This window comes from Calonectris borealis, chromosome 4 (assembly GCF_964195595.1).
Source record: "Calonectris borealis chromosome 4, bCalBor7.hap1.2, whole genome shotgun sequence".
NCBI lineage: Eukaryota > Metazoa > Chordata > Aves > Procellariiformes > Procellariidae > Calonectris > Calonectris borealis.
Window position 1 is genome coordinate 33,347,431 of NC_134315.1, and position 279,435 is coordinate 33,626,865.

General features: G+C 37.4%; 1 protein-coding gene across 1 annotated transcript; it reads left to right on the top strand.

Moving 5' to 3' along the window:
* Window positions 1–91,579: 91,579 nt before the first annotated feature.
* Window positions 91,580–237,732, top strand: TUSC3 (tumor suppressor candidate 3). Its single transcript, XM_075150562.1, has 10 exons — window positions 91,580–91,778; window positions 143,932–144,101; window positions 154,265–154,382; window positions 156,783–156,923; window positions 157,501–157,641; window positions 175,230–175,319; window positions 211,886–211,949; window positions 226,991–227,065; window positions 229,332–229,422; window positions 237,447–237,732. Exons 1-10 carry the CDS (start codon window positions 91,650–91,652, stop codon window positions 237,460–237,462), a joined length of 1,035 nt encoding a protein of 344 aa, XP_075006663.1. The 5' UTR covers window positions 91,580–91,649; the 3' UTR covers window positions 237,463–237,732.
* The last annotated feature ends 41,703 nt before the right edge of the window (window positions 237,733–279,435 follow it).

Here is a 279,435-nt window from a genome sequence, read left to right on the forward strand (position 1 = left end):
ATTACAAGATCTGTAGGCATCTACTGAATGTAACCAATGCAATATATTTCAAGATCCTTTATTAATAACAACTGATAATCTAAAGAGGATACAGAGGACAGAAAGATGCAGGAGTAAGAATTTAGGTGTAGCACAGAAGCTGAGAAGGAACGTTGATTGGCGCATGGGAGAATTAATTGAGCACCCTTTATGCTGGTGTAAATTAAATTACAGGAACAAAATTAATATGCCCAGCGATTGCAGATATTCAAAAAATGACAACTTAGGTGATGTTCAGTCACATTTTTTCAAGTCCTGTCAAAATTGATTAGAGAGTGACAAGCACAAGAATTAGTATTGTAAGGAATATATGACTACTGGGACCACTGATGGAAACTTTTTTGATGGATTGATTCTACCTGAGTCATTTAGGATTGAAGCTGGCATGAAAGAACACCTTTTACTAAAGAATATAGAGAATGGGATGAGATAAATTAATAATTTCCACTTTTGGCTGTAATGATCAAGATAAGGGAAATAAGAAAAATGAGGGTACACTGAGGAATTCAAGAAAGAAAATGGAAGTGATGTGCAAGACCTGTTATAGTAACGTGGATACAAAAGACATGATGAAAAGACATGGCAAATAAGATTTAAAAAAACAGGAGTTTTATATATACATATATTTATAAAAAGGTAAAATTGGTGGTATCCTGTTGTGTGGTAACAATATAAAAGATTCTAGAAGGGTAACATATAATCATAGAATCATAGAACAGCTCAGATTGGAAGAGACCTCAAAAGATCATCTGGTCCAACATTTCATGGGAAAGGGAAGCTAGATGAGATTATCTAGCACCCTGTCCAATCACACCTTGAAAACCTCCAGTGATGGGGACTCCACCACATCCATGGGGAGGTTGTTTCAGTGATTAATTGTTCTCACTGTAAAAAAATTCTTATATCAAGATGAAACTTCTCCCAATGCAACTTGTACCTGTTGTCCCATGTCCTCTCCATGTGGCTCCTTGAGAAGAGCGAGCCTCTGCCCTTTTTGTAGCTGCCATTTAAGTACTGGAATACTGTGATAAGGTCCTCCTGAGCCTTCTTTTAACTCAGACAGTTTAAGATCTGTTTGGGCTAATGTCACTTTGGAAATGAATAATGAAAGGGTTTATGATTATATTGGTAGGAATAGCAGGAGGTTTTGTGACCACTGTGTTTATATGTAGATGAAAGTTTCTTTATCAAATAGCCACTGGTGGCAATTGCAAATATGAATGGAAGGCAACAGTATCAGGTTTGGACAAAAAACCTCACAGCTTTATTGCTCAAATTAACAAGAATAGGCTGCTGATTACAGGAAACGGAAGTATTCAGCATTAAAAATTAAAGTTTGAAAGGAAATGCTTTTAATTATTTATGAGACTACCTGACTGAAAATTAGCAAATATAGTCCTTACATGTGGTGGAGGGTGTGGGAAAGAAGATAACATGGAAGATCATGTGGCTAACCTGACCTTGGTCAACTCTGCCTGTGATGTGGTTTCTACAGTCAGATCCTGCATGCAGTGATACTGAACAAGATTTCAACATGGAAGTAAAAATAAAGTTAAAAAAACTGTAATGTAGATTTATCAAAGATAGTTCATATTAGGGATAGTAATCTTTGGCTTTGGGAGAACAATTAGTTTTTCAAGACAATGAGAGACTTTTCTATCTCTTTTAATAACCACTTCGTAAAGGTTTTGATATGGTACCACCACACAGAAGACTACTACTTCAAAGGGGGAAAACAGGATTAATGCAGTAACTGTAGGGGAGAAAAGCAAGTAAGTAAAGGTGAGACAATGGACTGTATTGAAAAGACAATTATTGGGCTATAAAGGGCTACCTGTCACTGAGAATCTTGGCGCAGTAAGAAAGAATGAAGGTAAATTTGTGATTACATAAAGCCACATGGCCATTGTGTAGATGAATTCCAAGATGTTGGACAGAAAATAACAGATGATCCTAAGATTTGGCAAAATACAAATCAGACAAAATTTTAACAAGCTAAACACTTAGGAACTAATCTGAATTTACTTCAGTTCATCAGTTGGAGAGTTCATAGTGTATTTTTCATTTCAGTGTATATATGTGTGTATTATATATATGTATACATGTGCACACAAATATATGAATTACCATTATGCAGCTATGAAAGGCCTGAAAAACATTAAAAACAGTTGCAGATGTGCAACTGTTCATACGTAAAGAGCAGGATGTCTGTGGTCCATTGAAGGACTAATGAGGATCTATGAAAGACAGATATAATATCATGCAGGGAAGGTAAGCAGATCAGGAAATGACCCAATATAGCATGCAAAGATTTAAACATTTGGCATCTGACCTTGAAAACATGCTTAGTGTTTGGCTAATCTAAATACCTATTAAAATGCATGATAGATGCATGACAGAAAACAGTATCAAAGAGAAAAACATATGGATATGAAGGATAGTCATCACTTGCAATCCCTGGTTGCCAGCTGCTGAAACTTCCTGTGTGCTGTTTAATCACTGCTACACAACGTTATGCTTGTTATTTGCCAGACTGTGGGATAAAGGACACTGAGTGACAGCTTTGGTATTTGACCAAGCTTTGTGGCTGGACAAGGTTAAATGAGTGTCGTCTCTGGACTGGTGTTAGAAATAGCTTCTAAGCAGTCAACTGTGGTCACTGAAGAAGGAGTCTCTGCAGCGCCAGTAATGGCTAGTGAGCCAAAATGGCCAGTGGCCAGTAGAAGACAGATCCTGAAAAAAGCCACCAGCAAAAATATCTGGGTCTCCTAGTGATGGGGAAGTATTAACATAATTGTTTAATAACATTTGCCATCTAAACGTCTCTATACAGTTCCAAGATATTCATGTGCAAGAGGGAATTCCAGCTGATTTTGGTAAACAGATGGGGTAATAGGAGAACCAGAGAACCGGTGGTCTCCTGTGAGAGTAAACAGAGAGGCTTGTTTATTTAATCTAGCAAAATGAAAGTTTGAAGGTGAAGACTGAGTGTCCCAAGGCCTACACACCAGCTATGGGGAAGAGTCTTTAAAATTCAAAGGAGCAAATTCAAACCAAGAAAAAGTAGATGTAGGTGTTGCAAAAAATAAATCTGGTTGGAAATTAAGGGGAAAAAAAAGCTTCCTACTTGCAGTGCAGTGACCTTCCAAAACAGGTTTAAGTAAAAGTGGAGTGGAGACAAGCCACTTAACAAGCTTTGAGGTAGACCTTAATAAACACAAGAATAAGATTATGCATTATGGTGATAGCAAGAAAACGTAGAAAGTTCCTTTTACTGTTGTGCTCTGTGTTTCTGTGCCAGGACCATTTTACATTCTTTTTCTTATAACCTTATTCTTTACAAGTAAATAGTTTACTTCATTCATACCATACCCGAAATATTTATTGTTTGTTTAAAATATAAACCAAATCCTAGCCCTTGTGCTTTTATTTCTGTGAAATACCTGTTGTCTCTTTCCAGCTGGTACAAATCAAAATCCGCCATTCAATGAAGTCACTGGTAAAAGAAAAGAGGCAGCAAAAAAAAATGGAGCAAGCTCTAGGAAATCTTCAGCTTAGGTTATATTACTACATGGAAAACCTGGAGCTACTAACACACTCTTCTGTACTCTACCATAACACCTGAAGATAACAGAAAGCAAGAGGCCCGGTGCAAATTTTATCTTAAGACTATGTAACAAAATGTTGGAGGCTATATACAAAACTACTATGATTTCTGTGATGTTGTGAGATGAGTTTTCCCATGCTATATTTACTGCAGTCTTTCACTGCATGTGGAGACGACTAATCCACATTTATTGGCGTATCTATGTAAAAAGTTCCCTATAATATTGCTTACCTACTGGAAATGCCTAGTGACAACACATGATGATACTAAGATTAACAACCTTCTGATTAATACCAGAGAGTACATTTGCAATCAAATGGTCTATATCAATGAGGCATGTGGAGAACATTTTGTACATAAGTTCAACAGTTCATGGAGTGGTGCCATTACTGACATAAAACCACCCGTTATTCACCTCATGAGCTCTGTTGTACTGTTTCAGAAAGCTTAATCTTATATAAAACGGTATTTCTCGTGTCTTAAAATAGATGCTTGTAATATGGTTTAGAATTTGCACATTGGCAGCCAACCCTGACTACCCTGTGAAACAGAGTGCAATACAATGCAATCTCCGCTCCATGACTGCAGGCGGAGAACTACAGAGAAAGGTCAGTGGACATTTTGCCCATTATTCAGATGAAGATGCAGATGTAAAAATGAACAACTGCTGTGTTGCTTCGGAAAATGAAAATCACGATTAACACAGTACAATACAGTGGAGGTTTTGCTACTTCTGCCATTTCTGATTTTATCTTTGGAGACAAGTATTTCTTACTGTCTTTAGGCACAATTTGTGAAACAGATTGCTTTGAAAAGCAACCTAATTGACTTTTTTCATAAACAAAGAAGGTTTTATTCCATTTTTTTTGAAATATGCACTATTTCTTTTTCATTTATTCTCATAAGCAAGGTTTTGAAACAATTAATGATTGCTTTTTTGTTATTAATTGGATAATCAGTTCAGCTTTAACCTTACACTGCACTCCTGGAACACTAAGAAAAATGTTTTTGAGTCATGAAGGTACAGTTTTGTAATATTTCATAGAAGACTGGCAGATTTTAGGATAATAATTATTTAATAACAAGAAATAACTTTAAGAGTAAAGAGTGCAGATGCTGTGCAATCTGTTCTAGCTGCATTCATGATCTCGGTTGCTGCAACTGGTCCTTTTCTATATGTGTGTGAGAAATAGAGTTATTATGGGGCTCGTTAATAAAAAAATTGCCTGTCTATACATAAACAAGTAGGTACTAGATCAAAGTACAAGTAATAGCAGTGAAGAATATAGGTCATTGCTGCTGAGGTTTACAAAACCTGCAGCTTCCATGCCAGCTCTGTGCCTGCAGATATTCTCAAGGATCTCCGATGAAACTCTTTCCCTGAAATCCCTGCCACGAGCTCCCACGCTCCCAGGGGTTTAGTTGTGTGGGTACAAAGGACCCAGGGTCCAGCCCTGACACGGTTTAGCTGTGTTACCTTGACTCAGACTGCAGAGAAAGAGACATGAGACAGTCTGTAGAGACAGAAAAAGGTAAAAGTTACAGTAGTAAGATTGCTGAGAGAAGATTGCTGAGATAAATCAAGAGGAAAAACAACAGCAAGGAATAGTATAAAGCCCAAAAGGAAAATAGGAAAGCGAGTTAGTTTTGCTGGGGGTCGTTGGGTCGAGATGTCAGTACCGTCAGTTGATGGGAGACAGCAGCTCAGCAACATCCAGGACCACGTAGTTACAGAGGCTAACCCTTCTCCCCTGGGGGCCACCTTTCTGGCACCTGTGTGCTGTGCTGTATGGTCTTGGTGTGCTGTACCGGAGGAGGTGAGCATGACAATGTTTGGCCAAACAGTTCTCTAAATCTCCTTTATACTTTAAAGTTGTGCATACCCCACTTGCAGAGTCGCTTTGCACCTGGCTGACGATGCTTGGACAGAGAGTCCCAAATGAGGGGCTGTAACAGCAGGACGAATCCCTTGTGCTTTATCATGGAGGCTAGGTGGCAACACCTGGTGAGGCTCAACTCCTTAGAGGTTGTGGCTTTCTATTTGTCAGGCAGGATCTTAGTCAAAGAAAATTGATAGGCCTTTTCTCACTGTGCCTTACTGAAGTGCAGACTCAAAGGGCAACAGGTACTTTGATATTCATCACCCAGTTGGTGCCACTCTGCAGCTTTTCTGTTAACCACCGACACTTTAAAGACTTTTCTGCCTGAGCTCAGCGATAAGAGCACTGCAAACCTTATGTTTCAAATGTCATGAACGATGGCTTTCAGCACTGAGCAAGTAGAACTATTTCTCATCTAGAAATAGCGGACAACTGTAGAAAAATGTGATTTCAGTTAGCACATTGACAAAAAATGCTGGGACTGTCTGCAGAAGCTTTAAATGAAGCAAAAGGAAAGATGTGTATACAGTTTTTCGAGCTATGACAGTTGAGCACTGGATATATTTCTGGATGATAAAGAAATGGGGAGAGGTAGAGAAATGATTGTAGCAGGATAAACTGGTAACTGAATGTTGGCATTACACTGAAGCCTGGACTAAAATGTGGCTGCAACTTTGCCTTGTTTATTACAAACTTCTGTAGCCTGCTCTAAAGCAGTATAGACATGACATAGTTTAATGTATAATGCGCTTCTGTGAATTGATGTTGACCTTACCCTTGGCAGTTGGCTTTAACATTCTATTTCTTTCCCTTGTTTCATTAATGATGAAGCTTCTCTCCCTTTGTAATTATCATTGGTAATTGATTGCACACCCAGAAGAAGAATACTTTTTTTTTTTGGACACTAAGTAGGGCTGGAGGCTTTATTTTTTGCCTATTTGATTAATGTAATTATAACATATATATATCTGCCTCATTAACATAACAGACGATCTACTTCATTGTCACATTTGAAAATGTCAATTTCCAATTCAATCTTAAGATCCTTCTACTATAACGATTTATCTGTATGAACAGATATAATTAATCTAAAGTGTCATAGTAAGTAACACCCTCTTCCACTGGTGTGTCTTCTCTTTGGTGGGATGATATATTATCTGCTGCCTTGTTTACCCATGTAATATAGATTCTCTTAAAGAAAAAGAATAAAAATACATATCAGTAAACACTGTTATCTAATTTCAATACTTATTTTTGGGAAGGGACTTTTGTCTATTCTTTCTCATGCATCCAAAGACAAACATGTCCCATTCAAAAATCGTAATGACACATACATCACATTGGGCCAACTTGGATTTGAAAAGTGCAGACAATAATATAGCGTGGTTGAAAGTGTCATCATCCAGCCAAAATAATTTTTTACTTGAAAATAAAGAATGTCCCATGATTTTCAATACTTAGTTACGTGCTTGAAAAGATGTTTGTTTATTCCTTAGCTTTCATACAGAGCAAATAAACAGAGTATTGGAGCTCTTTAGCTACAGTGTATCGGTGTTAACAAATTTTTGTTCGATGATGAATAATTAGTAATTTTGTGATAGAACCTGTCACTTAGAAACCAAATATGGATTTGTCCAGATAATGTGACTCAGACAAAGTGATGACATGATGTAAAATACTTGTGGTTATAGCTGCTTACTACAGATACCACTAAAAAAATCCAGATTATGGCATACAACCAGGTTAATGATTAGGATTTGGCCATGACACAACTTTTTGTGTCCTGCTTGAGATGCCATGTCTCATCTGTAGCCACAGTTTACGCCACTGACATATTGTAGTCCATAAGGAAGAAAGGACATGGGAGAGCCATTCCCAGCCAGAACCTTGTCCTTTCCATTGGGGAAAAGCACATGGAAACATTGAGAAGGGCAATGAACCTGGTGAAGAGTCTAGAGAACAAGTCTTAGGAGGAGCAGCTGAGGTAACTGGGACTCTTTAGCCTGGAGAAGAGAAGGCTGAGGGGAGACCTCATCGCGCTCTACAACTACCTGAAAGGAGGTTGTAGTGAGGTGGGTATTGGTCTCTTCTCCCAAGTAACTAGCGATAGGACAAGAGGAAATGGCCTCAAGTTGTGCCAAGGGAGGTTTAGATTGGATATTAGGAAAAATTTCTTTACTGAAAGAGTGGTCAGGCCTTGGAACAGGCTGCCCAGGGAAGTGGTTGAGTCACCATCCCTGGAAATATTTAAAAGACGTGTAGATGAGGTGCTTAGGGACATGGTTTAGTGGGCATGGTGGTGTTGAGTTGATGGTTGGACTCGATGATCTTAGAGGTCTTTTCCAACCTTAATGATTCTATGATTCTATGAAACAGCTTGACTGCCAGCAGAGAGCCATTCCATACACCACCTGCCTCCTCCTTTCCCTTTTGAGACCCCTGAAGAGAATTTTAGTGTTTTGGTGAGGGCTTTCCTATGGAGTGTCAGAGTAGCATTCTCAAGAGTCAGAGCTGATCTGTCCTTCTCTACAGCATACTGATCTTGTCTCTTCCCCATAGCAAGGAACAAATTTAATCCATTCAGTGTAGAAATTTGAATGCAGGTGCAGCACAAGAAGTCCATGTTCCGTTCCCATTATAGAAAAGAATACACTTTTTTTCTTAATATGGTTGCCCTCAAGGACCAGAGCATCATATCTTTGGGATCACAAGTCAAACATTTTTTTTTCTATTATTTCATTCTCCTGTGGGATATTAGCTATCACAATGTTAAATATATATATATATATATAGTCTGGTATATTGTTTTGCTGAGTTAAAGATTTTTCTTCAGAATTATAGATATAATAAGAATGCATGAAAATATAAAAATGTATTAATGGGTTCCTTATTCTTTTGAATATGTTATTGATTTTAAAGTCTTTTTCCTTATTTATAAGGCCTCCTGCAATATTGGGCACTAGTTCTTAAATTTTTCTTTTCTTCCTTTTCCTATTGGTATAATTTTTAGGTCAGAATATCCTGATTCATGATTTTGTCCTAAATATAATTTAAAGACTGTGGGTGTCTGAGCTTTCAGTGTGTGTTTTCACAATGAAATGAAATTCCTATTTATATTTGGAAAGCTGTTTGTGGATTTGGCTTTTTAAAGCAGAATTTGAAAGATCTATTTTCTATGTTGCTTTTACTTGCTTGGGATGCAAAACTCCCTGGGACTCTGAGAACAGCACTTTATCAATGAAATTTACTATTATTGCTGTCTTCTCCACAGTAAAAGCTATCGTTAGTGACAACTGAGTTGCAGCCTTACAGCTCCCTGACCACTATTATAACATCCCAAACTTCTCCTTTTCAGCTTAAACATCTTATGCTTAAGTTAAGCTGAAAAATTTTGGTTGACTGGTTAAGTTGGTTCAGCTTTTTTTTAGTTAGCAAAACAAGTTTTACAACAAGAATCTGTATACAAACAAAACAGCATCTCTTTAAAAAACAGGATGTATTTTTAAAAGCTCATTTTTCTTAGAACACAAATAACTTGAAGAAGTTGAAATATGAAGGTCAAATGTTTAGCTGCTGTAAATATTGTAGTTTCATTCATTTAAATGAAGCTTTGCCTGTTCATAAGTGTTAGTCCTTAAATGTCTGTCTCGTACCCAGTATGTCTCAATGAGGAATTATCATTCATAATGGGCTGATCTTAAGTGGTGAGTGGGAGTCAATGTGTATGTGTGATTGCGAGTGCTAGGAGTTACTTGGAAATGTAATAGAGAATATTAAACTTTTGAGAAGTTTGCTAAAAGTCTAATTACAGTTAAAGCATAACTTCAAATTAGAAGTTTTAAAATGGTGTTTTGTTCTCATTTCATTATTACTTAACATTAGACAGCAAGAAATTCAAAGGTTTTCTTGTAATATAAATTCTATACAAAACCATTTAGTGCATTAATACATAACTTTTAGGTTTATGGATTACTTTTTAATGAAGTAGCATTATTTGTTATGGCTGAGATTATCTGGGAGACTGTCTGTGTTAACTTTGTGAATCTTATATGGTTTACCGTTTTCCAACTGTATATTGCTGTAGGCTGCCTGAATAGTTAAAAGGAGTTTATGAAGATTGTATTAACAAAACTGAAAGACAGGGTAAGCAGCTGACATGTCAGCCTTAGGTGCCTTATTTCATACAACTTAAGAACAGATGGAACAACTTTTCAGGGAGAAATTGGATAACCGCTTATATTCAGCGTAGGAGCCTTGGTGTCATATAGGAAATGTTTTCCTTCTTGATAAAATAATTATTTAAAAATAGTCTAGTTGACCTAAAATTACTCAATAGTTTCTTCTGCAAAAAAAGTAGGAAAGAGTAGATTAATAAAACTTGAAGAAAGTCATACAGATTCTCTTCCCACCTAGTGGTTACGCATTCATCTTGGTTGATGGAGGCACAAAATCAATTTTCTCCCCAGCTTGAAAGGGATTAATACCATATTGTAACAAGGACTCCTTCCCACAATACTATGATGTATTTTGAGGTGGGTTACACTCAGTATCTCCCCTTGGCTGTGACCCTGTAAGTATTGGGTATGTATCAAGAAGATTGGCTCCAGAAGCTGATGGCTTTAAGGGTGTTTCAGTCATTCCCCCAGGTTCAACAGACTTTGTCTTCTGAGCCTCGTGGCCTGCACTAACCGCAGATACTGAGCTGACTTTTGAATATCTTCCAGCCTGGTTATTTGATCTGAGACATGAAAATCTTATTCAGAACAAGAATTTCAATTAAATATGACCCACAATTAAGATATTTTGCTGCTGTCTTTCTCAACCATTGAATATTTAAGTAGAAAAGCATCACCGGGTGAAATTGAAACTAGTTTACCCCGGAGTATTTCATTATATGGTACTTAGTACACTCTGCAGGTAGATGAAATCTGACGAGCTAGAGAACAACTCCGAATTTGGGTCAGGTACCATGGGGGCTAGGTATGGGGAGGATATACAAACGACAGGGCCTGGAGTATGCGAGAGAAGGGTTGTCATCGGCATCACCATATATATCCTTCAGTTCTGTGAATGGTACTTAATGAGGGTCTCTTTTAAATTTTTTTTTTCAGTAAATATTTTCAAAATAGAAGTAAAATTATTGTGTTTCATAAAATCACAAAAATATTTCATCGCATCTACAGTTATTATCTTTTGCTTCTCATTTCTGAATTTGTATGTATATAAATATATCTAGTTTTGTGTGTGTGTGATATATGTATATATCCATATATATGTACATAAACATCTATATGTATAAGCTCGAATCAATTTTTTCTTTTTTAGGACCATGATATGTGGCATTTGCTTTTCCTGTTTGCTGTGTTTTGCTGTGCCAGATTCCTTTAAGTAAGGAATGCTTGGATTAGGTGTAAGTCTCTGAAATGAAAGGGATTTTGCATGTTGTTATTCGTTTGTCCCGTTCCCTGCCCTGGCACGCAGCGGGTGCTAGCTGACTGTGCTGGGAAGGAAAGCTTCCCTGGGGCAGGATGGGTCTCACAGGGGAGACTGAGCATCACAAAAACTGGGAAAGCCATGAGAGGTGTAAAGAGCAACACAAAGGCAACTCCAAGACATGGTGGGAGCAAAGAAGTGATGTTCTAGGAAGCAGACAATATGGTGTGGAGCCATGTGTGGATTGTCCATGCATAGGAAGTCCCTGAAGGGCTGCCAGGCTGAGGGAAAGCCTGGAAGAAAGGGGCTGCCCTTCAGGGAGCGTGCTTGTGATGACTTTCATTCTGTCTCACTTAACTCCTCACAAGATTTTCTGTTCTAAAAGATGTTTTTGACACCATTTCAGTTATTGCTCAAGTAAAACCAGGATTCTGAGCTTAAAAATCCCAGCAGCTTTTTGGAGGTGGCAGGCTGCCTGAGTAGATCCAGTGAAAGCAGTGGCAAGTTACTGTGTCATCATAAGGGCAAGACAAGAAAGTACTTATTATCTGCTGCATCCCAATTTTATTAGTCTCAAGGCTATATTGAAGGACACACAAGCAACCAGGCACAATCCAAACCCCTTTACTTTTTCTAAAGAGGAAGAAGATGGTGGGCTGGAAGACCCCAAGAAAAGTGAAGTCTATAAGCACTTTGGGATGGGTCTGTCAGAGCGGGAGCTGGCTAGGCTGATAGCAGCATAGAAAGGTCTAAATAATACAGGTGCATCAGCAATCATCCCTCTTTATTCTAAATGTTTTGCACCTTTGAGGAATGAACAGAACATGCTGTATTTGGAAAAAGCTTTATTAGTTGCTTCAATTGACTTTTGCCACAGGGTCCCAGAAGGAAGCCCTTGAAGGGAAACCTTAAACCTCCTATTCAAATTGGTACCCAAAGGTAACTCAGGCCTTGGTCTGAGTGATATTACTGTAGCGTACTCACACCTGACTGGGTGCACTCAGTGAGACCCTGCAAAGAAGGGGTCCTGAAAGGTGTTTCTTAGCTTGGTAATCATGACAATAGCTTTCCCAAATACTTTCTGCTAATGAAGAGTCCAAAATGTCATGTCTGCTTGGTATTTTTTTCCAGCGTATTCTGTGGATATCACCAGTACTTTCAGAAATGGAGAAACTGAGGAAGAGCCTAGTCCTGATCAGAAATCCAGGTGCTTGTACACTGGGCAGGTGACATGGGGCTAAGGGGGAGGGAAAGAGAGGGCTCTGTAGTGGGAAAGAGGGAAGGGGTAGTCTAACTCCTCACCTAAACAAAATCACAAAAGACATATCACAGGCAGCCAGATTGAACATAATCAGATCTCACGGACCTACAAAGACAAGTAAGCTTGCAGGAAGGGTGTCTTGAATTATTACTTTAAATAGCAATCAGCAATGTATTCAGAACCTGTGATCAAGGTCAGTCCCCAAGGGTTGGTTAGCGTCTGTCTAACACAGCATCCAAAGTGTTTTAATTACAAACCAGAAAGCTTGTTCCTCCTGAGGGATAATGAGGGAGAGTAGATGCAGGTTGCATGTGGAAATAAATCTGAAAAGTCAACAGTGACCCTGCATGGCTAATTGCATCCTGGTCCTTGGCCTGAGGAGGAAAGACTAGTGAAAGCTCAGGGGTCTCCCAACACCCTTCAGGTTGTGCTTAGACCACAGGGAACCCCTGACATCCCCCTTCCTTCCCTCCCAGGAAATGCTGCCTCAGCAGGGCTGAAGCTCATAACCTTATAGCTGCACAGGATGAGCAAGAAGCCAGAACCATGCTGCACTGTACGGCGTGCGATGGAAAGCATTCTCCAGTGTGCCAAAGGAGGCATCCTTATCATAACATCTAGGCATCACACTGGGGTTTCCTTCTCCCAGCCTGCATTGCCAAAATGCTGCCTGCAGCTGTGGATGTAGTAGTGGCTGACCTGCAGGGAAAGATGTATCACCTTTTAATCACTGATATTTGAATTAAAATCCAATAAAATGTCAGTCCTCACAAACATTTCTCCTTGATACATGCTGCCACTTGTTTTAACAGCTGCAGAAAAAAACAGTCCTTTTCCATGCCTATCTGCAAATATCTAGTGTATCCACCTTCTGTAGCTCTCTTAAGCTAATTCTGTGGTAGTGTTCATGTATAAATATATATATATCTTCATACAAGAGTATATAATTCAGAATGCTAACCTTCCTTTAAAAATATTATTCGACACAGAAGGGAAATACCGCATCAGTTATCATAATTATATTACATATCTTTATATTCAAATAAAGATTCTAAGATTTTTGGTGGATGAAAAAATACACAGTAAAAGGAAAATCTCTAATGGTACAATGGACTGGATGATGGGTGTCAAAGAGGGTTCTTGATGGGGGCGAGGGGCAGTAAGAAATTAGCAACATTTCCACTATGTTTGAGAGAGGAGTGGATGTGTTCCTTTCACTTGGTATATTTTTTTCCGTTTGAACAGATGCTGTTGTCATTTGGCAAAGTACCTCTTCATAAGGTCAGTTCTAAAACACTAGGATTACTCCTCTTGATTTATGCTCTTATTGTTTTCTGCATAAATAAAGCTATGGCCTCTTCCTTCCAGTTAATGTGCCACTAGCTTAATTAATTTTGAAAGCGGAAGAGGGTGCGGGAGAGAGATGATATTAATGAGCTGAACTAACGACATCAGGGACTTACTGAAACTAGTTATTAAAAATAAGAGTAGGGCTTGTTATACGCTTTGGAATAACTGCAATAAGTAAATCCAGTAAATCCAGACTAAACCCAGAATTTTATGCTATATGCCTGTCCTGGTTCCAGCTGGGACAGGGTTAACTTTCTTTCCAGCAGCTTGGGGGGGTGTGCTGTGTTTTGGGTTCGGTGTGAAAGGAGCGTTGATGGCCCATTGATGCTTTGGCTGTTGCTGGGTGATGCTTGCACCGGGAGGGGGGAGCACAGCCGGGGTGGTGGACCCAGCTGGCCAATGGGGTATTCTATACCATGTGACATCATGCTCAGTATAAAAACCAGGTGTGTGGGGGGGCTCGCCCCCGTTCGTGACACGCGGTCGGCGGTCAGTGAGCGGTTGTGTTGTGCATTGCCTGCTTTGTGTATTCTGTTATTGTTGTTGTTCTCATTGTTATTATTACTGTTCTACTTAGTTTTATTTCAATTATTAAACTGTTTTTATCTAAACCCGGGAGCTTTCCTACTTGTGCCCTCCAAATTCTCTCCCCCATCCCACCGAGGGGGGGTGATCGAGCGGCTGCGTGGCGTTTATTTTTGCTGGCTGGGGTTAAACCACAACAGTCTTTTTTGGCGCCCAACGTGGGGCACGAAGGGTTGAGATAACGACAGATTATTTAGAACATATTAAGGAATTTATATCTGGTAACATATTAATTTGTTCTGCACCATGCTCTTGTTTTTACTGTACCTGTTAAAAATTGGAGTTGGGTTTTGTAGTCTGTTGTGCTCTGCAGTGATTAATGATGTTTTGCCTGGGAGATTTGTTACTAAAACGCTGGCATTGGGGGTTATTTGGTATTTGGGATTCATAATGAAGCCGTTTCTGCATTTCGGGTACCACCTCATGGAGACCATTAGCAATTATACCTTTTCCTCCGAGAGATTTTTTATGGAGGAAATAGAGAATGGCACCCTCACTACCTTCATCTCCTTTGTTAAAATAACTTGCCAGTACCTTGAACATCCCTGGGTAGTTAAGATACATCTCTCGGTACTCCTTGGGAATATTGTTGCGGTTTTATCCAAGGTTAGTAAGCAATTTAAGAATGTCATCCAGAGATCTGCCCCAAGGTTGGATAGTTATGAGTGGCAGGGCGAGTGGGATAGCATGGGCAAATGCCTAGGGCGATGGGCACCCCCAGTGTTCTGGAACTTTACCCCTGAACAAGTGAAGAACCCTGAAAAATTAGTAGAATATTTGGTAGAAGTATGCTGTCACCCTGGCCATTCCAGGGAGACGCAAATCACTACAATGTGCTGGGGCCTGGCCCACGCCTACCGAGCCCTGTTTAACACCACTCAGAACCCCCAAGGGGAAGGAAACGTCTCTGGAGCTGATGACAAAGCAACAGGCCCTGCGGCTACCCCACCCCCCATGGCAAGCACAGCAGCTCCCTCACCCCCCAGGGCAGGCACGGCAGCTACTCCGCCCCCTGCGACAGAGAACCAACCCATGCCGGTATCAGTCGCCCCTATACAAAAAAGAAAATGCACAAGAAAATCAGCTCGTCTAGTAAGGGATGAAGATGAACCAGGGCCATCACGAGAACAGGAGGAGGAGGAGGCAGAACCCGTAAATGAGATGGTGACCACCCGATCCCTATCTCTGGGTGAGCTGCGAGATATGCGAAAAGACTTCAGCCGTCGCCCAGGGGAGCACATTGTCACCTGGCTGCTCCGATGCTGGGATAACGGGGCCAGTAGTCTGGAATTAGAGGGTAGGGAAGCCAAGCAGCTGGGATCCCTTTCTAGGGAAGGGGGCATTGACAAAGCAATTGGACAAGGGGCACAAGTCCTCAGCCTCTGGAGGCGACTCCTGTCAGGTGTGAAGGAAAGGTATCCCTTCAAGGAAGATGTTATATGCCACCCAGGCAAGTGGACCACCATGGAGAGAGGTATCCAGTACCTGAGGGAATTAGCCGTGCTGGAAGTGATTTATGATGACCTGAACAACGAGCAGTTATCCAAAGACCCAGATGAGGTCAAATGCACCCGACCCATGTGGCGGAAGTTTGTATGGAGCGCACCAGCGTCACATGCAAACTCATTGGCAATAATGACCTGGAGAGATGGAGAGGAACAAACAGTGGATGAACTGGCTGGCCAACTCCGGCAATATGAAGAAAGTCTCTCTTCCTCCCTACGGGCCTGTGTCTCTGCTGTGGAGAAACTGTCTCAGGAGGTCCAGCAACTCGAAGAGGATATGTCCTGCTCCCCCCCTGCACGGGCCAGCGTCTCAGCCATTAGGAGCAAACGTCCCTCTGCTCAAGAGAGGAGACATCGTGGGTACACACCCCGGGGCACCCTGTGGTTTTACCTGCGTGACCACGGAGAGGACATGAGGAAGTGGGATGGAAAACCTACCTCAGTCCTACAGGCACGGGTACGTGAGTTGCAAGGGAAAACAACCACAAAGGGGGGTTCTTCCAGGAAAACTGCTGCTCCAGTCTCCAGTGAGTTCCCCAGAAAGAGTAGAAGGGCTGATTCCACTTCCGACCTTAACAAAGGGACTTCTGACTCATACTTACAAGAAGTAGATAGCGAATATGATGACCAGGACTAGAGGGGCCCTGCCTCCAGCCAGGTGGAGGAAAGGGACAACCGGGTTTACTGGACTGTGTGGATTCGATGGCCTGGCACATCAGATCCACAAGAATATAAGGCTCTCGTAGACACCGGTGCACAGTGCACCCTGATGCCATCAGGCTATAAAGGGGCAGAACCCATTTGTATTTCTGGAGTGACAGGGGGATCCCAAGAGTTAACTGTGTTGGAGGCGGAAGTAAGTCTAACCGGGAATGAGTGGCAGAAGCACCCCATTGTGACTGGCCCAGAAGCTCCGTGCATCCTTGGCATAGACTACCTCAGGAGAGGGTATTTCAAGGACCCAAAAGGGTACTGGTGGGCTTTTGGTATAGCTGCCCTGGAGACGGAGGAAATTAAACAGCTGTCCACCTTGCCCGGTCTCTCAGAGGATCCTTCTGTTGTGGGGTTGTTGAAGGTCCAAGAACAACAGGTGCCGATCGTTACCACAACAGTGCACCGGCGGCAATACCACACCAACCGAGACTCCCTGATCCCCATCCATGAGCTGATTCGTCGACTGGAGAGCCAAGGAGTGATCAGTAAGACTCGCTCACCCTTCAACAGTCCCATATGGCCAGTGCGAAAGTCCAATGGAGAGTGGAGGCTAACAGCAGACTACCGTGGCCTGAACGAAGTCACGCCACCACTGAGTGCTGCCGTGCCGGACATGCTAGAACTTCAATACGAACTGGAGTCAAAGGCAGCCAAGTGGTACGCCACCATTGATATCGCTAATGCATTCTTCTCCATCCCTTTGGCGGCAGAGTGCAGGCCACAGTTTGCTTTCACTTGGAGGGGTGTCCAGTACACCTGGAACCGACTGCCCCAGGGGTGGAAACACAGCCCTACCATTTGCCATGGACTGATCCACACCGCACTGGAACAGGGTGAGGCTCCAGAACACCTGCAATACATTGATGACATCATCGTGTGGGGCAACACAGCAGAGGAAGTTTTAAAGAAAGGGGAGAGAATAGTCCAAATCCTTCTGAAGGCCGGCTTTGCAATAAAACGAAGTAAGGTCAAGGGACCTGCACAGGAGATCCAGTTTTTAGCAATAAAATGGCAAGATGGACGTCGTCAGATCCCAACAGATGTGATCAATAAAATAACAGCCATGTCCCCACCAGCTAGCAAAAAGGAAACGCAAGCTTTCTTAGGCGTTGTGGGCTTTTGGAGAATGCATATTCCAAATTACAGTCAGATCGTAAGCCCTCTCTATCACGTGACCAGGAAGAAGAACGACTTCAGATGGGGCCCTGAGCAACGACAAGCATTTGAACAAATTAAACAGGAGATAGTTCAGGCAGTAGCCCTTGGGCCAGTCCGGGCAGGACAAGATGTAAAGAATGTGCTCTACACCGCAGCCGGGGAGAATGGCCCTACCTGGAGCCTCTGGCAGAAAGCACCAGGGGAGACTCGAGGTCGACCCTTAGGGTTCTGGAGTCGGGGATACAGAGGATCCGAGGCCCGCTACACTCCAACTGAGAAGGAGATATTGGCAGCATATGAAGGGGTTCAAGCTGCTTCGGAAGTGGTTGGCACTGAAGCACAGCTCCTCCTGGCACCCCGACTGCCGGTGCTGGGCTGGATGTTCAAAGGGAGGGTCCCCTCTACACATCATGCAACTGATGCTACGTGGAGTAAGTGGGTCACGCTGATCACACAACGGGCCTGAATAGGAAACCCCAGTCGCCCAGGAATCTTGGAGGTGATCACGAACTGGCCAGAAGGCAAAGATTTTGGAATATCCCCAGAGGAGGAGGTGACGCGTGCTGAAGAGGCCCCACCATATAACAAACTACCAGAAAACGAGAAGCAATATGCCCTGTTCACTGATGGGTCCTGTCGCCTTGTGGGAAAGCATCGGAGGTGGAAAGCTGCTGTATGGAGTCCTATACGCCAAGTTGCAGAAACTGCTGAAGGAGAAGGTGAATCGAGCCAGTTTGCAGAGGTGAAAGCCATCCAGCTGGCCTTGGGCATTGCCGAACGAGAAAAATGGCCAGTACTTTATCTCTATACTGACTCATGGATGGTGGCAAATGCCCTGTGGGGATGGTTGCAGCAGTGGAAGCAGAACAACTGGCAGCGCAGAGGTAAACCCATCTGGGCTGCCGCATTGTGGCAAGATATTGCTGCCCGGGTAGAGAACCTGACTGTAAAAGTACGTCACGTAGATGCTCACGTACCCAAGAGTTGGGCCAGTGAAGAGCACCAAAACAACCAGCAGGTGGATCAGGCTGCCAAGATCGAAGTAGCTCAGGTAGATCTGGACTGGCAACATAAAGGTGAATTATTTATAGCTCGGTGGGCCCATGACACTTCAGGCCACCAAGGGAGAGATGCAACATATAGATGGGCTCGTGATCGAGGGGTGGACTTAACCATGGACACTATTGCACAGGTTATCCACGAATGTGAAACATGCGCTGCAATCAAGCAAGCCAAGCGAGTAAAGCCTCTTTGGTATGGAGGACGATGGTTGAAGTATAAATATGGGGAGGCTTGGCAGATTGATTATATCACGCTCCCACAAACCCGACAGGGCAAGCGCTATGTGCTCACCATGGTGGAAGTAACCACAGGATGGCTGGAAACATATCCTGTGCCCCATGCCACCGCCCGGAACACCATCCTGGGCCTTGAAAAGCAAGTCCTATGGCGACATGGCACCCCAGGAAGAATTGAATCAGACAACGGGACTCACTTCTGAAACGCCCTCATAGACACCTGGGCCAAAGAGCATGGCATTGAGTGGGTCTATCACATCCCCTACCACGCACCAGCCTCCAGAAAAATTGAACGATACAACGGGCTGTTAAAGACAACACTGATGGCAATGGGTGGTGGGACATTCAAGCATTGGGACACACATTTAGCAAAGGCCACCTGGTTAGTCAACACTAGGGGATCTGTCACTCGAGCTGGCCCTGCCCAATCCAAACCCTTACGTACTGTAGAGGGGGATAAAGTCCCTGTCATGTATATGAGAAATATGCTGGGGAAGACGGTCTGGGTTGCTCCTGCCTCTGGCAAGGGAAAACCCATCCGTGGGATTGCTTTTGCTCAGGGACCTGGGTGCACTTGGTGGCTGATGAGAAAGGATGGGGAAGTCCAGTGTGTGCCTCAGGGGGATTTAATTTTGGGTGAAAATAGCCAATGAACTGAATTGTACGATGTTAGTTATTACATAGTACTGTATGTCATCACTTTTATAGTTACCATATGCCATAGTAACAGTATTACAGTAAGAATCACCCAGATTAATGTAGGATGAACGCCGATGAAACTGAGCAAGGTGCAACGATGATAGAACCGGACGAGCGCCCAGAACTGGTCTCCGCATGTAAGAGCCCAACACCACACACCATCTCTCCTGCCCTGCAAGACTGTTATGACAGGTGGAACCCGAAGTCATGGACTAAATGAACTCAACGGACGTTTTAGAGGGATGGCCCATGGACTAAGGGAATGATATCTCTGTGTGTATATATATGAAAAGGCAGGGAAAAGTAGCGGTGACTAATTGGAATGTATGGGAAAATGTGAGACCTGGGCATGATGTAGATGGTATAGAATAAGGGGTGGATATTGTCCTGGTTCCAGCTGGGACAGAGTTCACTTTCTTTCCAGCAGCTTGGGGGGGTGTGCTGTGTTTTGGGTTCGGTGTGAAAGGAGCGTTGATGGCCCATTGATGCTTTGGCTGTTGCTAGGTGATGCTTGCACCGGGAGGGGGGAGCACAGCCGGGGTGGTGGACCCAGCTGGCCAATGGGGTATTCTATACCATGTGACATCATGCTCAGTATAAAAACCAGGTGTGTGGGGGGGCTCGCCCCCGTTCGTGACACGCAGTCGGCGGTCAGTGAGCGGTTGTGTTGTGCATTGCCTGCTTTGTGTATTCTGTTATTGTTGTTCTTCTCATTGTTATTATTACTGTTCTACTTCGTTTTATTTCAATTATTAAACTGTTTTTATCTCAACCCGGGAGCTTTCCTACTTGTGCCCTCCCGATTCTCTCCCCCATCCCACCTGGGGGGGTGATCGAGCGGCTGCGTGGCGTTTATTTTTGCTGGCTGGGGTTAAACCACGACAATGCCTATCTGCATATAGCTACTGTACCCCTGGAAAAATTCTGATCTGAACCTGAGCTTTGCGTTTAAGAAGTTCATAAAGTTATGAACTTTAAAAAGTTAATAAAACTCCTGCCTATAATTGACTTCTCCATTTTGAAAGCTAACATTTCACTTACAACTAAGAGAGGCCTTGCAGTTAAAATTTTGCTGGTTGATGGATCTACACTTCAGGGATTACTTCGTCTGTGGGTAATTCTATTTCCTCGTCTATTTTTATACTACTAGTACCCAAGTGTCCTAGTCAAGTGGTGATTGTGCTAGGTACCATACATTCATATATATTCAAAGCACGTACATTTTTCTATCATCAACAGCAAAATGTTGTGGAGAAGATGAGAAGAAAATAATGTACCAACAGCAAAGATATGCATGAAACTCAAGGACAGTTAATGGCAGGGGAAAAAAACCCCAACAAACAGCTGATAATTCACAATATTCCATCTCACCTTGAGGGGAAGCTGCTCTGACATCTTCAAAAATACGGAAACCGGGGAGACTACTACTACTACATGTCTAAATAGGTGTCCAAATCTATTGTGGTCATGTCTTGTATTTATTTCAGTTTTAATATCCTGTGAGTTGGAAAGATAGCCTATTACCTCATTAACTTCCATTTTGAGCTGCTGCTGTTCTGCATGAATTTATTATTTCTTGCATTTCCTTGTGACTTTCTTCATTATTCTGCCCCATTTGGGATCAAAAGGTATTTTTTTAAACTTTGGTTATAAAGATTTCCCTCAAGCTTTGTCGCTTTGACCCAGAGTGGTATTCCTTTTCTTCCTGTTCATTACCCTCAGATAGATACTTGGTTATTTTGGTCATATTTCTTCCAAAAAGTATTAACCCTGTTTATCAAGCTCCAGGAAATATTTGTTCAAGCTGAGGATGAAGAGGCTTTCAAGAGTTTGCAGAGAATCTAGGAAAGGGAGTAACTTCGTTATTACCCTGAACACAGTTGATCTGTTGACAGATCAACATAATTAGACTTTTTTCACTGCTGTGACTACAGAGTATTTGCAGTGTAAGCAAGAGCAGTGTTTGACCAAGTCTTTCTACCTACTGTGTCCCTTTTACTCTTTGACAGGAAATAATATTCACAGACTTCAGGGAAGAAGGCTGTGTAGTGAGAAAGGAAGATGAAGATGCTAAAGAATGCTTTTCACATACGTGAAATTGTTTATCATTTCAATTTGTTATACAGCAAAAGGAAAGAGAACCAAGTTCCAGGGAGGACGTGAGGAAGAGATACCCTATTGCCTAGCCCTGGCACTGGAGATGAAACTCTACTCTTGCTTGGAAGGATGAATAAGCCTCAGTGGATCTGAATGAATCAAAGCTGATTTAGACAGAGTTAATGGAGAAATCCCCTTTCTCTAATACTACATGCATAGTGTTTGGGTAGTTACAGCGTATATTAGGTATTATAAAGTTAGATTGTATGTAGAAAAAGCATACCCTTCTCTGTAATTCTCTCAGAAATAAGAATAATCTTTCCATTGGCAATTACTTCCATTAAAGTGTACGCTTAAACAGGATTGATTATAGACTAAAAATCATATTTTTCACACTGTCCTCAGTGATTACAATATTTAGCATGTAATCAAATATTCAGATGTTTATTCATGTGAAGTGTTATTCCAGACTTTAGGATATTTTGATATTTATTCAAGCTGAATATCTCTTCATTTTGCAGAGATGGTAAAATGCCTTGCTCTTTATAATTAAAACCTAAGTATGACTGACATATATGCAGATCCCAAGGATAAGGTAAGTGAAATTTTACTTCTTATGGGGATGGTAAGTATTGTCAAGAACAGTGGCTAGTATGAGACAAAAGTATGCTTGCCATGACTTAGAAGAAGGTATCAGGGAAAGATCTTCAGTTGACAGAGTGAAAATCAATTTACAAGTAGATTTTAAAGTCTGGAAGTAGGTTACAAGCAGAATTAAGCTCTTGCAGCACAGCTTCAGAAAGCTCATGAGTGAAGTGCTTATCCACAGAGAGAAAAGATAATATACATATGCCATAACAAAAATGAGATAATAAAAATAAGTGATCAACACATGGTTTTCTGTCTGCAGAAAGAAGGATGTAAATACAGACTTGCACAGCAAAGCCAAAGAAAATCTGGATTGACTCAGGCATAATATATGCAAAAGAGAAGAGCAACTTTTATTTAGCAAATGAAATAACTCCCACGACAACCAAAATTCCATATGTGCAGTGGTCAAAATAAAGTTGGATGCCAGCAGTTATTCAGTGTGTTATGTAAGACATTCAGATATTTCCTCTTCTAAGCAGTATAAATGGTTACATTCATTTGATGGCTGATGGCCTTGATGTAGCTTCCAGTAGAGAAAGGAAAAGGAAATTAATTACAGATTGTATAATCCCTGGCCACACTAGGAATCCTCACCATGACCTTTCTTGTCTGGTCTTTGTCACCCAACTAGGCAATAACAGCTAAGCAATACTTCTAGCAGTAGTTAATCTCCTTTCAGTACTGGACCAACTCCTTTGCCTTGGGCCTGAAAAAGGAATTGAAGAAAAAAAAAGACAAATTGGTATTGTTTGTTACTTGTGGAACATACCTGCTATTTCTACTCTGACATTCACAGCTAAAAATTATTACGTAGTTACAATTTTAACATCTGCAGAAAGATACCATTACAAAGATATATTTTCTAAATCTCAGAAGATGGGAAACTCACAACTTTTCAAGTGATAAATTAAGCTTGCAGACTATCGCGAGGGATTTTTACTTACCCTTGCATATGATGTGACATATGATAACTGGACTAAAGCAATCAGATCAATTAAAACAAGTGGTCTCACTGTGGAAAATAAAAATTGTTAAGTATGAAATGTATTTTAAAACTCTGGCCACCAATATCTCTGAAATGGAAATAACGCTAGTAAAATAGAAGAAGTAAACAGTCAAAAATATATGAGAAATAATGTTTATACATTACTTAATCATTGGTATACTAACATAACCATCTAAAAATGGAAAGGTTTCTGCACCAAATTGTCTTTTCTGATACAAATCCAGGGTAACTAAGCCAGTTACAATAGAACTATTCCAAGATTTACGTTCAAACAATGTAAATCCACACACAAGTTGGGCCTCTCTACTACAGCTCCAATTTCTGTTAATAAATTAATGCAGTGTATTCTGGAAGGGAAAAAAAAAAAAGAAGTAAATTAAATATATAATCTCATGGAACGTAAGGGAACATCAATATGACCTTTATTTTACAGTTCCAGTCATCCTGCCTGACGATCTTTGGAATTCTAATGTTTGGCAGAGATTATTTTTGTAATGATTTCTATTGATGGTGAAATTGTAAATAACTGTATGTAAGAAAGAATGTGTCCAATTCAATTTTGCTATATACAGTATTGTGTATAGTTATTAGTAGTATCACCTGCAGCTAACATTTTATATTTGAAATTTCTTTTGGTTTCAAACAGCCCTAGTACTTACAATACATTCTGGAGTTACGCTATTGAATTTTACTCTGTCATTAAATGAGTAATTTCTATCAATTCTAATATAATTTTGTATGACAGGACCTGGAGAAAGTTTATCTGAGCACCTAGTGTGGTGACAGTAAAACTGATATATCATTCACAGCACCAGCAATGCAATCCCCTATGAATGTGGAATAAAAATCAGTTTTCATCAAAATAGTTGTTTTTCTGAAACTCAAGGCATTCACCAAGGCTTGCAAAACCAGAAATTATATGAATGTTGTCTGGCTTCATTTTAAAGGTCATAAAATACATTTATCGCCCTTAACATCTTTTATGTCTCTGTAATTAAATTATATTGTTCATGTGTTTTTCAGGCACTCCTTGTATGAAAACCAGGGAGGTATAATGAATACTATTTATAAGGGCAGAATTACAAGTTTATTGGTATGAACGCTGTATGAACTGTACAGCTTAAGGGTGAGTGAATAAAATTTTCCATTAATGATATCCATAGTTATTACAGCTTCACTACTTTAGGAAAGAGTGAACTACTGAAATATGTCTCAGTTTTGACTCAGCACTTAGTCAAATATATAGACTTCAGTAAGTAAGGCACAATACTTATTTCTCCTCAGCAGAATACACTGGGCACAGCCAATGAATGCAGCTGTCAGAGACTCTGTCATAGTGCTTTCACTCTCTGCTGTGCAATAGTCTGGATAGCATGCCTGAATGGCAGCTATTATGGTTCTGAATTTATGAATGGGAAGTGGCCTCTTGCATAGCTGCTTCTGGGATTTTGTCAATCTCATGGTTAGAAGTCTTTTTCAAAGTTACTCTTCTCTTGTTAAAATATATTTGTTCTTTCAAAAAATATTTTATGATTTTATATATGAATTTTCCTTACCAGTATTTATATTTCCTATGTATTTAATGAGAACAATGCAATGCCCTTACAACCTCTATGTTTTGCTAGGCTAAACAAGCTTAGTTCTCCCTTCAGCATTTCAATAGTCCTTCTCAGCAGCTGTTCTGGCACAAATTCATCTTTCTTGAATATAGGTGATCAGATTTATATATGGTATTCCAGATGGAGCTTCAGCAGGTCCTCGTACAACAGTAATATTTTGTAATATCTAATAGAACTATCTTACTGTATATAGTCTCTACACCTTCTTCATGGTGTGTTACTTTGATACATATTAGTCATCCCATAAACAAGACCTGTAAAACTTGGAAGATCTTTAAACTGATTTCACACTGGCAGGACAATATTTTTTTTCTCCTGCCCTGTTGTTTCCAGGTGACAGGCACTCATTGGTGGAGGCCCATAACAAAACTATTATCTGCTATGTTGCAATAACTTTGACTTTGTAATAATGCATGCCATCCTATTTCTACTGCTAAGCTCTAGTTTTTCCTATAGAATGCTCCAATTCTCCAGCATATTGATGATGTCTGCCAACTTAGTTATCAGCAAATTTCATAACTACAGTTCTTTGATGCCAAAGCAACTGTTATTAACTAAGATCTGTCCCAGAATCAATCCTTGTATAACTCCACAAAACACTTCCCTATAGCCTGATATTTCCCCTTTTCATACATCCCATATTCATGTCTAAAGCTCTCCTTCCGTATCCTGTCCACAGTTGCAGTTTACAGTTCTGCACTATATGATGTCATGCTTAGCATATAAAGCTGGGGGAAGAAGAAGGAAGGGGGGACGTTCGGAGTGATGGCGTTTGTCTTCCCAAGTAACCGTTACGCGTGATGGAGCCCTGCTTTCCTGGAGATGGCTGAACACCTGCCTGCCGATGGGAAGTAGTGAATGAATTCCTTGTTTTGCTTTGCTTGTGTGTGCGGCTTTTGCTTTCCCTATTAAACTGTCTTTATCTCAGCCCACAAGTTTTCTCACTTTTACCCTTCTGATTCTCTCCCCCATCCCACTGCGGGGGAGTGAGCAAGTGACTGTGTGAGGCTTAGTTGCCAGCTGGGGTTAAACCACAACATGCTTTTTATTACTTTTTCCATTAGCTTACATACTTTTAAATTATGACAATGTTCATTGGTTCTGTCAGAATTTGAAGATGGACTTTTTTTTTTTCTCTCTCACACTCAGCATGGAGTGCACTAAATTCTGAGGTTTCATTCCACCTGACTCTAAACAATTCAGTTACTTTCAGCCATCAGGGTTTCTCTGTCCTTCTTAATAGAGTATTTCTTATCAAAAGCTGAGATAAAATATTTATTTAGCTTTTCAGCAAAACTTAGTTTGCCTTTAAAATTTAACCTTCCTAAGTTCATAGGAAACACATTTCTTCTTTTCTTATTCTCTTTTTGTTTAAACCGTTGCATTTTTTATTATTGTTGTATTTTCAAGATCAAATTACTTTTTGGAGTTTCTTCTTAAGCTCTGCATTTCCTTTCTTTGACAATTCACCTTTTTTATTTTGTACCATTGCTGCTATTCCTAATGCACTTTTCAATAAATTAGGTCTGGAGTATTTTTTAATAAGCTTTTTTTCTCCTTTATTTAAAACATAGTTTCCAGAAAATCTCTGTGCCTTTAAAGCTTTCATGCTGAGGTTTCTAAGCTCTTCAGCTTAGATAATGTCGTTCCTAATTCCTTTAATTTCCCAAAATTTTCCCATTTGAAGCCAATATTAAGTTGCAGACTAACCTTTATTTTTATGAGACTAAGATAAAATCTGAAGAGGCATAGTTTCTAGTTCGTTCAATGAAAAACTGCAGCAGGCACCACACCCCAGAATACCCAGACTGTATTAATGGTCTTTGTTCTCCGGTGTCTGTTTGAACAAGTTTGCAATAGTGAGAAATGTCCTGGTAGGATATATTTCTCTAGAAACAGAATATTAAAAGAATGTATAAAACAGAAAATAGACTTTTTTTTTCCTCTCTACTGACAACACCCTGTCATGAGGCAAAATTTGTGGAGAGAGAAAGAGAGTCTAAGAACATTCTTTTAATCAATATTATCAACATCACAAAATAAATAGGTAAGAGTAATTGCAAGCATAACAATGAGAACATTTTTTGGAAAAAAGGAATATTAAATCCTTAACTGAAGTCCCTGTTAAATTCCTAAAAAGAATAATGATACTCTTTTTTTGATGGAAGCTACACATTAGAACTAGAGAAAAATATTGACCAGTTTGCTGTCAAAAGTTGTAGTTTTGCCAAGACCAAGATGTTTCCATGGAAGTATTCCAATTTCCGACCAACTCTATTATAAATACTTACTTAGGGAGCTGAAAAGTCTGGTCTTTCCGCATACTAAGCAGCATTGGTCTCCAAAGATTTTAATGCGAGTGGAATATCTTGCAGGGTTTGATCCTAAAGGAACTATGTATCTCTCTATAGTATCTACAGAATAAAATTCCAATGCTGAATAAGTCTCTGAAGACTGACAAAAAGGAGAGAAGAGGCTCTGTTAAAGTAAGAATACAAGCTAGATACTGTCTTATGAATCCATGGTCTGGAAGAATAGTCAGTCGCACACTATTACATTTATGGCCTGGCGGGTCAACATCCCTTAGTCTGATAAACTAGATAGGTACAAGAATCCACAATTTTACAGTCAAGACAGATTGTGCAAGGTACGAACTAGAACTAAAATTATAGTCTGACTGGAAGCTTCCCTTAAAAGCTATTCAAGAATAAAAGGGCTATCCTAGAGGAGAGATTAAAATTGCATACAGAATATTTTCTACTAAGAAATACTAGTCACACTTTTTTTGTTTTCATTAAATAAAGAAAAATGTAAAATCCAGTTATAAGCATCTGAAAAATTAAATTGGAACAATACTTTAAAAAAGGAAATGAATAAAAATCACTAGTGGTAAGGAGACGGTGCATTGCTTAAAAATACTTCAATATAATTCTTTCCTTTGATTCATCTGATGCTTTCAACACATTCTATAAATTGAAAAAGTAGTTGTTTTCTGGAGCAGTGGATAACAATGATATCATCTCTAACATTGTATGGCACGTGCTGGTTTTTAAAATAGTGGCTTCCGTAAAACAGGATTTGGATCATTACACTGTGATTTAGTAGAATCTGATTCCATGAGTATTCCTGTTTGGCCAGATTATGAACCATTTACTAGAATTCACATCCAGTAACTCACAGGTTTCATCCCACCTACAGGTTTCAGAATTGTGGCACTGTGTCAGTTTTGCTGCAAGTGCAATATGGAATTAGTCCATAAAAGTACTGATATAAAAATCTGATTTAGAGTGGTGTGGCTGAACGTTCTGAACAATTTAGAGTCTGGGATAAAGTATTCTAAGTCTAGGAAGATATTTCTGGCAGCTGAATTGGGTACTTTTTGTCGGATGTGTGAACAGTCCAGACCTCTTGACTCACTACTGCACGCTAGCCAACCAGATCATATTTATGGTCAGTGGGCATATTCTATGCACAAAGGCAACTCAATTTATTCCACAACTTTGTAGTACGGAGCAATATAAACATTGCTATACCTCCACCACATTCTTATCACTTGTGTGTGACAGAAACATTGTCTCCCGAAATCTACTGTCCCACAAAAAGCAGAGTTCTATCAATAGGAGGGATCAAGCTCAAAAGTGATAAATTTTCAAGTGCCTTACATTTGTTAACTGTTTAATCAGCACTTGTTTAATATTAAATGAAGGAAAATAATTTGAGCGATGAAATTTTTCCATTTCCTTTTTTCCACCTCCCACCAAATCTATTTTGTTACCTAGTAAAATGGATTATCATTATTGCTATGCAGTGCATAACAACTGATGAAAAAGATCAGACTATAGAGCTTAACAACTCATAGTGAAGGATGTTTCATTTTATTTTAATGCCTTTTATGACAGCATACTCTGGCAGAACATATTGATTAAACAACTGAAAATGCCACATTGTAAAACACTGAGATTCTTGGTACTTTATAAAGACTTAGCACTAAAATCTGAACTGGACTTCTCTTATCTGAATGCAGTCTTATTGAAAAAACTTCAGTCAGATCCCCATTATTACTTATTCTCTGAGTATGCTTACCTTAATTTGCAAACAGACAAAAAGATGAAAGTGAAGTCTAGTCAAATGTCTCTAGCTTTCCAGTAATAATGATTTTTTTTTAAATTTTGATGTCATGTATGAGTTCACTATATCGAAAGAATGCTTTTATGTTGCTTCAGTTCATTACCCTGTGCTGATCTTATCACCAGAATGTTATTCACTCCTTTCTTTGATAATTAATATTGATTACATGTTAGTCTGTGAGCAAGTAAAATGGCCTTCAGTCCCAGCCAGTAGAAAATCTACTTAGAAATTTAATGGATATTTCTTCTCACATCTTTTAGCGTGCTTAATGGTGCACCTCTCTTGCCCAAAGCAGTTCTTATTGTAGTTAGAAGGTGATGAGTAGAGGAGGTAACAAGTTTTATCGTTGCCCATCCACAATTTCATTTGCTTGTTAATGCTTCCACCTGAATCTTTCCAAGCTGCTTTCCCTGAAAGAAGATACAACATGAGAAAATGAAAAAGAATGTGAATGGATTTTTTTGAAGCCCCAAAAGACCATTGTAGATTCATTGTTTGAGTATTTGCATTTGTTCCTTTCAACGTTCTTCTGTTAAATCTACTATATTCTGATAATTGGAGCCCAACCAATATTATTCTTGCTTTTCAGAAATGTCACAATAAGGCCATCTTTAAAAAAAAAAAAAAAAAAAAAAAAGTTCTGATCAGAGTACAGGAGGGCCTGAACTAAAAACCCATCTCTGAAGATTCCTGAATTTTATTAGCATTAACCTCTGACTCCTAACTTTTCATCTCAGTTCCATCATGACATTGTTGGAAAATGTATAACTCATCATACAAAACAATTATCTGATAGACCAGACTATTTTACATTACAGAGAGAAAAGGGAAGGAGAAAATGTGGAAAAATAAGTAAAAAAATTTACAAATCAAATATTATGAAGTAAGGCATAAAGTGGAGAAATGCTTATTTTATCATTTAAAAGTTTTATATTTTTTAACCAGAAAATCATCTAGCTACATACATTTAGAAATGCATCTAATGGGTTCATAATAAGAGCTTAGGAGTTTGAGAAAGATAAAAAAACATGCCTTTGAAAATGGAGAACAAGGAGGTCCTAAAATGATGTCTGTTTTGCTAAGCATAGATTTGAAACAGAGTCCTAGAAGACTGTGTCACCTTATTTAAATGTCAGAGAATGGTAGTCACCTGCTAAGCTGAGCCAACATTGTCCCTAAGAAAAAACTACATTAAAGTATATTTAAGCAGACAACAGACATCCAATGAAAAAGAACATTAATTAATAGAAAATACGCTTTAGTAATTTGTTTTCCATCAATGGCTATTTCCTTACAAGAACACCATCATTTTACAAATGTATTTTATATTAACCTATATACTGAAGAAATCTAATGGGTACCCTGCAGATTTGGGGTGACATTTACATCCCTAACACTGGAGCATGTCTGCTGGTTACTGTGTATGAACATGGTTCAGATGATACTTTTTGCCTTTGACAGCATGCTTGTTTCTGCCTTTCCCACACATATAGATTAGCTGAGGGATTGAGCCAAAGGCTACATTAGCATCTAGCTAGGCAGAAAACTATCCTGACAAAATGTAGGATAGATGACAAAGGTAGAGGTAAAATGACATATAGCACAGATACTTTTTTCTTTTTTTGGAGTGGGTGGCAGTGATAGATAGGCACTGGAACACCTGGCTGGCCACAATTCCCAGAGGGCACTCTGCAAATAGCTGACCTAATTGCAGGTGCTGGGATTGCTGTTAAAGTCAGCAATTGCCAGCAGTTTCCAGAAAGTAGTATCTAAGGAATTTTGTTAATTCCAAATTGTGGTGAGTCAATTCAAACATTGTCATCAGCAGAAATTATTTACTCTTCACTTTACTGGTCTTATATGCATGCTCTTCTCTTTTACTCTGCCAGCAAATTGACTAATCTGCCAACAGAAATCCTCACATGTGGGAGGAAAGAAAGAATAGGAGCTGCCTGTCAGTTGGTGTCATGTGAGAGCAAAAAGCCTCCAAGGATACAGTCACAACAGAAGATAGATGGCCTTCCAGCTATTTCTACCTTGGTCATGGTCCTCCAAAGCACATAAAAACCACTGAACTGAAAGTCTTAGGTGAGGACCATCATGTTTTTATGAAGATCAGTTCCACATGAAATAGAAGAAATCAATGTATTTTATAGAGAAATGTAATTTTCCAGATTCACCCATAGATTTTATAGCTAAAAGGGGTCATTAAGACCATCCATTCTGAGTTAGCAAAGACCACAGAATTTCAAAGAGTTATTTGTTATCTCAAAAACATCATCTGGATGAGCTAACACTTAACAGTTTAGAAAAATAGCTAATTGTCTTGACTTAAATTCTCCATGGAGTGGAGGATACACATCCTCTATAGATAAAATATTTCAGAGATCAATTATTTTTATTGTTGAAATATGCGTTTTATTTCTAGTCTTGATTTGTATGACTTTAGGTTGATTCTTGATATATCTACCTGTAATGGAGCAAACAGCCAGATTTTCTTCCAAGCTCTCCAGACCCAAATATCCCTCTGCCTTGGAAAGGATAAATTTGAAATTGTAACTTAGTACACTTCTATTAAATAGATTCAGGACTAATAAATAACTCTGATTTGCAAATTCTATCCGGTGGAACAACATGTCTAATCCCATATACAAAAACAAGAGAAAAATAAGAGAAGTGACGCATGGAGGTTCAGAGATTAGAATATTCCTACAGGAATCCCAGGTTGTGGAAGAGATGTTTTTCTTTAAATAAACGCCAAATATTCCTCCTGATTTTAGTAATCCTAAACAGTGTAAGCACATGATGCATGTATTTATAGACACATTTTTTTCCTAGACAATTCAAGACAATTGTGGGACTGAGATATAATGAATAGTGTTTTGCTAAGAGGACGGTGAATCTATCTATTAGGAAGCTGACACTATCCTAAGGAAAGAAGTATTGACAGGCTATTATTGGGACATCAGAGATTAAATGTTTTTCTATTTCTTAATTTCTGGTTTTCAGATTACGTTGTAGCTGTTTGTGTAGCTGCTCCTCGTGCCACCTACATATTTGCCCTCTGAATCCAGATACAGAAAAGTGCATCAGATTACCTCTGTGTATTGATGTGGTTGCATGTACACTCATTGGTACTGCAAGCTGTGAGACTGAAATGGAGACTTTTTGCTGTAAACCACTAGGTTACCTAGGGAAAATATTTTCAAATATACTGAATGAAATGTGATGAAGTTGGAATTCCTAAAAGCTGGGCTTCGAAGTGGAGCCATTTTTGTGCAGAAATGTTGAAGTATTAATGCTGAACTATATGAGTCCAAGTGGATCCAGTGTGAGAGGAAATCCTTAGCTCCTTGAAGTAAATAGGGTTTCAAGATACCAGCAGGACTCGAAATTTTTAAAGCAAATTTAAAAGAGCTTTTAGATGCTGAGAGAACTGAGACAAAGAAGTCCTAAAGGAATACCCATATTTGCAGAGAAAAAATGCACCAAATTTTATCTTTCGTTATTTGGATTTGAATTAATAACGCCAGTCTCAGGATGAGTGTTTGTAGTGGTGAAAGAGTGTGGGAGCTTCAACTGCTTGAGTTTAGTACAATATAGCACTTAAGAAAGCTTAGCAATACAAAAATTCGTCATCTGACAACAGTATTTTTATCCTGCTATCTGAATATTCAGGCACTCTTCTGTGAACGAGAAGTTTATCCTGAGAAGTAGAAGATAAGACTATGAATCAGCTAGTAATTTTTTTAGCCAATGAAAATATTGACTGAGCCATCACTCTTGGATTTTATACTCCAAATATACTTGCATTCCAAATCAACTGTTATTAAGTAAAGAGCTTATTGAACTCATAGCTAAACAAAGGAATCTGCTCAGCATACATATCTCCAGAATTTATAGGCTTGCAGCAGGATTAGTGAAATACCATTATTTGTTTCATCATCATCTTGTGCCATGGAGAAAGCTATTCTTTTTTAATTCATAGTTATCTACTTCCTTCAGTCTCAAATAGAATATTTTTCTGTCAGTTGTATAAGCTGATATGAAGTTAGTCACAGCATTTTACTAAGTAAAACTACAAATATCAGTGCCTGTAACAAGTAAACCCAATTCTTACTAACAGAAATAGCTTTTGCTGTCTGAATTAGGGTGCCATATCTACCCCAGTTTAGGATTTTCTAGTTTTTAAATACCAGTGTGATAGAAAAGTGAGCACTGAATTCTAGCACTGCCTCATTGATATGTTGAATGCTGAAAATTGGCACTAGTCTTCCCATCAGGAACTGTAAATCTACTATCACATGTGGTATTTGGAAAGTTGGTTGCTGGCTGAAGTGTCTTATCATAAAACAGTTTTCAATTCAGTATACTAACACTTTAATTTGTCTGTTGTTTACTGCTCAGAATTAAGGAAGGGGCATCATTCCAAGCTATTTCTCCAACATCATTTAGAAGCAACATGCTTTTTGACCTCTGAATTAAACTGCAAAGCTCTTTGCATACACAGTATTTTGTAGTGCTGAGTTACTCCTTACATTAAATCTCCAGCTGGTTTACTTTGCTACTGAGAAAATGCAACCACTTGTTCAGCAAAAAGGAGATTACTGTGAAATAAATTACTGTTTTTTCAAGGAAATTAAAGGTTTATGGAGCACCTTGATTCAATGTAGAGCTGCATTGTTATTCTAGAACCTGCTAGTCAGCTCAGCACAAAGTATCTTCATTTATTTTTATTTATATACATAACAAGGAATATCAAGGTCAAAGTTTCATTCAGGAATGAAATGATGTGAAACTGCTTAAAGTTTATTTACTTCTCACAGTCACATTGAATGTAATCTATTATGCCCACCATATGTGCAACCGTTAAACATCTGACCAAAGACCTTTCAAAACGTCTTAATTTCTATTATCTTTGGAAAACAGCCTCAGTCCTATGAAAAGACCCTTGTAATCAAGCATTAGCACCTATGTAGAAGATTCTTCATTACGGTGGGATTCTCCCTGGGCTTAAAACAAATATGCATTTTTAACCAGAAAAAGGACTGAGATAGTATGCTCAGGGACACACAGATCATGACCAAATGTAGGTATTTAATTATCACGATGGAGTGAAAAGAATTCATGGAAAAGGAGGAGTGGAAAAAGTTGGGGCAGGGAAAACAAAAGGGGCATCTCACCAGAACTCCCAACTCAAAAGAATGTTATTTATCTTTACAGAAAAATCCCATGAAACTTTAATGGTAATATTGCAATAATGGCTTGGTCTTGGTCATACTAGAGTCAATAGCAAAGCTGCAGTTATTTTCCAAGGAGGTAGGAATAAATGCATATATTATTTCTCTAAGTAACTTGTGGATAGAGTCATAGCAGTGAATGACAGTGTTTTCTTTCTAGAAGTTTGAGAGAGACCCAGAGTTGGGTCAACCATTGGTTCTCTGTTGTCTCTCTGGTAGGGAGAGCTCCATTCACTCTCTTATCTGTCTTTTTGTCATTCAAGAACTAAATGGCGTCAAACTGCTTGGAACTCATTTAACCTCTCATGGTTATGTGTAAGACAACCAGTCTTACCTACTTTAATGTCTAAACGTTGGTCCTATAACAAAAGTGGTGACAGGGAACATGATCTGCCCCAGAGTTTATACACATAAATGAAGAAAAAAGGTATTTGTTAGGTCACATATATACCTGGGACTATAGTCCCATAAACGAGGAAGTGGATTTCAAGTGCAGTGCCTGTTCTGTGGTCACCGCTCGTGTATGTTGCTAATCTCTATTAAATAGGAATGCCTTCAGTGAAAGCAGAGAATGTAATGGAGGACCTGAGGCCAACTTAAAAACTGCCTCCCTCCATCCTGTTTTCTAGTCTGCTGTGTACAAAATCTTTCCTTTGTATACTCCAACTCAGTGCAATTTATGTGGTCCCAAGAGATTGCCCATAGCAGAACTCAATACGCATATTTTTGTCGCCTGTTTAGTTCTGAGCTATTCTTTAAAAAATTCATGCATTTATGCATGTGAAAACAGTGGCAGTCACTGTTCATGAAACTGCAGGTAGATAGAAAAAGAAAGGGATTTCTTAAGTGCAGTGTAGAGCTGAGTCAACCCTGAACAAATTGACTATGTTCAAAAGTTTGATGGAGACTCAACATCCATTGCAAAGTCTGGCAGAGATACGTGCAAGAATCTATGTGATCTCAGAGACATTAGAATCAAGCGCAACCTTATTTTGGGCTTATGAAAGCAATGCTAGCTATGGCTTGGCCCTGCACTAATGCAATTATACAACTGTTGTTTTGTTTAAAAGAATGCATGAACTGATTTTCCATTGTACTGTGGACTCACGCATCTAAACTGTGTCTGGTCCTGACCTGGTAAAATCCACATGCTGCTATGCTATGTCACATATTGTTACTGGATCTGATTTGCATTGGATTGTTTCTACCTTTTCTGACGTGACTACTGTATAGAAGTAATATTCACATCTAGGAACTTATCTGCAGCCACAGGATGTTTTGGGTGGTTTTTTTTTTTTCTTGACTGAAACATTCAGTTATTCCAAAAGCTTCATCTTAAAAATACTCAAACAGGCAGTCATAGGCTGGGGCAGACATGGGCTGCTGGCTTGGGACTGCAGGAGACATGATAGGATGATTGAGAACCATGAGGCAGAAGGAAAGGTTGCATTTCTTCTCCCGTATATAATCTCTAAAACAGGATGTCCTGCATAGGTTCTTTTACTGGATATTGTACATTGAGAAAAAGTCTAAATTATATATGTGGTCCCAATTAATGTCATAATGTAACATTGAATCAGTGTCTTTATATTAGGGTCTTACCTGTAGGTATGACACAGTCAGTATAGGATTTCTCTCGTGTATAAACTGCAAATATTTTAATGGTTAAACATCAGTCACTTAAAAGAACAGACTTGAAACAGGTGGTATTTAAGATTAATTGTCCTCTGGGTAAACAGACAGTCATTTTGTATCACCATCTAATTGTTCTTTCATGGAAGAGAGAGAAATAAGATCAAGGAATGGATCTGAACACTTTTAACTCTGAGTCTCCAATGAAAGTCTTCACATACAAAATGAGGTATTGCAAAAGAGACACGTTGTCTCATCTACTGCACTCACACAAGTTGCTTATGACTATGTCTTATAGAATGCATTGTTCTGTAACAAACCTACTAAGGTAAAAAGCCATCTGTAACTTGTCAATATTCAGATAAAGCTAACAGAAGAAGTGTCTTTTGCTTACCGCTAAGAATGGGGCACCCCGCAGAAGCCCTTTCTTCATCAGTCTGTGACAGGTTGACCCTGGCCAGTGGCTATGCACAACACAGCCGCTTGCTCACTCTGCGCTCCTGCAACAGGACAAGGGAGAGAATAGCAAGAGCAAAAATGAGAAAATCCATGAGTCGAGCTAAAGACAGTTTAATAAGTGAAGGGAAGAGAAAGAAAAAAAATAAACAAAACAAGTGATACAAAGGCATTCACTCATCATCTCCCACAAGCAGACTGATGCCCAGCCAGCCTCCCAGCAATGGCTACCTCCCCCAAAATTCCCTCTCCCCAGTTTTTATTGTTGAACATGGTGTTATATATTCCTTCGGTCAATCTGGGTGTGTCCTGGTTGTGTTCCTTTCAGAATCCTTGCGCACCCCCAACCTACTCACTATGGGGGGCAGAGTGGGAAACAGAGAAAGCTGTGACGCTGTGCAAACATTGTTTAGCAACAGCCCAAACACTGGTGTGTTGTCAACACTGTTTTAGCCACAAATCCAAAACACAGTGTCATAGGGGCTGCTATAAGGAAAATTTACTCCTTCCTATCCAAACCCAGTATGCAATCTTACTCTTTCCTTTTTTTAAATTAATCCTTGTATTTCATCTCAGCGCACACATTTAGCCAGGTTAGCAGGGAAACGTGAGCATCCTGAAAGGTTCCAGGGCCATCTTCACCTTCTGTAGGTGTCCCACTTATATCTAGATAAGCGAGTGATATAGATCACTGCATCAAGGTGTGCATCTCTGGTTAAGATAAATTATTTTCTCCATCAGTCTTGGAAATGCTGCTGGAGCTTAATATGAATTAAATGGACTGCTAAAACTAGCATGCCTCATAGAGCATAGAAAAGACAGTTGGCTTCTGGAATCTGGGAAGCCAAAAAGCATCTGCAAATATGACTTGGTAAATCAAGGTTAGTTACATATTGGCCATCACCCAAGCCCAGTAGCGTTTCATTAATCTGAGGTATTGGATGTACATCTGAACCAGATATTACATTTAGCTTCCAGAAATCGATACAGAAATCAGATATGCTGGTAAGGTTCCGGAACTAATGTAATTAGGCTGCAGCATTCTCTGTGTAATGCTGTAATGACTAACTGTAGCATCTTCCATAATTTGCCTTTTACTATATTCCATAACTGTTCAAAATCTGAGTCATTTGTAAAACTCTTCCAGGTTCAGGTGTTTCTGCTATAGAAGTAATCACATCCAAAAGCTTTTAATTACATATCTAACTTCTCCATGCTGCCCAAGAGCTGAGTAATCCCAAATGGTATTTCTGGTCCTTTCATCAGACTTCTGAGGTTCCAGCTGCTTCTGAAACCAGCCGCTTGCCGTGGGTCTTCTATATCTACCACTATTTCTGGATAGTAACATGATAAATCTGAGCCCTTTGTCATTTTCTCACTAGCAAATTTTTTTGCTAAATTTCCCTACATGCCCATAACTTCAAAAGTCGTTAGACCAATAATTAATTTTCTCCAATGGAAAACAACAATGCCAGATTGCCTATTGCTGTATCAATAACAGGGTAATCTTATTAACGAATTGCTCTGAGTACTGCTGCTGACTGTAGGTTTTTTGCCAGTGAAGGGACTGAAAATGTTTTGTATTTTCTTCCGTCTTAGTATGTGCTGTATAACATTCTGACTTGTGGTCCCTTGTTTCTCTCAGGATTCCTGAAGGTGTGTCAGCAGTCCCTGCAGGTTGTCTTCCAGAGAGCAACATAAAGGGTGAAAACCTGTAAAATTTTCCAAATTTTGAAGATCTTACTGATTCTGGCATTCAATGATCATCTGCTTTTGAAATGTTTTGTTTAGTGTACATTTGCACCATGCAGACACAGTGTCACGGGCAAAAAAAATAGCTTGAATTGTGAACGCTAAGCAGATAATTGAGTTTATGGGGAGGGTGAATGTCCAAAACTGAAGCACACACAGACACTAGAGGAATCTGACGTAGGGGCAGCATTTTAAAAACTAAAGGGGTGTCAGAACAGCCTTTGCAATGGTGTTGCAAGTACTTGTGGCCTCAGGTACCCCAGGGCTGGCACTCATAGCTAACATAGTGCACACATCCCTGGGACTGTCTGCTCACACCAAGGGGTTGTGCTGTTTCAGCCTGGGGCACCACTGATGGACAGGTAGCGATTCCAGCAGGCTCCAGGGGAGTATAGCCAAGAGTCTAAACCTTTCTACTAAATCCATTTATGGATGCAGGTACTGGAAATAGGACGTGCCAGAACTGACTTTTGTAAATCTGTCTGTGATCCAGCCTCTAGGCACCTGATTTTCCTGATGTACATGTTTCTTGTACGTTTCCTGTTTCTTGTCTGATGAGACACCATAATAATTAGTCCTCTGTTACCGTAACCTTGGCAGGCAACATATCAGAAAAGAAATTAAGCAAATTCAAAATTAGTTACTCTTTTTCTGTAGCTGGAATATATTCACAGGGGTGAAGAGGGGAAATAGATGTTTAGCTATAAATTCATAATCGTTCATAATCTGAATTCCACCTACATCCATGGGGACAAGCTTTAAACAGCAAAATGCTAGTTTGCTTGCCATGTACTACATACTATTATACACTCCAAAGTTATTGTATTATTGTTGTCTGCTGCTAGTGCTGCGTAAAGCTGGACATTGTAGTTCATGGAATTTGGACACTTTGAATAGTCTCAGTTGCATGGTTTTCCATCCATTTAACTGGTAAAGCACTTGTGTAACAATGACGTCTTCTTCCAAGACTTGCTCTTCAAGAGTTCTCAGATTTCCATCGGATTGCTTCAAGGGAAAAAATGAACCGTTATTACTCTCTAGATTTGGTAACACTGGAGAGCCAAAACAGCCACAGGGCTGAGAAAAATATCTGAATAATGTGCTAGGGAGGGTTTTCCATCTCATACATCTTCAACAGAAGTGTTAACTAAATTCCATTAATGGTGTCAAATTCTGCCTTCAATTACACCTGTGAAACCTAATGGAGAGAATAGCATGTGCAAAGAGAAACTTTGGCCTTGTAGACACTTTTTTTGCCAGTAAATATATAACAGCCTGAAAGGATATATCATGTCTGAGATCTCAGGCTGAGTGTGCAGGGCTGCAGCTGGGAGGATTTTCATTTTCTACCTAGAACCTGAGCAAATATGATACAGAGTCACTGTTCATAAAAAAGTCCTATCACGCTGCTGTTACATTGACAGAAGTCAAGACTATTCTGCGAGTCAGAAAATAAAGATAGCTCTATTGTCTCACGGTCATTGTATTCCAGCTTAAGTTAAATAACATATGTGTCATGAACCCAGCTCACATCTCAAAATCTGTATTTTCTGATCTATTACATCATCACTTCAAAACTGGCTTGTTAGATGAGAGTGGAATAAAACTTGCTGTTTCTAAGAAATGGCAAATAGTAGCCTGAATATATTTTGTAGCCCCTCTGAAATATGTCTGAAGAGTATATTTCAGAAATTCACATAAAAAAGAATGAAAAGACTGTTGTGCTGCCATTAAATAAGAAACAATATTGTAAATCTAAGATACTGTTTTCATGATCAAGGTGAGATTTCTCGAAGATGCTGGAAGACTGGAAATGAAGGGACACTTATCTGCTGAATCCGGCCTAAAAAGGACAAATGGCTCCTGCAGTATTTGGCTAATCCTTTGCTATCTCACATTGCTGGAATATTTCACTTCAAAGTTACTTAGAGAAAATATTTGTGAAGTTATTAACATTTTTTGTATGAAACTCCCATGACAGCACTGCAGGGAAGTTTTGAGGCAGTTGCTGTATCTTTTCATAGAGCCCTGCACTGTGGATTTCAATGATTTTATAACACTTTTAGCATGCGCTTAAAAAAAAGAAAACACATTCCATCAACTTCTATTGACGGTTGCAAAGATCTTACTGCAGAGACCTTGTAAATCTAAACCCCAAGTGTTTAAAATGCAATAAAAAAGGATTTCCATATGTTATTATTTTCAGGAGAACATGATTTTTGAAGGTGTAAGTTTGGGAGCGTTGAGTAAACAGAACTCTTCCATTTCCTGGAAATCAATTTTATTTTACAGAAACATTTGTACTTATTGATACAAATGCCATGCAGAAACAGCCAATTACAGACAATAACAGAATCAAAGAACAGAAGACAAACTTGTGGAACATAAAAAAAGAATTATAATATTGAGAATTGGAAGTTGAACTGCAAGCTCAAAGACACTGCATATAGGAGTAACTCAGAGAGAAGCATATTCAGACAAGTATTCACAAATGAATGATCCTACAGAGTCAATCACACTCACCACAACCAGGAAAAAGTGCATGGAAAGAGAAGTGCATTCAGCTTGCAGCCCTCCCTGAGAAGCCTTCTGAGTGCAGGCAGACGCTACCACCTCCGCTCTTCCTCGCAGGGGACTGAGGCATTTGTACTGAAGGTCATCTCTGAGGTGCTGCAGCCCCACAGCCCTGCACCAGGCACCTGTGGCAACAGCTAAGGTGTGTAAGAGAGCTGTGGGAGCCTCCACCCACGCACCCTCTTCTCATTGGCTTGGGAGCTGCATTTAAATTCCTGCCCTGGTTTTTCTTTTTTACCTGCTGCCTTCTAGGTGTGCATGTGCCTAGTCTTCTGTGTTGCTAATCCTTGCTTCACCTCACCTTGGCTTGCTGATTTAACTCCCTGGCTTGACCTCAGACTTGTCTTGTTGCTATAGGCTCTTCCAGCAGTCCCTGAGCTGTGGTTAACCCCACTTACTGCTGTGGGACTTGCTCTGCTTTTCTTAAGTGCTTAAGAACAGTATTGCTTGCTAGTGAGCCTACCTGGCCACCAACCTCAGCTCCTGGCCTGTCCTCTGTTGAGGAGCAACTCAACTCTGCACGCTTCCTACTACCTTCCTGATAAGTAAGTGTTTCAGATGTGTATAAACAGCAGTCTTTGCAGAACCTACTGAATCAGTGGAGAGTTCACCAAGTTGCAAAATGACTAGGAAAGCGCTAAAACTTTAATTCTCTAGTACAACTTAATGTGGAAGTAGAAGCTTTTTTGAATGCCAAGACTTATGTAATATAAGTGCCTACAAGTGAGGTATTTAGTGTACATAAGATATGCTGCAAGATGGAAAATGATAAACACTAGCATCTAAGAAGTAGGATTTCAGTTACCTCTTTGTTCTCTTCACTTAATAATTATACATCGCCATAGCATGGCAAAATATTCTTACTATAGTCAAAGGAGATACCATAAAAGTCCATTCACAATGTTTAAATTTTATTGTCATATATATGGGACTACCTAACTACACAGGCCTCTAAGGACTATTATATAGACATAAGAGATAAAGGATTTATCTGTTAGCTTTTATCATCGTCACATACCTAAATGTTTAAAGGCACTTCAGAATATACCTTTTGTGGCTGTAGTGCTAATATCTGAATTTGTATATAAAACTTTGAAAAATGGATGTTAGCACTATAATGTATATGCCAAAGGAGACTGACTTTCTGTCAGTATTAGAAGATTCTGAATGCTTGACATAACTATTTTCTTCTGTAGATTTTTCCTGCAATGCCTAGAAATACTTTAAGCATTGGAGGTAAAGAGTGTGGTCAACCATCAATAGGCTTTTAATTGTAACATTTGACTTGTGGTTTATGATAATGACTGCATGGCAAGGCTTTGGTAGTGGGGGGGCTACAGGAGTGGCTTCAGTGAGAAGCTGCTAGAAGCTTCCCCTATGTCTGACAGAGCCAATGCCAGCCGGCTCCAAGATGGACCCGCTGCTGGCCAAGGCTGAGCCCATCAGCAATGGTGGTAGCGCTTCTGTGATAACATATTTAAGAAGGCGGGGGGGGGGAACCTGCGCAATTGCAGCCGGAGAGAGGAGTGAGAATATGGGAGAGAGACAACCCTGAGGTCAGTGAAGAAGGAGAGGGAGGAGGTGCTCCAGGCACCGGAGCAGAGATTCCCCTGCAGCCCCTGGTGAAGACCATGGTGAGGCAGGCTGTCCCCCTGCAGCCCATGGAGGTCCACAGTGGAGCAGATATCCGCCTGCAGCCCATGGAGGACCCCACGCCAGAGCAGGTGGATGCACCCCAAAGGAGGCTGTGACCCCGTGGGAAGCCCATGCTGGAGAGCAGGCTCCTGGCAGGACCTGTGGAGAAAGGAGCCCACGCTGGAGCAGGTTTGCTGGCAGGACTTGTGACCCTGTGGGGGACCCACGCTGGAGCAGCCTGTTCCTGAAGGACTGCACCCAGTGGAAAGGACCCACACTGGAGCAGTTTGTGAAGAACTGTAGCCTGTGGGAAGGACTCAGGTTAGAGAAGTTCATGGAGGACAATCTCCCATGGGAGGGACCCCAGGCTGGAGCAGGGGAAGACTGTGAAGAGTCCTCCCCCTGAGGAGGAAGGAGTAGCAGAAACAACGTGTGATGAACTGACAGGAACCCCCACTCCCTGTCCCCCTGCACTGGGGGGAGGGGGGAAGGTAGACAAAATTGGCAATCAAGTTAAGAAGGGAGAGGTGGGGAGAAGGTGTTTTTAAGATTTGGTTTTATTTCTCATTACCCTACTCTGATTTGATTGGTAATAAATTAAATTAATTTCCCCAAGCTGAGTCTGTTTTGCCTGTGACAGTAATTGCTGAGTGATCTCTCCCTGTCCTTATTTCGATGCATGAGCCTTTCATTATATTTTTCTCTCCCTTGTCCAGTTGAGGAGGGGGAGTGACAGAGTGGCTTTGGTGGGCACCTGGTATCCAGCCAGGGTCAACCTACCACCATAGTACTCAGTAAAGTTTAGAAGCTATTTTCTTCCCTGTTAGGCTGGGTGGAGGCTCTGTTTAGCTAATTATCAACATAAATGTTTCTATTCCTGCAAGTCCTCTTTTTCGAAGTGGAAAAGATGCTCGGATCCATGAAGCATCTTGTGTCTGATAGAGTTGTCATCTAATGGTAAGTTTATTAAAGTCAAAATAAGCTCACATAATCAGCTGCTTATACTACCAGTCAGTAAGCAGGCATGAAAATCAAAGGGAAGTAGAAATCTGAACAAGCTGTGTGTAGTCTCTGCAAACATTCTTGTTTTATACTTCAGCTGAATTTTGCTTGTGGTTAAGAACTGTAGGGATCAGTCATCATTAAAACTGCAGAAAGCAAGCTGAGCAAGCCATTGTGGTATTAGCCTATACTCACCGAGCTCAAACCACAGCACTACAGCTGCTGACATTTCTTTTCATTCATCTGTGCCTCTGTTACTCTTCAGTAGGCCACCCACTGTGCGCTTGCATATTGCTGTATATGCACATTGGAGATTATGCACTATCATGCTCTATTTCTCTAAATTTTCCTTTAAATAAAAAAGCCCTAAGGCTTTCAACCAATATAAAGCTTGGATTAATGATGCCTATAAACTCATCTCTTCTCTGATAGGTGTTTCTCCGTTTAAGACATATATTGGCTAAAATGACAAGTTCACCACCTGTTGGTTTTATTAAGTAGTACTCGTGTCAGTGTAAGTACTGTTTGCTTATCAGAAAGATTCAGATTATCAGAATATTAGGAATGTGGTAAAACTCAAAACTATTGAGTGGGTCAGAGAATATTCTTAAAAATTAAGGTTTTTCCATCAAGAAGCTATTAGCCTGGAGCAAGTATAGAAAATGAGCTACACTGCATCCACTAGTCTGACAAAATCTTCAACTTTTCATGAGACAAGTAGTTAGGTGACTGGTATTATGCTATTATTACTACTAATAATTAGCCTTTATAAAAAAAACCAAACAATTCTGTCAAAAGGGTTAACTGAAAAATGAATGCAGGCTGAAAGAATAAATATATTCAGCTGCCTGACTTACAAAATTCCATCACAGTATTTTTGCCTTTCTGACAAGGGCAATGAATGTGTTTGTCAAATCTGGACAGCAAAGTGGCCACCAGCAGCCTATATTTGCACTGAGGAAGGAGGATTCTGGGTTTCTATTTATTGGGTTTTCTCATAGTCCCCTTCAAATGTGTTTATGGGGCTTGTACTTATTTCATCTTGCAGAACCCGCATGCTTCAGTGCACTGAATCCATCCTTCCCATACAAGGAGAACCTTGTATATTAGGGTTTAGGCTGAGGGAAGCTTCAGCTGCAGATGATCACTTTGGTCCAACTGACTAAGATTTGGACTATAAAAGCCATTAGTACCATTGCCTGTTTGATGTTTTGACTTCTCTGTCTTTTGGCTAGGACATTTCTCCCATTTGTGAATTAGGAACCAAAGTCTTGCTTATCTCTCTCTTCTGGGCACTGTTGCAGCCTGGAGGGTCAGAATGATGCTGAGCTTGGCTTTCTAGTCATGTTTCCCACACCAGCAATCAAAGCAGGCAAGAAGCTTGCATTGAAAGTATAGCGTGGATATTAAGGAGCCAAAATAGGCACACAAACAAGATCTGTCTGTGTGATACAGACAAGTAAGCTGAGGTGTCTGTGTCAGACTAATAGTGGTGGAGTATAAATTTGTAAAGGCACACTGAAGTTTGTTCTTGCAAAGATGCTGTGGGTCTAAACTAACATTCACCTTGGCACCCAGCTAGAATGGCAAACTTGAGCCCAAACTTGTGCGCACCTACCTTGAGAGGCAGTTGATGTGTAACCTTTCAGATTCTCTGCCTCCACTAATGTAAATACTAATAAATTTAGCTTCTAACTTTACACTATTCACAAGAAAACACAGATGCTGTTTATTCTTTATGTCTCCGCTCAGAAAATGAATCAGCAATTGCTTTTTTCTAAATATGTATATATATATTTCAGAGAAGTCAGTACTAGATTTACAAATGCAGGGACTGGAGTAATTTTCTCATCAACAGGCTGGGTGGATGGCTTTTACAGCCACTGTGCATGCTTCTACACAGCATTCACCTTATGTGTAGCACTGGCATATGAAGGTATCAATATCCATTTGCATCCTTCTGAGCCATGCATCGTCTCAAGAATTTAGTATGGTGGTTTTCCCCAAAACCTGGTAACAGTGTGTTTCATGATAAAGCAACCTTAACTCAGCATATTTCAGAAAATTAACAGCCAAAAGGCTTTATTCTGTGCAAGATTGCTTCAAAGACAACCCTGAACTTTTTTTTTAAAGTTGAAATATTTGTGGCAGACACTTATCTTTAGCACTGCCATATTTAGTATGAAAAGCACTAGCTAGCACGTTGTCCCCTGAACTAGCAGAAGTGGGAGGAAAAAATATTAATCACTTACAATACAACATGTAACCTAGTTCTGTGATGAACACAAAATCATACTACATAACTGTAAAAGCATTGGATGGGAAACTCTAAAAGATGGGGACAGGGGAAGTTCTGACTACTGTTGTAAAAGCCTTTTTGTTATTGTTTTATATTACACATTACTAATCCTTAACATCAATTTAAAAAAGCAATTTTCCAGGCCTATCTCCAAATTCTACAGAAGTCATCCCATAAAGCGACTCCAGCTCTTCTGGAGATTTTTCTCATGACTAAAACATGATTAGCATATAAAGAGTAACAGAATATTGAAAACAGTCTGAAAATGTATAGATTAGAGATCCCCCCCCAATCTGTCTGACCCATTCTATATACAGTAGGAAAGAAATTCATTACTGACTTCTGTGGGATGCTTTATACAACTTTTAGTATGTTTTCTATTATTCTAGCAAATTCCCTCTTCCTAATAGCAAAGTGAATAAGATTTGACAGGTGGAACTAGTAATAGTTAATGTTCCTTCTTTCATTTTCAAAAATCACTGAATATTTATCTATGCTTTGAATTCTAAGTGCCTAATTAATAGGATACCTAACCTTCTAATATTACTTAGACACAAGAACTAATCATTTCTGGGTTAAGAAGAACATATTAACTAAATCACCAAAATTTCAAGCTTACAAATGATTCTTTTGCATCATACCAATGCACATGTCTTAACACCCTTGGAGCTTTATGTTTTCTATAGAACTTTCTCTTTTTTCCTCCCTTTACTGAGACTTTCTAATCTCTCAAACAGGCATTTTTTTGTTATCTTATTATAGGGTGGCACTGTAAGAATTTGACTCCGTGTTCTTTTGTTGATTTTTCAGTTACTGTTCTAGACAGAAAGACTTATTGATAAACCTAGGAAATAACTCTGAGAAATAATAGCCACCCCAAAAGAAAAGTACAAAAGTGAAAGAGGCATAGGTGAAGGTTTTGTTAGGAACTGAGGCTTGGAAAGGAAAATAATAATCTCATAAGGCTAAAGTTATGTAGGAAAATCTTTAGGACTGGGGGGAGATGGACACACAAAATAAAGAAACAGAAGAGTTGAGGTTCAGGAATAATGTTACAGCATTGGGGATTTTGGAAATGTAAAAACTAACATGAGTTTTGGGGTATTCCCTAATACTTCAAGAGCAAAATGAGAGAGTAGAGCCCAAGAGCAGATGAAGGAAGGATGAAAGAAGTCCAGCCTTCAGAAGACTAGAGGCTTTCAGAAAATTCAGAAAATTCTCAGAAAAAAAGACTTGTTTACACCTAGCTCTGTGAGCCTGCAGTCCTTCCAGACTCTAAATTGGGTTTAAGGAACTGCTGAGATACATCTGTAGCTAAAGGTGCTGCAACCTGATGAGCGACAGACACAAAGGGAAACCTGAAACAAAGGCCTGATCCTACCCTGGGTTTGAAGAATCTTGCTGTTTGGTGATACTCTGAAGAAATAACTCGTTGAGCTGATCGATATGATCAGTGATGATATGCTTGATCTGTTTTGTCTGGTAAAATGAAGTATAGATAACTTGTACAAATACAAACTTTCTTTCTTGACTCTGAAAGGATCAAAGATTATTTTCATGTCAACTATATTTAAGTGAAATGTTGGAGGGAGCATAGCTTTCAGCAGGAAGACTTGAACTCAAATGTCTGTTATTAAAGGCCTTAGCTTATTGAACCAATTTTCTTTGATTATTCACTGGAATGAAGGTATATATATAAAACTATTTGTTAATGATTTTTTACACTACTACCCATGTTTCTGAGCATAAGATTTTTTGGTAAAATTTGACCTGTAACTGAATATATTGTGCTGAGACTGTCCTGCACCTTTTGCAGGAGTTTCTAATAGTTTTAATAGTCTAGTAAAGCAGCATTTATCAAACTGGTGTTACGATGTGAGGGCAGGAAGAGCAGACAAGGTGTAAAGCACTGCAATGTGCTCTTATCCAGCTATCATTGTTAGGCAGCACAAAGTTGTTCAATTTGACTGAAATAAGATGTGGATCAAGAGATGCATCTTAATACACATCTATTTGCTTCCGTTAGTTACACGGATCATCCCTGTCCCACCTCCTATAGTTTTCCTCCTAATAATCCTTACGAATCAAGCTAAAATGTAAGACACAACGTTTAAAACTCTTTTCCACACTGATTTTAAGGCTTGGACAACTTTCTCTTTGCAGCGTGTGCTTCATAAGAGAGGAAACTAAGACATTGCAAAAGTCTGAAGTGAGTTGCTGGGTACTGAAGAATAGTAAGCATTTTTTTTCTATAAATATGGATACTAAATGCTTTTCCTAATTCAAAAGGAAATTCTCATGTTCTGAGAGACAGGCTTTATGGAATTTGTCAAATAATGGACTTTTAAAAGTCTTTTTATTGTTTCTTCTGTAACTTAATCTAACAAACTGGATGAACTTTTGATGATTAATTTCTCAGTTTTGGAGACCTCAAGGAAAATTACTATATTTGTGTTAGTTGAGCCAGCCCTGAATTGCTTTTTGTATTTATAGCTGTATTTGCAATCATATTTGATTTCCAGCTCCAAATCTGAAGTCACATGAACTTCAAACAAATTCAAATTTTGGTTTCAGTTAAATAACTGACTACAGTTTCTTTCCTGTAGATGTTTAGGACTTCTAATACTTACTAGCAGCAAAAAAGATCAAGTGTTTGTGATGGAAACCACAAAAGAATTTGTGTATGGGTCTAGAGAACAGATATTTTGTTGTAGTACAGAATTCAGTCTTAACAGCCCTGGTGGCAATGCTTAGTCTACAGTTATGCTTAAAAGAATATGATGAAGAACAAGAACTCCAAAGATGTGGAGAAATTATGTGCTGAAAGTCTATCCCAAGAATATTATTTGAACATCCAAATTTCCATGAAGTGTTCTGAAAGTTTAGTATTTGATCTCCGTTGTATCCTGCTAGTCTCTAACTCAGGGTGATGACATAGGTGTGTTGGACAGACATAAGAAAACTGCGGGCATAATTCTATTTTGCAACATGTATGCAAATCCCACTGATGTGAATGACTTTACAGAGGATAGGATTTGGGTCCATGTTCATAATTCTGTTCTTGCTAGAAACAGTTAGCTTTGGATTTTAAAAAGATGTTTATGTTTCCAAACACAGTCCTTGAAGGGCAAGTCTGCATTCTTGCTCTTCCTGAATACCAAGGGGGGATATAGAAATATATTACTTGTGCTATGCTAAGAACTGGGTGAAAGGCAATAGTGTTTAGATAGTGAAAAGGAGTTAAAATTTTGAGGGTTTTTTTGTAATGTAAATCAGCAAAAGAGGGAGAAAAATTGTTCTATAATTCTTTCCTTCAAGGACTTCCATCTCTTTATAGGAAGAACCACATAGGACTATTGTGCTATAAAATCCATGAACATCAATTCACTCCCTTAAAGCCTCTTCGCTGTGCAGGAACAATTATCAGACTGTCTTCTAGTGCCAAGCACCAATTCCCTCACCAGGCTCCTTCGTAGAGGCTCAGTTCTCACTGTTCCCAGAGTCTGGCTCCCTTTTCCCTCTTCCCCCCCTCTCAGCTGGAGCCACTCAATAGACTGAAGGAGCTATTGTTGCTGCCTGTTTTGGGAAACGGCAGATAACAGATGGAATTAGAGCTCACCACCATTCTGAAGGACTCCAGTACCATAGTTGGTGTTTAAAGTGATGTGAAGTGGGGTATCCCAGCCTTTGGCTTTCTGCCCTTTTATTTTCAGAGTATTTATCCTTTTTGTTGAGAAAGAACTGTGCCAGGATATCACTGCTTTCAGACGCTCCAAGTGGACCTATATGGCTAGGACTTTCTCCAGTTGAGTTAGAAGACACCGTTGTCATTGTGTGTGATAAAGTGATGGTTGCCTTCCCTGCAAAAGGTGAGGATGTCTGTACTATACTGCCACTGAACTCATAGCTGCAGGACTCTTCTACCAGAGTCAAACTCTCTCTGATCACAGAACTTGGCCAAGCTATGACACAAACCAGCTGTTGACAATCATATGCTCCAACTTTACCAAACACCCTAATGTACCCAAGTTTACCCTAGTACCAAATAAAATCTGGAGACACTCACTATCTGTATTTCTACTGGATAGATAGAATAAATTAAGACTTTGCTCAGTGAGGAAGAAAGTCTGACCTGAACTTACCTGAATACAGATGAAGACAGACAGATTATCTCACATCATATCGCACTGAATATTAGATGAGTTATATTTGATAAGTTTTATTGTTTTTAATTTGGGGGGACTGAGAGAGAATTAAGTAAATACTAAATCTTATGCCAAAATGAGTCCCAAGATAGAGATTTGTATAAAAGGGCTATTAACAACCTCATAACACCAAAGGCATTAAGAGCGGTATAGGGAAGGACTGGAGGAGGGAATGTTTGGAGAAGAATAGTAAGACGGTGGATAAATAAGGAAGAGGACAGGTAGGCATTAGCCAAGAAACTCCAATGTCTCACTTGCCATTTCAGAGTGATTTTTTTCTCCCAGCATACCTTTACTAGGTATCAAATGGATTTCTATATATAGATCTTCCTTCACTGATTTGTATGGTACTTAGCCAGGAACCTTAGGTAACTGTTTTATATCTCATTGCATAATTTTAGTGCTAGACACATGTTTAGCGGTGATATAGCTCATTGATTGCAGAGAACATTACATTTCTGCTATTCTATTTCTGTCTCATAGAACTAGAACTTCAGTAACTTTTTGAGAAAGAATATCCTTAATATAGGAGAACAGTGAATCTTAGGTGGAGAAATTTTACTTTAATGAAATGTGTTGTTTAGGATGCTTTCTGTTTCATAATATTTCGTTTCTTTCATATCCCATACTTTCAGCAAATGTTGACAGGCTTTTTTGGGGCTCCAGCGATAGTCTTGAAACATTCCCAAGAGCCTGGCAGCTATCCTACAGATCTCTGCTGCTCTCTGAATGTGCCATTTTCACCTGTCTACTTGGGAAGCTTCATTTACATATGCTCCAGATTCTAGTAATTCCAAATATACTTTCCCTGCTGAAATGGAAAATCATTTCCTCTCAAAAGTTTCCAACATAAACATGATTATTCTAGGGAAAAGAAAAAAAAAATCCTAACATGACTGAAAAGAAACTTCCTCCCTGTTTTTTTTTTATTATTTTAAACCATTGTCCTCCATTTAGTTGTGAGTGCCCCCTGTAATACATTGATCCCAAACCAAAATGGCATCAGTTAATTGCCTATGCCTCTTCTAAAGTAAAAACTCTTTCCCCTTGAAGTACTGGGAAATGGCAGTGGAGTTGCAAGAATCCACGTTACTGACAACTACCACAGTGTTTGTCAGCGCATGGACATAATTTGATGAGTTTCGTTCCTCTATCTACTAGTGCAGAGAAGTTCCATTTAAATTTCAGCTTACTGGGCAAGAAGCACAGGGGAAAGGAGGAGTTTCACTCTTGAGATCAAAGAGATAAAACCCATATAGATGCTAATCCTATAATTTACAGAGGCTGAATATAGGTCCTTAGTGAGTGCATTAATTAACTGTTTTTGGCAAGGCTGCAAATGACTTTCTAAGACTATATTTTCAAGCTGTCATTTCTCTACAGCATAATGTACACGGAGTCATTTTCTTTCGCTAACTTTGGCTTGGTACTGATGGTGGGGCACTGCAAATGGGGCAGCTGACTACCACCAGAGAGTTTACTGTTGTGTTTTGTAGATTTATGTCTGCATGTTTGAACGACTAGTGTTGTTTAACCTAGCAGTGTTAGCCTGCTACCCCATTGACAGAACTGCCACACATCTGGGCTCTCCCAAGCAGTTTCTCCTATGCAGGATTGCTTTGGATGACCTTGAAGACTGTGTTTGAGATTTCCAGATATATTTCAGCTCTGTGTCCTCAGGTAGATTTTGTGCATCCAGGAAATCCTGCACGTGTTCACCATGTGTGGCTCAGTCCGAGGGCGTATACGCCATACAGGAGATGCTCTTGAGAGCTCTCACACTGACTACGGCATTTCAGGAGAGTAGCTGGCCTGGGTTATAGTAGACCCAACGATGTTCAGAAGAGTGGAATGAAACACTGATGTGCTGCACATGTGCAGTGAGACTGACAGTCTGAAACCCTGCAGCTGACTGCACTACTGATAAGCTGTGGTGATACGTACCTGCAAAACTGAGAAGGGGTTAAACCACTTTCTGGCATTTAAAGGCTACCATAGAGGGGAGAGAATGAACTGTTCTCCGTGCCTGTGGTACACAGGATGAAAAGGAATGGCCTTAAATGGCAGCAGAAGGTTTCCAGTCAGACACTGGCTATGTTTTCTTATGTATAATGCAAAGCACTGAAATATGTGGCTTAGGGAGACTGGAATCTTCATCACTGGAAATACTTAATGACAAGTTAAACAAGCCCCTGCCAGGAGATAGATCCTGCTTTAGAGAGAACGCTAAGCTAGATGATCTCCCCAGGTTCCTTCTAGGTTTATTTTCTTATGATTGTATGCACAATAAGTCTGACATATCCCAAAAGTTTCCAATTACTGTGCATGAACAGACCATCTGTGCAAAGTAATCTCAATATGCCTGATGCTTCCTGGAAGCATTTTACTTACTGAAACAGAAATATAACAGTTCTACCCATTTATACAAATGTCTGTCCAGAGTCATTGGGAAAAAATCTGGTAGAGACACCAATCCAAAAATGTTTTCTTTATTTACTTAGCATCTCCTGTTGAATTTGAGTAATGCCTGATCCTCCCAAGAACAGTGTATGTTGAAGATACCTAACATCCTGCAAGTGTTAAGTTGTAGTCATGCCTTTCCTTGAAAATTACCATAGGATCCCATCTCATGAGCTCTTGAGAAGATTCACCTTAGACAGACATGTAAAGCAGTATTTGTATGAGTGTTTTCAGGATCAGGTCCATAACAACAATCCTTTACATTGTACTGAAACAGTTACTCTTGTTTAAGAAATGTATCAAATGACTCCTTTAAACATTTCCTTATGGAAGGAAAAAACACATCTAAAACTGAATTACCATACTAGTGGATGGTATTTGCCAAGCTGTCTGTAATTGCAGTCTTAACATGATAGGCAGTCATTCGTAAACAGCTGAACTGAATGGTTGAACATGGAATTAAAGCCTTTAAGTGAATTGAAATTCGCTTCAAAAAAGGTGAGGTTCAAAATAAAAATTGCTCTTAGATAAACCACTTATCATGGAAGGCTATGTGGGCAAAGACGATGACATTATGGACGTTTGAGAGCCAGTGAATCAAATCTTAAATCACCCAAGATCACTTATGAAACATTCTTAAAGTGATAAGCATGCCTCCAGTTTATATTATTTCTGCAGAGTTGCATTATTCTTATAAACATGAATATTATAATAACTTTTGAGGTTTATATAGCACATGCAAAGAAAGCTATCAATATATACAGAATAATAATGTTTAAAGCCTATTTGGTAAAAATGCAATATATAGTTAACATAGGAACCTGTCTATTCAAAGAGTGGAATTTGGCAAAGCTGCTCGATCTTCTTAACATTAAGAACAAAAAAAAAAGGTAGGTGAAGAGATCTCTCACTGTCTTTTTCCTTTGTTTGTTGCTATTGCTGCTGTTCTTTTGTGATAGTAGTTGGTGGTACTGATTAGAACTGGGGTGAGTTCAGAGACACAAAAAAATGTATCCTGTCTGGTGCTCATGCAATGAGTTTTGCAGTTTTGGAACATCTCTCTTATTTCTAAATGAGTAACACTGTGATAAGGTAAGTCAGGAGTTAAGAGGAATTTAGTATAGATTTTGAGCCTAAAAGAATGAGGCAGAAAAAAGGTGGAGGATACACACAGAAAGAATAAGCAGAGGAAAGTTTGCCCAAATCATCTAATATTAGTTTTGTGTTTTATATTTACAGCTGATCTTGTTAAAGTTCCACACTGTAAATTGGACTCTGCTGAATCAACAGACACAGAAAGAAAGCTAGCAAAAACCTAAAATAATATCTGAGTTTCACTAAAAACCTGGAGGATATCAGATCCATCTTTCAGCCCTTGGGGGGTGAAAAGGAGTTCTATTCACAGGAATATGCTGAGAATCAAGTTTTCTAAACTAAATGTTTAGTATAAACCTTCGATGTGTTGGTACATTCCAAAATTTTATTAAATAAGCTAAAACTTTTTTTTATTCAACCAAGTTGTGCTGCTTTTAAATAATTAACTTTTTGAATACCATAATAAAAAATCTCAAATGCCTGTTCTCTCTACACAAGAAAAAAAGCAGAGAAAGGTCAAAAGTCTGACATCTGAATGGGAAAGTCTGGGCGTGGAAGCAGTGAAGGAAGGGTAGAAGAATAAAATTGGCATGGGTTAATAACATCTTTGTCAGAAGGTCATGAATATTAACATCTATCTACATGCAGCTTCCAAGACACTTAAATCAGAAAAAACAAGCCAACCTAACAAAAAAAACAAACAGCGAAGGAGACACCCAGAAGAAAGTGAGGGACAGATTGAACCAAACAATAGGTTGAAACCAGTAAGAGATGATGGCAAGAAAATAAAGAACAAGTTGGAGCCATTAGACACTGAGATAAGGAGACAGAAGCCAGTGAGTATGAGCATCGTGCTCATCGGCATACCCTCAGCAGAGATGCCTAGTGACTCACTGACTTGAGGCTGGAGACAAAAGATGAGAGCCACTGACAGCTCCTAATGGGTGCAAAAAACCAGCACGTTGTCCCCAGTTGAAAAAGAACTCAGAAAAGGTGGTGAAGACTTGAAAGCCAACATGTTTTTTTCCCTTCTGCACCCTGAAAGAGCCTTTCATCTGGCATCTAGAGCACTCCTGGGAAAGTGGCTTTTGGTCCCTGCAGCAGATGAAAGCTGAGTCTTTTGCTTCCCAGGGACTGTTAGGAGGGGGAGCAGAAGCCTCTCCAGTGACACAGGCATTGGGGAAATGGAGGTGAAAAGGAAAAACAACACTCTGGTCAAATCTGTGGTGAGGAGGGGGACTAAGGGTAAGGGAATCTTTTTTAGGGGATTATTTTGGATGATGGATAGAGGGTCACCTTAGTGCTCTGAAATAAGATGCCTGAGGGAATTTGAAGAACAGTTCTTGTACCCAGTATTTCTTATTAACTCAGCGGCTTCTTGCTCAGCTTGCTGGGTAGCTGTATCCCATCCCAGGGCACTGACTTGCCTCAGGCTCTGTTTTGAAATTTAAGCTCCCTAAAACAGGTGCTGGGCTTAACAGGCATCACTTGCAACTGTTTCATTGAGAAAACACCTTTTATATTCCAAGAATCTTTAAAATCTTGTTCCTCTGCTAAAATTTAGAAACATTGCCTGAAGTAGTTTGGGTTTTTTTAAAAAAAAACTGTCTTTGGCTTTGCTTTAATTGGTGAAGTGACATGTCAGCTACTTAATGATGGGAATAGCTGAACACTTTGGCTTAAATCAAGTTTCTATACCTTCCAGTTTGGAGTAAGGATGGCAAGAAAATATGTGGACTCTGTCCCTTTAGACAAAAAATACCTGGTCAAAAGACATGATGCAAAGGGTGGTGGTCAGAATAGAAGCAGAGTTTAGGTGGGATAAGTGTGCAATTTCAGGGACAAATTCTTAGATTATATGAATCTGGGTAGTTTCACTAAACAAGTCTCTTATACCCCATCAAAGATTGTATCTGGCATCGTCTTCAGTAATGGTTCTGTGACTTCTTAGAATATTTTATTTGCATCTTTCATGCTAGGATAGCTCCTCGTTATAATCCCTTTAAGATAACTCAATTTGGGAAAAAGTTGGGAGAGAAATTTATGTCTGTTTAATGCTACTTAGCTCTGTACCCTATGTTGACTGCAGTTACAGAGCTCCCTCTGATACTTCTACTGTAATGTAAAGACTGAGGCTCTTTGCTTGATATACTGTGTATTGATGAATTAGTGTTTAACCATTGGCCTCTGTGTTTTATATATATTTTTTCTTGATATCTTGCAAGTCATAGAGTGTGAAAGAGAAAATTCTTTTTTGTTGTTGTTGGTTTTTTTTTTCTTTTTTTTTTTTGTTGTGTTTGTAGCAGCAAGCCGAAAGACAAAATTAGGTAGTTGCAGTCTATAAACTTGTAATGGCCAGATGAGAAATCTTTGTCACTTCTATGTATGATTGAAGTATTTGATCTGTTCAGGAACTGCCTACTTTAGGATGACATTAGTTACCACAAATTAGTAATCAAGACAGATAAATCTGGAAGAAAAAAAAGAAAGATTAAGGATGTAGTGAACAATTCGTATGTCTCTCATAACAGCTGTTAGAAATGTCTGTTTCATCAGCTTTGCTTTCATCCTGTGACTAACATGATAGCTGAAAAGAAATGTATGGGCTTTTAAATATTCTCTTAAAATTTATTTCATAGGATGAGTTACTTTAGACAAGAGGTGAATAAGAGGATATGTAAGAAGTATACTGAATAAAGAAGAAAATGGACACATAAATTATATAGTCATATCCTCTTTCACAACAACAGAACATTAAAAGAAACTGGAAGACAATACACTGTAAAGCTAAGTATATTTGCAGGAAAACATACAGATGGTATAGACTTGATCCCTTATGGAAAATATGACAAAGTTTCTCATTGGCTTTAATGAGCTTTAGCCTCTTCTTGTGAGAAGAGTTTGAAAGCTGAAAGAGGGAATATGAAAGGGACTTATGCCTAGTGAGAGAAGAGCACACCTCATTCCGCTGGGGGTTAGTTTTGCTCTGTTTCTGCCAGTGGAAGGCTTTGCATTGTAAGGCATCAGCTCAGAGCTGGAGAGAAACTCCCTCTCTTTGATCAGAGCGGAGAAGGGAGAGAGATTTCTAGACTCCTACCAAAAGACAGGTCTGTTTGTCACCAGCTTGAATGCCAAGAACAGATATAAAATATAGCACCAGAATTTTTGTTACAAGATATGCACCTGAGGCTAAAAAGGATCCATTTCAATATGCAGAAGATCATTTGACAAATTTCCAAAAATAATGGTTATCAGGGCTTACCTGAACAGATGCAAAAAGTCCATTGGGGCAGGCAGGGAAGATAGTTAAAGCAGTGGAAACTTTTTATTTTCAGTGATTTTTTTTGACTTGTGGGAGGAAAAGGAAACACAACAAGGAAGATGAACAAATGGCTCAAACATTAATAAATCTTCAAGGGAGGTTGAAGAAAGCTTGAGCACTTGGAAGTGTGAATAGGGAAGGGATTACTTACCTCGCAGCCTAGGGAAATAACATTATTTGGGCTGAGGTTGGTCTGAACTGGCAAGAAAAGCTTTAAAAAATGAAGAATTTTGAGAGGTATGTATGTAACTTTACACAAGACTATAAAACACACAAAGAAGCACTGATAAATGAGGGTATAGCAGTAAGTAAAACAGTATGAGATATCAGAAAGATGTATAGTTACAGATGAGAACTGCAGGTAAGTAATATAAATAGTGAAAGGCTTGGATGGGACAACAAAACAGCAAGCAGTAGCTGAAAGGCTTGTGCTCAGTTCGGGACCCCAGACATCAAATAGTGCCACAGAATTACTAGTGTAGAACCTGAAAGCAGTTATTAACATGGCAATCATGGCAGAGCACAGCTACTGACAGGCACAAATCATTCAGGAAAGACAGATATAAAAGTAAGGATGATGAATACCACTGCATGTGGTTCTGTATCAGATGCAAAGAAAAAAGAAGAGATAGCCAGGAATAAACTAAAATCTGCGTCAAGATAAAATTCATTTTGGGGAAGGTTAGTAAACCAGATTGTGTTGGGATAGTACTGTAATAGAGTCCCTGGGTCAGATTTGGATAGAAAAAAAAGATGCAGAAATAAAGCAGAAGAATAAGTACAGAAGATTATGTCAGTATTGAAGACCTTAATTTCTTAATGATAGTCCTGACAACGTAGTTACAGGTCTGTATATTCTGGAATCTCATAGCTGACAAAGTTTTTCATCAGCTAATCATTAACAAAAAGTGATGCCAGAAGTGATTTCAGTAAGACAGGAAAATGCGACCAAAATGGTGGTCATGGGAGTGAGAGAGAGGTGGGGAAAAGTGTTATCAACAATCATAACTTTATTTCTCTTAAATAGAAGACTGATAGGGTACTGTGATAAATTTTTGAATGTCAGAAGCTCAAATTTGATCAGTGAAGAGAACTGGTTAGTAAAAGTATCTGAACTAAGATCTTAAGGGCTTGAATTTAGAAGAGGTTCAGAATTTCTCAAAATCAAAGAAATCTGATTTCTAAGCAAGGTAAAAATGTTATCAGAAATTTAAATAGATTCAAAATCCCTTCACAGGGCATATTAGGATTAAAGGGTAAATTTAGAAAAAAGCTTGATTTAAAAAAAGCTGAATGTTAGGGATCAAGAACTGCAGGGATAAAATAAATATAGCCTAAAATGGGGCTGAGTTTGATCTTAAAATATTAAAACCAATAATAAACATTAAACACTCTACGGACAAAAACAAGCTACACAAATAAAAGCAGAATAAGGAAAGAGTGTCATTAGCAGTTCGGATGATACTGGTACAGTCCAAAAGACAAAACGAAGCCTTACACCTTAATAATTCCTGCTTTGATCTCTAGCTTGTTAGAGAGAAATAACTGCGGCGTAGAAATGGTTGAGTGGCGCATCAGTGAGCTTGATGTACTAGAGGGGCACAGGTTGCCCCAACTACTGCTGGCATACGGCTGTGCTGAAAGAGGGAGGGAGGAGGAAGACGTGGCTACCTGATGCATTGGAACCGGCACTTCCAGTAGCAATGGGGGGGAGAACTAGAAGTCTACTCAGTTCAATGAAACAACGTCTGAGGGGCTAAGATTTCTCTCCATAAATAAATCGGGGGCAGGGATATATATTGCGAGGGAGAACTGCGAACTAAATGACGATGCTAGTGGAGAGCAGGGGGTTTAAACAGGTCGCAACAAAATTAATCTAGAAATTTGAAGGTTTAAAATGGTCTGAACAAATGAGTCTACCAGCTGGAGTATAAGGAGCCAAGAAAACTTCTGTTACAGGTAGTGCAGTCAATCTAAGAAAAGAATTGCATGCTACACTGAGCTGTGATATCTCAGGACCAGACTGCGGAGACCCCTTCTAATTCCTAATTACTAAAGTAACTAATTCTAATTTTTCCAATCCTTTTTCCTACGCAATTCTTCCCTCCTCCATGACTTTTCAGAGTTTTAAATGTCCAAATGAATTATGCAAGGGAGTTCTCCTTTGTCACCTTCATTTTGACAGACTTCAGTCTTATAACTTAGGCATAATTTTTCTTGCAAAATTATACTGACTATTCAAACACTCAAAGCAAAAATCAACAGAAATTGGAAAAGGAAAAATTAATCTGAATTGAATGTACAGCTTATATGTATTAAAACTCAAGTTACAGACTTTGTTCATTTGTCCTTTACAATAATTTTCAGGATATATTGCTTGATACTATTGCAGAAACATTGAAAGGCATTCAAGCCATCAGTACGGTAAAAACAAAGCCAAAATCCTAACAAAAAGAACAACAGAACCTACATAACAAGACAACTAAGTTCTTTGCTCTAGCAATCAGTTTTATTTCAAAACTAGCTCATCCTTAGTTCCTGCTGTGCCTCTTTAGCAGAAATGTTAGTGCCTGGGACTCTGTCTGGCCTTTGGTGTAATTAGTGCTAAAGTTCTGTTCAAAGCACCTCTGAACAAGTTGTCATCCTTCATTGCAGCTTCAGTCTTCAGCAAAGCTAAGCTTCTCTTCAAAGTATGAAACATCAAATGAGTCTTAGCATTTTCAGAAACAAACCTTAGTTTGATGCTCCCTGTGTCTTTCTCCCCACTACCTAAGCACGCTTGTGTTTCAGTGAAAACTAATTCCTTCCTCTGGGAACTCCTGCCAAGGACTGGGAATACCGCATGGTTTTGATTTCTTATGCTGCAGAAGTACAAGCTGTAAAATTTCAAAGACCTTCCAGCTAATTTTATTAAGGAAAATGACATCACTCAGCAGTCCTGAAATTCTAGTTCAGTGCACATAGGGGAAAAAAAGTTAAAGAAATCCAATAAAATCTCTCTCAAAGTATTTTAGTTATTTAAGCTTCATATCTCAGATACCATAAAAAGTAAAGCTTTTCTGCCTGTAAGCTGTATGCATAGAAAATGTTTGGGTTTTTTTTTTACCTATCTTTGACTTGTAGGACATTTCAGTAGCAGAGATGAAAAATGCAATGCATTTGCTGACATAACATAACTGCATATCTTTGCACACATATGAGTTTTTATGTCCACATGCTGGCATGTAACTACACATCACTGCAAACTACCAGCTGAAACATTTGTTAGACAATCCCTAAGCCAGTAAGATTTCTTCTGAGTTGCATGAGGCCCTTCGTCTGGCAAATGAGCTCAGTGCCTACACTGCAATTCATTAAAGATCACACACAGTGTGCTTGAGTCTTTGACCAAGTGATATTGTCTGACAGTACATTCCATATATCTCGCACTGAAATTCAGACTTCATTACTTTTGATTGTTTAGAATGTTTTAGTTTGTATGTCCCCTTTATTGCTTAGCATGTTTTCCTCCAAATTCTGATTTTTGTTCACACACTTGATTTGTTTTATTTTATGTCACTAATTTAGTTTTAGTACTTTCCAAAAAGTTACTCCTTACCAATGACGGCTATTTATTGCCTGGCCCTTTTTGGCTTATGTCAGATTTGAAACACACTTTTGTAAAGTAATAACTCAGGGTTGATAGGTTTCCTTCAAGACAAGTAGCTCGTAACATTGGTAGTGGAAATCGTAGCAGTGTTCTCAGGAAAACCTGTAGGAAAATGCCATTATGCAGACTTTTGCTCCAACCATTACAGTATCTGTTTTCCTCTACTTAATTATGATCCTAAATGGGCAACAGGCCGATTTGCACACATTTTCATGCACTTTTAAATAGTCCCTTTAGATGCACTTTAGAAGTAAGTAGATGCATACGTGTTACAACCAAAATAAGTCGTACAGGAAGCCGTATACAAAATCATTGTATGAAATCTATGAGTTGGTTTAGAGCAGGGTTAAGCTCATGCTTAATTCATTAAGAAGACTCACACCAACTTCAGCTGGAGCTGAACTCAGCCCCACCTTCAGCCCCTGAAGACAACCAAAGCATTCTTAAATTGCATACCATAGCACGTCAAGTGTTGTGTGACATTGGAGGTATGTTTCTATGCTTACTGCTATGATGCTTAGTCTTTTATCACTTAGACTAGGAGAATTACCATTAGTTATTAGCAATGTTGTACCCAGAACAGAAAATCAGGCAAATCTGTTTCTGTTCAGTAGAAATCACAGATATACTGTAGATGAGAACACTGATCACTCTAATCCAATATATTCTGCCTGACAATGATCAGTGTAAGTCAGAGAAAAAAGCAAGAACAATACAGTAACCTACTTCTAGAAGTTTCTTTTCAATTCCCCCCAGGTAGTGGTTGCACATGTCCTGAAGCATGAAAATGTCAATGGATTCTTTTCATTTTCTCTAATGTAACTGTGGAAGATCTTATGGTGAATTCTGAACTTGCCTACAGAATCCATACATTTATAAAAAGATGTAGATTCTACAATGGATTAATTACACACTGAGGTAAATAAAGCATTTCCTTTATTAACTTTTAATTGTCTGTCTTGTAACTGGAGCATCGCTGATTTTGAATGGAAAGATGAAGTTATTTTTATTTTAGTTAACTTTAAAATCAAATGCTGTTAATGCAATTTTATTTATCCTTCCCTCGTTTCCTCATTCTCTTATCTTTAAGTGGTAGGAAGATTTTCTGTTGAGCCATAACACTTGATTTTCATTTTGTCATTCATGCCTTGTGATATGAAAGTAATGCTTTCATTTTTGGATGAAGGGCTTTGGTGGCAATGTCGATTTCAGGAGCTCCTGTCCCCCTCCGACCCTTCACCGTGCCTGCTCTTGTTATCGCTCCTCCAATTTGCCAGGTTGTCAGCTGTGTCAAACCAAATGACATGTTCAACCTGGACCGAAATACTCTCTTTAAATACTGGTCCCTCTTCCTCCCTCCCTTTTTCCCCATGTATGCTTATGTTTTAAGCTGCCCTCAGTCCGCAGGGGAATCCAGCAAACAGCTGAAGGAAGGGGACAGCTTGCCAAGGCAGGAACCCCTCAAGCCTACTGTTTCCACAAACCCTGCATCTTCAGATTGAGGCCTCTGTTTGTTAGAGAAGCTATTTACAAGATTGGATTTTTCCAGAGAGTAAGGAAGAAAGTTTCGTTGCTTATATATAATCATCTGACAGGTATGGTGACGTGTCTGCGTTAAGCCCTGTTCAGAGAAAGCCTCAGCAGCTCTTATTTCTAAACTTCTGCTGATACAGGTGCAGTCCTTGCAGGTTGCACTTTAGTTAGCTGTAAATGTTGCTTTAACTTGTTTGAGCAGATTTAAACTGATAGCTTTCCCTCGTATAACTCCACTGCTTCCCAGTTCACATCAAGTGCAGATCAGACTCCTATTTCTCTCACAGCCTTTCAAGTATAGTGTGCAATTTTCATTTTAAATTAGTCGGGGGAAGGCGGTTGTGTGTAGTCATTTCCTAGTTTTATATAGAGCAGCCAAGAACCCAGATTGTAGTAAGTGATGCGGTAGATATTTGTCTGATAACAAGGTCTAATTTGCATATATTGATCTGCTCAAATGTCCATGAGCTTTCTATTTTACTCCACATTCTTACAGCTGTTGCTTAAGCCTTTGCAGAGGAAGCAGCACAGACCTGCTATCTAGAAAAGCTTTCCATCTTATGAAGGTTGGACAGCAGTTGAAACCTTCTGTGACTGTTCTAAGGAGGACAAATAAAATGATTTTATGAGCAGCTTAGTTCCTCTAGATCTGCTCCTTGTTCAGCCTTTTTGCTAAGATCTCAGGCAGTTTTTCAGTTTACATCCAGGTTATGCTATTTCTGCCTCAATTCCAGTGCTGCTTATCCTGATCTACTGCTGAATTCTGTTTTTTTCCTGAAAGTTGTAAGCACTTAAATATAATCTACAGAAGCTGTAGATCATGCCCAGAAACCATCTTGGGTTTATAACTGCACAGAGAAAGAGTGGTTCCAAAGATGTTAAAGTTTACAGCAGCCCTGCCCACGCAAAGTAGGTGACATTAAGGTAGTCTTTTTTGTGCTAAGGACACTTCATATTTTTCTAGCAATCTAATTTTGTTTTATGTCTTTTTTAGGCTGAAGCTGCATTGCTAGAGATGAGAATCAGTCATTAGAGAAATGAACTAGATCTGGAATCTGGAGATCAGATTTCTTCGGATTTTATCATTCAAACTTGACACCTGAACTTTCAATTTCAGTTTGAGACAAGGAGGGAATGTGAAGCACTGACACATGGGTTTTTCTACTACATTCTTGGATCACTGAGATTTGCAGACACCTGGTCCACCATGTCCGTAGAGTATAACCAGTTCAACCATACAGTGCATCTACAGTAGGGCCAATGTCACACCAGCTGTGCAGGTATTACACAAATGATTCGACTTGCTCAGGGTGCGTGGGATATATATTCTTCATAAATTTGCAGTTCATGCCTGGCTGGTCTGACTCTTCCAGCCTCGTGCAGAGGCTCACTGCACGCATGCTAAACAGCACCTGTGTACATACCCCTGCTCAGAAGAGTCCCAGCCAGAAATAAGGCAGTCTTTCCTTGCAAATTAGCTGGCAGATATTCCAAAAAAGATTAACGTGGACAATAAAACCAATTTATAAACAGTGTAATTTTCCCCTGTAAATTATAATGTCAGAGTTAGCTGTACATAAAATGACTATTATTCCGGCAAGTATTTTTGTGAGGGGGGAAAAAAGAAAAAAAAGCAACTTATTAAAAAAAGTGAAGCATATTTAAGACTTATGGTTTCGGGCTCAAAGTTTAGCACTATGAGTCAGCTTGTTCAGAAGTGGCAAAGGTAAAGATATTCTTAAGCAGAAATCAGTCATTATTTAATTTATTAATTAATCCATTATAGAATACATGGCCAGTTAAGAAATCATTATACTGTGAACAAAATTTCTGATTTAATATCATGGATTATTTGGTGAATCAGATGTTTTGCTGCTGATCATATTAAGGTGCATATTTAAGATCTGAAAATAATATTATGCATATCATAAAAATAGAGCTTAATTGTCCTTTAAAAAGGTGTTGCGAAAGATTTATAAGCATTTTACTTTAAAAATGTAGATGTGGTCACAGTGACAGTGACCACCATTCACTTTCTGCAAGGAAAATTAATTTTTTTCTTTTTGGGGGGAATAATGGAGGAGAAGGGAAGAGGGAGAGGGATGCCTGATCAGAGCTTTTCTGTAATTAAATACTTAACAAGGACAACTAGCAGTCCCAAATCCATTCTCTCTCATCAAACTTTGAGTGATTGGGATATAATTTAGCAACCTGGCATTTCAAATAGCGTTACCAAATAAAGATTTTAAAAGTCCCTGTTTTCAAGAAAACACAGTAATTTGATGGCTTTTATTTTTTTTCTTCTTTCTTAATTCCTATAATGCCTGGTACAGAGGAACCACGTGGACTGCTTAAGCATTGTTAGAAATGCTCACTACTAGTGATGAGGACATTCTATAGTTTTCCATTTATGTTTCTTCACAAAAAAAAAGGATATTTATTTCAGTCATTTCACTTGCAATCACAGCACATGCTCACTTCTTATCTGGGTTGTGGGGAGCATTTGAAACTAGACCAAAGGTTTTCCTGTAAACAATTATCTGCTTGTAATGCTCTTTACAGGGCTACTGTTTCCAGTTTTGTGGAAATGGAAGAAACTAGATTTGGCATTTTACCCATGGGACCCAGATATTTGCCCAGTCTTTAAAACATGCTTAGAAACTTGAGCCAGATCACTGACACAGATTTCATAGAAAAGTTCAAGATACGTCTGTGCATAGCTTCCAGCAGACTAACGGGTGCTAGGTACTATAGTAGGAACCAACTGAATCAATGGAGGACGAGCCTTACAAGAAGCAGCGCAAGTGCAGCAGTGACCTGACCAGAGCTGGCTTTGGTGCCCAATAACTCCATGCAACACACCACCTCTCCTGGCCTGAGTGACCACCATAACAGAGAGACCCCATTCATGGACTAAATGAACTGAGTGGACATTTTACAGGAGTGACCCATAGACTAAGGGAATGGTATATAAATTGAAGGAGGGGAAGGGGGATTGGTGGTTAATGAAAACATATTAGATAGTATCGGACCTGAGCATGACTTATATGGTGTGGAATAAGGGGTGGAGATTGTACTGGTTTTGGCTGGGATAGAGTTAATTTTCTTCATTGTTGCTGGTATGGTGCTGTGTTTTGGATTTGCGACCAAAACAGTTTTGATAACACAGGGATGTTTTATCTATTGCTGAACAGTGCTTACACAGTGTCAAGGCCTTTTTTGCTTCTCATGTTGCCCTGCCAGTGAGTAGGCTGGGGGTGCACAAGAAGTTGAACCCAGCTGACCAAAGGGATATCCCATACAATATGACACTGTGCTCAGAAATAAAAGCTGGGAGAAGGAGGAGGAAGGAGACATTTGGAGTTATGGCATTTGTCTTCCCAAGTCACTGTTATGTGTGATAAGCACTGCTTTGCTTGAAATGGATAAACATCTGCCTGCTGATGGAAAGTACTTAATTAATTCCTTATTTTGCTTTTCTCATGCACACAGCTTTTGCTTTCCCTATTAAACTGCCTCTATATCAACCCACGAGTTTTCTCACTTTTACCCTTCCAGTTCTCTCTCCCATCCCACTGGGGGGGGGGTGAGCAAGCAGCTGTGTTGTGCCTACCGGGGTTAACCCATAATACCACAGTTAGTGAAACCATGACAACAGCTGCATTGAATAGGAACAGAACAGTGGATGCTTTTAAAAAAAAAAGTATTTGATTTTTAAGAATATAGTCATCCATTTAACATAGAAAATAGGTTGTATTATACTCCCAGTTCAAAATTATATATTTGATATGATTAGATACCTGGGGAATGGTGTTACTAAGGTTGTTGACATGAAACTGTCATAGTTTGTATTTCTGCGCGTGACAGAAGCAAGATCCCATATACAGAAACCTTCTCATTGTAGCACCACTCTGTCATAGGACTGAGTGAGAAAAGCAAAACCTAGAGTGCAGAGGAACCTCCGATTGTCTTACTGTTCATCTAGAAATGCAAAAACTAAGAGACAGGGCTCAGTTCTAGGAGGAATTGCTTGTCACTGGAAAAGAGTTGAAACTTGCCATAAAAGTTAGGCGAAGCAGATAAATATCTACTGGGGACTGAAACTTTCTCATCTACAGGGAAGCTCTTATGTTTCAAAAATATAAAGGGTTTATGGGGCAACGGTATGTAACAGAAGACAGTGCTTAGCAGACTGACGCTTGTAAAGAAAGAGCTTTTCACCTTTCCACGTTCAGGGCTTCATTTGAGTTATCAAAGATGTTACTCAATGGGCATCTATGTTCTGACCTCAAATGTGGAGATATTCGTGTTCTTTTGTGTCTTGCCATTAACTGTAGTCTGTGCAAAGTCTTGAGGAAAGACATTTTAAACAACGTGGAGGTTCAACACATTTTCACCCTAGCAATAATATTAAAAGATTTATGGGAACTTGCCTGCAAGCGGGTATTAGTACACAGCATTCAAGGCTGTGATTTACAGCACTTGCTACTTCTTCCACATGTTGGCACTCATAATTAGTTGCTCACAAGCTTACCTAGCTTTTAAAGTTTCCCTGCCCTGGGTGTATGAGCCAGCAGGTGAAGGCAGACATCTCTGTCTACACTATTTCCAAAACAGAAGTGCAAGGGAATAGAGACACTCAAGCTGAAAGGCTCATCTCTGGATGTAACGGTCGGGTTTGTTTTGTTTTGGTTGATGAGTTCTTCAATTCATGTTATGACATGTGTCTGCCTTCAGTATACATTCAGAGTATACAGGCTAGGAACTACTAATGGTTTAGCTAGAGGAACTATAAACTCACAACCTAAACCTGTTGAAATTAACTTCAGATAAATCTTAAAAGGGTTGCCATTGTCATATTTGGAGATGTAAGCTAAACAACCCTTTTTCTTTTCTCTTTAGTAGGGATTGTTTTAGAAAATTAGTAAAGTAGTTGTATGAACAGTAAACCATTAAAAACACTACTTTCTCAATCACTGATCTTGGTAAGAAAGATGGATATTTTTCTTTTTATCATAAGCCAATTACAGTATCTTCCATAGTAACCATAAAAGAAAGGACCTATACAAAGACTTAATTACATACAGACTATTACATTTTTATTAGGCTAGAATTACCTCAAAATGTAAACTATTATTTCTATTACATCTCCATAAAGGGAAAATTCAATATAGTACTAAAGGTTGGGCAGTAAGAGGACAGCATTAAACTGCTCTAAAGCAAAAGCTGCATCTTTTAGATGCCTTTGGAGATCCTTCATGGAAGTGAGATTTTCAGCTGCATTTCACATGTGCCTTTTGGAATGTGCATTCAAATAGGTCAGTCCATTGGTTTTAGAGGAGGAAATAAGGCACAAGTGATTCCCCTTTTTGACTCTTATAACAGGCCAGTGATTGAACCATGACAGTCCGTCTGCTTGGTTTCACAGGCAAAGAAGTTGTACAGTCCTGAGTCAGCAGTATCTTTGTTAATGTAGAAATAGGGGTTATACAACTTTACAGTGAAGGCTTGACAATTCAGAAAAGACCAGATCAAGCTTGCTAGGGCCCCAGCACGCTCACTGGTAATTGAAGAGATCATTGTAATCATTCTTTAAGAGCTACAACTCCTTTTGCCACTGGCAAGTACCTTCAAAGATGCTGCTAAGCCAGGAAGGATGGTTTTCTTGCAAAGCAGATGTATATTACCTCACAAGGGGCCATACTGTGCCCAGAAATTATGCAGATGTGTGCAAAGAGAGAGGGGAATTGACTTTTTCTCTTCATCCAGAGCCTGTGAAGCTTACATAAGGACATTGCATAATTGTAGCCTTTGGACTTGGTGGAGCACAGGGATTTCTCCTTCGCTACATTTCTAGGAGTGTGAGACTGCCCCAAAAGGGAAGTGGGAGAAGAAGAATGCTTCTTCTAAGCCATCTATGTCAACTTGAAATATGTAGAGGAGAGAACATAGGTGACGCACTTTGGAGATCAATTACCCAAGCAGCATTCAAGTGCCTCGGCTTTATGGCTAAATACAATTAAGAAGGTACCTTATATGCAAATTATCAAAACACACTTGATTTACTCATTTGCCCTTGAGGCATTACTGAGAAAAACCCTAAGTTAATAGTAATTACCTCTAAAAACAAACTAAGCAATGTCTCAACTTATTCCCAAGGGCGAATTCCCTGCATCAGTTTCTGAACTGTGAAGTCTTTAGCCTTAGTTATTAACATGCAATTTAGATATTGATTATGAACCCTTTAATTCTGCTCATAGAGTTGCTCATTAAAATCTACCTATGAAGTCTTGCACTTGCTTCTGAAATTGAGATGTTCTGGACCTCACTATACAGACATAGGAATAATCTTTTATTTTGTGTACTTTTAATTAATTTCTCTAAAAACTGTCCACTTATACTTTAAACTCAGACACAACAAGTATTTCAATGAAATGTTTCAAAAGTCATTAAAAGAAACTTAATTCCTACCCAGCCATTATGTAAAATACAATCCTAATGAGGAATACTAAGGTCTTGCGTTCATGTTTTGTTTTGGAGATATTACTGCTGCAAATTTTTTAATTTTATTTTTCTATACAGGACTTGTTCTTAACTAGACTGTTACCAGTTCTATTCTTCATTCAGGATTACTCTGATGTAGCAATAAATAGCTGTCAAAAAAAATCCGGTTGATTTCACAGGGTTTAAACTCCATTATAACCACTAGCAAGCTATTATTACGGGCCTGGAAGTTTCAACTTTAAATCAGACAAATCTATAAATGAAACAGCCTTTTCTATAAATGAAACAGACCTATTACTACCTATGTTTTCAGATTCGGCCCCAGAGAAAAATATCACCATGTGAATTTTGACTTTTGTTAATTTGTTGCATTCATTCTTTTCTCTGCAAAATACAGTGTGTTTGTCCATTCATAGAATTAACTTTCAATTTTTAATAAAATACGTAAATGAGGTGAAGATCGTTTTGCACAAATCACAATTGAAATTAAATCCTCCTCAATTTTCTTATGGTTGGCAAACTTTTCCAGATATTCTTTTCTAGTACTACCTGTACTAGTATTATAGAATATTATAAGGCAAGATACTCAGTTAAGGTTTTATTGTCTACCAAAAAAAGGTTTTTGTTAAGAATGTTGATTTTCTTCTGTTTTATATGGCTAAATCACCCAAGTAATTGGATCAATTCTTACGTTTTAATACATAAATGACAACCAGAGGCAAAAGAACAGCACAGAGTTAGCTTATCTAAGGAAGAAGAACGACTGAAATTAATTTATAGCCTTTGATCCAAAGAAGTATTGGATAGTTTTGACCGATTACCATTGATCAGTTTGGCATGCTGTTATGTGGTGGGAGAGTACATAACATGGTGGGTTAGGTGGGAGCCAGGCATTGCTGATGCCAGCCTCCTGATGCAGAAGGCATGTGTGCATTGCAGTACAGTCACTCATGATCTCTTAAGTATTCCTGGGCTCTCGAGTGAAGTTCCTTTTGAAAGGACTTGGCCTGTTACTTGCACTAGATTCTTCTGCTGAAAAAAATATTTTGTGCTTTAGCAGGTGGGATCTGCATAAGGAGTAGGAGCAATCATATTGCTAGACAACATAATATGTGTGGTGAAAACTCATCTACTAGAAGGATATACAAGTGACCTGCTTGTGTTGATACAGAAGCAGAACTATATTTTCCTGCACTGGGCTACTGCTGCTCAGATTTTGTCCTCACCACATCAAGACTCTAACTCAATTTATATACCATTGTTGGAGTTGATTATATTACATGAATTAAGTAGCTTGGTTTGCCGTAATATTCTACTCAGACTTCTGATTGTGGAGTTCAACACTCAACGAAGTAGATGCATATTATTAGCATCTACTAATGAAACTAATTATTAGCTGAAACACACTAGTGAATGCAGATGTCATTTAGCTTTGTAGTTCTGATACTTAATATTCATAGGGTTTTGGGGGAAGGTATTTTTTACTGGTGTTTAAGGTCAGAAGGGAGCATTAGATCATCTACTCTGACCTTATGTATGATATCTGCCATTGAATTTCAGCCAGTTGATGCCAATAGCTTATTTTATAAAAAGACTTTTGGTCTTGTACCAAAGATCAACAGTTAGACTCTGTCTCTTTCCCTCAATCTGAATTAGTGCACAAACATCCTTCTTTTTAAAAATGCATGTCCTCTTTCCACCTTGACCGTGTCTGGCTTCTAGTTATTATGGTTTATTAAAGTCTTTCTTTGCTGAAGTTGAAAGACCTTTAATACCAGGTATTTGCTCCTCAAGGAAATATTTATGTATTGTGTCAAGTCACCTTTCGATCTTCTTTTTGACAGGCTAAACAGATTAAGTTTCTAAGTCTCTTCCTCTAAGGCATTTTCTCAGCACTCAGTGATTTTTCGTTCTTTTCTCTGCCTTCTCCAATTTGTTAAATGTGAACAGCGGTAGAATATGTAGTATTCCAACACTGCAGTCAGCAACATCACCCTGAGAGATTAACTCCCCACTTCTTTGTTTACAGCCAAGGATCAGATTACACTGAGGTTACTGTGAACTGGTTTTCTCTTGTAAATCCTTTTCAGGATTCCCCTGTCCATGCCCAAGGACTGCATTCTTCTTTATAGAGGTATAAAACATTATTTTCTTGAATTTCTTCAGCCTGCTATGTGATCTAAGTGATTCAACGAGGCTGTTGTGTTATTATCACCAGTCTCCAGGTTTTGTCAGCAGTGTGTCTACGACTTTTTTTTTCTAGAACAGTAATAAAAATGTTTAATAGTAGCATTCAGCTGCTCTCTGCAGAGCTCCGCTAGAAGCATCCTGATTTGATGATTCTTATTGGCAGATATTCTGATATCTGCCAATATCTGATATATTCTGTTCTCAATCTACTTTATTGAAGCTACTTAATGTTAATTTGTTAAAAAACATGTTGTATGTAAAAAACCTGTCAAAAGACCAAGTTTATTAGCTTTACAGTTACCTTTATTCACCAAAACTGTAATCTCATCAAAAACTTAATATAATCCATGTGGATATATTATAACCCCAATAATTCAAAAACCCTGAAGATTTCTTTTGCATGTTGATAACGGACATGGAGTTAATCTGAGTGTTGTATAGTTGTTGATAGTAAAGTTACACTAGGTGGCATAGCATGTCACTCTATTTGCACTTTGAAGTGTCACAGAAAGCCAGAATAGCAATTCATCCTTGCTGTAAGTTTTACCAACCAACCTCCTTTAAGAAAGGAGTGGGTAAAGTGTCCCCACAGTTGCCTGACCTTACTGGGGAGTGACAGTAGTCATCAGCTGATATACAACACCTATCACAGAAAAAAGAAAAAGTAACTGGGAAAAATCAAAATAGATGATCATCGTTCCGCTGGAATGAAAAAACCTGTTCAAGAAGTTGTGGCCACCACATGACCCATTATTAGCAATCTAACTAAAAGGTCAGGAACATATTTGCAGAGGCCATAAAAGTTTGCCATTTTTCTGATCCCTTGTAGTTTTAAGGTCAGTATTTTGCCTTGTTGCACAAACCAGCAAGCATGAGATCAACACTCCTAAAGGCTGTTTCCGAATGTAGCCATCTAACTGTGTGTATTGCAGTAAGTCACTGAGTCTTAGAAAGCAAGATGCCAAAGTAACTTGTCAAAAGCAGTAAGATCTTAGATGCCCTCCTTCTTGCCTGAGAATCAAAGTACCCAGCTGAACCCCAAGGTTCAAGCAGAAACTATATATAGAATCTTTCCAAAGCAACCCACCTCAAGCAAGGGCTTATTGTCTTTTTAACAACGAAGGAAGAAATGCGAGTACAGTACAAATACTGGGTAGGTAGAAGGATTTTCCAGAACATACAATGGGTGGCATTATTAACTCTACCTTTCAGGAGGGGCGTGGGGGGAAAGGAAAAAAGGTGGGAGGAAGATGAATTTGAACACTCAGCAGAGCATAGCATGCAAAGTACCCACAGCTTTATTTAAGCCAAAACCATCCAGCAGCATATAGGAGACTTCAAATTCTGAAAATAGACTCTGAATTCTTCACTTACCATATGTTAAGGGAATTAAAAAGCCAAGTCTTCAGATTTCTCTTAAGTAACTCTGCTGTTTTCTATTATTGCCTGATACCGTATTCTGTGATTGTTGTGGTAGAGGGCTATAACTGCAGCAGTTACATCGCAGTTAAACAGAAACAGGTGATCTCAGTATTGGAGGCTTAACTGCCATCAGCCTGAAATTGTTTTCCCAGACTCTTAGGAGACTGTCAGTAAAGCCTACAAGATTAAGATGCTTACATACCACAGAACTGCCGTAAGGACAGGACATCTACTTCTATGGGTTCCACAGGAAATTCCACGTCATTTCTTTCAACTTAAAGATTAGATTTTTAAATTTTAAAGGTAGTGCTGCAGTTCAAAAGTTGCAGATATTATTCTGTGTTTCAGTAGTAATAACCACAGAAATCTGCGTAAAATATGCAGGCACACTTGTCTTGAAGGTTAGTTACAGCTATAGCAACGTCGGGAAGACAGATTGGCAAACAGTACCATGTCCTCCTTAACCTGCACCATTCAGGTGTGACACCATCACAAATACGCTCTTCAGTTTAGTGCAGGCATAATAACGATGGGGCTTCGAGAATGAATGGTTTGAGACTGACTGACCCAAAAGTGGAATAATGTGCAATATGCCTGTCACAGATATTATGTCAGCATGATTAAATTGGAAAATGTAATTAATCTAGCATCCCAAGTAAATTTGTGTGGATAATTTTAATTTACACCTGTCCAAAGGCAATGTAACAGCCTACTAAATAGGGATGGTAAAGGATTTGCCCTCTGCAAAAGGTCTTTACAAGGTGCTGTCAGTGGAGAATTAGGTACACAGATTTACTTAAGTATCCTTTTGGGATGCTGCTAATTCATCTGTGACAGGTATGATTCATTGAAATATTTGTGAAGAGCAAATGTTTCTGAGGGAGTTTAGTCCAGATCATCAGAAATGTGAACCTGAAGTTTAGTGAACGTGATACAGTATGGTACTCAACTTGCATTGTCTGCAATCTAAAGACAAGACTGGGATGAAGACCTTGAAATTTAAAAATTTAAAATGTTTAAAAATGTAAGTGCCTTTCATTAGGAGTAAAATGAACATCAAGTAAGTGTGTTAACTCCTTACACAGTTAGGGATAAAACAGTTGTTTTAGATGGATGGAAATGAATACATATGATGTTTCACATGTATCCACTACGGTAGTGGCAGGCTGTAACAAATTGTGACTTTCATAATTTTTTTATTATGCTTTACCTATACTCCCAGCTTTACCAAGGGAAGGTTTCCTACTTCATTTGCCAGTGTATGGAGGTTATTTCTTCCAATGTTTAACTTTCTAAGGGACTGCAGTTTTGTTGCCTGTTGGGAAAGGACCTGAAGTTCACTGCAATTATCTTTCAGATCCCTCATGTGTTGTAACTTTCCTATTACTTCTGGAATGGAAACCAGTATGTAATTACTGACAGCTAAAACTTTAAAAAGCAGGTCAAACCAATATTTTGAAAGAAAACCAGTGCAGATAAGAGTATGAGAGTTAGGTTGGGTATGTCTGATAATCACAAGAACAATCTGTTCCAAGCTTCTTATCAGGAAGGTATCTGCTACCCACTCTACAGAGCAGAGGTAAAGAAAAGCAAATGTTCCTTCCCATTGAAGCAGAACTTGGAGCTGGAGCATTCAGCTTACAAGGAAAACCTTGTTAATGATTCAGGGCAAGGCCCTCTCTGAACTGAATTCAACCTTCTCAGTCTTTTCAAACTTCCCATGCAGATAGATAGTACAGTTCAGCATATTGAGCTTGGTTTTTTTTAAGTGAGATATAATTATACTATGAACATATAAAAATAAAACTCAAAAGGTATATGTGAAATAACAACCAAAGCAGTTTTACTACTCTGTAGACAAAATAAACTTTGGGTGCCAGTTTCGACGTTTCAGGACAAATTTTAATTGCACTCGTATAATTTCCAGTGTTCCCTAGGACATCACTGTATTAACATTTTATTTATGTGATCTCTTATTTGTACAAACCTTCTAACTTCTTGTCCCTCATGGTAAAAAGATTACACCCTTCTTTTGACTGATGGGTCATTCAGGTTTGTACTCTCATATATGTATGCGTGTGTGGGTTGGGAACATAAGTAGTATCAGCCAAGTAGCCAAGGTCTGTGCCCAACTGTCGTTATGATTTCTAAGGCAAACCCGTTTTACCTATTTATGGTGGGACTTCATCTAACTCTGGACGGAAGCATGCTTGAAGCTGAACTGCTGAATAAAGTGAGTGAGGGTTTGAAATTAATTTAAAGCACCTTGCTTTACCTTGGGCTTGCACCCGTTTGGATGTAAGCCAGGTTTGGTGTGAAGTGTGTGTTCAGGCCTGTGCTTAGAAATACAGTGCAATATATTCACTGCATCTATAGTTTAGTAGTTTTACCCTGTATATTTTCCTTCATGGTTATTTTTGTTCTCATCTCCTGTTTTATGTTATATTTTTTGTTCATAATGATAAACTGGTAAGCTCTTCTGAAAGTTAATCCCGTTAGCTTTGTCGCTTCTATGCTAATCTCTTGTTAGCTTTGCTTCTTGTATTCCTGGAGTTGATTTGCTATTCCCTAATCCAGAGCTGAATCTCTTTCCTCTGAGTACTTACGTTTGTATGGATACATATTTTTTAAACACTTAGCTGAAGGATCCTCCCCATAGAACTTAACACAGATTGAAGACATTTTATATAAACTGATGTTTAAACAGCTTTCAAGCCAACTATGAATTTTTTCTTATTTATCTTTTCATCTGGGAACAGACAAACCATATGTTTATGATTTTTAAAATTAACTCTCAGCTCTAATTCTAGCATAATATTTTTGAGAAGCTTGCTTTAGTGCTGTGAAAAGATTGCAGCAAAATTATGGGCCTTCCTCCATCTGACTTTTGCAATTCTAGACACAAAACTGTAAGGTAAGTAGGGCTGCACTTGTGAGAATCTCCCTTTCCCTGTGTGCTGGTTTTGGTTGGGATAGAGTTAATTTTCTTCATAGTAGCCAGCATGGGGCTATGTTTTGGGTTTGTGCTGAACACAGTGTGGATAACACAGGGATGTTTTCATTACTGCTGAGCAGTGCTTACACAGAGTCAAGGCCTTTTCTGCTCCTCCCACCACCCCACCAGCGAGCAGGCTGGGGGTGCACAAGGAGTTGGGAGGGGACACAGCTGGGACAGCTGACCCCAACTGGCCAAAGGGATCTGCCATACCATGTGACGTCATGCTCAGCATATAAAGCTGGGGGAAGAAGAAGAAAGGGGGGGATGTTCGGAGTGATGGCGTTTGTCTTCCCAAGTAACCGTTATGTGTGATGGAGCCCTGCTTTCCTGGAGATGGCTGAACACCTGCCTGCCGGTGGGAAGTAGTGAGTGAATTCCTTGTTTTGCTTTGCTTGTGTGTGCGGCTTTTGCTTTCCCTATTAAACTGTCTTTATCTCAGCCCATGAGTTTTCTCACTTTTACTCTTCTGATTCTCTCCCCCATTCCACTGGGGGGGAGTGAGCAAGCGGCTGCGTGGGGCTTAATTGTCAGCTGGGGTTAAACCAGGACACCCTGGGATCCTCGGGAGGCACAGATCTGCTGCCTTCATTGTACTGTAGCCATTCGTGCACCCAGAAAAAGGGATATGACCACTGCAGTTGCCCACTCAGACTATTTGGTTTGCAAACAGACACTTACAAACAAAAGCAGCTCTACCTTGTGTAGCTAAACCAGGAGTGCCCAAAGGTGCCCAGGATTTCCATCTCCTATCCTTCCCTCCCCAGTGACTCTGACAACAGGAGCTCCGCTGTATTAGGAACACCGCAAAGACTGTATCTATCTTAAAAGCCAGATAAAATCCATTTTTCCAAATATTTATTTTGTTTCTGAGAATTCTGGCAACATAAGTCCCAGTCATCTACTCCACAACATGTATTACACACATTTTTTTCATGATATATTTAGCATGGGTCCATAGAACATAAGAAGGGCCGTACGCAGGATATGTAGCCTAATATCTGATCTTGAACAATGAGCAGCAGTAGATAACCAGGGAAGAATATAAAAGTGGACTACAAATGGCATTTCTGGTTTCTTTGAGATTGCCATACTCTGATTTCAGTTAAGTATTAGGAGAGATGGTCATTGTCTGCTTGCCTTTTCCACGACTGTCTCCTGCAGGTGAAGAAGCCCAGCTCCCTGTACTGAAGTTGTTTCATATATTTGATCATTCCGGTTGCTGTTCTGTTGAAACTTTTTAAGCTCCATTCTGTCCTTTTTGAGCACCCCTTCAGTACTGTACTTTTCATTTCTAGTTTAGCACAGACTCCAAAATGGCCAGAGAACCAAACTGTTGTAAAGCTGTTGTAACCAAATATAAGAAATCTCCCTTATTCCATAGGTCTCAGTTTTACCTATATTGTAGATTTACCAATTTTTAACACAGCATTGTGCTTAGTCACATTTCTAACAAGAGCTACTAAACAGTCACTATTCTCATTTGTATACTCATGTAATGAATGATTCTAAGCTACATGTTATAAAAATATACATTTAAATAAATGCAGTCAGAGAATGTATTACTTTCACCAACTGGCTGCCAAAAAAAGGTATATTTACATTTGTTTGACACATCTGACTATAAACAAATGTATTAAGACTAAGTGAACTCCACTTAGCTGGAACTTACATTCAAAGGTATCTTCATGCGATAAATATGAATCCCTGTTAGCCAGAACACAGGACATAAGGTTGAAGAGGTTGGATTGGTCACCAGGACTAGAAGTTACCATAAACCCTTAAATGATTTTGCATGCAATAGACATCTTACTGAGTACAGTAACAACCCAATCATCAAACCCTTTGAGAAGGCAAACTTGGGTGCATGCCCTTTGGGATTGTAACCCAGCTCTGACAGGCTGGAGGAATTTTTTGGGAGTTAGCCTGGCATCAGAGTCTGCTAACTGAAGAAAGGAAACCAGAAATCAAACCAATCATGTATGTCCTGTTTTACTTTCCTGTATCCATTTCCAAATACAGTATTTGATGCCTTTTAATGTAATAAACTTACTTAACTGTTACCTCAGAGCATTTCAGATAATGTAAGTGATCTCAGGGGAGCTGCCAAGTCACAGGAATTTCATTCCTTAGAAAGAGACAGGTCTAAATGGTGAGATTGGTCTATCCTCACGTGCCCAGCACAAGGTCAGATAGGCCCTAACAGCTTCTCAAGGCTCCAAAGGCCAACTGGAAGCCAGTATCACAGAGAAATATTTAGGGAGAAGTACCATTCAAGAGAAACTATTCGCTAAAGCTTCCTTGCACTTTAGCGGAACAGTGAGGGTGTTGGTGGAATACTTGGCAGGCTACTTGAAGAAAATAACAACTTAGGTCATGACCTAACATGAAGTTTATTATGCTGAAGTGCTAGGTGGACTACTACACCGAAAAGCTAGCCAGCATTCCCTTTGGTGCCCATTCCATAATGAAATGATAACAGAATGGGTAGTGTTGTGAAATTACCACAACTTATTTTCTTTTTATTATGTTTCCTTCTTTTGTTTCAGTTTGCTTGGTTATTATCTCATTAATATATATTTTTATGGCTAATCATAATTCCTGAATGTTCATTTTTATCTGTGGTTCACAGTTGTATGCGCTGGCCTGTCAGATATAAACTGGAAGCTGCAATTAATTAGGCTAGGGCAGTAACAATGGTGGAGGCAGAGGTCATGCCTTATGACACCCCCAAATCATGACTCTTCATAAATTGAATGGAAAGTGGTACTAGCAGAAACAACGTTGTTCTCTAAGGAATGTAACAGCCTGAACAAACCTTTCTTCCATTACACTTACCTAGAGGGAAGAAATGTACAACTACAACAAAGACATTCATACAAACATTCACTTTTGCCCTCACTGTCACAAGTCCTGAATGTAATTTATCAATTCAGTACGCTCATGTTATGTTTGGTGTTTGTTTTTTTTTTTTACTTTGTTTTATTGACTGCAGAGTGGACATATACCCAGATGTTTTTTCAAAGTCCTCTGATATGACAGATTGTTGTGGAGGCTTCTCCAGGCCAGCACTGCACTGAGACCCTGTGGCACACGCAGCTCACAGCTGTAAAGCCAAATTAGCTCAGGTGTCCTCACACCACTTGCTGCACTGCTCTTAGATCCAATGCACACAAAAGTAGCATTCAGATGTTTTATACTTGCAGTGTAGATATGTTCTTATTACACAGTGCTGCCTTGGCTCTGACAAGTGTTTTTTTCAAAGAAAAATTACCAAAAAGGTCAATAAATATTAACACGCCTCATGATACTGGAGGTAGTAACAGTATAGTAACACAGAGAGCAGATTAGCTTATTAGACTATCTATAAATTACACTTTTTGTATTTCTATGTGTACTAGAAAATATATTACTGCGGGAGAATATAATTTGTGGTGATTAGATTAATTAGACTACTGGGATTCATTTTTCAAGAGGGCCTATCCTTTTCGTGCTTATATAACCCTAAATTGTGACGAAGCCATCATATTAATACAGAGCTGAACAGCACTCGCATTTCATATTTTTTGAATAACCCCTAATTGGGAGAGATGATTCAATCTAAGATTCCCATTAAAGTGCTTAGTAAAGAGTGTAATTTTTTTTCATTTGCCATGATAATGATAACGATAACACAAGCATGACATGACAGTTACCTTAAGTTCAGTCAAGAAATGAACAGTTAGTTGTTTGTTTAAAAATTAAATCTAAGTCCTTGCTTATATAGCAAAAGGTTATTGCAACACTATTCTGCAGTGCTGTATTCTTGCTGATTAATTTGTTTCACAGTGTATGGTGATACACTCATCTGCTGACATAAGATTCATTGCCCATCTTTTAATTAAATTTTTAAAGAATGATGGAGGACACTAGATTGTGAGAATATTGATTACATTGTCCTAATTTCAGTCCAATTCTAAAACTTTAGATGTAAAAGCTGATTTGAAGCCTACGAACATTTAAGGTATAATGTCTTTTTTGGGTTTTAATCCCAACACACCTTTTCTGCACAGTTAGCATTTTCTTTTTATACTCTGTTTAGATGTTAAATATCTATGCAAATCATATGCTAATTTATATACAGGCAGAAATAAAGAATATAGTTATTTTGGTACCAGGCATATGTTCCCAGGCATAATTGTTTCATTCAAGTAATTTTATCTATTGATATCAATTAAACAGTCATCATAGTGTAAATGGTAAGTCTGGAACACATTACTTTTGTCTGCGCTAATTTTTATTACGAACAGAGATCTCAAGGACTTAAGCATATTGATTCTGTAATATTGGTGATCACACCCAAATCACAGCAAGTCTTTCTATTGACTGAGTTTTGGAAAATGAAGGAACAGCAGTTGTTCCTTCCTGCAGTTCTCTTTGTTCTAGATCATCTGAATAAAACTTGTTTCGTCACAGATTCTGTCCTCCGGATTCCACCTATGCCACAGTACATATAAACTTCAATTTCTTGGCAACAAACTTGTCAGCAGTACTTAGTGAACAAACATATCCAAGAAGTTTTGTAGACTGAGGCAAATTTTTAGGAAATTATGACTACAGTTTGAGTGAAACAAAACAAGTCCGACATCTCTTGCTTAATCAACCATTTTTACATATTTCTGATTACGTTTGCGTCAAGAATAATTTGTTTTGACATAATATTTCAGACAGTTTTTACAAATAAAATCAAGCAAGTAATTTTACTTTCCATAAATGTCCTTGAGCTGAAAGACATTCTTTCAGCTTCTGTACTGTTGGCTTTTTCTTGAAAAGCTGCAGGTTTTTTCAGTGTTTGAAGGTTAAGAGCTTTGAAAATAAAGCTTAAAATATCCATTAACAAAACAAAACTCAAGGTAACCCATTGTATTAAAATATTACACAGATTATAAATGCAAAGAGTACTTTTATAAACATGCTTTCAATTATCTGAAAGAGGCCACTGAATTTCATTTGGTCACTCCTGAAACAAGCTCTAACTTTGGACTACAATATAACTGTAAGAATGGCATTCAGTCTTGATTTCAAGTGATAGAGAATATCTAGAGAAGTCTCTCAAACAGCACACTGCTAATGTTGTTGACATTTTGCACCTTACTTTGTTTGAATGAATCTAACTTCACTCTCTAATCACTGATTCCTATTAATGTCTTTTTCATATATGTTGAAGACCTATTGTCAGATGTCTTTTCTCTACACATATACCTGTGGACAGTAATCATGTTATGCTGTACTCTTCTATGCAATTAAATAGTTTGAACTTCTTCAGCCTTTACTGTAAGATAAGCTAGAGCTCACATTAATCTCATGAATAATTAGCCTTTATACATTATTCTGGTTTTAACTGCATTTCATGAAGTGTAGGTACTATATGTTGATATAATGTTCCAATTTTGGTCTCACTAGTTGCTATAGAAAAGCGGTAATACTATCCTAATCCAATTTTATATCTCTTTGCTTAGGCATGTGTCCTGGTTTTGGCTGGGATAGAATTGTGTTAGAGAACCACCACATGGCTACTGCATGGCAATGAGAGGTCATATTATATGAGTTACTAACATAACCCCTAGGTCACATGTAATTGCTGTTTTTCTATCCTGTAACTGCTCTCTAAATTTGTTCTTATGTTTCAGCTTTCATTTACTGTTATTAGAACATGGTACCCAAGTTTAATAAATTAATGTAAATGATTTTTTTTAAAAAATGCAAGAGGATGCAGAATGAAGCTTCAAAAGGACAAGGATTTCCTCCCATGTTGTGAAGCCAATTTGATTAGTGGCAGCAGCTCTAACGAAGCTCACAAAACTAAGAACCTATTAAATATCACATCTGGCAGACTTTGCTTAATCATGCAAGCATTTGAACTCTGCTTTGGCAATAGTCTTACCATAACAGCATCAGGCATCCGGTCACAGTACCCCAGGTAACAGCTGAATCATTATGTAGGTGTCCTGGTTTCGGCTGGGATGGAGTTGATTTTCTTCCTATTAACTGGGATAGTGCTGTGTTTTGGATGTAGTGTGAGAATAATGTTGATAACACACTGATGTTTTAGTTGTTGCTAAGTAGTGTTTACGCTAGTCAAGGACTTTTCATCTTCCCGTGCCCTGCCAGGTACGCGGGGTGCTGGGAGGGAGCATGGCCAGGACAGCTGGCCCAGCTGGCCAATGGGCTATTCCATACCACATGATGTCATGCTCAGCATATAAGGCTGGGAGAAGAAGAAGAGGGCGAGGATGTTTTGTTTGTTTGTTTGTTTGTTTGTTTGTTTGTTTGGAGTGATGGTGTTTGTCTTCCCGAGTAACCATTATGTGTGATGGAGCCCTGCTTTCCTGGAGATGGCTGAACACCTGCCTGCCGAAGGGAAGTAGTGAATGAATTCCTTGTTTTGCTTTGCTTGCGTGCGCAGCTTTTGCTTTCCCTATTAAACTGTCTTTATCTCAACCCACCAGTTTTCTCACTTTTACCCTTCTGATTCTTTCCCCCATCCCACTGCGGGGGAGTGAGCGAGCGGCTGCGTGGGGCTTAGTGCCGGCTGGGGTTAAACCACGACAGTAGGGTATGTGTGTGATGTTTATAATAAGCTGTTTGAGATGGATGGTTTACAATTTTCTATAAGAGGTCAGAAAGTATATTAAAGCTGGATGGGGAGAGGGTGAAGGTGAGAGGTTGTCTTTACCAGCTAACTGTGAGAGAGATGATCTATGACTGGCAATAGTGCTTCTTGAAGCTCTCAATATACACAGCTTATGGAGGCATGTTCGTCCTCATGTTAGGGAGGGCAGTACTGATTAATCTTATGAAGTTCACAAGATGTAGGTTAGCAGTTCTTACAGGTACTATCACTTTTATTCTTTAAGATATCGTCCCAACCTATATTAGAGAAACAGAAGGATGTAGTGAAAAAGTTGTCCATCAGTCTCATGTCTTCACAGACTAGCAGGGGAAGCAGAATGAAAGCTTCTGATACCATATTCCCTTTCTTCCTTCTAATACAGCCAGATAGGTAAGCTTTAAAATACATGTAAATGAAATGTTAAAAATTTCTCTATATGTAGGGGAGAAGACTGCCTTGTGGTAGCTTGAAAGACTTGTTCAGTGGAGAAAAACTTTTTCTTAGTATGAGTATTAAATAGCTTGCAGCATTCAGAGAATGCTGAAATTATTTCAGAATGATAAAAATGAAGTGCTACTGGGAGACGTTCATAGCCTGTAAACTGAGCTGCTATCCCAACAGTATCATCTACTAGTCTTCCTATCGGGAGAATCTCTCCTGAAGACTTTCAAGAGGGTGACTAAGGCCTGTCTCCAGTGGAATTGATGAGTTTTTTAGGAAATAAATAGGTATCAGCAAAAATCTCTCCCATATTAAATACAAAGTAGGAGACATACCAGTAGTTTGAAATACGTGATCTTTCAGGAACAATAGTATTAAAAGTAATAATAGTTAGAAGCCCAGGAAATTCAGTGTCATCTTCTATCCACAGTAAGTTAGAATTGCTTTCTGTAAGGAATAAATATCCATAGGGATGCAAAAGAAGTCATTAAGAAAATTATAATATTTTACTCTTATTATTATAGGTTGTTAAAATGTTTCCATTTCCTTCACTTAATATCAGATGCTTAAAATTATCCTCATACGCTTGATGAATATTATAATTTACATATTTATGTTGTTGCTTACTTTATTAAGTAAAATATTTAAGATAGTTAAACTTACAAAATCCTTTTTCTCTGAAAATGTCTTATGCAAAAAGCCTCAATATGCGTGTCTATTTTTGTTATGCCGGAGAGATACACTTTACTCTAAGTTACCATGTTTTGGTTTTGCCTTGCTAGAACCATTCGATTTTTCTAGATCATAGGGAGAGCTATTGAAAGCTAGAACTTACTGTTTTAACTAAACTTATTGTTTTAGTTAAAACAATAAACAGCACAGAGGATTTTCTTATAGAGCAGAATCCTGCTTCCTCTTTGAAGAACTTTGGGTTTTTTTTCTACGATCTTAAAGAGGTTCATACATTGCCTATCCATCCATGGTCTAGCCATCTCTCACAAACTGAGTCTAGGGCCCTTTATCATATTTTCATTCATCACACACTCTCTAGAGAAAATTGGACCTTTTACACTCACACACAAAAGTCTGAAAGTGATGAGTACTAAAAAGGGGCAATTAAAATTGTGTGCTATCAGCGATCACCTAAGAGTATGCTTAGATGAATGCACATTAATTCTCTCTTAATATCATTCCTTAAGAGATTATTTATAACTGAAATGTTGCTATTGCAGCTGACTAACTCTGTAATGGCTTATTTAAAGACTCTAAACACTTATTTTCAGTTTCATCTGATATTCTTGTCACCTTTACCAACTAAAAATAAACTAAACTATTCAATAGTCCTTGGATAATATTCTTTTGACTAATCAAACATTAATTTGTTCTTCCATGAAAAGTACACAATCTGAACTGGTGTTTAACAGAAATATTTAGTATCTACATGTAAAACAGCATTTCAATACTCTATTACAGCTTAAACCTTATTCTGTGCAACAAAAAGACTCATTATTGATGCAGAAATGATGTACGTTTATCTTAACTTTCCTAGAGAAGAAATAACTAGCATTCTCAAAGGGGTCATTTTTATTTAAACCTTTCCACAGGGGGACATGTAAAAGAGATTGTTACTGAAATAACCACCTGTGCTGCTTGACTTCAGATTTTTTCAAACTCCTCTCTTTTCATTTGTAATGAAATATTCATACCTAAGACTAGTAAGTATTTTACATGTCTTGAATTTTGATGATCCTCAAGACAGAGTCAAAAATGACCTGTGATCTTGGCGTGCTGCACCATGTTAAATTAGCATCCACCATGACAGTTATCAAGACAATGATTGAAACTGGGACCACAATTTTTCAATACTATGAATTTTTAGAATTTTTGTACTCTGTCCCTCAATATATTCCTGTCTTCCTCATAGTTCATATACCAACTATATATTTACTGTTGTATCTCCAAAAATCAAAAGCCAGACTTCATGTGGCAAGAGAAAGCTCCTATTCTGGGCAACCATTTACTTCCATCTTGATTCTGGAGTGAGGTATTAAAAAGCATGAGCAATTTCACATTCTTTTTCATAACCAAATGCCAAATTTTGCGTTTTCATACAAAATAGCATAGTTGTTGAGAGGAGAATGGGTTATGGTGGCACTCTTTTAAGAATTGCAGGTGACCATTGGCAGAGTTTTTAAGTTTATTTTGCTACTATTTGCCAACAATGGAAAATTTCAAAAAGCTTTTTAGCCCAGATGTTCATGAGCAAGAACTGGACAGCTGATCCACAAATCAAGTGGACAATACAGCCTCACCATCATTCTAACCTATTTAAGCTATTGAATATACAATCTTCTTAAAGACAAAATAAAATGTAAATTTTAAATTAATTGGAAAATTGTATGAATTTGCAGTTATTATAGAGTGGGTAAAAACCATATTCATTATTTGCAAATGATTTTGCTGTTGATTGGGGAACTGAAACATGTTTTCTAAATGTTTTGGTTTTCACTTTCCTAACTCAAGTTTTTCACAATCCAGTATTGTTGATGTACGTCTGTAACTTTTCTTCAAGGTTAAAAATATTTCTATGATATTATAAATGATACACCACTGCTTACAGATAAAGTAAGTTTTAGAATAACATTAGCCAAAACCATGTTAAACAACCAAACCAAAACAAGGTTTGTAACAAGGATAAGAAAGAAACAAATCCAAATCTGAATCCACTCAAAATACAATTATGAAGACAAAGATCTGATTATACATTTATTCATAATAATAAATTCTTTTCCTAATTTAATCTTTAAGTGCACATATGCACAGAGAAAGAGAGAAGCACACTGCATTGATACTTTCTCGATAGATAAAAGCTGTCTTCTTACAAATTTTTATTACATGTACTAACTTACCAGCACTATGTGTTATTTACCTGCCTGTCACTTTTTTTCCAGTCTCCTCCATTTCTTTATAAAATGTTTCTTTCAGAGTCCCAAGAAATACTTGCACAGTGTTTCTTAGTGCCTGACAGTTTGAACAATCCCAGGAAGTCTAAATGTCATCCCTGTTGCTTATACTCCTTATACTCCCTATCCTACAGCTGTACTATAACAGCCTGAGAGTTGTTAACAAGGGTCAGGATCCCTAACCATAACTACTTGTGTTTTATCAATACGGGTGCAAAAATAGACAAATCGGTAATGCAATCTGAGCTTTGGTCCTGCTCTCAAATATAAGCACCCCCATTGCTGATATACACTTATATACATCTACGTATATATTTATATCTTTAAATATAATATGTACCAAGATAATTCTTGGTTATGCTTAGATTGCTGTTTTAGTTTTCCTGAATATATGGATTATTCTATTCTGTATGTGAGCCTGTTTATCCAAGATAACATGCAATGCATTCACCATAATAATATGAAATTAATTTATGAACAAAGCAAAAGGAAAGTTTGCAAACCAAAAGAAATTTAAATGTATGGTGTGTTGGTGTAGATGTAAATTATTTTGTTGTTCAATTCCACCTAGCAATTTTTTGTATAATATTTCTTGGAATCTTAGTTGAAGTCAGTGAAATAGGACAATGATAGAAAAAATTTACATCACTTGAATTGTATACATAAATAAGAAGTTTACTAAAATTAAATGTAATGAAAAATACCAAAGTGAAGACAGTATGAGGTTTTGTAGTCAATCTCGTTTCATAGCACTTATCTTTGATATTGCAAAAGGGGTATAAAGCATGCTAATAAAAGTTATGTGCAACAGCGAACACAGCATGTTTTGTTGCATATACTATAGCTGTATTCCCAAGGAAAGGATCAGTGCCTTGTTCAGGAAGAAAAGATTATGAAAAAATTGTTAGTGTGGTTTCAATTTAAGAAAGCATTTTCTTTTGTTTAGGAAAAAAAAAAACCAAACAAAAAAGAAGGAATGCAATAGTTCACTTCATAAACTGGTAAGCTTGGATGGCTGACAGGTAGCTACGTAATTTTATCTTCTTTATTCAGAGTAAACAAAGGCCAGAACAGGAATCAGCAACTGCTACACTACTGCCAACCATCCGCCATGAGCAGATTTTTCCTAATGGCATGCATTAGGATCTGTGCGATGCCAAAACCCAAGAGCCTCAATATCTTGAAAAGCACATCTGTGAGAGGTGATAGTCCTATTAATGACAGCAATTGATTAATGGCAACTTGCCTCTCTGGGACGCAGCATCTCCCAGCAACTCTTTCAGTTTTGTTTTGCACGCTTCATCTTTAATAGGAGAAAGAAAAAATATAACTCAGTACACCACCCTTCAGACCTGACTTGGATGTGATGTGGCTCATTGGTTAGAGAGAGTTCAATGGGGCATGAATGAAAAAGAGCTCTCTGAAGGCTGACGGCTGAAAGCCAGAAAAGAAGATATCATTCCATTTGATTGTAGGAGTAAATCCATCTTTCAACATTAAAGTTTGCAACTTCTGACCTGTGACTGTTAAACGACCATATAAAATAGTAAAAGATTGTCCTTAAGAAACTGTGTTTGTCCAGAAGTTTGTAATCTTTTCTCTTGGAAGCAGCCCTTGCTACTGCCTTTGACACTTTGTCTGTATCATAACCTACACACCACATCCATCTCCTAAAGAACAGGATTATACTAACATGGATCACTTTCCAAGCCTACTACCTCCACAAATTTCAGATATAGGAATTAGAACAGAACTCTGAATTTCTTGCAGAAAGTTCTGACACATTATTAATTTTGATCCCAAATCACAATGAGATTTACCTTTTTTCATATCCTTGAAATTTTAATTAAGAAACGTCAAAATATTTTAGCATCATTAGTTTTACTGAAACACATAGGCATTCCCAGAGCTAGGATGTTTCATCATAGCTTAATAAAATGACCAAACTGCTTCATTTCAGGTCAGTTCAATATTAAATTGTACTTAACAAATGCAATTCCTTTTTCCATGAAGCTGTAGCACATAAGCCTCATGTGACGTTTCTCTCATTGGGCTAGGCTGCTATCGTAACTAAACGTTCCCGTAATGGGCTTCATAAAAACCAAAACCACACTGCTGAATGTGTGTGTAGTTTTAGAGGATGTAATGCTGTACTCCTGCAGAAAATGTTGGGGGGTTGTGGAAATTTTTTTTCAATTAAAAAGAAAGTCCAACAAAAACACCCTAAATAAAACTAATGGTGACTCAAAGAAGTAGCAGACGATACCTGACAACCACAGCAGTAACATTTTTTTTTTTAATACGACTGGATATGGCTGCCTAACTCATATAACTCTTCTGTCAGGACTTGATTGGCTGTAACAAAGGTCAGGTTTAAATTTAAGGGGATTACTTAAAAAGAAAAAAATGCTGGCTTGAGTTCCACCTATAAACCTTTGGATAATTATATTAAACTTTCTGGTTCTGAGAGAGCTGATTTTCCTCTCTCATGAATACAAATTAAATGGCACACAAAGAATATTCTTATTACAAGGAAAAAAAAAAGCTAACAAAATAGGTACACAAGATAAGACTAACTAATTCCTAAAGTGTTACTAAAACGCTTCCAAAAAGTTCACTTTTTTTTTTCCTCTTCTAGGGAACTGTTAGGCTACTGTTTTCCCCTCATGCAATAATCTTCACTCACTCTTTAAAGTTTTTTAAGTGTTTCTGGTTTGGAAGGTCTGATTTGAGCTAATCTGATCTGTTGGTTTGTCATGTTCATTTCATGCTCCTCATTTCACTCTCCGTAGCCAAGCTTCGCTGCACTCCCTGTCTCCAGAGCCACATTGGGCAGCTGCTTGCTCCCCTACCTGTTTTCATTTGCTATTGTTTTAGGCACTCTCACTCCATTGCCTGCTCCTGCAGTCATCCCGTCTCTGCTATCCGAGCCTCACGGTGCTTTTTTTGCTCTGATAACCATTCTAGCCAACTCCCACAGCTCTGCTCACTGGTTATTGTATCACCTCTTAGGAGGGCTCATGTAATAATGAGAAAGAGCATAGTCTCCAGCTCACAGAAGGCTTTTAAAGACTCTTGTTTAACCCACCTTGCAGGAAAGTTTAAGTTCATAAGAAATGCATAGGTTACTTTTTTTCTCTCTTAAACCTTAAGAAGACTTCTATGCAAAAGGTACCACCCTTGTTGCCCCAGTGTCTCGCATTTGCATCCCAGTACCAAAAAATGTTCGAAGGTCGGGACACTCATCCCAAATACACAGTTATTTGGGCCAGATATATACACACTATTACAAATACAAACTCTCATTATAATTTTATAACAGAACTAACTCAACAGAGTTAAGTCTCAAGAACAGTAACAAAACAAATGTAAAACAATCAGATTTCATGTAATCCTTTCCCTTAAGCTCCCCTTCTCCAGCACTGCACTTCTTTTCCAGGCTTATACTCCTTCCTCTGTCATTCCTTGAGGAAAGAAGGAAGGCATGTTTCCTTTTCACTTTAGGCCTTCCTTACCAGGTTCATATTCATACATGTCATGATACAGCAGCTATGCCTGTATAGTATCCATGAGGCTAGTTCTATCAGCATAGACTCCAGACAGCCTCAGAGTACAAAACACACAGGAAAACACTTCACAGTTGCAGATTCACTGGGTCACTTGTTGTATAGTACATTCCAGTTATTGCATCAGCTGTGTGAAGTCGTCTTTATCCAGTGAGCTAGGAAGAAAAGTCAAGTATATGAAAGTGCTGATTTATATGGAACTCTGGTTTGAAATCTGGGTAGAAAAGAAGTAAAGCTGTCTATATTGCTGTTTCCTGCTTGGGGTCAGGACTTCAGGTGCCTGAAAATGGAGATTTTTGATTCAAAATAAATGTAAGGATTTTGACAGAGTTGCATTGTGTCAAAGAAATTTCTTAGTCTTTTCAGGGAACAAAGAGCTGCCAGTGGTTTTCACATTCTCAGTAGTTTTAATGTCTTTTCATACAGTGAAAATGTGAAAGGTCCATACTTTATTAGGCTCAGGAGGAGACCAACAAGTTTCCAAACAAGGTTCCAATGAAATCACCTTCTGGATTCAGCACGAGTGGCCCGAGATTTTTTAATGAAATGGTATTTTTTTAGCACACTAATTAAGATATGCCTCTCTTGATCCAGTGCAAAGTTTCTATTGAATTCCTAGCTCCTAAATGAAGAGAAAGAAAAAAGGTCTTTTTTAAAACAGTTTTGATCGATAAGTATATCCTGTCTCTACAGAGCAGAGGTCTGTGTTAGAAACCTCTGTAATCCACTATAACAATGGTTATTTTATTTTATTCTTTTTCTAATCAGTTACTATCCTTGTCCTCATTTTTGGGTGGGAGTGAGGAGACAAATACCATGGGTGGTTTGCAATACTATGTTCACACTATGTTCATTAGGTCACTTAGCTTATTACATGGTTAATACAGAAATTACTTAGAAGTGGCTAGCATAGTGTAGAGGTACTGATAGTGGGAATACTGAGACAGTTTTTGTCACAGTCATGTTGAAGCATTTGTACTGACACAAATAATATAAGAGAGATTATCTTGGAAGTGTAGGCTCCTCAAGCACATGGCTCTGTCTTGCTTCCCAGTAAGTTGTTCCTGTTGTTCCTTTTTAGCCACACCCTAGAAAGCGGGTGTTAGAATATTTGTAAGTGGATGTTTTAAAACAGATACGGGTTTTCAAGGTGATAAAAAGGCCAGTTCAATTAAAAGCCATATTCTTATCTGAAAAAACAGCCCACCCCAATCTGAGGTTAATGGAGCCTCAGAGATTAATGGTAGCACAAGGGGTTCCATAACTGAAATAGGATCTCTCTCTGCTTAGTTCACAAAAAAAGACAGAAAAGATACTCAGCTCACATTGGGGAGGATAGGTCTACATCCTCCAGAAGACACTGGACCTCCAAAACACTGGAACACATATGGAAAAAACAAAGCTTCTCACCTCTAACCTTCCTACTGCACTCATCCATGTGACCCTCTTCCTGTGTCCTGTCTTTTCTTCCATTTCTTTCTGTTTTCAGTCCTTCTTTTGAACTCACTCCTTCCCCATTTGCAAACGGGGAGCAGCTATTTACCGAACAGCGTAAGTTTTGGGTAACTGAGATCTGGAGTGACAGTGATTTCTCTTAAAAAAAAAAAAAAGTTGGCATATGGACATCACCCTTTTTGAAGACTTATGGCAGTCCTGGTGTCAGAACTCAAAGTCTATAGTCAAGGGCTGTTGGGCCAACCTTCCTAAATACTTGAGAAGCAGCGCCCAGATTGCATACCACTTTCGATTATTATTGTCCAATGACAGTCAGAATCTGATGGATGTGGGTAACAGATGGTCTGAACTCTCTTGACCTTAGACACTTATACCAATCTTAAGTGTCTGGTAGATTATTTGAATACGATCTACAATTCCTATGGGTATAAGTAACTTTTGAAAGGCACATTGCAAATATAACTGAAGGGAACACAACAGCCTCTTTAATGTTTTAAATGCTCAGTGCTAAGACGTCAGCAGCATCATCATATTAGCATCTGATATTATCATCAAAACACCATCTAAAAATTCTGTACCCAAAATAAACAGACTTTTGAATACTCCCTCAGTGCCTCCGCTTTCTATTTGGTGTTCTATTATGGTGTTTAATTACAAAATTAGTGATATAGCAAGATCTCTGAAGAAATGAATAGTTCTATATTGGAGCCTTCAGCACAGATGTGTGTAAATAACTAATGTAGCATAAGGTGAGTACTTGGAATTCTAGGAAAAAAAAGAAGAAACAATTAAGTATACGCTCATTAATTTAACATTACCTAGCCCGTGCACTGCAGCACTTTCATGGGAAAAAATATGCAATCACTGGTTTGAAGACTGTACCGTGAACAAGAGTATCAAATTAAAGCTGCACAGTTAATGCTCTGGGAATTAAATTCAAATTAATTGTATTAGTGTACTACATTAACATTATTTTCTGCCAAGAAGGCTTTCTGTGTGAATAGTGAAATCTGGAAAGTGTATGTATGCAAACGTGTAGAAAAGAAGGATCTTTAGTTTTCTTTTTTTTACACAGTCTTGATTCACGATTGCACTTTGTGCTTCAGGTACCTGTGGCAGGGAATCTGGAGCAGCAGGTAAAGCTGCTCACCCCAACACCAGGTGGGCTGAAACACCCACCACCCCGCTGGGGACCACCACCGCTTCTGGGGCCACAGCCTTGGTACACCATACTGCCCCTGATAAAGCTGACAGAACGTCTCCACCATACATCACCTGCCTGTATGGCTGAGCGTGCGGACGTCTGCCAGGTGCCCAGCACCGAGGCCGACCTCAGCGACGGCCCCCGGACGAGCCCCGCCGCCGCCGCGCTCCCGCCACGGCCGCCGGCATAGCGTAGAAATGCCTCAGCAGGCACGCGGCGAAGAGAGCGGGAGAAGAACTACATTTCCCAAGAGCTACCGCGCCCCGGGGCGATGCGATTGGCCAGAGCCCGAGCCCAATCAGCGGGGAGAAGGTGGGCAGCGGTGCCGCAGGTGCTCGCCGGCGGAGGCTAGCGGCCGGGCGGCGGGGGGAACATGGCGCTGGGCACCAGGGTACCGCGGCGGCTGCTGCTGCACCTGCCGGCCGGGAGCTGCCTCCTCCTCCTGCTGCTGCTCCTCCTCCTCCTCTGCGGCCAGCTCGGGGGAGGACAGAAAAAGAAGGAGGTAGAAACGTTCGCTTCTTTCGCCATCGCGCCCGGCTGAGGGGCTGGGGCTGCCCTGCTGTGCTGCGTCCCCCGTCTCAGCGCCCGCGGGCACCGGCGGCGTCCCCCTCCGCCCGGGGCTCTCCGCCCTGCCTCCCCCGCGCTCCTCCCGCCGCGGCCGCGGGCCGCCCTCCTCCTGCCCCGCCAGCTCCTCTCCCTCCCCGGCCCTGAGGGGGGCGCCTGTGGGGCGGAGGGCGCCGGGCAGCCGCTCGCCCGGCTCCGCGGAAAATGGCCGGCTGCCGGCGGCGTCTCCAGGGCAGCCAGGAGCCAGCGCCGCGCCGCCCGCCGCGGCAGGGCGCGGGGCCGGCTGCGCCTTCCCCAGCTTGATGTCCCAGCCCAGGCGGGTGCCATCCGTTGTCGTGGGCCTTTAACTCCCTGGTTTTGAGCAAATAAAGGCAAGGGCCGCTGTCCTGTGCTCGGCTGGCCTCCGCGGCGGGCCTCGGGTGCCCCTGCAGCCAGCCGAGGGTGAGGAGCGCTGGCCTGCGGGGAGCCAGCAGGAGAATGGAGTTAAACCCCGTGTTTGTGGTGCCAACTAAAAGAAATGCCCAGAGTCGATAAATAACACTGAAGCGATGGCAGCAGGTGTGTGCGTGTGCTGGTGCAGGTCCTGATGCTCTCTTCAAGGTGTCTTCTGGGTGAGGGAGGCGTGGAGGAAGGAGCAGTTTTAATTCGGTTTCAGTAGCAACTGTCTATCTTCAGCAACTTTTGTATTTAAGTAGGGAAATGTGCAAAAATATGTAGTGTAAAGATTTGCCTTTTTCAGGTTTCAATGCTACTAGACCTTACTACGCTATACCCAGTGCTAGGCCAACCAGTGGAGTCTCTTTACAGTTTATAACTTCATTTAGGGGAGGAGAGAACTTTTTGCCAAACTGTAGAATTTTATTTTTGGGGTTTTTTTTGTTTTTTTTTTTACATCTGTTTTCTGTTGTTAGTGATGACATAAGACTCATGCTTTGTGGTGGTGGAAGGGAGAGAAAGAACAATTTTGCTAACAGATCCTCTCTTTGAACTGTCTGCTTAAAGAGAAGGATGGTCAAACATTTTTTTTGCTAGTTTGTTTGTTTGTTTTGATTTTCTTTAAAGAACTGTGTAGGTTGCTAAGGCTTATAGGCCAAAGAAGTGAAATGAGGGAGAGCAGAAAGGGAGGTGCTGATGTCTTCCCTCTGGTGTCCGGTGACAGGATTCAAGGGAGAATGGCTTAAAGCTGCGTCACGGGAAGTTCAGACTGGGTATTAGGAAAAAGTTCTTCACTGAGAGGGTAGTCAAGCACTCGAATAAGCTCCCCAGGGAAGCGGTCATGGCCCCAAGCCTGTCGGAGTTCGAGAAGTGTTTGGGCAACGCTTTTAGATACATGGTTAACTTTTAGGTTGCCCTGTGTGGACTCAGGAGTTGGACCCGATGATTCTCATGGGTCCCTTCCAACTCAGGAAGTTCTATGATTCTAAAAGGCCAAAGTTAGTATGTAAAATCTTTATTTAAGTATCTAAATAGTGGTCTGACTTTGTGGTCTTACTAAGTTAAAGAATAATCTGATCATTGAAATAAATCCCTTGGGTATCAATGTAACACCTTCACTCTAGGCATTCTCTTTTTCCCTCTTTCTGGAAAGAGTATGCAGTAATGTGTTGCTCATCTGCTGCTATAATTAACTTCTTTTCAAAACTTTAACATACTAGTTTTTTTTAAATAAAATGTGTTTAATGTTTGACACTCTTGATTCTGTCTTGCTGTGATGTGCTGGCATTGCAACTTTTGTTGACACTTACATGTGGAGTGTCAGCTGTGCTACCAAGATAGCTGAAATAATCTTTATTTCTTTTTAAATGGAATCCTTTCCTAACAAGAAAATAATGGCAAATTAAAGTGGGCGTATACAATTACTTTCTATAAAGTTTCCCAATTCTATTGCAGAGGTGGTACATTGGATTGAGATGGATATATTTTGCCTAGCCATTTGGTACTACAGTTCAAGCTGGTATTTCTCCTCCATAAAACTTGTTATTAATTTTTTTTCCTTTTTAATTGATTTAATTGATTAACTAACACTTCTCAATCTTCTGCATCTTTTTACCTCCATTTTTCATTCCTGTTTAATGTTTTTCTGTTAATGCAATGGTCTAAATACTGCTCATGCAGACAAAACACTTACTGGTTTTATGTAGACATACTGTATGACTGCACTTTACAGAAAGTAGTGCAACATTGTAAGTGCTTGCTTCACTTTAAATGCAAGCTTAAAGGAAAGTGTAACTTTCAAGGTTACAGGGGTTTTCAGGGTTTTATACTTTATATGTATATTATAAATACTGCTTTGTATGTGTCTGTGTTGTATACGTTACAGCTAAAGTCTGGCTCCTTTTCTTGCCCTACTAAGCTCATGTTGAAAACTATAGTAGTTTGCCCAATATATATGGGGGAAAAACATCTGTATGCGAAAGATGAAACTTGAACTTTCTTACAGTAAACAGTGTGGAAATAACATTTTAAAACTGTTCTGAGGAAAATTATATGAATTGAAAGAGCACGGGATCTATGGGAGTTTCCTGTTCACAATACTGTCCAGAAGCACAGTGGTAAAAGGCAAAGATGATGGAGGTTAAATGTGTAAAGTGAACTTGTTTTGCTGTAGAGAGACTGATAAGATTGCCATAGCTTTTATGGAAGTTGGGAAAGTGGTTGAACATACAGTGAATTGTTTCAAAGTGAACACTGCAAGAGAGTGAGATGGGATGAAAAGAAGTCACATCTAAGTTTCCTCTTTCCTACTTGCTATGCAGGGTGATTGTATGAAAAGAGAGGTTAAGGACTAGAGAAAGGAAACTTCTTTACCAAGCAACTTTTTTGAAAACCTTGAGTGCTTGAAAAGTACTTGAAAATGAAATACTTGAAAATGAGAAGAACTTGAGATGTTGGAGTTGGAGCTTAAGTGAGGAAAGTATCCTTGGTGAAGACAATGATTTTTTCCTTTAATTTTTTTTCTTTTCAAGCATTGAGTATGCATAAACTCTGAATCATTAGAGGTGTCTGGATCAGTTGTATGAGCCTGGAAGACAGAAATAGTGACTTTGCAGAAAGGAGAGGACCAAGTTAAGGTTTTAGATATTTTTGAAGGCTTATTGCTAGCAGAGAAAGATCATAGAATCATTAAGGTTGGAAAAGACCTCTAAGATCATCGTGTCCAACCGTCAACTCAACACCACCATGTCCACTAAACCATGTCCCTAAGGGCCTCATCTACACGTCTTTTAAATACTTCCAGGGATGGTGACTCCACCACTTCCCTGGGCAGCCTGTTCCAAGGCCTGACCACTCTTTCAGTAAAGAAATTTCTCCTAATGTCCAATCTAAACCTCCCTTGGTGCAACTTGAGGCCATTTCCTCTTGTCCTATCGCAAGTTACTTGGCAGAAGAGACCAACACCCACCTCACTACAACCTCCTTTCAGGTGGTTGTAGAGCGCGATGAGGTCTCCCCTCAGCCTGCTCTTCTCTAGAGGAGATGAATGGGGAAACTAGAGAACATTGGTGTAAATTTCTGTGTTGGCTGTGAAATACTATGTTATAGCTGTATTTGGAGTGGAAAAATATGTAAGTTCTTAAATTACTAAAATACATTGTCCTATACTATAGAATAGTCTTAATGATAACTAAAGAAACTTTCTCCTGTGGCAAATTACTGAAAAGTGCTGAGGTCCATCTTAAATTTGATTAAATTTGTAAAAATTTAAAGAACTATTAGTGAATGGTTTTGAATTAGTTGATAATTAGTCATCTGGTGTCATGGAAGCTATTTCTAGAATGGCAGCATGAATATGTAAACATACAAACATTCCTATTGCTTCTCCTTAATCCTGCTGTTCACTTTTCTGTGTTGTGGTCACCCATATCAGCCTTTGCCGCTGAGGAGATAAATAGAAAACATTGGACTGTCTTAAAATGACCACAGATAAAATGCAATAATTTGGAAATTAGTTGAAGAGCAACACCATAACTTTCACCATGGCTCACGCTTAAGAGTTGACTAAATTTGAAAAGACTGCTTTTATGATTTTAATTCTGGTGCTTAGCAGTGCCTTTATTTAATGTGAAGTAAAAAAAAGTTCCTGGTTATGGAAATAGCCCCAAGTAATTGAAGAAGAACTGTTCTGTTGGAAACTATGTTCATAATGGGAAAAATAATAATTGACTGTTTCCACAGCATCTGAAATAATATATTTGTATTAAGATACATGCATTTTCTGTAAGGCATGTTCCAAATCCTTTTGATGCTTTTTGTGTATCTTATACAAATTTTAAGTAGGTAAAACTATTAAAAATTGAAAGGAATCAGAATAAGAATATTACGCTTTGAAATATACCACTTGACTTTTTATTATAAATTGCTTCGCATGGCAATTTATATTATATTTATGTAGATAAATAAGATTTTTTTGACTGAAACATGTAGAAAGAGAACATTGGTTTTGCAATATTAAAAGCATTTCTCATAGAGGGTAAAGTTAATTTTTGAGCTTTCAGGTGGGTGATTCAGAAGCTTAGTTAAACCACTGATATGCAATTGGAGTAGCTATTTTTCTGTAGGTAAGTTTGTCATTACTGCTAAATCTGACACACACATTGTCTGTCTAAACCAACATATCAGCTTTGTTCAAGTGGAAGTATCTTGTTGATCTTGAATCTATTCAAAAAGATGCTGATGACGTATAACAACATTGTAGTAATGTTACTCTTCTGTAATGTAGGCTTCTGTAATGTCTTAGTTTGCCTGAGTATTTTTGAAGTATTTCAAGACTGGTATCCCTATCACTATTCCTTATCTTTTCCTCCCTGTGTCTCTCACCATTTCCCCAACTGGATGTAGAAGTTATGGCAATTGTGAGAAATTGTAGAAGATAGGGTTGGAAGGACAATCTAATGGATCCTTTATCCCAAAGCTCAGCTATGGTTTTATTGTTCCTGACAAATGTCTATCTGTTGTGCCCTTAGAAACCTTTAGTGGTGGTGAGTCTACAACTTCCTTAGGTAACCTATTACTGTGTCTTATTGTTAAAAGGATTTTTTCCCCCAAAGATCTAACCTAAATTTCTGTGTGTTCAATCCCCACATTTTTGAGCCTGTTATTTCTTGTCCTCATCATGACCGTAAAGAACAGATTATTCTTTGATGCATAGTCTTCTCCATTTAGACAGGGACTGAAGGTAGCATTTGACAGTTTTTCCAGGTTATCTTTTTTCTTATACATAGAAGCATCCGTGTATTTTTTTTTTAAGGCTTTGAGTATTAAATGTGATAATTTTCCTGAGAGAATCTTCAGTCCTGAACATACTTTCCTCTGTTTTATGTGAAATTAACTAGGATAGATTGGCAGGATCCTCTAGTTTTTGCACCATGTGTTCTTGTTTTCCTTTGGGTTTACATATTGACCCCATCTTGTTTATTCGAGGTTATAGATGATTATTACCATGTTCCTTCCCTTGCAGCCAGAATGGTACCTTCTGCTTTAAAATTCCTTTCCTAGTCTAATTCGTGGTGGTGTTTCACCATAAATATAGTGATTCTCACCCTTTCAGAGCTAGAGCCCGCAAAATGTGCAGCAAAGCCTGCTGCCCTTGGTCTCTGTTACTCCAAAATGGAAAGGGCACTACTTAGTTTCTTCCTCTGTCTCCTGATGTTCTTTTTGATGATCTGTAGCATTCTTTCCTTCCAATCAATGTTCTGCCTGCATATTTAATTTAAAGAAAGAAATGATGGGAAATGTGGTAAAGTGAGCGGAGAAAAAGAAAAGAAAAAAGGTGTATGATAAATGAGCAGTGTTCAGCATGTGTAGTATAAGAGACAGATTCCTGATCTTTCAGGATCTCTGATACTATTTCAACAAAATAGTGGTAATTAAAACTTAAGTTTCTTCTCTTTATCTCATGACATTCTGTTTAACATTAAACTTGAATATAAAGCCTTTTTTGGTCTTCTAATCGTTAAAATTTTGGTTTTGGTCTCCAGACGGTAAAGCACTGCATGGTCTTGCTTTGGAAACAGCATGCAGGAAAATGTTTGGCAGTTATACCAAGCATAGACTCCTCTTTAAAACTTTCTTAAAATTGAGATGTGGCAAAGGTTGAATCTGTGAAGGGAAACTCAGTCCTGACTGTAGATTCGTCTTCAAGCCATTTTAAAGATGTCTTTTAAGTGGAGGGTTTATATCCATTTGTGTAATTTGCCATTTTATCTATTGTTGCAGTAGAGAGAGAAGAGGTTTTTTTCAATCAATGCTTAAAGCTTTAAAATAACTGTCCTGGGTTTGAAGTGAAATAACAGCAATGTCATGCCTGAAAATGTAAAATTCTTTAAACGCAATTCTAAGTGTTTTTCTCTACTCTGTCCTAAAAAGAATGAGAAAAAAGTGTTTGCAAGAATTCTTTATTTTTTGCTGATTTTTACAAGCAGCAAAAGCCTCTATATCCCTTCCTCTTCTATTCCTAATAACTAAAGTTTTGGAGAAACTTGACAAAATTAACTAGCAGTTCTTATTTTAACAAATTTGTATAGAAAACCTTGATGCCTTCAGTGATTGCTTACAATAAGTGAAATAAAGGATACTTACAGCAGCCTGATAGCATTTTGTAATTGGATTACTGAAACTTTTCTGTCCCAGATGTCTCCATTTGGCAACCTTGCTGTCATAAGACGGATCAGTGCCATAATTGATCTTTTCCCCTGTTCTGTTCTATAACCGTTTATACAGCACATCCTGTGCAACCACATGGAAAATACAGATTGTATCTGCTTGAGTTCTAAGTGCTCTGGAAAAATCAGTCAGTACAATTAGAGTGGGAAAGCATTGGGTTTTTTGTTATTGTTTTGGATCTTCAGATTTATTCTCTTCATTTTTAAAAGTGTTTTGAAGGTCACATTTTATTGGCTAAGCTAATGATCAGGACTAAAAAAGGAACTTTACCTGGTATTTGTTTTAGGCTTCTTCCTCTTGCTCTAATAAATCTGAAAGCAGGCATAATAAAAAAGTATTGTTATATTTTCATCTAATGCTATGAGATATTATAATATATATATATAAAAAATCATCTTTAATGTTTGGTGTGTCTATCAAATGTAATAACCATTCTTTTTTTGTTAGAACTTTCAGTAATGAGGGATTGCCATGAAATAAATTGAAAGATATTTTATAGTGATCCTCAAAGCTGCATTTCATATAGAGAAACTCATATTTTTATATGCTATTATCACAAGTGCTTCACATTCTAAGAAAGATAAGCAAATTGATACTTGCATTGAATGGATTGCTTCTCTTATGGTGGAATTAAAAAAACCTGGCAATATTTTGGTGACCAAAAATAATCCCAGAAATTGAGATGGAAAAGATTTGCACGCTTGCCAGTGCAGGCTTCTTCGTGACAACACTCTTCTTCGTGACTGGTGGCAGGACTTTTATCATTTCTCTGGGGAGACTGTTCTCCCACCTAATAGGATTTATTGTTACGATTTTATTTTCTTCTGATGATCGTATCTGATAATAGCATTTTGGAATGCTGCAAGTTCTTCATCTTCCTCTTAAGCAGTTGCAGTCCTTAACCTAATTACGCCATTCCATTACTTGTTCTTTTCTTCTGAATCTAAAGCAACTTATTTTTGAATTTCAGCCATACTGGTCGTTAAGCTTAGCAGAGTTTGGCTGTGTTGCGTAAAACATTTGTATATCAAGTTCATAACATAAGTGGTAATTACAGTTGTGCAGTCCCTTTGTGGAGTGACATTTTGAGCTCTCAGAGTTGCTCAAGGTTATAGGCTATAGTGTCTGCCTCTTGAAGGATAAAAACTATTTTCTGCTCTGCTTTTAGTTTGGCTTTTTAATAATTTCATATCATTATTGCTGTCTTCTCTACTATTACAAAATTAGCATCTTTAGTTACTTTCCTTATCCAGTTGCCTTACATAGGCCAACTATGACAGGGTCTAGTCCTGCATCTTGCATATTTACATTTCTGTTTAACTTTTCTAGATTTTGATGTATGTGTTTGTGTCTGAGCCATGTAACTGTCTCTTCAATGGAGATTTTTGAGCTTGTAGAGCAAAAGTGTAGGTAATATAGAAAAAAATCCTACTTAAAGTATAAGGTTCATTTCTGGGTTTATTTTATAACTTCTACTAAACATTTTTGTAAACTTGATTGTTTTCTGAAGTCCTTTGATACTTAGGCTGTTTTTCATGACTCATGAAAATAATTGACAGTTGTTCAGCTAATTAATTGGCTAATTCCCTTAATACTGCATATTATCAGGTCCTGCTGACTACACATTCAGGCTTTTTCATGTATTTTCTTTCTTAGATCTTGTCAGTGGCAGAGGTGCCTTCTGAATCTGAAGTTAAGCCTTTAACTCAAAACTGCGCTGTCCTCCAAGAGTCTGTCTGTTTAGAGTAATGAATTGTTATATTTATATTGCAGTGTTTTTTCTACACCATGCTGAAGAAAATGGTTATTTTAACAATAAAGTATGAGAAGTATTTTTTTGGTTGGTGCTGCTTAAACTTTTCTTGGTAATTGTAGATGCTTTGTCTTTGTTTACTTCAGTGGTTCAAATTATTACTTAAAACATTTTTTTCTCTTTCCTTCTCTTAGTTATCATCAACTCCATATGACTCTCCTCTACTTTTGGTAGTAAACTAGAATAAAATCTAAATTGCATTTAATCCATAATTAGTAAATTCACTGGGGTACTGGTATACTAAAAATATGAAACTTAAAATGATTTTTATTTTTAATCCTATTAAAGTATTTTAATGTACTCTTTATCTTTCTATAAAAGACATAACTAGAGACTCAGATTCTGCAAGGGAGATTAATGTGGGGGATGATAAAACTGATCAGACAGGATGCTTCAAAGTACAGCTCCTTTCTCTACTCTGTTTTTTCAAGGTTATCTAACAGTATAAAGAAGATACTTGAATACAAGCAGAAATCTATTTTGACTGACAGAGGTAATGCATGCTTTTCTAGATACCCTAGAAGTTGCAGGGCTAGGGCTACATGCAGTGAAGGAATAAATTATATATACCAGTATATGCCTAGGTGTTCGTCCAAAGAGAGGAATTCAAGCTACAATTAAGTGAGGCAATCGTAGAGCAACTTAGTAACGGAAGGAGTAGGGCACCTCATCATAGTACCAGCACTCTGTATAGCTGGTGATCTTGAACTAGGGAATAAGAAGTGCAAAAGGATGTTTCTGAAATCTTGTCCTTCTCTAGAGTTCTGCTAAAGTCAGAACTGTAAGGCTGTGCTGTCCACTCTGTGCTGTCCAGAATTTGGTATAACTTCCTAAAGTAGAAGATGTCCTGGTAAAGTATTGCGCAGACTTCAGCTGCAGGAGGAGGTAGTCGTGATGACTGTATACTAATTCTTCATTGAGGACTATGTACATGGTCTTTAAAAATGATAACAATGAAAAAGTAAAATAAGAATGTAGTCACTCGATTAGAGTATTGCTTGCTTTTTTTTCTTTCTCCACATGGTTAAGGTGGTATATACTCTGGTTTCTGTTCAGATCGTGTAAGGTGGTGCAAGCATGCCTATTAGTTGTGGTTTATAGGATGTGGTTTCAGGGATTTCTCCTGAGACATGGGACTTGAATACTTCCAGGTTGATGAAGATCAGATTGAATCCACTTCTCCTTACTTCCCCAAACACTCTATAATTTAGAAGAGTGTACAAATGCACACAGCAATAAGTGGGTTTTGTTTTCAGGCATGCTTTTGAAGTAAATCCTCTGTGATGCCTTTTACTGAGATGTTTTTGGATATTAATTAGATATTTTCAGGTTATGCTTAAGATCGGATGCCTAGGGGAATTAATGCACTTGCTACTTACTTCATCAATCTTTTTAGTGTGGCCATAGACTTGATCTCACTGCAAAGTCTGGTGTGTTCAAGTGTAGGGCATGTTCAGAGACCTAGAAAACGTTGAGAATTCTTCCTCCTCCTTTACTGCTGTGTTTGAGTACTTTTTTAAACATAGGCTATGCAGCTTGGTAGTTGGATATGAAGTAGAATTATTACAAGTTGCAGATGAACTTAATTACGTTCTATCCACGAATGTTTAGCTAACCTGTGAGAAACAGGTTAGCTAAACATGCAAACCTCATGTCCACTGTAACATTACACATCCTGGTGACTTAAATGGAAATCCCATCACATGTTTCCCTAAACAGTGGGTTTTGGAAAACAAAGGCAACTTGCTGAAGTTAACTTCTTTGATAAAGCTTGTTTTTTTATTATTATTGGGCTGGAGGCAGAAAAAGTACATAAGGGAAAATAAAAACTGTTGAGAGCTGTCTTGAAGTGACGAGGGCATGAATTGCCAAGGATTTCTGTTTGTTCTAGCTTTATTGTGTTCAACAATCTCTTTGAGATGCTACCTTGGCTTACTTTTTTGAAATAGTCCTAGAAGATTTTTTTTTTAACTACAAGAACTAGACTAGCAGAATTAATGGGATACGTAAAGAGGTTAATATAACACTAAATGCAATGCTTTACTGTAAAAGTATGAAGAAGTGAAACTTTTTATGTGCTCTTACGCTTGTACTTTTCTGACCTCATTTCCAAAAAATGCTTTAGATTTTCATCAACCATTTATGTTGCCTTTACACTGTAAGAAGGTTTTCAGGCTATCTATGAATCTAGTAGTTGAGTATAGCAAAAATCAGTTCAAAGTGGATCAATCTTTATGGTGATGGATGACTGAAGTTGATAAGATTTCTTCTTATCAGCTACCAGCCATATACCTTAAATGGAATTGCTGTTAATGGCACATAAAACTTCATTCATAGCCAGACTCCTCCTGCATGTTCTCTCAGCAAGTCCTGGATTCTTCTAACTTATCTCATCCTGAAATGTGACTTGCTCAATGAGTTGCCTGATCAGCTAGGAGTGTTGAATCTGATCAACTTTTGCTTTTCTGTGAGAGTTGATCTGAATTTGAGGCGAAATGCCTGTGAAATATTATGCCACAAAAATTGCATGTAAATATATTAAAAAGCACACAATACGATACATGCATTTCTAAACCAACAAGTTTTGATCATCCAAACAAATATTGTTTTGATCCAGCAGGAATGTTTTGGTCATGCTATTTAGATGTGTCCTTTTATTACAGTTAAGCAGTAATTTTTATCACAAAATCCAGATGGCGGTATTTGGTAATTTCATTCAGGAAATCGTTCTAATGGTATTCTTTTTCTTTAAGGAAACGTGACATGACCTTGCCTTAAAAAATAATAAATATGTTTGCCAGGTTTAACTGTTAAGATTTAAGAGATGCCAAGTTCAATGATCACATGTATTCAGAAGTAAGGGTCCTTAAATCTTTTAGAAATCTGTTAGAGGATAGAAACTGATAGTTCTAAGTTGTCTGAATTCTATATTATTTTTGCATCACACTTCTAAATATTTTAGTCATGGTTTGTACTCTTGGTAACCATATGATGGCTCAGCTTTAATGCATTTCACTGGAACCTTTTCCATCTTTCAGTTCTATGCCTGATTTCTACCAAAGCTTCCAACTGAAGTGGAAAGTGAATGGCAGGAATTTCATTGGAATTTCAAAGAGGACATCAGTCCTTGGAAGCTTAATCCAAATTCAAGATGTAGGACTGTTATGCCTCTTTTTTGTCCACAGCAGATGGATTCAGTTATTGACAATGTGACAGTGCTTTGAGTGGGTGAGGCAGAAATTGTTCAGAAATTGACAGGAAGGGTGCATATTGATGCTGAACTAAGTTACTGTGTAAATATTTTCCTTCTGTTGTGAGACACTTTCTCTTATAAGCTAGGTGTGGATAGAAGCTCTTGTCTATATTTATAAGTTTTCTTCAAATCTCTGTTTATTGATAGCAGTGCACTAACTTCTTTAGTGGGCAATTTGTTTAGAAACTTAGATAAAACATTATTAATATCCGCTGGACAGGCTCCAGATATTATCATTGTTTTTAATTTCCTTTATGCTTTTTCTTGGTTTGGGGCATTGCTAATAATTTTCCACTTAAAATGCATGGTAAGCTTTCTCTTTTCTTTTTTTTTTGTTTCCTCTAAGCTGGATAAATCAGTCAATACAGTTAGATTTTTTAATATATATATGTATACACACACACACATACTACATACACACATTGGTTTGTCCTGGTCTATATGAAATAGCATTTACCTTTGTATTGACAAGTGTGAGTTGTTGTCTTCCTCTAACTCTAAACCTAGATCCTATAAATGATCAAAGTGCTTTAACCAGACCTCATGGAGAATGTAGCTTTCAGAGTAAAATTTTCATCTAAAATGCTCTTGTGTAACTGCGTTCTGGAGGCTGCTAACATTATTCAATTTCTTATAAAGTAATAGGCACCTGAAGTTCTGCTTTTGTACATACGGAGGACAATCCTCATCTGATTCAGCATCTTGTGTTTTAGCCCATTCTATGCACAGAAACTAGGCATTCTGAAGTCATTCTGTGCTATGAACTTGTAACATTCACAATAGGATTTAATTTGTCAATGAAATGTGACATCGCAAGCTTTTATACAGTAACGTATGTTGTGGTTAGAGCATGTCTGGGAAACTGAAATAGTGGGAGCAGTTGATATTCATTTGATTTCTGGGAAATGATATTCTGCGTCACATAAAGTACCCTAAAGACTTGGCTGTCTGCTGCTCTCGGTGCTTGGATCCTCTTAAGGTGGTCCGCATTATTGTTTAAATTCAAAAAGCAGGCTCCTGCTCTGAAGTGTATCAGTTGTTTTCCCCCTGCAACGCATAGTTTGCGCTCTGAAATGGTCTCTGAGTGTGTGAACTGGATTATATTACTGAAATTAAACTGAAGTGTGCACTCCAGATATGCAGGTAATGCACTTCAATTGCTAATCCACATTCAGTCCTTGGAACCCATTTAGAATTAGTTTGAAGCAAAATCCTGCAGGGTATGGATATTAAGGTTTTGGCACCAGCTATTTTGTTCTGCAGACCCCTTCATTTGCAGTGCACTATTCGCTGATATCAAACTGTCCTCTTACACAGGCACAGAGCTTCAGAGAAGGTTACAGGATTCACTGGGCCACAGAGGAGCGACAAGAGGGAAGATAATTTTCTAGCTGAATGATGATCATTTCAAAGAGGGAAGTCCCGGGTTCCCACAACTATTTATACGTTTAATCCAATAACTGTTTAGTGTAAAACGTTGTAATACAATCTATTCAAGTAGGTTTACTTGTCCACCATCTGGACATGAGTGCTGCCTGCCAGACTTCTAAGATGGGGAACACACAGAGGGCAGTGAAAGAAATCAAGGTTACTTTTGAGTAGTGAGAGTTCTTCAGTGTACACTCACTTTCTTTACCTAATCTGCCATCCCCTTCCCAGTTGTAACTGCCTTTGTCAGTGGAGGTGGCTGAAGGAAGTAAAAGTAGAGTGCGTTATGCCTGGTGCTCAAAATGCCAGCCCCTGAACATTTAGAAGTAATGGTGCTTAAATGAACATTTTTCGTTTGCTGTTCTAGGCTGTTTGTATATTACAAGAATGTGGAGGAGGGGGAGATTACATAAAATCTGGGTTGAAGTACCTGGTGGCAGGCAGGAGAAGCTTGTTGAAATCTGGAATTGCTAGCTCTGGTCTCAGTTCCTGTTTGCCATAGATCCAAATTCCTTTATTAACTGCTTCTGTGTGGCTTAGTTAAACTAAGTACTGGTTACATCTACAGATACAGGCTGGATCAGTGGGCTGAAGCCAATTGTATGAGATTCAACAAGGCCAAGTGCAGGGTCCTGCACTTGGGTCACAACAACCCCATGCAGTGCTCCAGGCTTGGGGAAGAATGGCTGGAAAGCTGCCTGTTGGAAAAGGACCTGGTCGACAGCTGGCTGAATATGAGCTAGCAGCATGCCCAGGTGGCCCAGAAGGCCAATAGCATCCTGGCTTGTATCAGAAATAGTGTGGCCAGCAGGAGTAGGGAACTGATTGTCCCCCTGTACTTGGCACTGGTGAGGTCGCACCTCGAATACTGTGTTCAGTTTTGGGCCCCTCACTACAAGAAGGACATGGAGGTGCTGGAGCATGTCCCAAGAAGGGCAACGAAGCTGGTAAAGGGTCTAGAGCACAAGTCTTATGAGGAGCGGCTGAGGGAACTGGGACTGTTTAGTCTGGAGAAAAGGAGGCTGAGGGGAGACCTTATCGCTCAATACAGCTGCCTGAAAGGAGGTTGTAGTGTGGTGGGTGTTGGTCTCTTTTCCCAAGTAACAGTGACAGGAGAAGAGGAAACAGCCTCAAGTTGCGCCAGAGGAGGTTTAAATCGGGTATTAGGAAAAATTTCTTCACTGAAAGGGTTGTCAAGCCTTGGAACAGGCTGCCCAGGGAAGTGGTTGAGTCACCATCCTTGGAAGTATTTAAAAGACGTGTAGATGTGGCGCTTAGGGACATGGTTTAGTGGTGGACTTGGCAGTGTTGGGTTTATAGTTGGACTCGATGGTCTGAAAGGTCTTTTCCAACCTAAATAATTCTATGATTCTATACCAAGCAAGAGAGAGTATAGTACAAGATTAAAGTAGTAGTTGATGTAGTTCATAGGTGGTCAAATATCACCATATTTGACTTGGTTTTAATGGAATGCTAGATGGGGGATTAAATGTAAGTGTATTTTATTGCAAAGTATTTTATACTATAGAAAACATGCTAGTAAGTGGGCTACACCAGAAAACAATGAGGCCTGAAGTCGTCCTACTTTAGGCTCTTAGTTGACATACTGTTATTGGAGGTTTAGCAACCTTTAGTACCATCAGTGGCGGTACTGATGGGGACAGTTCCACCTATGTAAGAAATGAATGATATTTCCATCCTCAGCCTCTTCATAAATTTAGGATGAATATGCTGATGCCTTAGCCATGTTCATTTTACAAGCGAGCTATGTTAGAGAGATCATAAGTCCAAGTATATATTGCATATTCAAATGACATGTAGTTTCATAGTAAGTAGAACTTTCATCTTTAATCGCATTTTTCTTGTCCCACTGTGTTCAAGAGATATAATTACAGTTGTGTTAGTGAATCATAGAATACCAGGTTGGAAGGGACCTCAAGGATCATCTGGTCCAACCTTTCTTGGCAAAAGCATGGTCTAGGCAAGATGGCCCAGCACCCTGTCCAGCTGAATCTTAAAAGTGTCCAATGTTGGGGAATCCACTACTTCCCTGGGGAGATTATTCCAATGGCTGATTGTTCTCGTTGTGAAAAATTGTCCTCTTGTGTCCAATCGGAATCTCCCCAGGAGTAACTTGTACCCATTACCCCTCTTATTTTCCATGTGGCTCCTTGTAAAAAGGGAGTCTCCATCTTCTTTGTAGCCACCCTTTAAATACTGGAACATGGTGATAAGGTCTCCCCTAAGCCTTCTTTTCTCAAGGCTTAACAAACCCTGCTCTCTCAGCCTTTCCTCGTATGGCAGGCTTCCCAGTCTTTTGGTCATCTTTGTGGCCCTTCTCTGGACCCTCTCCAGCCTGTCCATATCTTTTTTGCATAGCGGGGACCAAAACTGAACACAGTATTGCAGGCGTGGCCTGACAAGCACTGAGTAAAGTGGGATAATGACTTCTTTATCTCTGCTGGTGATGCCCTTGTTGAGGCAACCCAGCATCCTGTCGGCTTTCTTTGCCACAGCAGCACACTGTTCACTCATATTGAGTTTGTTGTCCACTAGGACCCCCAGGTCCCTTTCCACAGAGCTGCTCCCCAGCTGGGTGGATCCCAGCCTGTGCTGCACTCCTGGATTATGTTTTCCCAGGTACAAGACCTTACACTGGTGCTTGTTGAACTTCATAAGGTTCTTGTTAGCCCACTCGTCCAGCCTATCCAGGTCTTCCTGCAGGGTGGTTCTCCCTTCCGACGTGTCCACTTCCCCACTCAGTTTGGTATCATTGGCAGACTTCATCAGGGTACACTTGATCCCATCATCCAGATCACTTATGAAGATATTAAACAGCATTGAGCCTGATATCGATCCCTGGGGGACCCCACTGACAGGTTGCCAGTTTGAAAAGGAGCTATTTACCACCACCCTCTGGGTGCGGCCTGTCAGCCAGTTGCCCACCTGCCGCACAGACCACTTGTCTAGACGGTAACGCATCAGTTTCTCTAGGAGGAGGCTGTGGGAAACCGTATCGAAAGCCTTGTAGAAATCCAGGTAGACAATGTCCACTCCTCGCCCCACATCAACGGAGCAGGTTAGTTTGTTGTAGAAGGTGATCAGGTTTGTCAAGCATGATTTGCCCTTGGTGAATCCGTGCTGGCTTTTCCCAATCGTGTACTTCATTTGACTTGTGATAACCCCCAGGAAGATTCGTTCCATAACTGAAGTAAGCCTGATGGGCCTATAATTTCCTGGATCCTTCTTTAAGCCCTTCTTGTAGATGGGGGTGACATTAGTCGTCTTCCAGTCTTCTGGGACGTCTCCTGATCTCTATGACTTCTCAAAGAAGTGTATTAGTGTATTAATCTATTGGCATGTATCTTAAGTGATTCAAAAATCTAGCTGAAGCTGTTCAGTTATAGCAACATCATTTTTTTGAGCAATGAATGCATTGTGCTCTCATGCAGAACTCATGCTTGCTTGGCTGTGAGAGAGAAAATTACAAGTCCATTAGCTGATACAGCAGCTTTGTTTTCCAAAGTAATTTGAAGTCTGTACATCTCCCAAGAAGTGAAAATGGAACTTTTCCTGAATTTAATGAACTGTTTTGATAGTAAAAATGTTCTGGAGGAAACACATTTTTACTCAAGTCTTTACAGTGAATCTTGAGTCTACAAAAAGTTAAAGGAATGTGTTTTAAAATGAGTTTAGAGAGACACTTTCAAGTGGTTTTCATCATTAGATCTGTAGTCACTTTTTCTAAGAATGAAAAATGCATAGGCCTTTAGAAATTTAATTTCAGAAGTTAATTTCATAAGGTAAAAATTTAGACTTCATGATATGTTCATGTTTTTATGAGAACGCGATGTTATTTTGGTAAACACATCAAATTTTCACTTTTCTAATGTAGATAGTAATTCCACTTCCAGTTTCCTCAATGTGAGTTATTGAGTTATCCACTATAAAGTACTTGAATTTTTAATATTCGACCCAGAAATTAATGCTGAGTATGGATGTTTAAACGGCTGTTTCTTTACATGTTTAAACCGTTAGGTTTTTCATTAAAGCTTCCTAACCACTTGTATGGTCTTGATTTAGCATTCAACAATGAACTTCTGCTTTAGTCTTATTAATTGCACCTTTTTTATTTAGATCAAAATTACGTGATGGTATCTATGAATAGTCTTTCCTTAAACTACTCGGAGATAGATCTGAAACTTCAAAGTAATTATTTTATGTTAAAAGGATTAAGGGCTTTTTCTGTCACTAGAGATTGTCTACCTCCTGTTGAACCACAGAATCCATTCATTAATTTAGCACCATGTTATGTCCTTTGTCTTCTGATGAATGACTTACCAGGGAAGGTAGTATTCCGATGAAAGGAGCTCCTGCTCAAGGAACTGCATAATATTTCTGTCCCTTAATGTACGAGTAATTGCAAGTATGCAAGAACTTCATCTGGATGGCTGGCAGAGGAAAAAGGAAAGCTTTGTAAAAGGTCTTGTTGTTTGAAAATGTTGAGGTAGTAGTTGCAGAGAAGAATTTAATGGTTCTATCATATTTTTGTGTGGTTTTTTTCCTCCTGAGAAATAGAAATAGCTAGGAAACTCTGACAATAAAGTGACCAATAAAAGCATGGCATAATAGAATAAAACTATGGAGAAGAAATGTCAGAGATGGCAAAGAATGTATGTAATAAAATGACAACAAAATAATGTTTTACCGAAAGAAAAAGAAGGAAGAGGATTGCTTTGCATATGATGAGAGGAGAGAAGGAAAAATCAATTGAACTTGCATCCAAACTTTTGCAATTAGGTAGTTGTGTCATCTGAACCCTTCTGTATTACAATTTGTCATTTCTAGCAAAGGAGAAAATTGTGAATTTTCCTTTATATAAAGTAGGATTTTTATTAGTTTGGGTTTTTTTTTTTAGTGGCAATTCATGCAGAGCAATGCTCTGTGTTGGAACCTTTCCTTTCTTGTCTTATAGGAGATTGTCCATTAAATTGACTAGATCCTGTTGCTACTGTTATCCATGTAAAGTGTTGGAGATATTTGTGATTGTGTTTGGTAGGTACTGTTAATGCCCTTAAATGCACATCTGTTCAGAGAGGCAGGTTGACTGATATTTGGGGGGAAAAAAAAAAAAAACACCAAACAAGAAAAACCAAAAGAAAGCTCACAATTAATTTCTTCATCCTGAGAACAATTTGACCTTGAAACCAAAGTGAGCTTTCACTAATTTCAAGTGAAGAAATACAACAAGGTACTACTTTCTAATATCATTGTAGAAAAAGGAAATTTGCTATCTTACCTTCCCCACTTGAGAGACAGTCATTGCTAAGACTGTCCTTAATGTTAAAGCATCATCTGGAGACTTGAGGTATTTGAATTCAATTGTTAAATGTGTACTTGGTTTCCTGTGTAACTCTGCCCAATCTTCTTTTGTTACTTGTCCATTTTATAAAATGGAAAGGTTGGTACTTCCCTTTGTTCCTGCATTTTCCTTTTCATTGCCAAGAAAAGGAAGCATTAAACAGATAAATTGCTTTTTTTGTTTTTGAGGTATGGCAGCTCAAAATCTTTTTAAGTCTGTTTAGAAAGAGAAACAAAGTAACAGTTGTCTTTTGGTATGTGCTCTGTGCTATGTAATTCTTGTGTAAATTCAGAAGATTTAGATACCTTCAGTTAAAAAAAAAAAAAAAACCAACAACAAAAAAGGGGAAAAAAAGGGTACTTGAAAACCCCACCTTTTGGCCAGTTCAGTTTTCTAATGTCAATGATTTTGATATTTTAATGCCTTTCTTACTAGCACGCAATAAGCGTCAAAGTTAAGTTAATTTTGAAAAAAAAAAGTGCTGTAAGTGCTAACGATAGGTTTTGTCAATCTGCAAAAGCACTATGAAACTTATAATCGAAAGGATTTATGAAATTTTATTCTGTATGTTACAAAATTTCATGAAAGCAGAGGAAATTGAATGTATAATAAAAATCCACCAAATATACAGGGGTGCACATGGTCAAAGAAAACCAACTTCCCCTTATGTCTTTTGAAACACTATCTGTGATTTTTTTTAACAGTAACATATTCGAAAAGAAAAGCCTGAAGGTCTGGGGTGTTTTCCCCTTACAATTTTTGACACTTTTATCAATGGCTTTCCTGTTGTGCTATGTTAAAAATTACCTTTTAAGGAAATATGGAACCAAGAATACATCTAGATGGTTGGCTGCTTTATGAATGAATGTGTAATACTACATACATACTGTAATAACAGTTGCTTTGAAATACTTAAAACAGCAGTCCAAAGAATGAGTGATTTTTGTCATCACTTCTGTGTACCATTTGAGTTGTGAAGAAAAGTGTATGTGAACTAATAAATTGAAGGAAATTCTGAACTTCTCTAAAACCAGTTTCCAGGATGCCAAAGAACTGCTGGTAGTGTAGATTCCTTTAGTAATATTCTGCAATTCTTCTAATAGAGGAGGATGGATGACAAGTGTTCTGTCCTCTTTCCTTCACTCTTTATGAAGATTGTAGGCTTCACATTACTGAAAGAAGGACCTGGGTTAAATAATATAGATAACATTAATGAAAAAAGGTAAGAGAAAATAAGAGCTCAGTAAAAGGGTTACAATCCTTTTCAGAAAGGCCTCTTTTTGGCAACAGTTTTTTAAAGTGAATTTCTCTCATTTGCCCTTGCTGCTCTTGGTTGGATATGGAATCACTGTAAGCAAATACTAGAGGAGGCCATCTGGTCCTGAGCTTTTCTCCTCCTTCCCACTTCAAACTCTTCACTGTGCATGTTCAGCAAGCCAACACAATGTTATGATTACACATTTTTCCCCACCTGCCTTCTGAGATCATCTTTTGTATGGATTTAATGTAAGTTTAATGCATTTAAAACTGAATTTACGGAATGATTAAATCAGATTTTTGAGTCAGATCTTGCTTACATCACAGTTATGACTTTGTTGGAGTTCAGTTTTAACAAATGTTAATTTTTTCCTGCTCATCTGTTGGAAGTGGAAAAAATAATGTGCAGAATGTAAACTTTGACAATATCAGAATCTTTCACACTTGAAAAAGTATTGATGCAAGGATACTTATTTTTCTGTTTCTACTCAACTCTAGCCATAGTGCTCATTTTCTTTTATAACATGGTTTACATGTAGTATAAGCCCCTTATTGGAATCTCTTTGAGCTACATAGTATATAATCTCTTGATTAGCCAATTCAATTATATGAAGTAGATTACAGGGTTTTTTTTGCAATAATGGAGCATTCATGTACCAAGATAAGTCCAGTGGATTTTGATTACATATCTGCGATGGGTCAAATATGGTTATCTTCCTGATAAGTGTATGGACGAAAGAGGAGGGAAATACTTGTATTTCTACCAGCTGTCCATCTTATCTAGGGGACTGCTGCCAGAGATGGGAACAAGAAAATTAAAATGATGCTTGGAAAGTAGGAAGCAGTATATTTTCCAAATTAAAAAAAATAAAAATGCTAATGTAGGACTGAAAACTGATTGTCTGTCTAAATCTTACTCACTATCTCATCCTGCCTTTCGAAGTGACCAAACTAATTTGCCACCTCCTTTCTAACAATCATTATTTCTCAGAGCTAGGAATAGAATCTAGGCTTCCTGACTATCAGTATTCTCTTGTTGATAGCAAAGAAAGGAAAAAAAAGAAAAAGTAACGCAAGAGAAATGTTTCATTTCCTCTGGAGCTGCGCTATGTAGAAGTGGCTAGTTACAACTTGTGTTGCTCAATAGCATCTAACATATTGAGGAGGTTTTTTGATCCAGGACATTCATACTGAGGCCAAGACATTCAAGACTTCTCGGTTATGGAGTTAGAATTATGATTTGATGGTGTGGAATTCACTCAATGCAAGATAAAAGAACATGGGGCTTTTTTTTCATCACATGAGTTTTGGGACAGTTCATTGCTTGATGCTCTTAACACAATTTATGGATATAGAATATACAACAGATTTCAAGATTAGAACTGTCTGATTAGCAAAAAGCAGTAAGGGTTGACCTTTTAATTGTGAATTTGAGTGATATCCAAAATGGCAGCTGTCCCATATGCATAAATTTCCATTGTCAACATAAGATACATTTTCTCCTTCTTTACATACCAGTATTGATGGAAAGTATACCACGCTTGTCCTAGTATAAGGCACACTTTTACATCAGCAGCTGCAGTTGCTGCAGGGTATACCTGATTTCCAGATATCAATGAGTTTTAGAAAATGAGATATAGTAACAGTCAAACTCATCTCCACTTGGTCAGTGGCATCATATTTTCTAATTACATGAGTTTATATTACTGTAATTAATTTCTCAATCAAAGGTTAATACTGGTGTTATAATTCATATTATAGAATACAAATATTATAAGTGTGTCTCAGCATTATTCAAAAGTTTGATGTAATGCAGGATTAACTTTTCTCTTTAATTCCCCTGCAGGTATAGATTTTTATTAATTTCTTCTTCAGTTAGAAATATTGCTACACTCCAGTATTGAATTTTTATTTAAATGAGTGATAGTAGTTTTATGTGTCTTTATGTTCATGAGAGGATGTTATGTTTGCACAGATTCTTATGAGTATAAATAAGATGAGCAGAAAGGTGCGTGTGCTGTCTTCCAATTTCATACTGCCTATATTTTTCCATTATGTTCAAGTTTGGAATAGATGTCAAGTCTTGTGTCAGTACAAATAACTGCTGTATATAGCGTGCCTCCAGAAGTCATAAGGTAGTCATGTAAACAGCCATAAGCAATAGCAAAAAGTCATTCTGAGCTCTAAGCTCTAATGTGTTACAGACAGCTTAGAGAAAGCTTCTGCATTTCACTGATGCATATTTTTGGGAATGCATCTATTACAGTCCTTTCCCAAAAAGGATGGAGAGATTGATTGGAGAGTAGATAGCCATGAGTTAATATTATACAAGAAAATTTTCAGATGGATGCCCTCTTAAACAAAAGTGCAACTTTGAGTTCATGTTGTTAGAAGGTATATGCTAGACTGTTTCAAATTTCCCTTTGTCAATGTTTTAGTATTCATAGCTGTATTGAGTTGGCTGAGAATTTCAGCAAACTGATTCTGAAATAAGGTGAAAAATTCTCCCAAACTCTCAATGTTCAGTTTATGCTATGATCTATTTTACTGTTGTCTCAGGTCAAGGGCTGCTGTTGGTTCCTTTTCTTCTGTATGTCTAATATCTTCCTGGTTGGATTTTTGGATACATTCCAAATGCGTATTATTTAACTTACCACTGTGTATTCCTGGTTGTTGATTTCCCTCTTTCCCTGGTAACTCCATATGCTGAGCAACTGTGTCTGTGTGTCTTGCAGCTGCCCTTGCTAAGGCGCAGGCAGCCAGCCTACACTTGACTCCGGTGGAAATAATTCCTCCTCTGAATTTCTTGTCCATAAAAATATGGCCATCGTTTTAAAAGACCCTGTAGGTAGCATGTGCACCAAGATTAGAGAGTTATTTCTTTCAGGTTCAGCTGTTTGAGTGCATGGACTATGTAGATTTAACCCTGAAAAATGGATTAAAGTCTTAAGCCTTGCACACTTACAGAATGATGGGAAGGTGTGCAAATTGTTGCTGCGGCAGTATGAGGACTATAAAATTACAATGTAAAACTTAAAATACACAATTTGTAAAAATTGTACAATTTGATAATTTAGGTGAAGGCTTCTAATTCTTTAAAATTTGTGGGACCACAAATTACATTAGCAGATAACTTCTGAATGCTTGTAGGAAACTTTTGAAGTCCAGTTCTTCATAAAGTTATAATCAAACCATTTTTACTGGAAAGTATTGTGTATTGTAAAACTAATGACAATACATTTAGCTCAAGATGTTTATTATTAACAGGACATTACGTATTATATCTGCCAAAGAGCTACTTATTTAATTCTCTAAAGTCATACATTAAAATGTAGATGTCCAGATCATTGCCTCCAACACTTTTCATTTTGGTGATGGTAAATATCTGGAAACCAGTAAAGTTGTCGAAATAGTGCGGTGTGAACAGATCTAAGGTATCATACAGTTATGTGGGCTACCTTTTTATTCTTAGGAGTTGCTCAGGGAAGAGCAGCATCACTTTTACATTAAGGTTACTGGCTGCTGAAATGGTTTCTTGGTGATACGGACAGTTAGACATCCTGTGTTTTGCAGGCTGAATCTGACCTGTTAGCACCAGTGGAACCATATGGATTTGTTCTATCTCTGTTAGCCTTTCTTGCAGTTCCTATGGCTGTACTATACTGTGGTCGGTTGTCCTTGTGCTGCTGAAATGCACGTTTTGCCACATGAAAGGTACACTGGATCACATAACAAATACTTGAAATAATTTAACCTAAACTTTACAAAAACTTACCAAATTGTGTAGCACAAAGTGGTATTAATTTTTGAGTATATGACACTACTATATATTTTAGGTATGTGTGGTAGATCTATACCTACCTGAAACAATATATTCTAATGTTCCTTCAATAATGGATGACAAAACTAGTGTGCTATTACCGGTTTATGTAAAGAATCCTCTTTTCAAGGAAAATTAATCCTGTGCTTCAATTTTGGATGTCTGAGAACAACTGTCTAAAGTAAAAGAAATATTCTTTATGGCCTCCCCAACTTGGTGTCTCCCAGAATGTCTACTGTCTCAAGTGTAGTCACCTACATTGTACTTAGCATTTTTCACAAAAAAAATCTTTTATAAGTTAGATGTGAAATGGAAATATAAACCAATTACCATCTCTCCCTCGTATTTCAGGTTGGCTTCTTTTCTGTTCAAGGTATATCCTTGTCCTTTACTCGCTTTAGCCTCTCTAGTCATCCCTTTCTCCTGTTAAAACTGTATAAATGTTTTGGTTTCTTAACCGTTTTCTCTTGGGTTAATTTTCCAAAAAGGGCAAGTAGTTTTCCAAGAGGCCTCCTACGTTTTTTAAAATTTAGACCACTGAGAATATTGCTTAGTAATATGTCCGTGTATCTTCCAGAGAGAGATGACCTAATAGTTGCCCACATAATGCTACGTGTTTCATAGGGAGAAAAGGCGTGCCTTATTTTTAATGGCACCATAGAGACAGCAAATAGCAACGCTTTCTAGTGAGGGTTTCCAAGGAAAACTGAATAAAATGGGTGTGGGGTGGGGTTTTTTTTTTGTCTGATTTTCTCTTACCTGCTACACATCCTTGCATAGTCTCAATTACTGGATGCTCGTTCTGAATAAACAAATTAAGGAATGGTCCGATCAGTAGGTCACTCCTGTGGTAACTAAAGTAACTTAAGTGGAACTGGAGGTATGTAATGAGTGCATCTTAGATATGTTTCTGTGATAGCGAATGGCATTTTCAAGTTCAGGTTATTTCATCCTCTAGATAATATTTAGATCTCTTAATAAATTTGCTATCTCAGCAGATACTCTTCTTCATGTATCTAGTAGTCATCTTGACCTATCATCTTTCCTTTAAATTCCCCTACGTACTCAGAATAAATCCTTTCCTAAATTTATGGTAGGGAATGTAGTTATTCTATAATAGCTGTTGCTTGTTGCATTGGCTTCAAAAGACTTCAGAGCAGAAAAGTATTTCTCTTTTCACTATTTGGACTGATTTTTCTTCCTTTTGTTCTTGTTATTCCTTTCTGTGTAATTCTCTTGGGGAGCAGTTTAGTATCCATGTTGTCCTTCGATATTTGTATATAAAACCTGTAAATAAAGAAAAATCATAATAGTAGGTCAGTGTCTTATAACCTCAGTTTTTCCTCTGATAGGGATTTTGCAGATTTTTGACATTTCTAGAAATAACTTTCAACTCTTCTAGTACAGTTTTCTGTTGTCTCTTTAACCTGTTTTTTCTTTTGCTTTTCAAGGTATACTTTGTCTTCCAAACCCTCTGAGTTTTTATAAAATTCAGTCACAAGCTGCAGTCTCAAGTCATCACAGAAAAAGTTACTTTTTTCTTCCTGTGACTACATTCATATTCTGCTTAACCAAAAAGTCTACTTACGTCCTTCCTTATCCCAACTGGTGTTCTTTTTGTGTCTGGATTGCTTCCTACCATTTAGTTCCTCTTTCTTTCCGTTTTTGTTATTATCTTAGCTTTTTTGTTTTCTCTAAAAATGGAATATTCACATATTTTGATGGACACTTGATGCCTGCTCGACTCAGAGTAAACTCCATCCTGGAACGTTTGTGTCTGCCCTAGGGAAAGTTACTGGTGTATTTTCTGCCAAAAATTGTTATCTAGGTCTGTTCAAAGTCAAATTTAAGACTGCCTCCATTCACTTCCTGTATTATGTTGTATTTCTCTTTCCTTTAGTGTTAGAGTGCGTTATTTTTCTTCCATTCTGTTTCTTCATGTTGTAAGTCCCAACAGTTCTATTTTTCTCTTCATATGATGTTTTGCCTTCACATGTTTTTCGTCATCATACTTCTTGCTTAGTGTCACATTTCTGTGGTTGTCTAGATATTTTTCCTTATAGCCTTTGGTTTCATCTTTCCCATGTTTTTCTGGAATATTTTCAACATTTTCTCAAGAATTTTGATCTTTTTTTTTCTTTTTTCCTTTTCTTTTCAATATTCTGCTTTTCTTGGTATGTATAGATGGATTTTAAGTCATTTGCACGATCTGTTTTATGTCTGTTCTAAGATAGATTGTCACATTTTGCTCTCCTTTAAGGACAGACTGAATGAAATTACAAGGTAGGATGAGTCAAATTTTTATGTATCTGAAGAGATCTGTATTCTTTGGAATTTTTTCTTTTTTTCTTTCCCCCAAAATCTCAGCATCATCCCTCTGGATTTGTTTGTGGTGGGGGAGGAGGGCCATACATTCCATAATATAATCATTATGGTATCTGGAGACAAATGTGGAAAGGAATCAAGGATTTGATTTCATTATTTAGTACTCATCTCTTCTTTTCTCTCACCCTCTGATTTGTATGATCTATTCTAAAATGAGAGACCATGTGCACATTAGTGCTGGTATGTATGCAAGTATATCTTGCTAGTCAGGACCCAAATATGCTCAGTTTACAGCATTCAAGAAAGAGTAGCTCACGTTATGTCGTTCTTCCTCCTGGTTTCTGTCAGCGGATGTCTGCCACTATTTGAGTTCCTCCCTATTGCTGGGTTGACACTGAATGTTGCATTGGTTCTTACTTCAGTTATTTGTTTCTGCCTCACGTCAGCTTTCCTTCAAAGTCATACCCCTTGCAAATGAAGACAGAAATTTAAGGATTTATTTATTTATTTATTTATGGGCTTTTAAGGAGTCAACTTTCTCTAAAATCAAAACATCCATTTGTTTCTAGGTTGATCAAATCATGATCTTCGAAAACTAGCTCGCGGCTTGCACTGCAGAAAGAAATACTAAAAATCTGCTTTCCAGTTGCTATCTGGTATGATTCAGGTTTTCTCTCTGAAAATTCCTAGTAATACTAATCTGATTGTTAGCATATACATAAGTGTCATGTGCTCTCCTGGTGTTTCCAAACACTGATAAATCCTTCAAGTACCACTATTACTGTTTCTAATTGTAAGATCTTAAAGGACTTTTAGCTTTACAAATACTCGACACAGATTGTTAATCTGAAAGATAGAATGTTCTATTAATTCTGTTGGACCTGGCTTTTCTAATCATGACATAAAGTGAAGAAGTTCTGAGAGATTCAGCACAATTCTGTTTCTCTGTGACCTATATCCTTTTGACTTTGAGATTTATTATGTTCCTTGTTTTTGGCTTGAAGGTCTTCATTGTGACTCATAGGTCTTGTGTTTGTATTTCTTCCCTGAAAATTCAAAATAGGCTGCATGAATTAGCTCTATAAACTTTTTTCTTTGCTACACTTGGAGAAGAAAAATAACTGGGATGACATGGTGTGAAATGCTATCAAAACGATTGTGATCTCTGTTAGATGCTTTTATTTTTCCCTCTCCAGTCCTTACTGCAATTCCCTGATATGCACAAGGCTAGTAATGGATTCTGATCTCATCATGATCACTCTGCACTAATCTATAAAAGGGCTGATTCTCATTCATTAAGCTCTAATCGTTGCCTCTCGTGTTATCCATCTATTGACAGGAACCCTCACGGAGGTGATTTTTGTCCTATTGCTGTGTTCTGTTGAGTGAAAATGGTTCAGATGATATGTCTTTCCAGAATAGCAAACTGTGTACCATATTGTGATAATCAGAAGAAATCTTTTTTTCCTTACTTCCTGAGCAGTGGTGAAAAACTACCTTGCGCTTTGAATATTTTATAACATCAAATCAGCTAGGATCTCAATGCAAGATGGATAAGAATGGCTTAACCCATTCAGGCTGAGTTCACCTATTCCCGATTTTTTTTTTTTCTCAAACAGCATCTACAAATGGATGCCTAGGGAGGGGAAGCGTTACCCCCTCACCAACCCATCTCCACCCTTCAGCTGTTTTCAGCTCCGGTTTTCTTGAGGCTGTTTTCCACTAATGGATCTCTCTATGAGGAATGCTCGGTAATGATTAGTTCAGCAATCCTAGATCTTGCACCTCTCTTTCTGTGCTTTAAAGGATGAGGCTTTTAAGGAATCTAGATCTGTAGTTACAACTGTATCTGGAGAGGATTGACCTGGCCCCAAACTGAGAGTGTCATACGAGATGTAAATTCTGGTGTTGCATGCCTTCTGTTGCAGGAGTGCGTTCCTCTTAATCCAGAGATTGGTAAAACCATGCATGAAGTAGTTTGTTTAGTTTTTATGTTCATTCAGCATCCTCTCAGATGCTAAAGAAACTGAATTTCCAATCTTACGAGCTTGGCTGAGGAGCTCAGGCAAGTCTTATGGCTCACGCCTTGTCATTTTACTACTCTTTGTCTTTGCCAGGAATTTTGGTGTCAAAGAAAGTGAGTGTTTTTCTTTTCTCCTACCGTATAGGGTAGGATTGTCCATTAGACATCCCTCTGAATTTGCTGAGCAGAGTTACTGTTCAAAACACCTTACAGCTACTTTGCTCCATAGCTAATTTGTTCTTTTACAGGAACCTGTTCTGGCAGGAAGTAGATTCCCCCCCCCCCCCGCCTTAGCCGTGAGTACTGAATGAAGTGAAACTGCCCAATCAGTCTGAAGTCAAACTTATGTTTTACCATGCAGAAATTTGATTGCAATGATGACTTTACCACCTCTTGTCGAGGGGGTTTGTTCACATCTTTAGAATACTTGCTTTCACATCTTAATCAGTGTTGCATGGAAGTACATTCTTCACAGGAAGTACATTCTTCACAGGAAGTACATTCTTCACAGGAAGTACATTCTTCACAGGAAGTACATTCTTCACAGGAAGTACATTCTTCACAGGAAGTACATTCTTCACAGAGGGTCAACATTCTTAAGAGAAAGGTTCTCCTTTTCCGCTATACACTGCACCAAGTCTCTACCAAAATATTGGTGTCTCTACTTAAGATGTGAAAGAGTCCATTCTCTTGCTGAAGGACATATTTCTTTCAGGATAATTGGGTTGATATTTGGACCTTCTATTGATGATGTCCTTAGACTGTGAACACAGTCTTTCAGCTTTCTGGGACTGAGAGTAAGATTGAGCTGGGAGTAAATTTGTGGTCATTTGGGCTTTGAATTGGGTACTACCCTTTTGCCTTGAAACAGACTGAAAATTGCAAAACTGGACTGCATTTTACTGTTATGATAAAGGTATGTTTGGTTCTTTCTATGCAATATATTCACATACGGATAGCTGGTATGGCATGTCAGACAGCCAGTTTTTCAGATGGTATAAGTTTTATACCGTACATGCTCTGAGCAGGGATCCTTCCCTCCTGTGGATAACTGTCCTGCAAGTCATGCAGTTTCTGAATTGGTGAAAGATCAGAGCTGTTCATTCTTTTTTTTTAATTTTTCTTAACTTTTTCCCAAGAAACATGAGGTATGGACATGTTATCTGTAATCTAGTAGTTTGCATAGTGAAAGGACAAATGGTGAGGGCCACAAGATGCAGCAAGAAGGAAATTTTCATTGGATATTGAAGGAAAAAAAATATTCATAATGAAGGGGATGTCCAGAGAGATTGCAGAATCTCCGTCCTTGGAGACTTTCAAAACTCTACTGGACAAGGCCCTCAGCAACCCAGTGTAACTCCTGAAGTTAGCCATGATTTGAGGAGGAGGTTGAACGGGGTGACCTCTGGAGGTCCTTTTCTACCACATTTTTTACCATGATTATATAATAAATGGGGTAATCTTGGTTCTTAAGGAAAGATTGAGCTACTTATACTCATTTTCAATAATGGGTACTTTATGCGAAGAGGAAGATTTTGTTTTAGAAGTATTAAAGATAAGATAGGTCTTATTTTTCAACATTGCAACTATATGACTAAAATTAATTCTTCTCACAACTTAAATGAAAGTCATTACTTACCACAAAAAGTTTTAATGAGAATAATGGAATAAAAATTTTATGCATTTGAAAAGCATGATATATTCTGATATATTAAATACTGATATATTGACTTTTTTGAAGACGGAGTAGTGCCCTCCCTCGGCCTGCTTGTGGTGCTGTTCCTACTGCAGGACAGGGTGCTGCTTTGCCACAAGGGCTCGTTGCCGGCTCAGTGTATAATTTGTTGTCCACCGACCCCCAGATCCTTTTCTTTCCAGCTGGTGGTGGTCCCCTAGGGTGTGCTGGTGCATGGGGCTTTTCCTCCCCAGATTTAGAAGTGTGATTTTCCCATTGCTGAACTTGAGATCTCTGTCGGCCCATTTCTCCAGCCTGGTGAAGTTGTTCTGATGGGCAGCACAATCATCTGGTGTTATCAACTACTTCTCTGCAGTTTTAGTTCTCTATGTTCAAGATTTTCTGTAAAAAGTATGAGATTTAAAAAAAATATATAGTTTGACTAGTTGGGTAATACAGATTTTTTCACTATGTATGAAACATAACACTTTAAAGACCATGATACTAAACTTATACTTATTTTTCTTGATTCTGAACTGACCATTTCTGCTTGCATGGCTCATACGCATCTTTTTAAAGATGTTTGTAATAGTCCTGGATTACTGTGGCTATGGAGGAAAAATAATCAGATAATAAGAATATAAGGAGACAGGATATAACATTTGATAATATGTAGTCCTGTGAAGTGTATGTCTTGTAGAACATTGCAGTTTGTATCCATCAGAACATTAGTACTCCAACAGTTGATTTAAACCTAATTAGCAGATGTGCTCTAATGATGAAAATCCTAATGACTGCATTCCCTGAACAGATTATCTGCAATACACTTCTTAATTTTACATGGACTTTTCATTTGCTTGTAAACTGAGAAGAGGCCATTTTCATTTCACATTTCTATAACTGTGTAAAAGTGTACTTTCTAGATGCAGTATCACAGTACAGTTATTCATTAGAAATTCCATACTGAACATACATGCGATGGATATATGAACGGTGTGTTGGATCTGTGTCTGCTCAGTGAGTGTACCTGGGATTCCTGGTTCTGAAAGGTCCCAAATGTAAACAAATGTGAAAATTCCTCAATCTACCTGGACCCAATTTCCAGGAAAAAACATTTTTGAGAAATGTCACTGTTTTGTGGTTTTTGTCCAAAAGCTGTTAAGTGCACAATTGCATACTTTGATAGGTAACCATGAATGAACTGTAACAAGAAGTGCCTGATAGGAGTGATTTAAATATATGGGGGAAAAAAATTTAAGCTTATTATGGTCAATTGGTAAAGAGATGACAGTACTTTCAATGGCAGTCCTTTGAATGTGGAATGAACTTGTGATGTAGATCAACTCAGTATAAAACCTGACTGCTTTTGAAGTACATTAGCAGTTTTTCTTGAAAGATTGAACTAAACCCATGATCATATAACAGTAGTTTACATTAACAACAACACACAATACGGTTTTATGTTTTGAATGGGAGAACCTTGTCCTGGTTCCCAAATCACAATTTAACTCTGAACCTGCCTTAGTAACAAAAATGAACTTTCATTATTTTGAAGAAGTAGCTCTCTATATTGTATTTTTATTAAAGAAGAAAGCTTGGAGTAGAAAAAAAAACATATGGAATAGGCCTTACACCTCCAGAGGAAAGATGCTCACTATCTGAGGCGTAGAACACAAAATATCATTCTGTGTGTAAAATCTCCACCATGACAACAGATCAAATGAAACACCAAGAATAGTACAAATGAGAAGGTCCAACTCAAAGTTCATGGCACTCATGGTTAAAATTGTAGAAGCAATAAGTACCAAGAACATATGATTTTTTAAAAGCATTGTAATTGAATCTACATTACATCTTGATAGAAGGGATGGTGCTGTGGTGAGTGGTAGGCTCTCCAATGCATTAGATCTTAAAGTAGCTAAGAATAAGAAATGCTAATTTCACATGACTGTTTTGAATGAGATGATTCTAGAACTCTTTTTCCAGTCTAATGTATTCGTCACCTTCCATCAGTCGTTGGAAGAGAGACAAGTAGGTTTATACATGACATGGGTAATTTCCTGTGATTAAAAACTAATGGGGCAGTAGTTCTGTATGTTGAACTCACCCGCGCGATTGCTCTGTGTGACTGGGAACAAAGTATGAAGGTGACTTTTACAAGATGGTCCTGGAATACTCTGGCGATGGGACGGAGGGAATAGTGGCAGACATTTGAAAGTGAATACGAATTCTAAGCTGTTGTGGAGAGGGTGAGTGTTATTTCTGAATAAACAATTGAGCAAATAATTAGCTGATGACGTTATTGCATATGCATGTAGTACTGGCATGGATGAGACCATTGATAAGGTATTATAGCCAGTTCTGATATCAGTGCTGAAGAATATGTTTGACAAATAATGAAGTATTTAGGAAAGAATTACAACAAATATTTGTAATCTGCCTGGAAGGGAAAAGCTTGGATTCAGTCGTTGGCTAAAACCAGACGTTAAGGATGGCCTTGACCACAATCTAAAACTACTTATATGAAGAAATATCTGTTAAGAAAGGTGTCTCTTATCTATCAGAAAATTTTATAGTTGGTTTCACAGCTGAAAGCTGAAGCTTAGGCAAAGTGAGGTAAGAGATTAGGTGCAAATTTTGTTTTGTAAGGTACTTCATTAACTTCTGGTTAATTTGCTTTGGGGATTTAATTTATTTTGTGTTTTTTGTCGTTTAGATTTAGCGATTATAATGCTTCTTTTTGGATTAATCTATGAAAACTACCTATAACTAACACAATTTCTATAACTAATTTTTGTTTTGTAGTTCACTTTGTATGCTGTGTCATCTTTTTGTATGCCACATACTTGTATCAACAAAGCATAACTGCATTGCAGAGTGACAAACTAGATATATTGCTATCTTGTTAATCATTGGGTTTTGGGTATTTGAAAGTTGGTTGGATACAGTTTGTTAGAATATTAGCTGAATGTTTTTATCAGTGTATTCGGCACTGAAATTAAGTGCTGACATTCTAAATGCCATTTGTAGATCTCAAAGTCAGACCAGATGAATAATGCAAGTCCTGCTTTCATAGCTCTTGAATTTCCCACAGCCTGAGGAAATCAACAGCGCGCTGATGTCTAATCAATCAATTCATTTATAGGGTTTTCATCACAAGCCTCAGAGTTGGTATTAAGATTTTTTTTTAAGTCAATGTAATTTCTCCAAAACCTTTCAACATTGTTTTGTCCTCTCTGCTCGTCCCTCCTCCATCCCCTGGATGACTTGAATATGCTGGTATTATGTGAAAGTAACATTTGCTGTTAGGACAAGATTACTTGCATATATGCAACCATCAGTATTCAGTTCAGTGATCTGTCATATCTATCTTACTATCTTTGCTTGTCAGAAGAGGTCTAATGAATTACCTGAAGTAAATGTATTGGATTAAGTAGTTTTAGAAGTTGCACTTAAATTATCACCAGTTTCAACACGAGATCTCATATCCATATGGTGGTAACACCACTTGAATGTCATTGCTAACTTTCTCAATGATCTTAGGCTACTTTATATGCTAGTGTTTGAGCAAGAATACGAAAACAAGGCTGTCCACTTGCTGATGGCGGGTAGATTTCACGCTTAATTTCACACAATGATTAGAACAGCATTATTTTAATCAATTACCTGAGGAAGTGATCAGCTGTGGTTTAGGCTGTAGGGATGATACCAAGTTCTGGAGACTATACCCAGACAGTATTTAGTAGTAGGGTCCCTGTCATAAAAGCTAACAGATGGAATTATTACAAGAAAAGAAATTGGCAGGTAAACTGAAATAAATTTTTTCCGTACCATTAATTTGGGGAGAAATGCTTTAGGGTTTGCAGAAATTTAATAAATATGCATAAGGTGATATTTTGTGTTCCACATCCTTTACATTTATACTGGCTTATTAAAGATTTAATTAAGTTTTCTAAAAAGGGAGAGGATGCAGTCTTGCAAAAAAATGTAGATGACAGTGTGGGTTTACAATAATTAGGGCTTCAGGGATAAAATAAAGGGTCTCTGCAGTTAATGAATATTAAAGCAACTTCTGCTTTGAAAACTTACAAAAATGGCAGTGTTTTACTTAACACATCTGTCTTCTGTTTGTATTCTAGCCCTGATCCTTCGATATTTGTGACAAATGACATACCATTTACTTCTGCAACTGTGGATAGTAAACAAAAATTACAGAAGATATTTAACTTTACTCTTTTTGTGTGTAAGCAAATTTTTTTTTACCAACTTCCTACCCTTCATTATCCTGCAGTGTCTGTCTTTGTCCGTTCATTTAAATCTTAAATATCTCTGGATGAAATTTATTAATATTTTCCTGTTGAAACAGCATCTCACAAAGCATTGCAAAGACTCCTGTTCTTTTAAATCCCTCTTTAATACTGTTTTGCTGTCAAGGTTCTAAAATCTTGACAGTGGTTAGACAATAAATGTGGCAAAGGAACTGTGGACCATGTTAACCCATGGTCTTCATTGGTCTCTTGTATTCTGTGTGCAGACATAGATAAATAAGCAAATGAGATATGCTTTGTTTTCCTTGATTCATAGCTTCCAAAGTCTTGGGAACAAGAACTGTCTCTGTTATGTGCTTCTCCAGTACCTTGCACAATTAAATTCTGTTCCTTGACTAGGATGTCTTAGCACTCTGATTATATAAATAACAACAATACTGAAATAATAATTCATTGCACAAAATTAATTAAGAGCATAAATGAAACAAACGATATTATGCTTGTACCCTGGACAACATAATTTGGTCTATAAATTCTTTATCAATGTAATATTGGAGAAGAAGAAATACATTGTTCTGCAGTTTAAAAGGTGTGTTCAATTGTGAGTTCAATACAGTTGCCACGGATTCTTTTACAGGCTTTTGTTTAAGGCCTTGAATGTAACTTCTTGCTTCTTTAAGGTTTACAGTACATATTAAAGTATACTATTCAACCACATGTTGTGGGTATGCCAGAAGCTTGCATCCTTTATGCTTATACCCTCTCGACCATTTTCCAGGTCTGCTTTCATCCCTCTATTGTTGTTGATCCTGTGTTACTTTTAGAATATCTTCTGGAGACCTTCTGGTCCTCCTTTTCCTAGAAGAAGAAATTCCATGGCTTTCTGAATCTTTCTTTTCTGTTCTCTGTGCTCCACTTACAATTCTGGTGGCCTGATCTGCTGGCAGTAAGTCAGTAGTCTTCTCATTCATTTCCATGGGAAAAGTGGGTACTTTCATATCAATGAGTGATAGAAGAGGGGAAAAGAGAAAAAGGAGCTGTTAAAGGTGGTATGGACTGTGAGGAAAGATCAGCAGGTAATGGAGCTTGCTCTAAGTGGTTTCTACAGTTGATTCACGAACTGAATTCTCTCCAGCACAACTTTCCTTTAAAACCTGCAGCCACTGTTAGAGCATTGGCTTGCCTCTGGTACATAGCTTTTTGCGTTAATGTTTTTAAAATATACCCCTTCCTGAAATTTCTTGTGTTCGTTGAAATTTGCAGTTTTAATTGTCTGAACACTGCTTTATTTGCATCTTGTTACTTCTCCCTGCCAATCTGTTTAAATGCCATTTAGAAGTAGCAGGAGAGTAAATTTTCCTCTTGTGTTAACTGTATATTTTTTTAAGTGGAAACTGTTATGTGCCTCAAACAGGGTATTTGTTTTTGTATAAATATGAGGTTTTATTTTAGTGTTACAAATTCTGGTAACTTATCCGGAAGACAGAACTGGGTATATGCAAAGTGACTTAGTCACACTACAGATTACTTCTCCCCACCCCTTTTTACAAAGAGCTGGTAAAAAGCCATCTGGCCCACAAACCGTGTCTGTTCTATTTTATGGGATCTTTAAATACTTGCATTTCTGTACTCTTATTTGTCTTTTGAACCATATGTTTGCATAGTTTTTGGCAAAGCAGTGTTTTTTTCAGAAAATATTAAGTGTCTCTTCTCTCCGTGTACCACAAAACATTAAATAATTGGATATTTGGCAAAACCCAATGAGACAAACTAACAATGTGTCAGTTAGGCAATCAGATGATTTCAGTCAAATCAGAATGCTATTTGGATTGTGTGTATAAAGCAGCCCTTTTGTATGATTGATTAATACTCATCCAGTTTCAGTCCTGCTTATATAACTCTGTGTGTATATATAGTGCAGAATCATTATTTTTAATTTTTATATTTATTGTGTCCTATATAAATTTCATAATTTTATACATTTTATAAATGTTATTAGAATTACATTGTTTTGCAGAGTAAATTCAATTCAGTTGAACTACACTCTTGGAGTGGGAGATAATACTTATGTACCAGGAAAGTAAATTGGAAAGTAATGCCTCATGAACTTATTTTTAAATGTGATTCAGACCTAAAAGTTTATAGCAAATCATGTGGTGTTCTTGTAAAAGGATAGGTTTCTGTCAAATGGAGATAAAGTGTATTCTCTGTCTTTGTGTCTGTAGGGATTAGGACAGTAATTGCATCTAATTTCTGGTGATGCTTTCTCCTCCCTGCGGTCACTGATGTATTATTTCACTGAAAATGTGTGGGGAGGAGTTGAAGCGTCTGCAGTAGATTTCTTGTATCTGAATGTAATTCCTATTGCTTTACATTCCATATCTAGGCTTGTCAGAATGAGAGTTTTTTTCCATAATTGTTTTCTTCTAAATATACAGGGGGAAAAATTAATTGTGTAAGTTGAGAATTTTATATAGGGATGTGCACATGCATAATGCTAATATTGATCTTTCCCCTCTTCCCCCCAAAAAAGACGGAAGGAAATTTTGTCACAATGGATAGTACAGTTCTGTAGGAAATGTATTTTTTTAGTGTTCAGTTTATGAAATAATGAAACCCTGACTTTCTTGAACAACATGGGGTGTAAATTGTGCCAGACTAAAAATGGAATGAGCTGATAAATGGTATCTACTTTTTCTCTGACATCTTTTTAAGACTGTAAGAAGTTTCAATGATGAAAATCTCTCTAATTGACTATATTTAAAGTAGTGCAACCAATGTGAATGTTCCTGATTGGCATTTTTCCCTGTAATGAGGTGATTTATTGTTTGTTCTTGCATGTTCAGTGAATATTCACCAATTTTGTTGCTAAATGTATAGATGAGCTTTGCATTTTTTATCAGATCTTATAATAATTTTTAGGCCTCTGTAATCTTCTTTGCAATAGCAATTGTTGTTGATCTATCAAAAGTATCACCCTCTTACTCCCCTCCTGCTCCCTAAAGTACAGTAAGCTCATCAAAGATTTTTTTCTCACTTGATCTTTGACTAGTTAGTTAACTCGCCTCTTAGGTCATCTTTGTAAATAAGTTTGCAATGTTAAATTGACAAATGAATAGATCAGAACTGTTCTGTGCTTTTTGGTCCGTTACTGCTCAGTTTTCGTAGGTTTTCCTTCCAATAGGAAGGTATGACTGTTCTAGCTTAGACCATTGTGCTTTTTTAAAAAATAATAATGGTAATGTATCCTATCTTTTAACTAAAATGATTTGTTTTCACCTTCTGTCTGGATCTATTGGGTAGCTAACTTTGCTAGTTCGTCATCATGGCAAATGATGTAGCATTTGTGGGGGAACTAAGGAAGTGGCTGTCTTAGGGTCTCATGGGAGAAAATGCAGTGCTGAAGACCTTCTCACTCATAAAGACAAACTTTTTGTAGGGAAAGTGTTTCTGCAGATTCCTCAGGCTATAAAATAAGATTTCTGAGGTGCATTTTTTTTCCCCACGCTGATTTTAAAAACTAGGTTGAATGGGAGTTGAAAGTGGGGTGCTGGAGGTGGCATGGTTAACTAGTGTGCTAATATTGACCTTAAAGAATGCAGATTTCAAAACTAGAATATTTAAATGTGAGATAATAAATTGAATTAGCTGTAGTGAATCTTTTCAGCTAGCTGCGAACCAAGACAAGACAAGAAGCTGCATAAATTTTATTCACATGCGAATGGATGTGTACTTTAAAGATAATGCAGCCTTTGACTTCAGTAATTTTTCAGTGTTTATCCTTTGTGGATATTATTTTAAATACAAAGATAGTGTTTTCTACCTCTGGATGTCCCTGAGATACAAATGGTGAGGGCTGGGAGAATATATACTAGGATATATAATATGTTTGCTCAGTTTCCACAATGTTTTCTAGGAGTCCACTATTGGATGTGGACTAGGCTGACTTTTGGCCTGAACTGGTACAGCCTCTGTTACGTCCTTATGGTGATGGACATGGAGTCTACAAAGGACTTCAGAATATATCTGAGTGCATTTAGGTAATTGGGAACAGTGATGTCTCTTCTTCAGCTGAAAAAAAAAAAATTAGGGAAAGTACTTTGCAGAATTATCCTTCTAATTGCTTTGAAAGCAAATCTCTAGGACAGGTTTGTGGAACATCAAATTTTATGGTCATGCTTCCTTTCTCCTTTTATATTTTTCATTATTCTACATCAACAAACTCCTTAAAATCAACCACAAAAAACAAACTGCCAAATAATTTTTTTTGTTCCCTTTCTTCTCTATCTTTAAACACCCTACACTTCAAAAGCACAAGCATTCTTTCTGTTTGCCTCAACTTTAGATACAGAATAATCAGCGGTCTGTACTGGCTCTTTTACAGAATTGAAGCTTAATATTTCTTGTTTAGGTTTTGAAATTGGCATTTTCCTCTTTAGCAAAAGAATAATCTAGTATTTTTTTGGAAAATCAGCAGTTATTTTTAACCCTGACAGCTCCAGACTTAGCAGATGTAAGAGCTATCATTTTTTTGTAGTGAGAATAGTAATGATCTTTTATGTAATATTTATTTCTTTTCTACCATGTTTGTACATTGGAGGCTTAATCCTATGGGTACTTGGGTTTATGGGTAAAACATGAAGAACACCTGGAATTCTAAGGACGAAATGCAACTCATATCTGTGGTAGGTAGTTAGAAAATGTTTCAGTGTCTTTGGTAATAGTAATAACTTTTTCCACTCTAAAGACTGATAACTATTTTGCCTGCAACTTTTTATTTGCAATCTTTGAAATTCTTATTTTGTACATAGACTAGTTTGTGCATAGTTAGATATCTTATTTCAGAAAGTACCTAATTGGCTTGTCACAAGATAGAAAGTGTTTATGGCTTATCACCACCACATCTTTCCTCTGCCATTAGTCTTTTAATTTGCTTACTATTCAGTTGCTGTGAAGAAACAGATGAGAAACGTAATTCTATTTTTTAGTTTCCCAGTGTGCTAATCAGCAAGGTAACCTTTCTTATTAATAGTAAACGTGCCAAGAGGGAATAGGTACTTGAGAATCCTTTCGGCAATACCAAAAAGGCAAATCCATGACATCTGCCTGTGTGTGTGTGTGGGGGGGGGGATTGGTTTTTGGTTTGGTTTTTTGTTTGGTTTTTTTTGTTGTTGTTTTTTGGGTTTTTTTTTGTTTGTTTGGTTTTTTGTTGTTTTGTTTTTTTGTTTTTTTTTTTTTTTTTTAAGTTTCGGGAGATGAAGTAGCCAGAGTGCTCATACCCAAAATGTTTTTTCAACTAGATGCTTTATGTGGCCTCTAGATCAACTTAACTGGTCTTTCTATGCTTGTCTGGAGCAACTTAGTCATAAGAACTCTGCTGATTTGTTGATTTAGTTAAAGGTCACTTAAGTTCCTCCAAAATTCTTTTATGTTATATACCCTCATTTTAACTGTTATATAATAACAAAGTAAGGTAAAGTACTGTTATATTCCTTGATGGACCAATTTAAAAAAAAAAAAAAAATTCATTATTCTTAAGGGGATTCTGTCAAAATTATTTCAGTATGTTTGATTGAGGTCTCGTTGTTTTCCTGTTCAACCAGTTATATTTCTGATTACCAAGCAGTGCTTAAGTGCCCTCATAACAATTTAATTTCTGCCCTTTTGTTCTTCTTCATTCTGGTGTGTTTTCACTCATTTATGGAACCAAAGCATCTCTGGTTTGTATTGTGTTCACTATGCATTTTAAATTTTAAATGGTTGGTTTGAATTAATTTGTTCTTAGCATTCTTTCTTTTAACAGGACATGCTCCTCCCATTCCCAGTCTTCCTTTATAATTTAATTCACTGTAAAACCTTGATGCTTTTCTCCATAGCTAGCAGTTCATAAACTTCTTTTTTAAATAAAACTTGTTTCCATTGGAGCAGTGTAGTCATCTATTCTGTACTTTCAGTGATTGAAAATACAGCATCTGTATTTTAACCTGGTGTTTGAAATAACTTAGAAAATTGAAGAAGAGGAAGAAAATTCTTTTTCAACATTACCCGTAGTTTGGTTGTGTGGCTTGATTGCTGGGTAATTCTTCAGTGGTAGCACAGTACTTCAGGGCTTTGAGGGATTAGTCTCTCTGTGGTGATTCCACAGTGAAGAAAGCTCACAGCTATCAATGGCTTTGTAAAATGTCTCTCTAGAATCCTTGTTTACAGAGAATGAAAAGATCCAGATGCCATTTAAGTTCTTTAAATTTTTGGAGAGAAAAGCCAATAATACCCTGAACTTTTGTCGCTCTCTTAGCTTTTTGCCCCCTTTCAAATTGTGATTGTTGCCAGCATTCCACCAAAGGCAAAGCAACCTCAAATTTCTAAAGTGATTTATCTCTGTGTGGTATTACCATCATCATTGCTATATCAACTTTCAACATAAAATCTTGTCGTTCCACAAATATGCAGAGGAATGTGCAGGTAAGGAGTAGCAGTACACTAATTCATCGCTAATTCAGTGCTCTGTACATATCGCTAGGAAAGGAAGGGTCTTTCCATTAACGTAGATTTCTGAATTACTTTATCATGAAACAGGGAACAAATGCACTTTGAACAAAAGGGCAATTTTGTTGGTGTCTGTGCTTGTTCATCTTTCCTCTAGATGCTACTTGCTCTATAGAGTAGAATTTGCTTTACACTCATGAAGAACAAAAAATAGGGTGGAACTACTGTGATGTAGTAAAGTGGTGTTTTGTCATGCACATCCTTTAAATATCATGCTTTCCATCTAATGTTCTGAAATTGAAAATGTCCTGAGGAATGGCTGAGAGAACTGGGACTGTTTATCATAGAGAAGAGAAGGCTCAGGAGGGGTATTACTAATGTATATAAATACCTGAAGGGTAAAGAAGACAGAGCCATTTCATTGGTGCCCCGTGACAGGACCAGAGGCAATGGGCACAAACTGAAACACAGGAGGTTCTGTCTGAACATCAGGAAACACTTTTCACTGTGAAGGTGAGCGAGCACTGGAAGGGTTGCCCAGAGAGGTTGTGGAGTCTCCCTCCTTGGAAATACTCAAAAACTGTCTGGACGTGGTCCTGGGCCACTGGCTGTAGGTGGCCCTGCTTGAGCAGGGGGGTGGGACTAGATGACCTCCAGAGCTCCCTTCCAACCTCAACCATTCTGTGATTCTGTGAAATTGCACTAGAGTTGTAAACTGAAGACTAGATAAGAAATACAGACTGTTTTCTTCATGTTCAGACTTGAAGTCAGTATTCTGATTGCCTGTATCACATCCCAAAGAAACAGGAAATTCAAGTTACCGTTGACTTTTTTTATTTTCTTCCAGTCTTTCTCTTATGGATACAGCAAGACAAATTATTCTGAAGAGTTTTTTGGGTTTTTTAAAAAGGATCATACTATGTAAGTTATTTGCATTTCTCCCTGGGCAGCATCTCCTCATTCTATATAAAGTACATGAGCTACCTGCTCTGATATGGATAAAACTGTTTAGTATATGAGCAACCTGATCCTGGATTTCTGGGTTCTTATGGCTTGCTCTGTAACGCTATTTTTTTTTGATAGATCTCTTATTTTAAAGAGATTCAGCTGAACAAAATAATTTGCAATAAAGTTGACAGGGAACAATTGGTTATGCAGCACTGTTTGGAGAACTGTTCAACTTATCTTCACAAATAGTGCTTGAGAGTAGTCAAACGGGAATATAATTCAAGAAAGAGACCTCACTTTCATGTTTTCAAAGACACTTTGGACTCTAGCCTTAGAAAACAACAGAAAATTGACATTTGGAGGAAAAAAGGAGAAATAGCTTGTGTCTTTCTGTACTATTGAGCCTTTGCTTTTAGTAGAGAAATGCCGTTTCTTTAAATGATCTAGACAGTTTAAATAAGGCTGCCCGCTAATTTCAGCAAATACTAAAGAAGTAAAGGGAAAAGAATGGGATCAAAAGTTACTTTACTTTTAAAAGTAAGTACAATGTTAATAATGTGTCCAAGAAGTCAATATTCTTTGTAGCAAGGGAGAGGTACACAAAGTATATGATAGTTCTTGAATGGCTTTCAGTAGTTAATTCAGAATTCTCCACTGTAAATTCAGCCAGGCTGCTGAATGCTGTGAGACAAGTATTGCAGCAAGCTGAACTTAATAAAAAGATCTTGGGGGACGTGTGGAAGAATTTCTGAAACTCAGAATGGCAATATAAATAGCAATTAGTTTAAAAGACTATCTTAGCTAAGTTTAGTCTTACCTAAAACTCAAAAATATTTGAAAATGGGTGGCTGAATGAGTGTATTAATGTCACACGTGCCTTGATAATCTGTAGCTGTGAGATGTGTTCCTTGATTTAGAAAGAGTTTTTGTTTGTGAAATAATAATTGTGCATGGAATTAACTTGAAGCATCTGCTTAAAATCATAAACTTAGCAGTCTAAAAGGTATGGTTATATCCAGTTCCCAGGAATGTGAAGGTTCTGAATACTGAAAAAATATACAGTCATTTAGAATTAGGAAGTTGATCATCTTATTATTAAATTGAAATATCTGTGCAGAGTGATGTTAGTTTTTAACTTTTTTTTGCATCATTTTAATATTTTGCTAAAGGTTTTTTCCCATCTTTTAATCAAGAACTTTTGCAACATTTTTGCTAGGTCACCCTGAAGTGTTTTCCACTGAGAATAAATGGAACTTTTTTAGCCTTTCTGTATAACAAGTGTGCTTGGAATCATCCTGGTTGTCCTATATTATACTCTCCCGAGACTAATATCCTTTCAGTGTAAAGGTGACCTAAACAAAATGTACTTTGAGGTTTAGCTGATGCTTTTGTTGTAGTATCTTTTCTCTAATTCATAATTCATCCTTTTGATATTTCTCATTATGTTTTTAGTTACTTCCATGCTTGTAAAAAAAATAGTAAAATAAAACAGTGGGGAAAAAACCAATAGTTGTAGAAGGCATCTTACCTAGGCTTGTTTATATAAACTTAAATGGTTTCACTGATGTTTTATTTAATGCAGTACAGTAGAGATTCTCTTTCCTGAAGTAAACTGTGTGCTTGTTTACAGTACTAGAGTCCTACTCTGTAATTCATCTTTGTCGTGGTTTAACCTGGCAGGCAGCCAAATACCACGCAGCCGCTCGCTGACTTCCCCCCTCAGCGGGGCGGGGAGAGAATCGGAAGGGTGAGAGTGAGGAAAAAACTCGTGGGTTGAGATAAAGACAGTTTAATAGAACAGAAAAGAGAAAATAATAATAATAATAAAAAATAATATATATAAAATGAGTGATGCACAATTCAGTTGCTCACCACCCGCGCTGACCGATAACCAAGTAGCGATCGGTACTTCCTGGATCACGCCTACCCTTCATATACTGAGCATGACGTCACATGGTATGGAATACCCCATTAGCCAGCTGGGCTGGCTGTCCTGGCTGTGTTCCCTCCTCCCAGTCTTGGGAGGGTAGTAGCTTGGTACCTTCCTGGAGGGTAGTTGTCCTTGACAAGATACTTAGCAACAACTGAAAACATCAGTGTGTTATCAACATTCTTCTCATACTAAATCCAAAACACAGCACTAGGAAGAAATTTTAACTCTATCCCAGCCAAAACCAAGACAATCTTGTTGACTTCACAGACTTTATTTAAATTAGGTGGACTTTATGAATACTTACATTCATTAAAAAATAAAATTTGTGACAAATTGTGAAAATTTTGAAAAGTATTAATTACAAAAAGGATGAAGTTCCTATATTTTGAAAGGAATTGTCAATTTTGGATTGTACTCCATGGAAATTAAGGATCTTTTTTTAAATCAACTGAACAAAATACATCCATGTAAACCATTACATAGGTTACTTTCTATCTTGCGTTTTTTACAGTGGAAAAAAATATTAATGTTATTACTTTCTTGTATAATGATCAGAAAATGGCAGCTCCATGTCATAGGCGATCAACCACATTTTTCTTAAATTGCTAATAGAGCAACTTATGGGCTAAAATAAAAAAACTCAGTACTTTTAATACTCTGTTCATTTATCTACTCAGCCTTAAAAGGACATTTTTAGGCTTAGTACCACAAAATGTAGGCTATTTTGCATAAAGATGAAAATCAGTGTCTGATTCCAAGAAGCAAATCCTCAGTCACAGCTAAAAGATTTCAAGTCAATGAAGCATAATATCAAGTCAGTCACACTGTGGTAGCTTGCATGTCTTCTCAATTGTGTTCAGGCAATGGCTTTTTGTAAATAAATAAATAAATAAATTATCTGAAAGGGAAAAAAAGTATCCTAACAGATTTCTGTATATATTGGTGGTTAGTAATATTTGCATTAGCTCATGTTTTTGCTTTTTTTTTTTTTTAAAGAGAATTAAAAAACGGTCTTTGAAAGATCACGGAAAGCTGCAGAGGAGAGGAGGACAGGGAAGGAAACATTTGCAGTACTGATACAGCCATTCTTAATAGAAGAATTAGTTTATGACCTTATGACTTACAGAACACATTGTACTGTGCTTCCGATGCCTCCAGAGTTTGATGAAAATGTTGCTATTTCTGCTGCAGATAAGTTTGTTGCTCACTGGAATATCTAGATACTTAATCCTGGAGTTCTCAGTTAGACCTAGAGTTTCTTGTGTTGTGAATCAAGAAATTACATTTAACAAAGTTTGTAAATTTGGCATGATCCGTGGTTTCTATTCCTGATTATAGACAAGTTCAAAATAGGGAATAAATATTTTGGATAAAGCTATTGATGCTGCATGTCTTACTTTGAAGAGGAATAAACCTTGATAAAAGTGAAATATGTTTTAATTTTTTGCCAGGTTCCAGAATAACCTAGCTAGTGTTGGAGAGAAGAGTGAAGATCTAGACAGATCAAAGAAATTATTCTTCTCTGGCACCTTCAAGTCCATGAGCCATGTGAGGTGTCGTGGTTTAACCTGGCAGGCAGCCAAATACCACGCAGCCGCTCACTCACTCCCCCCACCCCCAGCGGGACGGGGAGAGAATCGGAAGGGTAAGAGTGAGAAAAACTCGTGGGTTGAGATAAAGACAGTTTAATAGAACAGGGAAAAAAAAGGGAAAATAATAATGATAATGATAGAATATACAAAATGAGTGATGCACAATGCAATTGCTCACCACCCGCGCTGACCGATAACCAAGTAGCGATCGGTACTTCCTGGATCATGCCTACCCTTCATATACTGAGCATGACGTCACATGGTATGGAATACCCCATCAGCCAGCTGGGCTGGCTGTCCTGATTATGTTCCCTCCCATCTTGTGTACCTAGCTCAGTCAGTAGGCATGGGAGCTGTCCTTGGACTAGGAGGGCACTTAGCAACAACTGAAAACATCAGTGTGTTATCAACATTCTCCTCATACTAAATCCAAAACACAGCACTAGGAAGAAATTTAACCCTATCCCAGCCGAAACCAGGACAGAGGTCTTGTTTAAAGGCTTGTGCAGGAAAGCAGTCATCTATCTTCTCCCCTTTTAGTGTGTAGGGAATGATATAAGTACATAAAGTTACCTGAGTATATACAAGTATTTTTTGTCAAGGTTTACGAATGATAAAACTATTTTTGATGTGTTCAAGGATACTGTTATATCGGTAGTGTAAATTACATTTACATGCAGGCATCAGGTGAACAAGGGACAACAGAGGAATGAATGACTAAATTTAAATAGGCTGTAACAACACTTTGAACATTAATTCCATTGTCTTTCTACCATTAATGTAATGGAGTCAGTAATTACATATCTGTGAATGTTTATCAGACACATTTTTAGAGTTAACTATTCTTACAACATACTGCTGAAATGCATTTATTAGTGCAGTTAGTTATACTATTATTCTTAGTGAAACTAAAGACTAAAAAAGAAGACTGTTAAAACAAATTGGAATTTAAGCTACATACATCAGATTGAGAGACTTATGAGGTACTTTACATGCTTTATCAGTGCAACTTTGATTTTTTTATAATGAGTGTTGTCCTGAAATGATTACTTACTAACTAACATTTCGTGGGGATTTGATGCACCTAAGTGAACAAAGCAGAGTCTTCATTAAGGATGGTCATTCAGTCTACATTAGCTGGTTTTGGTAAGATGCACATAAAGGAAACGTGGAAGTCAAGCTACCTCAATAATTTCTATTTGCAACATCATAATTTAAGAAATACTCAACAAAATCTGTAGTTAATTTATCTCCAGTAGCAAATATAGTATCAAATCATTAATTAGAAACTCCTTTATTTCTTTCACTACAAAAACTGTGGAATTTGAGCTACTGGACTGAATTTGAATTTTTCATTGGGAAAGGGGAATGGCTTGATAATAACGAATGCCTCAGCCTTACTAGTAGTCAACAGTAGATTGAGTCCCTGCCTAATTTTTTTGAGGACTTTTCCTAGTACCAGTATCTCGTCTTAGAGGTCTTGATCTCTCCTTTCTAGAGCTGAGGTCTTCCATGTTCACATGTCTAGTAGTATTCAGGAGGGTACCCTCTTACATCAGAAAGAGCTGAAACCTCTTCTGAAATCTGAAAGAAACAAATTGGTAGAGCCAGTGTGTTTCAAATGAAAGGAGGCTAGTTTGGACACTGAAGCGTTGAGTAGTGTGGTTGGGATTTTGTTTTTTGCTTTTTTTAATACCCCTTTATGCCTTAAGTTACCTGTGTGATGTTGTTCTGACTGAAGGCAAAGTAAATGAAAGGAGGTCTAAAGAAGAAACTTAATTCAAAATACATTTTCAGCAATGTAAACCCATCGGAAATATGTTTATATGATACAGACAATCTGATAAAACTTTTGTGAGAACCAGGGAGAAACTTCCCTTTGCCATACTCCAGCTATTTTGCTATGATGCATATTTCCCAGATCAACAAATCTGAATCAACAAGTATTTAAATCTTAATTTTTTTTTTTTGTTTTAAAAATAAGAGGTTTGTCTTGAAAATGTCAGTGGCATCCGTTGGGCAGACAGAGTAAGCAGCATTTAGGAAAATCTGGGTGGGTTTTTGGTTTGTTTTGGTTTTTGTTTTTCTTTTTTTTTGCCAGAGATGTATGATTTTATTTGGGCCAAAAGAAATTTAGAAATTCTGGCCAAGGAAGATTGAGTCAAGTGAGGCAAAATGTGTGTATACAGGGTGGTTGTTACTGTTGTTTATGCTTTATCTTGTAGGCGCTGTGTCTTGGGAGAGTGAATAAATAAAGCTGTATTTTGAGTAGCTAATCTGCTAGTCACACAGTACGAAAGGGAAGGCTTGTAGATGCCAAGCTCTATTGGGTTAAGAAGCAGAGATGAGATATGGGGGATCACTGGGAAGCAATCCCTCATAGGGAATTGCTTCAGGTGCAGATGCCAGAAGCTGAGCCTGCCAGCATCTTCTGTTTCATAACTTGTCACAGTTTGCCTATGTTTTTGACAGGTGGCATAGTTGTTTCATCACATCACTGGAAACTGAGATCTATAATAGATGAACTTTAACTTTATTCTTTTGCTTTGTTCTTGATTCAATGATATGGACAACTGCAAATGGAAAAATCTTTTGCTAGCTATAGGGACAAAAGCAGAATTATTTAGAATTGTTGTCCCAAGCAGCTTATTTCTGTGAGCACTGCTCATCTGCTTAACGGGATTGAGGCCAAAGTACCAGTGACTCTGCCCCTACTCCAGCAACAAAAATAATTTTCATAGGTGATCTCTTTATGTAGAAATCCCTGTCCTAAATAAAGAACTGCTTTCCTTGTTGCATCAGAAAATTTCTGGATTTTCTCAGTTACTTTTTTAAGGGTTATTTAGTTTTGCAAAAATGCTGTTGTGCTATATATTTTCACTTATTACAAAATAGTGTAGGAACAGCAAGTAATATTATAGTTTTGTTTGTTTTACAGATATTAATCATGTTGCTTCCACACGTAGATCATACATGTTCCTTTATTCTGCTTGGGGCATCAGCTAATGAAAATAAATAAATGATACATGGCTGCCTCTTCACCCATTGATTTATATGTTCTCTATGCTTTTATCAGTAGACTGTTACCTGTTCATCCTTTTGTAGTTATTTGCACCAACAAAACTGCAATTTTCTTCGTAAAGGAAAAATTTCCTTTTCTGGATTTATGCTTGTGGGTTGGTTTGTTCCTCTCTTCCCCCCCCCCGCCCCAATGTTTCAACTAAAACAGTTCCTGTGAGTTACCAGCATAAAGCTAGTAAATGCTCAGAGGAATTCTGTAGATGGATTTAAACAAATGTAGGCTCTTTACCTGTATAGACTGTGGAAAGGAGCAGAAAATTAGCAGTCTAGAGCAAAAACGAGATCGTATCTCTCATTTTCTGGACATGAGTAACAACTGTTCATGTCTCTCAGTCATCATAAGATGTGTTTTGTCTAGTGGGTCTAATTTAGCCATCCTCTCCTATTTCCAGGTTTTCTCTGTCAGGAAAGTTTCCCCAGGGTCTGGAAAGAGGCAAGTTAATACAATTTTTGCAAATGTCTAGAATCCTAATGGGGATTCACTTTGGTGACAGTTTATGTATGGTTTGTATGGTTGGATGGTAACTGTTAAAAGAAAAATGCTGGAGGACATGTTCAGTTTCAGTTCCTTCATGGCAAAAATAATTTGGGATAGATCATTGTTTTTTCTGACAGTGCTTTCCTGGGTATTAATAGATTATTATTTTTATTATTATTCCATTAGGGTAATAGGGAAAATTCTACTTTTTGTTTCTAAATGTTTTCTGTCAATTTTTCTTCACTTTTCAACACTGTTCTTTTACACAGGAGAAAATTTTTGACTGGAGGTAGAGCTTATACTCACACCTTTATTCAACAATCTGTTTTTCTTTTTTATACACTTTTATCTTACAAATCTTTAATTTTCTTATAAAAATATCAAAGTTACATTCTGAATTATAAAATGCATTAGGCTGGTCTTCTAGCTTGAGCATTTATTTAAAATATACATTTTTTTTTTCCCCTTTTAACAGACTGGTTAATTTTCTGAGTGTGATGTCTGAAAAGTGGGTGCCTTTTTGATCCAAAGCTTGAGTAGACAGTTATGATGTTTGAAATGTGCTGTATTTTCTGAACGCAGGTACTCAACTTTAACATAAAATGCACAGCTAAAATGGAAACTCATTTAACACTAGATTTATTTCTTTGATTCCATTATTAAATGAGATGAGGAAAAGGTTGATAACTTACTCAGCAGCATATATTGTGCAAGTATTTTATAAATGACAAAACAATACCAGACCTTCATCTATCTGTAAAGTGTTACAAACCAGAAAGCCGTAAAATACAGGACATTCCACAGACTTCATTGTGAATTCTAGAGCTATCAGTCCCAAGGTCTCTTCTATCAATTACTCTGCAAAAGGAGACTTTCTGGAATAAAGTGGACTAAAAAGTGGTAGAATATCTAAGTGCAGTCTGTTACCTAAGAGAAATCTGGCCTATAGCAGAATGTTTCATGATGTACATGATAATCTGCAATTTATTAAATGATAACTTTCTATTTGAAAAAAGTGGATTTCTTCAGAACCCAGTGAAGCAAGTAATAAATTGTACCTAGTGACTTTATGCTCCTGAAGTACTAGCTTGATTACCTAGTGTAGTAAACATTAAGTTAGTTTATTTACTAGCTTTTTACCTAGTGCATTTAGAAAAAGCAAAACAAAAGCTACAAGTGGTTGAGAACATTGTGATGAACTTCACAGTATTGCACAAGAGCTGTGTGAAGGTGACGATATACATGGCTGAATCTGAAGGAAACAAGGCAATTGTTTATTGGCAATAAGCTTCCAAGTAAAACTTTGCATGGGACTTCTCTGGGTAAGACTCTTCTGATATCACTGATTATTTTGTAGAAACAAATTATACAGCAGTAATAGAGCTGGTTTTTTTCTCCCTTGTTTTTTATGTCAAGATTTTGCTTTAATACTCTTAATGATACTTCATGGGTTTCTATTTCTTTTCTCTGAATAAAGTCTGTTCTGAAAAGTCTTTGATTTTCGGTACCAAGTAGGATATTATGCATCCTTCCTGTGTTAATTTAAAAGTTGTGTCTTTTTATTAATTCTCTTCAGTTTATCTTTTTGCTTCAGTTATTAAAGCTTTTGGAAATACGAATACATGTCCTTTTTAGCCCCTTATGTTTTATTGCACATTACCAACCAGAGTGCCTCATGCAAAACTAGTGAACCTTTAGAAATGAACAGAAAGATTTAATCCAGGCACTGCTAATCCAAGGAAATCTTACAAATGAGTAGGCTTCATTTTTCTATAATCTGCTTTATGATTCTTTTTAAAGAAAAGAACTTACATAATATCTTTTTGAAGCAAAACTACCAAAAACATAATATGTCTTTCAGCAGAAGAAAAAATTTAATATTAGTTGATTCATTGGTATTCTCATGATAAACAGAGTTGTAATCTCTCCTTCATATTTGTGATTACAAATCTCAGCTAAATTCTGAGAATAGGAATGAAGACCTAAAAGATTCTTTTTTTTTAAAAAAGGCTTTATAGGGTCAAATAAATGTGGCTATCTCAAAACTGTTCATGATTTACGCTTACCAAAGCTTCTTTTGGACTCAAAACTTCTGATGACCAGCTGTGCCTTATAAGAAGCTCCAAGGGGCATCTTCTGCTAATTTAATGTAATTTTCCTTTATCCCTGTAGTTCACTCTTTTCTTCCCCTCATATATATCTCTCTACTCTTATTTATAGCCTTACTGATTTGTCAAAATATTATAGATGAGCTAATTTTTCTGTTTCATTCTGTTTTTTTAAAAAATTCCTAGAAAAACCACCTCATCTCCTTGCTCGGTTGTTCCTGCACAATATTTGAGTTTTATCCTTGTCTTGCCTGTCTTCATGTTCTCTTTTCTCAGAGCATCCCCATTTCAGTATGTTTTGTTAAGCTAGTTTATTCTTCCATTCCATAGCAGACCCTCATCAGTGTGTATACCCTTTCACTAACTCGTGCATATTTTATCAGAGGTCTCACACCTTCCAGTTTTCCAAACTTTGTTTCTCTTTTGTTTGGTGCTCCCTCTTTATTTTCTGTCGCTGTGTATGTCTGTCCCCCTCTCTGTCCTTCCCACCTTCTTTCAGCACTCAGCTTCTGTACAAGTTGTAATATTCCAGTTTTTCTCCATTCTTTTTTTAGCTCTTTTTTGACATAGGCAGCTTCCACAGTGTCCTTGAGCAGGGAACTGAAGACTTAAAACAAGATGGATTGTTGCATTGATCCTGATACGCTGTAGGTGTAGCAATCTACCTAGAGCACGGTCAGTGCAATCTCACTGAAACCAGGTAACTTGGGAGACTAAAAAGTCTCTGCTGAGCGTGTGTGACATCAGGCTTACTTGATAAAAAAAAAATCTAAATAGATTTTCATAGAAATAGTTAGATGAATGTATTTAACTTGAGGGCTGTCTTCTAATATGTCTCATAGCCTGCTTTTAAATTATTCATGTGATGCAAAGCTTTCATGCGAAAGAAAAGCCACACACAAACAAATTTTGTTTTTCTTATACACTTATAGTTCAGCCAAAGTATTTTGGGGATTTCAATCTTGAAAGCAACTAAAAATGTTGATCTCATAACAGAATGTGCCTAGGTGGGTTTATAAGACAGTGCACTCCTGTCTGTAGCAAAATATAAAACTTATATTAGTTTAAATTCAATATGATACATATTGGTAAGGAAGTTCTGAATGTAATAACTATTCCTCTCTCTTTGTAGCTACATTTTTCTTTCATCTTAATATTTGAGTGACTGGCAATATCCTGCTGTGATTTTTACTAAACAGAATAAATATAATATAATGCTGCATTTTCTAAAGCTTCCAATTTTTAATGAAAGTTAAATCATTGCTGTACTGGTATCTTTTATTTAGACAGTCAGCCTTACTCTACTCGTTTGCCTTCGGTAGCAACCTGTTTGATTTCATTTTATGTATCCTTTCTGTTTAGACCACATTGAATTATTTTTTTAAATACTTAAAATCTACTTGTCTACATAAAGACTAAATTGTGCTTTAAGCTATATAGAGCTTATAGCTATATAGCTATAAGCCCCTAACCCCCTGCTTAAGTCCATAGGAGCTCTGAGGATGCAAAGGCAGAATATAGGTATGAAGTGCTTGAAGTTTAAGCTTAAACACTCCTCATCCTTGTCCTCAATTACAGAATCTTTTGGCTGAGAAGGTGGAACAGCTGATGGAGTGGAGCTCAAGACGCTCGGTCATCCGCATGAATGGAGACAAATTCCGAAGATTTGTGAAGGCTCCACCTCGTAACTACTCTGTGATAGTGATGTTCACTGCTCTTCAGCCACAGCGGCAGTGCTCTGTTTGCAGGTAATTTATACCTTAGTGATCTTTTCATCTTCCTCACCACAGTTTTCAAGTGAACGTTTTAATCAATGTGCAATACACTGAGTAGGATTGTTCTTTGCATGGGATAGATGCTTACTATTTAAGAGAGTCATGTGTTTGTTACAGCATCTTTCTCAACTGCCTTTTAATCTATATGTCAAATTTTAGAAGTCTTCATAGTTTTGGGTTTTATTAAATTACAGTTGAATAAAATGTACACAACTGAGGAAGGCTTTCTCTTTAAGAAATCTGCTTTGCTTTATTATCAGTCGACCATGATCTTTCCAAAGATGTTTTGAGGCAGAAGTGATTCATTACCATTTAATAATATGATACTTCACTGCTTTCTTCAGTTAAGAGATGTCCAAGGCTCTGATGCAGATGTGAGTTACCCTGTGATTTCACAACTTTGGACAGTTCTTACATGCAAGCACCTTTTTTCATGAGAACATGCTTATTGTGGAATACTCTCTGGCACTGCACTTTGATATGTTCTGGTTGCTCCTTTTAGCATATGTATTAGAGTGGCTCTGGTATTCTTCTAAGTTCAAGATCTTTCCCTGCAAGTTCCTAGTTCAGTAAGTTAATCCGAAAATGACTAATGATAGACATGGAAATAGGGTCGAGGGCCTGAAAGGTAGTCATGCACTTAATTGCCTTACTAAATCAGAAACTGAGCTAGTAAAACCTTCTTCAGCCAAAATATGCATTAGAAATTATTGTTTTTAGTAATAGATGGGATTATTGTGCAGGGAGTTCTAAACAGTATTTAAATAGACAGCAAAATACTCTGTAGAACTACGAAATACATAAGCTGTATATGAAGAAATATTATTTCTTGGTTTGAAATAGGTGCACTTTAATCAATACACAAAGCTGGTAAATGTAGCAGCTTGTTAGATATCTTAGGTGTTGGAATGTGACATTTACAATAGAAACCTTAACTTGTGTACTTGTAGTTATATACACTTTTTATTAGATTTTTTTTTTATAGATAAATTTTTTGTCATTGAAGTCAGTTGGTCAATTTTGAGGAGGTGTATATAAATTGCATTCCCATGAGTTCACCTTCCATGTCTGAACTGTGAAGGTGAAGGAGTAGGTACAGAAGCTTTCCACCGTTCTTCAGTCAAAGGAATTTTTTCTTTAAAACTTTCAGCACTTGGTTGCTGTTATTTCTTCTTTGTGTTGCCAGAGTTCAACTTTAGGGGATGAAATAGGAGTTGAAAGCTTACCATATTGTTTTAAATCATTCCTTATTTTCCTACCCAGTAGATAAGCTACAGGAGATGCACCAAGTTCAGCTTTATAAGGGTCAGTGTATTCGTCATTATAATGACCATAGCAAATTCTTTCCCTGTGTTATGTACAGCTCTTTTGTAGGGCATGTGAAAACAACATAAATATTGCCGTTATTAAGGAAGTTAATTTTTTTTTCAACCGTATATTGTTTACTGTACTGAAAAAGAGCTTATAAACTTCATCCTGTAATGTGCCAGGCTAGCCATTTATGTACATAAGCAACTGAAAATCTTTAAGCATAAAATGAAGGAAAAAATCAACATACTGCTTTCAGTTGGGTTTGTTTAAATAAATGTGAAGTTGCGATCCACTTTTTCATGTGAAATAGAAGGAATTTAATGAGGTTGATCGTACTGCACATAAAACCATTATCAGGAAAATCGACGTTTTCAAATCAATGGCTAATTAATGGACAGGAGCACTGAAAGAATATACAGAACTGAAATGCATGCATTACTTTATTGTTAGCTATTCACTAGCCATTTTGCCTAAAGGAAAAATAGATTTTTAACTTAATCTGTAATGTTCTGTGAGGATGCTTTTGTCCAAGATTTAAGTTAACTGTTACTCATCAAAATATTTTCAGAACAATTGCATTCAAAAAAATCAATGTCATATTTCAAACACAAAAAAGTGTCTAGACTGGAATCTTTGACTTTGAATAACTTTGTCACAAGAATTAGTACTTTTTTTTTTCCCTAAAAATTGAGCCTGGTTAGTTTATGCACCACAGGATTATCTAAAAAAAAAAAAAAATTTTGTGTTTTCCCTTTGGTGGCTAGATTTGACATTTCAGTATTTTATCTCTTCTAAATGTCCAGTTTATAAAGAACAGGGGCACATTATTTTCAAAAGGAAAAAAAAGATGTTTGTGTGCTGGTGTTGCATAGAGCTACATCAAATGCTAAGCATGAAAAACACAGCATTATACAAAAAGATAAATAACAGGATGGGGAGCAATGATAGGAAATGTGGTCCTCTTCTGGAGAAGAGCAGTGAAAGCTGATCATCATTAGAGCAGGCCATTGCAGATTTGCACATTTGAGGCCAGAAAAGATCATGTGCATCCTATCTTGTTAAAATAAACTATATTCTTTGTGTATCTGATTTTACATTTGGTTATATTTAGAATGTTTGTTGCTAAAATGACCCCCTGCTTACAGTAAAATCAGTATGACTTTTCTGGCAGGTGTTTTGAATGATTGTGCCACCAACGATGGAGAGGTAGTTTCTTGCATTCAGAAAGTTAGTATCACTTTTGGCACTCTTCAAAGTGAATGCAAAATCAGTCTGGTGATCCAAGTTCTCTACCAGACTAACGACTATTGTGCCTGTCCATTGCTGAAAAGTACTGTAGTTTGGACGTTGTCTAGAAGATATGCAGGAAGGATTTCCCCCACACCACACCAATCCTTTTTAACACCAGAGAAGTTCCAAATTTTGGATGGAACTTGGTTGGGGTGATCTTAGCCAAGTCTTAAAGTGCTTGGAGACATGATATTTCAACATTTAAAAAAAGACTTACCTATCCATATAGCAAAGACCTTCATGTGGAAAGCTGACCAAATTTGTCTTGGAAAATCCAAGGCTTTTCTGTGCCTAGCAAGGACGACATTGTAATATCAATCATGTAAATCACTTAGCAGTTAATGATAGTGAAAGTATATGGAAATAATACCAACTTACTCTTAAAATGCCACATACAAAGAAGTCCCTGGGACTCCAGATATTTGGATTAAACTTTTATATGCAAAAAATATCCTTTCAGTCAAAGGAGCTGATCTTTTTTCTGTAAAACCAAAGCATATTGTGTGTTTTGTACATATTCTCTAGCAAAGGTTACTTAACGTAAGATCTTTTTTTTCCAATGGAATGAGAAGGGTTTCCTTATCATTGCAGGAGATGAATATATAATCTTATGTATCATCTTGAGAAGGATCAATTAGAAAAAAATTTTTTAATGCTTTGTTTGCCAATTTTTTGAAACTTACTTGTTCATCCAATGCTCTGCTTGTTTGTTCCTGATATACGTCATATTGTTGTATTTAATGCTTTCCCTTTACTTAATTTTTCTTGATTTGCTTCTAATTTGTGACGTTGTTCCTTTTCAATATATACTTTTAAAAGTTAGAAATCATATGTCTGCATTACTGATTGGAATTTATTCTGTGCCCAGAACAAAATAGACTGACTTATAGGTGTTTCTAAAAAACAGCTACCAGTTTGTTGTCTTTGAGACAGAGACTGGTTCTGTTAATTAATGAAGTATTATTAATGAAATATTTTCACAAACTGTGGACTGGAAAATATATCCATAGGCTATCTGAATCAATCCAGTCCTAACACATGAAGGCTTCTCTAAACCAGCAGCTCTGTACTACGTGTTAGTAGTGCCTCTACTCATGCCTCTAGAGTGTTTTCCAACAAAATTCTGTCTTTATCCTAAAGCAGAATTTGGAATACAACATTTTCATCTAGCTTTGTGGACAAGCAATTTCCAATTTTCTAGTCCAAAAAACTGTTGAAAGCCATCTGATGCCTTCATAGCTGTGTAAGTGGTAGCATAAATGTCCGTTTTCCTGTTGACACAATTGTTTAGGTTCAATATGACACAGCTGGTATTGAGAGATGAATTAACCATAACAGATTAGATATCCCATGTGCTCTAGAATGTGAAGTCATTGATGGGGGTGGGATGTGTTTCTAACAGTTGAAGATGTGGGTTTTTTTTCCATGCACGTTTGGAAATGCGCTTGATTAAACAGTTTTGGTCCCAGGAAATTAAACTTGCTTAGTCTTAATTGACTTTACATGTTATTACTATTCTTGGTGTACATACTCTGCAACAGCACATTGGAAGCAGATACTCTGATGCACTGTGATGATGAATCAGTTTGGATGAACAGTCAGAAATAATCTAACTCTAAACAGTGACTCCTCAGGATATAAGACCAGCTTCCCTTTTTCCTTTGTGCATAGGTATTTGCTCAACTAGATAGTTTCTCTCTGTTACCCACATCAGTCACACTACTGAAAAAAATTATGTATCTAAGAAGGAGAACAAAAGAACGGTCACTCTGACAACAGCATCTTCACAGAGATGAAGAGGCTGTTTCTCAGCCTGTACTTCGTATTGCATCCAGGCAAATGGTAACTATTAGCCTGACTTGAATGCATTTTTGGGTGAAAATTCTCTTCCAGCTTCTCTGCTGTTCATCTTCTTGTCTCTTGCAATCTGTTCCCCTATTTTATTATCACTACACTTTATTATCACTACAAAGGGATCAGCACCATTTTACCAACCAGACTTCAACGACCCCCCCCCCGCTGCACGTGATTGAGTATTAGTGCTTTGATTTTCAGCTACTGATGGGGTTTAGCTCTAGCCTGCTGAAACCATCACTGTGCTGACTGTTCCTCTGCATCTTTCATTGTTATAATTAACTCGTTCTTTTTTGTTTTTTGCTGTACCACCTAATCACTCCATAAGCAAATTATATGAGGTCTTTTATTTTACTTTCTAAGCTCTGCTTCTCACATCTCGCTGGCAGAAGCAACCATCTCTGCTTTGCACACAGGTGCGTATCAGAGAGGTCGTGTTTGTTGCCAAATGGTTCACATTTTTGTCTGGTTCATTTTTCAAATTCATTGCTGGAGTATTTTCATTTAGAAAGGGATATCTGGGTCAGAGAAATGAAACTGATCACTTGAGATTTTTTTCCCCAACAGCTGAAGCCCATCAACAAAAAGATGCATATCTTGTTTTGTTGTTGTTTTTTTTTTCTTAGAGCAGTGTTCCTTGAAAAGATCAGAGCAGTGTCAGAGGCTAAAGATACTGAGTTTCAGTGGATAGGTGCCACAGGTCAAGTGGTGCCTTGACCTGTGCCACTAGTTTTTTATGTGATAATGGTTAAAACATGTAAATTAGACATGTACATCTCTCTGTGAGTTTCAAGCTACCTGAAACAAATGGATTTTGTTTCCCATACTTTCTACCATGCTTGTTTATGCCTGTGGATTCCCAAATCTTTCTTCGAAAGATGTAACTGAGCCTGTTTGAATAGTTGCAAATCAAGATTAAAACCTAGAATTAGTATCATAAATGATCAGGAGAAAAATGGGGAAATGCAACAGAGGAAGACTATAGTAATGGAAGGTGACCACTTGTGGAGACAAACTTGTAAACTGCACAAACTGAAAATTGTGTTGTTTCAATCCTGGATGGTTTGGTAGTATTTTACTGTGGAAGTAACAAACCTGCTTCCAGATTCTTGGAAAACACAGTTTTGCAAAGACAGTATTTATGAAGAAGCAGCTAGAAATTGCTGGTAATGCAGAGAGGTTTGTGTAGCCAGTAATTCACCCCGATGTTGACCAGGCTATTGCATTTTTAAAAGCGTCAGAAGTTTCATTATATTGAAAGGAGCACTGATCACTCCCATTAGCTGAAGTTGTGTGTGTGTGTCTATGGATACATATGTGTGTGTAAATATACATATAAAGTATATACATAAAATATATATCTAGGACATGAGGGAGATGGGTCAATTTTGCAGGTGTGGCACATGTTTTTTAAAGACTACTTTGTTTCATTTGAGTGACAAGGCTGAATTCTGTCAGAAATTATTAATGGCATCTATTGGAACAAGCTTGTAGTTACTGCAGAAAGCCTGCTGCAGAATGAGCTCAAAGTCAACTGCTTAAGCTATTCCTTCTATATTTCTTACAGGATTATACAAAAGGTAAGTTATAATTCAACATGTAGTTTGTGTACTTTTAAGTTTTGAGCTTAATGTAGTATGTGTTTCATAAAGGACTCTGAATATAGCTGCCTTCTGCTGTTGGCTCACAATGTGCGGAGGGAAATGACAAAATATATGAGAGAAGAGATTCCACATAATTTTATTAACATCTACCCTATCAATGAGACCTCCAAGATGAGGTTTTTGATCTAGAAAAGAGAGGAATTCTGTTGGTTTCCTTGTTCAAGAAGGTATCTCAGAAAACTGTTTTCAAGTAGCCAATCAAAGAGTAGGTCAACAGCAAAAAGAATTCTGACAGTCAAGGACGTGTCATCAGAAAGAAGAAACGGGATCCTCTGCCTTTCAGTTTTTTGCTGGTTGATCAAGAGCAGGTAGTGAGAAAATCATTGACAGGTCCTTAACTGTACTGAGAGGGAATTATCTTTTGAACTTTTGTTCAAAGAAGGAACAGGAAGTGCAGAAGGAGCTGTTGAAAGTTCTGCAACTGCTTTTCTAGTGCACTTCAGGATCTTGATAGAAGTATTGATGAGTCCTGTTTAACAGGGCAGTAATTTTATACTTGGATCATAAGAGACTCCTTATTCGTTCTGTGTTCACAATTTTTTTTTTTTTTTTACTTTGCAACTTCTACAAAATATGATCTCATAGCTTCATTTTAGCTTGCTTTCTCCTATTATAGATATCTAGATTGCATAAATAGTGTAGTTTTCAACTAGTGTCCATACTCTCTTCATGTTGTTGTGTGTGGTGAATTTTCTGGAAACATTTGTAGATTCTTCAGTGCTTTTCGTCGTGACATTATGAGTCACCCTAAACAAAAATAAAAGCAAATAAGCATTCTGAATTTATTATCTTCTCGATACTGAGAAGTCGTCAAAATATGCATTTAGCCCCTTCTTCTCTTCATTTTGGGAAAACAATTCCAAACAAATAACAAAAGTTGCTTCGGAGGTAAATTGCAACATTGATCACTGTTTACTTTAAACAGATGGATAAGAACGGGTAGGTGACCTGGTAGTGCATTCTTTGCCAATTGCACGTTTGTAAGTGTTTGGTGCGTATGGTGTATGGTACAGTCCATAGTCTAGCAAAAAATAATGCTTTACTGCTTTCTTTAGCAAATAATTCCGCAGTCTCTTTTATTCTTTTCCTAATATTCCGTTTGTGTTTTCCTTAATATAATGTTAGACTAATAAAATTAATCTAATTTAATACAGCTCAAGCTATACAAATCTGATTATCTGCCACAGACACCCACATAATTAATTTTTTTAAATAAAACTTCTAATATTTCATGAGCACCTCTTGCGTAATGGAAGAAATTTTTGTAGAGCATTTGCTTCAGTATGTTGAATTTTCTAGGTAAATCTAATAGTAGCATTCCCTTTTGATCTGGCCTCTATTTTCTAGTAGCTGGTTAATATTACTGTTGTTGTTGCTAGCTCCTATGTTGCTGTTAGGATGAAATTCTTAAGAAGTGACTGTAGCAGCAATAACATTTAAATCTTCTCCATCTATCAAAAAATCCTGTCAAACTAACAAGAGCAGTGCTAATGTTATTATTCTGATGAGCTCATACCAAGTGTAGTTCTGCCCTATGCCTTTATAGTATTTAATATAATTATTATAGTAATTTCATATAATTAATATTACTTCATAGAAACAAACTGAAAGAATTGATATTAACTAATCATAGAGATAGGTAGATAAGAAGTGACAGAGTTGATATTGCCTGATGTTAATTAGAAGCTGAATTTTTTTCAGCCAAGTGTTATGCTTTTTACTATTATTGTGTCTGAAAATACCAATGCTACAAAAAGTTGTTAATGCGATTGTATCGGCATTGTATAGTGAACTGTAGGATGTTCTTCACTTCTGTATGTAGTAATCCTATAACTTTGTATTCCTGCCCCTCCTTGTTTCACTCTTGCTTCTCGACACCCCTCAAGAGCTGCTATGAGGATCTATTACAGAATGCTTTGCTATCTTCAGTGTGAGGATGAAATTGTGCTTTGAATCTGTTATAGAAAATCTAAGACAACCTTTTGCAAAATGATACCTTCTGAGGTAGACTTTCAACCTGTTATATTCATTCAAAATAGTTCAAAGATGCAAAATACATGGAGATCAACGGGAACAAGAGCCTTCTCTCAAATAGTGGGGGCATAACTGGAGTATCTGAATTTCCCAGAAATACTGTTTCATCACAAGTGAAAGGTAGACTAAGAAGAATGATAGCATCAAGATAAAAGTGACTGTTATCTTGTTCTTATAATAAAAATGGTCCAGTTTTAATATAGCAGGTTTAACAGAACATGCCCTACACACATTACTTAAGATTCTACAGCATTCCTTTGATGTTGTCTGATTGCCCTCTTCAGGATGACAGTGAATATGTTAGTCTGCTTAATGTGGGTATCTGTTTCTAGAAATAACCAATCTAATGCCTAAATCATATTTTTTTTTATAATTGCAAACTTTGCCTGTTTGTGTGTAAGTGTGTTAAGTAGCAAATTTTACTCGATCAGGTAATAAGGGTGAAAGTTGAGTTTTGTTGTGCTTCATAAGATTTAGTGAGATTATAAGAAATCATAAAATTTAATTTTATGTTCCTTTTTTTTATGATAGATTTTTTAATGTACAATATATTCCTTGATACAACACAACTCTGCTGGAGTTGTATGTAATATATTTCATGCCTACGGCTGGTCTCAGTTATGAGGAAATGGGGGGAGGGTCTTATGACATCTGCGGTCCTGTCATCCTCTTCCCCCTCTTTGCTCTCTTAAAATACAATATGTATTATATGTGTTTAGTGCAGAGTTTCTCTTGCAAGAAGCAGATTTTTGCATCTAGAGCTTTTAAATAAACAGCATTCTGCATCATCAAACACATGGAACTGGTTTTACAGAAACACTGTTTTGAGAAAAGCTGCAGAATACATTTATTTATACTACTTCTGCATCTTACCATATGCAAATATAAGTTGCCAAGTGGTAGAACCTTAGTTTGGACTCTACAGCAGATATGATTAATTAGTAATATGGAAATAATTAGCAAAGGAGCCTGTTTAAAGCCAAAAGTACTGCAAGGATCTTTTCAGGTTTTTTCTTTTTTTTTTTTTTTCTTCCTGAATTATTCATTGATATGGATTTATCCTGTGGAAGAACCTGTGGTTTTATGGTTCTGTGATTGTGCATTTAGAGAACGTCCCTGCTGGTAAGGATCCTAGAGTTTTTCTCCTGGAATTACTTTTTTCCTTTCCTTTCAGTGCAGACAGGGCAAAGTTGTTTGTTTTGGTTTGGGTTTTTTTTTTTCCTTGTAAAATGAACAAATGAACAAACAAAACCCAACCAACAAAAAGGACCTCACCTGACTATAGAGCCATGAGTAAACCGAAGAGGAGGCTTTCTAACAAATTTGAGTAGTAGCAATATGACTTTCTAGTGATGATAGAAAAGATTATTTAACCCTATCTGTTGTGCAAAATTATCCTTTATCACTTTTAAAACAATGTTATAGAAATAATCTTGAGTGTATTACGCTGCTTACAAGCCTACTGTTCATTTAGTTAGTATCATTTCCCCAGTGCTTAGCAGTTTCTATGGATTTTTCTATAGCTCTGCTATTTTAGGAAGATTACTACTGGCACATTTCTGTGTTATTTTTCCACTAGTTTCAGAATTCCTTATGTGCAGCTGTCTTCAGCAAGTAAATCCTGATATCGTACTCAAGGGCCACGTAAGCATCTCCTTGCACGGATCTGTTAGCGAATTTGAGTGATGCTTGCCACTCAGGCCACTGCTGTTTTCTGAGACTTTTATATATGGAAAACATCACTTTTTGTTAACATCATCTTGGGATGTCTCTGGTATAGTTTGACTTAACACATTTCTAATTTTGGAGAAGGCAAGTTTGAAGCAAAGAGTTGCATAACTAGCGGAAAGTTTTTTTAATTGATAGTATGGGTGTTGAGAATGATACTGCAAGTGTAATTCATCTAACCGCTGCAGCTGGTTATAGAATCTTTTTTGCCAGCGAATGCCACATGGATGTACATTTGTTTCTTTTCCTTAACAGGCAAGCTAATGAAGAATATCAAGTGCTGGCTAATTCATGGCGCTATTCATCTGCTTTTTCAAACAAACTGTTTTTCACCATAGTGGATTATGATGAAGGGGCAGATGTTTTTCAGCAGGTAAATGTTGGATACTATAAAACATTCTTAATTTTTAGAGCTACATGTTGATTTGCCAAATAATACAAGACAAATTATTTTCTGCGTATAGGTATGTACCTCTGTTTTGTATACAAATTCTTCTAGCAAAGACAGATTATACCAGTATTCTTCTAGCAAAGACAGATTATACTGGTAGCCACTCTAGTTTTTTCCAAGTGCAGTTTATAATGTTTTTTTATAGAACACATTATATGTATGTGAATTTTTTTTCAACCCATTGTTAATGTCATTTTTTAGAATTAAGTGCAATAAAACTAACATTTATATTTAAAGGTTTCCTTTATTTTACCTTTAGGGGAAAAAAGCTCTTAACTAAAAGAGCCTTTTAATTGCTTTTATGTAATACAATATTATTCAATGCCAGTAATATTTGTATTAGTCCGGAAGTTCTTCAGGGAACAGAGAAGAGACTGGTTTAGATTTTATCCGTTGGCTATGAAAAGTGAAAAATCAATTGTTGGAGAACAGTCTAAGGCTTCCTCTTAAATTGAGTAGTCAAGGCAAAACGCATCCCTTGAAAATTAATACTGACATGCTTTTCTCTGATATTTATCCGTTGATTGAAGCTAAAAATGCAGATGAGTGACAGGTTTTGAAGTTCTCTGTATTTTTAACCACCTTTCAATGAAATGTGTGATTTAAAATTTTCAGGGGAAAAGTTTAATACTTATTTTTAAAATACTTAATTTTAAAAGTTTAATTATTGTGTTTAGTCAATATTTTTTCTTCCAATTGACATCTTAGAATGTATTGTATAAGGAATGGTTATTAATGACTTAAGATTTTGCTTTAAAAATTTTAGTTCAAATAAGCTATAAAATCATCTTACATTATCCTGCATGATTACAATAATACAAAATGTGTTTTTTGATCTTATTTTAAACCAGTCAATACATATTAGAATAGTCCAGTCCAACTTATTCCTTGTGTAAAAGGGCACGGATTCAGTTTATTTCAGGCAGCATGCATTTAAAGTCATTTAAAACTTAGACCAAATTAGATAAAATATGTAAGTTTTTGACTGTCTTTGAGAAATACAGTATTAAGAATAAGTTATACTAATGACTATTTTAAGGTGGATTTGGGGGAAATGTAGTTCTGACCTTATGTTTATGTGTGCAAACAAGTCATGTAATACTGATGCCATGGCATCAGTAATGTGATTTTGATTTTTCAGCTTTTACTCTGTTTATAGAAAAATGACAAAGCAGTTGCAGACCAACTGCCCCCAAACTCTATACAATGTCAGAGGGTTTCTGTATCTTGGGATGTTTCTGTATCTTATAAAATATTTTATTTAACTATTTCACAACATTTGTCTTAGCCTTTCTCAGAATATTTTTTATTTCCAAATCAGTTCACTAAAGAAGAGGGCTATATTTTGCTTAGATGGAAAGTATTTTCATAGCTGATAATTTCTATTGATAAATTCAGTTCTGTACTTGATTAAATACTATATTTTGGTAATGTGATAAAACTCATTTTGCAGGAATGAAACAAACAAGTTTACTGTACATTTGTTATTTAAAGATCTCCATATTGCATCATCGTTAAGTATTTCCCCTGATTTTGTTTATGTTAATTTTCATTTTCTCAAGTGTTTTATTGCACTATTTCTGAGAGGGACTGAATATGGAGGAATTTTATATAGTAAAATTTTATTATCCTACACCACCTTGCAAAGTTGAAGTCAAAATTTAAAGTGGCAAATGTAAATCTATTTGTTTATCACCTTTGATTTTTTTGATATACTGTGAATAGTTCCAGTGACATCAACACATGGATTAAGAGTCATGTAGTTTCTAGGGCAAGTTACGTGGTCTAAGCTAGTTATCTAGGCCTTTCTGGATTCAAAAAAGACTAGTCACTAGTGGATAGTCTGTCTTGAAGCCAGCGGAAGACAGTTTAGTTAACTTTGGATTGATGAGAGCTAGGCAAGAGAAACAATGTCAAGCTATTTGAACACTTTTTTTTCTCCCCTAGAATAATAACCTAATATACTTTAATAGATTGGATGGGTGTGGGATCTCTGTTTTACTAATTACAGGATAGTTCTTACGGTGTTATGAGAACTCTAAAGCATAAGATACTCTTACTCAGAAAATCTTGTGGGTGAAATACTCTGAATAATATCTGAAAACATCTGTTACTCTGAAAACATCCCAAACAATCTATAGGAAGGAATTTTCTGAGCGCTCTTTTTGCAGGACTATACATGAAGATGTATGAAAAAGAGTAATGTATGGAGGCAAATAGTATTTTTCATGCTAATTAGACTTGTTTTGTCTTATACGTATAAAGTAAACATTTTTGAGGATAGTTACTAATTTTTTTTCTGCTATTTTCCTGGTTTTGTAGCTGAATATGAACTCTGCTCCGACTTTCATGCATTTTCCTCCAAAAGGTAAACCCAAGAGAGCTGACACATTTGACCTGCAGAGAATCGGATTTGCAGCTGAGCAGCTAGCTAAATGGATAGCTGACAGAACAGATGTTCATGTAAGTCTTTCAACAATTTTAAAAGCCAAATGTATCTTTGTAGTCTGAGACAGGCTGATGACAAATTCCATCTTTCCTTAATACTTTTTTTCCTCAAGTGTAGGTTCTATAACACATAAAGAAAAAAAACAGAAATATAGTCATGGTACTTGTGGTAACTTCTGCAGCTTGCATATTATATTCCATTCTCGCTTTGTTAAATTTTATGTAGTCTTATTCTGGATGAAAACAAGTAGTGATATTGTGATGATTAGTTGTTAATAAGTAAAACGTGCTTTGCAAAACTGTATACAAAACAGATGGATCCAAAGGTAGCTGCTCCTAATTCAGACACAACCTGCAAATCTGTTGCAGAAATAATTTTTTGGAGTTGAACAGTTCAAAATTATGCTTAAAACTTTTTTTCATATTATGTGCTCATTAAAGGAAGTACAATTTTTCTTATTTTAGTATACCTCTAGGGATTAGTCTTTCTGACTCTGAAACCAGATTTCAGGTGCTTCCTGTTTGTTTATATGGAAGGTGATCTGTATTTATGCATTTATTTGCAATCTGTGTTTGCATTTGTCTTTTCCAGATTAGAGTGTTCAGGCCTCCTAACTATTCTGGTACAATTGCATTGGCTCTTTTGGTATCTCTTGTTGGTGGCTTGTTATATCTGCGAAGAAATAACTTGGAGTTCATCTACAACAAAACTGGCTGGGCCATGGCAGCTCTGGTATGCAGATTTTCCTTACTAATATGCTTTTTATTAGTTTCTTATCTTAACATATGTGTCTTCATTACTTGCATGGTAAATTATAAACCATTGTATTAATACATTGTTCAGAATGGTACTATCAGACAAAGATTCATAATCTAGATTTTGGATCTAATTCTTATAAGCAGTGAGTATCAGTTGCTATGAGTAATTCACTGAAAATTAGCAAATTCTCTGATAGTTAGCTGCTGATTTTTGTTTGAACTTTAACAAGAAAATATTTCTAATAAAAAGTGTTACAAATGTTCACTGTTATCATTCAGCTTGCCCATTTTTTGTCAAAGCAGTAATGTTATGATTCGTTTAGTGTGGATATTAATGTCAGACTGTATTGCTTTAGAATAATGACAGGTTAAGAAAAGTAACAAAGGCTTTTATATGTTTGTAAGAAAATGATAAAAGAACTAAGAAACAAAGAAAAACGTGGAATTCTTTCCAAAACTGGTTTCAGTAGTACTGACCTTAACATTCCATTGTTAACCTAAATGAGAACAGGATAATCTTAGAGGGTTAATTCTGAGGAAATTCTAAACCCAGCCAATATTAGTCAACTAAACCCTCAAGGCCATAAATAATGAATTAAAGTTTAATGTGCTTAATAGTGTATTGCTGTGTTTATTTATATCATAGTTTTCAAATAATTGAGTAGACTAATGAAAAATGTGGACTGTTCTGCATAGTCAACTGTCTCAGTTTTAGATAGGAAAAAGCATGCAAGGATGGTAGATGACGGTTAAGGTATATCAGTAAGTACTTGTTACTCTGCCATCATTGTGACTGACAGAAGAAGAAAAATCTGAGAAGCAGCATCTAAGGCTTAATTTTCAGGGACATGGAGTCAGGAGCGTGACACTAGAATAGTGTCTAGGGTTATCAAGTCCAGTCCAACATTTTACAGCTTAATAGAGCTCCTTCCTTCTGTATTAGCAATATATTAATTGAGAACAGTACTTTTAAAAAATTTATCCATGTATTTTGTACAACGTAAGCCAGGCTTTTCTTCTTTTTCCATGTAAATGGTTATTTATTCATCATTTTAAAGACTTTTTCTCAACTTGCGTCAATATGAATTAACCTTTGTTGAAGGCACATGGCTAGGATTGTAGATGGAATTATGAGTTTACTTGTGCAGAAGCATTCCTATTTTATTTCTCATCTAGGCTCCCTTTCCCATGAAAGCTTGGACCAGATGGTCTTTTGAGGTCCCTTTCAACCTGGGCTATTCTATGATTCTGTGTATTTTAGCTCTGCTAGAAATAGGTTACCGATATATCCTATAATTGGTTTTGCCATTTCAAAGCCACATCATATTGATGGTTTGCTTTTCTGCTACGATTCAGCAATATGAGAAGATACCTTCTTTTGTGACACTTTCAGCTGATGGGCCCATTCACGGCTTTTATTGCATCAGTTCAAAGATGAAGCTACCTAGTATCTGTTGGACTGTCATTCATTTTTATATCTAAATGATTACAAGATCTTAAAGCAAGCTCTTTGTTCAGAGTTCCTTAATATTTGGCATTGCTTTTGAATAATGGCTACTGATAATGCTGTTTTCTCTCATGTGCTATCACAGCATTTCCTACTAGTGTACAGGGCATACATTCTTTGTTTAAGCAGTTTGTTAATCTACCCCGTACACTGAGGGAGGAATAAAGAAAAAGATTTCAAACAAACCACCTACAGGACTAGATTTCAAGTAGAATGATGTTTCCTTTTGATCTAGAGAGCCAGGGACACAATGTTTTCTTTGTTCCAGGATGTCATTTGGAGTATCCTGAGCTCTAGCACAGAGTTTTGACAGTTCTCTTCCAAAGTAAGTCTGTCATATTTAGTTCCATATCTTTTTCTAGATTACCAGTATTTTTCAATGATAATACTTTTAAAGATACACTACCACCAGGAAGCTCAAATTTGAGCTCAAATTTTATATGTATCAGTCTAACTTTTTTTTGGACTCCTAATTAAATATCTTTAGAGATGACCTAAGTAAAACAATAATTAGCACACCAAAATAGATGTTTGTGTCAAAAATCAAATAAAGATATGTAATCAGTGTTATTTCCTTTGTTTAGCCATGGACTGTATCTCTGGAGACAGCAATTTTATTCCAATTTCATACCTCAAAGTTTCAGATCAGAAGTTTAATGTTTGAATATTTTGGGGAATTGTGTTTTTTGTCTTGCAGAGGTTAAAAATCAGTTCTTCAAATCAAGAAACATTCTATTACAATCTGCATTCAATAAATAGTTGAAGACATAATTAACTTCCTAATTAAATTAAGAAAACTAACACATCAATTCTTTCTTAAAATATTTCATAGAATCATAGAATGGTTTGGGTTGGAAGGGACCTTAAAGATAATCTAGTTCCAACCCTCCTGCCGTGGTCAGGGATACATTCCTTTAGACCAGGTTGCTCAAAACCCCATCAAACCTGGCCTTGAACACTTCAGGGATGGGGCATCCACGAGTTCTCTGGGCAACCTGTTCCAGTGCCTCACCACCCTCATAGTGAAGAATTTCTTCCTTATATCTAACCTAAATCTACCCTCTTTCAGTTTAAAGCCATTACCTCTTGTCCTATCACTACATGCCCTTGTAAAAAGTCCCTCTCCAGCTTTCTTATAGGCCCCCTTCAGGTACTGGAAGGCTGCTATAAGGTCTCCCGGAGCCTTCTCTTCTCCAGGCTGAACAACCCCAACTCTCTCAGCCTGTCTTCATAGGAGAGGTGCTCTGATCATCTTCGTGGCCCTCCTCTGGACTCACTCTGACAGGTCCATGTCCTTCTTATGTTGGGGGCCCCAGAGCTGAACGCAGTACTCCAGGTGGGGTCTCATGAGAGCACAGTAGAGGGGGAGAATCACCTCCCTTGACCTGCTGGCCACGCTTCTTTTGATGCAGCCCAGGATACGGTTGGCCTTCTGGGCTGCGAGCGCACATTGCCGCGTCATGATGAACTTCTTTATTTGCTGTTCTTCTTAGCAGCAGCTGGACATTTTACATCTGAACATAACTGAAAATTACAATGTAGAAAATGTATAATCACATTCAACTGAACCCCTATGGACAGGATCAATGTCCAAATGTGATCAAACATTTAAAGAAATTGTATTAATGCGATTCAGTAATTGTCATCCTGTTGATTGTATTGACAAGCAATAATAGAGTTAAAAGGAATCCAAATGGCATTAATGCCATTTATTGTTGTTGCTAATACTATTTCCTGTAAAATTCTGTTTACTTTAAAAATGAATAGCACTTAGAGGATGTTTTAGAAAAAGGTCTTATATCTGAAAGTATATAGCAATTAATCATGGTGTTGAGCTGATACTTCCCTTTTTTAATTCTTACTGTTCTTTTGCTTTCACAATGTTGTCAAAGCCCCATACTGCAAAAAGATGTTGTAGCAAAGATCATGCAGTTACCAGAAGTCCTTTGGTTTTATTCAGATCTACAAGGGCGTACACGTTAATGTTGTAAGTTCTTTTTGGTAGAATCAGCAGGGACTCCAGATTGCAGGCTTTTGCACAGAAGACCTTAGTTCTGTAAAATGACTAGAATATGTCAAGATCCATAGAAGAAAAATGGACAGTCATTAATATATTCATTCTAAGGTATTGTGTAGTTGTGATTCTCTTACATGGAGCTTTTTTCTACCAGTAAAACTTAGAGCTTTTTTTTTTTTAATAAAAGCTCATTAAAAGGAAAAACGGAGAAGACAGTGTCTAGTTAAGGGGAGCGAGTCATGCCTAATAAAATGCTTTTATGAACTGCATAAATAACTAATAAATACTTAATTTTAAAGAATTATATTCTTCATATATCTTTTCCTTTTTGAACTTTAAAAAAGAAATTAAACAGGGAAAGCCTGGCAAGATGCATTAAAAACTACAGGTAGCTCATGTTTTTGACAGGAGTATGTCATGGTTTAACCCCAGCCAGCAAAAATAAACCCCACGCAGCCGCTCGATCACCCCCCCCATCTCCAGTGGCATGGGGGAGAGAATCGGGAGGGCACAAGTAGGAAAGCTCCCGGGTTGAGATAAAAACAGTTTAATAATTGAAATAAAACGAAGTAGAACAGTAATAATAACAATGAGAACGACAACAATAACAGAATACACAAAGCAGGCGATGCGCAATGCAACTGCTCATGGACCGCCGACCGCGTGTCATGAACGGGGCGAGCCCCCTCCCCCACCTGGTTTTTATACTGAGCGTGATGTCACATGGTATAGAATACCCCATTGGCCAGCTGGGTCCACCACCCCGGCTGTGCTCCTCCCTCCTGGTGCAAGCATCACCCAGCAACAGCCAAAGCATCAATGGGCCATCAACGCTCCTTTCACACCAAACCCAAAACACAGCACACCCCCAAGCTACTGGGAAGAAAGTGAACTCTGTCCCAGCCGGAACCAGGACAGAGTATTAGCAATTATTTTATTCTTTATTGGTAGTTCTTTTTACGGATGTTGCAGAACTGAGAAAGCACAGGAGCTTTTTTCTAAAAGCTGTAGTTTTGGGTTTTGATTGGTTTTGGGGAAGTGTAGTACTGCTAGGTAGCCAGCATTCATTAACCATATAGAAAATAACATTTTTAATTCAACTGAAACTCTTTCATAGATATCCTGGAATTCAGTAACTGAAAACTGTAACATTGCAAACAGACAAGTCTCTTGTTTTCTTTTCCTTGTTTTTCAGAGCTTCTTTTGAAGGAGTTTATTTTGAAGAGCTTTTATGCTCCCAAATGTTGGATACTTTTTATTTAAATGAAAAATGGGCAGTGCCTCTCTGCCTGATTTAATGATCTGTTTCTAAAAATCAGAAAAAAATTCCCAGCATAAAGTGCCTCTGCTGTTTTCACTAGCAGGAGAACAGAAGATCCCAGAAATGTTGACTGAATTTTTATTTGATATCTCCATTGATACCAAAATGTTGTATCTCATAGGTAATATTTCCAGCACTATTTTAGGAGAATATTTAGGAATGCAATTTTTAGTGATCCATCTAATAGTTTTGATAGACTTTCAGAAGCAAGACCAGAGCTTTCATCTCACACATTGATTCCAATGCCAATTCACACAAGATTGTTGAATTGGTTTTGTCCTCAACATTAGATTGCGCAACAGCAATGCTATTAGCGGTTTCATCCCCTCGTTGAAGCACTGCAGACTCTGGTAGTATCTTGTATGCCTTAGGCATTTTTACTTGCAACATTACCCAGAAAACTTTTAGAATGGCAAATCATGATGATTGAGTCACAGTACATAATATCCCAAAAGACATCTTTTGAGATCACATCCAAAATTTATCCCCTAGATTATTTTAGACTTTAATTCAAATCCTACTATTCATCTATGGATATTTTTCTCTCTGACATGCTAGCACAAAGATGAGGAAGGGCTTCAGTCCTTAGATGTTTGCAGAGTCCTGTCCTTTTATACTGATAACAAAAGGCAATTCAGATTCTTGTCAAGACTCTGCATTTCTTAAGCAGGGAGAATAAAAGGTCAGATGGTATAAACTGGGCAAATTTCTAACATTTTAGTTAAGGAATTGCTACATTTTAGACAACAGTACTGGTGCTGAGAGTTTATTTGCTCAGTTGGCTAGAATGTGGGCTACTAGGGAGCTTTTTTTAAAGCATTTTCTTTACCAGGCTGCCACTGTGGTTTTCTGCATGTAATTTTCAGTTTTATTTTATGCATATATTTCAGATCTGTCTGTATGCCTGTGGTGCTCAGATTCGAACGCAGCTGCCTAGGAGTTGACTCTATTGGGCAAAATATGTCAAGTCACTTGAATGAGGAGACAAAGCATGTGTTTACTGTTGTCATAACAGTTAATGGTTATGAGAAATGTGTTCTGTGCTGATACACTCCACAGTACCTATACCATACAGTACATTCATCATCAGTTATTGCTCCAAAAGAGCTTGAAGGGTATCATGGCTACTAGTGGCTTCTTTACCCCCTTCTGGGAATGAGGATAAAAAAATAATGTGTATTATTCAAAGATACAGCTAGAAAAAGTCAGGCTCTTCTACATGAGTAGATAGGCATCTCAAAAGAACAGCAATAAATGCAGGTTATTAATTTCCTTTTCTTCCCATAGTTAGAGGTTTTAGAGATGCACAATACCTTTTAAAGATGCAGAAACCCATTCTCTTTGCTTCTGTGTTGTACTCCCTGTCCTTGAATTGTATATCTCTTATTGGAGATTCTAATAAGTGATGGGTTGTTATTTAAAAATTGAGTAGAGATCTTGCAGGTCTGTAGCCTTCGTTGAGTACAAAAGCAAAGTTAAACTGGATAGAAAGATTACATTTCTTTAAAACAATAATTGTGAAATGGCTAAAACTTACATATACAGAACAGTATAGAAATTAAGTACAGAACTGGCTGCCTGTGTCTCCCCTTTTTTTGAAACCATGCTTGAATGTAACTATATTCATAAATGAATCTAGAATTTCATTATTTTTCTTATGTTACAAAGTATTTGCCATGTTCTGGGGTCTAAACTTGCAGGGAGAAATCTGATGATCTGCTTTGTATAATATCTGCTAGTAGGAAGCGTCACTTCAAAATGCATACCAAACGTCTTTTTAGGTCTCTAGTAATTTTTTTTTAATAAACTGGCAGATAGTGTTAAACAAAACTTATGCCTTTGAGAAAGTGATGTATTAAACCCAAATCATTTGACAAAGCTTGCAAGACCAAGAACAGTCGAGAAATTCTGCCCACGTACCTGCCAAGTTGTGGCTTGCTAGCAATTCAGTGTTCTGGTGGGACTCTTGGTGCCTGTTTACCTTGCGTCTGTTCTTAGGAGCCTTGTGGTACACACAGAAGCGCACCACGGGTGAGCTCAAAGCAGTTCCACTCTTAGCAAAACTTAAGGCTGAAGTCATACACTGTGAAGCCATCAAGAAAGCACTGCTTGCAATTTGTTAACAAGGTCCTTGAGCAGTCCTGTCTACACATACAGTGTACTCACCTAGTAACAGGGGTGAACTTCACTGACACTGAAGTCAACCTGTGGACATTTGGTCCTGGAACCGTGATGTGTTGTGGCAAATCATTGTTCCTTCCCTCTCTGTACTACACTGGTCAATAATGTAGATCTACTCTGTTTGCTTTTATCATTTGGATGCAGAATAAGCTACCTAAATCTGGAAACTCTTAAAATAGCTAAACCCTGAACTCCCCTGATGATTCAGGTGGCATGCAGCAGTTAAAGTGTTGTTCTTGGAGTCCGACAAGGAGAAAGAAGGGAGCAGGTGGATGAAAGGGGTGTCCTTGGTAATCTTCTCATGCAGAACTGCTGAAGTACAGACTCTACTCTGGATAAGTGGAGTTGAAAAATCTTTCTAAGTGCTCAGAGAAAAGTGCCTCAGCTTCTACTGTTCTCCAGTTTTCATCCTTTGTACTTTGACAAGATCCAAGACAACTGTGGAAAGGGGCCATTTCTCTACATATGAACTGTTCCATTGAAATAAATATAGTATAAACCCATAAGCTAACTATGAAATCATTAATCACATGTTACAAGTTGCTCATTCATAGGAATAAATTTGGCAAAGTTTTATCCTGGGAAACGCCAACTCACAGTCGTCGTGAGTGAAGTAGGTGTTTTGGAAATTTTGGATCCCAAAGCATGGGTTCCTATGGAAATAATGGTAAGCATTGTATGTCAGTGTGATGTATCATGTATCATAGATGCATGCATCTGTTCTACAAATAATGGTGTGTATTCAAGTGCATTTTATAAACAGTAGAAATCTATAGTTTCCAATGTTTTTTTTACGCAGATGATCATAATAGGAGAATATGGAACACCGTAAAATGAGCTTGAATGTCAAGTGCTATCTGTAGCATACCAAATGCTTGCTTAAGGGATATGAAGGAAACGCTCTCATTTTAGGATACTTAAAATAGATGAAGAGTGGACGAGGACAAGGGAGAAGCTGGAGAATGTGTTTTGGCTCCTGAAAAGATCATTTTGAAATACGCAGTAAAGAGGCGCATGATAGAAGGAAATCAAGGCAGATCCAGGATATGGTGTACTGAATTAGTTTTCTTGGTCACTAACAGTCTGAACTGGAAGAATATGAAAGATGCCTTCAGGATAAATGACCGTATTGTTAACTTTTTCTTTTTCAATACTATTGTCGTGGTTTAACCTGGCAGGCAGCCAAATACCACGCAGCCGCTCACTCACTCCCCCCACCCCAGCGGGACGGGGAGAGAATCGGAAGGGTAAGAGTGAGAAAAACTCGTGGGTTGAGATAAAGACAGTTTAATAGAACAGGGAAAAAAAAGGGAAAATAATAATGATAATGATAAAATATACAAAATGAGTGATGCACAATGCAATTGCTCACCACCCGCACTGACCGATAACCAAGTAGCGATCGGTACTTCCTGGATCACGCCTACCCTTCATATACTGAGCATGACGTCACATGGTATGGAATACCCCATTGGCCAGCTGGGCTGGCTGTCCTGATTATGTTCCCTCCCATCTTGTGTACCTAGCTCAGTCAGTAGGCACGGGAGCTGTCCTTGGACTAGGAGGGCACTTAGCAACAACTGAAAACATCAGTGTGTTATCAACATTCTCCTCATACTAAATCCAAACCACAGCACTAGGAAGAAATTTAACCCTATCCCAGCCGAAACCAGGACAGTATCTACCCCTTATTCCATACCATTTACGTCGTGCTTAGGTCTCACATCTTTTTAATACATTTCAATTAACCACCACTATCTTTCTTTATATATACACACATATATATATGCACGCACAGATATCATTCCCTCGGTCTATGGACTATCCCTCTAAAATGTCCACTGAGTTCATTTAGTCCATGGCTTTGGGCTCCATCTGTCATAACAGTCTTTCGGGGCCGAAGAGATGGTGTGCGGTGCTGGGCAGTTGCATCCTGAAGCCAGTTCTCATTTCGGTACTGCTGCGCTGGTCCAGTTCTATCATCGTTGCACTTCGCTCGGTTTCATTGGAGTTAGTTCATTCTTCACTAATCTGGGTGATTTTCACTGCTATACCACTGCTATATCATAGAAATAATGACATACAATATCATGTAACAGTTGACATCAAAATTCAGTTCATTGGCTATTTTCACCCAAAATCAAATCCCCTTGAGGTACACACCGGACCTCCCCATCCTTTCGCATCACCCACCAAGTGTACCCAGGTCCTTGAGCAAAAGCAATCCCACGGATGGATTTTCCCTTGCCAGAGGCAGGAGTAACCCACACTGTCTTCCCCAGCATATTTCTCATATGCACGACAGGGACTTTATCTCCATCTACAGTACGTAAGAGTCTTGATTGAGCAGGGCCAGATCGATTGGCAGATCCCCTGGTATTGACTAACCAGGTGGCCTTTGCTAAATGTGTGTCCCAATGTTTGAATGTCCCACCACCCATTGCTCTCAGCGTAGTTTTTAGCAGTCCATTGTATCGTTCAATTTTCTCAGAGGCTGGTGCATGGTAGGGGATGTGATAGACCCACTCAATGCCATGCTCTTTGGCCCAGGTGTCTATGAGGGCGTTTTGGAAGTGAGTCCCGTTGTCTGACTCAATTCTTTCTGGGGTGCCATGTCGCCATAGGACTTGCTTTTCAAGGCCCAGGATGGTGTTCCGGGCGGTGGCATGGGGCACAGGATATGTTTCCAGCCATCCTGTGGTTGCTTCCACCATGGTGAGCACATAGCGCTTACCGTGTTGGGTTTGTGGGAGTGTGATATAATCAATCTGCCAGGCCTCCCCATATTTATATTTCAACCATCGTTCTCCATACCAAAGAGGCTTTACTCGCTTGGCTTGTTTGATTGCAGCGCACGTTTCACATTCGTGGATAACCTGTGCAATAGCGTCCATGGTTAAGTCCACCCCTCGATCACGAGCCCATCTATATGTTGCATCTCTTCCTTGATGGCCTGATGCGTCATGGGCCCACCGAGCTATAAATAGTTCACCCTTATGTTGCCAGTCCAAATCCACCTGAGCCACTTCAATCTTAGCAGCCTGGTCCACCTGCTGGTTGTTTTGATGTTCCTCAGTAGCCCGACTCTTGGGTACGTGAGCATCTACATGACGTACTTTTACAATCAGGTTCTCTACCCGGGCAGCAATATCTTGCCACAACGTGGCAGCCCAGATGGGTTTACCTCTGCGCTGCCAGTTGTTCTGCTTCCACTGCTGCAACCACCCCCACAGGGCATTTGCCACCATCCATGAGTCAATATAGAGATAAAGTACTGGCCATTTTTCTCGTTCGGCAATGCCCAAGGCCAGCTGGATGGCTTTCACCTCTGCAAACTGGCTCGATTCACCTTCTCCTTCAGCAGTTTCTGCAACTTGGCGTATAGGACTCCATACCTCAGCCTTCCATCTCCGATGTTTTCCCACAAGGCGACAGGACCCATCAGTGAACAGGGCATATTGCTTCTCGCTTTCTGGTAGTTTATTATACAGTGGGGCTTCTTCAGCACGTATCACCTCCTCCTCTGGGGATATTCCAAAATCTTTGCCTTCTGGCCAGTTCGTGATCACCTCCAAGATTCCTGGGCGACTGGGGTTTCCTATTCGGGCCCGTTATGTGATCAGTGCGACCCACTTACTCCACGTAGCATCGGTTGCATGATGTGTAGAGGGGACCCTCCCTTTGAACATCCAGCCCAGCACCGGCAGTCGGGGTGCCAGGAGGAGCTGTGCTTCAGTACCAACCACTTCCGAAGCAGCTTGAACCCCTTCATATGCTGCCAATATCTCCTTCTCAGTTGGAGTGTAGCGGGCCTCGGATCCTCTGTATCCCCGACTCCAGAATCCTAAGGGTCGACCTCGAGTCTCCCCTGGTGCTTTCTGCCAGAGGCTCCAGGTAGGGCCATTCTCCCTGGCTGCGGTGTAGAGCACATTCTTTACATCTTGTCCTGCCCGGACTGGCCCAAGGGCTACTGCATGAACTATCTCCTGTTTAATTTGTTCAAAGGCTTGTTGTTGCTCAGGGCCCCATTTGAAGTCGTTCTTCTTCCTGGTCACTTGATAGAGAGGGCTTACGATCTGACTGTAATCTGGAATATGCATTCTCCAAAAACCCACAACGCCTAAGAAAGCTTGCATTTCCTTTTTGTTAGTTGGTGGAGACATGGCTGTTATTTTATTGATCACATCTGTTGGGATCTGACGACGTCCATCTTGCCATTTTATTCCTAAAAACTGGATCTCCTGTGCAGGTCCCTTGACCTTACTTTGTTTTATGGCAAAACCGGCTTTCAGAAGGTTTTGAATTATTTTCTTCCCTTTCTCAAAAACTTCTTCTGCTGTGTTGCCCCATACGATGATGTCGTCAATGTACTGCAGGTGTTCTGGAGCCTCAGCCTGTTCCAGTGCGGTGTGGATCAGTCCATGGCAAATGGTAGGGCTGTGTTTCCAGCCTTGGGGCAGTCGGTTCCAGGTGTACTGGACGCCCCTCCAAGTGAAAGCAAACTGTGGCCTGCACTCTGCCGCCAAAGGGATGGAGAAGAAGGCATTAGCAATGTCAATGGTGGCGTACCACTTGGCTGCCTTTGATTCCAGCTGGTATTGAAGTTCTAGCATGTCCGGCACGGCAGCACTCAGTGGCGGCGTGACTTCGTTCAGGCCACGGTAGTCTACTGTTAGTCTCCACTCTCCATTGGACTTTCGCACTGGCCATATGGGACTGTTGAAGGGTGAGCGAGTCTTGCTGATCACTCCTTGGCTCTCCAGTCGACGAATCAGCTCATGGATGGGGATCAGGGAGTCTCGGTTGGTGCGGTATTGCCGCCGGTGCACTGTTGTGGTAGCGATTGGTACCTGTTGTTCTTCAACCCTCAGCAACCCCACAACAGAAGGATCCTCTGAGAGACTGGGCAAGGTAGACAGCTGTTTAATTTCCTCCGTCTCCAGGGCAGCTATATCAAAAGCCCACCGGTACCCTTTTGGGTCCTTAAAATACCCTCTCCTGAGGTAGTCTATGCCAAGGATGCACGGAGCCTCTGGGCCAGTCACAATGGGGTGCTTCTGCCACTCATTCCCGGTTAGGCTCACTTCGGCCTCCAATACAGTTAACTCTTGGGATCCCCCTGTCACTCCAGAAATACAAATGGGTTCTGCCCCTTTATGGTTTGATGGCATCAGGGTGCACTGTGCACCGGTGTCTATGAGAGCCTTATACTCCTGTGGCTCTGATGTGCCAGGCCATCGAATCCACACAGTCCAGTAAACCTGGTTGTCCCTTTCCTCCACCTGGCTGGAGGCAGGGCCCCTCTAGTTCTGGTCATAGTATCCATCTCTCACTTCTTGCAAACATGAGTCAAGAATTTCTTCATTGCAATTACAATCCAAAGTAAGATCAGCCCTTCTACTCTGTCTGGGGAACTGTTCACTGGAAACTGGACCATCGTGAGACAGGTTTTTCCTGACAACTGGAGCAGCATTTTTCCTGGGAGAACCCCCTTGTGTGATTGTTTTTCCTTGCAACTCACGTACACGTGCCTCTAGGATGAAGGTAGGTTTTCCATCCCACTGCCTCATGTCCTCTCCGTGGTCACGCAGGTAAAACCACAGGGTGCCCCGTGGTGTGTACTTTCTATATCCTCTCTCTTGAGGGGAAAAACGCTGACTCCTAATGGCTGAGATACTGGTCCGTACAGGTGGAGAATAAGACATATCCTCTTTGAGTTGCTGGACCTCCCGGGACAGTTTCTCCACAGCCGAGACAAGGGAGGAGGAGATAGTTTCTTCAAAATCCCGAAGTCTGCTAACCACCTCATCCACCGTTGGTGCTTCTTCCTCTTTCCAGCACAGTACTGCCAACGAACTGGCATACGATGCTGGTGCGCTCCGTACCAACTTCCGCCACATGGGTTGCGTGCATTGGACGTCATCTGGATCTTTGGGTGTTCGGGGGTCATCCAGGTCACTATAAACCACCTCCAGCACGCCTAGTTCTCTCAGGTACTGGATACCTCTCTCCATAGTGGTCCATTTGCCTAGGCGATATATAACATCTTCCTTGAAGGGATACCTTTCCTTTATGCCTGACAGCAGTCGCCTCCAGAGGCTGAGGACCTGTGTCCCTTTTCCAATTGCTTTGTCAATACCCGCTTCCCTAGCAAGGGATCCCAGCTGTTTGGCCTCCTTCCCCTCTAATTCCAGGCTACTGGCCCCATTATCCCAGCATCGGAGCAGCCAGGTAACAATATGCTCGCCTGGACAACGGCCGAAATCTTTCCGCATATCTCGCAACTCATTCAGGGATAAGGATCGGGTGGTTTCCGTCTCGTTTATGAGTTCTTCCTCTTCCTCCTCCCCTCCTCGTGATGGCCCTGGTTTTCCATCATCCTTTTCTACACGACCTGACTTCCGCTTCAAAGATTTCTTCTTCTGTACAGGGGCAACGGATACCAGCGACGGTTGGTCCTCTGGTTCAGCTGTAGTACCCGTCGCGAGGGTTTGGGTAGCTGCAGTGCCTGTCGCGGGGGTTGGAGTATTTGTAGTGACTGTTGCCGGGGTTTGAGTGGCTGCAGTGCTTGTCGCACTGGTTGGAGTAACTGCAGTGACTGTTGGCGGGGTTTGAGTAGCTGCAGTGCCTGTTGCGGGGGTTGGAGTAACTGTAGTGACTGTTGCCGGGGTCTGAGTAGCCATAATGGTTGTTGTGGGGGTTGAAGTAGCCACGGTGCCTGTCACAGGGGTTTGAGTAGCCACAGTGGTTGTCGTGCGGGTTGAAGGAGCTACAGTGCCTGTCGTGGGGGTTTGAGTAGTCACCGTGTCTGTTGCTGGGGTTGATCTCTGGACAGTATTCCTGAATAGTTGTTTAACTCTAAACAAGGCCTGAACCACATTCAGAAGACATAGCAATATGATCATGCTTGTTTGAACATCCCAAGGATATTCAAAATTCTCAGGGAATATTGTAGACGTCTTCATGAAGAGGATAGAAGAAAAAGGAGTTTCTGAAGATATGGAGGGGAAGGTGAACAAGTGGGAGAAAGTGTCCCATCTTGTCTCCCCCCTAAATTCATCCTCTGAGGTGAAGACGTAAGAAGTGTAATTATTAATAGTTTCCAAAAGAGAGCTCCCGAAGAACAGGAATGATGGCAGTGCTGAGTACAGGCTCGTGACCAATAATTTTATCATAACATAAAGCCAGGTCACACAGTATAGCAAAGAATGACCTTAATCCATTTCCCAGAGATGACCAACCCCACATACAAACTGATAATCAGCAGTATAGACAGCCAGTAAGGTGCTATATACCACAACTGCAAGAACAGATCCAAAAACTCTGAGAGCAAATAAATCAACATTGTGAACATCGAGTACTAAACTGATATAATGAATGCTTATAACAAATTTGTTTTAACCCATTCGGGTCAGATGTGTCGTTATCTCAACCCTTCGAGCCCCACGTTGGGCGCCAAAAAGGACTGTCGTGGTTTAACCTGGCAGGCAGCCAAATACCACGCAGCCGCTCACTCACTCCCCCCACCCCCAGCGGGACGGGGAGAGAATCGGAAGGGTAAGAGTGAGAAAAACTCGTGGATTGAGATAAAGACAGTTTAATAGAACAGGGAAAAAAAAGGGAAAATAATAATGATAATGATAATGATAAAATATACAAAATGAGTGATGCACAATGCAATTGCTCACCACCCGCGCTGACCGATAACCAAGTAGCGATTGGTACTTCCTGGATCACGCCTACCCTTCATATACTGAGCATGACGTCACATGGTATGGAATACCCCATTGGCCAGCTGGGCTGGCTGTCCTGATTATGTTCCCTCCCATCTTGTGTACCTAGCTCAGTCAGTAGGCACGGGAGCTGTCCTTGGACTAGGAGGGCACTTAGCAACAACTGAAAACATCAGTGTGTTATCAACATTCTCCTCATACTAAATCCAAAACACAGCACTAGGAAGAAATTTAACCCTATCCCAGCCGAAACCAGGACAACTATTAATACTTGGAATTTGTTTTTTCCCACTATTGTGTCTCCTAGATATTTTTTGTTAGATGTTACCATCTTGTGAGACAATGTATTTGCATTGGCAAGCATTAAAGATCTTCAGTAATTTGAGATTTATCCGTATAAAGTGTATGAATGTATATGAACTGGGGTGGTTTTTTTAATCTTTCCATATGGAAGCAGATTTGGCCCTAGAGAATGTAAATTAAATACAGTAATTTAAGAATGAGTGAAATGACTTTTCATGGAAAACTCACTTTCAGAGAGCCACGGTTTGTGCACTCTATGCATCTGTTCTGTTTTGATGTTTTACTTCTCAGCTAACTTTTGGCCTTTCAAAATATCTCTTTCACCTCACTTTTGTTACCCACATTTTCAGTTTCTACACTTTTGTACTTTCATATAAAGTATCTCCTGTGTGATTCATCACCAAAATAGCGGTATAAATTTCTCTGCTAAAACAATCTGCAAGATATAGAAATAACTGTTACCCTTTTCCAATAGTGGAAGCATATACTCTCTTCATTTCTTTGCATAATATTAATTAAAACATAATCTATTTGCTAATAATCACTACCATTATGCTTTCATCTGCCATATTAATTACTATACTGTTACATTCCAAATCCTGTTTAAGGGCAAAATGAAACACACCTTATATTTAAAGTCAAGAATCTGTTCTTAGTGTAGTTGAAATCTTAACACTACAACAAAGACTTACTATTAAACCAGATATGAAAATGGTTTTTTTTCATTATTTTCTTTTTCTTTCTATTACAAGGGCAAAAAGTCTCAATAATAACAACACAATTAAAATTATTATGAACACACTTCCCTAGTATCTTTCCTTTTCTCTGATGTCACGGTTACTCTTCCACTGTTTCTCTCTGGATCTTGAAATCATTCATTGGCTTCAGTTTGGGGGTGCTATGGTGAGTTGTCAGCGTTTTAGGTTCTTTGCTGGGAGGAGTATGATGCTGCTTCCTCCTTGCTCTAGGGTCCACTTGGGGCTACTTTTACACTTTGTCCTTCCTTCACTGATCTGCAACTACACTTTACATCAGAATTTACTGGGTAATTGGGGATTGTCTTACATACGTTGGATGCTTGTCCTTTGTTCACTTTGTTACCCCTAAAACTGGTTTTGACCAGCTCCCATGTCTGTGTTTCTTTAATTCACCATTGGTGTAATATTTATAGGCTTGGGGTCTCCAAGCCCCCTTTCTTATCATTTCATACTGGTACACTGCATCCTGTGTTTACGCTTTTGTTGTCTTTGCTATTATCCTATGCCTACACTACACTTGGAAAAAATTGCTGTTTCAGATAAACAAAAAAAAAAAAAAAAAGAAAATCCAGGAAAGCCAAGACAGATTCGGATAAAGCCTGACAAGATTCAGTCCTAAGGCCTTCCCAAGCTTGTTCAAATCATATTGCAAAAGATGGCAATGCTGCATTTATGGGGATACAGAGCTACACTAGCTCACATTTATTTCACAAATGTGTTACTAAACTTTCTCTAAAGAAAACCCTTTAAAGGGTTTTAGTAAACCCTGGTTTAGTTAACCGTCATGGTATGAATTTTTACATTTGTGATCCATCTGCTTAAATCACTATGACTATACTATGCTGGTAGGAATATTGATGTACAGTAAAAATGAGCATATATGTTAAAACTGTACTTAAATTATCTTGGAGGTTTTGTAAGGATTACCTATACTGATAAGTTAGAAGACATAGTTAGATGATCCAAGTTTCCCATTTCTGTTTTTCCTATTTGGTAGTCAAAAGATACTACATTTTCGTCTTTAAGGTAGTCATAATGACTCTTGCTGTGACTATGATGTTTGTCGTGTAGATTCTGGAGTATGCCCTTCTGCAAGAATTAATGTCCGTTTTTAGTTTTCATACATTCCTAAACTAACTCCACACTTCTTTCCATAGGGAATTTCACTTTTCTACCAATTCAACCATTGTTATTTGTCGTAGCTAAAATGAATTACAGTCATATAGGACACACAAAGAGAATTTCATAAAATGGGACAGACATTTTTTGATAATTGGATTTTTTTTTCTTATGGTTTTATATATCATTTCGTATACCTGAAAGCAAACAGTTAAGCTAAATATTTATATTAGATTAGAGGCAGAAATAACTTCATGAAAGGTTATATAAATCTCGAACAGTAGTTTGCAGAATATTTGAAATGAATGCCTTCTACTGCTATGAGTGCTTTTTATCATATAGATATGTAAATGTGGCAATTCCAAGTGCAATAAAGACAGGATTATTTCAAGTGAGATTTTGAAAATCTCTGTCTTGAGCTAACTCATTTTCTAACAGAAGTCATTAAGAATTTTATGAGAGCAACACATCTGAAAACCCTATTCTAAAAACCAAATAGAGGTAGATACTGTATCTGGTTAGGTAAACAATTATGTATCTAAAACAAACATCACCAGCAGACTGGTTTTCTATTCAATTCTTCTGAGTAAATAATGAGTATATTGTTTTTTTGTTTTTTCTAGTGTGTTGTATTTGCTATGACATCTGGTCAGATGTGGAATCACATCCGTGGACCCCCATATGCACATAAAAATCCTCAGAATGGACAAGTGGTGAGTTGATTCTTTTAGTTTTGTTTTGACAGAAAATATTATATAGATAGTCACTCTCTACAATGAGTCTACAATAGCAAATAATTGCAGTTGCGTAGTACTGTATGACAGTGTGGCAGAGTCTTAAGTCTCCAGTTGCAAGCAGAGACTGTTTTGGATTTCAGATGATTAGAAAGTTCCACCATCTTTGATTTGAGCAATGAAATGAGTGGCCATGTTTTTCAAAATTCTTTCTATCAGGCTTCCAGCTGTAGTGAATGTGTTATAAAATGTTCCATACCACACAATTTCCGCTGTCCAAAGATAAATGGATATTGTGTCTTTTTGTAGAAATGTGCTCCTTCATAAGGTTAAAAGCAAGTTTGGTTTTTTTTCTTCTTTTCAGGCTGCATTTATACAAACCTTTGAGCTTTGTAACCTCTTATCTTCCTCTTTCTTGAGCATTTTAGTTAGAAAAGGAGATGGCAAATATTTTCATGTGCTTTATATTTTTCATGTGCTTTTTTCCATCATGCCTGTAACTCTTCCACTGAACTTTACGGAATGCTTTTTCCTATATCTATTTACTCCTTCAATTCGAATTCTTCATCAGTTTTACTAGTAAGTTACCACTAGTTGATTGTTGCCAAAATTACTGTTACTGCTGTCTTTGAAGGAATTCTCTTACTTGCTTCTTCCTGCTTACAAATTAGCAAATGTTCATCAGAGTTCAGAAGGAGAAGCTCTCTTTGCCTGCTGGGAAGGTAAAGAGGACCTTGGCTAGTTTCTACCACTCTTTGTTATTTACCACTTTTCAAGCAAGTTGTTGGGATGGAATCTATGAAACTTGCAGTGAACTTAGTGGTCAGGAAGCTTTTTCATGTGGCCTGTCGAGCTATTTTCAGCTTTGACCATCGCTGGTTAAAGGAGACTGGCTTATGTCTTAAAGAAAAAATGTATTCGAAGCTCCCTTTTTGTCATATTTTAATTGGACTAGCAAAAAAATGATGGTTTGAATTTGATTACCGATTTGCTTTGTATCGGCAATGTAGCAGCGCATGGATGTCATAAAATGACATGATTCCATCAATCAACTTTGTTATGCAGAAGTAGAATTGATAATGTAATAAATAATCTCTGTAAAACACTGTTTATAAAAGTTTAGAGTTTTTCATTATTGCCTTGCAGTATTAAATTTATGATGCTTTCCTACAGAGTGACAGAAAGGAGAAATACTGCATAGAAAAAGCACTGTTTGTGACAAATTAGTTTTTACCGTATCCAGTTTTATATACGTTGCCCTTCTTAAAGACCTGTTTCTGAAGCATAGACTACACTTTAATTGTTCCTGAATTTGTGCCATCTTGTGTCAGTTTTCAGAATGTGAACTCCTCATATCCTATCTGAGTGTCTGAAAAACTGCTAGTTTGGGAGTGTTAACATACACAACTAAATAATGAAAATAACGGTAGAGATGGTTTTAAGTTCTAGTTACTAACCTACTGTATTAGTCAACACACATACCTTCTCTTCCGGTTTTGCTCCATTATATGACTTCAGGTAAGTTATTTTGTGCCTCTGATTCACCTGTCTCTCCTTGTTCATATGTGTCAGTACTTTCACCTCCTTGGAGTTATGTCTGTGAGTAAAACTAGTCAGATTCTAAGAATTAAAAAAAGTATAGATGCAGGATCACCAAGTTCCTGATTTATTTAAGGTATCACTGACCACTATAGTAGTAATTTAAAGCTCTGGTTTTTACAGTGTTAGAAGATTAATAAGTATTCTGTAAACCTTTACCTATTTTACATTGCTTTTTTTTTTTCAAGTAACATTATTGAAATTTTCCTGTTTCATTTTTCTGGCACTTACGTCTGTTCCTGTGAATTTGAAGTCATAAAAGTGTTTAACACTGTCACTAATTCACTGTAACACTGTTCTGCATTAAGTCTTTACATCTGGATGAAATTTAACTCATCGCTTTCTTTCCATGTCTAGGATTTAGTGCCAATTCCAAATTTCCATGTTAATTTTGTACAAGGATTACTTGCATGTAATACTCTGAAACATTGTTACCAGTCTTACCATGTAAAATTCTGGTTTTAAGAGGAGGCATAGAATAGCTCACCAAGATAAATGCTTTATTGTTAGGTTCAAATTTACTAATTCTTAGCTTTCTTATTTCATAGGAGTTAGTGGTTCAGTTCTGTACTAGCTATAGAGCTTGATATGCCACCAGACTTCGAAAGCGATAATATTCTGTCTTCATAAACTGTTCTTTGCCTCAGATATCTCCTATTATTTGCTTTGCTCTTGTCATAATTTTAGACAACACTTCATTTCTCTTCCTTAAATTCCTATTTTTTTCAAAAGATGAAAAGACATTTGTTTGTTTTGCTTAAACAACACTATTTACTAGTGCCGGTATCTTGTAGAAGTAACATTATCAGTTCTTAAAATTTTTGGCTTGTGCACTGCATTTATGATTCTTTGCTTGATTACCTAAATTACTTTAATTCTATGATTGTAGTCTTTGAATGAAGCTTTTAAATCATATTTTTTGTAATTCTGTGTGGGTCTATTCTGTGAAGTTGTTGTGCTCTCGTATTGAGGTTGTTGCAGTTACTTCCTTTATTCCCCATTGCCGTCACCTAATTTCAGTTTTTTGGTCCACATGAAAGCAGTATCAATTTTTATTTACAAAGCTGAATCACACAGTACCATTGTTTGATATTTCAGTTCTGGTTTAGGTTGACGAAACCAGTGCTAGTCTTCTATCTTGACACATTCTTTATCTCCATTATATTTTTGGAGTTCTTCGTCTTTTGCCTTAAAATTTTGTTAGGTTTAGACCCTTACTGACTGTGTGACACTAAAATCTGTACCTATTTTACCAGAGTTGAGAGTGAAAACTAAACATCCTATTGGTGTCTGTATATAATCAGAGTTCTGATTTTTATTCAAAGCTTGATCTTTATAGAGCTGATGGTGAAACAAGTAGAGAGCTGGAGAAAGCAATTATGTATTTTTGAGCCTCCTGCAGAGGTAGTTCTGTTGCTGTTTAATTGACCTAATAGCAAAGAATTCTCATTAGATTTTCATCAGCTTTTAATCAAATAGCATCAATAGCTAAGAAAGCATTTATGTATGTCTATCCAGGGATTAGCAGCCATTTTTATTTTTTATTTGGATACAAATTCTACAATTTTTATTGTGCAGTATGCTCAAGACTGCATCTTTAAAATGGTTGAAAGTTTGCTATAAATGAGAACATGGCAAAGGACAAGCTTGATCTAAAATACTGAATTAAGATGATGTTCCTTCTCTGAGAAGAAATTATTAGAAGTTGGAAAAGTTTTTGTGTGAAGAGGGAAAGATGATGTTTTTATTGTGAGCATAACACAAATTATGTTCTTAGGAAGCAATTTATATCTGTTTAGCAGATCTTTTAGATACAACACCTTGCAATATCAGATCAAATATAAATATTTGTTGAATTGTGGAGTTTATTCAGCCTTTTTTTTCCTACTTACCTTTCACAGTTTTATAACCACTGATGTTTATTCAGAAACAGTCTCAAAAATATTACCTTTCAAATGGTCTAGCTGATACAGGTATCTGGTAACCTGTATGTTTCTGAATTTAAATGAAAAATATGTTTGACAGCTATTATTCACTTTTGTACTTGTCAATGCAAAATTAAGGTACTCTGAAAATTTTATGCTTAGAATATCGGGATTCTTAATTCACATTAGTCCTTATTGCTAAGCAGGACAAAATGTCATTTATTAAAGTACATTCTTCTGTGTTTTCTGACTGGCTTTTTCATATGAGTCTAATTAAAATAAATGGAACTTTCTTGGAACAATTTTAAAGAATTACTCTCCCCTTCAAGCTCAGTAAGTCACAGTAAATACATTGTGCTTTTGCCTTCAATCTATCTGGAGGCATGTTTGAAGTACAGTTAGCCAAGATTGTATTTGTAATGCCTGACTTTTCTGAAAGTGGCCGGATTGCTTGGTAGCAGTTTCAATATATAAAAAAGTCACTTTGCTGTGTGATATATTTGTCTTGCTTTTGGATAAAAAAAAGTTCATACAGGTTACTATATAAGTATCTAACGTAGGATATCCAGATTGGCGTCAGTAGTATCACAGCAATATTTTGGTGCATCTATCAACAATAATCACAAGCATAGTGCTATTGAAAATACTTCTTAATATTTTATTGGAATAGCCAATTATATATGTTAATATGCTTGGTAGAAATGAGAAGAAGGTTATTTACGTTATGAGTGTATTTAATGAAACAGCTTTCCTGTGGTCATCAAAGAGTGAGTCTACTCAGAAGCTAGTAAAGGGTTTCACAAGCCTTTAATTTAAATTTCTATCTTGATTTAGTCAAAAAACTTAATAATTGGCAGTGTAAGATGTAAAACTAGTTATAAAACAGTCTTAATTCTGTTAACAGACCAGCACGTTAACAAATGGGCGACATCATATCTAAACTAATGTTGGGAAAACTATTAACCTGTATAAGACATCTGTCCTAATTTTTGAGACTGCAAGGGTGATCGTAACTGGCATTTCAATAACTTTCTGTATAACATCTATTTCTACCTCGGTATTAGAAAAAGGAAGCCTTACATATATTGTGTACCCTTTTTTATTGTGGGAAGAAAAGGAGGTAGGAAAATGGTCATGACAGAAGGGTTGGTCAGATGAGGCATTAGAACCTCTAAATTCTTAAAATTGTCAATTCTTGAAGCATACACGCTGTAAAAGTTTGGATAGTACCATTGTATTGCAAGTACTGTAGTTTGGCTGAATAAAGATGGAACATGTTCCCATCAAGTAAAACTAGATTTTAGACAAGTAATCAGGCAGCAAGTAGTCTGTCATGATAAAATCCAATAAAATTTTAAAAAGCGCTAGATTTTAATTGCTGCTTGTAACAACAGAAATCCAATTGTAACTGACTGATATCACTTTCAAGTAACAAACACTCCTCCTCCCCTCCACCTCCCTTTTGCTAAGTGCAGATGGGCTCCTAGAAGCAATTTAGTTTCATTTGAAAGAAGAACTGTTTTGTACAGAACAGCTCTTTTTATGTTAGAAGTCAGAGAGACCTCAAATATGTGAAGTTATGAAGTATCTGAAGGTAGAATGATAATGCAATACAGAAAAATATACTTTTTTTAAGACAGAAAAACAGAATAACACAAGGGAAAATCTATTCATGTTGTTCTGTTAATACTAGAACAAAAGCCATTTTCTTAAACCAAGCTTGAGTGCCAGGTAGGAATCTAGTTTTTCTGTCTTCCTGGACTTTACTGGTTGTGTAGATATTAAAAAGTAAAAGCCTTCTCTAGTAAAATAATTTTGATTGGAAGGTACCTTTGAAGATCGTCTAGTCCAGCTGCTTGCTCAAAGTTGACCAGGTTGCTCAGGACTTTGTCTAAGCAAATTTTGAATGTCTCCATGGTTAGAGATTGCCCAGCCTGTTCCAGTGTTTCACCATCCACATCATTCTTTCAATTTTACCTTTTAATTTATTTTTATCTTTTTTTTATTTCCATCAGGAACAGTCAAGGTAAATTTTATCCTTCTCTTCAGTAAAATCTGATTTAGCTGAGTTCTTAATTAGAATTTAACACTGACTTTAATAAAATTAGACTTAGCCCAGCAGTACACCTTTTCAGAGCTCCTGTCAGCATACCTTTGCGTAAGTGGCCCTAGCCCTATTATGATATCACTACAATATCCACACTGGAATCAAGAAAACATTAAGCCTGGAGTAGTCATAGAGACTTTTCTCTGTATAGATTCTGCTCTCTGAATAGAGCTGTGCAGACATTCTTCCTGTAGCTATTAAACAACTTAAGCATGTCTGTTTTCTTCTAAAATCTTACAAGTTTTCAACAATTTTGAGAGAGTTGGGAAGGGAGAAGAGAGGAAAGAACTCTACAATATTTTCCTTATTGCACAACACAGTGTTTCACTACTTTAGGTGGATTATTTTGTGAATCTTTCCTCTTCCCTGCAGAAAGATAATCTATGGTACAAGCATGCAGATGTTCCTTTTGCTGAAGTAAAATTTCAGCAGTTGGGAACTGTTTTGTGAATTACTAAGCAAGTATCAAAATATTTTCTATCCTTCAGAGCCTTCTAGAGTTATAAACCTGGTACGTTTTTCCATTGGAGAGCTCTTGCCTTTCTATACACTTTTGCTAGTAAACTTTAATGCTGTCGTTTCAATGTAACAGATTAGATTTCTCTTATGCCTGTGAAAATCAAGAGAAGGAACATGCATTTGAGTGTGTTAATGTAAATGAAGCAGCATACTTCAGAAAGTCCTTCATGGACTAATTCACCCATAATCTCCAGTTCAGAGAGATATCTTTTTATTGTGGTTATTCTTTTTTATGGTGATTATTTTTTACTGAAGATAAGGAACTTTTGATACTTTTTTTTTTTTAATCTGCAAGGCAACAGTTACTTGCTACTTGATATTTTGATAAATACAAAATGCTTTTTGTATGTTTTCACGGAAACAAAAATTATTCTGACATTTTTTTTTGTCTAGCTCTGGTGCCAACATTAATTCTTTTCTTTGGCTAACCTTTCATGATTACTGACTGTTCCTGAAGGAAGAAACAATAGAATAAGATATATGGACTAAATTAAAAGGTAAATTAACAAGTTTTATTGTACATGCAGATTGTTCTTCTGAGCCTCTAAAAAGCAGTAGGGTAGTACTATATATCCCGCCTTTTAGATATCAAATATTTCTCAGAGTTCCTGGATATTAAGTGGTAAGATATCTATGTGTTTTGTTTTTCTGTTCTTTGAATCCATCATAATAATTTCTTTTTTTTTAATTTATATATGTTGACACTCAGATCTTGTAGATAATACACTGAGGAACAGGCACACAGACCTGTTTTTATTATTTTCCTTACATATTCTTTTGAAGCATTATGAACATTCACAAGGTTAATGATGCCACCACTACTGTTCTTTGTACCTTTCATTTTGAGACTTAGAAGTGTCCTGTTGGGTTTTTTTCCTCCACTGCCTAGCGGTGTACTTAAATAAGAATTCAACAGAGTCTGAACCCAGGTAGCTGAGGAACCAGTTTTGGCTTCAGATAATGTGCTCAGATAGGCAAAACCTATTCCTATACTACAGTTAAAATAGAGTGAAGTTGTACTTGGGAAGATTATATATATGAGCAGAATGTGAGAGTAGGCGCTCTGATAAAGGCAAGGGTTGACTACTGGGTTAAACAGGTTTTTTTGGTTTGTTTGTTTTTCGTTTTTTTTCCAAGTCAGTGGTAAAATTACCACTGATTTTTATAACAGTAGACCTATTCAAAGCACCTTTGAAAATCATATCCAAGGAACATGTATATATTCATTTTTCTTTCGGCACAGTAATGCTTCAATAGCAGAAACGAAATTTGGTCTAGCTTTAGAACAAAGAATGAGAATCTTTAAATAAATCAAGAACCTTGTTTCCTGATTTTTTGTGTTTCTCAGATTAATTTATACCATTTATTTATCTAATGTTCATTGGTTGGTATTGTACGTCTGTTTATTACAATGGTTGTAATTATAAAAGAATTGGAATGTATGTATATACTATCAACTTTTCAAGATTCCTTATTGCAACATATCTCAAAAATATAAAAGCTATTTCAAAATTATTAGAAGAGTATACTCACTGAATCTATAATGCTTATGTTGTCAGAAATGCCATACAACATGTGTTATTAATATTAAAGCTTTCTGCTGTTCTGTTATGTCCAAAGGACAAATTCAACCTAAACTATTGTGATTCTCTAGAATATACTCTGATATGCGAACTGTAGTCGTATAATTTAAGATCCTGGTGAAAAGTCCAGTTTATTTTATTATTTTCATATTAGTTCAACTAGATTTTGCTCATAGCAAAGGATAGCTTTACATGGCTGTTACATTATCAGTGCTTATATGTAGAAACAGACATTACTAAGTCAATTGTCTTGCTGTGGGTATGTAAGTGGTAAACTATATTTATTTTAAAAGTCACCAAAATTTTTTGAAAGGGAATTACTATTTTCTAACTGCTCTGTCCATCCTCCTTGGAGGATGAGGAGGAGAAAATTTAACTTCTATCCTGATTGCTGGTCAGGATTCAAACTCTCTTTATGTCCACATTGTTGAGAGACAAATTCACAAAAGGAGGGGGCTTTACACAAGCTTTGGAACAATGAAGTATTTTCATTTTGCACTACTCTTTAGACAAGCACACTCCCATCTGCCACTTAAAAAGCCATTGCAGAACTGCCACATGTATTGGTTAGAAAAGTTGGTCTAGAGCCCTTCTTAGGAGAGTTTACTTCTGCATAACACAACTGAGATTGATCTGCTCTTTATATGTTTTAAAGGCATCTTGCATCAAGATAATATGATGCCCAGAAGTGAGTTGAGGAGCAGGATTAATGTACATCACATTTTCTTAGTATTCAGTACTTACAGAATTAAACTTTCACATTTATTAGAAATAGACTGTAGTTCTTTTGTACATGTTTGTACTGAAAAGAGGAGGTATTTTCACTGTTCCCCTTAAAAGTCTATCATTAATATTTATATGAAAGCTGTTAAAGGCTGGAGCATTTTAACTTTAGGTAGAGTGCAAATTAAAGAGAGTTCTTTACTGAAGGTCTTGCGAATCTAGGTTTTCAGCAATAAACAAAAACATGAAATAACCTCCTTCTTGTTCACAGGTCCTTAGGTCACTTAGCATAGCAGAATGCTCTACATGAAGAGAAAATAGCATTATCATTTAAAAGAGGGAAGTGGTCTGCATTTACCACCCCTTCACACTTCTAAATATGGTTCAATGGAATGAAAGAAGAATTTGGTCTATGATTTTTTTTTTTATAATCACTGTTCTAAAAAACATTCCAAACAAAAAAAAGTTCATGTGCTTTTTGCACATCTGTAATTCTGTAGTTCATATTAATCAGACTGAGTAATCCCTGTCAGATAAAAGAAGGTATTGTTCCATAGTTTTCTCTGTGGCTAAATACCAGAGTCATAGAACTAAACTGAAAATTGTTTTTTTCAATTATTGTTGTTTTATTTGCCTATAAACAGAGAACACTTCAATGAATGGTATAATGAATGAATAAACACCATCTAGTCTTGTCCAATGCTGTCATTTCAGATATTATTAATGCTGGAAATGAGGAAAAAAAGACATACATGGTCTTTAGAACACAAGTCGGCATACTACCATTAAAATGCTTTGCGTGTTAAAAAAAAAAAAAAAAAAACAACCAACAAAAACCTCACTTTCAAATTGAGCTCTGGAAATGTGCAGAAATATTTGGGCACAGTAGTACTCTCACAGCCCTTTTGTCTGGCACTGTAAAGAGTTGGAGAGAGTTTTGTCAATGTTAGCTACTTCACCTTCTGAATGTGCGTTTAACTAGAAGTATGCTACAATAAGTGGAAATAATGCAAGGATTGGATCAGCTGCACAGTTTAAAAATGGATTATAAGAACTGATTTAAGGACCAAATTTAATTAAATTGATGCTGTTAGTCATTTAATATCCCAATAATTGATCACTTGCATTATTATTAATTATCTCTGGAAAACACAGAACCACAAGGACATGATGCGAATGTATATGCCACTTTAGGTAGTGCTCACAGAGGGACCATAGTGTGTTTGCTACTGTGGTCTTTCCACTGTATTCCTCTCATCCCATAAAAACACTATATTAAATTCAGGCCTACAAATATTTTGCAGACCTTGAGTAACTGGAAAAGTAAAAACAATACATAGACTTTAATTTGTATTTCTTCTGTCTTTTTTCTCCTGTTTGTTTCATTTGCTGTTTGCCTAACCCTACTAAAATATTGGAAAGCTTCATTTACTGAAGAACAAACAATTGAAACCTCTCCAAACAAGCCTTTTTAAAGCTGAGGAAAAAATTCTAGAAGAAATAGATTAGAGAGACATTCAAACCACTGTTACTCAGAGGATTATTTTCTGTATAAATTGAAGAACATACCTTCCAAAAAAGATAGCAGATATAGCACGGGGTAGAATGAATTCTGAAAATAGACAGCACAAGTGAAATAGTAAACACACAACAGCAATTTGAAAAAGAAAAGGACAACTGGAAAAAAACCCAGAAACAAATTCCAACAGAATCCTGGATTTTACTGGTATAGGTGACCAGTACACACGTCTGCTGATATATTTAAGTCTTTAAAATGAGCCTCTTTTCCGTGGAACTTATTCCCTTTGAGAGTTAAAGAATACTGTAATGTTGGGTTATTAATACAAGTATACTACCAAGTTTACAAGTTCAGTCAAAATGCATAATACTGGTTTGAGTTTCTTTCCTTCTCCTTTGCTCCTTAATTTTTTTTTTTTTTGCATTTGACCATCTACACTGTTTCGTATAGCTCTGATCCAGCAAATAACTTTAATGCTTAATTTATAGTGCATGAGTACACAGTAGTGGGAGGGCCCTTGTACGCTGTCAAGTGCATCTTATTAAAATCTTTGACTTTAATTAAGATTTTGTTCCCAGACTTGTTTTACAGTGCTGTTGTACCACCTTTTGTATTCAAATAAAACTTTTTAATTGTTGGGTGGATTACAGATGTAATACTTTGTACCTTGATTTTGACTTAATTTTTTAGTAGGTAGATCACATTAATGAATCATTTTCAGCCCCTACTTATATAGTGGATACTTTTTTCTAGCTAAGTTCTTTTCAGATAATGAGAACATAATTTGTGGAAATCCTTCTGACTTTTGAAGCATATAACCTTCATTTCTTCCCATGTAATGTAGTGGTGGTTTTTTCCTCGGTTCCTTTCTGACATCAGCTGAATTCATTAGTACCTATTTTTGCACTCAAGTCATCAACTTGAAACTTAAAAAATTAGTCCCAAGATCTAGAGTTCCTGATTTTAAACAGCCTATTCTGTCTCCCATTGAGCTAGTTATTCAACCCGCTTATAGTGTTTGTTCCAAACCCATTTTTCTCCAGCTTTCCATGTAACAGAATGAATTGCCAAAGTCCAGATAAATAGTAGCACATTTTCTTTGTCAAAAGGATTAATTACCTTAAGAAAGAGATTGTGCCTGATGAATCTGGTATCTATCTCTTTGGAATAAGTGTGCTGTATTTCATCTCATTTTTCATGTTCCTTCATATGTTTAATTGTTCTTTATTTCAAAATTTATTCAGAAGCATTTCATGTTATTGAAATCTAGCTTCTTTCCTTCTAGAATGTGTTTAGTTTCTATGTATGCTGTTCTATAGATTTACACTAACATGCTCAGCTAGACTTGGCTAGAATACATACATAAAAAGATAGAATTGCTGCTAGGCTTTAAGATTCATGTACTAGTTTTGGAATTCTGCTTTTTTGAGTTTTCCTTCAACTTTTTATGTGGTATATGCATTCCGTCAGCTGTGGACCCTTGTAACCCTTTTATTCATCATAAGCATTGCTGAAAACAGAATTCAGAAATCAGGTCATTACCACCCTTCACTGCGTATTAACTTCTTTGCTTGTTCTCTGTTTTAATGGCTGAAATATGAACTGTTTTCATTTCATTTGCAGGGCCACTTCAGCTTACCTCCTGACAACTTTCATTTTATTGCAAAACTTCTTGACCTTTTAAGAGGGAAATGTATTTGCTAGTCAGTCTCTTTCCATTCTTTCTAAACTCTGGTTGTTCATTGTATTCCATTTGAGATTATTAATCAGTTAGGTCTGGAATCCTTCCCTGAAAGGTGACTAATTTATTTATGTATTTATTTATTTTTAAAATGTGTCGGATACAGATTCAAGATAGCTTAAGAAACTTAAACTGCTAGTCTCTGACTGATTCAATTCACCAAATTTTTCTAGTGTAAATGACTTCCCTCATTAATTTTTCATTTCAGTTGAACTCTTTTGAAATGTAAAAATCTTAAATTGAAAGTTTTAAATGTGTTACTATTAATATTTCAGCTTAATTTACTGAATCAACTCAGGTCATTTTATCTGAAATTATTTTATACTTCCTGTGTCTTTACAGTGCCCTTTTTTCTATGAAAAATTCACTTAAAATGTTATTGCTTCTTCTTGAACCGGTGGGTAACTGAGGATAGAATCTGCCAGGTGTCACATACCAATCATTGAAGTCTGCTGTTAGTAGTATCTGTTTCAATTCTATTTAAAAAATAAGTCTCCAATATACCATGAGTTCTTTTTCTGAATGATTTTCAGTTCAACTTTGTAATATCCTTCTCTGTGAGTGGGGTCTGAGTTATCTCTTGACCTTGTTCTCCTCCTTCAAAGCCTGAAATGTTCTGCTGAAGCGCAGCTTATCTGGGAGTTTACCCGCACCAGTGCTTAGTTCAGATAAGGGGTGCTCTTTTGAAGCCTGTGCCACCTGCATTCCCACCTTCTATACTTTGGTTCACATTACACAGGGCACACAGACTATGATCCTTTTGGATGAAATGAAGCCAGAAGGTGGACTCCAGGAGTTCAGCCAGTACACTCCCAGCTTCTACTGGTTTGTTTGATCCATTGGACCAAAGAGGAACTAGTGTGAAGTGTAGAACCACTTGAGAGGTGTATAGTGTGGATATTGGGTTTGGAGAACTAATATGCACTACTCGCTTATATAAAAATAGCCTTTGAGTCCTCAGCAGCTCAACATAAGCATCTTTGCATCATGAATGATGGTAATCTTCCAGTTAAATTTTGAAATTTGTTCTGATATGAAGGGTGATATTAAGCAGGAGGCTCTGCTTCCATGAAGACATTTCAATCGCAGATTTGTATCTGCTATCCCTGTTCCTAGGAGAAGGTGTATCTTACATTTTACCAGATATATTCTGGTAATGGATCGTCAAATGAATGTATATCTATTTCCTGCTAATATATGTATATATGAATGAAAGCTAGATAGAGCTTTGGGTCATGTCTGCCTTTATCGTAGTAGCTCTGTGCTGGTCTTTTCTTTATTTCTTGAAAAGACCAAACCTCAGAAGACTCCTCAGAATCTTGACTTGAATGCTTTGCTGCCTGCTTTGCTGCTATACTTTTAACGCTTTGCTAGTCTGTATGTCAGATGAGAAAATACATTTTCTGAAAAGTCTACTTAAGTTGAACATCTTTCCTCTTCAATCTTGTAATTTTCTATTGACAGTGAATAATGCCTCTTTGAATGAATGTTTAGAAAATATGACTACCAAAGGGTAAACTGCTTTTTTCACTCCAAATTTGTAAAACAATTTTGATGTTGAGAAGAGATTCTAAATAATGTGTTATAGGGACAGTCTATAATAGCTAACTCAATATAGCTAATTAATTAATTAATAGCTAATTAATAGCTAACTCAAATTCAAAAAAATTTTAATGAATTCTTCAATTTTACATCTTGACTTACTTTAGGTCTTGTAGAGATAAGGTTGATATGATTCTTGTTTAATTATCAAATCAAGATTTTCTCAACTGAGAAAAGTAACTTACTACCTAAATGCTATTAATGTGTGATAATAAGAATTTTAAAATATATTGTGTCCTTTGTACGCAACAAACATTTCAATGTGGATTTTCTGTCATATTTTTAAGTATTACAGTGGGTGAATCCTGGCACCTTTTGTCATATATTTATTTTAATATGCTATGAGGATAATTTCCTTTCTTAATATGCTATGAATATAATTTTCCTGTATTTAACAGGTCATACTATAGAAATATTTTTATAACCTCTTATTTATGTCTTTCAAACACAATATTCAGTTCTTTAATATTTTTATAATTCTCTACAACTCTTTTGAAATTTTAGTAAAAATACATATTCAAGTTGATATTTAGATCCTAGACATAAATAATTTAAAAAGCTCAATCTTTTAACAGAACTAACAAATACCTTGGTGTGTATAGATATATTTCCTAATTGCAGTGCTTCCTCTTTTCATTTTAAAGGTCAGTTCTATTATTCCTGACAATTTTATTTTAATTTGGCAGGCTAAAAAAAAGGGAGCAGAACACTTTCAAACATACAGAAGTTATATTTTAATATCTACCCCAAACCAGTGCATTTCTCAACACAGAGTTTGCCAGGAAAGGGTTGCTAGATGGTATTAAAAATACCAGTTTCAAGGGAGACAAAAGAGTAACCTTCAAACTTTTTCTGACTTTGTCTCTTATCAGTCATGCAAGTGTCAGAGTCATAATGTGAATACTCAAGAAGGCTTTGAATTGTCAATAGAGGAAGCTGCTTCTTTGAGGTTATATTCGCTGGAACAGAAGAGATAACACTATTATCAGAGTTTTTATAGTGTAGCCAATTTCTTATTCCATGTACTGAAATGCAGTTTTTAATACAGTTTAGATATTAGTATAATGATAAATATGTCAGACTTTTAAACTAAATTCTGAATGTTTCTGTCAGTCCTGATACAGTATGAAATTCCACTCTGGTCTCTTTCAGAGACTTTTATGAATATTTTCTGGGCAAAAAAAGTAATTTTCAAACACATTTCTAACCTCCTTTTTAGGAAATTGACATTAAATATGCGTTTCTTTCTGGGATGCATGTTGAATTGTCAGCCAGTTGGAACTTCAAAGTTTAGCACTGAAATGTAAACGTATAGAATAAAAGCTAGCACACTCTATAATGTACAAATACCATTACAAGCTATTTATGATCACCGTAGTACGAATTTTTATGCTTTTTTTGGTAAGGCATTCAAGCCCTGTGTTTTAACTGCTGACTGTGAATTGGTTTGAACTGCTGTTCATGGGCTTGTTACTTTTATTTCTTACATATTGTAATTCTTTTCTATGGGTTAGCTAATGCACAAAATCTCAATGCATGCAAACGTATTGTGCAAATTTTTCATGATAATACAATTGCACTAAACTTTTACATGTGTCCCACTTCAAATTTGTTAATATTTACACTGAAATTAATCAAAGGCTTAATCACTGCTAGTGGACTGTAGAAAGCTATAAAGGATTTCTTTTCATCTGCATTGACTTGTAGGTAATTGTTAGCCATATGTCAATTAACTCAATTATTCAAGATCATTTCTGTAAGAATTATGTTTTATCTCCACTACCAGATTTAGATAGTCTTATGAATCATTACTGCATTTAGATATTCTGAAGTAATACTTGTGTTTTACTTGAATGGAATTCTCATCCCTGATCTTCCAATGTACAGGTTAGCAAATAAAGATTGACAAGTGTGTCAGGGCTTAAGGTTTCACCAGCAATCTCAAATATTTCACATGTATGAAAATAGCCCTTAATATCTAATATGTCATCATGACAATTAAAATCCATTAATCATCAAATATGCTAAGTGTCTGGAGAATTCTACGTGGGCAAAATTGTGGCTCTGCTGAAAGCTAGACCTTTTTTTGTTAGTATCACCAAAAATAGTCCATATTTCGTGATTGGTGGAACTAATTATTAGTGAATGTAGATCTTCATTTGGTGTTAACAGTATCCCATCTCTTATAAAGTTGGCTGTGTTTCCCTGTTAGTATCACTCAAGATGCTGATAACAAACACATTGTTTTTGACAACAAGACTCCAAATGAATTCATACGATAGCCTTTAGATCAACTTTGGATGTTGTGCTAAGAACTCTGCCAGCGGAAAACTTCTGTGTCAAGAGTATTACTGGTTTTAGCAAGCTACACAGCTGATAATATATATTTTATAATACATGAAAGTATAGTATTCATCTTACAGAACGAGGACTAAATTTTGTCTCCTTTCCACTTTGTTGTACTTATCTCTTCTCCTGCCAATCTACCTCTCTTCAGGAAAGCAAAAATGGTTGCAGCAGTGGTTAAGTTCATTCTTTCTCAATTTTCCTTTTGCTGATAGAGTAATTCATTGAACTAAAAAAATGAAAATAGAAAAGAAGTTAAAATCCAATACCTAAATCCCTATTATTTTCAAATATATACTTTCATATTTCTCTGCATACCTTAGCAGGTTGAATCCTAGTAGTTTTTGTAGTTCTACAAGATCCAAAACATAAAAAGGAAGTAAAGAAACAATTGAAACAGATGAAAATGCAGAAGCAAGACTGATGAAAAATATTTTACTTATTACCCAGCTTTTCTTCCTATTATTTAGCTTGTATAAGATAATGTACAATCGTCTTTGAGAAAGTGTTCGAAGACTGTCATGTACTGGAGAGTAATTTAGAATGGTAATGGTTTGGTTCAGTTCAGCTTTTCTGCTGTAGAAGGTAATTTTTTTTCTAAGTGTATGCTAAAGACTCTCTTCAAAGTTCCAGATACATAGGGAAGTAAAGGATTTTAATCCAAAATGCTCCAACAAAAGCACAGGTTTACTGGTAATGTTTTTACTTACAATATCACAGACTAACTTTTAAAAATAAAATTATTATGTCTTTAAGATATTTAAACCATTGGCATCCATATTTGAAGTTGTTCTTAGCTTTTTGTTAACCAGCTTAGCTTACCTGTTTTGAAGGACGTAGTAAATAAAAATCAAGGAACTTGTGTCATGAATCTTGAATAACTATTAAGATGAGACTGAAATATACTGAAATATCTGGAATACCTCCCCCCAGAAGCATAACATCATTCTTTTTCAGTGATTCTAATCAGCATTTTCTGAAAGTGGGATGTGGAGTTTGATGTCATAGATTAAAGAATGGCACTAGAAGTATTTTATAGCAAATATTGCAAAATAAGTCATATGTCGTAAAACATGGGGAAAAAATAGCTTTCTTCATTCTTGGTTGTAGATTGTCTTGTTAAATATGATTGCTTGGCTCTCTAATGTGTGACGTTTTTACGTTTAACATAAAAAGAAAAAGCTTGTATCAATACTGATATTAAGTCAAACACCGATATTAAATCAGTGATGTTGTACAAAACTGGTCACATCTATTCAACAATTATCTGAAGCTGGCACAGAGCAGGCCAAAAGAATAGGAATTTATTTCTGATCATTAATCTGTGACTATGAGAATAGAGTTAAACCTGAAGTCACCTGAAAATTTGCTATAAAGTATTTATGTCTTATGGTTACTGTCTATATATTTATATTTTTTAATTTTCACAGTTGTTTGTGGATTTCAAAGACACTTTTCTACTAGCTTGTAACACACGTTTTGATTGCGCATTCTTTATCCCTAGTTCAAGAAATATATAACTGAGTGGAGGGAGTGGATATGAGGGTGAAAAAAATTTACCTGATAGCTAAAGTGAAACATTTCTTAGAATAGTTAATGATATAAAGCTATAAAACCTTTCACACATGCATGTGCAAAGGTATGTCTGTGCATGTATATTTATGTATGCTTATATACGGATATGTTTTACAATATTTTTGTGGCTTTATGGCCATTATTGGCTCTCTATACGTTACTTTTGCATCTTAAATTGTAACATTTTGGGAGGGGGTTCAGCGTGCCTTTATTTCAATCCTTTAGTCATTATTAATCTTTATAGTGTTGCTGCTGACATATTACTTCTTCGTTACTGTAATTCTTGTCCAGAATAACTTTGTGTATTTAGTTTTTCCTTGGTTCTTTTTACACACTCCAACAACTTACTGCTTAATGCTGATTCTGAACTTCTAGATATTTTGAAAATATGGAAACAGTCAACATTCAGATATATGCAACTGTTTGCCACATATATGAAGATATTATTGAAAGAAAATAAAAAACATTACTGAAGTACATTTTTTTAATAAAGAATGAGTGTTACACCTGAGAGCTATGAGGTCTAAAGCTTTTTGGTTTACTAGTATTATTTTTTTTCTCATGTTCTGGAAAGCTGATAAGAGTCTAAAAGTTCAGGGTTCTGTCAGCTTAGTTTCAGGGCTGTGTTTTTTTGGTGGGATTGGGGTTTTTGGGTTTTTTGTTTATGTGGAAACAACACAAGGAATGTGTTAGCCATAAGCAGCACAGTATGTAGTTACTCTTGGGTAAAACAATGATGGGCCTCTTTCAGATCTTTCTTTAACAAAGACTTATAAAAAAAAGGCAACAAATTCCAGTCAGCTTGTTTTCTTAGGAAGTGGGATGTATATAACCACTTCTTGTTTTTGATGGGCCTGGGCTTCCTTGAAAACTAATAAAAGCTAAAGGGAACTTGTATAGGAGGGGAAGAAAGTTCTTGAAAGTGTCCTGTGTTCACAAAAAGCTTTTGTGCTAGCAATTACATTTCATAGGAATAAGTTTTCCTTATGATACACTTAATAAAATATAAATAAAATCTTTAATTCTTAAAGATACCACATCATCTTTGGAAGCAGTTTGAAGAACATATGCAATGCATCAGAGATATGTAGTGAGTACTTCATTTATATTGAATTGACTTTCAAGCTAAGAATGGAATATTGTTTAATTTACACTGAAAGGCAATGGAAAATGTGAGCTTTTAAAAGGGATGAGGAGATTTAAAATACCACAGCTGTATGTTGCCAAGTAGAGTACTGAGTCCAGGTAAAGCTTGTTACAAGAGTTTAAGTATTGCATTATACTTCTCTAAGTTACATTGTATGGAATGGACACGGCACACATGTAATGGATTAAGAACTTGCTCACTACTTAAAAGGTTTTTAACAGAGAGAGATCAATAAGAAAGATTTTTGGGAGACCAGTGTTTCCTGGTAATCTAGACGCTAATGTTCTATGTCATCAAAAGATTTTCAAATGAAATAAGAAAGGTAATGTTGGTACTGAAGGACTGGGAATGTGGTTAATGTGATGTTGTTTTTTAAAGAAGGTGTGGGGGTGCTTGCAAGGCCCACACTGAACAAAATGCTCTAGGTAACAGCTGTTAAGATAGGAAGGAATATGTGTGTGAATGGAGTACCAAAACTAAGTGAGAAGGTATTTGCCCTAACGCTTTGTTAAAGAAGGTAGCAACCATCAGATGGAATAAACAGTAACCAGGGAATTACAAAGAGACTTTTGAAATAAAAGAAGGGGCCGGTTTGAAAGTAAGTGTAAAGGGAGAATGAGAATTTGTACCAATGGGGAAGGACCTTGGAGGGGGAACAGAGCAGCAGTAGCAACTCGCTTTCTCACTGCTGGAAGTGGCAATATGACGCTGTCTGGGCCTGACAGAGCAGCCTCTCCCCTCAGATGCTGGGCATAGCCTGTGTCTAGCTAGCAGACTGAGAGTATAGGATGCAATAAACAGGGACTCGCACCTTGGGCGTGTGGCATGCTTTTAGTGGTGTGTGCATTAGTGGATTGTAGGGAGCTTCACGGATATACATAAAGTGAGACCACGGTGGGGGAGATGTATATGAGTAGAGGAAACTGTGCTTCTGGAATCTCTGATTTGGATAAAACTCTGTGAACTGACCAGTTTTTTTCATCAAGGCTCTTGAGATCTTGGGAACTGAAAACTAGTAAGCGTGATTTCTGTATTGGGCAAATAGATACATGATTACATATGACACATCGGGGAGAGTAGCATGGCAATAGAAGGAAGTCTTGCCTTGTGTATCTATTCAAGTTCCTTGAAGGCATCCACAGGAATGAGAGAGCTACTGCTGACAGTCCACTTGAACTGATGGAAGTTTTGTCATCAAATAGGTTTGAAGAATTTACAGACTGAGGTCTAATAAGTTCTTCTCATGAATGAATAAGGAACCGATAGGTGTAAATTATCACTTTTCAAGGTGAAAGGAAATCAGTGCTGTCTCACAGGGGTTTACGTTATGACCTTTGCTATTTACTGTTCATCCCTTTCCAAGAGCTTGACAGTTTGCTGTTGGCGTTAAGTTTTTTGGAAGGATAAAGAGAAGGGCCAGCTGTGCAGAAGTATAAGTGGAGTTCCGTGTAGAACAACTGTGGAAAAGTGTTATCTGCCATTTTATTGCTCTGTTGGAATTAACTGTAAAGTGATGTGAATGAAAAAGCAGATCATACATTTTCCCTATAAAAGTAAAATGCCTGTAAAATGATTGGCTCTCAGCAGACTATTTCTATTCAGACGTAAGGTCTTTTGTTTAGAATAGCATAATCAAAACAATGTCTAAATACTCAGTGGACAAAAGAGCAAACAATGTTTAGAATTATTAGGAGATAAAAACACTTTCAGTGCTATAAATTCTGTGTTTCATGTAAAAAAAAAGCTGGAAAAAGCTCAGGAGATCACACAGGCTGAGCTAAAGTATGGAAGTGCTTCTGTAGAAGGAATGGTAACAGGCTGATTTGAGTGAGGTGCATTAAATAATGACTGACATGGAGAGAAGCATGAAGGGAATAATTTTCAATCTATTCAAATTAAATTTGAAGGTCACATTTTCAAATAAAATGTTTCTACATGTTACATAGCTGTGGAACTCTTTGCTGCAAGTTATTGCACATATTAAAAGTTTACAGCTTTCAAAAAGCTACTGTACAACTTTATAGCTATTAAAACGCCTTCAAGATGGTAGTTTCAAGGTAGTCTGCCTAAAAGCCAGGAGATTGTCTTGGGAGGCAGTGTCTCAGGGAGGGATTTAAAGGGAGCATTCTAGATCATAACCTCAACATAAACATTAAACTGTAGTGTTATTAATAGCATCTATCTTTGAGTATGTGAAAAGAAGACTATCAAGTGCAAAGTTATTCTTCCTTTGTTCACAGCATTTAGAAAAACAATAGAATAAAATTTGACTGCAAATTATTCAAGTGTGTGTGCTCCAAGAGATGTGAAAATACTGGAAGTATTGTCTCAAGAATAAAGATTTTCCGTAGTTGGTCATTAAAAAGAAACTAGTGGATTTTTAACGTTACATTGCAAGTAAATTGAAGTCTTCTGTGCGGTCATGGTAGAGCTGTCTTTGTGTCACACTGGAATACCCTCATCATTCACATGGTGTATAAAGTAGTTCATGTCCTTTGAAGTTGGCCAGATATAAAGAGGAAGGGAAAATGAGATGTGGACTGGTAGGGAGCAAGACATAGTCCTGCTAATACATGCAGTCACAATGCATGCCCGCTGCCCAGATTAGCTTTTGAGAGAATATGGATCACTGGAGACAGATGCTTAAAAACAGAAAAGATGCTCACTAGTAGGGGACTTTTAAACTGCTTAGGCAAAAGATAAAAATGTACTTCCTATTGTTGAAAATAACTTACATTTTGAAGTACTTTATCAAGGCAGATGCTGCATTCCCTATTACTTGAAGGACTTTTAGGACATGTAAAAGATGCTTAGATTGAATTGGGAGAAACCTACTTCCTACTAGAAGTTGAGAGGTAATAGAGGTAGTACTTAGAGGACTATGATTGTCTGTTGTCATCTTCATGTATGATCAAATCTTCTTCCCTTCATAATCTTTGAGAAGAGTGAGCACATATATACATGGCGTAGAGTAGCTTCTGGCCATCACAGTTCCTTCTTGAGCTAGACATTGCAGTCAGTGCTTCACCTGTTAGTTGCCTTTTGGAGTAAGCAAGGAGTAGTTGCCTCATGCCAGGAGGAAAAAAAAAAAAAAAAAGTGGTCTGATAGGGGGCAGAGAAAAGAACTCACCCCAGAGAAACTTCAAATGCTAAATAGGGGATACTAGGCTGGATGTGGAGCATTACTGTGAGAATGTCATGAAGTGTCCCCTACATGTTTTTTCTTGTTCAAGCGCTCAGTGTTTGCCATATTTTGGTTCACTAAATAATTCACTCTCCAGGTCAGTTTAGAAGGAACTTGAGGGAGAGGCATTTCTAACCTCCAAAAACATGTGGATGACAGTTTACCTGCTGAATCTCTTGCCTGAGGTTATTCGCAGAACCTTTTATTTTATATTGAAAGCTTGTTTTTTTTCTTGTGGCAGCCAGTTTAGTCTTCTGCAACTAAATGTTATATAAAAATAAATACAATAGATTGAAATTCTTTAATATAGAGTAAATGGTTTTACTTTATAGTTTGTTCTATGCAATTATGTGGCTTATTGTATACTGTATATCTTTCTAAATATTGATGTTCTGAAATTCTATCACCAATAAACCATCAGAATGAAATATTGGTGCTGTTGAAATCAATAGCAAAATGCTTATTGACTTCTTTTGAATCAGCATTTCACCCAAATTATTTTAGGTACAGAGAAGAAACCTCGGTACTCTTCTACGAATATCATGGGACTGGAAATCTGCTTAGGTCAAAGTCACTGTGAGGTTTTGTAACTAGAGCTTCATACTGTGTATGAACTAAAGACATAGGTGCGTGGTGAAAACTTTTTTCTTTTCCCCTCCTCCCCCCAATAAAAGATACTTTGAGAAATCACCTGTTGTGTTAAAAGAATTGCCTGATTAGTCTATAAGAACTGAAAGGAATCTTGAAAGTCCAGAGAGGTGAAAGAGGGCAAAATTCATTACGAAGCTAACAGCTGCTCCTGCAACACTGGGAACAACCCTTTATATTAAAGTAGTGGGATGTGTGGAGAACGTCTTCAGATTACATGTTCATGTTGTTAAATTAAAGACAAACCTGCCTGTATGTGAATGTGTTTTGAAAACTGACAAAACCACTGAGGTTTCTTGGAATTGTTGACTGGAGTTTTGTTGTAATTCTTTTAGAGAAAACAAGAAAGACCATACTAGAACTTGCTTGTCTCAGTCAGCAGTAAATTAGTGAATTAATTAAGTTCAGGGAAATACAGCAGGTTGAGGCAGTGTTCTGTCTGTCAGACCCTGATTCAGGTTAAGCTAGTGAATAAGTTTCCCTCCAGCACACATCTAAAATGCAAACTTGGAGTTTTTGCTTAGTTTCAGTGGGCTGCAAGTACTCTGAAGGTATTAAGAAAATATATGTGTTGAAAAGTCTTAAATTTTAATCAGATTTTACATGCTGTCTTGAAATTCTGTGGTGACAAAAGTATCAATGAAAAATATTTTTAAAATGCAGTGTATTTACGTAAAATGTCTTAAGTTTATGTACAATGGGACTAAAGGAACTCAATGAGTAAGCAAACAATTCTTTGCCGTCACATATGGAAGGCTGTGTTTTGCATCCTTACTTTATGCTAACTTTGTAAGCCCAGAAATCCACGCTCTTTTCTGCCACTTTGCTAGAGAACCATGTCTTAGTTTCACCATATATGTAATAGGTGTTCCTATACTAGATGTTTTTATTTGTTATTAATTTTCAGTTAGCCGCTATGGGCACCACAATAAGGTACAAAAGTTTCTGGCTTGGAATGAAGATTTGGGAAAAAATACACTTTTAACAGAAAAATTAAACTATAGTAGTTCAACTGTAACATAGATATTTTAAGTCTAGAAGTTTGGATCTTTCCGAATGCCAAGAAAAGAGGAAAATAATATTTAATGATGTCAAAGTTGATGAAATTTTTGAATGTTCTCAAAGCATTCAGTCATCTGGTACTGTGATGCATTTAAGTTTCTGAATGCTAAATTTGTAACTGCTTAAGCCACCTGAAAAATGACATGATGGTTCATAACTAGAACATTTTTAAAAATCTACTTGAACACAGGACTGTCTAACAGTGCTTCCAGATCTTTGATCAGTTTGTCAGGCTGTTCTTGTGCGTTAATTTTAATTTGAACAATTCTTTTATGTTAATTTACTAGAGAACATACGGTCCTTAACTTGTTCAGTTTTTCCCCTTCATCTAGAATCTGCAACTATTACTCTTTTTTTGCCTTGGTGGTTATTTTTGTCTTAAGATGTAAAATTTTTCTTCCTTGTGCATGAAAACTATTGACCTATTCTTGCAGTTCCTCATATGATCAAGTAACCCATACACTATATGCATACTTACAATTGCTGAGAAAATTGCTGTCTCTTAAAGCCTCCCAGGCTTTCCTTTTCCACCTATGTTACAGCATTTCACAGGTAAGATAATAGTACTAACTTTGTTTTGCAACTTCCTAGACAGCAGATCACTCTGATGTTTTTATATCTGCAACTTTTATTGGCAACTTTGCAACAGACTATTCAATGTAATGCCATGGATCAATGTAGTATGTAGGAATCCCATGTTGACCATTGCTAAGTGTCACCAAATGAAATGCCCCTACTGAGGTACAAAGGACGCTTTAATTCTTGTATAATGTTTTTTGGTTGTTTTTTTTTTATGGTCCTGAGACTTGCTACAACATCTTTGGCCGCCTCAGGTTTTTTCATTCTTACTGTTCAATTAATATTTCTCATTTTATGTTTCATAAATTCTTTTCAGAACCACCTTCAACATAAAGCACTAAATACAAAGCACCAAAAGAACATTCTGTAATTTGTAAATTCTTTTCACTTACTGCTGGTCTTGGGAGGATGTCAGTTTTCTCCAGATATCTAGGCTGCACAGACTGCCATTCAGCCTGAGGACATCCATAGAAACATTTTTCAGACCTGGAACTTTTCTGTTCTTGCTTTAATTGGGAGAACAGTTTTGTATGTGCTTTATTTTAGATTTCATTTATGTTTATATTTCACTGTGATATTCTTTCACCTGCTTAATCAGTATCATGTAGTGTGATTCTTCTTTGTATGGTTTCTTATAGAGTTATTTCCTTTCTAATCCATCTCTCTCTCCCCCCCCCCCCCCCGTAATAGTTTGCAGTTTAACCCATAAGAGCCCTTAAAATCTTAAACATCTCACTGGATTTACTCACCTTGTTGCCATCTTCTTCATGGTATATCAGCTTTTCAGAAATTCATCTGAGCAATTTAACTTCTGCATTTTTGTTTTTTTTTTTATTCAGCCTTGTCCTGTATTTTTTGCCTATTCACAGTGCCCTTCTCAGACAAGATGTTGATCTTTCTCTTTCCCTTTTCTTCTTAGTATGTTCTCATCTACCTCTTTCAGGCATCATAGTGCTTTCACATTGAACATATGAATGCTATTACATAAAATTTGGTATTGATGTCAGTATTGTGCCTTTTTCTGGGTAAATTAATTATTCTAAAAAGTAAACCATCTAAGGTTTTTGCTTTTCAACAACTTTCCCCAAATTAATAATTCTTATTTGCAAACTGCCCTCATTTCTGCAAAGCTGTGATCTACTAAAGGAAAGTTATTTCTTCTCTGTTCCTTACCACAAAGAAAGGAAAATAATTTATCATGAGGTATTGCATCTGTTCTTTCAGATATCTACTTTGTATTTCAGTCCACTTGGTTAATGAAATTCATTATATGGCCTTTACCTTTGACCTAAAAGCTTATTTGTCCACAGTGGCCTGGTTTTGTTTGGGTTGGGTTGGGGGCGGGGTGGAGGGGGGGGGGGTGTGTTTGTTTCTTTTTTGGTTTGGGGGGTTTTTTTCAAAACACTAAATGTGTCATGAAAGTACAACTTTGTTATTTTATTAATTTAGGCACAATAATTGAGCTTTGAACAGCTGTGACTTCTGATATTTGTAGAATGTGACTTAGCTTATTCTCTCCTTTCTGAGCTGAACACATACTGCAATTTCACAATTCAGTACTTGTAATATTCTTTTAACTTCCTTGCATGCTGTAGTACAAGTGTGAAAGTCTCACATGAGCAAGCACTTACTACATCTTAAGAAAATTTTTCATCTGGCCTCAAATAATTCCCAGGTTTCTTTGTCCCAAATACATGGGCATTCAATGTTCTGTTGATTTTTCCTCTTCTAGGTATTAATTTTTATGACTTTTTTAGTAAAACTAGCATTTTAAATATTTCTGTATAAGCTTGAATGCAACAGTCATTCTGAAGGTCTATAAGACTTGTGTTGTTTTTTGCAGTCCTGGAACTTTTCAGTTCTTGACTATTTGGGTGCGTTTTTTGGAGATAACTGATGGAAGGAACTTGAAATGCAACTTGTCTTACAGCAGTATTTGATTTGTATTCATTGCAGGCTGGAATACTTGTTAAGGATAGCACAGCAAATAGGTCTGAGGTTTTGTGTCATAACATAAAATTTTTAGCTACTGGCTTTTATGTTATATTAAGTTAATGCCTGCCATCCTAAACAGAACTTTATAAAATACATCATCACAAATTTGATAGTTGCTGAAGTACAAGATGTTTAATGGCATAGCACATCCATTGAAAAAAATGTTGTCACTCATATTCTAATAATTAGAAAGTATCTGCCAGTGCATTAAACAATGAATTTAAATAAGTGACTCCCACAGCTTCCTTCATAAATCATGGATTCAAAGCATTTGTTATTGTGAAATAAATTCCTATTTTTCAAGTGTATGTACTTTCAAATTTTATATTCTAAACATGGAGCGATTCCTTTGTTCTCAATTTGTCCTCCTAAAGGCTTCATTTTGTTCAGTTTCTCTGCCATGTCAGCAGTACTTCTTCCAATGTGCTAACTAGACCTAATATACCATGCAAAAATTTGCTTTGGGCAACACAGAACAATTTTTTTTAATAACTCAGCTGTACAATTCTGAAAAATACAGGCTTATTCTAGAATATTGATATGAAGGTTAAAAGCAGTATTGGGAAGAAGATAACCTCTTTTCCTCTGAGAAAATTCAGGTGTAGGTTTGAGTTTTCCATCATAATGGAAGTTACTAAGTTAGCTTGTAGGGGAATGAAGAGAAGAAAAGAGAGATTAAATTAAAAAAAAAAAAGGTTGTGGAAAAAAAAGCATTAAAGAAGGAGTATAAACAAGTTTCCCTCAAGTAATGCGTGCCAGCCTGAATTCTATTTTCTTAAAAATTTGATGAGATGTTCTCTTTATCCTAAGAGTAATGTTAATATGTAATGCTGTGCAGTGATAGTATGTAATGAACTTAAAATGTCAGTATTTAGAACTTTAGATCATTGAAATGATATCTTATCATAACACCATTAAATGATATGTTACACCTAAATCTAAACAGTATAATAAAACTCTTGCTGTAGTGAAAATATACTTCCCTCTTTTTACTGACTTAAATGTTGATATTTTATGTACTTACATAGTTTGGTACATAAAATTGTTTTTAATAAAGAATATTCATTTTTAAGGTTTTATTCTGGTTCACTGTCACGTAATGACAAAATCCCAGAGCATATAAAATCCTGGGACATGCATGTATATATGTGACTGTATGTGCTATATGACATGTACTAAAAAATTGGTTATAAAACTGAGTTGATAAAACTTCAGAGTATTTGAAAGTTATCTTTTTCACACAAATATCATTTTCTTTTTGTTACTATTAAAAAACCAAAAACATCCTGAAATACAAATAGCTGAAAGCAAATACATTATTAAAAATATGACTTGTCCCTTAATGGCAGCTTTAGCTTCATTGCCTTGTGTTCCTGTTTTGTCAATTAGCTGTCAATCTTCCTCTCAAGAATAATCCAGTGTTTACTAAAAAGTGTAATTAGAAAGGGGATCAGAGACCCACAGTTGTACTCAAGAAATAAACTTTTTAATTCATGAATCTGTTAGTTTATACAGTGTTCACTCAGATACCTCTTTCTAAAGTAAGTGTTAAGGTTTATAAATTGATGTACAGGCTGTGCTTCAGATGGTACTAAAAATTACTTTGGCAAGAAAGACTACCATGGTTTTCCTCTCTGGCATGTATCTAACTACTCAATCATATAGACTAATTTTTCATGGTCAATTTTGCATGACTGGTCATGCCTGCCTAGTATGTCCCACCTTCCTAGTTAATTAGCATTTTAAAAGCAGCGTTTCAAAGATACAAATATTTCCCTTATACTGGACAAGTTTCTGTGCTATTGCAAATCCAAAAAATGACTTAACCTACTATGGCACTTGCAGTTAGCAGTCATCTGTGAAACCTGTAGTTGAAATAAGTAAATATATATCTCTGAACTCTGTGTGGCTGAATTAGGGGCAGCATCCAATTTGCTTGGAGTAGGTAACTACATCAAACACACTATTATTCTCACATTCTTCTATTTTTGTTAATTGGATTGTGGCTTTGGGGTAATTTGGGATTTACACCTCGCCTTGCTTCTGCTACAAAGTAAACTTTTTTGTTTGTGTTTTTCACAGCTGTTTGAATTCAGCAAAGCCTATTTTGGAGTTAGTGTCATAGTAAAGCCTCTTTTTCTTCCGGCACTAGCATTCAGGTCAAACTACCTTTTTTGCTTCACAGCTTGGATACCAATTGAAAGAACACTTTGAAATTTCAAAAGATAAAATATCATGGGTCCTGACTAAGAAATTAAAAACATCTCTGAGTTCATAAATATTACCCAAAGGTATAGGTTATTATGGTGAAGGCTATATTCAAAATGGCTGTAATTTCTTTGTCAAAAGAAAATGTTGCTACAGACCCAGAAAAAAAAATGGGAAACTTAAAGGTATAGGTATTTTCTGGATATCTACAATCATATGACACTTTACTAGCCTTAGACTCTAAACCATAATTTAAATAACAGCAACAAAACGAGCTCGGCTGGATGGCTATTTCAGCTCTTCCATCTCTATAATCTATAAGGAAATCTTTCTTTGAGTCTTCTGTATGGTAGCTGCCTTTCCTGTGTTATGCCATGACCAGTCAGTACACCAATGGTGTGAAGATTATCACACTTGCACACTATCTTGGACAAAAGGATTCAGGAGATGGGGTAGGGAAGAAGAGTTCCCACCCTACTACTTGCCGAGGGGAAAAGTAAAGTTATTTAACCATGGTCTTATCTGTTTGTCTGGACTTGTGTCATCAGTGCTGCCTAATCCCTATATCAAAAGTAGTTATAGGTATATGGCAGCTTCTAGGTGAATATTTTACCTTTGACTATTATTTTTTTAAAAAAGAAAAAAGAAAACTAAATGACCAATGAGAGATATCCCATATTGTGCTTAGCATCAGAATGAGGTCAAAAAGTGCAGGGATATTTTAGAGGTCAGAAAATAGTTCTTATTAACAATGTGTTTGTGTTTTTAGGGGAATGCTGTTCATGAAAAGCATCTCAAAATCTCTTTTGTTTCCTAATTAGAAGTATCGTAGTTTGGCTTCCATGTGTTAAGCAAGCAGTCCGTACTCCAAAACAACTATTAACAGCTGAACTTTAATTGCAGCTTTTCTTTCATTAGAATCACTGTTTTGGTTGTCTGGCTGTAATGAAATGTGTAGGAATGTCAGTTTTCTCTGAGATTTTTTTGCCCTCTTTCTTAAGTTGATTAAAAATTTGTCACGTTGTTAATCAAAGCATCACGTTGCAAAAATTTCCTTTCCTTAGGCAGTTAGGCTAAGCTGTGTCATATAAACTTTCCAAAACTATCAGAATGCTGTTTCAGAGATCCTGGAAATCTACCTTCATCTCTGCTAAAGTCTCTCACATGGATACTGTGTGTCATAATGCCCATTAAGAAGGAAGACATTCATTGCATGCAATCTATTAGGTAACTTGGGAATTAAGTGCTATAAGGGTGGCAATGTTTTATTCCTAATGAGAGGTTAAGTTCTGGGTTTTTTCTGAAACCCACAAAGTAATGATTCATCAAAGGATTGCTGTATCTTCTGCCTTCTTATTATTTAGTAATTAATAAATGTGGGAGGAGTTCCTCAGAATAAATTCTTATTCAGCCAGTTGTATCAAAGCCTCTGTATAGCTGAGCAGTGTTCACAGTTTCTGGATTTGTGAGATCACCTCTACTAACTAATTCCTTTGATAGCACTTCTAGATACCCTAAATAATGCAGCATAGCTATAAAAACTGTCTAGGGATAACCAAAGCAGCAGCATAAACCAGGATTTATATATTATACTATTTTAAATTATACCAGCTACCTTTCCAGCCAGCTAGTCTGCAAAAGTAGGCAGCATTTCTCCACTTTTGCTCTAGGGCTGGGAACCCAGATCATATTCTGTGCTCAGGGCCAGATGGACTTTATGGAAGGCAGCCAGCACAGCCTGTTTCAGCCAGCCAGTCCTGTGAAAACTGGCTGCTGTCTCTGCACTCTCTTTTGGTTTGGGGCAACAGTGAACACAGCAGTGACCTCATGGAAATGTAACTCATATTCATTGAATTAATATATGAGTGAATCAAGGGGTCTGTATGAGATTGTTGTGTGTATCTGTATTATATAAATTTTTTAAAAATTCAACATTAAATATTTCTTAAATAGGGTAAAATTTATCCGTAGCTATTAAACTCTCCCATCAAAAGTGGCTGGTATGTTTTATGGTCGTGTTTTGTAAGTGGGAGTCTGTACACCTGCACTAACTGTTACACCATGGATGCTGAGACAGGTGTGAATACAAGAAGTTTTATTTGGGGGGTCCAATGTTAATTTTCTAGATTATCCTACTACTTTTTACAGTGAAGCGCTTGAGGGTAAGCTGAACAAAATCACTCAAAGTACATAGTCACCACCTCTAGTAATTCTGTCTATTCCTCACCATTTTGTATGTGCTGGTTTGTGCACCTTAGCTGTTTTCTTAGTCCTGGTCTTGTTGGGCTGTAACTGAGCTGGACTGGATTTCATATAGAGACATTGCTTAGAGCGATTGCTTACTAGGAATACAATAAATGAAATTTTCACCAGAGTGGCATTCTGTTGGCTTATATTTGAGGTGGAGATGTTCACAGAGCTAATAACTGTCTAAAAGAAAGTGTTTGTTTCAAGTGGGTTAGCGCTAAACTAAAATGTTCCTGTTTCATTGTTAAATAAAATGAAGATCCTTGAAAAAATTGCTGGCCCAAATAGCTGGCTGCACATTTCTTACTATAGCCATATATGATTTTCATTTTACCAGAAATACAAATTCATTAATTCAGGATTTCTGCTAGCAGTAAATGAGTTTAGATTTGTGTTTAATACTACATTAAATTTTGAAGCAGTTAAGCATAATTTGCAGATATTCCCTTTTATAACTGGGTATCTACAATAAAAGAATATCTACAATAAAAGAAATTGCCCTATTAAACACTTGCACATTATCCTAACTGTTGGAAATTAATATGTGATTAGAATAGTCAGAGATTTCTGAGCTGTTTAGTATATGAACTGGTGTCGAGACACTTTCTATTTCTTTAGTTTTTGAGAATGTATAAATATAAAGTACTCAGTTTCAGTGTTGTTTTAAGTTCTTTAAAATGAACTCATACCCAGATTACATCCCCCATCTAAGAAAGGTTTAAAATTATTTTGGCAAATCGTGTCCATACGCTAACAGATGTTCTAAGTTGGTAGCCGTTCTCACACAGGCGTACCACTTAGGCCCAAACCAGCATCATCTCATGTTTTTCACATCAGTGGTCATGATAAGGGCTTTTGAGGGCTGGCTGCTACAGGGGAAACAGGCTACTGTCATGTACTATCCCCAGCAGATAATAGTATCTTCTGTGATGGAAAGAAAACAGGGAATTACATTAGGTTTCTATTTTCAGATTTTCACAGACCCGCCTAGGCTAATAACTTCATATGATTCCCCTATTGGGTTCTTAAGCAAGTTGAAACTCTGCTCTGCTTGTATGAACTGAACAGATACTACTATGTAGTAATCAAATAAGCATATTTGGAGAGCATTGCTTCAAGTGAAGCTATGTGAAACTATGCTGTTCTTTAGAAAACGTAATATTTAAACAGGTGTAAAAGAGTCAAGAGTCTGAAAGCTAGGTTTTTTTGAGCTGCATAATTTTGAACTTAATCTTGCTGGGCGGGGTGCTGCTTTTGAAGTGTTACATAGTTAACAGGGAAAAAATCTTGCCTGGAGAAATATGCATATGATCATGAAAACACACAATAAAACGTTAAATTAATATACCTTGGTGTTTGGTCTCGAAGTGTTTGCTTTGCTGAATGAACTATTTGTTCTCCATAACATGTTTAACCTTTTTCTGAATTCACACTTACAAGGTGAAGTGTATGATTTATATTGTGAGAGGATGTTTTAGAACTTTAGCTTTTTAAACACTTAAATACTGATCAAACTCATGCTACTCCTGGACATTAATTTGAAAACATGTAAAACTCTGATGTGATAAAGAATGTTGTGGGGTTCTTTTTTCCCCTCTAAATTAAGAGAAAAGAACAAATTCCTGTAGCTAATATATGTTCTTGGCAAAATTGATGGACTTTAATTGAAATAGGCCATTCTGAAGGCTTAATCATAATTAAGTAATCCATGGCCTTCCATGTTCCTCTCTCTGATGAATTTCACTCTGAATGTTAATGTAGTAAAGGAAGACAAATTAATAGTGTTTATCCTATTGGTGTGGAATTTGTAACTCTCTCTCTTTGTGGGGGCAGTTAACTAGTGGATTGCTTCATCTCTTTCCACATATATTAGCTTGAATTTGGCCTGTTGTCTCCTCCAGGGAGTAGTCTCCATCTAGAGGTTTCATCAACATGCAATTCAAATTCAGCTTATCATTAAGAAGGATAATTATTATCAAAATTGTCTGCTTTTAATTGGTTTCCAATACACTTTATTAGATGTCATGTCTTGTAAACTCAGTCAAGTTATTTCTTAGTTATCCAAAATGATAATAGTTCATGAAGTAGCTTTGTATGGTATGCCATTACTAAACCAAACTCAGTTTAAGCCGGTCCCTCCACCCCAGCATCTGTCATTCACATACTCATAAAAAATAAACATAATGATGTTTATTTTAGGAAAGAGTACTGGTGCACTTGAACTCATGTTTCAATTTTGATCTTGGGTACTACACAAGTTAATTGTATTGCCTTAAGAATTAACATATAACTCACAGAGGCCTTATTTCCAATTACTTTGTTTCTGTTTTATTTACATTGCATTAACAGAAAGGAAGGAAAGAGCACAGCTTACACTTAATTATTTTACTGAACCATGACAACTATCACTCTTGAAGGGAAATCACAAGCATATGCTGTATTTAGGGAAATTTAAAAATATATTACATTGTTGTTATCCTTGACTATCCTAGTGAGGGATTATATATATGTGCCATCTGCAGTTCAATAACACTAAATATTTAATGAGTTTACGAATAGTAGATAAATATTTAACACAGCTTTGTAGAAATTAGCATGCATTGAACAAATGTTTGTCACTGCCAAAGAAAATGGCCTGATATGGAGACATGATTATTTCAGTTAGCAATTCAAATTGCTTCTGTGGAATCAGACCTGAGATAGGAGAATGTTAAAGTTGGAAAAGGACCCGTTGTTCAAAGTGTCAGTCACTCATGCTTTGGTTCCCCTACTAGTCCTCCCAGCATGGCATTTGATGTTGCATCCATTATGTGGCTGCGGTAATTGAGTGGCTGTACAGCTCTTCCGCTCAAACCATGGTTGCATCTCTTCTGACAGACTTTAGCTTTGCATATTACATGGTACTCCCTCTTGATGCCTCTAAAATGAAAGGGAAATATTGAGTTTACTAATGAATTTATTTAAAGCATTTGCCTAGAGCATTTGCAGCCAGATAGACTTCACAGAGCTTCCAAATATTAAATGGATTCAGTGTCAAAAAGTAGAAAAGAGAGCAAAACCAGAAATCTTACTTCTCAGTCCCTGAATAGTTTGTAGCCTCAAATAAAATTTTCATGAGAATATGCACCTTGCATGTAGGTCATTCAGCAATTGTCTTATAGAGGGAAAGAAGAAGTATGAAAATAAAGAACCTCACATGTGACCAGATGCTTTATTTTGGTTCCATGGATATAATTTAAACAACTTTACCCAATTAAAAACTGCTGTGGAACCACAAAGAAAGTATGGAGAAAACTAGTTGTGAACTGTTGAAAAGCTGATTTGTCAAATTCCTTAAAAAAATATTGTGTTTAAATGTATTCTATTTTAGGTAAGTATGAGCCACAGATGGCCATGAATTTCAAAATTTGATGAGTCAATGGCCATTGCAGTGTACAAAACTGGTGTGTGGGGTACATTTGCATAAATATGTATCCATACATATATAATCTATGCTTTGAGTGGCCTCACAGTGTCATCATATGCCTGTAGGGAAAGACACAAGGACAAATGCCACACAGTTCTCACTATTCTCTCTTCAAGAAAAGCTGTTTGCCATCATTTTTGCATTAAATACTGGTCGTCTGTCTTCTGAAAACTTCTACTCTGATTATTGTCTGTTGTTTAGAACGTAGGTCTGAAAGTTCATTGCAGAAAAAACACGCCCTGTAATTCCTTCGTGAATTGGTTATGATCCATTTCTCATTAGAAATGGGGTGAAGTACTGTTGTAAACTCAGATGATTCACATTATATTGTTGAATGCAAATTATTTTGGTTATCCTTCATCACTGGAACAGTCTCTCACTTTCTTCACTTCTTCACTACCATCGCTTTGACTGGCCCACAGCTATGGAGGAGATACACCATGCTGCCATTTTGAGTATTTGGAGAACAATGTCTTGGGATAGCAATTTGAGGAGCTTATTGATCACACACAGATTTATTACTAAGTAACTTTAAAGAATAATCTACCTAAGGACATTTGTAATAAAGCAAAGAAGTTTGGGGTTTTTTTAAGACAATACCAGACAGTAAACATCTGCCTTATTTAACATTTTAACTAACTGGCTTTCTACTAGGGCACTCTCTCTCTAAGTTAACCTGAAATCTCTTGCCCTCTCAAATAAAGATGAAGCTTTTTTTTTTTCCATTTAAGGTGGTTACTCACTTTGCTTTTATCCATTTCTGTCCCCTCTCTGGGGACAGAGCAGTAGTGAGTAATTGTCTCTTACTAGCTTTTTAATATACACATAATGTTTCCAGAACTAATCAAAGAACTTCCATTTCCTTGCAAGCAAGACTATGCCTTTAGAAACTCACATTTAAAGAAATACAGTTACAACATTAATCCCTGTGAGACGTGTAGCCAGAAATTCATATTCATCATCTAGTTTTCAAATTACAGTCTCTGATTCAGGTCGTCTAGGCAGGTTTTGTTTGTTTCAGGTTTCGTATTGTTTGGTTTTGGTTGGTTCAAGTTGCAGCATTTGCAAGTAAACTGTATCTAGTCCATGGTTTTTTCTTTATACTGAGTATCAGGTGATATCTAGGACTCTACCTATCACCTAATTAATAGTGATCATGAGAATATCTGTTTTCATGATTTTGTCTTCTTAAGGATTTAACCTTTTGAGAGACTGATCCGGTGATGCGTTTTGTACCTTCAAAGCTTCTCAAACAGCTCCTGGAAAAGCCTCAAATGAAAAAATCCTGAGACAAATATACATATTTTACATGATGCAATAAAACTAACTACTTTGGGAATTTAACGAACAGGCACACAGACTTCCGACTGAGAATGTCTTTCCAATAGCCGTATCCTTGTTATATCGTTGTGATACCAACCCTGCTAGTAGATCAGGTCAAATCACCATAACACTACTGTAACAGATAAAAACTTGCCTTCTCAGATAGACAAGACTTAAGTTTTTTTTTAATCAGAATTATTTATTTGATCAGAATATGATTAAAAAAACATTAGCAATCTAATTAGTTTTTATAGCTTTTAGTCTTTTCTTTATGTTGTTTCAACTTTGCATGTTTTGACAGTGCATCAACCAGAATTTAACCAGTATGGATGAAGGCATTCTTTTGTATGCTGAAGCATCAGAGTATTTCAAATCTGAATTGTTCTGAATCTTGACAAGGACGGTATTTAGGCAGAATTATTCAGAGGAAAATGAATTAAAGCAAACCGTATGGGTTAAAAAATTAACAAACTAACAAAACCCTGAATCCATAAGAAGGGCAAAAAGTTTCCTTTTTCTTTACCTTAATAGGAGTGAGCATTTTTCTTTCTATTTAATTGGGATGAAAATTGTATCTATGCCTAAGAAGAATACATGTAATAGTTTGAGAATAATAGTTTGAGAACGTGGATATAGTTAATTTCACATAGAGTAGTATGACAAGCTATACTTGATGTTTGTAATTGATGTAGTAGAGGAAGAGAGAGAATCTCCCTCATTTTGTGCATGTTTGCAGTCCTTCAAATTTTTGCTTCCTTTTTAGCTAATTAACAATAAATAGTAAGAACTTCTGAATAACATGCTATATGTTCTCAATAATAAATGTACAAAATAAGCCCATTAATAATAATTATTTGGGGGAAAAAAAAGTAGACTATGTTCGGTTTGCATTTAGTATTAACATCTGTGATTGCATTTACTACAATTCCATATAAACAAGACATTTTATGAATTAGGATTTTTTATGGATACAATTGTACCTTCTTGGAGATGGAATAGACTTTGTATGAAGAAACTTCACTCAATCTGAGTAAAACTAAGGTAGAATGATTTTTTAAAGGCAAGGTTCAGTTTTCACTTTTGTAAAAACCGTGCTGAGGCATGTCCTTGATTTCATCGCCTCCCTTCTCAAAAATTGTATCTCCTGAGCAAATAAATGCATGTTCTTTATTCTACGCTAGCAGCAGCGTGAAAAAAAGAGTCTAGCATAATGCATTCATGTATGAAACATTACATTCACTGTATATATCCACTTTGCCTAAATATGCTATTTTTAACACTCCTTTTTACTAAACATATATACATAAACTGTGCTGTTAACTTGTAGCTGTTGCTGTCTGTATTTTTCTGCAAAACAGGTTTATTTTGATTCTCACAGATCCAATTGTGCCATTTTCAATGGATTTCTTTGTTTTAAAGAGGATTGTTTTTCGATTTTATTTTACAGAGTTACATACATGGAAGCAGTCAGGCTCAGTTTGTTGCAGAATCACATATTATTCTTCTGCTGAGTATCCTTCAAACTGGTGATGAATAGAAAAAAAGCAAGGTGAGGCGCAGTGTGCTGTTAAATAAAATTGCTCTGACAGCGAATATCGTTGAACTTTTGAGCAGGTATTGTATTTTGGCTTACTTATTATATGTTTAAATAAATATTCGATGTTGTTACTATTTACTGCCAAGCTGGCATTGCTTTTCACTAATATGTACCTTGTTATCTCCTTTGTTACTCTTATGCCTGGTTACTAATCTTAATGTTTTTCCTTTCAGTAGCAGAAACTAATTTTCTTCTCTTTTTCACTCTTTATTATAAAAGTTAAAAATTCGATGTTAAAAATTATTTTATTTCTTTTAACTGACAAGGAGAACATACTGAAATTTACTAATCATGAAGATGATTTGTCCTCCAGTAGTCTTTGCGTTTGTTTTTTTTTTCCCCCCACCTAATCTAAACAGTTTACTACTACTTCTTGAAACAAATAACCCAATCCCATTTGTTCTGATGTTGTCTCCTCACAGAAAGACTCTGAGATCTACTTTTACTCTTTCATTCTTACTGAGTCAGAGCAAGTTAAATTTTTTTTTTTTTTTTTTTGTGACTATGTCTTAATAATCCGTAAGAAAAACTCATATAGTATCTGGTTTCTTTAAACCCTGCTTCTAATCAGCTTTGTTCATTGAGTGAAAACTCTAGTCACCATTAACCACAATTAAAATACAGTTGTTCATTGAGTGAAAACTCTAGTCACCATTAACCACAATTAAAATACAGTTGTTCCATCACAAATACGTTCCTCTAAGGAGAACAAGAGGAAGAAACTAACATTTCCCAATTTGAAGTAATAGCCAGATCTCAGAGTTTGATGATTGTAGCTGCTCTCATGTTCACTCCCTGAAGTTACGTTGGCTTAGATCCTGCCCTTCCTCTGGCTTCCCTGTCTACCTTCATCTTTGGCATTTGCTATCTGAAGAGAACATCATCATTACATCTTTTTGCTTCATTACATTCATTTACCTGGCATCAATTTTGCTACCCTTGAAACCTTATTTGCTCAGTAAATAGCCATTACAAATTTAATTTCAAAGTTATGATCATATTTTGTATGATGTACAAAATGCAGTAAATGCAGAGTAAATGCAATATTTGCAATTGAACGGGAATACAATTGAATGTGTCCAGTTCTGGGTCCCCCAGTACAGGAAAGATGCAGACTTACTTGAGCAAGTCCAGCAAAGGGCCACAAAGATGATTCAAGGACTGGAGCATTTCTCCTATGAGGAAAGCCTGAGGGACCTGGGACTGTTTAACCTGGAGAAGAGAAGGCTCTCAGAGGGATCTTATCAATGTGTATAGATACCTGATGGGAGGAAATGAAGAAGGAGGAGTTAGACTTTCTTAGTAGTGCCCTCTGATAGGACAAGAGGCAGTGGGCCCAAATTGAAAAACAGGAAATTCAGTCTCAAGACAAAACGACACTTGTTACTGTGAGGGTGGTCAAACTCTGGAACAGGTTGCTCAGAGGGGCTGTAGAATCTCCACATGTGAAGATATTCAAAACCTGACTGGACATGGTTCTGGGCAACCTGCTCTAGCAGGTTGCTTGAGCTGAGGGGTTGGATTAGATAATCTCAAGAGGTCCCTTCCACTCTCAACCATTCTGTGATTCTATCAATTCTCCAGGTTTTATATCGTACCCTAATTAATGTTTTGTCAAAATCACATTGTATTTGTTAAAGTTTTGGAAGCACATTTATTTGTTTATTATTTCTAAATTTGGGGTCCTTTTCTTGGGAAGAGAGAGTTGAAGATAAATAGCTTTACCTGAAAACTGCCAAGTCAAAACTCAGTGATTATTAATTTAATTGCTACATTCTTTTAGAAGTGCACAGAGACAGCAATTATGTTTCAGATTAAAAGTTTCTTGTGTAAAAGATAATATGCATCTTATTAGTGTCATCTTTATGCTTTCTTTTGTATAGCCACAATTTATTTTTTAATGTTTTTTGCTTTTCCCAAACTGCCACAATTTAAACAAATCTGTTATCTAAAACAAATCCTGTTGGCTGCTTGAGAATGGGAAAAGTAAACCCAAAAACCAGCTAAGATTAAAAATAAACAAAACTTTTGTTTATGATATATTTTGTTTGTCTGACTTGGGCATGAAAGTGATATCTTTTTGTTGGCAGAGACTGTCTTTAAACTGGGAAGCTGGCTAACTACATTAAAGCAGCTGGCCGAAAGAATCCTTTCAGTGAGGTTCTTCATTGCCATTTGCGAAAAGAATTCTCTAAGGTTTCATTTCATGGCTCAATACTGTTGAGCTGAGTTTTTGGTCACACACAAATTTCACAAGTGACATGAAATCTTGACAAATTTTAACAGTTATGCATGAAAGAATTAATATTTCTTTATCCTTTCAATGTTGGTAGTAATTATTAGCTGCTTCATTGCTTCTTCATTATTTGTTTATTCAGGAAATGTTGATAGGAAATGTGGGAATTAGAAAAAAAGTATGCCAGATTGATAAACAGCAGTACATTCACTTTATCCTTTAAAATTTAAAAGATGCGTTGAATTTTAAAACAAGACATTACTATGCTGGTAACGTACATGCTTCATTTGGTTGCTTCTTTTCACTTTGTAGTAGTAAAAACAAGGACAAGGTTGTCACTTCTTGCTAGATGTTGAAATACACATTTTAATACCTGTGATGAGAAAATACAAATTTCCATTGCATTTCTATACTTGCTTTTAGATAATGATTCTACCCAGTCTGTTAAATGATTTCCATATAAAGATCTGCTGTTTTTTCCAGAGCTGTAGCTACTTAATTAGGACATGGGTAAGAAGGACTTGTGAAGATGTCAGATACTCTGACATCTATATAATATAATATAATTATATTATAAAGCAAAATTAAATTCAGTAAAATCTATACAATGTTACTGATTACATACTAGGTGTATGACCAAAATTTTTGTAATATTTTAAACAAGTAATTTTAGTCCTAACAGATGGTTACTACATCTTAGTAGTAACACAATGTAACTCACTGTAAAGGTACGTACAATGTTACATCAGTAACACAATTCTAAAAAAAAAAAAGCATTTTGATTGTTTTTGTACTTAATTTTGTTTCTATGATGTGTTTTCTAACAGCCAAAATACTGATACTACATTTAGCAGCAGATCAGACTAGCTGAAATGGCTTAGATTTAACACTTTGTGAAGACATTAAAAACTCACACTAAGCAAGCTCCTCAGAACAAGGAGGCATTCTTTCATTTCCAAAGTCCCAAACCAGGCTCTGATTCATTCTGAGGCTCCTTAGAGGTGGCTGCTGGGGGCCATCTTACTGATTCTGCAGTATCTAATACCGTGGGTATAGAAATTGGAAAAAAATCACCATATTTCGACATAGACCTTGGTGAATTCCAGGCTGCAGAATAGTAAATAAAAATTTGAGTAGGCTTTTAAAAACTGAGTGTGGTGAGTTGACCCTGGCTGGACACCAGGTGCCCACCAAAGCCTCTCTATCACTCCCCCTCCTCAACTGGACAGGGGAGAGAAAATAATGAAAGGCTTGTGTGTCAAGATAAGGACAGGGAGAGATCACTCAGAAATTACCGTCACAGGCAAAACAGACTCGACTTGGGGAAATTAATTTAATTTATTAACAATCAAATCAGAGTAGGATAATGAGAAATAAAAACTAAATCTTAAAACACCTTCCCCCACCCCCCCTCCCTTCTTCCCAGGCTTAACTTGACTCCCAATTTTCTCTGCCTCCTCCCCCCACAGCAGCGCAGGGGAACAGGGAATGGAGGTTCCTGTCAGTTCATCACACGTTGTCTCTGCCGCTCCTTGCTCCTCAGGGGGAGGACTTCTCGCACTCTTCCCCTGCTCCAGTGTGGGGTCCCTCCCATGGGAGATAGTCCTCCCACAAACTTCACTAACCTGAGTCCTTCCCACGGGCTACAGTTCTTCACGAACTGCTCCAGCATGGGTCTTTTCCATGGGGGGCAGTCCTTCAGGAACAGACTGCTCCAGCGTGGGTCCCCCATGGGGTCACAAGTCCTGCCAGCAAACCTGCTCCAGCGTGGGCTCCTCTCTCCACAGGTCCACAGGTACTGCCAGGAGCCTGCTCCAGCACGGGCTTCCCACAGGGTCACAGCCTCCTTTGGGCATCCACCTGCTCTGGCGTGGGGTCCTCCATGGGCTGCAGGTGGATATCTGCTCCACCGTGGACCTCCATGGGCTGCAGGGGGACAGCCTGCCTCACCATGGTCTTCACCAGGGGCTGCAGGGGAATCTCCGCTCCGGCGCCTGGAGCTCCTCCTCCCCCTCCTTCTTCACTGACCTCAGTGTCTGCACGGTTGTCTCTCTCACATATTCTCACTCCTCTCTCTTCTGGCTGCTGCTGGTGTTGCCTAGTTTTTTCCCCCTTCTTTATGAGGCACTTAAATAGAGGCACTACCACTGTTGCTGATTGGCTTGGCCTTGGCCAGCGGTGGGTCCGTCTTGGAGCCAGCTGGCATTGGCTCTATGGGACATAGGGGAAGCTTCTAGCAGCTTCTCACAGAAGCCACCGCTGTAGCCCCCTCGCTACCAAAACCTCATCAATACACTGAGAAACAGTCCTTTATGTAAGAAATAATTCTGATACTCTTTTTACCTTATGAAATGAGGATTTATAAATCTTTCAGACTCACTCACTAGCCCAAGCTAGCTCTAAACCGCATTGTTTGAGGTGAAATGGTTGTGTGGTCCAGAGCATGTGGAGACACCGAGCTGGCTGAGTACAGAGGCAACTCCACTCAAACTCCAGCACAGCATGGCATCACTGCCTTTGTACTTGTTCGAGGAGCATTTTAGTCCAGAACAATTTAGCTCCACCCTGCCAAGACAAAGATCTCATCTATCTAAACTGTAAAATATCCAAATCCACAGAGTTGGCTTGGCATCCTAATGCAATTTTCCCATTAGTAGGAATGCAGTACAAAGTACCTTGTTGCCCATGCTCAAGCTGATCCAGAGTTGATAAGCTTTGGTGCACACACACTGATGCCTGCTCAGTCACTCAGAAGGCACTCAGGAACAGGCTGTTATCTTGGGTATGGGGCAAACACATAGAGCCAACATCCAAAACTGTGCCTGAGCTAGTAAAAGCCCTTGTGGGTGATGCACCTAGCAGATAGGATGGTGCTTGTTATATTATACACTTCTGTGACTTTCAGGCTATTACTACTCTGAAACTTTGAGGGGTTTATGTTGTGCTGACAGCATGACTGTTACTCAGTTTTGTTGTTATTTGGCTCCCCTTTCTCTTGTCTTGGAGAGTTAACTTCAAGAAATAATCATGGAAATCATATAAATGTTGGTTGAAAGGGATCTCTGAAGATCACATACTCCAATCTTCCTCTTAAAGTAGGATTATCACCAGCACTAGATCTGGTCTTCCATATCTTTGTCTAGTGCAAGTGTTTAAAAACGCCAAGGATGAGGATTGCATAGTCTCTCTGGGCAGTTACAGAAGTGAAGTTATTCCTAACATCCAGTCTGAACCTCCCAAGCTGCAATGCATAGCTCATGCTGTTGTGTATAACAATCTTGTCTGTCATAAGATTTTGGCTTCCCTTTGGATTTTTTGCCAGCCTTGTCGAATTAGTGGAGTCTTCAGTGATGTTTTCATTCAAAAATGAACAGAACATTCTATGGGGTAGAATAATGAGATCCATTATGTTTTAGCTTTTTTATTGCCTAGGAAAAAAGCCAAAGGCAAGGTTTGCTTTTATTCATGCTACTTTACAACTCATTCCTAGCCATAGATTGGAGGTTTGTTGTTTGTTGGGGTTTTTTTGCACAAAGAGAATGCTTTAATATCTATTTCCAGGCAAAAAGTAATACTGAATAACAGTTAGGTATAAATTTAACTTGAGGTTGCCTTTAATCATCCATAAAAATATGCTGGTCTTTTAAATATCTGCTTTCAGTTTTCTTTGAAATTGACCAACTTTGATTCACAGGAGCAACAGAACCTTATTATCATTTGCAATTGAGAAGGAAGTTTTATGTAATGTGTAATGGTGTTTATCCCTACATCAGCCTGTTGGTCACTGCTTCAAGCAGTGTAGTTTACACACATAATAATTTGAGGGGTTATGTAGAATTATATCAATATTGGGACTTTCCTGTGAAGTAGAAAAGTTATCAAAAAGTCATCACAGAAATGGACGTATAACTGCTGTAGAATAAGTATGACAGACTGCATAAACAAAAATTATTTAAAATAAGAGCATGGAATAGATTTTATTTAAACAGAAATCTTTTTTTTGTTAAATGGATATGAAAGCAATAACTTATGTGGAGCTATCAACATGCTAGACATTGTGCAGCTTGTAATGCAAGGTTTTTGCTTCTGAAGAGTTTGAATATTTCTGAGAACCCTAGGACTGCATAATTTACACAGATGAATAACTTTGTTCCCATGAGTAATCCTGGTAAGACAATCTATTTGTTGGCTAGATATCTAATTCTACCACATAAAAAGAGCATATATCTAGACACTTTATATTTTAACAATAAAGTTTAGCATTTTCTCAAGTTATCATCACAGTTTACATCCATGTGTCTAAGTGCAGCAATGACTGTTAAGAAGATAGTTAGAGAAGGATTGTGCAAAACAAAACGTCCAACCATAATCAATGATTTTTGAGCCAGAATATTGTAGCTTCTAGCCACTGATGAATACATTCTTCTTTCTTTTTAATCCTTTTTTGAATTAATTATGGCACAATGTTCTATAGCAATGAATTTTCAGTGTTAACTTCATGTAGTATGCAGATGGTTTTTTAGCCTGAAACTTGCACAATAACTGTATTACGTGACTTTATTTAATAAGTCACAAGAAATAGTCCTTTCTCTTTTTTTTTTTTTTTCCTTTTTCCTTCTATTTCAGGCTTTATAGAATTCACCATATAGATTTCTCTTTCTTTTCTCCTTTCTAAGTTGAAAAATTCTACTCTTTCCTCATGCAGAAGATGTTCCAGAGGAAGGCAGGTATCTATTCTTGCAACCCTTTCCTGACAGAAATGGGGTCATAGATAATAAGAGTCAGTGGAAATGATCAGGTATTTATTTAAAAAAAAAAAAAGTGCAGGGTAGTTTGACATTCTTGGAGAGACAAGGAAGAGGAACTAAAGACAAGGATATTGAAGTACTGTTGCTACAGTTAGGAGGATAGAGTTATTAAGAAGACATAGAGGCAGAAGAGATATAACTGTGGTATTAAGAGCCGTCATTTTCTAAGAGGAACACTGTGAAGTAAACTGCACAATCAGTATTACTGTTGTAATTAACTATAGTTGAATACACATAGAGTATGTTGACTCTTGTAACAACAGCCATTGGAGTATGCAGTGTTAAGCTGTACATATGGCTCTGGGTGTGAAGATACAGCGAGAAAGATGAGGAATAGTAAGGTTGGATAGGCTGTGTTGAAGTTGAAAGATTTCTTCAATTCTTTCATTTTTCCCTTTGGTAGACACTAATCAGTACTTCTAATGAACGTCCATTTTCATCAAGTTTTTATGTCATTCCCTGGAGAAATAAAACTGATTTGAATGTAATGTGTCCTATTTTTTTCCTTTTGCAGTAACAGTGAATCTTTATTATACAGAGTAAGTTTAAAAGTTACAGTAAATATTTTCATTATCAAAAGAGTTTCAGTTATTAAGCAAATTATTTGTTGTACAGGAGATAAATCTAAACCATTAGTATAGGAATTAGCAGTTACTATTAACCTCATAATTTCTCTCATTATTACTATTAAACTTAGTTAACTTTGATGTTGATAAAACACACGCACCTGAGTAAAAATGGAAATGTCTTTTCAGTTTGTTAATTTGAATACCCAAGGCAGAGTGTAATGTGACAGCTGTGTAGGTGGATATGAGAAGTTGATTGAGAAGGAAAAAGAAATTTGATTGGTTACAAAGAAGAAGACAAATCTTTTCTGTAGCATTAAAATTACACCTATTATGAAAGACATTTCCTGTCCTACAGAGTGAATTTAAATGAAGTGTATTAAGTGCCTCTTTGGTGTAAGGAAACTTAACCACAGAATGAATTTAAATGGGAGATGTCTTTCTGTGCATCAGTAGGGTTCGTGCAAAGTCACTGAGCGTAAGAACCTGAAATTTTGAGTCAAAGGCAGTAGAACAATACCCATTTAGCTCTTGGTAGTAAGACTCTATCTGTCGTGCATAATGGAATCAAATTGTGTTCCCCAGAGATTATGTAAAACTGAATGATGATGACAACTAAGGCAGTGAGGTAAGGTTTTGCTTGATCTTAAGGATAAGAAAAAAGAGAAGAACACCACACTGAAAAAAGATAGAACTAAAAGCACAAAATTATAGCATATTTAAGCATGCTTCTTAATTAACAATGGAAATCAACATCCAAAGCAGCAAAACATACTGCACATTTTCTATTCCGTACTTGCGTTATCCACCAATACTGTCTGTTAACCTGGTAGGCTCTTCTGGCTCTTCTGGAGGCTGCCTGACTCCTCCTAATTGTAACAAAACATAAGGAGATGATAGCTAGAAAAATCAAGAAATTTCCTTCCATTACCTCATTCTCCTACTCCTTGACCTTAAAATAATTCATAATATGACCTTTTAAGAAAGATACTAAAGTCTCTTAGATGTCAGAGAGAAGCGCAGAGACCTTAAATTTACAGCTGGGCATTTGTCAACGCAATGTACAACATAATTCTCTTTCATCAGGTAATTGAATGATACTTGATTTGATGAATTACCTTCAAATATGGCGTGTGTCCTCTGTATGAAATTACCAACTCTCTAGTTCAGTGATTTTCAAACATTTTCAATTTCTGGCTCTAAAATTTTCCAATGGAAGTGCAGACCCCTGCAAAGAAATTTAGCTGTCAGCTGCTCTGGCAGTTACCCCATTTTTATTTGCCTTTTGCAAATACCTGACTAGTAGTCCACAGACCAAGAGGCATTCACTGACCGCAGGGTGAAGACAACAGTGTTTTTAAGGGTTTCTTTAGGCATCAATTAATAATTTGAATCGTTATTTTAATTATTAAGAAACATATTTGTTTGAGTGGCTGAAAGATGTAGAAACATAGTCCAAAGTTAATCGTTTACTTTTTGGATCCACAGATAGCTTTAACTAAATTGAATAGTTCTCAAGTGCATTCAGCTAAGAATAAACTGTGTCTATTAAGATACTGCACAGGTGTTTAACAATGAAGGAACGTATAATGCCAGCCTAGAGTCATATTGGTAATGATTTATAATAGAAAAAGAATGTGTGATATTCTTAAAAAGATTTATAGGTGCTTAGAGAAAGCGAGAGAGATGGTGTGTGTGCATGCTGAAGGATCAAGTGTGTACTAACAAACAGATGAGTCAACATACTAAGTAGTGTTTGAAATAAAGTGCTTGAAAATAAGGTAGATATTTGGAATAATGTGTTAGAATAGTGAGAGAAAATGATATAGCATCATAAATACAAATAGCTCAAATAGAGTTTGTTTTAGGCAACGTATCTGTGTTTAAAAGTTACGAAATGAAGCTATTAAGAAAAATTCATTCCATTATTTTAATCTCTGGTATGCTTAACATTAAAGAAACTAAAGTATGGTTATATATCTACCTGTTCTGGAGATGTGTATACTTCTGTGTTTTGTATGTCTCTAGGCAAGAAAATTTGTAGAGAAAAATTATAAAATGTAAATGAGGTTAAAAAAAAAATTATTTTGTACAGTGGCAAACCACACTATAAGAATTTGTGAGATGGACAGGGACTAACCCTGAAACTCTATCAGATGTAATTTACAAAACCAAAAAGGCCATAAATAATAAATGTAAAAATGATCTCCCCAGAGTTAATTTTAGGTGATCCTAAAAGACGACACCAATATGAATAATTAGGATGTAAATCAGGCTGAAAACCCCTGGATGTTTGATTAGTGATTTAGCACAAACTTAGTCAGGTATCTCTGTGCTACTTTGTTGCAGTTGAATTAAAATGGATTCCAGAGTCTTTCTCTTCTCGTGAAGCTTTTATACGGCCTTTCCATTCTCAAGTGTCTTAAGAGCATCACAAGAGGGATGGATTAGAAAGATAGTCTCATAAATTGAAGCTGAAACTAATCGAATGAATAATAAAGAAACTTTCTCACTGTAGGAGACTCTGTATTAGTATCAGATTGATTCTCTGCTCTATTAAAATGATGAAAAAGCATCAAAAAGGAAAGTGGTATGGTTTGGTTGGCATTTAAATGGCTGAAATGCAAACTTCCAGCTACTTCACTGTTGTGAGTTGCATATTTCAAGGAGTTGAGGGGAACTCCAGTGCCAAGACTCATGTAATAATTCCTAAAATTCTTGAAAAGCCATTTGGTGTAGCTGAAGCCAGAAGATTTTAAACTGTATGTTCAGGGTTATTGTGAGTATCAGTAGCTTTCAGGCCACTGAAAAATACTGACATCTTAATTGTGTACAATTCATGCTTAAATTAAATTCATATTCAAATAAATAATTTTCAGACTATGCCCCACTTTTTCTGAGTTAGGAGTCATCCTTCTTCACTGACATGAGGCATACGGTGATTGATGTCTTAAACGTGCCTCCTTCCTCAGCCCTCAAAGCCTGTGGAATCATCCACTGGGATGGTTATGGTCTAACTGAGAATTGATTGCACATTGAATAGCGTTAAGTGGAATATTAGAATCATTGCTCATTGTTTCCTGAACTGAAGCAATAATATCTTGAAAGAAACCATGAGACCTGTTTCATTGCAGAACCGTACTTTTTGTCTTCGTTAGTTTCTTCAACCTATGATAAAAAAATCAGATTCTCGAGCTGGGAAAAGTGGCTAATACCTTGTTTTCAAGAACTGCATGTAGCTGAAGAATATTTCCTAAACAGAATGAGTAGAATGCATGTTATGCTTGGATTTTTCAAATGTAAGTTGAAATTTAAATCCACATGGAAATGGTTCAGATAAAGAACCTCTAGTGTGGTCAGTATTTCTGAAATTATAGCAAGTATTTTAGAGGTTTAAGTATTAGTAGGAAAAAGTTAAGACAAATATCTCTCTCAGTTATTGAATTATGCCCCTCGTAAGGGGCCAGCAAAGAATTTCTCATAATCTAATCATCACCCCCCAGCCAAAAAAACTCTTAAAAAAAAGAAAAAGAGAGGAAAAAACACCATAGATTTTCCTGTTGATCATATTACTCCTTCACAAAAAATGTATGTGCTTTTCTTTGTTCCATGTATGATAAAGTGAACCAGAAGGTTTTAAAGTTTGTGTGATAATCTATCCCCATTTTAGTTAACAGTAAACTGAGTGCAGACTTGAGTGGATGAATATTTTGTTCTCTGTTTTTTCTTGCTCATGTGTTGTTAAACGACTGCATGATCTGCAACTAAAAGGTAGTTGTTTCTTTATATGTATAATGCTAATGCCGGATTTTGTGCTCTTGGCTGAAGTCCAGCAGAATATGAATGAGACCGCCAAACTTTTTTCACAAAAGTAACCAAGTGTTAATCAACCTATTTTTCTCTCCTTCTTTTATTCCCTACTCACTACTAATTAGCCCTAAATTTATGAAGTACAGATATAAATTATATATCACATTAATAAACTTATGAACTGTCAGGTTTTTTTCCTTTTGGGCATTCTGGCTGGAATTAACAGTGATTAAATTTTCTATTTAAGTATGCTAATAAAAAGTATCCAGAATTTACTAGTGATCACTTTCATTTTGTAGAGCATCTATCATTCTGGAGTTTATCGATCCAATCTTTTTTGTTTGGGTTTGGGTTTGGGTTTGGTGTTGTGGTTTTTTTTAATACTTCCGATCAGGCATCTTGATTTTTGCAGGGCTAAATATTATGCTCTGTTACTGCTGATCATTTTCTGAATAATCTTACGGATTTTGATGATCACTGTCTTTTTCGTCCTACTTTAAAACTGTTCTTCTTCATGTATCAAAACATTCAGAACCTTTTCAAAAGCACTAACTAAATAATATATGTTGTCAATTTCTATGAAAAGCATGTACCAGCTGGGAAAAAGAGCAGCAGAAGTTTAATATGTAAAAGTGAAATCATTCCAAATTTGAGAAGACATATAACTGGATTTACACAGAAAAAGAAGTGCTACAGAGGGATACATTTATCAGAAAACATGAGCATCTGAATTTAAAACATTTTCTAGCCATGGTCTATCTGAGTGCCACATTCCCCTCATCTTTTCAGAATAGTTTTGTAATGCATAGTGAGGGAGGAATTACAAAATAAGTACATCTTTTGATGCCATCTCATTTTTTGCAGATGGAAAACTGTCCAAGTAACCACTTGCTAAAATTTTACATTCTGCACTGCTAGAGAAATATGATACTATAAAAGATTATTTTCAGAGCTAGGACTGTTGCTTTCTTTTGTAGAATATCAAAATAATGTAAAGACAAAACATACAATGTTAGAAACAGGAGCGGAAAATAAGAAGAAGCTATATATTCAGTGGTAAAAAGCTAATTATTGCATTGAAATCACAACTCAGTAAGACTGAATTTTTACTTCAGCATCACAGAGCTGAGGCAAGTGACATGCTCATTGTTGAAGTGTGAAGTTATGAAGCTGATACCGTTGCAGCTAAAAGGCAACCAGTGAGGCTGAAAGCTCAACAATGATGACTAAAGTTAGAAAGCAACAACTAAAGCAAAAATAGTGACAATGTGAGGGAAGCTTTAGGGGTAATGACATGAAACTCCAAAAGAGAGGAAAAAAAAACAGCACAGTTCAGCTGATTACAGATCTAAAGTTCTCAATTGCAGAGCAAACAGTTACTTTTGTGAGACTTATTCCTGATGGTAAGAAAAGTGAATTAAACTCATGGTCTGGTAAGAAAATAGGAACTCAGTTACAGAATGGTTGTCTGCCAAACGGCTTTTGTGGTGGTTGGTTGGTTGGTTTGTTTCTCAGAAGCAACCAGGTAAGGGAAATAGCAAAGGACCACATTATGTACAATATTGCATAAGATAATCAAGCAAATAAATTCCTTTTACAAAGCAGTCCGAAGTCTTTGCAAAAAGTAGCGCTTCCCTAAGACTGTCTGGTGAGTTACCCTCACATCTTGGGACTGTTTTTTTCCCATGACTCAGTTAAACTAAGAACAAAAACACTACTATAAATCTAAGTGAGGGATTGGTAAAATAAAGTTATTAGATAATGCTACATTAGGGGCTTTTCTTAATAGGCTAGAAATATATGTGGAATTTTTTTTCTCAACCCTTCTTGTTGCAGCTTCCTTAATTCATTTTTATGCTTTTGTAACTTTTGAAAGCAGAGAACTGAATGATTCTCATGACATTCTTTCCAATTCTTTTTCCTACTTGAAGCATAGCAGTAGCACAGGAGATTTCCAGTCTTTTATGCTCATGAATTTGAATCTTAACAGGCAAAATTTTTAGAAAGTAATTTGTGCCTTCCCTTCCAATTTGCATAGTCTTGTGGATTCCAGGCTTGTTTTTTTTCACAACATTTTGCAAATTTTTTTTCTAATATTTTGTCAAGTCCAGTAATAAGCTTTTGGAAAACTTGAATATAACCATTTATTCCTAAGAGTGACCCTCTGCCTTATACCTTGTGCATGTGTGAGAAAGTAATTTGGGCTACTACTGTGTTTCAAATTAGTGTCTAATTTAGGACTGTAAGTGGATGTCTGTATCAAAGAGGTGCTGTTAAAACTTATATTTCCTTGATGTTGCCTTTTGGCATTTGCCTCCTTTCACCACCAGTGTTTGCTTTTTTAAATCCTGTTATTCTTCATTTGACTTTTCTCATTCTATGTATATGAAATTTGGAAGTCTCAAACCTGAATCAGGCTGCTAATATCTGATGAAGTGTGATGGTGTTAGTATTGACATTTCTAAATCCTTTTGCTCAGGCTCAGCTTAATTGAAATTGTATAACTGAAATTTCAGATGTCTTTGAGCATTTTGGTGTAATTTTGAACATTTGTAACATGAAAAATGTTTATATAAACATTGATAGGTTTAGTGCAAGTATAATGTTATAGGATGCAGATTTTGTTTATGGATGTATAAATAATATGTGCATAAATAGAAATATCTTATCATCCTTAAAGTTTGTAGTCATCCTGCTATCTAGCCCTGGGGTAAGTAATGCTTAAAAATCCAACCTTATTCAAGAATCAGTTAACTCTGTGAAGTTCGTATTTCCTGAAATTGTGAGATATAGATCCCATGATGCACTCCTGCACTCCTGCTTCAGTATGGCATTCAGGCATGCCTCCTCTTCAGAACAGATGTTATGCACAGTAGTAACCATTCCTTTTTGTTTATACAGTTTCAAATAAACAATTAAGTGAATGGTTGAAGATCTCGCTAAATTAGTTAAATTGTTTTACCATTATGTACTTGTTCGCATTTGTAACAGTTATAATGAGACAATAAAACACTGAAAGTGACTGAGGACTTTGCCTCTGAGATGTTTCTCTGCTAAACTGTTAAGCAATATGACACTAAAGAGGGAGCTAATGTCTTATCTAAAAGCAGAGGAAGATAAAGCAGTCCAACTGCTTCAGTTTGCATCAAATAACCAATGAATTGTGTGCATTAACACTGAATGATTTCTGGTTCTTATAATTTTCATTTTTTAAAATCCTGCACTACCAACATACAGAATATTGGGAAATAGCTATTTCCTTAACTGTCCAAAATTTGTGTCCTACTTGACGATTTGTCCTTTAAATCTTTTTGAACCTTATTTCCTTTTTTATCTAGAACGCACAAAGGAAAATCTTACTACACGTTTTTGACACAGGTGAGTGTATTGGTACAGTACAGATTGCGATACGCAGTTTTATACAGAAATACTTTCTTTCGTTTTATGAACTTGAAAGCTTTAGTTCGTAGATGTACCTTTGTGGCTTTCTGAGGTATCCACGCATCTGCTGTTTTCCTTGACAATGGCGATACAGATGCTGCTATCACCATGGGAATGGTACTCCTGAATGAAGCTGCTACCTCCAAAGGGGATGTTGGAAAAAGGAGAAGTAAGTTATTTAGTACAACAAAGACGATGTTTAGACAATTAGAAAACATTGAGAAATTACAAATGAATATCTGGTTAAGTTTTCAGAAGGTCTCTACCTTAAACCAATTTTTACCTTCTGTGGGGTGGAGAAGAACAGAGTATAAAAATGCTGTTGATAAAACTGCATTCAGATGAAGTTGTAACAGTAAAAAAGTGTTTTAAGCATACTCAGCCAAGGTACAGCTTGACACAGTACCTCCACTACGTAGTATTGCATAAATGCTTTTTGGCTCTTGAATTACACTGAAAGTCAGCGACATAAAGAACAAGAGTTTCAAAACATTGTTTTCAAAATGAATTTAGGCATTTAAGATGCTTAAGGTGACAACATCCAAAGGAGAGTGAAAATTCTTTTACTTGGTACACTTTGCCAGTATCGCGTCTCCAGAGGAAGGTGAGAGCCCAACAGTAGATATAGTACAGAACATATCCTGATCTGTAATGTCTAAAGATTCTTAGCCTGAAGTGCAAGTTTTATGTTTTTCTGAATGTTGCATAAACACACAATATGAAGGTATTTTTTCCAGATTTAAACTTCCTAACTATTATGTCGAACAAACTTTTATTGAGTATGACATAGGTTGAAGTAAATATGCCCATCTGTCTTTGCACCTTTTATAATATGTTTTTTTCATATGTCCTGTCACTTACTCTTTTTCTCGTATAAGGTGTTGAAGACCTCTGAAAGATACCAGACTTTCTACGCTGCTTCCCCTTTCTTTCTAGATCAGTTCTTTGGCTTCTTCTATGTAATACACAGTTTTGCAGACAGGGCTGGCCAACTATTTTCTATAAAAGCATTCTATAATTCTTCATAATAGCTGGTTGAATGTTGGCTAGAGATCTCTAATCTATAGTGATTTGAGGGTCTCCTTCAATGATCTGTAGATGTATAATTTACTGAAGTATGATCTTAGATAATGATTGAGATCTGGGTCTGTGAATATGGACACAGCAAAATAACAGTGGGCTGCAGTACAAATTCAGACTCTCTTCTGCTTGTGGCCATTATGTGAATGCTTTCCATGTACCTGCCTTACACTGTTCATGCTTCGCAATTTATTCATCCACGCCTTGAAATCATATTTGTCAGTGGTGATTTCTTTATGTTGAAGTGTGTTTATAAGATTTGTACATGGCTAGTTTTCTCAAAATAACTGCAGAAATTTTGTATTTCAATTGACGTATGTCAGTTTCCACATGGTCAGTTTTAATGAAAAAATGCATCATTGTCAGTTTCCCCGGCTTCACGGTTGCTCATCCTTCGCTCAAAGCCAACACACTTTTGAAGCATGAATATTGCAATTAAATAGCAAAGGCTTGGCTAAAGTAGGAATAGTATAATATTATTAATACTTTTAAAATCAAAGTAGCTCACTAGAACTAAAACATCATCCAATGTAGATGAGCTGCATCTCAATTATATGCATCAGCTTGTAACATGTTGCCATTTTTTTTTTATTTATTTACATGCAATTGAGCAAGCTATCATGATCAAACAGGTTTTATGCTATTATTACACAGGCTGCCAACTGGTGTTCCAAATTTTATTTATTAATTTAAGCATTTACTTAGCTAATTCATTCTTTGCCTGAAAAGGCTCAAAGCTTTTGCATCTGGATGCTATCGGAAGGTCTGCGTCATTGTTATTTATCTTCAAAACCTAAAGATTTATATTGTTATCAAGTTAAGAGTATAGACTGATTTGGCTACCAGCCTTGGAACTTACAACAGTGAAATGTTTTAACCATTAAGAACTAGATAAAGTAGTTACTAAACTGCCTTTGCTGTTACTTTAGCCTTAGGTGGTTGACTAGAGAGAACATGATTCCATTAGTCAAAGGATATTTTTCTAAATGTAATTTATTTTCCAAAAAGAACAAGCAAATACCTGAAATGACATTGCTTGATATGTGTCATTTACAGGGTTATTAAATCCATTATCAGCAGTAAGGTGTTTGCATCCACATACATTTGAGTTGCAAATTGCTGCTCTTTTTTCTTGAAAACACGTTCACACTGACAAGTTATTTTTTCTTCATAAATATTATTTCCATATGTGTTTGAAATCCTGTCAGAAGATAGTGGGCATCAGTAGTCAAGGCAGTGACAGTTTTTCTATTTAACTTAATTCTCCATAAACGATTGACATAAATAATATTCTTTGTAGAGATTCGAGTTTTAAATCTTTTATGTGCTAATAAACAAAGTTATTTTCTTTCCAGTAATATGTCTGGTAGGCCTGGGTCTGGTGGTCTTTTTCTTCAGCTTCCTGTTGTCGATATTTCGCTCCAAATACCATGGCTACCCATACAGGTAATCTCTCAGTACATTCTTATGTACTAGATTTTAATAGCTTTGTATAAGTTTAAGAATAGCTTTCAGGTAAACAATCTTTAATTTTTACCCCTGAAGTCTATGTGAGTTGGAAGAAGCAGGAAGAATGGTGATTAATTCAAGCAAACGAAAAAGGGCTGTAAAGCTAATGTTGTTAACATGACTGTTAATGCAGACCAGTTAAATGGGTTTGAGCACAGACGTGTGGCATACACAGTGCCCCACGAAAAATGCAAAAGAAAACATGTGCTTGAGTTTATAAACCTTTATTAGATATTTATTTGTGTATCTTTTTAACTAAGATGTTCATAAGACAAGGCACAAAACCACCAAATCAGTGTACAGTGCTAAGTTATGATATATCACTAAAAGCCAGCCACACCAGAGAGGAAAGAAAGGGTTATAGTCTTTCTTAATTGTATGTACAGCTGTCAATTAAGCAGTTATTTGTCTGACGAGCAGAAAAAGTAGAAAAATAGTAAAGAAAATACAGTTCAGCCTTTTGTAGGGGGATGCTTTCAGCTGGGAGGTCACCTGCAGACGTAGTCTAGACTTCTGATTCACATCTTCTTGCTGATCTGTTATATATTTTTTTTAGTAGCCTGTCAGGAACAGATGGCCCATAGCATTTTCTTGTGATCCTGGTACCATTTTCAGATGTACATGAAAAAGCCTAGCTAGAGGAAAAGGAAAGGTGCAAATCTTCAGTGCTATAGTAACGATGGACCAGGCTACTGAGGTAAAAGCAATACAGTGACATTTCCCGAGTCATTAAGTTTGTGGAACAAAACAGAAACCTGTTGATTTTTCTCTCCCAAAGCTTTGTTTTGTAGGATGGCTAAATATTTTTAATGAGGAAGTCCTTTTCCTGTTGTTCTATTCTCCAGGATTAGCACTTTTGTTCCATTGACTTTTGATCCTATTTGAAACTATGCTGTTCTTCCCATTGCTTCAGTCTTTGCTCCTTTTTAACTTTTTTTCCTGTAGAGATCTATATATATACACATATGTATATAAATATATATCTGTATACAGTTGACATAGTCTTAACATGCTATACTAGGCTTTACAATAGAGGTAATATGCATGAGTGCTGTTTTCCCCCCTCTAGTTGGCCACAGTGTATTTAAAAAGATGAGGTTTTCCTTATTTCCAGTGAAATTGGTTTCTATAAACTAGTAGACTAATCCTTCACAGAATATTAGTCTACATCACTATTACCATGTCTGGAAGAGTAAATGGATGACATGTGTGTTGCGATGTTGCAAATGTGTGGATGACACGTGTGTTGCAAATGTCTTTTGCTGAAAGATCTGGCATGATGAAATGTCAACTGATATATACGCAAGGGAAACATTAGTACAACAGATTCAGAAATTTATATTTTGAAGTAAGTAGAGAACAAAAGAACTGTATCTATTAATGTTAACAGTTCTATTATTTTTACAGCCACTATTAAAGAATCGTATGAGGAACACTTCTACAGTTTTTCTCAGATACTTCTTAGTGTTGATTTCTATGACTAGGTCTTGTGATTAGTGCGACAGCCACCTTTATATTCTGTGTTATGTTCCACTAGTGCGGATTCAGCCTTGTGAAGCCAACTTAGATCTAACATTTGAGCTAATACATACAATTTTTCTATTCGTTTTTGCTGCGAGACTTTAGAACTATTTTCTTGTTTACTGAGGTTGGTCTCTTTATGCAGATTAAATGACATTTAGTTTAGATCACCTCAGATTAGTTTTAGCATTTAATAACATCATACTCAAGACAAGGAAACTCTTCTCCTTGTAATATGCACAGAAGGTGTGCTCCTGCTTTTTACTCATTTCTGCTAAGGAAAGAGGTCTGTAAAGGGCCCAATAGTATCATATTGCAAGATTTCATAAGTATGGAGTTAGTAGTTTGCCGTCTGGGATAGTCTGTACAGCCTCTCAGCGTCCTCTCTGAAGACTACCTTTTAGCTTGACGGGCTTGGAGTGAAAGACAGGATCCAGTTTTCCTAAGTGCGAGGTATTCTTACTTCCCATTTAGTGCTTAAGTCTTAGAAGAAGAAGAAATAATGAGCTTGATCTGCAGCGCATAAACTCACTTGAGAAGCACTGCCAAAGAATGTCAACCCATGGTCTGAGCTCACTTGCATCTACTCATAACAAGTTTCCTAAAAGGAAAAAGCAGTTGTTGTTGTTGTGTTCCTTGCCATGCCATTTAACAGCTACTAAAGAAAACCTGACAGTTGTACTAGTTTCATTTTTAGTTCTTTCATCTTAGGAATGTTCTTATCACCTATTAACAGCATGCTTATACGAGTGTGCCAATTTCCAGACCTTGCATGGCTTTTGTGAATGTTTGCACTAGGGTTTTTTGACTGCTGTATGATACCTAGGGTGTCTGAGGTTGAACAGTACCTTGTCAACATTAGTATGCTCTGTGGGTTGGCATGCCTACACAATACCATTGATGTTATTGCAGACCTAATAGCTCAGGTCTACTACATATCTTGTAGTTTCATGTATTGTGAGCTTTAAGAATCTTAATTTAAGTAATGTAGGGGGTTTCCCTCTTTTCTTGCTAATGTTTGCTGTAAATTTTGGATGGGATGGATTTATATTTTTTTTTTTTCCCCCACAATTGAACCCGTATTTAGTGAAATATCAGACATCTTTTCTTTGGATTCATAAAAGAATGAACCCTGTGGATGCATAAGTACATGAGAAACATTTAATAGCTGACTAAGTGTTATGAAGTTTTCTTTGTTTCTTTCTATAATGTTACCATTCCTGCAGAATTAACAAGATCTTACAGGCTTACTTGGACTATCCTAGATTCTTCATGTTTTCACGGGAATAAATGCATCATTCAATCGTAAATCCTCACTTAATGCAGAATTACTGGAAACCGTCACTAGAACGGATCCTTTTGCTTTGCTATTATCAAATTTCATTTGCTAGTTTCCCAAATGTGTAATTTACTTATCTGGTCCTTTCCAGTGTTAAATCTTTTCAGGTTTCTGTTGGTCTCTTGGGAGCTCTGACCCCATTTTCTCTTGTGTTATTTTAAATAAACATACTATTGATTCTTTGACACTTCAGTGATCTCAACCATGTCATCTTCATGACAATGCTGTAGTGTTTCTTAAGAGAAGCCTCTGGTTTATGTGCATAGTTCTTATTAATTTTAATGAAGTGAATGTGCAAAACACTAAGGAGGACCAAGTATATAAACTCCGTTATTTTCTCTTTCCCGCTTTAATTTAATATCCTGCATTTTAACTTCAGTCATATATGCTGATATACATTAATCTTTTTGTCTGAATTCCTTAGGATCTTCCAAGGACTTCCATGTCCCATCAATTGATCCCAGTGTAGATATATCTTAAGATGTGAAATATGTCTGTCTTTTTACTTTCACTGGTTGTAGTTTTCTCCTTGGAACTATCAGTCTTTATGTGATAAATTGTCCTCAGGCTAGTAAAGCTTTGCCTTTAACAATACTAACAGCAACGGATACTAATGATCTGTCAGAAAAAAGAAAGAATGTTTATGTTGGCATGCCGAAAGTTGAAGAAAACTGAAATTGTTTTAATGCTATATGCACGATCTCAAGCATCAACTTCACTGTCCTACTTTAAAAAAAAACAAGTCAAATATACTAAATTGTTTCTGTTCTCTGGCACTGAACAACCAAATAAGTCCTCTATGAAGCAGCATGCATCGATAAAAAGTGAAACAGTAACACAACCTGCTGTGCATCCTCTTTCTCTCCGGTGACCTCCATGTAGTGAAGATAAATCGAAACAGAGGTGGATAAATATAAAGCAGGAGTCAAAAACTGGAGAAAGATTGTTTTCTAATGTGCATAAATAAAAGTACTGGGAATGCTGTTATTTCTTTGACCCTGGTAATGCCATTGTCATTGGTAATTTCTGTGACAAACAGAAAAGTGTCCAGAGAAGTGCTAGATAAGAGCACAGGTCTATATTTAGAGGGCATGTATGAAGGAAGGGAGAGTAACATTTTGTTCACATTTTTTTCATCCACTTCAGACATTTTCCAATTAAGTTTTTGATTCTTCCTTCCACAGAATTTTCTTCTTGAAGACTATGGTTGGGGGAAAAAATGGTTTAATTAATATGTTGGTAAAATACCCTTATACAATAAAGCATTGGAATGGGAGAGGTGATGCAAAATGGAGGTCATCATGAAGGTTACTTACTGAGCGAACACAATTGTGATGGATGAGCTAGCATGTAACAAATCTCTCTGCTAGAGCCATTTTTACCATGGCAGGGCTTTTTCATGCCTGTACTAATCCACCTTTTTTATGGGAACTAGATGAAATTTTTCATTTTGCTAAAACTTTCGTTTTAATTTCTGTCATTAACTGTTGAAAGATAATGCAATAATTTTATTTTATACTGTTGAACATTTTCCCCTTTATAATGCTTTCTGGATAAGACAAGAGTGAATCTTTTTTGAAAGACTTCTCACCTCAATATTTAAAGTGAATAAGTGATATATTAAGTATCACATACTGAGTGATTGAGCAATAAAATTTCATTATATCAACTCAGAATTTTATCTGTCAACTAATACACATGGGAATGACAGAGAGACTATTCTTAACTATAAGCCAAAAACATGAACTCTAAGTTAGCTTTGCTAGTCAGGACAGAGCTTGGAGGACTCTCTGGAAACCTCACTTTAGGCAGTTTCAGTCCAAAAAGCACATAGAATATCAAAAAGAATGAGGAAGGATGGTAAGAACAAAACAAAGGACATCAGTCACTAGCTCGGTGTTGTATTACTGGGAATGTTAGGAATGTAAATATTTGTAACACTGGTTTCTTCAAGAGGACAGACAGACAAAAATCTTATCCACTGTTTACTGATGTTAAAAAACATTTCTTGATTTTTTTTTTTTAGCTTTGTTGAAACTTATTAACTGCCCTTTGTTGCCTTTTCTGCTTTGTTTTCTGGATGAAACTTTTAGCACAGTTTCATTATTGTTGACACTTCCAATTGTCCTTTCAAGTCTTCATTTTATCATTTGCTGTTGTTTTACTCTGAATTTAAATTATATGAACACCTGAAAATTCGAAGTTTTCATATAAGTTTTCATTAACTAGCTTGCATTAAGTAGCTTTTTAAAGAATTTTTTGGTACCTGCAATTGAGCGTTTCATTATCAGATTATTCTTTATAGCCATTTTATTTGGGTGTTATTGAAAAGAGTAATGTGAAGAGTTTTTAGTTAAAGCATAAAAAATAATCAGCCTTCCAAACCATGTATTAGTGGAGTAGCTGTATTGACTGTATTGACTAGCAGAGAAAATGAACTAAGTTACAAGAAAGCATGATAAATAAAAGATGCCTTTTTCATCAAAAAAACCTAAATGTTAAGTCAGACATGAAGTATTCATTCATTGCTTAGAGAAAAACAGTCAATGCAACAAGAACAGACAAATTGCAAGATGCCCCAGAGCTTGAAAATTCCTCGCATTCACTGTATACACCATATAAGAAATGTCTACCCTCATTGTAATTAAATTAGTTTCAAAGAAATCCTGTATAATATTGAGCAATTGAAATTAAATGCAAGTGAAAAAAATGGAATAGTTATTTCTTGGAAATATACTGGTAAAATATTAGTAAGTAGAACAAATAGTATTTGCAGACATACAAAATTAAATTTATTAATAAATGTGAGCACTACTAACAACTGTTCAGATATTCCGTGTTGATTTCATAATTAAATTCATTCACCTAAAGTTTATGAACTGGTAAATCTATTTCTGATAAACACCAAGATTGACATTCAGGTCTATAGTGCTCAGCAAAATAGGCTACTTTCTTCAAAACGGCAGGTTTCTTTTAAAAGACAGAAAAACAATAATACACAGTTGTCAACACAAAGCATCTTAACATTTAGCATTTTCTATACTACTTCTCTTAATGTGGCTAGACACTGTGTTCTTCAGCAAAGAAGCTGCCCATTGAAATGGAAGGCAAAACAGCTCAGTCTCCTCTGTTCATCTAAACCATCCAACAGCACACTGAATTCATGAATATCCACAGACCTCCACATTCCTCTCTCTGTGAAGTGTCCTTCAGTGCTGATTTCTAGTCCTTTAAAGAATGGGAGGTCTGAATTCCAGGTGTCTGACCCCATAGCAGATCTCTTAAGAAGGGTGTGCTGCTTCCTGTGGCAGTTTGCATGCTCTTCTGTGAGTAGGACCTTCCTTCTGTGATTACCGCCATTAAGAATGCCTCTTTTTGCTTTTATGGCTTTCCAGTAAGTCTAACAGTTTATCATTTACTCCTATTCTACCCATTTCCAGCTAGTTAAGGAAGGGCACAGTTTGGCCAGCCTTTCCTGTTCTGCTTTTCCCTGCTTTGCATAAGGGGAACGGTTTCTTTTTTTTTGTGCAGCTCTACCCCAACAGATGTTGTCCAATTTGTTATTCTAGATTTTTCAGAAACAGTGCCCATCCCCCATCCCCTCACCCCCTTCTTTTCTAGTTTATGATTTTTTATGGTGTTTTGGCTTTTTGTGGTTTTCCACCTTAGGCTTTTTCCTTCTTTGTGTATCTAGCCTCTTAAGCTTGTTTTATAACTTCCATATAACTTTCGGCATTTACCTTATCCATATTCTATATCATGTCTCTTAGCTGCTAAAGATGCAGTTTACTTGTAGACAGAAAGTAAGGAACAATAGCTATGGTAGCAGCATATTTATCCAAAATGATACTACCGTATTTGTATTTCCTTACAGTTATATCATTGTCTTTTACCCCTCCTTAGCCTATCAACGCTACCTGCCTGATTATTGTAATCTTCAGCCTTTCCCACTCTTCCCCCCCAAACTTTTTCACTACCAGTATTTCTCTCTCTTCTCCTCTCAGTTCCTTTCCTATACACGGCCTTACACATCTATCCTAGACCTGGGTTATCTTTTTAGTCTCACGTGCTCAGCGTTCTCTTACTTCTCCAGTCGGCACCCTACAATTCACCTCTTCATGCAGTTGTTCTTGCTAGCTTTTCCCTTTCAATAATCACTTCACCCTCCAGCACCCAGCCAGTTGCCATCTGTTTTGCCTTCGTTTGTATGTCTTGCCTAATGAGCTTGTCAGCTTTTTGCAGCAGGGAACATCTTTATACTGATAGAGTCTTTTAAGCTTATGGCACTTGCATTTATGTTTCGTAATGATTAATTAATTATACCATGAATGGAAAACTGATGAAATTACTACAACGTGTATGCTAGAGCACACTGCATATCTATAAGGAGATGAAAAAATCTTCCATGCGAATCTAGAGGCAGTGGAGAAACCCCTCCATTCAGTAGTTCATTGCCTTTGTGTTTGTACAGTTAACGCAGTCTATAGTCATGCACAAGTCTTTCTCTCTGTGTTCCCATTTCCAATTTATGAGATAACTGTTCTTTGGTAATGTACTTAGAAAGGCATAGCATGCAATATATATCTACTTTTTAAAAAATAAAGGTTTCGTTCCAGGGGTAAAGAAACTGCAATGTAATCTGAAACTTCTTCATTGATTAAGATATTAAGAATTTAAGATCTGCAACCCCACAGAGCCTTGCCAATTCCTCTATACCCTTCCCACTCTGGGGCCACTTCAAAAGTAAAAGAAGAATGTTTTAAATAAATCTGAAACATCCTGGGAGAGGTAGTTCTCACTTTAAGTAGTAAGAGCAGATGCAAAACTTGATTAAAGTGAACAGATGTTTGAAGTGCATTTTGCTTTTTAATTTTTTTAAATAGGCAAATTTACGTTTCAGTCACTCGAGTTTTATTTGATAACTTTCATGCTTGCTTAGTAATTACTAAATGGGATGTAAAAACTTAAGAGATTATTACACAAATGTCAAATGACTTTTCAAATTAATGTTTTGAAGTCTTTGTTTATTCTTTTCAAATAATTGTGATGCTATGTTTTATATGCATTTTTCAGCATTTAATCATGTTTTCTTTCTTTTCAGCTTCTTAATTAAATGAATTCAAGAGGGATTCATTTAGAGCTGCTTACCATGAAGATAAGCTATTACCAACATTATCTGCCCACCAATGTTACATGTATTGAAGAATATTCCATTGGCTAATCTGTTTTTGTGATAATTTATATAGTATACTGATAGAGAAATGAATGCAGTTTTATGCAATGAATGTGTAATTTATAGAAACATACAGTAAACACCTCATTGGGAAGTGCTAAAAAGTTATGAATATAGTGTGCTCAAGAATTTAAATAAATTTCATTATAATGGGCTTCTGTTTAAGGCTTCCTCATTAACTTTAGTACATGAATCCAAAGGGTGTTGCCAAGATTTTTCACCTGAAGTTTGTTATCAGGTTTTGAGATATGTTTTAGAACTGAACAAAACATCATTGGTTCTTCAACTACTGTTAAGAGAAATACCATAGTGGAAACTATAATTTAATGCCTACATGTACTTTGCCACCACTTTGCTTTGAAACAGTATATGTATATATAGTCTCTGATCACCTCAAACATGTTAAGCCATTAATATAAAATTATATTCTACATATTTTCATCCTGGATTTCTTCTTTTTGTGGCTCAGCAGTATTTGGAGCACATACATTGCCATCTCTCTTTCATGCCAAAGGATGCAATTCAAAATGGTTTGTGGAATCTTGAAGGCAAGAAGGCTTAAATCAGTCAGAACTCAGATCCTGTTAAGCTAACTCTGTGGTGGCAAAATGGGAGGATGGGGGGCAACAATATTTTGTAATGCACAACATGTTGGTTTTTTTTTTTTAGGTAGCAGCAGGAGGAATGTATTATCCTGAATGATGTTTATAAAGCAATACAGATGAGTCTATTGGAACAGGAGTTACAGCAGTTGCCAGTTTTCTGTGTTCACCCAGCTTTGTGAAAAGCTTGTGTAGGAATTTGTAATGCCATTTTAAAAAGCCATTTTTGTAGCTGCGCACATCTCATATTATATGAATTGCTCATAAACCTTTGCATATGCCTACATAGTGTATTCTCTGTGGCTCAGGAAACAAGACGATTCACATGATGCTCTACCTCAGTCCTGCTTCTTCTTTTCCTCTCTACTGGTACTTTTCCAAGTATCAGTTCACTGTCACTAGCATTCCAGGAATGAAATAAAGTTGGAGTTTTTTCATTCATGATATAGGAATGCTTCTAAATATGAGGATGAGATTGACTAGACTTTACAAAACTCACTTCATCTAATGCTCTAGCTGTTCCTTCTCCAGAAAATACCATTATGTTAAGACCTGGGAAACATTTTAGGACAAGAAAAAACAGGAAGGACAGGCTGTTTCTTACACAAAAACAAAGCAAGACTGCTGTTGTGGAAATGCTGCAAGGTTGTAGAGCAGCATTTAAACTAGAAGCTGGGGAAAAACTGACAAACTCAAAACATCTGGTTCACAAACTCAAAACATCTGGTTCACAGACTGATAGGGGCTGTTAAGGGGGATGCAGCCTTTTCAGAAGTGCATTGGCTATTAGCTAGGAAAGCAGATCACATTGTATAGGGAAGGCAAATCAAACCGCCCACGATGCCAGTTGACTGGCATATGCCAGTGTGGTGAAGCTAGGGCAGAATTTGCAAGAGCTTTATATCAGTGCTAGAAGCTTGAGAAATGGATGGAAGAATTGCAATGTGTGGTATCAAACAACAGCCTTGGTACAACAGGCGTTCAGAGATCTGATGGGGAAAAAAATCAGTAGGACACCGTTGCCAGTGAGAATGGCATGGCAGGGTATGTGGGTGACAAAGTGGCACCATATGTGAAAGATTACAGCAGCATGGACGTCTTGCAGGAAAAAAAGAAGCATTGCAGTAGGTCTCCATGGTTGGAAGTCTGTACAAACCTAATAAAAAAAAATCTAATTCTAGAAAAGAATTAGAACTGTGCTAGTGACCCCTGATCAAGATGACAATCTTGACGATCTGGAAGTGAGACTAGAGAAACTGCAAGTTTCAGACAGGTAGTAATAGTCAGAGATCTCAAGACCACATCCTAATGAGATTAAGTATTTCAGCTTGTGATGAGGTGTAAAGTATTCCAGTGATACATGTCTGTGTCCTGGAACAGCTGGTAGATCTCAAATAATAACCAAGTCAAAAGTAGCAGCTTGAGTAGTGCATGGGTACTAGCATAAGAGGTATTCATGGGAGAGCTACTCCGTAACAGCAACCACAATACAGTAGGGTTAATACTGTTGCAAGAGAGGACAGTCAAAGTGAAATCTGAACTAATAAGTTGGAGCAATGTAGAAATAAAGGCAGTTAATAAAACAAACAAAAAACCCACAACAAACAACAAAAAAGGAACAGTCCAAATAGCAAGATGCCTACAACCAGCCTGGGGGCTGTTAAATACTGTATTAGAAGCCTAGGTAAATCATGCGCTGCAACTCAAAAAGAAATAAAAAAATACTTACATGGCTCAGTAGGAAAGTTACTCAGAGGGAATTCTGTGTTTTCAATGCTGGCAAGAGGAACAGGAAAACTCACAGCACATCACGGGTCAACTGTAAACATAACAGGTCTAAAAAATAATCTGAAGGTGATGCTCAAGGTGGTAGCATGGTAGCACAGAATTCTTTAAATACATCAAAAGAAGCGGACCGGGTATGGAGCTAGTGACACAAGCTAGAGAGCTGATGACAAAGGTTTAAGAACGGCCACCCGCTGATAAAGACTGTGACAAAGAAGCCAAATTCTCTGTAGCAGCTAGGCCAGAAAGATCTAGATCAACATGGTCAAGCACCTTATGTGTAATTGCTTTAAATAGATAAGCTAGATGCTGGTGAGATCTCAGGACCAAATGGCATTTATCAAGGAGCTCTGAAGGAAATCAGATGTGAGGTTGCAGAAGTGCTGAGCAAGGTGCCTTCACCTATCATTACAGATTGCCTCTGTATCAGAGGACGGATGGATTGCCAACAGAGCTGTCGTCTATAAAAGGGAGAGTCTAGAGGGAAGACTGAGCTACAGACCAATGAACAATTTCCAATCCTGATAGGATGGTCAAGTCTGCAATAAAGAGTAAATTTACTGAGAGCAAGGGTAAACATAGTCATAGAATCATAGAATCATTAAGGTTGGAAAAGACCTCTAAGATCATCGAGTCCAACCATCAACCCAACACCACCACACCCACTAAACCATATCCTTAAGCGCCACATCTACATGTCATTTAAATACTTCCAGGGATGGTGACTCAAACACTTCCCTGGGCAGCCTGTTCCAAGGCTTGACCACTCTTGACCCCTCTCAGTCAGCCAAGAATGGTGTAGGACTTGTATAAAGGAGAATTTAAGCTCACAAAGCTGGGAGCATGCATGCACTTGAATACATCTTCATCAGTGACCTGCAGAAGGGCATATGCAGTGCAACCTGCATTATAGATAAGCTTATATGGTGCTGTGCTTATGGGGAGAAGAGTCCGCAAGAACTTCACAAAACTCGATGAATGCTTAAAAAGTTGGCAGGTGAGCATCAATGCATCTAAAGAAAAATAAATCATGCCTTGTTCAGCTAAAACTCAGGAAAGACAGGAGAGTTATAACTGAACAGATTTTAACAGAATTGTCAGTGTGCATTGGCAGCCAAAGAAAAGGTGTTTGGTGTCATGAGTAGGGGTATGGGTAACAAGACAGGACAACACTTTGCAACTACACAAGATCTCTGTGCACTCCTGTTGAGTGAGTGCTGCATGTAGTTCTGATCTACACATCTCAAAGACACAGGGCACTTCAAGGTACAGAAAAGGCACTGAGAATTGATCAGGGGGATAGAGTCCCTCCTTATGAAGGGACACTAAGAAGACTGGAACTCTTCACCTGGAAAAGAAAAAAACTGAGGAGTGACTATGATTATGGCTTACAAGTTTATAAATGCATTAGATGATAGATAAACTGAATACAAAATATTCACCAAATCCTACAATACTAGAACCCATGTGCAGCTGATTTAAAACAAAGTAAAAGGAAGTACATCCTTACTACTTTTTCGGATTCTCTGTCACAGGAGGTTGTGGAGCTAGATAATATCAGCAGGTTCAGAATATGGTCAGAAAATTCATGGTCACAGTTCCACAAGAAACTCTAAAGGAGAGGCAAGCATGCACTGTTTACCATCTTTAATACAGTAATTCTGGATGCTGGAGAGAGTATGAGGGAAACGGACCACATTCTCTTTAAATAGTGTCTCCAATCAGCCAGAACAGTGAGCTAGATGGGCTTTTGCTCTGACCTCCTGAGGCACTTTGTAAGCTCATTAAGAGCTGTGAAGGAGGAAGGAAGTGACATCAAGAAGACCTGTATGATCTGCTGCCACTTTTGTTCTCTTGACAGCACAAATAAGCAGGCCTCGAAGGAACCAGCAATCAAGGAGGAGGCAGACACAGGTAGTGGCAGTGCTCAGGAGGATAAGAAGCATTTCAAAAGACCTCAATCCCAAGGCAAACACTGTAGGGAAAAAGTACAAAATTTAGCAGTACAAAAATACAGAGAGTAATCTATTTAGATCTCAAGTGCTGAGCGACAAGACAACATAAAACCACTTTTTAAAATATATATAGAAAGGTGTCATTAACAACTTCAAGACATTTTCATCACGTGTGGTGCATCAAAAATCTTGGGATCCTCTTTTGATGCTAACGCACAACATTTTTTTAAGTGCTAGAGTGAATGCTATTTGTTGCAAGTCTTTCCATAAGGAAATATCCTGCCATATTTCATAGGTGATCACTTCCAGTGCTATGAATTTATCACCCTAACTATAGCGTTCACAGTAGTAAAGGGACAGGTTGGAGTTTGATTTAAAGAACAAACTGAAGCAGTGTGAAACAACACAGCTGTAGGACAGGCAATAAGAACTGCAAGTCTACAGGCGGCAGGCAACACAGCGTCCTCCATTTCTCATGCTTGCTCTGCTGCATGGTACCTGGCACATATGCTTCCTCCCCACACCCAGGTTTAGATATTTTTCTATAGACCTTAGCAAGCATTTTCAAAAGCATTAGCTCCATTTTCTTCCATCCTCCTGTACCAGCAGCTTCTTCCTTGTGTCCTTTTCCTATAACACAGGCCTTAAAGTTTTTACACAGATCCAACTGATGTTTGGGGAAACCTCATTCCACATTTGTTTTGTTGCACTTTGTTAGTTACTTTAACTAGATGTCGATGTAATTGGAATAACATATGTGTTGTCATTAAAGGGACCATTTAGATGAAAATTAAATAATGTATAAATCTGAAGATGGAGATAAGCAAGCAGTATCTCTTAAAAGTACCCAGATTCTAAATGAGCAGGACTGTGGTACTAAAAAGCTTGATGCCGTTTTTCACTAGTTCATGTTTGCAGCAGTAGACACCTACAAACTTGTAAAAAAAGAAATTCATACTTGAGGATCGAAGCATAAGATTTATAGCAGCAAAGCCTTGCAACTGAAGTTGCAAAGAAAGTGTAAAAAAAATAAAAAAAAAATAATCACCATTCTCTTTCCAATCAAATTCAACTCAAGATACTCTTCATAACAGCCAAATGAAACTCTCTCCACAGTCATGTAAGTGACATTAACAAGCCTCAGTGTCCTGTTAAGGATCTAGAACAGACCTCCACATGGATGCAGGTGTCTGGTCAGGCAGTCATACCTGACCTCATCCATCAGGACCATCAGGATCTCATCCTTAAAAGATTTAAGATGTCTTTAGACCAAGTTAGAAGCTCTGGGAGTTATTCTTACAATTCTTTGTAATACATGAACAACTGACTATGATTTTGCTCTTTATGTTTGGTAGTACTGAATAACTATATTTAAGAGAAAAATAGCCTATAGTTTTTGCCTGTGATGAAAATGTAATATAGACGTATTCTTGCATGCTGTAATATGAGTTGAAGATTTTATACACTGGTTGAGGCTTTGAGGTTTTTTTTACCCCCCTATATTTTCTACCCTAGAGGAATTTCACCCTCATATCTATCTATCCCCGCCCCCCCCCCCCCCCCCCACACACACACACAAGAATGCCTCATTAGGAATTCTTAATGAAAAAATTTTGGAGCTCTGACAACTTCTTGTTAGAACCTCTCAAATCCAAGTGTAGACATTCACCTATGCACAGTCCATGTATGAACAGGAGCACTGTGTGTTCTCCACTGAAGTACGGATACATGCCCCACTGAGCGCTACGCAAGTTCAGGCTCATTGTCTGCCCTATAGTTAGCTATACTATTATGCAAGATATAGCTAACGTGAATAAGCAAACCCAAATTTTTTTCTTTGTGCATCACAATAAGTGTATGATCCCTAAAGATGCATCTTTCCATATTTTCAAGGGAGGCTTGTATTGTGCATTAACACAGGTCAGTACATTTTATTTGAGATGAGTAACTCCCATAACACTAGGCTGTGTGTTGGGCCTTACGTGAATTAAATAGGGAATATTTCTCTGGTTTGTATTTAGCCTTTCTGCCTTGCATTTTAAAAATGTTTCGCAAGTATAAACAGTAATGAAGAAGCCTCAGAAGTTCCCAAGTTGGAAAGCTTTGTTTTATCTTCTAATAGTTACATTTTTGCTTTAGGACTCTTACTCTAGAGAGAAAAAAAGCCTCAAGGTAAGTCATTACTGAGGAGGGCTTCTGGCAAAAACAGTGGAAAATATGAGTTTATCTAGGCTGTAGCGCACACACTTCCATAAGTATTTGTTTCCCCTCCGGTAGCACTTGGTGCAGGAGTTTCATTCTCTGGGTTTAAGGATAGAGAACAGCTTTACATCATGTTTAAGGAAGAGCTGTTAGAGCCCTATTCAGTTTTAGTTTGTTTTGTAATAGCATGTATTTTCACTAGCAATGGTCATTTTGCAGAATGAAGGCAAACAGAACTGCTTACTTCTTATCTGAAAATACTTTCTTCGGTCAAAGCTAGTGGAAGTTATTGTTAGTATCAAAGGAAGCTTGTAGCCAGTTTTTGTCCTCGAGAGGGCTATCTACCAGCAGCACATCTGATGGCAAATAATAAATCACCTCAATACGGAGGCTGGATTTGGCCGTCCATCTGTGTCAGTAGAAAGTCCTCCCTAGTCAAGGTATTTGGAGCTAGGAAAAATTGTACCTGGTACAGAACAGCCTTTAGCCCTTCCTTTTCTATAATTACTCACTCTCCTCAGCTGTGTTTAACCAATTCTCTCTCCCACCTCCCTCTTGGATGGGATCATGGCAGGTTGATGGCCCTACTACAGCACTTAAAATCATCATCAGCTAATTGCTGCTCAGATGCCCTGTTTTCTTTAGGCTCTCCTCTTGCATGTCTGACTCGCCACTTTTAAGCCAGAGCCACAGAGCTCGACTAGATTGCGCTGTGACTTTTCTCAGAGAATTTCATTAACCCCAGAGGTGTCCAGCCCCTGGCCAAGGCTCCCTGCCCTCACACGCAGTGTTTCCCATGGCTGCCTGACCCGAGCAGCCTCTCACCTTTGCCAGCTTCCCTGCTGGTCTCCTCCTAAGGTGATCATCTCTCAGAAGAGGGCTTGGCTCTGCCCTTTGAAGCAGAATGGTCTTTTCCTTTTCACATATATATTATAAACATATTATAAAACATATTATTAAACCATATTATAAAACCATAAGAGGAAACAAAGCTAAAAATCAGCCACTGTTGTACGGTGTCACAGCAGTCCAGAGAGGCCTTCCCACAGTTAGCAGCCCATTTGTTTCTGGAGGACAGGCTGAAAGCACAACAGAACAACAGATACAGCTCTGCAAAAATAAAGTTAGTTTGCAAACAGTATTTTTCATGCAAACACTGCAATTACTTGCACCCAAGATCTTCAATTAACATCTCATGCGACAAATACTTGATTACAGAGAACATGTAGAAAGAGCAGAGTAGGCATTTCTCCAGCACTTCTCATTCACTGAGAGCAGGGTATAGTCACAGTTCATTGGCTTTATAATGCTGCCTCTATCCTGAAGCCGTTGTAGGTTGGTGTCAAACTTGCCCTCACAGCTCAGTTATTTAGGAATTTTCATAAGTCCTGAGAATTTTAATGAGCATTCAAAATGCCGCAAGTTAAGAAATTGATGATAGTAATGGTACAACTTCATCTTACATCCCTTTCGGTAATCATGCCTGTCAAAAGTCTTAGCCCAGCAGTGCCCAGTTCTCACATAAGAGCTGTCTCAGGGGAATTTCCTCAAAGGAAGACAAGATTTCCTGCTGGGTACATACCTCCTTCCCCAGTCTGGTTCCACAAAAAAAGTACGTAAGCCACAGGCACACACATCACAGCAAATCCTAAAACTACATTTTAGTTCACAGAATAAACACAGTGAAAGCATTCATGCCAGTGTATCATGGTAGTAAATGAAGCCGCTATCATTCATAATTAAGGCAGATAGACAACACTGAAAAATCTAGCCACCACAGCTTTAGATACAGGATTTTTCATGTTTTAAACTGTTGCCAAGTGAGGCAATTTTTAAGGGGTCAAGAAAATGAGTCTTAAGTGGTTGCATACTTAATTATCTAAATGTCAGAAGGTCCCAAGACCTCTGTCCCCACAGAGGCTTCTGCTAGGAGAAATCCGAAATCTCCATGGTTTCTCAGCGGTGCTCAAGACATCAGTGTCCTCTTACAGGCAAGTCATGGTTACTCACATCCTAGTGTTCAAATCCATAAAAAAAAACCCAAAACACAGATGCTACAACTCATGCTCTTCAGAGATGTACTAATTGTCATCAACAGGCCAACCAGCTGATACAGCCCAGGAACTATTGAGATATTAATTAACATTCAGATTTATTTTTCTTGTAACTCCCTCACCAGAAATTGCTTCCACAAAGCAACCCCAAATAACTTACATATCTTTCCCTATGTATTCAGGGACATTTGAATGTCTCTGGGGTCTCTGTTTATTATGAAATTAAGTTGCATGAGAAACTGAAAAAACATTTTGATCACTAAGAGCTCTTCAACAGCAGTGCATAATGTAAGAAGGGCATAACATATAACCAGTGCACAACGAGCCAAGGTGTCCAGTATCCCTATTAAACCCGTTTTCTGCTTAAAACCCTCATTTCACGGTCTTTCTTTCAGCTTCCTTTCTTGCCAAATCTTAGGCATATTTAACCCCCCCCCCAAATTCACTGTTCCTTTAAGAGGCCCTCTACTGCTATTCTTCCACAAGTATCATCACTTTTATATCTGAAGTAGCTTAGTACTTTCAAGTGTCGTTCACACTGAGGAATACCTGAAGAAGTGCATTAAGAGACTTTGGTTTCAATTGGTCATGCTTTCTGGCTTACTCTTCCTTCAAACACCTCTTGTCAGATTCATTTCAGGAAAACATTAACATTTAATGTCATTACAGGCTTAAGTAGATATTTATTATCCTTTTGAGGGAGGGAATTTCCTTTTTTCAGGTCGCAATTTTTGTGACACTAATATAAATCAGCACCGAAGGGTGCTCTAGTGTGTCATGCATTAATAAAGACAAAAAACTAGGCAAGATAATAGAGGTAAATGAAGATGTATAATAGAATGCCTTAATACAGAGCAGCTTTCAGCACGATTTGCAGATGGGGTAAAGCAAGCAGCAGTACGCTCAGGAATGTCAGAAGACTAAAAGCAAGAGTACTGCTCAATATGTAGATTTATAATATTATTATGTCAGTGGATTTATAGATAAATTACAGCTACAAAACGTACTCTTGATACATACCAGGCTCTCAGTTATCACATGCTAGCTGCAGTTTACTAACAAGTATATTGATGCAAGCTTTCCTGGTGTCCACACTTGCCATACTTTCCAAACCAATGTTTCTATTGTGAAGAAATAATGGAAATAGGCCTCATTCTCCCCATAAACATTATTTGCATTTAGATGTGTTATGTGCTGATAATTCTTTATTTAAACTTGTGTGTTAGTTGCAGTCAACAGTATATGGCATTCAGGTAAGTAACTGACAAGTCGACTCCTAAATAACATAACTGAAAGCAGAAAGCCACGTTTTCTGTAAGGAACTGCTGGCATTTAGTGCTTCGTGCTACAGCCTGCACAAAGAACCTGACTGCAGTATTTTTAGAAGACAGAACACAAAATAAAGCTTTTGCATAATACTGATTATAGGAAATGGCTGGAAAGAGTTCATTCAGCCCATACTCTGTATAGAAAGGATGCTGCAGGAGATCTGAGCTTAACAAAACAACTGTCTTCAGTGTTATTACCTCCAACAAGGGAAGGCTTCTCCATTTCCAGATAGGCATAAAACAAAGAACATCCAATGGTCTCTAGTGGAGAAGATAACCAAGTTTCTAAAACAATTAATTCAGCTTACCAAAGCAGAAAATTTAGTTGCCTTTCTAAATTACTACCAGTGTATTGTTTGCTATTGTCGTAGTTTAACCCCAGCCAGCAACTGAGCCCCACACAGCCACTAGCTCACTCCTTGCCCCAGTGGGATGGGGCAGAGAATCTGAACAATAAAAATGAGAAAACCTGTGGGTTGAGATAAAGACAATTTAATAGGGAAAGCAAAAGTTGCACACACAAACAAAGAAAAACAAGGAATTCATTCACTACTTCCCATCAGCAGGCAAATGTTCAGCCATCTCCAGGAAAGCAGGGCTCCATCGCACGTAACGGTGACTTGGGAAGACAAACGCCGTCACTCCGAATGTCCCCTCTTCCTTCTTCTTCCCCCAGCTTTATATGCTGAGCATGACGTCATATGGTATGGCAGATCCCTTTGGTCAGTTGGGGTCAGCTGTCCCGGCTGTGGCCCCTCCCGGCTTCTTGTGCACCCCCAGCCTACTCGCTGGTGGGGTGGTGTGAGGAGCAGAAAAGGCCTTGACTCTGTGTAAGCACTGCTCAGCAATAGCGAAAACATCCCTGTGTTATCAACACTGTTTTCATCGCAAGTCCAAAACATAGCCCCATACTAGCCACTGTGAAGATTAACTCTATCCCAGCCAAAGTCAGCACACTATATGTGCACCATCACCTCTCAGCTGGATTAAATGCAAATATTGCAAATTAGGTATTTTATCACATAGGCTACAACAGCTGACACAGGATGCTGGGTCATGCCTCATACACAAACTAGCAAAGGTAAATAAAATAGATAGTCTGCAATCAGCGCTGGTTTATTAGTAAATATAGAATCAATCTACAAAACCAAATCCGTTCCATTAAGTAATTTGAGGAGAAGAAGAACCACAACATAAGTGGTTGCTCTCAACAGTGAAATCCTAGAAAACACCTAAGGAAGAGCAGTACCAAGTCTTATTCTCAGCTTTGATGGGGATCTCATTGCAATTATATCAAAACCCAATAATAAGCATGCTTCATTCTTTTTACAGACAGTATTTTTCATCAGGTAATAGCTTGTCAATTGCTGTGGCCTTTCAGTTCAGCACCAAATACCACATCTACTATAGAGCTAGATGCCAAAAATTATACAAAGAGGTACAGATGTTCTAAGTCACAATCCTGTAAAGCTACATATACAAGCACATTTAAGTACAACTATTTTGTGAGCTTAAGAGGAGTAGATACATACTCAGAGCCATTAAGGAGGGTATTTAGATGCGTGTACATAAGGCACAAATCAGAAAACATTAATCGTTTATCAGTTGCTGAGTAACTTTGGGAATTGGAGAGCAATTTGTTAGCTTCTACATAGAGATAATGCTTCTTAAGCATCTTGAAATGAAAGGTAATGTTCACACATACACTATTACTGTTTTCTGATTAGTTTCATTTTTAAAAAAAACATAGTAAGTCTTCAAGATAAACCTCTTCACCTCATATCCATAATTTGTACATAAGTATAAACCGTAGTATTCCCTTGTTAAATCTAATACAATCCAAAGCACTGGAAATTTATTGACATTTTATGGTGTTTCTTCAAGTACAGTTAATTATTAAAGAAGAGTAACTATCTCATAGTGTTACTAGTGGTTTTTCTTGAATTACTACACTTTTCTTAGTATACAGTCAGCTTTTCTTGATCCCATCCAACATAACAAGATTCAGCAAGAATTATCTAGAAAATATTGCTTAGATCTTATAATGTCTCATCCCTTTGGCAGTTCATTGCTCTGAATTATCTAAAACATGTATTATATTTATCTTAATTAGCCTCAAGAAAACATTACTTTAAAAGCAAATCTGATTATTGTTCACAAAAAAGACAATACTGCACAATTAGTCATGGCCTTGGAGTAAATATTTTAGGACTCGAGGATATAGGAGTAATTTAGCTTGTGAATCTGACATGTAGCCTTCTACATAATTAGGATTACAGCTTTATGAGATCCATAATAATGAACAATCCTGGCTTATAAGAGCAACAATTACATTTTACATGAATCTTTTCTTGTGCAAAGTAGTTGTCTTCCTATTAGGAATAATTGATTGGTTACCAATTTGCTCAGTTTAGGAGACTGCTGAGCTGAGTTCTTCTTCACTTGTGCTTCCAACGGGCACACATTTGCACTAATTATCAGTATCATCTTCAAAGTCCTAATCAAAAACAACATGGCAAGAACAAGAGTGCATAATATTTCTGACAAAGAGATTAAATCAAGCGTAGAAGCCTCGTACTAAAAAGCAATTTTATATTTCCAAGTTATGGCTCCTATACCTATTATTTCAGTTACTATTTTCAAGATAGTAAGCCAGGACTATAAAAGCACAAGAGAACAGACAACATAGAACAGAAAAACATAGAACATTTCCAGTTATAAATGCAAGTTATGAGTTTCCATTATTTCCAAGCAGATGCGAGCTCAAGAATATGGTAAAGGTAACTGGAATGTGGATAAGTAAAATCAATTGATGGAAATGAAAATAAAAAAGAACCAATGCACCTATATACTGTTTTTCCCTCCATCTGCATGTAGTTGTCATGGATATCATGATGGAAGGTACAGGTTGTTTGCCCAATTTACTAAATACCCCTACAGTTTTGTTCAAGGCAAGCACAGGAAAAGGCAGCTTTGCTCCCAGTTAGACACAACCCTGGGAGCGAAGGACATGGCACGGTCCCCGAGGGTGCTGCGCCTCTTCTGCTGGCACTGGCTTCTTAGAGCACAGGGTCAGGCAGCAGGCTGGCAAGAGACTAAGCAAGCGGGGTATGTACAGCACAGACTGAAGTTTAAGGCACTCTTAAGAAGTAGAAGAGAGCAGATCCACACCCAAAACTCCGATATGGTAGAGACCATCCTGTCTAAGGAGCACACGAGAGACCACGTAATTTATTGGGACCTAAGACAAAGAAAATCAACCATTACAAGGATATAGTGGGCAAGATAACTTGAGGTTAAATAACTCATATTTTGTTCCATTTTACATAGCAGCTCTGCATTCCTTTTTGGAGTACCTTAATAAAACTCAACCTTTAAAAATTGCAAGGCCTTTGGCATCTTAACTTCAAGGAGAAGACAGAAACAGCTCAATTTCAGCTATCTCTGATCAACTCAGGTAAATCAGGACTCTCAGATAGACACAGCACTTGAAATGGCTTCACATGACACACACAACAATTCTCACAAAAGAAACGTTTGTTTCTTCCTATCAGCTCCTAGCACAACACAAAAAGCCCTGAGTCCACAGGACACGCAATGGGTGCTTTGATAGAGAAAGTTAAGTTACAGGTGAGGTTTACCTGCATGTTCATATACCAGTAATTTTCACAAAGCAACACGCCAGCACAGCTCCAGCACTGAGCTGAAATCCCACGGCGGTACCTGGGACCTCCAGAAAAAGCCTCTCCAATGCAGAGGACAGCTTCCTAACACAGTTCTCCCCGACACCAGTCACATACCACTTTTGCTCATGAAATCAATACCCCCCACATCCCTGAGGCTTCCTTACTCTCTGCAAAGCTTTAGCTGCCTCCTCCTGTTCTTTTATTCGCAGCAGCTGAGCCCATTTCCTTCAGTCCTGCTTTATTCATGTGGTTAACCCCAGACTTGCCATGGCACATTTGCAAACCCTGTTGGTACAATGTATAAATATTGATTGGAACCCTAACACTAGCTGAAATTGTAACATATGTGAGTTGTGGCTACTTTTTAGAGTAGCTAAATGAAAATTAGCATTGCCTATTTTAAACTGGAAACACTTTCTCTAAAATATGCATATTAATTAATATAATATAATTAGTATAATTAGGAAAAGAATAGATATATCTTATTGGCTCATATTATTTTTTTAATGTTCTGTTTTGTTCAAAATAGGGAATGGTTCTGGAATTCAGAACACAGGAGCTTTGAAACTATCAATATGATTACAACAATGGAAAACATCACTTGCACTTCCTTTTTCTTTTTTTGATTGACATCATTGCACTTACTAATATATCTGAGCTATTGCCAGAGTCTCCTGCAAAGGGTGCATTCATTAAATTTTAAAGCTCGGGTGTGCAGTGAGTGACTGTCTGCGAAATGAAAGCTCTGTTCTAGTGAGATTCAAAGCTGAATACAAGCTCAAAGGAAAATTGCTTCTGTTGTCAAATCCTTCTTAAAACTTTGAGCAGATTTCCGCTTAATCATCTTCAAATTCACTTGCCTCCTAAACTGGAGATGTTTATTTGTAGCAAAGGCAAGACTATTTTGTATTTATTATTGAAGCTGGGCACCACTTCCAGGTTGATTGTCAATAACTGGATGCCTTTATCTGAAACAGTCCTGAAAGTGATGTTTTTATGACTTGAAATAAAAAAGGTAATCTGCAGGACTCTAGCTATAAATAAACAGGAGGCTCCTCTTTTTCAGGCTCTGGTTACCAATGTATGGTTTGAAAACACTTTTCACGGGCTTGTTGGGAAAGTATTATGCCAAATACTTTACCATTAATGGATTGAGTTTTTTCCTTCTTTGATCTAATTCCCTTTGATCTAACAGCTAGTGTTTAATTAAGACTAATCTTTGCTAATGAAAAGGAAAAAAAATCACACAAGAGAAAATTAATGGTCATACCATTACCCATAGGTCACCCTCTGACAAGGTCTGCAGCTTTTTCAATGTGAATCCATTTGATGGACTTGCTGCCTGCCATTGCTGCTCGTGTCCAATGTCACAGGGGTACAGTCCATCAAAGTAACTGTTCATGAAGTAGGTTGTACTGGTGCTAGCTGCCAGGATGAGAGATGTAGTTACACTATTGAACAGCACTGTGGCTGAATTCTTTTCCTTTTTCTCCCTTTACAGTAACAGAGAAAAAGATTAAGAAAAAATACTAACAACGTTAAGGAATGCTACTGTCCTCACAACTCCAAATGTTAAGCTCTTGCATCCTTTTCCAATTGCAAAGAAGGACTGGAAAATTTGTGGGAATAAAAATAAAAATAATGCAAGTTCAGTTGCTGAGAGGGCTGAACCAGTAGGTGACATCCTGAGGTTACATCGCTCTCTGCAGGGCCACCCAGGTGGACATCACCTATCTCCTGCAAAAGCCCTCGCTCAGTCCCTGGAGGGATCTAGCACAAATCTGGATAGCCACTCCATTTGTACCCACTCTGCTTCCCACCAATGCTTCCTGTCCTCCCCAGGTGTAGACACCATTATCTGGACCCATCTCCTTGATCAAAGAGCAGCCACCACTCTTGGCCCAGCTGAGACGTGGAGGGGTGAAGGGAAAGAAGGAGCACAGCACCACTGAGCGTACGCGGAGCACACCCACTGTGCACACAGCTCCTACACCTCCTCTGGCTGGAGGTTTGCTGGAGGAGTGACCATGTATTCCCCAAGCTCTTCCCTTCCTTACCTGCAGGGTTTCCTGCCTCTGGAGGCAGCTCAAGTGCCTCTGCCCAGAACAGGGGAGCTTGTTCTCCCATGAATCAGAAAGCACAGTAAATTCTCTATGGTTACTTTAAGTGCTTATTTATTGTGCTGGTTTTGGTTGGGATAGAGTTAATTTTCTTCATAGAAGCTAGTGTGGGGCTATGTTTTGGATTTGTGCTGAAAACAGTGTTGATAACACAGGGATGTTTTAGTTATTGCTGAGCAGTGCTTACACAGTCAAGGCCTTTTCAGCTTCTCATGCTCTACCGATTGAGAATGCTGGAGATGATGCACAAGAAGCTGGGAGGGGGCACAACCAGAACAGCTGACGCCAACCGACCAAAGGGATCTGCCATACCATGTGACGTCATGCTCAGCATATAAAGCTGGGGGAAGAAGAAGGAAGGGGAGGACGTTCGGAGTGATGGCGTTTGTCTTTCCAAGTAACCGTTACGCGTGATGGAGCCCTGCTTTCCTGGAGATGGCTGAACACCTGCCTGCCGAAGGGAAGTAGTGAGTGAATTCCTTGTTTTGCTTTGCTTGTGTGCATGGCTTTTGCTTTCCCTATTAAACTGTCTTTATCTCAACCCACGAGTTTTCACTCTTTTACCCTTCTAATTCCCTCCCCCATCCCGCCGGGGGGGGAGTGAGCGAGCGGCTGCGTGGGGCTTAGTTGTTGGCTGGGGTTAAACCACGACATTTACTAAACTCCAAGCATTTCACCTTAATTAAATAATACTAAAAAAATTGCAACATTTCTCATATTGCATCCTACAAACTGCATTGATTCTGTAGGTTGGAGAAGGGTGCATCCTAAAGTTGTCTAAAGGAATAAAAAAATTTGAGTTCTTTCTGTGAACATCAAGAAAACAAATGAAAATTAACAAAGTGCCTATCCTAGAGAAATATGCAAATCACAGTTGTGGTTTGCCCATGTAATTGGTAAGTTGTGATATGACCGAGGAAAATGAGAGCTTTTAGATGCCAAAATCTGAGCCTACTGGGAACTACTGATCAGTTGAATCAATAAAATAAAATAAAGAAAAACAGAAAGAATAAAATAGAATAGAATAGAATAGAATAGAATAGAATAGAATGGAATAGAATAGAATAGAATAGAAAAGAAAAGAAAGAATAGAATAGAATAGAAAAGAAAAATAAAGTGAAATGAAAATAAATTAAATCAAATGAAGTGAAATAAAATAAAATAAAATAAAATAAAATAAACCAAAGAAACTGAAAACCTTCATATTAAATATAACTAACTGCTGGAGTCTAATCAATATATGTTAGAATGGTACCAAATCTTCTATTGAATTCAATGGCACTGTTTCTAAGCTGTGTCTAATAAGCTATAAAAGAGTACTACAATTGGTAAAATTACACATAAATCTTTTGGGGAAATATTCGTAGCTGCAAAATTTGACTATAAAATAGAATTATCAATTGTGTAAATATTTCAAGGACATCAGCTGTAAGTTGTAAACAGATTTTTATTATTTATCTGTTTTTAAATGTTTCCTTAAATGCTTTTAAACTTTTAAAGTTAAATAACATTTTTGGTTAGTTAAGCTATACATTTATAAAATGCATATTACTGTAGGGAATGTTCTTCCTTCTCCCATTCTGTATGTTACTTTTGAACAAAAATACTGATCAATTCACAGGGAAACCTGAATAGTTTAAAGGTTCATAAAATCTGATTCTAAAAAACTCTGTTTATGCTGATAATATGTTTAATAGAGTCTGCATTTGTTATCTTATCAGTATGTTCCTAAAGTAAAAAGCTGCACAAATGTTTGGTAGAGACTGATGTGTTGCAGATCCGTTACCAGAAGTCTTTGCTTTCTGATCTTTTCCCCCTTTGATCACTGTTTGTACGGCAACTTCTCTACTTTGCCCTGCCAAGTTGTTTCCCAAGTAACGTAATGAAACATCATTGATCTCTGATTCCCCCCCCCGCCACACACACACACCATGTCCTTCATGTTTTGTTTCACATTTATTTACCTGTTGCTACTGTGGTCTCACCCCGTCAGGACTGGTGACATGCAGTGCGTGCAGCTACTGGGGAAACCGCTGTAATGTTCCTCCCTTTTCCTCAGAGTACCACAGAAATCAGTGCATGAGGTGTGTGAGCCCATTTTGCAATATTTGAAAATATTTCTGACTAGACGTCTGCAATAAAGTTCCAGGTTTTTGGAATTTCCTACCTTGATAGCTCTGAAATAGCACAGATACGGTGAGCCTCACCTACGTTCTGCCACACATCTCACCCTTCCACTTTTCTAGACATTTAAAAATAGCAAATCAGTTAGACTACAAATCACTTTTTGAGAAGGGGAAGGGTAATACAGTGAATTATTTTGAATTTCTAAAAGTAAACATCAACTTTGCAGATGTTTATTTTCTAAGCACGTAAATATTCCCGCCAATCTAACTGCATCTGCCTTACTTTGTCTGCATCCCATAACATCATTACATTGTCTTGTTAAACAACTGCTGTATCCCAAAGGTCTTTGCGCTTTGACAGACAGAGTGATGCCTGCATGCATCACTGGTAAGGGGCCTTGGGATCTTCGACACAGGAGAACATTGAGCCTTATCTTAACTATACTTCCATATTTTTTGGAGGTTTGTTGATCACTGATACTATCAGAATTATTTCTTATTACTACTTCTTTCAATGCCTCAAGAGGAGAGATCAGTTCTAATATTTCCACTGATCCATGGAGGACCATTAAAACAAGGAGGAAAAAGATATGAATGTACTTGAAGAATGAAGATAAGTTTCTCTGATGATGATGTAGTGAGATGTTTTGCTCATGACTCTCTCTGCCTCTTAATTTGCATTCTTTTTATTCTGCAAAGAAAAAGGAGCTGCGATTCATAACTACCTTTATTTGTTTTTCATCAAATTCCTTGGGATTTACCCGTCATAGGAAAAGTTTTAATTGCATTGTCAGTATTCATTAAACTGCATTTTGACTTGAAATTCATTTTCTGTCACGAATGGAAAACTTTAAAAAATTATAGCTCCTTTAAAAAAACTGTTTGAATTCCTTTAACCATGAGAACTGATGTTTTACAGGCTGAAAAGAGGCAACAAATCTGACTTCGTAAACACTTAGCACAAAAATCGATGTAAACAATAATATGAGCAAACACTTATAGAACCTGAAAGAAAAGTAAACGTTGGGTAAGTGAGAGAAGAAAAAAGGCCTTGAGAAGTGAGGAAGGACCTACCAAAATGAAATAACCTATGGCTGTCAACAGCTTGGCCACAGAGAAAAAACGCTCCCTGACTTACCCTGTTCTCGTTAGCACGGGCTGAGCTGGGATGGAACGAGCAAGATGACAAAACCCAGGAAGAGCCAGGAAACGTCAGCAGTGAGACACGGTGAGTGACCGCTCCTTCACCGAGTCTCCTGACCACATTTTAAATTAGAGAGAGAGAGATTTACGGAGTTAGGAGCAGTGAGTACACAGTAAGCCTCACCTAACTCAAACCCTACTTCAGTTTCATCTCTGTCAACCTGTTTTTGTTAATTCTGGTGCTAGACTGATGGTAGAAAGGAGGAGATGGGTGGCCTCAGAAAGGATATGCAGTGCAAGAATCCAGCTTATTGGACTGATTGTATCCACATTCAAAGACCTTAGGCAGAGAAATTAATTTATTATATTCTCCATTTAACCAAAATCCTCAGCACATTATGTTCTCCAAAGTCTAATTAACCATAAGGTTATACATATTCTTTTAAGTGTAGGCTCATTATAACTCCTCCCTTAACATCTTTGGATGCCCACTGTACTTCAATTTCAATGTTAATCTCTTTTTTTTTTTTAATTTAATCTATTGATCAGAGAAATCTGATTGGTTTTAGACACTTTGGTTACAGTTTTTGAACTAAGTCTTTGGCTGCTCTTTCTGCTGATTTACAGCAGCTGACAGGTGATTAAATCTCCATGTGTCCAATCACCAAGAAGTTATTTCCGTTTCTGCATTCTCTGATTGACAGGAAAGGTGAGAAATGAAAGTTCAAATAGACTGTAGCAAAAGAGATAATTTTATATTTACCACTATGCAGAGAAAGCAGCACTTGACATTACCAAACAGAGAAAAAATAATGCCCCAACTGTCAAAATTTTGACACTGTCAGAATCTTTATCCAATTATGGGTTTGATTTTCTTTTTGATAGCAGGAGCTAAGACATGATTGTGATGTGTCCTGGATTCAACAAAATGCATCACATGATTTTTTTTCGTGCGTCCTTTGGAGATTTAAAGGTGTTTTAATGCTGTGCAAAATTCAGAAAACCAATGGGAAGGGAGAGGATGGGGAAGGGAAGGGACTCTTGAGATACTTGTAAAAAATAATTCCAGATGGAAAACATAACTAAAAGATGGATGAGATAACAACACTAGAATATGATCAGAAGCAGTTTTGCTTGCTCTTGTAACCTGCTTGAGGGATGCTCAACCAGGAATCTCTGTTTAAATCCAGGGTACCCATTAGACAGGGAGACAGATAGACTCTGCAGAAATGGAGACTGCTGTAGCTGAACAGCCTCTCATCACTTGAAGGTATTCAGGAGTTTCACATGCACAGACTTCTCTTCTTTAATCCCTAGTGGTGTTCCTGGGTTGAGAAATAACAGTATTGGGATTATGTGAGTCAATTTGCTCCAGTTTGGCACAAGCACTTGCATCATATATAGATATGGAGAAATATGCACACAACTATGACGCACATTTAGGCGCCTTTGGAAAGAGTTCAGAGAACTCATATTTCTTGATTATGTCTCTCATGGGACACTAACTGTACAATATCCCTTCTCGCTCATTAGGCTGAAATTCTATTTCAGTGTAAACTAAGCTTATTAAGTTTTCTAGGTTTTTTGCTGTTCAGCTTAGCTAGCAGACAACAGTTTGAGTGAAATTTGGACTACTGCTCTTGTCTGGCAAATGCTGAAGTTTAGTATTTGAAATCATCATTGCCTAATCAAATACTCCTAGTAATTTAGAGTGCAGCATAGTTGGTATTCTCATCTAGAAGAACCAGGTAACCAGTATTCTTTGAAGACTTTAAATTTGTTTCGTTTTCCTGAAAGGATGTTTGCTGTACATTACATTAATTAGGCTGTTACTTAACTAATTAATATTAGAACGTTGTGCCTTGGCTGTAATGTTATATGAATCTAATGCTATCGGAATATTAGTTCTAGTGGTTATCTGTGTCTGTAGAAATAATTCCTGTTATTGTCACACCTATACACCAGCAATAAAAAACAAAGACCAAATCCTGATGAGTGAGATGAAGCAAATTTCATTTGTCTTGGTATCTTTGAGCCTAAACAAGTATACACAGCATCCACTTTTTTTAGGAGTCTCTTGAGCAGACAATCAGGATTCCATGAGATTACATTTCCTGCTTCAGTGAATATTTGGGAATGTATTGACCCACTTCAGTTCATTTGGGATTATTTTAAGTCTTGGAAGAATGAGTAAAAGAGAAATGTCATTAGCAGGCTACACCTGAACTACAGTGTTATGATTCTCAAGCAGGAAACCAGTGGCAAGTGACTAATAAGCACTGTAGATAGAGTTATGCTCTTTTATTACGCATTCTCTGAAAACACTGGGCCTGCTTTCCACTGCACTGTGCTCACAGTGATGCAGAGAAGGAATACAATGCCTCCTCACTTTTGAAAACACATGGCACAGTCTCAGAAATCCATAGGTAGTTTCTCTAGGGAGCTTGTAATGGTTAATGTTGTGTTCCAGACATGATTTTATTCCATGTTTTTAACCCTGGGAATAATTCTTGTCTATGAATTCCCCCATGATCTTGGGCTCAGCTGAAAATACTAAAGTATTTGAATGCTTCTGCTAGCAGAGTAAGAACAAACTTTTATACTTTATAAATGTACAGATTTTTATTTTAGTCCCAATTTTCTTCTATATTGCAAATGATTCAACTCTCTGTCTTTGAGATAAATGCAATAGGAATAACCTAAATTTTTATCTCAGCTATTTTAATTTCCATGTGCACTGCACTGTATTCAGTGCTAGATTTGGTCATGTTCTAGGATTATAAGTGCCTTACAGCAGGGACTGTCTGTGAAAATGCTGTGGGATCTAACCTTGAAATACTTCTCTGGTAAGACACTAATTTTTAATATTTTTCTCAAAGATTAGCTACTTGGTCAAGCTTTCTCTTTTTTTAATGGCAGTTTTGCATCTGGAGAGCTCATGGTACTACTGGGTCCTCCTCATTTCCCTCATTACCCAGTCTGTATGGTGGAATCCTCCTTCCTGTAACAAGTTTGGAAATAGCCTTATGTCTCAACATTTAAGTGATTAAGATAATATTTCTTTCCTATGTGAGGCTACAGGGATTTATATGAAATTTCCTTTAATATGTCAAAGCATTAGTTCTAGCATTATCCATGAAAGGCAAGAAATGTGAAACATAAGCTCTGTCCTCTGTGGGCAGAATGCCTCTGGCAGCTGAAACTGAAGGAACGGACTTCGTTTCCCTACATCTCCAAAACAGCAATAGTTGCAAAAGTCACAATATTGCCTTAAGGTTATTTCTTATCTTACCAAATGCCTTCAGGGGAGTCGATCCTTGTTCTCTCTCACACACTTAAATACCGTTCACATTGCATTTCTTAAGGGAAGGAGAGGTAAGAATTTTTAAAATATTTTTACCTCCTCAGAAATATGTTTATATAAACTTTCATATTAGTACAAGAACATAAACAAAACATATATACAATAAAAGAGAGGAGGGTTGGTGTAAGAAATATTATTCAGCATTGAATATTTTCTTGCTTACTAACGGTTGACTTGTTTGGGTCACTTAAAAATATACCTTTCTCACCAATATAAGGTGCTTTGTAGTGGTGACACAGAAGATGGCATTAAAGAAAGGAGAGAGTACAACAGCTTCTTATATTCCTCCTTTAATAAAATCTATGGATTTAAAAATAACTGTAATCCAACCATTTAAAATCTGCTCAATGCTTTTCAGTTTGAAATTGTGTCTAGTAAAAAATGTTGGCAACAGTTCTGATAAAGACTTCAATTTGAATTTCAGCAATCTAGAGTTCTGGTTCTCAATGTCAGAGGTAGCTTCCTCTACTTAAGAGTAAACAGGAATAGCTGGACTCTGGGTATAGACAGACACAGAAGATGCCAAATATAACAGAAATATTTTATGCTTTGCTATAAACTGTGCTGTATATGCCATTCCAAAGTTAATCCAAAGATGAAATATAATTTTTTTAATTTGAAAAGTAAATGTGCTGGCCTAAGACAGAAGAGAGCCAGGAGATGATGGGCTATCATTTTAACAGCATCTCGGGTATTAAAAGGACTTGCAATGGAGAGCAAACCAAACCAGTGCCAATGTTTGGGCAGTTGTATAGTCTATAGGTCAAAGCTTCCGAACCTCATTTCTAACGTCATTCCAGCCCAAGACAGCTGTCATGACTAAATGTTGGGTTTGTATGGCAGATATAAAAGATACTAATGCTCTAATGATTTTCGTTATACATTTAGTCATTTTGATTCAAAACAGGAGGCAAAGCGGAGGGAGACAGCTGGAGAGAAGTAAACAAGGTGGAGATGTGCAGTAGGAAGGACTTTCCACCTTCAGGGACAGTTAAATCACCAAGCCGATTTGGAAAACTGAGCTTTCTGTCATAGGAAAAGAAGAGAGAGTGGGAAAAATGCCTTTAAAATTAATAACATACCAGTTTCTGTATAGGTAAATGGCATTAGAAAGAAGGTGAGCAGAGACCCTCACACTAATGCCTATGGGCAAGACGGAAATGTTCGTGAATATTCTCTAAGTTAGGTGTGAGAGGAGTGAGAAATCAAACAATGAGCCAGACTGGACAAAAGCAGAGAGTAATTTACCTTCTGAAAAAGGGAATGAAAATAGAAGTACAGAGAAAGCTGTTCTGCTAGAAATTTCATCACTTCTCAAGATAATGTGCACTAATTATTGAGCCAGGATGTGACCCAAGCAGTGAAAAGTGGCTAATTCTTCTTTGATTGAACTAAGCTTCCAATATTGCTATAACACTCTACAGTTCATGACCTATCCTTGCCATCATATCCTATAGGCTGCTTGGGATGTAGCTCTTCGATCTGTTCAAAAGTCCAAAAACATTTCTGCCTCATGCTTGTTTCCTGCTTGCTTTTGTGATCTGCTTCAACTGAGAAATATCATGTCTTCTGAGATGTAGTTCCAGCTCTCAGTGTTCAAGTCCAATTTCAGAAGGATCTGGTCACAAAGCATCTTCTTTTATAGCGGTGAGAACCTGTCGCCTTGACAGTCAAGGCATCCTGGTTCTCACTGAGCTGGAGGCTTCACAGGAGCCAAGGAGAAACCACCTTCCCTAAAGACTGTATCCTGCCTTTGCAAAAGTCTGTGGCTTCCACTCTGTTGAGGTAATCATAGGGATTACTGCCTCCCACAGAGGAGACAGAAATAAGTGCTCCTGTCTCCCTGCTTCCCCTGTGTTCAGTCCTCTGTGGGTACAGGGATGCAGGCTTGGGGTGAGCCCAGCCTGAGATCCAGGATGGGTCCGAGACACTGCAGATCATCAGGACTTTGCAAGTGGGAGAGGTGCTGCTCTGGAGCCAGTCTGCTCCATCTGGAGTCACACGAGTGGTCAGGGTTAGTCCTGCTCCTGCAAGCACACCGAAAGGCCCTCTCTCCAGGATGAACCTAGGGGCAGGAAAAAGAAGAGTGCATCATCAGAAATACCATTTTCCACTATATATCACCAATCTTTCTCACTTCATTTTCTAGTAAGCCCCATATTTCTAGCCCTGTTTTATTTCTCACAGGGACTAGTGAGAATACTTCTTGTGACAAAATCCAGAGCAAATATGCAGCCATGTGTAGCACTGTATGATTCATTTTATGTTTATCCACATCACAGCGGTATTTATAGTGACTGCCAATATGCAATTCACATTTAAACTTAAAAGAGCTAGTGTACTCTGATGTACAAGTGATGTCTGACTTCCTTTCTTATCATGCTGTAAGGATTGCCATCAGAATTTCTGTTGTATGGCTGTTTTTACCTATGATTACAGCCTACATGAGTAAATACAGGTCCTAATCTTAAAAAAAAGTTCATTACTTGTTTGAATAGGAACATAACGAAGACAGTCAGTAAGTTTCACAGGGGATCGCTGTTCCTGCTAATTGGCAGTGATCCTAGAAAAGGAATATATGATAGTACAATGAATTATATAAGCTATATTATACTGATGGTTGAGGATCTTTATGCTTCTTTAATCTTCTATTCTACAAATATCTCTTAAAGTAAGAAAAAAATAATCAGAAAGTTTTCCAAAAGAGAAGAATGCTATTACTAAGAGTATGGCCTTTCCGACAAGTGCCAACTGACTGCCAATTATTCTAGCTGCATATATAAAATTGAACAACGTCTTGCAAAGGGTGCGATGTTCAAATTCTGTTATAAATTTTAATCATATAAAAATATGGTAAATGACTGTGCAAAAATAATTACTTCTATTTGCCTGTGCCTATCAGCTTTGTGAATTTTGGGACAGACAAGTGATGTTGTCAATACACAAGTGTCAATACAACCAACTATGAACTTCAGTTAAGTCTGATTTATTTTTGGTGATGAATATTGAAAGTGAGTAATCCAATGTATCCGTTGTGACAATACAAACAGATTGATTATTATATGTACCTAGCACTGGGGCAGGCGATCCTGCTGTGGATCCAATCTTATTACCAGTTTGGGAGGAAGTTTGTTGCATACAAACTTTGCTGCATATTTAAGGACATAAGGAATCCCCTTGGACTAATTAAATTTTTTTTTTACATTTCTGTTAGGTGAAGTTGTTTCCCAGTTTGGCATTACTTACCGCAGTTACGCAGCCAATGCAGGATTTATTGCTCATATGTTTTTTAGCGGTTGTAAATCTAACATATTCAGAGAGCTGTTTTTTAGAAAAATTATATGATCAATTTTTTAAGCTGCTACATATTATTGACAATTAGATCCAAACCCACGCTCTTTCTGTCTCTAGAATTTATGATGTTTGACATTTTGAATGGAATATATATACTTTGCTCAGTGTTGTCTTAAGTTTAGAAATGGTATATAGGCTGTGAAAGGATATATTGCTATTTAATACATCTAGGGCAAATGGAGGAGAGGAGAATGGTGGTAGAATGCCACAGAAGGACATAATCTTGCAAAAGAAATTACCTCCAGTGAAGTTACACCAATGAGGATGTTGATCTGCCATTTTCACTCCACTCTGCATCATTTAAAGAAAGGAAAACACTACAACTTTCAGTTTCTTACAGAAACTTCACAAAATTGTAAAACTGTACAGTGAGGTTTTTTTACCTTTTATCCATTTGGGGGAGTAAATTTAATTCATATGGCTCAGCTGACACAGGTTGTGCCAGAAACCACAGTTTTTGTAGCTAATACAGTTAAAACAACATCTGATTATTCACTCCTGACAAGGACCTTCAGAGTCTCCAGAGAGCTGCTAGAAGGAAAGGAGGCAGATAACAAATGGGGTGGGAAGAATTCAGGTACTTCCACTTGCATAACTGAAATTGGCAATAAATGCTGAACATGAATGACGTCTATATAAAATCATGCACAAGAAAAAAATTAGCATGTTTCAGGTGTGTCAAATTTATAGTCTTGTTGTCAATGATAGTCTAGACTTTGCTGAAGAGAAAATGAATGTAAAATGACATAGGGAAAATAATAGCGGTAGGGGTTTAATTTGTTTGTTTTCCCTTGAATTGTTTTCAGTCCAGGTAAGTACATTAAGCACCGGTGTTGACTACCACTCTTTGGGAATAGTACAGTTTACATTCCTCATTCATTGAAATACTCTAATAAATGGCTATATACCGTCTCAACTATTGTTTCAATATTCATTATTGCAGAGGTTTAGGTGTGATGGAGGATAAAAAATCATATCCAGCTTTGAATATATTGGCCAAAATGAAGCATTATCTTGACAAAAAGTCCCAAATCCCTGGACTTTCATCTGGATTTCAGAGAGGCATAAGGACTGCACCAGCCACTTTCTGTAAATTCCACTATTCCAGTTTAATTAACCTCCATATTTTATTCGACTCCAAAGGCATTTAATCAGGTGCAACTTGAATATTGTAGCTAGATCTTCCAAGAGACAACAGAATATCGAGTTCTACTTTTACTGTGGTCTGGTGTCTACTTGCAATTACTCAAATGGCAGCAGGATCATATCCTATAACAGATAATTCCCTGGCAGGGGAAAACTAAAATGAAGTTTTAGTCCATACTGGATTTGGTGTGGCTGGGATGGAGCTAACTTTGTTTATAGCAGCCTGTACGGTGCTGTGTTTTCGATTTGAGACTAAAATGGTGTTTTTAACACACCGATGTTTTAGCTATTGCTGAACAGTGCTTGCACAGTGTCAAGACTTTCTCTGTTTTTCACTCTGCCCCGCCGCAACAAGCCTGGGGGTGAGCAATAGGTTGGGAGGGGACACAGCCAGGACAGCTGACCTGAATTGGCCAAAGGGATATTCCATGCCGTGTAACATCTTGCTCATAACAGAAACTGGTGGGACAGTCTTTCCAAGGTGGCCATTGCCCAGAGACTGACTGGGCATCAGTCTGCTTGTGGGATGAGTGAGTGATTGCCTTTGCATCACTGTTCGGGATTTTTGTGTCTTTCCTTCACTTATTAAACTGTCTTTATCTTGACCCATGAGTTTTTCTTGCTTTTGCTCTTCCAATTCTTTCTCCCATCCTGCTGGGGGCAGCAAGTGAGGAAGTGGCTGGGTGAACGCTTAGTTGCTGGACAGAGTCAACCCACCACACTCACTTAGAGCCCTATTTTTCAGAAACTCACCAAGTTGTGCTGTATTTAACTTAAAAATATTTAGTAAAGGTAGACCAATATGATGAATGCTACTGGAATCCTACACTATTGCCATCCAATTTATTGCTAATATTTATATTTGGCATAAGGTCAATGTAGTCCAGGGGCAGAAATAGCAGTGAGACACTCTCCTAAGACATTTCTAGCTCCTGAAGATAACCAAATAATCATGGACAGGCATATACAACACATCCAGCCACACCCGGAGGCAAACTTGCTGAGTAAGAAAGTGATGATCTTTTTTTCCAAAACAAATGTAATGAGTATATTAGAAAAAATAATGAAATGCAGACCATGCTTCCCAAGATGGATTTTTAATTGCATACTTTCACTTCTTTGTCAGTGACTACATCATTGTTTTTCTGTATATGGCATGTTAAGGTGCTGCACAATGCCAACTAAACAGAGGAAAATGTTACTTATAACTTGCAGATTCAAGATGGCTTCTCATATTATACTATAAACATCAATCATAATGTCTGGACGAAGTTTATAAGGTTTTATTTTTAGAATCTAATTTTCAAATGAGAAACATTTTAGTTAGTTTTTCAAAGTGGTGCAAATACCTCCCCTAAATTCTGCCTCTTTTTTTGGTAGCTAAACTTTGTCCATGTACAAATGCAGTCACATTGCTTAACTGAGAAACTGCTTCAGAAAATTCATTCTGTAGTCTGTATCATAATATTCTTGCTATTTTTTGCTTGTACTCCACATTATTGTGCCTAACACTTGAAGGATATAGTGGAAATATCCAATGTGTACAGGGCTTAGAACTCAACCAACCTTTACCACTTTATTTTCACGTATTTTACTTTGTGATAGGTTTGAGCAAATAAAACAAAGTTACATTCAGTAATGTATGCCATATATGTCATATCGGATACACTTACATTTCTGAATTCTTACAGTATATTCATACACCTACATATCAATTTCAAAATCACTGTTGAAGCAATGCAACATTTTAAAAGATGTTGTGATAAAGAACCATAGCAGCTCAGGGCATTTCTGTCCAAGTTGTTTTCTATTAAAGGTATTGTTTTATATCATTCATCTTCAACATGTTGTGTTTCCTTTGGGCTTCTATTACTATACCTGCTATGTCAGTCCCATTGTAACAATGACAGTGATTTATCAAGCACATTAAATCTGCAGTATCTCTGGCTAGAAAAGCTAGTTTTTCAAATATTAAATCTCAGATGTGTCACATTTAACCTGCCCTGAACTCCTGAAGCAACTCTGTGCTGCTTTTAAAAAAAATCAAATTTGATTTTATTAGCAAACTTTTTACCTCAGTGTAAAATAGGAACATTATCAGCTGCTGAAGCAAGAGGTGTTATGGAAGCATAAGAATTACTTATACAAGGAATGCCAACTTATCCCAAAGAGTCTGTCCCTCTTAAGCTTATCTTACCCCTTACCCTCTGATATGTCACTGTCTCCTTCAATTTTCTCTCACCATAAAAATGTCTAGCTGTCTCTTAAGATGATTTCTGCCATTTGCCTCACTGGGCGCAGTGTACCAGGCTGAGCAGGTTACTTTGTCAAACCAATTCCTGATTTAGAGCTATCTATTAGATCATCTTGAAGTCTTCCCTTTTTCTGTGATCACTAATGTTGACACATCTAAGAGAGCACAGAGAGGAACATAAAAAACTACAAGAAGATGCTAACGGAAAGATGAAAAGAGCAGAGCACGTTTAGCTTTGTCAGATATAAATGAATAAATGTAAGATGGCAAACACTCAAAGTACAAGTGTAAGGAGTTAGAAGAATTTTTCAGGTCGGTCAGAAGGAAATAATCAACATTCATGGAATAACTGTATATGATGGATGTTTTTATAATGGTATATATAATGGTGTCAAGTGTTTTCCAACACGCTAGGAAAGAAAAGTTTCTGTTCTGAAGAGCTTGAAATCTAAGGTGGACATTTTCAGAAGTGTGGGCAAGAGGAGAGCTGATCCTTCTTTGAAGCAAAGATATTAAGGTTATAACAACCTATCTACCTTTTAAAATTATTATAAGATAATATTTTCCAACAGTGGAATCTCTAAACTATAGAGAGTAGTATAAAAGCTTTGTGCTGGCTTGATACACATGGATGAGTTTCAGCCTCTAATAATAAAAGATGTATTTACTATATCTCTGATGTAGCTTTGAAACCTAAAGTTACTTTATCCCACTCATAAGTAATCTCACTCAGAGCCAAATCTTCATTTTATTTGAGTCAATTACAAAACTCCCTTTACCTACAATATAGACACAGACCCAATAGGTACAGCCTTTAGATAAGTTATCATCCATTCCTGTTAGGCATGGCTATCACTTTCCATGTAAGATTGTATGCCAGTGGGCTGAACAACCAGCCGAGGAAGATGAATAATGTTCTCACCCGTGCCAGAGTTTCAGTCCCTGTCCTCATCGCTTGAGGCCTCTGTTATTGATTTATAAAACAATATATTTCAAATTAAAAAACCCAAGCCACTTGAAAAAGCCAAATAATTTCCAGCTTCATCCCAACTACTTCTGCTCTTCAGGCAGGATGATAAGATGGAAATCCTGAATACTACCACCTCGCCTTGTCACACTATTCTGTGACAGGTTCCATGTCATGTGGCATCAGAAAATTCTTTAATTTCCGTGGAATACTTTTCACAATGGTGCAATTAACATTAATTTCATACTATCACATATGACAAGAAATGGAAGATACAGTCAGGTTTTTCAGCTTGCTTTATTTGCTGCTGTATTTAAAAACACTGAATTGTTGTTTATAATTATCTTGTGCAAACAGTGAGAATATTCAGCTCCTGGGTTGTTTAACTATACCAGCTCAATAGCTTGGAACAGTGTCTTGGATTTTTTTTTAAGATCCGTCCTCTGCAGCTCTTAGATTACCATTGGAAGATGGTGATGAAGAACAAAATACTCATTATTAACTCTTTCATGAATATATTTTCCCTGAACTCTGATATAAGTAGGGCCCAGGTTAGAAATGAAGGCAAGAGACCAGGATTGAGAACCACTGTATTGGATCTTACAGGTCAAGTGGAAACATACACCATGATGCAACATTCCTGGTTCACTTAAATTTTCTACAAATCCTCTGCTTCTTACTATTATTTTTCAATCAGATAGCATTACATAAACACACATTTTAGAACATGCAGTTTCAGAGGTGTCCTGGCGACCAGGAGGTCTCCACCTTCATTAACCTGCCTGACCTTTGGTAATAATGCCTGGTGTTTCAGGAGAATTAAAAGGACATGGTAGTTTGCATGAAGGTCTAATTCCATGGGGCTTTGATTTATTGAGGAAAGTTTGTTTGATTTGATGAAAGCTGTACTTGCAGTTTCAGGACACCAGGGACCAAACCCAGAATGGCTCTTTTACCACCTCACTTTCTTGGGCAGTTCTGATTACGTTGGGATAAACTAATTTCTCACTCAACATATAGTTTATGGCTGTTTTTCTAATTGTCCCCATTCTATTAACCTATTCATGCAGAAAAACTCTCCAGATATTAATTGATTGGTTTTACACAAAACACAAAAACAAATATCAAATGTTATGAAGAGAAAATTAAACAAGTAAAATCCTGGCTGTTACAGTTAATGAATGAAATCTTCCCATGAAGGGTGTCTTCTCTGCCAGTATGATTCTCCCACGTTTGCAGCCTCTTCCTGAAACTTCATTTTGATTTGGGAAAGGAGCAGCTCTGACTGACGGGAGAAGAACTAAGTTTTGCTGAACCTTTCTTCTGATGAATAAACCCCAAACCATCTTGAACTCTGGCTCTACACATGATTTGATTAGGTCAGACTGTCCCACTACCTCCTCAAATACAGCAATCAGACAGTTGCCAGCTAGGAAAATTTTATGTAGCAAAACCAATGTAAATTCCATAGCACAGAGTAAGTGCTAAAGCTTTTCTACTTAAGTAGAAGCAGCAGGCGGTTTGGCAGCAAGACTGCAACAGCCACATGCACTTTGTGCTCCCAGAAGAAAAGGTTCCTCAAGGTTACGTGAGGACTGACATGCGTAGCTTCAAAAATGAATGCATTTCCTTATCTCCTGTGTATCACTGAAAGGAAATGTCTTTATAAAAATGAACATTAATTATTTGTATTTTAAACTCAGTTTATGCATAAGTTTTAATCCAATGTTGTGCTTGCAGAAAATAACAACAAAGTTTTGAACAAGGTCGAATACAGACCTTGTGAATGAATCTTCACCTATACAGCTAGAGCCATTTTCTCAAAGGTATGTACGGGGCTGTTCATCTCCAGATAGCAATGCCAAATGCATAGTTAGGCCATCTCCTTCAGACTAAGCATGGAGGGAACTGGTTTGCAATGAAGTCAGCAAAAAGCTGGAATGGTAGGCATTTATAACATGGAAGGGACTCAAGTGTCTTGCTTGAATTGAGATAGGCACTACAATTCAGCTTCAAGACACAGTCTGAGAATTTCTATGAATTTTTGGCATTCTTGGTAAGAAAAGTGTTCACCAGCTAATGTGTTTTATGCATTTCATAGAGAATTATGTCTACTTCCAACTTTTGTGCTGAGCCTCAATTTTTATAGGCTTCTTTTTAGTATGCTTTCTGTTCCCTTAGTAGCCAATCTTTGCATCTTTGACAGTTTGAGCAACTGGAAGTGAGCATAATATTTGACATGAAATCTTTTCAGGATCTATATACACATACAATTTTTGTCTAAGTCTACTGGACATCTCTCTATCAACCCAGGTTCATATTTGTCTTCAGTTGCTTTCAGAGAGTGAATTCCTATATAAACTGAAGTCTGTTTTGTCTCCAAGTGCAGAACTTGCCTTTTGTAAAGGTGAATACATCATATTTCTTTTCTTTACTCTAACCAAGGGTGCCTTTTTTTTTTCTGAGATTGATCTTTCCTTCTTCATGCTGAGTGCATTTACTGATTTTGTAATATCAGTTGATTTCATCCATACCCTGTCATTTTTCTGCTAAGATCCTTAATGAAAATATTTAAAAACATGGAGTCCCAAATTTGCCTCATAGAAACTCCATTAATAATGTTTTAGATGATAAACTCTCATTGTTGTGTTTAACAGGTTTTGTGAGTTCTTCATCCATCTTCCAATTTCGCCAGTCTCTCTTCACCATCATCAATTATTTCCTATAAGTCAAATGAGTTTACTTATGAAAAAATCAAAGTTATTAGTGTGGCATGATCTTCATTTGTTAAATCTATGCTGCATTGTATTCAGTTTTTCATTTGTGTCCATGTTCCATTGTACTCTTCTTCAAGCCTTTATTAAAGCCTTTCATAATCCTTGTGAAGGGGTGCATGACGGGAGATCCCCAGGACATTTTACCCTCTTTGTTAATATGTGTTCTCTCTACCTTTGCTCTTCTCTATGGCTGTGACTACCCTCAAATGAATAGTCCAGTCTAATCATGAATCAGACAATAGATTTTAAAAAAAGAAAAAAAAAAAGAAAATATGCCGAGACCCCCAGTATCTTGTACTAACTTTTCTGGGCTAGGATTATGCAGTCTTCACAGCTAGTGTACACTTTGCAGGAGCAAACTCTACCTCCATATTCATTCATATGCCTATTTTAGTTTTGCTTTCATGGCCAATAGTGTCTTTGTACCTTGACACTGAAGCTAAATACTAATTCAATTTGGGAACCATGCACTAGCTCTTCTCTCACATATTGTCATTGTTTAGTCACCTCCATCTTCTGTCCCCAAGAGCAAGCTTTCGTGGTTTTAATACTTCCCTATACTTCTTGACTTCTAGTTTGACATATTTTTCTTTGCTGATCATCCCTTCTTTTTCCCACTCCTTTCAGATGCTATATATAGTTTGAATATCTATCTCAAAGTGTTCATGTTGGTAAGTGTAGTCTTTTTTCTCCAAGGATTTCTCTGTCTTTTTCTGAGATGTAGATCCTGAGTATTTATAGTACCTTCAACTGAAATAAATTCTTGGCTTCTGCCACACTTCTGTTCCTCAGCAGTTTGCTTGATCTTCCCCAACTTGTTTAATTTTTTTTTCCTCTAAGTCTGCCACTTCAAATATCTTCGTTATTCTTACTTATTTACTATTTAATTTACAATCTTCCAACTTTGGTTATTTTTAACACCAGCTGTATCTTAAGTACTTACCAAAACTTAGTTGAAAAATAGCACTTCCTCTTTTGTACTCTAACTTTTTGATGAAGAAATCTCTCAACTACCATCTCCAGGATTAACTGACCCTATGAATATTTGCTTCATTTATTTGTCAGCCTACCTCCAGTAGCTCTGAAGATTCTCACAGATGTATAACTGTTGGTAATATTTCTCCCTCTGGAAACTCCATTAAGATTTCTACCCTTATCTATATCTGACCCCAAACCTCCCAGCATGCTACCTGTAATTCATCTTCTATCATGCTTCCCCACGTGATTTTGACTCCAAAAGATTGTGCTTTATACATCTTATATCTTCTTATTTCCTGAAGTTTTTCATATCCTTAAGATACAATCACCTTATGTCTTTATTTCTGTCTGTCCTGAATAATGCATATCTTTTCATACCTGTGTTCCTGCCATGGCTGCTGTTCTAATACGCTTCCGTTACCTGGAGAATATTATTTCTCAGGTCCTGCACCAACAATTCTTATTACTTAGTTTTGCCACTGAGACTGCTGGCGTTTATATATAACATTTCAATTACTTTTTACTGACCAGAAACTAATTTCCTTAGCTGGATTAATCTTTCACTATCAGTTTCAGCTAACTGGCTACAACTCTCATCTACACGAGTGCCTTCTGCTTTCTATCCATTCTCCTGACCACTGATAATCTTTTATCCATTGCTATGCCTTATCTATCCGATTTCTTTCTCCCTGTATATTAAAACTACAAAAAGATGTGTAGAAAGGTTAATAAAATAGAATATTAACTCTTAGAAGGGAAGTAACTCTTTTTCTTTAGTTTAAAAGTCATCACAAAATTGGCTTTTAAGGCCATGGATTGGATCACACTTAAGAGAAAGGAGGAGATGCTATGTAAACATAAACTTCATTTCTTTTACCCCAAAACATCCATTAGGGCAAACTGATAAACTTTACAAGCTGTTATTGATCTTCATCACCCCATTTCACCCTATTTTCATTCATCATGAATTGGATTTGAGCACAATGAAAACTAAAGGCAGCTGTTTTCTTTCCTTCAAGCATTAAGGAAGGAACTATTTTTCTTTAAACTCCTTTCTGAAATGAATGCATACTGGGCATTTGCAGAACATATGAAAGCCAGCTATTACTGAGATGCCTAAGAGCATATTTACAGGACTGCAAATAACTAAAGTACCATCACTTAGTGAAATAGCCCTTGTGAGTATTTTACTCAGATTTACTGCTGAGATGCAGTAAATGCATGCAGCTAGTCTGTCGTGGTTTAACCCCAGCTGGTTGCAAATGTAAGATAAAATGGATTAATTTATATAATCTGAAGACTGTTGAAAAATACAATTTGAAATTACATTGAAACCCACTTCCTTCAAGTTTCTGTTTAGGATTATGAAGTGATGACCGGCTATAGTTTGCTTAGAATAATAAGCTAACAATTTTGCAGCCAACTGGCTTACAAGACATTATTATTTTCATTTTCTAATTAATTTCTAACCCTTAACGGGTTTGATGTAATTTACAGTGGTTTAGTTTTAGCATTTTTAATTCCCCCTTCTCTTGTTTGCTATAAAATTTAAATTAAATTGGGTTACTCTTGGTTAGGTGAGCAAAATGGGTCAAAATCTGCATTACTCAAAGTAATTCAGATTCTCCAAAATACTTCCTTATATTTCCCTGTTGATTTTCACTCCCTAAATCTTCTGTTTCACCTTTTAAAACAAACAGGATTCTTACAGGACTGCAAACATACTGCAAATATTTATCTGGGGGAATCTACAGATACAGAAGTTGCTCGGGCTCTTCCAAATTAATGTTGAGATTGTGCACAGGGTTTTGCAGAGAAGAGTATGTCATTGTTTCCTCCAAGCCTTCTGCATTCAAAAGACACTGCAACAACCACACAGAAACCTCTCTTATTCTTATTTTGTGGAGCAGATTCAAACCACCCACTGCAAGGCTGTGATGGTTACAGTACACTGTTAGACCTCTTTCTTCACTCCCTCTTTCAGGGGAGAAAGCCCCTGGCACTGTGTGTCAGCACTGCCGGCAGGTCTCCACACCTGCATCTCTTCTCCTCCTCAGCGCACTTTGACATACAGAGTTGCCAGAAGCCTTCTTTCTTCACAGCTCAGTAGAGCATTTTCTTACTCTACTGACAACTCTGGCAGCAATATGGGGCTTCCCTCTCCTCCTTGCAACTTTTCCATCCTAGATATAACATTGCTTAGTCTTGGCCCAGCACTGGGCTAGCTAGCTGCTATGCTTTCATATGGCTGTGGCTTGATGCTAAATCCGATCCCCAGTGAGTTGTCGCTGCCTTTCTATATTTGAGAATGGAGGCAGAAGCAAAATTGGTATTTGTGCAGAAATAAGAAAATTTGGTTTTGAGCATCATGTGTTCGGTGGTCTCAAACAGAGAGCTGATGAAACATAACCTGTAACAGCACTTAATGCTTACCCATGACCTTGAAAAATCTTAAAGATGCTTTTCCTGTGGACAGAAAAAGGAAATTTCAGTTGATAAGACAAATGGTAAGTAGCCATATGCACAGAAAATAATTAGAGTATTTGTTTAACAGACCTTCTCTGTTAGTATTTCATTAGGTCTTTTATAAGAAACTGGTGGTTTGGGATTTTTGCATGTTTGGTCTGATCTTGATTTAAGAGGAAGGAGAATTTTTTAAAAGTAAAGAAAACTCTTTTCATTCGCTTTTAGGCTATGTGAGGGTGAAATCAATGTTGCTTTTTCATTACATAGATGACAGACTAAAGGCATCCCAAATATAACTCAGTGCATCTTCACAGTGGGGAAATTTGACTGATAAATAGTCGGCAAACTGCATAGAATAAACTTTGCTACTCAAAACCAAAGCATATTTTTAAGCATTACAAGTCCACTGGTTTTATTTTTAAAGGTTTTATCCTGCCTTTTCCCATCATACTATTTCCTATATTTTAATATCAGGATTGGTGAATAAATAGTCCCTAAAGGTAATCCTTCAAATGTTGAGCCATCTCTTGGAATTACCTCGAAGCTCCAGATTTTCTCAATAGTTGCTAATTATTGTTACTTTCTACTAAATGACAGAGAACAAAACATAGGCCCCAAAGCATCATCCATCACTGGCAATTTTAAAACAAAGCACTATTTTTTCCTGAAAATACAAACAGGAGTTAATTTAGGGAAGTTCCATGACCATTCTTATACGGGAGATTAGATGTCTTGATCATCCTAGCCTCTCAAGGCCTTTCAGTCTACTCATGTCCTTCTTAATGTGAGGACAATATATTTACAGGCATAGATATTTGTAGGAATCACGCCCAAAATTTAGACAGAATGAGAAAAGTAAAGTGTGAACCCCACATTTATAAAGGGTTGGCTAGAAGATGATGTAGTGATTCCCTCTCTTCACTTGACAAAATGAAGGATTAACCAGCAGTTTTTGATGTTACAATTTTCATGTTTAATAAACTTTGAATATCAAGAGTGACAGCTTTCTGTCTTCGTAATACCACTTTGTATGTTTGTATGTTGCCATTGTTTCTCTCTGTCCAGAAAGTAGTATTGCCTTACTTTTTTGACTTAGGTAAAGATATAGTTTTTCAAGACTTAACTAAGATGATAGAAGTATCTTTCTTTCCAAAATTAGTGTAGTACCTCAGCTACTATCCTACTAATGACTAATAAAACAAGCAATTGATATTGCCCAGATAATGCTTGGTAAACTAGATGCACCTAGTTTACATGCAGTGACTTCTACATTTACTTAGTTATCTGAGAGGAAGAGGACATGTGGACTCTGAGAGAAGAAGATGTGTTCTGAAGGCCAAAGCTGAGGACTAGGGACAGAAACTCCTAAGGCATATTTTTTAATCTGGTATCTGGTTCTGTATTTCAAAATGTCTGTTAATTTGTCATGTTTGCGAATATGAACAGTGATAAGGAGGATAGCCTGCTCTTCAAAAAGTGTTGTTTACTGGCAGCCCCATTGACGAAATACATTTTTGTCAACATACTCAAGGAATTTAAATGTCACATTGTTATTGTTTATTCTAAAACACAGTACACTAAGCAAAATAACACCCAGTTCTGCATGCTAATAAGTGCTAATTGCTTCCTGAGCAGCAGGTTTTGCTGCTCTCTACAATTAAACTAATTTATAGAGTTATTAAAAAAATAAAGTAAAGATGAGTAATATCTTGGAAATAAAATCATTTGGGAAATGCCCTTGATAGTTTCTTCCTGTTGGAAAAAACACATTAAAATCATTGAAATGTTTGAAAGCCTGTAGGAAGTAGCTGCTTTTTGCACAACTCAAAGTGAGTGGGGAAGGGGCAAAAAGATAAGCATCTTTTTATATCATACAAATGCTCAAGATTCCCAGGGCTCTCTTTGAGAAAGTTAAAATCTCACTCTCCTGCGGGGACAATGGAGATGTCAATGCACAGATAAGCAACTTCAGGCTACTCCAGAACCCACAGCGCTTGTAATATGGAGAGTCTGACAGGTCCATTATGCTATAGGTGGCATGAAAGGATAGTTTTCAGGACAGGATGTCACCCAGATATTACAAGGACTAACACATATATGTTAAAAAAGGAAAAGAGGAAAACAACCACAAAAAAGCATCTCTTATCATTCTTGGAAGTACTTGAGCAACTAAAGTAATATTATCAGCTAAATCATAATGTCAGTAGAGGATTTCATTAAAGATGACCTGCTTAGCCTTCCCCAGAGCAGGAGGGACTCTGTTCTTTTTCAGGATACAATTTACTCTCCAGCATGAAACTTAGGCAAACATCAAAACAAAACAGTTCCCCTGCCTACCACAGGTAAGAAAATTGAAGAAACATATACTCCCCACTGTCTTCTCTTTAATCCCCCTGCTTCAGGCCTGTTTGCAGGATCCTATCTTCCCCCCTGCAGCTCTCAGTCAGAACTTGAGCCACTTGCTGATTTTTATAATCACCAGTTTCTTTCCCAGTAGGTCTTATAATTGAATGTGTGCAAATGACTGCAGGCTAAGTGGGCCCTAAATGGCCAAGCTTCCCTGTTAAAGGAACTGGTGTCCCTTCAGTGTCCCTTCATAGTGAAAGAGTCCCCTCCCACAGCCCTCTCATGGACCACCCCATTTCTCTCACAAAATTCCTGCAAGTTTCTCTAAATGAGCCCTATTATTTAATTCTGTGCAGCTCAGGCTAATAGCCGCATCGCACATATCCACCTATCAGGCTTAGCATTCACAAAATCAGCAGCAAACAAATAACTCTTATTCTTATGTCACTATTTTTTCCTTGATCATCTATATCACAGAAAAGCATGAAAAGAACAAAAAAACCCCACAGAAACATGTGCTCAAGATAATCCAATCAACATTTTTCAAAAATAAACAATTCATTTCTCTTCTTCTCCTTGCTTTTCTCCAGATGTGCTCAGATTCTGTCCTTGGAAACACTGGGTGCAGTGAGATGCAAGAGAAAGACATGGTCAGAGAGTAACTCAGATTTTATGTGAGCAAGGTATACATTGACTCTAGAAACTGTTTGGGCTCCTGACTGTCCTGACTTACCCAGGCTCCTGACCTAGACACCTCTGCTAACTGCCTACGCTTAAGAAGTATGTCCTGTAGGTCTGCATCTCTGAAAACTACATAATACTTTCCTATTTTACAGTGCTATTGTGAAGACAAACACATTACAAAAGAGGTCAGCTGAGAGATGATAGTAGAGAAGATTGTTAAGATAGATACTTAATTCAGTGAAGATAATAACGTATTATTGTCTCTTGAATAAAACACTTAGCTCATCTTGGCCTCTAACCGCATTACTTCATCATTTGAAGGCAAAGTTTTAATTATTCAGTTGCTTTTTAATTTTTTAAAACATAACATTTAATCACATACATTCATGCATCTGTAAAGTAGATTTTGTGGCATGGTATCATAAATTGCAAAATCTGTTACACCAGTTAGTGTTTTAAAAAGTCACAAGAATAATCTGGTTAGGCACTACAATCTGCTAAGCTTGCTTCTAATGGGAGATATATTCCAAATAGGAAAGGTAATTTTCAAAGAGGGAAAACTATTCAATATTCCATCTCTCTGTGACATCTGCAGCTGAACTGCTGGTACTAGCTCAGAGAAAACAAATCTTTTATTTTGTCTGGCCAATCATCATAAGAGATTACATAGCTTATTTTCTTGATACAAACTAAACTGCAACATACAAATGGAAAACTTTTTTTCTGATAGAGCACTAGCAACAGATAATGATTTATTGCTTTCTAGTCATGTTCCTTTTATGTATCACATTTAGCTGAGTACAAGAAATAAACATATTTATAGATCAGTATATAAATGAAACTGTAGATCTCAGTCATGTTTCTGTATTAAACCAAATCAGCTTGCAAATGAGGCAAAGTGAATATTCATTTTAGAGACACAGAAGTTCATGAATTATCCCCCAGATAAATGGTGGATTACCCCTCATGTTCAGTTACATTTGAAATAATGGAAATTGGCTTAAAATGTATTCTAATGCAAATGAGAATCACTATAAAGTAGCTGATTTTCAGTTTTCTTAGAGTAAGTAACCATTAGAAATGTCATTCAATACAATAATATCTACATATTTTCTGGGCAATGTATTATTCTTTTAGATGATTTTAGGAAAATGACTGTCTGAAATTCATATTGGTTTGTTTACATTCAGCAAGTCCAAGGCTGAAAAAAAAGCCAGGGCAAGTAAATAAGAGGAATCTGTAAAGCTATCTTGCTGGGATGATAATTGTATTTTGACTATGGTTCCTTGTTTCTGCAGGACTAACACATAGGAAATTGTATTACATTAAATAATAATTGTTTTTCTAAGGGGATAAAGTTCATTCCATGCTGCAGTACGTTAACTTAATACAGTAGCACACTACTGCATTAATACATTTAACTCGATTGTATAGAATGCCTTTATTGCAGAGATCTATGAAGCTGCATAGTTTGGCTTTGCTAGGCTTAGTAGGAACCTCTTCATTAGTTTCAATTTACATGGATATATGTCTCTTGAGGTGCACTTTAACTTGTGAATTCAAAGCCTCACCTAGCACCTGTGTTCCCATCAAAACGTAAATTATATATACAAAATTAGATCCAAAAGGATTGTATACAAGAACACAGTCAAACTCCTCAAAACCAGCCTCTGTTTAACCCTTGGAGATGCTTGAAAATTGCAGGCACGTCAGGTGCTGAGACTAATTTTCCCTAGGTCTCTAAAAATCAGCTTCAGGATAAGCCCTAAAGCCCCTGCCAGACAGATAGTACTGAACAGCTGGATTTGTGGCTCACACCCAAACTCTGCCAGATGCCCTCAGTAAAGGTATTTATCTTTCTCAGAGGTCATGCCTTGGTGAGCCTGCTCAGGTCCACGTGGAGAGAGTGCCCTTAGCTCTGGCACACAGGTCCATGGCCAGGAGCACCATCTGGGCTGGGGAAGGTGAAGGAAGCCTGAAAGGAGGGCAAATGTACAGGGGAACAGATTGTCAAAACAAAAACATAAACACCAAGAGCATGGCCTCAGCTTACCTCTGATTTCCTCGTTAGCCTCTGTTTACTCCTATTTGCTGACTTACCATCAAAAGAATAAAGAAGTTTTCTCTAATTAACATGTTTCCAAAGGGCCACCTACTTTTCTGGATTATTGGCTTAGACCAAAAAATGCTTACCTCTTTTAGAAATATTTGAGCATGTACTTGTGGGGGTTTGGAGAGGAGAGGAAGAAGAGGGAAAGGAAAATGACATGTTCTGTCTGTTTTTTTGTCCAGACTGTGAATTGGTAATACCAGCTGTTACTTTTAGGAACACACGACGCAGTCTTCCGATACCTAGTTGCTGGACCAGTGTGTGTGAAAGTCCTCCTCAACAGTTAATCCTGGAAATTAGTGCAGTTTCATTTCTCTCCTTGCTCTATGGGATGAGTTCAGTTATTTGTCTGGAACAGGATTTTTAAAGAACTACTCTGTTCAGTGGTGTGAGAGAGAGGCAGAGAGAGA

Excerpts from the sequence above, each read along its gene's own strand:
- TUSC3 (XM_075150562.1), top strand. The coding sequence starts at position 91,650 with ATGGCGCTGGGCACCAGGGTACCGCGGCGGCTGCTGCTGCACCTGCCG. Across the intron at positions 91,779-143,931 it reads GAGGACAGAAAAAGAAGGAG|AATCTTTTGGCTGAGAAGGT; the intron begins GTAGAAACGTTC and ends CCTCAATTACAG. Across the intron at positions 144,102-154,264 it reads CGGCAGTGCTCTGTTTGCAG|GCAAGCTAATGAAGAATATC; the intron begins GTAATTTATACC and ends TTTCCTTAACAG.